Here is a 247,984-nt window from a genome sequence, read left to right as displayed (position 1 = left end):
GCGACTTCAGGTGCGCTGACCTGTTGGCACCAACAGATGACTTAAATCCCAAAAATAAAAGTATACACCGTTGCACCCGTCCGTTGTTTCCTGTCGCCAATCCTGTGCCCGCTGGCGTCATCTGGTTTGAGCACGTTTTGGCTGACGCAACTGTCGCGCTTGCAGTTCCATTAATAATGCCGCAGTAACCGAACTCTTCCCGTACCATGGACACAATGGGAATTTCTTGTAGGTTCTTTCAGTGCGAATTGCATTAGAGGAGCGATGGCAAGCAAAATTAGGAGGACGCTTCAGCTTCACCGCCTTCTCCTCCTGTTTCCTTTTCTTTCTCACTTCTCACCTAAACTCAAGTTGCAGTCGTAGTTCGTCGGCACACCGTTCTCGACAAACCCGATGCCACGAACGCCAGCATAGCTTCCGCGCCGAACGAACGGGCAGCAAGCCGCAAGCTTCGTGGTGAACGCGCCTTGGATGTGTGACGCGTTGTTCGCCGCTGATTCCTGCGTCCCCGCAAGGCCCCGCTGCGCCCGAACGAGAAGAGCGGGAGGCGCTGCCGTCGCGCGCTATATCTGTTGGGGTAGTGCCGTACATTGCGAGGAGGAGGCTTTAGTGGGCGCCTTGTGGATGGTTTAGTCTTGTGGGTACCTACCACCGCCGGACGAGGCTGTGGCGAAACTCCCATAGATGAAGAAGGTGACTGCCGCTCAGGTGTCTGCCGCCCACAGCGCCGTGAGGCATTACAGTGGGGGGAAGACAGCTCAAACACAGTCGAAAAAGCAGGAAATGCAGATAAAAAGAAAATAGGCAAGCAACTGAATTTACAATCAAACAAGCATACAGGCAACACTTTCACAATAATTGAAGAAACAAGTGCTTAGTTACAATGCATATTTCTCAGTGAGGAAAAAAAAAGAAACATCAGTGGAGGTAACGGTAGCAAGATCATGTGGGAGTTTATTCCATTCGCGAGTTGTTTGGGGGAAGAAGGACATCTTGAAGAAGTTCGTTTTACACCTGATCTCTTTAATTTTAAAGACATGATCACGACGCGGGGAGACATAATCGGGATGTCGCAGATAACGCTCCCTGTTAATACCAGTTTTACTGTGAAAGACACTGTGGAGGAATATTAGCCTTAGAAGTTTCCTTCGCTGCCGGAGTGATTGCCATGCAAGGTTATTCTTTGCAGCGGAGACGCTAAAATTTCTGGAAAAGTTTGCATTCACACGTCGCATAGCCAAGTTCTGCATCCTTTCAGTCTTGTGAATATGCATACCTGGTGCCAAATGTCCCAGACTGGTCTAATGTTAGTTTTATACAGGAGCTCTTTGGAATTAAACGGGGAATTCTTCGCATTTCTGCGAAGAAAACCCAGAACTCTGGAAGCCTTGCTTGTAATACAATCTATATGGTGACGCCAGGATAAATTTGCAGTAAATACCAAGATATTTATCTTTGAAAACTTTTGACAATGTTTCCGCGCAATTTACCCGGTTTAACCAGAGCTAAACCAGTGCCAATTTTTTTTTTTTTCAGCATTTCAGCGTTAGAACATATGGTCAAAGTTTTTGATTCCGTCTATTTGAAAGCTGTTCAAAGTTTAGCGCCACTTATGGGAAGTGCGCTCAGTTGGTAATAGAAGAGAGAAACATTAACGGAATACTGCTTCGCAGCAGCCAGGGACGACAAGCCAAGGAGATATTTCGCCCTCCCCCGCTGGGACGCCTGGCTGTCCACACCGGAGAATTGCTTCTGAGGAAGCGACAGTAGCCTACCCCAACCGTGCCGCGAGGGAAGGGATGAAGAAGGCTCCTCCATCGAAACCTCGTGCTCCCCTTTCCACTCCATTCGCTCTTTCCCTCTTCCTACCTTTCTCCCTTCTTTCCGTCACTCGACATCGTTGAGCTACTGCTCTTTCCTCGTAACCAATTTTCGTTGTTCTAACCGATTCTCTCCCGTATGCAGACTGCAGTGCCTTCGTTGTGTTTCTGTTCGCTGATCACTGGCGTTGTCGCCCTACGTCGCAGCAACGCATCGCGGGCTTCACGTTCGGTGGCGTTTGTCGCCTTCTTTCGAGTGAACGTTCATGCGACGTCATCATGCGGCCTCCTTCCCGGTGTTGTGCGCTGCGGAGAAGCCTAAACGTCATCGCGGTTTCGAGCCATTCAAACTCGTCTAATTGTACAACCTCTTCGACTGTCCTTTAAGGCAGCACAACGGCCCTGCCTGGGTAAATGTGCACCTGCAAGGACAAGGAAAGACAAGGCTCTATTAGCTATCTCTGTGTGGAGTTTCCGCTTTGGACAGTTTCACGCCCAGCTTCTTTCACATTTGACTGGCTTCAGCCCGAGATCACGGGTGGATCCGTGCACTTTAGTTTATTTTCTTCTGAGAGGGCCACAAACAAGTGAAACACCACAAACAAGGGAAACAAGGCACCCTCACTTTTCGTTTATGGCTGTATGTGATGCCGCTTGAATGCATCCCGTGTCAGGTAGAGTTTTCTGTTAATGCGAGAGTATAGGGTTGTCACACCAAAACCTGGCCGATGTCCGAGCCGAAATGCGCTGATTGCTCAAGACAGGTCACGTGACATTCTGACGTCGTCACAACCTGTCCTGAAGGCCAACCTGATTGGTCGAGAGAGGTCACATGGCCTCGTCACATCATCAAAACCTGCCCATCGGATTTTGAGCAAGCTAGTTTCTAGACAGCAACCTAGAGAGATAATCTAAATCAAAGATCAGAAAAAAAATGCCATGCATGCAAATGTCAGCACCGCGTATCGGATACCTGCTACTGCTGCGAGCAGTCCGAATGTGGCGCAGACAGAAGTTGCAACAGAAGCCGAGATAAATCTAACGCAGTCGCAGTCCAGTCTTGCGGTGTCCTGGTTTTTCTCCACAATGGCTAAGCTTCGAGAGTTGAAGCCCTTCCATCCTTACCTTGTGGGCAAAACAGTCTCTTCGCCGCCACCAGCCGCTTCCCTTCTAGTGCGCGTGGTCTTGCTAGCGAACTGCTGTAGCAGAGCGCTGTATGACGTCGGGCAACAAGGCTCAGACGGTGGCTTCGAACCCGGCTCTGGGCTTTACGTTTTTGAAGCGAAAAGCTTCACTATGAGGGTCGGAGCCGAGCTTCGCGTGAACCGGTGCACAGCCAGTCCTGCGCATGCGCGAAACCGAGTGATGTCATACGCGGCGCAGGTGGCCGCAGCCGTCGCCGATGACCCCGTCGTCTGACCTTTCACCGCAGCCGCGCGCTGCTGCGCATGTGCGCCGCCACTGCCGCTGCGCGCGCTACTCCTCGCCACCGCTTGACCTTTCGATGCAGCCGCGCGCTGCTGCGCATGTGCGCCGCCACTGCCGCTGCGCGCGCTACTCCTCATCGCCACCGCTTGACCTTTCGATGCAGCCGCGCGCTGCTGCGCATGTGCGCCGCCACTGCCGCTGCGCGCGCTACTCTTCCTCGCCACCGCTTGACCTTTCGATGCAGCCGCGCGCTGCTGCGCATGTGCGCCGCCACTGCCGCTGCGCGCGCTACTCCTCATCGCCACCGCTTGACCTTTCGATGCAGCCGCGCGCTGCTGCGCATGTGCGCCGCCACTGCCGCTGCGCGCGCTACTCCTCATCGCCACCGCTTGACCTTTCGATGCAGCCGCGCGCTGCTGCGCATGTGCGCCGCCACTGCCGCTGCGCGCGCTACTCTTCCTCGCCACCGCTTGACCTTTCGATGCAGCCGCGCGCTGCTGCGCATGTGCGCCGCCACTGCCGCTGCGCGCGCTACTCCTCCTCGCCAGCGCTTGACCTTTCGATGCAGCCGCGCGCTGCTGCGCATGTGCGCCGCCACTGCCGCTGCGCGCGCTACTCCTCCTCGCCACCGCTTGACCTTTCGATGCAGCCGCGCGCTGCTGCGCATGTGCGCCGCCACTGCCGCTGCGCGCGCTACTCCTCCTCGCCACCGCTTGACCTTTCGATGCAGCCGCGCGCTGCTGCGCATGTGCGCCGCCACTGCCGCTGCGCGCGCTACTCCTCATCGCCACCGCTTGACCTTTCGATGCAGCCGCGCGCTGCTGCGCATGTGCGCCGCCACTGCCGCTGCGCGCGCTACTCCTCCTCGCCACCGCTTGACCTTTCGATGCAGCCGCGCGCTGCTGCGCATGTGCGCCGCCACTGCCGCTGCGCGCGCTACTCCTCCTCGCCACCGCTTGACCTTTCGATGCAGCCGCGCGCTGCTGCGCATGTGCGCCGCCACTGCCGCTGCGCGCGCTACTCCTCCTCGCCACCGCTTGACCTTTCGATGCAGCCGCGCGCTGCTGCGCATGTGCGCCGCCACTGCCGCTGCGCGCGCTACTCCTCCTCGCCACCGCTTGACCTTTCGATGCAGCCGCGCGCTGCTGCGCATGTGCGCCGCCACTGCCGCTGCGCGCGCTACTCCTCCTCGCCACCGCTTGACCTTTCGATGCAGCCGCGCGCTGCTGGGCGATAAATGCGCTTGTCACATACTTTTCATCCTTTTGCGCAGCCAAAAAAAATAAGGGTGCAACTGTAACGATCCCACCCTTGCTATGGGTGCGACGAGCATACTTTGCGCCCTTTTGGGAGGGTGCAAGGGTGTGAGTTATAGACACGGAAATGCACTATCAGTGAAGGAATGAAAAGCGCAAAGCTAAACGTATGGCCGCGTCAACAGAGAGTAGCCAGATGAGCGAAGACGGCGAAACAACTTCTCGGTTGAGATTTGCGTTTCGCTTCTGATATCCAGGCTTAACCAAGCTAAGCCACGCCTAATTTTTTTTGTGCCGGATACCAGTGGGAGGGGAAATTTCACAACGTTTTTGAAGGTTTCTTTTTCAGGTCCGCCTTGATTTTCCGGATGACTTTCTGAGTTTCCGACAATGGCGGTGAAAGCATATCCCGTTTAAAAGAGCACCTTAGTTTCCCGACACCTCGGACGAGACTACACCGGGATCGTCGCAGAGACTCATTTATTTGTCTCTTAAGGGCCCGAAGGCATTACATAAGAGGGGGGACATATGTACAAGGGGGGGGGATAGTGGCAGAAAAAAGGGAAGAAATAAAGCAACACAATAAACAAGCAACTTAACAGCAAGAAAATAAACAAAACAGAATCAAGCATATACAAGTTCAGGATAGGGTGCAGCGTACATTTCCACATCATGGTGTGGTTTACGGAGCCCAAAAGCCAAGTAGCGCGCAGCGCCAAGAAACCAGTTGGTGGAACTATAGCAAGTGGGAAGCCAGTTTGTCGCGGAATTTGTCACTGCGTTTTCACTGGTATAGAACATTCGCTGGCAGCTAAATCGTCGTCTCAGCCTTCGTCGCCATCTTTCATTCCTTCTTTCTTCGTCTCGCATGCGGGAGGTGCGGGGTTCGATCCCCAGTGCGGCCGGGTGCCCACCGGTGATACAATGGGTACAAGCTTCCCCTGGCCTGGTGCTCGGCTTATTCAGGGTGGAATGCTTGGGAAGTGGGTCACTGACCCCACCTTGAGCAAACGAAAATGCCGTGTGCCAGGGCGCTCTTTGGCCACGAATGCCCTTGCGCCATAAAAATCCACTTCATCATCATCGCCTTCTTTCTTCGCTCGCAGTTGCTTGGTGGCGGCAGTGATTCTGCCGTGGCTGTTCAGTGGCCCCCAGAAGTGCCACGATACAGGTAGGCTCGTCAGTACGTGTAGTAAGCCAACAGCTACCGAAACGAGGGAAAGCATAGGGCATTTTTTTTCTTTTTTTTTTAATTCGGGGCGTTGATCAATGGCGAATTAGCAGTATAATCGTTTTGTGCATCGAGGATAATTGATTCGGAAGTAAACAGATAGAGATAAAAAAATGGCCGACGATTACGTTACTTCCTAATGCGAAATTTGAGTGCAGTTCATCAGCTGTTTCAGCTTTTCGATAGATTGAGGCAAATAATTCGAGGAAAACATGTATGTACAAGACATGTATGAGCATGACATGTATGTACTACACGCTGTGGCGAACGGCGGCGGCTATGCGTTTCGGCTTGGGCGGGAGGTAGATGGCGCCAGGAGCGCAGCCAGAGCAGCGCGCTGCCCCGGTTGCGGGGGTGGTTAGAGGAACGCCGGCGACGCCGCGAAACGCAGGAACGGGCGCCGAAAAGCTGCGCTCTAAAACTTTCATTTCACCGAAACGAAAAAAAAAACACATGCTTCCAATGGGATCCGAACTCACAACCTCCATGCTGCCTGCGCAAGAGCGTCAGCTTAGGGTTGCCGCATTCGAAGGCGATCAAGGAGCTCGGGCCGAAGAAGACTCGGCGGATGGCGAGCCGAGCAGTGAAAAGAGGGCAGACACGCTGACCGCACTGCCCTACACGAATGTGAAAATTGGCGCAGTAACTGTCTGACTGCTCGGTGGACATTTCAACCGCGCCGTGAGGGGAGGGTCGGAGTGGGAGGGGGGCAGCTACGTTTCAGTGGAGGCGAACGCGAAAGACACCCGTGTGCCGTGTCAGTGCAAGTTAAGGATCAACAGGTGGTCGAAATTAGATGTAAAAATAGCGCTCAAGGAACACGAGGGACGCAAAGGAAGCGACGCAGACAAGCGTCGTTTCCTTTCCGTCCCTCGTGTTCCTTCCCTCACAGCGCAGTTGATGATTGAGTAACTTTATTTGCACCCGTCAAGGAATCAGAGGACGATGAAGACTTGAGTCTTGACCGCCGTCATCTTCCTCCCCTTTCAGCAGGCTGGGATCCCTTGGGATTCAGCGGTGTCGAGGGCCAGACGGATGACTTCTTTTTGTTATTCTTCTTTCTGGCTGGCCACTAAAGCCTCCCAGGACTCTATATTCCTGTCTGGTTCGTTGTGGCTAGGGCATGTCCCCACCATGTGGCTCATGTCTGCTATTTCATTACACTGTTTACACCTCGGGTCTTGGATAGCCCGATGCCATCTGCTTAGTGCGAGTGGGTTCGGAAAAACTCCCGCCTGTAACTTACTCCATATGACCTCTTCCTTTTTACTGAGGCCCTTGCATGCTCCAGGTAGTGTCTGTCTTCCTAATCTGTAATGGCTAAGAATATCTTGGTTCGTGTTCAGCTCCTCGCCCCTCTGAAGGGGCTCTCTGCTCCACGAGACCGCATTGGGGTACTGGTGTGAGTCCTCGGGCCAATGCGTGCGCTGTCTCGTTTCCCCGGAGGCCCTCGTGGGCCGGAGTCCAAACTAGGTTAATTAGTTCTGCCGGTGTCGGGTCGGCAGTCAGAATTTTGTCTGCTTCGACAGATACCCTGCCTGCGTTGTAGTTGCGGATAGCCGATTTGGAATCTGTTTTAATCACCCTGACATTCCGTTGAGTTAGGGCCAGCGCAATGGCTACCTCCTCAGTCGCTGTTGCATCTCTCTGTCGGATGCTGCAGCACGAGACTCGATCTCCGCCCTCCCTGGTCGCTAGGGCTACGAAACCCTTTCTGCCTTCATATTCCGCCGCGTCCCTCGTGTGAACCACGTCGTGTCTGTTGGCTAATTTTTTGTGTAGAGCTTTCGCTCTGTCCTTTCGCCTACCCTCATGGTGTACCGGATGCATATTCCTTGGGAGTGGTGGGATTCTGATTTTTTCCTTATTTCTGTTGGGATATTGAAATGTCCACCGAGCACTCAGGCAGTTACTGCGCCATTTCCGTTTCTTAAAACCACCTGTGGTTTTAAGTAGGAGAGATAAGAAAGTCGTTCGCTCTCTCATCTTCAATGGTCGCGCATGGATCGTGTGTTCTCCTTCCAGCACTTTTGTCCTGCGTAGTGGCCGCATATGTTACCGCTTACGCAGGACACTGAACGCAACTCCGTCCAATTCTCGGCCTCAGTAAAAACAGATTCCCTCGCACTTCCCGCGTACATTGATTGTACGCTTGTGTTTGTTCGCCTGAGAAAATGGATTGAGAAATTGTCCATGGCATTCCAACCGATGACGTCAAGACCCGAAAGGTATCCACCATTTTGCTAATCAGTTTGCGGAGCAGCCTAGCCCCAGGGACCCGCGCGCTGAAAACTGTCGGTTCTGTCGCACCGCAGTTTGCTCGCGAAATCGGCCGCTGTTGTATGCGGCACCTGTATTTCATTTTTCCGTCTATTTTCTGGCTCACAAATAAAGCTTCGTCTTCGGTGTAAGTATAACGCGATGATCTATCAAGTGCAGGCCAGCCTCAGTTTCTCCTTGCCTTTATCGGTAAAAAAGAAGGGGGTGTTCTGGAATTTTACTTAAAAAAAAAAAAGCTATGCGCATTCAACTCAATGAGCGGAGTCTCAAGTGCTGCCAAGTGAGGCCGATGGCTTCTATAGCATAAATATTGGCCGGGCATTTTATTCGCGACATGGACGTGTGCGCTGCCGGAAAGTGGAAAACATACTCCAACGCCACAAAGTAGCATAGTGCAGCGCAACCGCGCCGAGACCCCATAGCGTTGCATGAAATGAGATTCCCTCCTTTATTTATGCGCACCTCTGCACTTTTCCCCGGAATGACGGGGATGGAGGTGAGGAGGTGAAACGTGAGCTGCCGCGCCTCCAGAGTCAGAGGCAACATTAGCGCGAGATTAGTTTCCGAGCGGAGTGACAGATCCTTCCCGCCGCCTGCCATCCAATAAACACAAAACAGACAGCACCCCCACGCGCCTGGAGCTCAGCACAGCCGGTCCGTGCGGCAAATAGCACAAATTCGGTCGTGGCAGCGGCGCCTATTTGCAAACACTGGCCCCCGCGCCGGCCGACGGAGCGACCGGCGACGACGGGCAATGTGCGTCAGAGTGACGTCATGAAGACGTCGCCGTTACGAGCGAGCTGAAGATGGCCGCCGAGTACGAGAGTGAGCGGAGCGTCAGTAGCGTACTCCTCGCTCCTCCTCCCGAGCCGTGCCGCCGCGCTGGTGCGGTCGCTGCGTGCCAGACGAAACCCACGAACGAGCAAAAGAAGCAGGGTTTTCGGGTGGTCTGTTTCTTCCTCGAGCGAAGACAAGGGCGCAGTCGCTACTCTTCCCAGTTTTGCCGCGTCGTCGAAAGTCCATGGCTGAAGCGGACAGCGGCGGTGCGTTGACCGCATCGGCGGAGACGGAAGCTGCCGTGGTAGCCCTGAGCGCAGCCGGCTCGTAGCGTAGGCAGCTGAGACGACGGTGAGTGCAAGTGGTGATTCAGAGATGGCGTGCTTCCCCGCCCCACCCCCTTTGCCCGCTCTGTGTTTGCCCAGAAACGGCTGTGTTTCCCACGGTATTCAATCAGGATGGGGGAATCGGAATGCTGGGATCACGCTTGGCCCCCCCTTAAAGGAGGGCAGTAACTTTGTCTCGGACGCTGCTTTTCGGAAGAATTTCCGCGGACACTAACAGCTGAAAGCGTCGCCGACGTTCGTGGTAGAAATCGGTTGTGTCACGATTTCGTCAGCCGCGGTGTCCTTCCTCGTGATGTGATCGAGGTTTTACAATAAGCGTGCACCTTGAGACTTGAAAGAACCTGTGTCACGCACCGTTTCTTTCGCGATAACCTTCAACATCCTGGTAGCACTTGTAGCTGCTCGGGCGCGAGGGTTGGTAGGGGAAAGGAAAAAAAAAATGTATTTGTATTTTTATATATCGGTGTTTCGCAGCTGTGTGTGAGAGAGGGGTTGTCTGCGCGCGCGCTGCTTAGAGGGCGCTACGGCGCGTTGCATCTTTCGAAGCAGACGACGCGAGGAGCGTAGCAGACGAGCATCGAAACGGCGCCGCAACCGCTCGCTGTAGCTTCAGCTCGTGTGGTTGTTTTGTCGTCACAGGTCTACGTGGACTGCTCATCGAGCCATGCCGACCGGCAAACGCATCATGAAGAGGGTCTTCACGTACGGCCTCATCCTCGGTAAGCTGCCTTTTCACCGTTACAGAGGAGAGCGGTACCTGCTGTTTCATGCGAGCTGCCTTCTGTTAAACGTGACATCTCGGTGGTCGGGCGGTGGTGGATCCGGGATGAAAAGGCTAATAGCGGAAGCTTTCAAATGGCTCTTTGCCATTTAACCTCGCTGAAGCACGCAGATCATACCCACGTTAATTTTGTTCACGGTGACGCCTGCGGCAGTTGCGTCAAGGGTGATTGCGATTTACTTTGCGGTTGCTTTAGTTGACAGACGGCATGCTGCAATCGATTGTTTTAATGCCAACCACAGCTGGACGGGGTACTTGTCGCACCGGGGCACCATGCGGGGTAAGCCACAAGTGTCGCTTCCCACAATTCCTTACACCTGGGCGGGTCGTGTGGCGACATAACCTTACATAACCTTACAGAGCGTCTCGTGGCGACCACTCTCAGCTCGTGCTTGGTCTACCTTTCTGCATTTTTCGCATGGTGTTACGAAGTATTAATTTGTATTTCGGTTCATTTCCATGTGTCGTACATGAAGAGATGGAAGAAAAAGCTGTTTTTATGCAGCTTGACCAGCTCCCATCCCCTGTACAGGAGCATAGCGTCGGTACATATTTCATAAAGAGAAGCAATAAGCACCTCTTCCACGGTAATCAAAGAGAAATAAAATGTCCACAATCAATCAGACGCGCATTCAGTGAAACACTAATAAGTACAATATCAACAAAGCTCGTACAAATATATCATAGGCACAATCACCATTAGGTATGCGAGTATTTCTACAAATGAAGAAAAAGAAAAAAAAGCTTTACACAAACAACTCCTTTCTTTCCCTGAAACATTTCAAACTTTTAAGGGGTGTTGTACAGAACATTTCCGCACCATAATTAGTCCGTGAACAAGGCACTAACCAGAATTCAGGATACCGTGCTTGACAATGAGTATTGGCTCGTAAACTTGCGAAGTGTGACAGTGAGTTTGTTGCTTATTTCGGTTGGCTCCAAAACGTTTTACGCAGGCGATGTTTGTATCGATTGGGTGACGCTACGAAAGCAAACTTTTTCAGCAGAAGGTCGTTGTTATATGTTGAAGGATTATCAGAAATGATTTTAATCAGCCTATTTTGAGGTTTTGTTTGCTTGGACATATTTGTTTTTGTCGTTGTACACCAAAGAGCAGTATTGTGTATGGGGTATGAATAGTAGATAAGTCTATAGTATTTATGTGCAGCAGTTCTCGTTTGCTGTACATGATCAATATGCCACAAATCTCGTGAGCAATAAGGTTCGTATGAATACGCGGTGCTGGTGATGCATGTTTTCCTACGCATTCGTCTACAGAGGTGCATACTTGATCTGCGCGTTTGTATGACCTTCTTTTTTTCTGGTACTTTTTATGGTACTTTTTTCAATGCCTGTCATTCGCCGACGCGGCGGCTAAGGTTCCGCGTTAATGACCGCTTTCCACTCAGCGTTTATCGACTAGCTGCTCCTTAAGCACGGACGTTTTTCGCAGCTCTTCCCTCTGCCGTCATTAGCAACGAATCGGAAAATAAAGGACGCATAAAATCGACTGAAACGACAATCCGTGTCGTGCCAGTCAGGTGACTCGCGGCACGACAGGCGCCCAGACTTTTGTCCACTGAGGAGCAATAGCCGGACTAAACCCACAGGTAGCTCACACCCTCCTCAACCTCATAATCAACCAGAGCACGTGCGAGGGCCTGACTATCTAAAATAGACTTCGTGTATGCACGACGCCTTACCCGGTAGGCCTAACCGCTGTAGCTGGCACTGCATTTACTCAGTGGCACACGGACGTTCCCCCTCGGTGACGGCCTGACAGCAGCTGTCTCGTCAAAAAAGGTCACATCGGCATCCGGCTCTGTAATGAATTCATCTGCTCCGAACATAGCTGAGGTGCCTCTCGCGTGGATCTGTTCTCAGTGCGTCTACCTTTCTGGGATGAGTTCGCCGGATGGACGCGTTTGTGTGTCGTCCTATTTGCTTGCTTGTTAATAGTCACGTGACCACGCTTTGAGTAGACGCGAGCTCAGGTTTATTGTTTTATCAAAAGTCATCGTCACCCTTTCTATACTTGTACAAACTTTCTACATCCGAGCAAAGACCGCACTGTTCCTCGGTGGTGTTTTATGTGGCCCTTCTTGTCACACGAGGCTCGCCACCACGTACGCCACATTCACTGTGCCCAAGAGCCAACGTGCCCCGTAAGCGTCGACCTCTACGGCGCACTCGTTATCTGGACGCTTTTCTCCGAAACAGGCTTTGTACAGCCCAGAGTCAGTGGTATCGCGCACACTTTCACGTCACTGCTTGCACAGCAATCACGTCAACACCACCGTCACTCATATCATCATCATCATCATAAGCCTGACTACGCCCACTGCAGGGCCTCTCCCGTGTCTCTGAAATTAACCCTGTCCTTTGCCGGCTGCGGTCGCCATATTCCCGCAAAGTTCTTAATCTCATCCGCCCACCTAACTTTCTGCCGCCCCCTGCTACGCTTGCCTTCTCAGAATCCACTCCGTTGCCCTAAAGGACCAGCGGTTATCTTGCCTTCCAACGCTTTCGCCTTTACGCACTTTAGACAGTCAAAGTGCCCCCTGAGATGCCGCCGCCGCTGCAATTGCCGCGCCGTTGCTTCCGAAATTCTGCTCGGGGTGGCCGTTGGTCAAACCACAGCCAATTTTTTTCTTTCCATAGTTTGATCCCTTCTCGTTAGTCTCCACGTTTCTGCCCCACAATTCAGTACTGCTAAGATACAGCTGTTGTGTACTTTTCTCTTGAGGGATATTGGTAAACTGACATTCATGATCTGAGAAAACCTGCCATATGCGTTCCATCCCGTTCTTATTCTTCTAGTTATTTCCCTCTCATGATCTGGATCAGCGGTCACTACCTGTCCTAAGTAGACATTATTTTACTACTTCCAGCACCTCACTACTAATTGCGAACTGTTGTTCCCTTGTTAGGCTGTTGATCGTTACTTTAGTTTTCCGCATGTTAATTTTGAGCCCCACCGTTCTCCTTTGCCTGTCTAACTCATTGACCATGCTTTGCAGTTCATCTCCTGAGTGATTTAGCAAGGCAATGTCGTAATTGAATCGCAGATTACTAAGGTATTCTCCATTAACACTTATCCTCAACTGTTCCCAATTCAGGCCCCGGAATACCTCCTGTAAACTGGCGGTAAATAGCATTGGCGAGATCGTGTCTCCCTGCCTGACACCCTTCTTTATTGAAATTTTATTGCTGACTTATGGAAGACTATGGCAGCTGTCGAGTCACCTTCCAATATTTGCACATAACACTCTTCTACACCCTGATTCCGCAATGCCTGCATGCCAGCTGAGGTTTCTGCTGAGTCAAATGCTTCCTCGTAATCAATGAAGGCTCTATATTGGGGTCACTCATGTAGTGAAGCTCATCCTCTTGGGTCGTCGATAAGGAGCACTCTAATTGTTTCATATTTTCCCCTCTGTTGTCATGCCCAATTTGAGGTAAGGGTAAATGTCCAGATCGGGTCTTCTTGGAGAAAACAACCGCGGTGGGGTGAAGTTTATTTTCTAGAATCAAAGCGAACCTTCGTCCCATTGGATACCAGGCTAGCGACTCGCAGATCTCAAACGCGACTGTTTGCCTTCGCTAGCGCAACAGTAGTTGTAGTACCAACAGGAGGGCGACCCCACACACACTCCCCAAGCGAGGAATTTTGGATAAGAAAACCATGCATTTTTTTGACGAAAAAAGGCCCTGAACACATGATTCAAATCATGTTTCAAACCACCCCAAACCACCCCAAACATGATTCAAACCACCCCGCTCTATGAGCGACGCATAAATCGTCCCCAGATAAACGACCCTCTGCGAATGTATCGCCTTTGTGACAACGACGAGGGCGCAGTGATATACGCTTCGCGATATACGTGACTGTATGATGTCGCCGCTGTCCTGGTCGCGGAAGGTGGAACTATGGAAATGGAGTTTACTGGCTTTCAAAGGACTCCGCGTGCATGATTGATTCCTTCAACTGCTGTATACTATCGATAAATCAACGCTTTTTAGATAATTTAAACTTGATATTTGCTGTATGTGATACAAACCGCTCAGTGCGGTCGTCGCACTGGAAGGCACAACGGCTCTGACATGAATAGCTGGAACACGTGATAATCAAGGCGATATGTCTGTCTACAGACTTCTAGCGCTCAACGCTTTCCTAGAGTAAGCATTTGTAATGACGTCCCATGCACTGCTATACGGCTGCCACGTGCCGTGCCTGTAACACAGTAGCCCCACTAATCAGCATGGCGTGACAAGTTTCACAAAGATTTGCCAAACGCCGCATAACTAAACCACCAGTTGAGCCCTCCTCTTATACTAAGCCAGCTGCGGATTTCTTCAAAACGCCACCATCCTACCCATTTCCCCTGCCTATCGGCCGTGTGCCTGTCTCTAACGATGAAGAGGTTCTGATCGTCTCAACGGTTCCACTCTCAATCTTGGATAAATGATGAAGGGAGAGTCCATGATGCCTCAACACATGGAGGAAAAAAAAAAAAAAAACTAAGGAGGGAGCGTGACGTCACGCGGCCAGCGTTCGCAAGCCGAGTGTTTACGAAGCCGTTTTCTCCCTCAGTTTTTCGCTCTCCCAGAGAGTCCTTTATGTTTTGGTTCTGGTATGCTTTAGTGCGCGCGTATGCGCGTATGCGCGGCTTGTGGCGCGGGGCGCCTACAGCAAGGAGGTTGATCTACAGTCAGTTTGCCGCGCTAATCCGCGCATGCGCGCGCGCAGTGGGTCCATATTTCACCGGACGTTATCACGTGGCGTGATCACGGGGGAAATAACTCTTTTTTTATTACTATATTTTTACTTGTTAAGACTAGACTTCAAGGCTATCGCCGGACGCTCCCTTCTCAGTTTTTTTTTCCCTCCATGCCTCAACACAAAGATGCACGCTCTCCTCGCGCAGTGCAGTCGCCCGCTTCTCCGCACTTTTCTTACAAAGCAGCACCAGCACCCTTGACGCTTGTGGTATAGTGTGATATACGCTTGTGATATCGGGATACAGTGATATAACCTTTTATGTAATTACCTTCCATTGAGGGAGCTCACATGTAACAATTAGGAGGCTTCTGTGTGGTCAGTAAAATATAGAGCTCCCTAATGATCTTCCTTGTCGCATCTTGCATAGCAACACCTTTTTCCGGTGATGTAAATGAAGTAACCTTCCATATGACCTTCCGTATGCGAGGACGTCCCTAATGATACCTCTCAAATAAGGAGCTCCATCCATGTCACTTTCTTCTTGCGAAGATATGCCGTTGACCAATTGGTAATGCAATGGTCTTTCACACGACCGTTTTTGTGGTGATATTCCGCATGACCGTCCATCGGGGAGCTTCCACAGGATGAGAAGATTCCGTGTGACGCTTACATAGGAAGGTCCTGTATGATTTTCCATGCAGCGAGATTACATATAGCCCACGATTACTTATCAGCGTGCACCTGAGCTTTGTGAACTTCGAAATGCGGCTTCGGTTTCACTGGGGCGCCGCGTAGTCCTCGGGAACGCAAGTAACGCCTCGTGCGCCGTCTGCTGTCGCGACTGTGCACTTCAGGGTAACCCACGTTCGTCCAGAAATGGATGCTCTTGTCCGGAGGCGGCCACAGGGAGGAGGCGAAGCGCCCTGAAATCGGTCCCTACTCTGATGTCTCAAACGAACAGAACGTTTCTTTTCCTCGAAGCTTAACTGGCCTAGTCAAGCCAAGGTCCGCAGTTTAGTGGAGGAGCGGTCCCCTCATTCCCTCCTTTATTCCTTCCCGTACAGCGTGGTTCGGATGTCCACCAAGCTGGGATATTTACTGCCTCGTTTCCTTTCCTCAAAAACCAAACAAACAAAACAGAACAGATGGGCCGCGGCCTTCATTGGGTCCACTGGCGTTGGCGTTGACAGCGTTGCAGAGTCCGTTGATTTTTCACGAAAGGAACGGCCCACAACTGGCTCCCTCGGTCAGGGGACACCTCAGTCTACGTGGCGTTGGCGTCCCCCTGCAAAAACCTGCTCTCGCTCAACAATTCTAAACCGCCAGCAATTTTTCGCCCGCATCTGTTGGCGCTATATACAGCTGCCGTTAAGACAGATCCATAATAGTTAATAGAGGCGAGAGTCACTCTTGCGTCATCGTACAAGTACCTTGGCGTTCACTTTTTATCTAATCTCTCATGGAAAACCCACATAGAAAAAATTGCTGCCAAAGCTAGCCGTACATTAGGTTATTTAAAGCGTAATCTCAGAGGTGCGCCTTCTTCCACACGCCAGCTCGCATATCAGACATTCGTCCGCCCTCAAATTGAATACGCATCTTCCATTTGGTCACCTCACCAACAGTACCTAATTAATTCCCTAGAGCGCGTACAAAATCGTGCCGCTCGCTTCATTTCTCGCAACTATTGCCGACATTCCAGTATAACTAACATTAAGGCTTCGTTATCCCTTCCATCCTTAGAATCTCGCAGAACAATAGCACTTATTTGTCTCTTCCATAAAATTGTGTACAGCCATCATTCCTTCACACTACCCCTTACAAAACCGGCCCGCACATCTCACCGATTGCATAATCACCTCAGTTTTAAGCGCCTTTCGGGAAGGACCACTGCATTCAACTCATCAGCCCTGCCCCGTGCAATCATTTATTGGAATAGTCTTCCTGACAACATTGTTCACATCTCAGATCATGTTATTTTCAAAGAAAAAATAAGTAGCATTTTCTTCTGAAGTGTGTTCTGTAGTGCGTTTTTCAATTTAGTTCTATTTTCTGGTTGGTTCCTTGTTCTTTGTATAACGATGTTAAAATAACCATGTTCTACTTGCTTCTTTTTCCCACCCCAGTTATGTAACCCCCCTCACATAATACTCCAGTCGGAGCCCGTGAGGTATTTTGAATAAATAAATAAATAAATAAGCAGCACTAACCATGTTTGCGCAAGCTGTAGTTGAAGTTCCTTCGTTGAGACCAAGCCGTAGCCGCCGCGGTGGCTCAGTGGCTATGGTGCTCGGCTGCTGGCCCGAAAGACGCGGGTTCGATCCCGGCCGCGGCGGCTGAATTTCTTTGGAGGAGAAATTCGAGGCCCGTGTACTGTGCGATGTCAGTGCACGTTAAAGAACCCCAGGTGGTCGAAATTTCCGGAGCCCTCCACTACGGCGTCCCTCATAGCCTTAGTCGCTTTGGGACGTTAAACCCCATAAACCAACCAACCAGACCAAGCCGTGCTCAATGACTCAGCCATGTGCATGCCGCATTGGATTTTTACCCGAGAATGTTCCCACGGCATCCATTTCGGGGGCTGCAATGCAGCTTTCCTGTCTTGCCTTTATCTCGTTTTGTGTGAAATTAATTTTCTATCTGGGGAAGGAGGAGGGCTGTACTATATCAACTTGCCACCCCAGGGAAAAGCGGTGGCCGCACGGACCGGCCCGCATTTGCCGGCTGATTGGCGCTCTCACTCTGGTGGCCCCCTTTTTCGCTCCTCTCTGCCTGCCTGGTTGCAGTGGCAGACGGGGCCGAATGAAAGGAGCATAACTATATCGGGCTGTGGCTAACGTTGGGAGGCGGGCAGAACGAGCGGAGCGGGTACTGCAAAGGAACCTCCAACTGTTGGTATTCAGCAGGAAATGGAGAGTACTTATATTACCATTAAAGATGGGACCGCACCCGTCGCACGAACTACAATGCTCTGCCATAACTGATTTGCCCCACCTTGCGATAATGTTCGGCCAAATGCTCATTCATGCATCGGCCAGGTAGGCCGATATTTCCGCGTGATAATGGCACACTGCGCCTTCTTTGCAGTTCACAAACTTCTCTTGGTGGTGGTGTATTGTGCATCTCGCAATCTCGTGGTTTACTGGGCAGCTCTTTTTGCAGTCTTGCAAGTTTCGTGGGGGCCGAAAATATGACTTTGACAGTGGAGTGAGATCCTGTCTTTTTCAGCGATGGGATACTTTATTAATGTACGGTATGACAGCCATTTTTGCTTCTTTCTGTCTTCAGCTTTTCTTCTAACATCTGCGGCTTCATTCATTTTTGCCTTAATTTTCTTTTTGCGGTGCATGCTTTCAGCGATAGCTACCACAATCTGTTTTGGGAAGCCTGCTCCCGCCATCCGCGCGACACCTGCAAACGAAAGCTTTCCTGCATTAAATGATGGCATGGCTCACTGATGAGTATTGTGTCAGACATCTGTGGCGCACTCTTGCATGCAGTCAATTTAAGTGTCGCTGTGGTGGGGCAATTGCCGGCAGAATAACCGCAAGGCCTTGCGACACCTCCGTCCCCTTCACGCTGGGATTTTGCGGAAACATGACCAGTCGCAGCTCACGAAGTCGTTTCGCCCTGGCTTCTCTCGCCTGGCGTTCCCCTCGCAGCATGCGCCACATCTGTGAGTCGTCTTTCAAGCTCACATCACTAACTTTTGGGAAAGAGAATTTTAATCCTAACATTTGGGAAATTTCACCTGCCATGCGTGCTTCGGCATCCTGGGCGCTGATTGGTCCAATATTTGAGGTCAGCTGATTGTCAGGCCACCTGCGGCATTGATATGAACGTGGTGGGGCTGCTCAAAACTCGGAGAAAAGAAATCACGGCTCAATTATTGTAACTGAAAGCTTCAATGAATGAATGAATCGGAACTTCCGGAAACTTTCTCAACGAGGTGCCTATATTTTGATTCATTTTTTTTTTTTTAACTGCAACGATTGAAGAGCTATGCATAGGTGGAGAGCTCTCAAGAAGTGTCTGCCACAGTGCCTGTCTGAAGCCCCAAAGAAGTCATCACGTGTGGAGACATCAACCAGGAACAAATTGGTGCCGATTGCACGGGACCGACTTTCGTTTCGCTTGTCTTGAAGTATACGGGCGCCTGATAGTGAGCGGAATCGCATGCAAGACGAGCCCTGCGAGCTTCGTAAATGTCCTCTTCGCAAGCCCCGCTTGTCTGAACCTGGCGGATGGCCTGAGTGGGGCGGTAGCTTCAGTGCATACGCGGCCCTGCGTGCGTCGTGAAACCGGGGTGGCCTCTGCAGTCAGGGCGCAGCCTTGCACGAGCAGCGCTGAGCGCGGAGGCTGTGCTTCCAACGGGAGGGTGACGCGGGATTCGCAAATTTCGAACACGTTCAAACTCTCCAGCGATTTATTATCGAACTGCGCTCCTGTGTGCCTATCGGCGGGTTCGCGCCAGCACTTCGTCTCGTCGATTTAGTTAGCGAACTGGAAGCCTTCTTGACGTCATTGGAAAGTTTTCTTAACTTCGGCTTTGCATTTCTCCACCACTGTCGCGTGATTTGAATTAACGAATTACTATGCGGTCATTCTGGCTGGCTGATAGAACAGCCTGTGCACGTGCATACTGGTGCATATAAAATAGCTCCGTCTAAATCCTCAGTATTTCTCGCAAACGGCAACCGGTAGGCAGGCCTTGAGACGGTTCTTGGAACGTAATTATGTATATATTAATGCAGAAGTGTATTGTGTGGTTCGCGCGCCAAATCTTCGCATATTTTTCACGTGCACTGAAGAGCTAATATGGATAGCAATCCAGGCATGCGTTGGAGGGTCGGTTATCCGGGTGCACTTGAAGTAAGCGGAGAAGCAGCACACGATGGAGACGACACAGGGGCCTCAATCGGGGGCGAAGCTTTTCTGCAGTGATGTTTCATGCCACAATCGAAAATTCCTTCATTGGTCAATAAACTCCCTGTATTTCTGCTCTCTGGAAAAAGCAGCAGTTAAAAAAAAAAAGAGAGAAAGAGATACAATTTGGGTTCCTGAAAACCACCTGAAAACACACGAATTGCCCCTCTTCGCCGAAAATTTGCCCCTAAAATTCCCCAAGTGGAGCATCACTGCCGCAGTTCTGGTTGTCCTCTGTTGGAATACCTGTAATTCATCTTTCTTTTTTCTGGCTTTCATCTGCCTTCATTGGACACAGTATAGCTTCGTGTGCCGTTGTAGGCTCATTATTTCGAAGCTTTTGTCGAATTACTTTGCCCGACATCACGGTGTAAGAAATACTTCTTACACCGTGCCCGACATTATACCGTTTTCTTCAAGTGTCTACATTGGGTTGAGTATATAGTGCACTGTGAATGCATTTCTGGATTATTATTTTTTTATGGCGGCGCAATTCTCTGATTCACGTGGCGGGAGAAGGAAATATATAAAGGTTCTTTATTTTTTGTTTCCCTACCAAATGCCTTAAACTAAAACCTGGAAAAAGTAGTTAAAACAGAAAACGTTGAATAAAAGTTCCTGGCATACAAGCGCCGTAGGCAGGCCGTATACGGTATACGTTCGATTAAACGCGTTAGAAAGAAACTAGAGGGTAACGCGCCCGCGTCCGAAGCAACAACAAAATACTCTGCGCAGTTTGTTGGGACTGCATGCCTGTTTTGTCTAGGAATGTCTATCGAACTATTTAACGATAACCGACCGCGGTCGTCGAACTCGATTTCATTTCGCCGCGTACCTCGCAGCATTACGGTGCTCGCACATGTGTTCGCTCATTCGAAAAGATAGCCATCCGTAACGACTACAAAGCGCTGCAGACACAGGACGGGGGCAGGCGGCGACACGCCTCGCAAAGTGGGCTACAATTTTACCCTCCTAAGATACAGGTCGAGCCTTGTTCAAACCCAAGTGTAAGAAAATTAGAGAAAAGAACCACTGCAACGCCTCGCGCATTAGCGACGTCGTTACAAAGGCGAACAAGACGTTGATGTTATTGTCTCAAAGGACGTGTTTTTATTTATTTTCACCCTCGTGTTGAGCGATCATGCAGTATTAATCAGAGCCCACATTTCTGTGACAGCTTATAGGCCTCTGCAGCTCGGCATTTGCCGTCGGGTCCACGTGTAGTAAGCATCTAAGTGCGCCGCCAACCTTCAGCATTGGTGTTTTTTTCCTATGGCCAACGCTGGCAGCGTTGAGCTAAGCCAGCTGTGAACTCAGTAAAAACAAGCGACGCGTCAAGGTCCCCAGGTGAATTCCGATCCCTTTCATCTGCTGCCGTCCCCTGGTTGTGCTCCGACTGGGCTTTTTCTTACGGGACTGGCCCCGAGTGACGCGGGTTTTCATTCTCGCAACAAACAAGTTGTGGGAAGGCCGAGGGACGGCCGTACAAGGCCACGGGCTTCGTTGAGCGATGGCGGCTTAATGCAGTGGGTTGCACACACGCCCCGGGGCACTGACTCCCAGAAGCCGCCGGGTTCAGCTGGTGGGAAGCAGAAAGAAACCGGGTCCGGGGAAACAGGCGAGGTTCCGGAGAGACGGTTGTCGCTTGTATGTAGCTAGACTGCCGGTTTTAAAAGAGAATAGACTGGTGGAACGTTTTCTTCTCTACAATAATGCGGAAGACATTACTACGCATGAATCACCATGCAGTACTCACCTATTGACCGCTAAATAATTTATAATTGTATTTTTTTGTCATGGCTGTTTCTGTTCCAACAGCCGAACGATGGCTGTGACGTCAAAGAGTGGTTTTATGTCACGCGAGGCATGCCAAATGTCGATATAATCGCTGCTTCATCGTTTTAATTCACTACAGGGCGCAAGGCAGCTTTCCTCAAGAGACAGAATGGCAACGAATGTGTAAGCAGCGATTATATTGCAGTTTATTCATGCCTCAGGGGACGTAAAACATCTCTTTGAAGTTACAGTCCTCCTCCGGCTGTTGAAACCGAAACAGCATGGGAAAGAAATTCGATAATGAATTATTTAGAGGTCGTAGGAGAACACCGGGTGGTAATCTATATATAATAATGCCTTACGCATCATTACAAATAAGGAAACATGCGCCGGAAAGTTAGGTGTGTCTTTACTCATTTAAGCCGACGGCTGGTGCAGTTCGAGAATAATGTCGGGCAAAGACTGTTCCCGCATTGTTGGCGCAGCCCAAGAGCGGTGTTGGGTTAAGACCACACAGGTAGACAGATAAATTTAATGAAACGAAGGCCAAGAGGTCGGCCAGAAAGACTGATATCTGGCCTGTGCATCCAGCGTGCATAAAAGGTCGCGGAATTCCATGCGGTACCCGAAATTTCACACCCGGTCTTTAGAGGCGGATGGGCCGAGTGTCTGGCTGGGCTTAGTATCTCGCCGTCGCCTTGTTCATAAAGTCCGAGAGAAGGCAAGTGGTGTCGCTCTTAGAGAAAGGCACAACCGTATACAGAGGCCATCGTTGAGAACACTCTTTGCTTCAGCATCGGCCCTCTCGGTGCCGTCGAGCCCGCGGTGTCCAGAGATCCACTGAAATACTGTTCTGTGACTTTTTTTGCTGAAAAGATGAAAGGTGATCTCTCTTGGCAGAGACTGGTAGGCGGTGTGGTGGAAACCGTCCTAAAATTTCTAGTCTAGGTTTGGAGTCCGTGAATATGCACCACGTTTGAGATTGTTCCCCGCAGATGTGCCGAATAGCTTCTCCAAGAGCCGCAAGTTCTGCAGCGGTTGATGTTGAAGTATGCCCTAGCACGAATGTGAGAGTCATCTGCCGAGCGGATATCACCACAGCTGCTGTCGACGCCACAGATCCGCCAGTGTTGACATTCTGAAAAGATGACATGGCGCAAGGCTGGGCCATCACAGTGTTACCGACACAGTGCGAGACAAGTGTCGGGTAAAGTCTGTGCCACGCTTCACAGTTCCTCTCCATTCGAAGCTTGCGGAGCGTGGGTCACATAAAACTGTTCCAAGTGACTGTACGTACAGTCGCACGTGCAGAGGCTACCGCAGTGTTATGCTGCGGCGGAGACCTTCATGCCCGCAGTGGGAAAGGAGCGAGGCGCAGTGAATCCCGCCCATCAGAGACAGCAGTCGCACAAAATGCCCGCATCGAATGGAAAAGGGTGCGCCGGCAGCTTTTTCTGCAACAGCCAAGCTCAGCGCTTTGTGCCGGCGCGCTAACTCCGATGAGCCTCTCACTGGAAACCGTGAAGAGCTCTTCGTACTCTGCACAATGTTCCACTTCGATGTGGGATGCCTGCCACAGCAGCGGGCTGATGGACCGACGACGCAAACACGCACCACTCCACTCTTGAGGTGACGTCCCCAGACATTTTAAGGCGGAAGCCTTTAATGTCTCATCGTTGTAAGCAGCAGTTGTCGACAGAAAATGTCACGCTTTTCAATTGGTGTAAACAGTCGTGACGTCACAGTGCGCGAATTTCAAACGGGGCCAATTGTACTTTGGCTAGTAACCATGCAACCAATTGATGCTCCAAGTAAGTGGGACTGAGCTTAGTTAATTGCTTAATTATCCAATTAGCCTAATTAGCTTTACTAGTCAGGCCATATAAATAAATAAAACCGATTAAGAAATTGATCGAGCTCAGGAATCGAACCCCGGTCTTCGGCCTGAGAGACGAGCGTGCTATCCACTCCGCCATGCCAGCTCGATGGTTTGGAATGAACAAAGGCGCGTCTAGTGAATACGGTGTCTTCACTCACTATCATCCTCCTCCATTCCCTTCCGGTGAGGTTTAGGTGTCCACCGACAAATGAGAGACAGATACATTTCCTTTCCTCAAAAACCAATTTACCGACGAGCGAGGCGTAGAACCGAATGGGCGGTGGCGTTCTATGGACTCCTTGGCAGCGTTGCAAGACGCTGTCGCGTTCCACTCTTGGGGGCGAAGCTTAACATCTTAACCACACATCAGTGACCACACTTTAGGTCAAAAAAGTGCCCTCCTGAATTTTGTGAGACAGTTACTGCGTAATTTCCTTTCCTCAAAAAGCATTGCGTTCAAAGGGCAAGGCATCGCGCCGAACGGGTGGTGGCGTTCCGTGGACTCCCTGGCAGCGCTACAACGCGCTGTCGCGTTCCACTCCTAAAGGCGAAGCTTAAGCGTCATTAATTAGCAGCTAATTAGTATTCATGCATTAATCAGTAATTAACCATTAATTAGTGATTTGTCATCACTTAGTAATTAGTACTCAATTATATGTGAAGCCACCAGTGCCACAGAAACAGCGAAGGTGGTGCGGAAAACGCTTCCGCCTCTACCCACTTTAGACAGTCAAAGTGCCCCCTGAATTTTTTCTTTACTCGGTGCACGCTCGATAGAAACCTGGCGCAGGAGTTTAGCGATGACTCGCGCAGATAGCCGAGCAGTGGCGCGCGCACACACATCAACCGTTGCAGCGAGTCATGCCGAACAGCATTGTATTAAGCATGAAATGCTTTTAGCTCCCGTTGTCGGCAGTGTGGTGACGTCACGCCGAGACCGAGAGCCATCATCCGGGCACTGAATTCCAGTGATCCGGGCTCTGAAACGAGAACATCCGGGCACCGTACGAGACTTAAGATTTAACGAGACTCTCTAAGCCCTCCTACGCGACCGGCATGCAAGCGCCGGTTGGTCTCCAAATGAGACAAAAAATAACTGCTGCCAGTGCCTTCTCAATGTTTATCAAGATATCAGTGGAGCTGTGGGTTTGATAATGCACGGAATTATAATTTCCGATTTCTAATAACGCGTGCAAAAAGCACATAAATGCCACGTTACACTTCGTTGTCATATACGTGATCCGGGGGAGAAGCGCTGCGTTCAAAGGGCAAGGCATCGCGCCGAACGGGTGGTGGCGTTCCTCCCTTCCTTTACGGTGCGGTTCGGGTGTCCACCGAGATGGCAGAGAATTACTGCGCCATTTCCTTTCCTCAAAAAACCTTGCGTTCAAATGGCAAGGCATCGCGCTGAACGGGTGGTGGCGTTCCTCCCTTCCTGTACGGTGCGGTTCGGGTGTCCACCGAGATGACATTAGGCCCGTAAACATTTCATGCTTACTCTACTCTCGGTTACGGGAGGCGCAGAGATTTTTTTTTAAGGCGGAAAGCCTTTAATGTCTCATCGTTGTAAGCAGCAGTTGTCGACAGAAATGTCACGCTTTTCAGTTGGTCGAAATGGTCGTGACGTCACAGTGCGCGAATTTCAAACGGGGCCAATTGTACTTTGGCTAGTAACCATGCAACCAATTGAAGTGATATAGTGATGCTCCAAGTTAATGCTCCAAGCTTAGTTAATTGCTTAATTACCCAATCAGCATAATTAACTTTTTGTCCCTCGCTGGATATGCAACTCGCACTGTCTCCAACTAGCGGCTGCCACTCCCTTTACGGTTGCGACCCGGCCACCTCTTGCCGGCAGTTGTTCGGCGAAACAGTTTTTCCCCCAATGTGGCATTCTCTTAATGCGCTTCTGCTCGGGCAGCGGGCCAAGTTATCCGCCGCGGCGCGGAGATAAGGAGATATCGACGCACTTTCTCTCTCCCAGGGCGTCCGACACGCTGATTCACCACCACGGCCGACGTGACGTAAGACCCGCTCTCCGGGTTGCGCTGCCGCTTTTACTGCCCGTAGGCGGAAATCGTCGGCTCCGTCTGTGCGACGCCGATGAGGCAATACATTCATCACGACGGTTGTTCCTTACAACTGGAAATAACGCGCAGGACTGTGCGGTCGAAGAAGATACAAGAAATGTGTCGTGCAGCTTTCGTTGGTGGCGATGCCTTTCTTTGCTCAACATCAGTTTCCTTCCTCCTTTCTTTGAGCACTATTTATTTCAAGTTTCAGTCATTTTTCCTCCTGCTTCATTTTTTCTTGTCTGTCTCTCCTGTTCGCTCACTTTCCCCTCCTTCGCTTTCTTGCATTCATTCCTTCCGTCGTTCTTCGTTTCGCATCTCTTTCGATATCTTCACATTTTAAATGTTTTGCGCAATTACCCTCATTTCTCTCCTCCTGTATTGGCATCCGTCTTAATGCGCTGTGATCGGGAGTGGTTGCTAATCAGCCGCGCTGCGATAGCAAATTGTGGGAAGTGAGGGGGCGATTACTTGCAGTTCGGCCAACGCACCAGTAAGCTCTACTGTACACGTTGTGCCACAACCGGCTCTACTCTGCAGTAATTGCTTGGGCATTGTGTTTCAGCAGGAACGCATTATCTTTCAGCGATGAGATAATCACTCTGTTAATCTCCTACTCACACCACACATTAATAAAATAGCAACATTCCCCTTAGCTCCATGGGTTCGTTCAAAGTTTTTGTCTGTGTGTGCGCGTGTGTGCGTGCGTGCGTGCGCGCGCGCGTGTGTGTGTGTGTGTGCGTGTGCATGTGCGTGTGTGTGCAGCTAAGACGTGCTAACTAGCAAACTGAATAACTAATATTGAATAGCTAACTGTTAACCATTACCGTTAGGCTCCTTAATTACTTAGAGGCGTGTAGCCCATCGCAATTTATATCCATTTCAGAAATGTTTTTAGAATATCGAAAGCGCCCCTTCCCTCGGCGCTGTGGCCCAGCAAGTTCTGGCTATATCGCGCCAAAATACATGCACTTTCGAGTAGCTTGCAAGCAAAGCAACCTCTCCAGTGCACGTAACTCATCGAAATAGCCAATATTTGTAGGGCCACAGAGCCTTGCGTAATCGCATTTTCAAAATTCTAAAAACTGATATGGGTCTTACGGCAGGCTTCACGCTGTTAGTAATTGAGGAGCCTAACATTAATAGTTAAAAATTTAACTATTCAACATTAGTTAACCACCCTGCTAGTTAGAAAGTCTTAGCTGTATTCTATTGCACTACACCGCTGACAATGATATGCCGAAAAAAGCTATGCTCTGCCTAAAAGCAGACATGGGAAGGGGAATGAGGAGCAAGCAGACAAGGGAAGGGGAATGAGGGGCTCATTCCCCTTCACTTCTGTGCTTAATTGCTTAGCGATGGCCTCGGTTCTGGCAGCCTTGACGCCATAGGAAGCATAAGAGGGTTCTCACACAGCTTCCACCCTCGCCGTTCGTTGCCGTTCCACGTCACACCAGCGGTAACTCAGGACGTACTACGTCCGCCGCTTAAGAACGTGGGTGGCGCTGCTGAACACTCTCAAGGTAAACATAAGTACCCCCGAAAGCAGAAGATCTGACAGCCTTCGCCGTAGCTCAGTTGGTAGAGCACCGGATGAGTAATTCGGAGGTCGTGGGTTCGGTTCTCCTCGGCGGCGTGTGGTTGTTTTTTCTTCTGCTTTTCTAATCAGATATGTTCAAGCGATAACATATCCAGCAATATTCTCTGTTGATCGGTGAAAGGGATGACCGAACAGAGATCCGCGTACTGACAGCTCTGTGTGACGAGGAGGACCTTCCACTGGACCGTTCGAGTTGTGAAATGTGCATTGCGTGAGCAGTGCAAGCTGTTTATGTGTTTAGATATTGCATAGCTACATGAAATGGGTCATCCCTATGTGATTCGCTACACGCGTGGCTGCACTGTTCGCTGATAGGTGTTTGGTGCGGGTTGTAACGAATTCATAATACAAAAATCTGTCGCAGCACGAACGAAACGGGGACAAGAGAGAACACACACGACAGGACGAGCGCTGCACTTCCAACTGATAGTGTATTGAAAAATCGAAGCTTATGTACAGTCCTACAGGTCATCTTGTGGAAATCAATCAGTTTTCCAAAAATGCTATTTCATTATCGTGCAAAAATAAAGATGATGCACTGATATATTGACTGCCTGCTAATCTAATATGGTATGCCTCCACAATCTCTCTTTCGACTTGGTCTTTCCCGCGCCCAAGAAATTTGGTCTTCCGAAATATGGGTTTGCATTTGCGGTCACGACAATGTATGGCAAGATGCCCACTGTTCCCTTCCTTGACCAAATTGTAGTGCTCCCTAGCTCTTTCATTAAAACACCGTCCTGTTTGCCAGATGTATACTCTATTACAGGTAATGGGAATGCTATAAACTACACAGAAGTACTTGTATTTGGGCGTGTTGATTCATAACTTTTCAGGAGGACACAAGGGCGCGATAAAAGACACGGACAGAGAAGCAGACAGGGACGAGCGCTTAAAGCGCTCGTCCTTGTCTAAAAGCGCTCGTCCCTGTCTGCTTCTCTGTCCGTGTCTTTTATTGCGCCCCTGTGTCCTCCTGAAAAGCTATAAACTACGTTAGTTGTGCACTGCGTGAAACAAAGTTGGTGCTTGATTGCGCATACCTGATTTTTCTTTTTTACCATCATTGGACATATTTTTGAAAGCTTGCTGGGAGCTGTGAAAAGCACATCTACATTGTATCTTCTTGCTATCTTCTTTAAGTTGTGGGATACCTTATGAACGTACGGTATCACTTGAGTGGGCTTCCTGTGATCTTGATCGACCTGTTTTTTGCTACTCCTCTTCTTTTGCAGCAAGTTTTCCGCAACTGATGTTATAGTATCTGCCGAGAACCCTGACATGGGCAGTCGCTCTATTTGCAGATTAACGCTTTCTTGCATTTGATGCGGACAAGATTTTTCCAAAGCTGCGTTGAGGCAATTCATTGCAATGCCTCTCTTGATTAACTTCGAGTGAGCACTGCTATACGGGAAAAGTGCCTTCTTCGATCTGGGATTGAACATCCAGCAGATATGGTCTTCCAAAAAAGAAAGTCTTAGGTCGAGAAACTGTATGCTGTTATTGCATGGGAGTTCGAAAGTAAAATTCAGGCCTTTTGAAGCATCTTTGAAAGATGCAAGAATATCAGTGACTGCTTCGTCAATAAACTTTCGGCTTGGCTTGTCCATTATCACCAAAAAGTCATCTACATGTCTAAAAATGCGCAGGTGAGGAAGTGAGCTTCGCAAACCTTTGTCAGCGGTGGAAAGAAAAATGTCAGTACGAACAGGCGCAACACAAGAGCCGATGCAAATTCCAGCCTTTCGTGAGTAGAAATGGTCGTTAAAATTGATGGCGGTTGACTGAATTGTCCCCGTTTCGTTCGTGCTGCGACAGATTATTATGTATCATGTATCAACACCTACTAGCCCAAACTTCAGTAACGAATTCGTTTAGCCGCTCACTTTGCTCAACGAGATGTTTTCTTCGAAAGGAAAAAAAAAAAGAGGGAGTGTGGAGCAGAAACAGTTTACGTTGGAATTCCGCTTTGACATCGCCCATGATCTGCGTTGTGAACAGCGTTCATTCAGTGTTAACACGTTTCAAATGAATCAGATTTTTACTGGCTTCATCCGAATGTTAGGCGCGCAGACAGAAATCTTGCACTGGAGCTTGACTGTGCGCGTGCTCCCCGGAGGTTTCAAATATTGTTAAATATCATTTCTCGGCAACAAAGTAACTCAAAGCCGCAACGGTGGCTCAGTGGTTATGCTGCTCGGCTACTTTCGGTGGAGGCGAAATTTCAGTGGCCCATGAGCTGTGGGATGGCAGCGCACACTAGATAATCCCAGGTGGCCGAATTTAGCGGCAGCTTTTCACTACAGCGTCTCTCATGGCGTGCATTGTTTTGGGATGTTGAACCCGATAAAACCAGGAAAACAAAATAATTCAAATTGAGGAAATTAAGCGGACAGGAAAAAAATGGCACGAAAACATTAAAATGTGAAATCCGATTATTAGTCAGCAAATGGCAGCCGATACCCGCCTGACGACAAAAACAGCGCACACGTTGACAGAACACAAAGAGCAAGGCAGCACTGTGGTGTCACTCTCGTTCTGGACTTGAATGCAGGTGAACTTACAGCTGCCAACGTGGCGTTGGTTATTTTTTTTTTTTTACTCGCGTTTTCAGTCAGCAATATAGTGCGGCCTTTGAGACGAGTGGAATAGTGACACTTCTCGAATAATTTCGAATTTCTTCTCACGCGGCGAAATCTCAGTAATCAGCCATTTCCCATTTCGAAGTCATCAGGTGCGACCGCCGCTGCCCGGTTTCAGCATCCAGACAACGTACCTATATTGTACATCTAAAGGTCAGTCGAAATGACTGGGAAGCAGTCGAATCCCAACTGGCTCCAGTGTTGTTTCTCGACGTTCCCGTTGGTCTTTTCTCACTATACAGCTATTGCGGCGGGTGCAGCGGAATTGCACAGTTTCTTCATACTCTAGCCTGAAGTCGCCCTCTAATTATTAAGTCCATGTTCCGGATCCTGCTTGGATCGTCGCTGCGTGCTCTTCTTTGTTTGCTAGTTTCGCGCATTTGTTAACAAGGGAGTGGCGGAGCTCCGGCAGGTACCGACGGGACGACGAAAGAGCCCTGCTGCTTCAGAAACGCTCGAACCCGAGAGGGCTGGCTGCACCCGGCTGTCGAAAGTGTCGTTGCTTATTAGAGAGAATTGGCACAGTGCTGGTTTTACGTGCGCCTGTTGGGCGCGCGCAGTGGTCCTACCTGGCTGCACGCCCTTGCCACTGGGCATGCGCAGCCATCTTTCTATTCGCTGTGTACTCCCTTTGATTTGACCGCCGTACGAGGCAAAATGTTTGGAAGGACAACGAAGCCGTGTGGCCCGCGTGCCTTGTCCAGCAGCTAGAAAAGAAACGAGATAGCGCTTGTCTGCAAATTGCCAGTGTTCTACGAAAAGACACTCAGCGCGCAGAAAACACGAGCCCCGTCGTCTTCACTCGTCCTCGTGTTTTCTGTCTCTTTCTAAGCTTTAGGCTACCGTACGGATTCGTGCACCTGGGTTGAGCCCTCTTCTTGCGCAGTATGCGAACGACCGAGACATAAGGTCCGTTCGATTCGCCTGCGCTCCCTGCACTACACTTCGGTGCAGTTCCGTGGCGGTGCCGCGAGCGTGCAGCGCCAGTTCAAGAGCAGCTTGGCACTGGCTGCTTCCATAACGAATGGTCGGGTGGTCGTCTGCTAGCCCTGGCGTCGCCATCAAATTTCAGCCAGCAGCGTGGCGCCCATATATCAACGGCTGCCAACATCCCGAACCGCGTGAATAATTTTCAAACAGCACATCGCAGCGAGGTGTTGCCATGCATCAGCCTCCATGCAAACTCGCGGCAGATGAGCGAAACGCACGTGTGTCCTTTTAATGAACACGACTGAAGTGTGCGCGCGCCGATCGACTTGCATGTTAAGCGGTTGCTGCAACAACGTGCATAATGCTGCATCCACGGGTGCACTTTTTAGTTAGCGTGACCGGCTTCGAGTACTGTTATAACTTTTTTATTAGTCCAAGCGAAAGACGCTGGTGACGGGTCCGTCGAGAGCACGGTGGCCGAGAGATGCAAGGTACAGTCTTTGTCAAAAGTAACCAGGCTGCATGGTTTGCTTCTAGCTTGTATAGTGGAGCCCCTGTGGCTTTCCTAAAAACCAAAAGATGTTGGAAGGTAAGAAGACTCCCAGTCCTTACCTTTAACGACCATTTCAGCTTCAGGGAAGCCGTAAGGGCTGCACTGTATGAGCTAGAAGCAAACCATGCAGCCTGGTTACTTTTGAAAGACTGTACGTGCCAGCGAGGGCCGCCGTACCCACCTCCGTCGTCGCCTTCTCGAGTGGCCAATCACTTTTGAGTCGGGCCGGTGTGGTGCACCGTTCCCACTGGCGAGTGGAGTAATTCGAACGTCTCTGCCGTTTATCGGGAAGCGCAAACCGTCGTCTGCAGCTGCACCATTTCGGCACCGACCACTGAGGGGGTGCACAGTTTTGCTTAACTAGACCTGCACAGCGTCTGCACTCTTCTGAAACGAACGGCGTCGTGCAAACGGCGCCATCTTGCTGAAACGAATGGCTAAGTGCAGCACCGCGAGAACCAATTCACCTAGTGCAGGCAAATCGAACGGACCTACACCTACAGCGAACCCAACACGGCTAGGAAACTCCGTGACACGGGACACGTGCCCGGACTTAACCTTCACTCGCAACATACGACACGCAGACTGGCTCAACACCGAGGAGACCCTCGGTAGCGACCACTGCATCATTAACACTACACTACGCACACGCCCCCTCAAGCGTCCCAGAACACAAGCCCGTATCCCAGATTGGACGAAATTCAGGCAAACCTTTAACTCTCTTGATAATACACCCATTTCCGCGCAAGGCTACACAGCATGGTCCCAACAGCTGCTGGCACACCTTTCTTCGCATGAAACACACATCCAGCTCTCAGAGGCGGTCACGGACGTGGATAACTACCTTCTACACCTCTGGGAAGCCCGTCGCAGCCTCGTCCGCCGTTGGCGACGCCAGAAACACAATAGAAAGCTTAAAGCTCGAATTGCCGAGCTTACCCAGACAGCGGCAGAGTATGCGGCCCAACTCGCCGACTCCAACTGGGTAGATAGATGAAACACGGCCGCGCGACAAATGTCCAGCCGAAACACGTGGCGTCTCTTTCGAGCCCTAATCGACCCAACCCAAACACGAACCGAAACACAAAAACATTTGCAGCGAGCCATGCACGCTTTTCCTGGCAACACGACTCAACTGGCACAGAAACTTCGGGACCAGTATCTGTGTACAGCCCAAGACCCCCGTGGATCTGCGTACTCTTATGCAGGCAGAGAGAACACGGAGCTGGATCAACCTTTCCAGCTCCATGATCTGCGGGCGGCTCTCGCCAAAATGAAACAGTGCACTGCGCCAGGACGGGATAAGGTCACCGTCAAGCTTTTGACGAACCTGCCCGACTTGGCATACCAGTCCCTCCTGGAATACGTCAATGCGATTTGGCGCGGGGACACCCCCCTGCCAATCGAATGGAAAATGGCTTTGGTCACTTTTATTCCTAAAGCTGGCAAACCAATTAACACAGATAACCTCCGCCCCATCTCTCTCACCTCATGTGTGGGCAAACTAATGGAGACGATGGTGCGGGATCGGTTATCTACATATCTTGAACACAAACATCTCTTTGCGAGCACCATGTTCGGATTCCGCCCACACAGATCCGCACAGGATGTCCTCCTGCAACTCAATCGGGAAGTCCTTGACCCCCTCGAATGCCCCCATAATGACCGGGTAGTACTCGCCTTGGATCTTAAAGGGGCATTTGACAATGTAACACATGAGATCATACTCACTAACCTAAGTCACACCGACTGTGGCCTCAACACATTCCGATACATAAGCCAATTTTTAATGGATCGTCAATCCTACATTTGAATTCAAGATAGAGACCATGGTCCTTACCTACTCGGCACGCGCGGAACCCCTCAAGGCGCGGTACTTTCCCCGCTGCTCTTCAATCTGGCCATGATGCACCTGCCGGCCCAGCTGAGTGGTGTCGCCGGCGTGCAGCACGCCCTGTACGCCGATGACATCACTCTGTGGGCCACGCAAGGCAGCACAGGGGACATTGAAACCAGCCTGCAAACAGCGGCGACGATAGTAGACCGCTACGCCCGCCGCTGCGGTCTTCAATGTTCCCCTCAAAAATCGGAGTTTGGGCACCTCCGCCCCTCACAGAAGTGCACAATTAAAATATCTCTTTCTCTTGAGAGTGGTCCCATACGCGAAAGTGATGAGATACGGGTACTCGGACTCTGCATCCACAAACACAGGCGGCCAGACAATACATTGGCCAAACTCCGTAAGGTGGGGGACCAGGTGGGCCGCATGGTCCGCCGGGTTTCCAACAAACGCGGAGGGTTACGAAGTAAGGATGCCTTGCGGCTAGCAAACGCCTTCGTAACAAGTCGAATTCTCTATTCGACTCCTTATCTCCACCTACGGAAACAAGAGGAGGATGCCCTTGAGGTCATCCTTCGCAAAATTGTTAAACGTGCCCTTGACCTCCCCATCACTACTTCAAACAGCCGGCTTATGGCCCTTGGGGTGGTGAATACTTTCCGGGAGCTCCGGGAGGCGCACCTTACAAACCAGTACACGCGCTTGTCGCTCACGGAGTCGGGTCGCCGCCTTCTTGCTCGACTCCATATCCAACACACCCCTCCAATGGAAGACAAGTTTCGCATCCCGGAAATGTGGAGACGTGCCCTCCACGTGCGGCCTCTTCCAGCAAACATGTCACATGAAGACCATAATGGTCGGCGCCTGGCACGAGCGGAAGCGCTAGCCCGATATTATGGCAACAAAACAGGTGTATACTACGTGGACGCCTCCGGCCCTCTCCACGGGGGATGGTACACGGCCGCGGTAGTTCACAACAGCAACACAGTTAACGGCCTCACTTTCAGAGCCCGCAGTGCAACACAAGCAGAAGAGGTCGCGATTGCTCTCGCGGCCTCACATTCCAATTCAAAATACATAATCACCGACTCGCGAGGGGCCTGTCGGAACGTCGAACAAGGCTGCACTCCCTTCCTAGCCTATCGAATCTACCAAAATTGCATACGGGATACGGACCCCGCTCACCGTTACCTCATATGGGCCCCTGCTCATCAGGGGTTGGCGGGAAACGAGGCAGCAGACGCAGCCGCCCGCGCGCGCTCTCACTGGGCTGTTTTCTCCTCCCCACCTGATCAGGAACCCGATTTTAATCCGGTCTATACGTTCAAAAATATCGCAACCTACTATGAAGATAGCCATCGCCTTTACCCTAGCCCCTGTAAAGGCCTCAAGAAGGCGGATGAGCGGCTCCTTCTCCGCCTCTTCACCAATACATTGCTGTGCCCGGCAGCCCTAAAACATTTCGACCCCTCCTTTAGCGGCAACTGCCCGCACTGTATAGTGCGGTGTCTTCGGACACCTATCACATGGTGTGGGCCTGCCCTCCAACCCGGCCATTCCCCCTAACCCCAACCCAACCCGGGAGGACTGGGAGGCGACCCTGCTCGGCTGCCACGACTTACAGGCCCAACAAGCCTTAGTCGGGCGCGCCCGGGCGGCGGCTACCGCCACTGGGGGCCCAAACTAGGGACCTCCACCTAGTGTTTGTAAGGATCGGTCCCTTACGGGCTGATCCAAACACCTCCTGTCCGTTCTAAATAAATGTTTTCACCACCACCACCACCACCTACAGCGAAGAAATGCTCAAAGCGTTCGCTTCCATGTTGCTTGCAGAAAAAATGTTTGTTTATTTATTTTCGGGTACGGCACATACTTTCGGCTACCCCAAAAGATTAACTCCGAGGGGAAACGTTCTGAGCGAACTGTACGAGGGCTGACCCGAGGACTGCCTGTATGGAGTACGGAGAGCCAGTGTAGCTGCGTGGCTGAAGCTTGCTTCGGGTGCTTTTCCCTGCCTCAGAGGCTTGGCATGAACGCGAACAAGCAATATTAGCTGACGCCGGCGTACAGGCCGGCCCTGCAGAGAAGCGCGTCTCTGCCATCGCGACTCTTCTACGTCCGCAGTGCACATCAAAACCGCCACGACATCCTCCTCTTCGCTCAGGTCGTACACTGCGCGTAGCCCTATGGAGGACCTAGCAGGAGACGTGGCCAAAGCAGGCGAAACTCTGGAAAGCGCGCGAAGAACGTCATTCCCGAGAGTTATCGCTTCAAACGAGAATAGAAGGCAGGTCGCGCTCACAAGGGTGTTGCCGAGCTGCTGCTGCTGCTGCATGGTCGCTAGCGGCTGAGCGCACTGCTTCCTTTCTTTTCCTTTGAATGACTCGAGGTCCTCGCGGGCTCAGTATTCGAGCGCATGGTATTCGAGCGCTGAGAGCCCTGTGGGGATGGTCGAATATAAGTCCCTGCGACCGCGACAGCGCTTTTCCCTGACAACTGCGGTCTTCCTTTGGGTCGCCAGTTTTGTATTGATTAGTTTGTGTTTCACTTTAATCAGTGTAGTTCAGTGAAAAAAAAAAAAATCACTGAACACCTGCGCCACGTACACATACGTAGACCCTTATGAGACTGGCCTTCCTTTCCTTCTTCCTCTTTCTTTCCATCTTCCATCTTGCTTTTCTTTCTCCCTTTCCATATTTCTTCTCTCTAATTGTTTATTCCTTTCTTGTCTTCTTTCTCTTTCTTCCTCTTTTTCTTTTTCCTTTCCTTCTTTTTATTCTTTTCTTCATTCCTTCCCGCTTTCTTTTTACCCGTCTCCTTACTTTAACTGCCCTGCTTACACCACCGAAAGGTAGTCTCTCAGCCGTGCGCTGGAGCGCCTAGATCCACGCCCTTTCACGGAAATGAAGGCTCTCGGCCACTGGCCGCGGCGGTCGTCGGCGGAGAAGGCCTGCAAGGCACTGCTCCGCTTCTTGAGAACTTCTGACCTGCGCGATAGGCTGCGACTTTAACGAACAGTGACGTTTTAGAGTGACTTCAATTTTCTGTTATTCTCCTTTCTCTTTCTTTTTTTATCCCCTCACTCCTCACTCCTCCCCCCCCCCCCCCCGTGTAGAGTAACAAACCGATTATTCTTTCCTCTTCTACAGCCTCCTCCTCCTCCTTACTTATTTCCCTCTTTTTTCTTCTTTTGTTCCTTCGTTCTTTCTTTCTTTCCTTAGTTCTTCCTTTATTTCCTTCATTTTCTTCCCTACCTTCTTTCCTTTCTGTCTTTCTTTCCTTCCTGCCTCCTACTGTATTCCTAATTCTCTTCCGCGCGAAGCTCGCGTAACTACGGTATGCAGGCGCCTAATGGAGCCAGTAATTCTCCAGAGCCGTGTGTAATTATCCGGATTAAAGCGCAAACACTGCCCGTCGCACAGTCGAGGATTAGCGCGTCGCAGACTAGCGAGGATTAGCGTCCTGAGTGCGCGAGCACCCGGAGTCCGTGTTTGCATAATGCACAGGTGTGCCGTGCCCGCGGAGGGTGGTCACGTGGCACAGGGCTCTGCGCGGGGTGTGCACAGTCGAGATGGACGTCACTCCTTGCTTTCGTTTCTGCACCTCGGACGGCACAGTCCGGACGCTGACGCCCACTGATATTATCTGCTCGCTGATACCGTCTGCAAAAGCGATCTCACGCTGTGTCCATTCAGTAACGCCCACGGTAAGGATAAAAGAGTCGCCTAATAATACGAGATATGTTTTCATTTGTTTTTAATGTTTATGAAGCAGCATTTTGTGATAGATTTGGGACATAAATGTCAGGAGTGATAAGTAGAAAGGAATATAAGAATAATGATCGGAGTGAATGATAAGCCAGTATAAGCATTATGGGGTTGCAGGAGCGATAGGTACGAAGGACATAAGTGAAAGAAACATGAGAACGAATGACGTGAGAAAATGATAAGCCATATATAGGCCAGTCGTGACGTGCTGTCCAATTCGTGCTGGAAGAGACGTGGCGAGAATCCCGTAGACGCAGCAGCTATCGTCCGCTATTTGCCCTCGAATGAAACCACGTGAGTTGGCCGCGCAGATTGTGCTAGAATGCTGTAATTCTACCAGAATTGCCGAGAGCACAGTAGCGCTCTAGTCTTATCAAATAATTATTTATGCTTGCTTCGCGACACGGAAGCACGGAATGATTACACCTTTCCCTGAAGCTTGCGTTCAAGCATACTTTTAGCCCACCGCTTAAAGTAGACAGTCGAAACGTCTACGCTGACGTTGAACAAACTAGCGCCCGCAGTTCGACATCGACCATAGCCGAATGACCGACCCGCGCAGGATGAGTGGCCGGTCATTCGGATGTCTTTGGGATGTAGTTGCGATTTATTTTATCGCTTTACCCACATCGCCAATTGGCATTACAGCGTGTGTGTGTGTGTGTGGGGGGGGGGGGGGGGGGGGATTTAGTACATAACCAGTGCAACAAAGTCGCAGGTGCAAGAACACAATGCAGAGAATACAAATGCAGCATAATTTTAAGCCATCAAACAAATTAATAAATATCAGAGCAATGAGGCAAAGTCTTCGTTCACCATTGTGGACTCGACTTCTTGGGGCTACTCATTCCACTCATTTATTGTTTTTGCAAAAAAGTGAAATTTTTAGTAAACCTCTTCTTCATTTTATATCTTTTACTTTGATAGCGTCCCCTCTTGCCAAAATGTAGTCTGGATAAAAAAAAAAATGTTGGTCTCGGTCAATACCGGTTTTACAGTGAAAAATGTTATGGAAGAATTTAAGCCTAAGTAGGTACGTGCGTTTCTGAGATGTCCCACCCTTACGAATTCTTCGCTCATGATACTCTAAAATTCCTGGTGCAGTTGAAAACAAAACGAACAGATAAGTTTTTAACCTTTTCTAATTTAGCTTCGTCAGAAATTTTACCGGCAACCACGACCCTTTGTTCCTTTAAATGAAGGCATGCTTTGATCCGTTAATTTTGTATAATTACAATTTTTCTATTATTAAAGCCTAACGTACAACGTCAAAGGTCTTTCTAAAATCGAGAAATGCGCAATCGGCAGAAAATCCTTTATATAATGAACAAGCTATATCATGAACGAGTTCAGGTAGCTGTGTGACAAAGGAAAATCCAGCAAGATACCCATGCTGTTATTAAGAACTTGTTTAGGTGATGTGCAATAATACGTGCTCTACCCTATGTCCAGTATCTCTGCTCCGTTGTTTTAAGTCTTGATACAGTTGTAATTGGTTTACGTGCTCGAATAAAATTAGCTGGGCTGCTAAAATTTTCGTCAGTCAGCCACACGGGTCCGAAGGCAGGGAAAGCTTTCTTGTGCCTGATTGGGCGAATATTTTTTTCTATTCGCGGCAGTCCTGCTGATTATCTGAGAAGGAGGGCAGCTTGTTGCCAAATTTTGCATGTCGGAGATCTGCTGTGTGGGGAACCATATGGTCAAGAAAACTTCGCGCAGAATAACACAAGACGGAGGGAGAAACACGTACACACACACGCTCGTAGACACTGTAGAAAGTGATGACCCCCGTGAAGTACCCAGTTCCGGCCAGAGTGCAGAACCCTGTGCGAAATCTAGCTGCATGCCTTTCTACAAAGAATGCACCATTGTCGCCAGAAGTACCTGCCAACTAATGCGTGAATTTATCGAGGCAGAGATAATAGATAGTTTAGGGGCAAAATGCGTGTCCAAGCCGTGCATTGCTTTATCCCGCAAGGAATTACAATACTTGCGTCGTCATTGAACGGTTGCGGACTGCGCATGTGTGATGACCGGCCACGATTAGCCCTTATGTGCAGTTCACAATAAACTGTTGAAAGTTAGCGCTCGTTTGTCTCTCGTCTCTTTCACCGTCCTCGTCTGGTTTTGCGCTTCAACTTTATATTATATCTCACCAACACGCCCAAACCACCACTTTGGGCAGACTGACCAACGTATAAGGCGTGGACACAGGGCATACTTATGTGGCTACCCTTGCCAGTCGGCTTACGGGTGTCTGCCGAGGTTGGCTTAACTTTGGGGTTTGTCTCTATACACGGAAGGCTGGCCAACGGACATCCCACCTGCACAGTCCCAGCCTGATCGACTGCAGCATATACGTTGTTATCGTTGATGTTATTGTTGAGGCTCCTTGTGAGCCCTTGACTACGGTGTCAAGTGGAGCGTCTTCATCGGTGACTTCTCCGATTTCAGCTTCGTTCGGTTGTTTCTGTCAGTGACCGTGTTCCTGAATGGCGTGTTTGCTCTGTGTACTGTTCTTATGGCACGTTAGTCACCAATGAGACTAGCCTCTATGAAGTAAGAGGCATGATTCCAGCAAGCACTGTTGGCAAGCTTTTGGCAATAGGGTGCACTAAGATTTCCTCTTTCTCTGGGCCCGTGCCTATAATTAGGAGCGCGAATTTAATTAGATAGCCTGCGGTGTTCCGCATGCAGGGTTCCTGTCGTGAGGCTGAGTCTTCTGCAGCTCCGTAATCTATGTTCAAACTGCCTTCCTTGCTTAAATATTAGCACTTGAAATGTTTCCCTCTGTGGGCTGAAATTAGTCGTCCACTGTGAAATTTGCCCGAGCACATCACTCCCTGCTCTTATGAATACGCCTGGTGCTTTTCTCGGCTTCCTTGGAAGTGTCTCGAATTTAGCATATCAAAGCTTCGGCACGGTGGACGACACCCTGAGCGTGGTGCTAACACCCTATCTGTGGGCAGACAGGGGAGAGGAAAAGAGGGGCTCGTTGTGACGGACATGACGGAAGCCAGCAGCCACCGAAACCAAGGTGAGCTGCTGACGAGGGCCTCGGTTCTGGCAGTCCTCTTGATGCCGCACGTGGCAGTGGCGCAGCCAGAAATGTTTTTCAGGGGGGTGTCATACGCGGCCAGTAGAAAATAAGAAGAAAGAGAGCCTGCGCCCGAACAATAACTTAGTCATTTCCCTCCTTTAATAAAGCCGAAAGGTTACTTGTCTCGTTCACTGTTATATCGGCTGAAAAATACGAGTGCACGCAGGACTCAAAGAACTTGATTCGTAAAGAACATCTATTTTCTCAGAAAAAAAAAAAAAAACCACTCGTCCGAAAAATCTCGGCTAGGTACAATATTTTCACATCATTATCATCATCAGCCTGACTACGCCCACTGCAGGGCAAAGGCCTCTCCAATTAACCATGTCCTTTGCCAGTTGCTACCACCATATCCCCTCAAACTTCTTAATCTCATCCGCCCACCTAACTTTCTCCCGCCCCCCGCTACGCTTGCCTTCTCTTGGAATCCATTCCGTTGCCCTTAGGGACCAGCAGTTATCTATCTAGCCTTCGCATTACATGCCCTGCCGAAGCCCATTTTTCCCACTCCGCCCGCTTCCGATCTCTTAACGTTAAACCTATCATTTTTCTTTCCATAGCTCGCTGCGTTGTCCTTAACCTATCCTGAACCCTCTTTGTTAGCCTCCACGTTTCTGCCCCGTAGGTGAGTACCGGTAAGGTACAGCTGTTGTATACTTTTCTCTTGAGAGACACTGGTAAACTAGTGGAGTAGCAGGCCAGGGCCATGTTACCACCGGCCGTCCTCTCCTCATTTTCCTCTCATTAAAATTCCTTTCTCTCTCTCTTGGTAAACTTTCAGTTATGATCTGAGAGCACCTACCATATGCGCACCACCCCATTCTTATTGTTCATGATCCGGATCAGCGGTCACTGCCTGATAACTACGGCAACACAGAAGCTTCTGCTCCGCAACAAAGCCAGCAACTGCGAACGAGTGGCATTCGTCAAAACTTCTGCTCCAGTCATGTGAACCAGCGCCCGGCCTCAGAGGCGCTTAATATTCGTGATAGTTTATGATGATTTGAGGACAATCAAAAGGATGAAAAAGTTGGCTGACGGCAGGAGGCATGTTTTATTGCGTGAATGGTGGCTGCAATTCAAAGAAGTGCCATACGTCGTGCGATGGCGAAGAAGAATGACTCTTTTCTGCAATAACTTGCGCTTCATTAAACAACCGCGAGAACGTAAATTAGTCTTTTTGGAGAATAAACCGCCACTCTTCTTAATTTCGTTTTTTTCGTTTTAATATATCGGTACGGTGTGTAAATAGCATGGGCGAAAAAAAAAAAGAGACCGAAAGAGGGGAGGAGGATGCAGAGCTCAGAAAATTTCGGGTCGTGTTCTGGCACCGGAACACCCCCCTGGCTGCGCCCCTGATAGGTAGCATAAGCGGGTTCTGGCACGGCTTCCGCCCCCGCCGTTCGGTTGCGTTCCTACGTGGCATTCGCGGTAACACAGGACGTCCGCCACCGCGGTGAACACTCTGAAGGTACGTTTACACTGCATATAAATACCCCCGAAAGCAGAGGCTTGGACAGCCATCGCCGTAGCTCAGTTGGTAGAGCACCACGAAAAAGTTCAGCGCACCCATGACGGACGGCAGGGTACACACACCGGCGCTTACTCGCAACTGGGCGTTTATTGCAAAAACGCAGAATATAAGGAGAAAGAAAACACCAACAACAAAACGAGCATTCACGTTGGCGCATAGAAGGGAAATTAAGCAGGTGCATCTAGATATACGAGTGCGCTAAACTTTTTCGTGGTGCATTACCAACTAGCTCAGATGTCGATCCTTCTTCGGTAGAGCACCGGACGCGAAATTCGGAGGCCGTGGGTTCGGATCCCACCGGCGGTATGTGGTTATTTTTTTTCTTCTGCTTTCTAATCAGTTATCCTTAAAATAATTACCGTATGAAGTTCCTATTGACGAACACTAAAAATTATTAAAGACAACAACAACAACAAAAAGGTCCCCTATGTTCCTTGGCTTCGTACATTATGCATGAGTTCGATTGCTCTGGCTTCCTTCGCTCTTGAGGTCACGCTCTCCGTCATTCGCCCTGTTTGAGACGGCTGTTTGCCGCACTGCCTGCAATAAGGCTTCTATGCCTTTGTGTCACCCTGAGCTGTAGGCGCGGCGGCTGCAGTACGAGCCCTCGTTTCGAGCTGCTCTGGCCCTCTTGTTTTCGGACCATATTTTTATTTACTTGTGCCTCAAAGGGCCGCGAGGGGTTGGGCAACTAGTTCTCCAGTTGATGCCCTGAGGCGGTTATGTGTTGGCGAGATGGGCAGAGGTGGAGGTCGATGCACGCGGCTTTCGGGTGGCTAATACGGCGTGAACGACGCCGGTCCGGCTGATGACGGCCATGGGCTCCAAAATTCGGCACCGCTTACGTGTGAGAATGGGAAAGCATTAAAGTGCGGAGTCGTGCAGAATCGGTACACTGTCACGTTTTAGTGACGGCAGTCCAGCGGTCAGGAAGACAGCAACAAGACTTGCAAAGGAAGCTCTTAATTCGGGCTCACTTGGTCCCGCGAAGGAACTGAACAGCACTGCAGCGGCGTGGAAAGAGAAGTTCTTTTTCTAAAGCAACAAAAATACGAAACAAACAGTTGAACTGAAGTCTGATCTTTCAAGCACATGCGCAGTGACGCAGCACTGAGCATGTCAGTAAGGCAGTAAGAAAGCCGACACTCGACCGCCGCGCAGGACGATAAAGTCAGCGGCGGCGTAAGCAACTGCAGCGGCGTAAGCAACACACGTGCTCGTCAGTCGTCGAACTACGAATGCCCGCCGCTCGCTGCATCGCTCAATTTAAAGCCTGCGAGGAAACTTCGAGATAACACGTCGAAATCAACTACAGTAATCTGGAAAAACGTAGATGCAGTTCTTCATGCCTGTGATCAGTCGAGATTAGTCCGGTCGCTTCTCGGGTCGCGAACAAAAATGATAACGTCCCGTTACTGCGGCCTTGAGCGCGAACGAACGGACACTGCAGTGATACGAGGCACTACGGATCATGATTCATGACTGTCGCTACGAGGCATGACGGCGCATACTCTGCACCTTACATTGCGTTACTTGTAGAGTGCTGATGCATTGCAGAATGACTTTGAGTGGTGACTTTCATACGTTGCGTTTCGTCATTCATGTTCGCTTGCACGCGTCGTTGGAAGCGGCGCTGAAGGGTTCCCTGGACGCAGGTCTGCTGGCCCTGTGCGTGGCGTCGATGCGCGGTGCCCTGATGCCCAAGCAGCTTCCGGGCTTCCGCTGCGACGACCCGCACATCCGGCACCCGTTCCGGGGGGACACCGTCACGCTCACGCAGATACTGGCCCTGGTCATCGTGCTGCCCGGACCACTGGTGGGTGTGGCGCATCTTTTTTTTTTCCTTTCAGCCCCTGCAGCAGCTGCTTGACCCCCTCCCCCGCTCTGCGCAGCTGTTCCTGGTGGAGCGCTGGGCGGGCGGCCCCATCCGCTGGCCGCTGGTCCGGTCGGCGCTGCGCCACTACGTGCTCGGCCTGGAGCTGGTCTCCGTGGCCATCGAGGTGGTCAAGTCGCTCGTCACCAAGCCCCGGCCGCACTTCCTCGACTCGTGCCGACCCGACTGGGACAAGCTGGACTGCTCGCAGGGGTGCGTATTCAGGGAAGCTGTCCACCAGCGTGGCCCACTTCCCGTGTTTCCCGGGGCGAAAATCGGGCGCCATTGTTGAGCTCACGATGGGCATAAAACGGGTTATTCAATAAATTTTGCCCCAATTCGTTTTTTTTTTTCGCGCAGATTTTTTAAACAAAAATATTCCGATATTAGCGTTAACTTTGTAGGCATGATCAGTGTGATGTGATGCTGGTGATACCTGCAACCTGGCAAATGATGCCTTGCCGTGATACAGTGTGCGAACTACAGTATGGCGATTTTCCTGCTCACTGCGAGTGATCGCATGTTGAGCGTTTCCGTCAGAGACGAAAGAAATCGCGAGCGGGGTGACACGATGAGTCGAGCGGTTTTGTTCTGGACGGCTTCAAGTCGACTGGATGCCGAATGATTGCTGCGTATACTCGAGGGCAGGACGCGCTCGGAAATTGTACGCGTCAAGCCTGGTGTCCCTGTCTGCCAGAGAAGCGTCGCTTCCGAGTGCCACGTTTCTTTTCTGTTCTTGGTGCCATGCGTTCTGTGTATACGGTCAGCCCATTTTAAACTAGAGCTTAAGAAGATGCCGAGGTATTTAACCGATGGATCCGGCTATACTATGCTACCATTTATTACTTCAGTATTCTGTTGGGAACAGCGGAGAACTTGAAATATTTGGTCTTTTCTCTATTAATTTGCATATGCCATCTGCGGCACCATTCTGTTACCTTGTTAAGGTCTGATTACAAAGTTATGGGGCGGTTAGGATTAGCTATACTTCTGTAATTTGCGCAGTCGCCTGCGAAAACGTGAGGTGTTGAATTAATATTCAGTTCTATTGCATTCAAATATTTAAAAAGTGAAAGCGAACTTATTGCTGAACCTTGAAAGACACCCCACATGGCGCGGTTTTGGCTGGAAGTATCATTCAGTTTAAACACCCGACAACCACTGGTTAGAAATTCTTCAAGGCACCGTGTTGTTTTACCATCAAGTTGGGGATTACGGATTTTCAGGGTTTGTCCTTTATGAGGTACACGGTCAACGGCTTTAGAAAAATCTGTAAAGATACCGTCCACAAAATGAGACAGGAGCAGTGAAGTCTGTTGCCAACTCGTAAAGCTGTGTTTGGCATAAAAGCTGCTGGTGAAAACCGTGGTGGTTGTCTAATTTTTACCGAAATGGGCCATAATGCGCGGGTAGAGAACGTGCTACAGCAGCTGGTTAGATAGATTTAAGCATTGGAAGAACGTGGGCTGTTTTCCAGCCTTCCGGCGCACACCTGCAGAATCAGTGACTGTTGCAGTACTGTGGAAAGTTTAGCGCTGACGCCATCGTGTCGTGGGGCGGTTGGTGTAGCGCGTTTTACGCCTAGTGGTAGATGGAAAGAGAATCATTATTAGAGTGATTCCACGAGAGATCAAACTGCACAGATATTTCAAGTTTTTAATATTCTCGATTATTTCCTATATTGTGCACCCATTATTCAATATGCCAACAGTGGATTGTGTTTCGTTTTAATGCTAATATTTCTGGAACAAAAAATTATAAACGATGTCACGGCAGAGGCAGTGTTTTCACTCATAGCTCAGTTTCACAACTTTGCAATGACGTAAGAATAGAGATATGCTAACCATATTGTAATATTATTCTTGCTAAAAGTACAGGTAAGGAAGAATATCTCGGGCTTATTTCCGCCGTTGTGAAGAATTTGTAGCTTACTAGAAAAAAAATCTGAAAGCGACACAAGTCTCAAGTGGTACTATTTTCAATAATTTTTTTCTCCGCAAAGATTGAGTACATATTCTTCAAATTTGCGCAATAGATAAACATCGAGGCGCTAAAAAAATGTACCGAGTTTCATTGTTCTGTACTGTAGATAAGTACAAGTAGCGTAGCCCTTAATCTGGCATTTATGAATATAGTAGCGTTTTTCAAAAATCAAAGGAAAAAAAAAAACAATCCCCACTTCTTCCTAAAGCTCCCGAAACAACTCTCTAGAAGGAGTGAAGAAGAGCACGAAAGAACATGTTGCGTCATTTTGTTTCAAACAGTGTTGTTATCGAAGCTCAAACTTGTCGCTTCTTGAGCATCGGCGGGAGCGCTGAAATGGAGGGGCGAAAGCAGCAAACACGCCCTCCGCTGCCCTAAATTTTCCCCGAATACCAGGATTGAGGCATTCGATGTCGACAACGAACGTACCTCGTTACTTTTCACGAGCAATCACTGATCTGTGACGTAATCAGAATTCGGTGGCGCTGCTATCGCCGAGTGCGGGCAACAACTGGGAGTGCGGCCCATAGGAATGCATGCAAAGAAAAGTTTTGAATGTAATTTTCTTACTGCACAGTGCATCTACGAAGCCGTGCGTGTCCCCAGGCCCTCGCTTTGTCGTTCCACTCCAGGCATGCCGTGGCTAAAGTTCTCATTCGCTTTTGATTGATTTAAAAATAGATTTTGATTTATTTTATAGCCCCTGTTAATTTGTTTCATTTGGTTATGCTGGTTATAGGCTGGATGGGTTATAGCTATGCTGGAGTACGCATTCCCTCAACTTATGTACAATTTGCTTTAAGATGTGCGCTCCACGCGTTGGCATTTGGCAACGTTGTGCCAGAAACGCGGCGCTGAAGCCTTAGGCCGTCGGCGTGGAGATATAAAGACAAACAGGAATTTTTACCCCTTATGCGGGAGAACCCGTTCCTCTCGCTCGTAACGCCTCCCATGGCTGTGACAGCCTCGCGAAATACTTGCACAAACCTCGTCTTTGAGAACCAGGCATTGTGCAGCAAGTGGAGCATATATCCATCTCTTCAGGCGAAAGCCTTTAATGCCTCATACTGTCGTTACCGCGACGTGTTAGCGAATGTGTCTGCGTTTCGGATGCATTCCTTATAGGGGCATATGCCAATCAATAGCCAATCGATACTTAATCGGGTGCAATCGAAAGACATCGGAACATGATATAAAGGGATTTCATGATTATATCATTGTACTTAATGACTAAATAACTAATTTGTTATTAGTAGTAGTTAAGAAGTGACATGTGGGACTGTGCACTGCACCTGTAACTTAACTAACACTATTTAATCAGGTAATAGTTAAGGTCACGTTAACTAACACTAACCTTACATAACTAGTATCATGAAATGTGCGTCATGCTTAACTATTATTAGCCATCATTAATAGTTAGACGTTTCTAGACATTGTGTCGAACATTCTACAGAGTTCCATCACTTGACGCGTGAGTGACAGGACATTATGGATGGCGTTAGAACAATGGTAAAGACCAATTAGCCTAATTAACTTTTCTAGTCAGACCACATGAATAAATAAAACTGAGTAGGAAATTGGTCGAGTTGGGGATTCGAACCAGGGTCTCCGGAGTGCGAGACGAGCACGCTAACCACTTCGCCATGCCAGCTCAATGGTTTGGAATGAACAAAAGCGCATCTAGCTAATACGGTGTCTTCGTTCACTCCCATCTTCCTCCCTTCCCTTACGGCGAGGTTCAGGTGCCCACCGATATATGCGAGAGAGATTCATTTCCTTTTTTCAAAAACCAATTTACCGTCGAGCAAGGCGTAGAGCCGAACGGGCGATGGCGTTCTGTGGACTCCCTGGCAGCGTTGCAAGACGCTGTCGCGTTCCACTCTTAGAGGCGAAGCTTAACATCTTAACCACACATCACTGACACAAGCAGCAACACTGCGCTTAAGGCTTTCGCCTTACCGCACTTTTTCTCCGTCCACAAATATTCCATGACCATCAAGAACTGTTAGTGGAGTGTTTCTTGAAGAAGGAATATGTGTGAAAAATAAGTTGTCTCTAATTGTACATACATTCCTTGAAAGCACGAACTGATGGGCGAGTTGGTTGTACATGATATGATTGAAACAGCGCAAGGCCGAAGGCCAAAAAAAGAGAGAGCAGAGGAAAGGAGGAAAAGGATGTCCTGTGTTGTCCTTTTCCTCCTTTCCTCTGCTCTCTCTTTTTTTTGGCCTTCGGCCTTGCGCTGTTTCAATCATATCATACATTCCTTGCTCGAATTCTTTGCCTCAGTCTATCGGAAAGCCGCAACAGCTGATCAGCTGCGCTCGAATTTCGCATTAGGAAGTAACGTAATCCTCGGCAATTTTTTTTCAGAAATATTTGCATTAAAATAAAACACAATTCACTGTTGGCATGCTGAATAGTGTGTACGCAGTATATGAAATAATCGAGACTATTAAAAAGTTGAAATATTTGGGCAGTTTGATCTCTCGTGGAATCCCCCATCAGGAAGATCCAGGCGGTGGCATCAGTGCTACACCTGTCGACCTTTTCATGCTGCGGTAACATGTCTTCAACATTACGGCGCAGCGGACATTTTAGACGCACTACAGCACTGGAGCATGACGTCGTTAGGTATACGATACATTTATGCCGATGGAGCGTTCGCTCAATGCACGTGATCTGGCCCCTTCCTTCTCAAGCGCACCGTGGATAACAGGAGACGCTTTAAATGGTAGTAGCGCTTGACATCCGTTACTTTCCGTGTCGCGTATTCAGCACTGAGCATTAGCAAACTGCACTTTCGGGTAGAAACGGGGTTTGAGCCGATTTTTGAGAAGGCTGCTCTAGGTGCGAAAATCGGGTTTCAGCCGAAAATAGAGATGATTAATACATCTCGTTTGTGAGCTTGTAACCTGTGAGGATGCCGACTCGCACTCGGGACATGCCAGAGCAGTCTGCAGAAAGCTCGTCTCTCTGTGTACACCCTGCGATGTCAGTTCCTCCGATGTGGTGTGCGCGTTGTTCTGCAGCCTGGTGACGCAGTACCAGTGCGCCAATGAGGAAGCCTGGACCCTGGTCGACATCTACAAGTCGTTCCCGTCCGGCCACTCGGCGCTGGGCTTCTACCTCTTCACCTTCGTCGCGGTGAGTGGCCGCTCCTCCGTTGCACCGCCGCAGAAGCAGAAGTAGCCAGCGCGGTCCCCTCCTCCTCTGCCGCAGGCGTACTGCACCGTGCGGCTGCCGTCGTCCCGGTGCGGCTGCCGACTGCTGCAGCTGTGCCTCTTCCTGCTGGCCTGCGCATGCGCGGCGTCGCGCATCTACGACCGCAGGCACCACCCGGTCGACGTGGTCACGGGGGGACTGCTCGGGGTGCTCGGAGGACTGGCCACCGTAAGACCACTCGTCGTTCGGCACTGCTGTTAGCGCTTGCATTGCTCTTATAAGGCTGCAGGGTCAGAATGTGTGTGAGTGCCCGTAAATCGCAGTTTTTCGGGCCATTTTTTGTCGCCTCGTTCCCCCAAGATAATGTGGCCGCAGTTAAGGTTTGCTTGGGAGCAATGTCCTTTACTATGACGATGTGCCTGCCACTTCTCCGCCATCGCTGACTCGTCCGCGTATGGCGGCGGGCTCGCTCTACCTCAGCGACGGCACGAGGAAACCTGCAGCCGTTCTCTGGACGAGTCTCGCTTGGTATCTGTGGTCGCTCGACGGAAGACGACGGCGACCGCACCGAGGGGCTGGCAGACGCGCTTGTAACTTCCTCCTTTCTAGCGGAGCGAGTTCCCAATTTGTCGCGGACCAGGCGAAATCCCGCGAGAAGCTCGTAGCGTCGTCTTCATCTTCCCGGACCGAAAAGCATGCCGGTGGAATCAACACCTCCTCTCTCCAGTCCTCCGTTTCCGACAGTTCTCGCTCATCAGCGGTATCAACTCTGTCATCTCCCTTTTCTCGTCGTCCCCTGCCTTCTTCCTTCCCTGCAAAGCTCCGGGGTGGGACACCATCAGCGTCGTCCCCCCTTCACTTCCCGTCGTCGCGCCACCAACGGCTTTTCGGCCTTTGCTCTTTTGTCACTGCCGCAGCCTAGTAGGCCATTTTTCATGACGTCAGCAGCCTGTGTTGCTCTTTCTCGGCCTGGTTTTTTTTTTCTTCTTTCTCTCACTTCGTCACCCCGTGGACGACATCCCGTCCTGCCAACTTTCTCTACTCAAATAAAGGGACAAAGAGAAAGGGGCGAAAAAAGGAAGCCTCACCCCTAAGCGGATTGGGGAGACTGGCGGCGCCTGGATTCTTTCGGCTCGCGGCCCAAAAAGCGGCTGGGCGGCCGAAGCTTATACTCTTACTACAGATCCTCTTGAATCCTGCACTTCGCCAGGTTTTATTTTATCGCTCCGCTTTTTCTTCGCTTATTCGTCAACTCCATTTTCTCACCATCGTTGCCACGTCCGCGCTGCCTTTCTTTTCTATTCATTTTTAAACTTTCTTTTCCGCCCAACTCTTAAGCGAGAATCTTGCGAAGCGTTGGGAAACCCTAGAATTTCCTTCCGAAGTAGGCGAGCTGCGGGTCGGCCCTATTATATATACTCCGAGACCGCAAACGCGCGCGTTCCTATTTCTTTTTTTTTTTTTTACTTCTTGCAAGACGCTCGTTGGAGGGGTTGCGGGTCAGAATATTTGGGTCTAAATATGCGAACCAAGATGGTCTCTCTGCTCGCTCCTTCGTCCGTCAACTTTCTCAGTTTTCAGTGCAGCCTGAAGAGAACGGAAAAAGAAGACGCGAGTTTTCGGGAATAAGAAGCCAAAACTCAAACTGAAGAGCCAGGAATGAATAGCCGGCGAAAAATAAGACGGAAATTGTCGGGAGCGCTACAGGGAATGAAGTGCCACTAAGAAGAAACCGGACAGACGAAGTAGTCCGCACAGGAGTCCTCCTATCTTCTTTTCCGTTCTCCCGCTTCCCGGCGTGTCCGCAAAGCTGTTAGCAGGGCGCAAATGTCCTAACCGCCGCCCGCACCATTGGGCAGACAAAGGGAGGAGAGTGAAGGATGAGGGAGGGGGGAGAGAGAGGTCCCTGCAATCATCAGAGATATGTCATGATCTCTCCTTTCTGACTGAGCCTATCCTATGAACAGGAAAACAAAGGATAACGAGAAGATTTCTTAACGGGACTGGGGGGGAAGCAGAACAAACGAGCTGGACGGCGGTATCCACAGCCACCAACCGGCCTGTCCACCGACCACGTCCGTCCATCGGAACTGCGGTCTGACGGCGATCGTAGATCACCCAGTTTTCTAACGGCAGAGGCGGTTTCGTATTGATTTCGAATCGACGCCCTAGCGCGAGCCATCGTGTCCTCTCTGGAAACACACACAGACTGCAGGCACGGGAAAAAGGGTTTGTGTGCGAACTTTGAACGCACGAACGATAACGTGGCCGCCCCTCCGCGACCCTCTTTTTCCCTCCGCATTCTTCCTTTCTTCTGTCGTTCCAGAAACAGACGCAGAAGGACTCGCTGACCTCTTCCCCCGAGAGGCGCTCGTGTCGTGCATTTCGGCCGCCACGCTGCAGTATAACGCCCCGCGTACTCATCTTATTCTTTAATGACCTCGCGCAGTGCTTCTCCCCTTTCCTCGCCCAGCGAATAATACGGGTGGGGCAGGCATAAACAGAAGCCCTGTTCGGTTTAATCTCCTCGTTTGGCGGACGGAGCACCCACCGCTCCTTCTTTTACAAGCGTCGGCTTCTTTCTGCTTCAGTCTGCGTCGTTTTATTACTTTCCGCAATTTTTCGTTTCCGCACTGCAGCGCCACATTCGTAATTCGCTGCGCATCGTTTTTGTCTCTACTTATGTTCCTGGGTGCTGCTGCACGATCGCAGCCTTGGTGGAAAGAGAGACACGTTTTAATCGCGCAATGAAACCAACTCCTTATTTCTTGTTCGTTCGCTCTTGCTTCTTTTCTATCCTTTTCCTGAGCCAAAGAAAGAGATGGGTTAGGCACGGCGGGGCGATTTACGTCCCCAAACGAGATTAAATCCCATTTCGTGGCAGCCACCATTGTCTCTGAATCGCCAGTGCCCGCCGTGATCCCTCCGCGTGCCGCCTGCACTCCCGGAAAAGCCAGCCGTCTCGAAGGTACGCTAGACGGCGCACGCGTAAAAAGGGCGCCCTTTCAGTCGCCCCACAGGCCGTCACTCTAAATGCAATGCCTCGCTTCAAATTCGAAATCTTCCCCGCTCACTGTTTCCGTCCAGTTCTCGCGTGTGAGTTACGCCGGCCTCCTCCTTTCTTCCGGTCGTCATTCGTTCGTTGGCGGCGCCGCGTCCGCTACGACAGCTGCAGCGGTAGACGCCCGTAGGAAACATTCCGCCGGCGGCGCGACACGCAGGCAGTGCAGTGTAGGCCAGCTTATTTTCTACATCGCGTGTTGGCTGCTATGCGGCACTTCGGTTTTCCGTTCACACTGCAAAGTAAGGAGGCATCCTTCGAGGCTTTAGAGCAAGTATTTCGCAGGACTGGCCGTACAGCCGACTAAATTTAATACATAATCGTCACCACCAGCCTGACTAAACCCAATGCAGGGCAAGGGCCTCTCCCGTGCCTCTCCAATTAACCCAGTCATTTGCCAACTGCGGCCACTGTATCAACGCAAACTTCTTAATCTCATCCGCCCACCTAACTTTCGGCCGCCCCTTGCTACTCTTACCTTCTCTTGGAATCCACTTCGTTAACCTTAAGGACCAACGGTCATCTTGCCTATTACATGCCCTGCCCATTCCTATTTCTTCCTTTTGATTTCGACTAAGATATCATTAGCCCGCGTTTGCTCTCTCACCCACTCTACCCGCTTCCGGTCTCTTAACGTTACACCTATCATTTTTCTTTCCATACCTCGCTGCGTTGTCCTTTGCTTCATCTTCATCTTGCGCTTATTTATTAACTTTGATAGCTCTGCCAGTCCTATTCTGTCGGTTGGGTTAGACGCTTTCATTATTTATTGTTTTTTAATCATATCTTTCGTATCCTGACATCGCTTGCCGGTGTCCTATCGAGCCGTCCTACCGCCTGCTTCTGCTGCACGCTCCGCAATGGAAACTGTCAGATTACCGTTCACTGTTTGAACATTAAGATTGTCTTCTCCAGTTAAAGCCACGGTGTAAGAATATTGTAAAAGCCTAATATCTGTTCTGCAGCGATATCCTGAATACTTTCTCTCTTACCGCTAACTTCCTAATGGACTTCCGCGTCTCTAGTTTCTTCCGTTCCCTCTTCAAGTCTAGACTAATTCGAGACCTTGCCATTCTGTGGTCGCTACAACGCACCTTTCCGAGGACCCCCGCATCATGCACGATACGATACCAGGGTAAATGTGAGGTCAATTTCAGTTTGTCTCACCATTAGTGCTTTTTCAGGCCCACTTCTTGTTCATTCGTTTCCGGAAGAAAGTATTCATGATCAGTTAATAATATCTTACTGCGAACTCTACCAATAACTCCCCCCTGCTATTCCTGGAGCCTACACCATAGTCGCTTATGGCTTGATCTCCTGCCTGCTTCTTGCCTACCTTCGCATGTAATTCGCCCATTGGTACAGTGTACTGCGATTTTACTTCCTTCATTGCCGATTTCACGTCTTCGTAGAAGCTGTCAACGACTTGGTCATCATGGCTGGATGTAGGTCTGCACCCCCTTCAGCTTGTACCTCTTATTAAGCATAATTACGATAGCTGCTACCGTCTCGTTAATGCTGCAGAACTCCTCATTGCTGCCAACTATATCGATGAAGAATCCCACACCTAGTTCTCGCCTATCTGCTAATCCACGATAGCACAGTGCGTGCCCGCCCCTTAGTACTGTATACGCCTCATCTGTCCTCCTAACTTCACTAAGCCCTATGACATCCCATTTAACACCCGCTAATTCCTCGATCAGCACTGCTAGGCAAGCCTCACTAGATAAGGTATAGCATTATAGCATTACAGCATTGCGAGGTTCAGTTTCTAACGGTAGCCTGTCCGGAGCCAGAGGTTCTTAACACCCTCTGCTGCGTCACAGATCTGACCGCCGCCTTGGTCAGTTGCTCCGCAGCCGCTGGGGACTGAGGGCCGATGGTTAATGGGTTTGCTCATAGAAGGTTGCAGCCAAGTACTACACCTGAGTGGCCAGATCCTGCTCTTGTGAGGGAAGGCGTTGTCGGTTCTGTTCACATAGATCAGGCCTCAGCCCGGGCCTGGTTATGGAATTCCATCGACACTCGCAGTTTTTATTGCGGAAGTAATACTACGCCATGTCTAACCGCTCGTCGCGTAGTCCGTGGACCCGCCTGCTCCTCGAGGAGCCGCCGCCGCGCCTAACACATGGTGTGACGTTGCTATGGCGACGCGTGACGTCAGCTTGCTATCTCCACCGCAGCCAGGAGCAGCCGGTCGTGCCGCGCTCCTCGAGGAGTCTCGCCATGGAAGTCACCGACAAAGAGTACATATCTGATTCTAGTTGCTCTGCTGCTTCTGAACAGTTTAACTCTAAGGCGACAGCCAAGCAAGCTAGGAAGAATGCAAGAAAGAGGTTACAAGGTGCCCAAGAAACTGAAGAACAACGAGAAGAACGACTGCGGAAACGACGAGAAGCCGAAGCAGCTAAACGAGCTGTATCGAGTTCAGAAGCTGGGATTAGGCAAGCTAAATGGAATGAAGCCAAGCGGAAACAATGTGCCCAGGAGACAGAGGAAAAACGAGAAGAACGTTTGCGAAAACGACGAGAATCAGAAGCAGCTAAGCAAGCCACTACAAGTTCAGAATGTGAGTCCAGCCGTGCTATACGGAATGAAGCTAGGAGACAAAGACCTGCCGGGGAAACAGAAAAACAACGGGCCGAACGTCTTGAAAAGCGGAGGCGGAGAAGAGGAGGAGGAGAGGTTTTTGCAACCAACTAGGTTTAACCAGAACCACACCAATTTTTTTAACCCGATGGAGAATTTCGTGCCACTGGGATTCGAACCCCGGTCCTCTTGCACGCTAGGTGGATGCTCTACCTCTGCGCCATCGCTGTTTTAATTAATACACAAAACAGAGGGGACAAGGGTTGAGGGGGAGCCTCAATTTACTTTGCCAACGTTTCGACAAGAGGATATGTCTGGGTAAGCCCTGTTGTAGAAACGTCGGCTAAGTGCACTGGGGCTCCACCCTCAACCCCTTTGGCTTGCGCTGTCAGGAACCCCATCTTCCTTCCCTCTTTTCACCATGAACCGCCGCGGTGGTTCAGTGCTTATGGCTTTTCCGACCCTCGAGTGTAAGGTCACAATTCCCCATGTGAGCGCAAAGCGCAGCTCTCCTTTGGCAGCAACGCGTTCGCTCGTACTTGAACATTTGGAAAAAGAGTATCACCGCCATCTTCAAATTTTCACAGATGGTTCTGTGGACCAGGTCAAACAAGCTAGCGCAGCGGCATTTTACATTACTTTTTTGGCCTGTAAGTGGTCTGTGCGCATTTCTGCTGTCATATCCTCCACAACGGCCGAAACTGTTGCTATTGAGGCGGCTTTACGGAAGTTAGGTTCTTGTCTGGCTCAACCTGTTGTCATCTTAACTGATTCCAAATCTGCCCTTCAGAGGTTAGAGCGCGGGTTCCCTACTGACACTTTGTCTATAAGCTCTCTACGCTTGGTAGAGAGTCTGCACAACAGAGGCTTTAACTCTATATTTCCAATGTTGCCCTCTCACATAGGAGTCGGAGGCAATGAGGTGGCAGACAGTCTCGCCCATAAAGCTCTGTCACGAAATTCATCCAAAGAAGTCCCTCCAGATGCAAAACGTTTCTTCAGAAAAAAGGTGCTCGATTATTTCAGTACCCTGTGGAGTGCGCCCCACAAGCCAGTGTGTGACCAAGGGTCTGAGAAGATCCCAGGCAACTCTGCTACATCGAATTCGAACGGGCTCTGCTCGTACTCCTGCCTGGATGCATAAGACGGGCATGGCATCGTCTCCGCTATGTTCTATACGTGGTGTGTGCGGGGATATAGAACATTGTGTTATGTACTGCCCAGAGTACAACGCGGAAAGGAATGTGATGTTGGCTTCCTTCAAGAGGACAGCAGCCCTTCCCAGTACAGTTCAGGACATTCTCTACCCAAGTGGAAACAAGACATGCAGAAGAGAGGCTTCACGCCTTCTTTTAACATTCATGCAGGACACTGATCTTGACTCTAAATGGTGGCAGCAGGGACGGTGTACGGTCTGCTGTGGTTTGCCTTCTGGAGTGGTCTATGTTATTCTCTGAGTGAGTGAGTGTGTGCATGAATGGTGGCTCTGCAATGGACTATGTTCTACTGTGACTGAATATGTCTATAGATGGTGTCTTCTCGAGTGGATGATGTTGTGCTGTGAGTGAATGTGTGCATAGATGGTGACTGCAGGAGTGGCCTATGTTTATTATAAGCGACTGTGTGCATAGCAGGGCAGATCTGACCGGTTTTAGGACATTATTAACGTATAAGTGACGCTACGGTGGAGCAATTGTCGGCAGAATAAGCAAGGCTAATTCCACCTGTAGCTTAAAACAAAACTCTATGGCGCTCGGCTGCTGGCCTGAAAGACGCGGGTTCGATCCCGGTCGCATTTCGATGAAAACTAGTGGCCCGTGTACTGTGCGATGTCAGTGCACGTTAAAGATAGGTGGTGGTCGAAATTATATGAAGCCCTCCACTACGGCGTCCCTCATAGTCTGAGCCGGTTTGGAACGTTAAACCCCCAAAACCAAACCTTTCGTTTTTTTGTTACTATTGACCTCATTTCAGATACAAAGGTAAAAAAAAGAAAGCCAGAATTGACTCATACAGACAGATTTTGATAACGTGGGTTATATATAGGTTTATGATTATCATCATCAGCAGCAGCATGGCTACGCTTACTTTCTCTCCAGTATGGGGTTTAACAATTGGGGAGATAAATCCGTTCTCCCCGCTTAAGCGCGGCTGACACAGTTCAAAGCCGCGCGGACCCCACCCCGTGGTCGCGTACGCTACCGAGCGCACGGCGACCACGGCGGGCCTTGCTCTGCGGGAACAAAGGAACGACACACTGGCTGACACAAACAAGGCATTTATTTCTATAACAACAATAACGTCAGCTAGCAACAAAATACACTGTGGAATCGAGGATGTCCGACTCACCAGCACGGTTACGAGCGAACGTTCGCCCACGGTAGGGCAAGAGGGAATATCTCCGAGGCCGGACGGGACGAGCTGAGGGGAACATGTTTCCACACGAGGTCGCCGCCGGCGAAGAGCGGAGCGGCTCGCGAAACGTCCGCGAGCTATCCCGGTGCCGAGCAGAAGAGAGCCCGTCGCTCCCCGCGAGCGCGCAGCAAAACGCCATCCGTGGCGCTGGTGTCGCTGCGACGCGAGCGCCCTCCCCTGTTAGTTAAAGTAACCAAACTGAGAAGAGGGAAAGCGAACGCAGGGGACGAAGGCGTCCCCACACCAGTTAACCCTGCCCTTTGCCAGCTGCGGCCATCACTTAATCTCATCTGCCTACCTAACTTTCTGCTGCCCCTGCTGCGCTTGCCTTGTCTTGGAATCCACTCCGTTACCCTTAAGGACCAGCGGTTATCTTGACTTAGCACCGTATTCTCTACCCAAGCCAATTTTTTCCTTTTGATTTTGACTAGGATGTCATCAACCCGTGTTTGTTCTCTCAGCCACTCCGCCCACTTTCAGTGTCTTAACTTTAAACCTATCATTTTTTCTTTCCGTAGCTCGCTGCGTTCCCCTTAACTTTAGCTGAACACTCTTTGTTCGCTTCCACGTTTATGCCCCATAGGTGAGTACCGTTACAGCTTTTGTATACTTTTCTCTTGAGGGATATTGATAAACTGCCATTCATGATCTGAAAGAACCTGCCATATGCGCTCCGCCCCATTCTTATCGTTCTAGTTATATCCCTCTCTTGATCGGGATCAGCGGTCACTACCTGCCCTAACTAGACATATTCATTCCCTTACTACGGGTTAAACTGGCAATATTTCCTGGACTCCGTCTTAAATCCCGAGCCATCTGTCTTGATTATCAACGGGTTTTAGCACACCATTACAGCATGTTAGTTGCGCACTTTCTTGAAGTGTGGGTAACGGCTCCTATTGCGTTGTAGTGGTAAACCGAAACGTGCCACGAAATGCACATGCCCGCCATACACCCTTCCGGAGCGACAGCGGTAGCTGCATGGGCGTCCGGAGGGGGGGGCAAGGGGGGGCGGCTGCACCCCCCTGGAAAATCACTCACTCGAACCGTGAGTGATGGCCGCACGCCAGGGGCGGTGGTGCGCTCAGTCAAAAGGGTAAAAGCAGCCCCGCATGGTCACATCTGCGAAATGCCGCGTCCGGGCGTGCGTCGTTCCGCCGTTTTCAAACCACGCCATCGTTAGCTCTACTGAAGGGCGACCTGTTCCAGACATACAGCGGCACCGGCGAGCATGTGTTTCGAGCAGCCTTGAGATGGGTGTCTGTTTCTTTGATCTCTAGAGAGATAGCGACACGGAGGCAGACAGTGCACGGGGCATCTTGTTTTCGCCTATCGTTACACCGGTCACCGATGAATTCTTAAGGAGGGAAGGTAAAATCAGCCGTGTCCACCCCCGCTTTGTCGGGCTGCTCAGGGGCAAGCGGGCGATGAGTTGGCGCCGCCGCCGCTCGCTGTCTCCTCCGATCCACGGGTAGCGCAGTTCGGTAGAAGCGCCGCTTTCAGAATCTCCGGCAAAGGGGATTAGCTGCTTTTGTTCACGGCGACGCAGTCTCCCGAGGCGCCCCCACACCAGCGTTCTTTGCGTCTTCTGCGAAAACCAGCGCCTTTGGTCAACGCAGCCCGATGGCGCCTGCCTGGCTCGCCTGTCACCTCTGGCTGGGCCTCAAACCACAACAGCGCCCATGTACTGTGCGTGTCAGTGCATGGTAAAGAGACCCAGGTGGTCGACATTACCCGGAACTCTGTACTACTCCATCCCTCATAGCCTGAGTCGTTTTGGGGCTCTGAACCCCATAAAAACACAAAAACAAATTTTCCGACTGGAGTGGCGAGTGTCCCTTCCCCTCGGAAGTTGCGCGGCGTTCCTTTCACCCCCAAAGTGCGCATTCGGGGATACTGCGGCAAGTAAGCCCTTGCACGTGTGCGCGCCTCTGTGTTTGTGCTTGGGTGTTTTTAGTGGCCGGTTGTCAGCGAAGCTGAGAACAACCAAGACAGCGGACGAGAAAACGACGAGCGGAGAGCAGTGTGTGTGCGGTTGCTCGACTGTGCGGATGCGCGAGCAAGATGGAGCGAGGTGTATGAAGCGGCGAGCGTGCATTTATCTTGTAAATAAGTTTTCGTTGTATATATAGTCATCTTTTGTTTTCAACGTACGCGTTCAACAGTTTTTCCAATCAATGTGTATGATGAGTGTGCACCGAGAGCGTGTAATGAAGCACAGAAGTGAATTTATCACACGTGTAATTACGCAATTCCCCCAGAAAAATCCGAGGCGCCTACAGTTGCTGTTCAAGGAAGACTGACTGAGTGACTGTAGTTGCGTGTTTGTGAACATATTGTGCTGTGTGCTGGTCATCAATCCGGGTGAGTCGAGAACCCGTATGCAGCAAGACTGAGCACTCTTCTCCACGAAGTGATATAGCATCTTTTTGCATTTTTATTAATTTTAGTTGTTTCTTCGTTGATAAACTCCAATGTACCTCTCCTAGCCGCGCTTTAATTTGCTGTTTGTAATTTTTCTTTCGTGTGTGCATTTTGTTTAATTTTTATTTATATATAAATAAATAAATTTACTCCGCAAATAGCGCCTTTCTGCTACGAACATACCCCCCCCCCCCCCCCCCCGGGGCACCAACGGGCCCCCCCCTGCAAAAAATTCTGCGGACGCCCTTGGGTAGCTGGCACACAAAATGACCGCATGCATTCATTGGCTGCGTTTTGGTAACGCGGGAGTGGCAGACGCGGTGGTAAGGCATCTGGATACCCAGTCTTTACTCTGCACTCTGTGCTCTGTAGTTGCTCTGCCGACATGGCTATTTTTGGAAATACATGGACGGAATAAAAAAAAAAAAGCAATCTTTTCATTTCAAATCTCCCGTTAAATGGCCGGTGCTACGGTGAAACTGAAACTTGCTGACAGCACTTGGGCAACGAGCTTAAGTAGATAAGCCTGCTAAGAAGCACGAAAATGTTCTCTTTAACCACATTTCGGCGCTGGTAAAATCAGTAAGTATTCTTGGCAGTGACGTCTGTTTACAGAAGGTATTCCTGTGCCTGGATTAGGAACACATAGGAATGAGAGTTGATGGAGAGTACCTGAGTTCGCTGATGACATTGCCTCGCTAAGTCACTCGGGAGATGAGCTCCAAAGCGATGAGTTCGACGGGCAGATCCAAACGGTGGATTTAAAAACTGACATGCAGAAAACCAAAGTAATGTTCAACAGACTCTTAAGGGAACAGTGGTTCACAATTGTTAGCGAGGCGCTGGACATTCCAAACGCGCCTCGAAGGTATGGTTGGTGCTTCTCCTGTATGGCTTCCATCTGTAAATGTTTTCGAGCCATGTTTTACAGCGGAAAAGCAAGAGAGAAACACGTGACGCCGCCAATAACCACGACTGTCAGCGAGGCGGTAGGGCAGGTAGTGGCCGCTGATCCAGATCATGAGAGGGAAATAACTAGGAGAATAAGAATGGAGCTAGTGGAGCGCATACGGCAGGTGCTCTCAGATCATGAATGGCAGTTTACCAACATCCCTCAAGAGACCAGCATGTAAAAGCTGTATATATCGTACCGGTACTCACCTATGGGGCAGAAACGTGGAGGCGAACTATAGGAGTGTAACGCAGCGAGCTATGGAAAGAAAAATGGTAGGTGTAACATTAAGGGATCGAAAGCGGGCAGAGTAGGTGAGGGAACAAACGCGGCTTAATGACATCCTAGTCGAAATCAAGAGGACAGGGTTAATTGGAGAGACGTGGGCGACGCCTTTGCCCTCGCGTAATCAGGCGGATGTTGACGATACGGATAACTGTGTACTAAAAGTCCCCTTTGTTGCTGCGATTTTTGGGCGTCAGATTTCCTTCGCGGAGACTCCCTCCGTATCTTCTACTACGCAGTAACGATGCCCTGAGAGCGGCTCAGATTCACCGGGGCTCTTCCCGATAGAATATATAGCCCGGAAACATTCACTGTTCCCTTTGTTTTTGTTCTCTGTTTCAGATCCGGTGGTTCGTCTCGAGCAGCCGACATCGAATCGAATCCAAAGCCCAATGAGAGAGAGAACGACTGCATCACCGTTATGTGTCGTCTATTTAATTACCCCGTTGTTCGACATTCCAAACGCGCCTCGAAGGCACGGTTTGTGCTTCTCCTATATGGCTTCCATCTATAAATGTTTTGCAGCGGAAAAGGAAGAGGGAAACACATGGGAAACCACGACTCTCGGCGAGGCGGGGCGGGGCGCAAACATGCTGCACTCACCTCGAGGGCAACAGCAGATAGCATCACATGAGGATTTAGGCGGCGCTTATTGCAGTGTTCCCGCGGTTTGCTTTGCCTTATTACAAAATTCGCAACAGAACCTACACGAGTCCTCTCGTGCGGCATAGAAACTGTACTTCACGTGACAAAAACAGCAGCCGTAACCATGGAAGAAAAAAAATCTCATCAGGGGGCGTCCTTCGGTAGATTCGGTGAGAGTACCGCAGTCCCCGCCAAGGGAACGGCAGCTGCTGCCTCTCGCACCCGGCGGCGTCTGCGCTGCCCTTCGTGATGTCGAATCTTCTGCGTAGCACGGAGGCAGCTTCAGTGCATCGGAGTGATTTCTGTGTAAGCAGTGAATCGCGAAGGTGTGCAGTCCCTAGCGAAAGACACATAGGCTTTGGACGGCCGCCGCTTCATGCAGGTACCTGATAAGTTTCGTGCCCGTTGTTCGGGCAACATTGGGCCATATTCCCTCCAAGCATGGCGGCGCGTGGAAAAAGAATGCGGTACTCTAAAATTTTCCAATGACTCCAGCTTTGGAGTCTAGCCATAACAAGTATAAAGGACGGAGTCGCCTCCCCCAGTGAACACCGCTGCGCGCGCGCACTCGCTGATCAGCGCGGGACTGTAGACCAAGCTCCTTGCTGTCGACGCCCTCGCCGTGGGCAGCGCAGACGTACCGAACCCCATGACACTAGGCACTCGTCCGGAGAGCGAAAAACCAGGGGAGGGAACGGCTTCATGAACAATTGGCTTGCTAAGGCTGGCCAATTTTCTCTTCCATGGTCCTAGATGCGCTCGTGCGAGGGCGGTTGTCTTGCAGTCTGCCAGGTAGCATTACCATTGCAGTGGTTCCTACTCGGCCGTGACAGTAAGGGACCATATACTGCGCTTACATGAATGCGACAGCGGCGCATCGTATCAACTTTCTAGCGCATCGCATTCATGTAAAGGGCGAAAATGCGCTTGGAAAGCGCCTCGCATAAATGCCTCAAGCGGCGGTAGATCCGAGAAAGGCAAGTCGACTTCCGCGGTGAATGGAAACACGTTTGAGGGTGCCCCCCCCCCCCCCCCCCCTTACTGCGGTAGCTACCCCCACAGACAGATAACAAAGCAGACTGGGCTCAAGGAGGGGGCGGCTGGGCCCCTCTGCCGCGTGCACTGGGCGAGGGGCGCGGCACATGGAAACAGTAGCGTATCGGTTCCGCGAGATACGCTAGGAAATGCGATGCGCTACTGTCGCATTCGTGTAAACTCCGCTATAAGCTCCGCCGTTCAGGGTGCAGACAGCCGCTCTTCTGGGAGACGCCATTTTAGTGCACTGCTCTCCGCGCACAGTTGTAGCGTGCACGCGACAAGTTTCATAACTTCTGCCTCAAATAATTGTTCGGAAACGTGCTAAAGTTCGGTAATGAAGTGCGCAGAGCCTAGTGCTCTTCTTTTCAGTGATAGCACGTAATCGCCAAGCGGTGTCTTCGAACTGAAATCACCCTCGAAATGACCCTCGCCAAGCACGGAGGAATGGAAACTCTCATGTGGCGTTATCGGGCAAGCAGGTTCCCCTTCCTTTCCTTGCTCTATTCACACCTTTTTCCCCTCCGACAAGAGAGGAATCGGCGGTGCGTGTACAACTCAAACCGTCCTTTTTTCTAAACGCATCTGTGTGCATCGAAGAGTATATATACACACAAGGCACGGAGTGCGTGTCTGGCGGAGCAGTTTTTCTTCCGCCAGGGCGACGTCATATTGTTGACCGCGCTCTCTCCATATACAGTGGTTGTTTTTAGCGTCGCCATTGCTGTTGTTTGTTGTTGTCGATGCGAACCTGTAACCGCGCCGCGGTGCGGTTCCGCCAACCACGTCTCACGCCTCGATCGAAGTCTTCTTCTTTTTCCTCTTCGTCCAAGGTCGCAGGCTCTTCTATTTCGACGCTGGCGTGACGCCTGTGCTGTCGCCGGACGATGCCGCGAGCTGGCGGCCGTATTTTTGTACGCTGAATGGCATTAAAAGAACAGCATGAAACTGCGCCAATTTGCGTGCTTGCCTTGTTCTTGGAGCAACCCTGACGTCTCCGCGACGGGCACTGTCAGAGCAGCTCGTCGAAACATTCGGTATTCTTGGAAAGATGTTTAAGGCCTCGAGCAGCGTTTTTTTAATGTGCTGCCTTTTGGACAGGCGACCTGTGTGTTAAATATTGCTCGGTAACTTGAACGTGTACGCAGTACGTGATTTACGCGGCGATGGCTGCGCAGTGCGGAAGCGAATGTGTCTGCTGCTGGAATAAATGCGGAAACAAACAGTGGAAGCATGAAAGAAGCCAACAGCCACAGAAACCAAGGGGCACAGGGGATTTTTTTTTATTAATTTATTTATTTTGTGGTGTTGATCAATTTAGAATATTACTGAACATGTTATCGCTTAAAGCTAATTGATTAGAAAAGCAGAAGAAAAAACAACCACTGCCGCCGGTGGGATCCGAACCCACGACCTCCGAATTACGCGTCCGGTGCTCTACCTCTGAGCTACGGCGACGGCTGTCAAATCTTCTGCTTACGGAGGTATTTATGTTTACAAGTAACCTAACCTTGAGAGTGTTCATCAGCGCCACCCACGTTCATAAGCGGCGGACGTAGAACGTCCTAAGTTACCGCAGGTGTGACGTAGAACGTCATCGAACGGAGAGGGTGGAAGCTGCGTGAGAACCCTCTTATGCTTCCTATGGAGTCAAGGCTGCCATAACCGAGGCCCTCGCTAAGCAATTAAGCAAACAAGGGAAGGGGAATGAGGGGCTCGTTATAAATATGAAAGAAGCCAACAGCCACAGAAACCAAGGGGCACAGGGGATTTTTTTTTATTAATTTATTTATTTTGTGGTGTTGATCAATTTAGAATATTACTGAACATGTTATCGCTTAAAGCTAATTGATTAGAAAAGCAGAAGAAAAAACAACCACTGCCGCCGGTGGGATCCGAACCCACGACCTCCGAATTACGCGTCCGGTGCTCTACCTCTGAGCTACGGCGACGGCTGTCAAATCTTCTGCTTTCGGAGGTATTTATGTTTACAAGTAACCTAACCTTGAGAGTGTTCATCAGCGCCACCCACGTTCATAAGCGGCGGACGTAGAACGTCCTAAGTTACCGCAGGTGTGACGTAGAACGTCATCGAACGGAGAGGGTGGAAGCTGCGTGAGAACCCTCTTATGCTTCCTATGGAGTCAAGGCTGCCAGAACCGAGGCCCTCGCTAAGCAATTAAGCAAACAAGGGAAGGGGAATGAGGGGCTCGTTATAAATATGAAAGAAGCCAACAGCCACAGAAACCAAGGGGCACAGGGGATTTTTTTTTATTAATTTATTTATAATGTGGTGTTGATCAATTTAGAATATTACTGAACATGTTATCGCTTACAGCTAATTTATTAGAAAAGCAGAAGAAAAAAACAACCACTGCCGCCGGTGGGATCCGAACCCACGACCTCCGAATTACGCGTCCGGTGCTCTACCTCTGAGCTACGGCGACGGCTGTCAAATCTTCTGCTTTCGGAGGTATTTATGTTTACAAGTAACCTAACCTTGAGAGTGTTCATCAGCGCCACCCACGTTCATAAGCGTGGAAGCATAAGAGGGTTCTCACGCAGCTTCCACCCTCTCCGTTCGATGACGTTCTACGTCACACCTGCGGTAACTTAGGACGTTCTACGTCCGCCGCTTATGAACATGGGTGGCGCTGATGAACACTCTCAAGGTTAGGTTACTTGTAAACATAAATACCTCCGAAAGCAGAAGATTTGACAGCCGTCGCCGTAGCTCAGAGGTAGAGCACCGGACGCGTAATTCGGAGGTCGTGGGTTCGGATCCCACCGGCGGCAGTGGTTGTTTTTTCTTCTGCTTTTCTAATCAATTAGCTTTAAGCGATAACATGTTCAGTAATATTCTAAATTGATCAACACCACAAAATAAATAAATTAATAAAAAAAAATCCCCTGTGCCCCTTGGTTTCTGTGGCTGTTGGCTTCTTTCATATTTATAACGAGCCCCTCATTCCCCTTCCCTTGTTTGCTTAATTGCTTAGCGAGGGCCTCGGTTCTGGCAGCCTTGACTCCATAGGAAGCATAAGAGGGTTCTCACGCAGCTTCCACCCTCTGAGTCCCTCTCCGTTCGATGACGTTCTACGTCACACCTGCGGTAACTTAGGACGTTCTACGTCCGCCGCTTATGAACGTGGGTGGCGCTGATGAACACTCTCAAGGTTAGGTTACTTGTAAACATAAATACCTCCGAAAGCAGAAGATTTGACAGCCGTCGCCGTAGCTCAGAGGTAGAGCACCGGACGCGTAATTCGGAGGTCGTGGGTTCGGATCCCACCGGCGGCAGTGGTTGTTTTTTCTTCTGCTTTTCTAATCAATTAGCTTTAAGCGATAACATGTTCAGTAATATTCTAAATTGATCAACACCACAAAATAAATAAATTAATAAAAAAAATCCCCTGTGCCCCTTGGTTTCTGTGGCTGTTGGCTTCTTTCATATTTATAACGAGCCCCTCATTCCCCTTCCCTTGTTTGCTTAATTGCTTAGCGAGGGCCTCGGTTCTGGCAGCCTTGACTCCATAGGAAGCATAAGAGGGTTCTCACGCAGCTTCCACCCTCTCCGTTCGATGACGTTCTACGTCACACCTGCGGTAACTTAGGACGTTCTACGTCCGCCGCTTATGAACGTGGGTGGCGCTGATGAACACTCTCAAGGTTAGGTTACTTGTAAACATAAATACCTCCGAAAGCAGAAGATTTGACAGCCGTCGCCGTAGCTCAGAGGTAGAGTACCGGACGCGTAATTCGGAGGTCGTGGGTTCGGATCCCACCGGCGGCAGTGGTTGTTTTTTCTTCTGCTTTTCTAATCAATTAGCTTTAAGCGATAACATGTTCAGTAATATTCTAAATTGATCAACACCACAAAATAAATAAATTAATAAAAAAAAATCCCCTGTGCCCCTTGGTTTCTGTGGCTGTTGGCTTCTTTCATGTGGAAGCATGAGTTAGATTTGCTGGGCCTCAAACACGTATGCGGAGCTCGCCATGGCAAGACCCTTCCACAGAAGCATCTGGTGCCTCTTTGCATAGCTCGCTGCGTTAGAACAACGCAGCGAGCTATGGAAAGGAAAATGATAGGTGTAACGTTAAGAGATCGGAAGAGGGCGGAGTTGGTGAGGAAACAAACGCGGGTTAATGACATCCTAGTCGAAATCAAGAGGAAGAAATGGGCTTGGACAGGGCATGTAATGCGAAGGCAAGATAACCGCTGGTCCTTAAGGGTAATTAACGGAGTGGATTTCAAGAGAAAGCAAACGTAGATTAAGAAGTTTGCGGGGATACAGTGGTGGCAACTGACAAAGGACAGGGTTAATTGAAGAGACATAGGAGAGGCCTTTGCCCTGCAGTGGGTGTAGTCAGGCTGATGATGATGATGATGAACGTTATTGACGATACACCTAGTATATCCTGCCGCGTTGAAAGACGAAGGAAGCAATATTGACTGCGTTGCAAGCGCACGCTGTCCAAGTACTGCTTTTAAATGACTTGGTGTGTGTAGCTGACGTCTACACGACAGAGCATGTAAGTATTCCATTTTGGCACGCCACTCGATTATGCAGTATAAGGATAAATCCGAGAAAGTATGTGCCATGCACCTGACAAAACAGCGATCGTGGAAAGTCCAGTGTGTCCCCTGGGTAGGGTAGGTTTGTATCATTAGCATCCACCCACGCGCAGCGGTGCGGTTACAAAGGAAATCTGTATAGATTTCACAGAAACTTGGTAACTGAAGAAAAATTCGTCCTGGTTCGAACCCAGCAGAACTATCTCATCGTGGCTGCAGTCGCTCTGCCAACTGAGCTAACAGGGACGGCTAGCATAGGGCAGAGCGAGAACGAATCGATCAACCAGTCGAAGCGGGAGTGGTGGCGGTGGTGGTGGTGAAAAACGTTTTTAATACTCAGAGTTCGGGGGTCAGAAGGCCCCGCCTCGCGCCCGCTGGGACTCCAGTGTGGAGCAGTTGAGGAGAGCAGTCTCCCATGCCTCTCGTGTGGGGGAAGGTGAGGATTCTGATTACATGCCCGCATCATGTGAAAGATATCGCAGATCTCTCCGCAGTGCAGGCAGCGCCCATCTATGTTCGCATCAAAGTGTGTGGCAGGACAGAGAAGAGTTCCTGTTTCCTGTCTGCAGGCGTCGCAGAGTTCGCTCCTCCGCCTTACTCAGCCCCTTGGCAGGGGCCGGGAAAAGGCTGAGTCCCCAAGGTGGAGTAGGTCTCCGATAAGGAAGATAGGCGCAGCCACACGGCTAAAACAATGCTACAGAGCTTCTACAGAACTTTAGTAGTTCTCAAAAAAAAAGAAAATTCCCTCTCCCACATGTTGGCCGTCTCGGTTGTCTCAGGTGGTACAGCGACTGCTTCGGTGAGGCGGTGATCTCAGGTTCGAACCCCGGACCAGGACGAATTTTTCTTTAAGTACGAAGTTTGTGCGGAAGCATGCGTAGTTCTCCTTTGCAGCCGTGTGGATGCACTTGGGTGAAGGCTATTGAGTAATTGCTGCCTTAGTGGAATAAATTATATATACAGACTTCTAAAATTTGCATGCAAAACTGGTACTGTGGATAAAAGCTGAAGAAAAAATTCCGCTCGCTTATCGCGTTCTTGTGGCTCGTGTTAGTAGCAGTAGTTGTAGCTGGTGTTAGTAGTTAGCGTGGTGGCGTGCAGAGCTTATTATCGTCATCGGCAGGCGACTGCAATGCGGTGCGTTGTGTTGTGTGAAAGTCAAACGCTGGAAGTATATATCCCCCTGTGGAATGGTCATGACCGAACAAAAGGGAGCTGTTAACCCTGTAATCTCGGGCGTATCGCATGCTGATACCGAACATTAAAAATGTGATTTTTTTCATTTTCTTAGACTAGGTGAATATCCAACATACTCGCAAAAACAGCTGTTTTTCAAAATATTTGTCAAAAGCGCTTCCTGAGAGTCAACTGCCAGAGAAACAATGAGGCCTGTTGAAAGATAAATTCGTGCAAAAGCTAACCCTATAGGCAGAACAGCCTGAACTTTATGCAGGTCATAGTATCGAATTGGCAGTGATGGATCAGTTCTGAGTTTGTATGCGTTTGCGCTGAGTTTTATCGTGCTTAGAAATTCAGAAATCATCAAAAGGAGCTAAATTTAACTATGCTATAATGGCGCTTTTGTTAAATCTCCCAGATTCTTTGTTTTTCTTTACATTTTTTGCAATGAGCGTGTGGAGAACAACTCCGCAGGCACAAGTCGCTGTCCGCACCCACCCAGCCATGCAGACGGGACAGGCATTCGGCTGAGCAGCCACGAAATCAAATCTGCTCGCGCTTGGCAGCCGTGCTGGGGCGTCTTCTGCGGCCGCACCACGATGGCGCTCTACAGACTCGTCGTTGGGGATAAAGCCCTTGATGTTCAAAGCTCGACGTTGTTAGTGCCCGGGCATAACACTCGACGGCGCGAGGTGGGCCCCCGTTTCTCCACTGTCGTGACGTCATCGTGTCACGTGGTGTGACGTCATGTATCACGTGATTTGGAGGCGCATAACCACGGTGAAGGGCTGAAGTGGTAGCTAAAGTAGTATGCTTCGCATAAAAGCTCAGAGGGCGGTGGTTGCCAGTGTGCAAGGCGAGATTCAGCGACAGCTCTATGCATACATGCGTAGACTTCCTTCAGAATCGGCCATTCGTTCAGCATGCAGCTCGTACCCATCTCCTGCCACTTGTGAGATCGCAAGGCCATAACTATCAAGGACCAGGAGAGAACTCGAGTGAAAAAACAGAGTGCCCTATAACCGTTTTCTGCTTACAGTAGTGTAGGGAAGTTCTTGCTCTCTCATTTTTCTAGTGCTGCCAGCGTCGGGGTTACGCCCACATATAGCTTGATTTCCTCATGGAATGAAAGCTTCGTATGTGCCACGAGTACTTGTGGGGGTGGTTGGGCAGTGTTTGTGGTGTGGTGATTTTGCCGGTAGTCGGCCGGTCTCCCAAACCGCATCGCTGCTCAGAATAAGCTTCATCTGACGGGAATTTGCACGGCAAGCTGCTGGACGGGCCTTCCAAAGCTGGAAGGATTTGCAGGCGAACCCGTCGATGCATTCTCAACACGATGGAACCAGCAGCGACGAGTCTTTCAATTCCAGGTGTGTAATTCTGCGGTCTTTTTTTGTAATTTAAAGCTGACAATGGGCAGCAGTAAAGTTAGGAATTCTTTACGAGTGAGTGAAATACGGAACACCAAAACGAATGCCGTGATGTTCTGTGGCAGATGTTACACATTCTCCTTAAGCCCTTCCCATTCACATGCCGCCACAAATATTACTATTACTCGACTGCAAGACCAAAAACCTTTTTCTATATAAGTTTTTCGGTCTTTCATTCTTATAACCACTTATGAGGCAAAAAAGAACTTCCTCTTTAAAGCAGGCCGAGCTTGCTCAGCGTAAAAATTTCCTGCTCGCTTGTTTTTTCTTTATTCCTGCAGATACCTCGCAGGCTACACAAGAAGCATCCTCAGTGCATGTGTGGGGCGCTATAACCAAAGACGGCCTGCAGCGCGTTATACTGCGACACACGTACGCTGCTTCCTTACGTGGGCCTTTCCCATACTGCCCGTACTTGCACGACTGGAGCCCCGTGCCCGGAGTGACCCGCCTGCTCGAGGACCGCGGCGTGCCACTGGAAATGAGCTGCACGACGGCTGCAGGGCAACGCCACAGCTGGCACGCTCTGGCAGGCCACCAGCGACGAGTGGCGCAGTCTTCAAGCGCATCCCGAAGTCATATGATTCAATGCCGCGACGAGTGGCGCAAGTTTTGGCGGCAGTGGGAGGCATGCGCAGCATAGTGAAAAAGTGTTGTTACTGAGCGTTTTGAGAAGATTGTTTTCCAATGCGAATAAACAATTTGCCCTCTGTCCGCGTTTATTATTTTCTCGCCCAATTATCTAATTGTGCTAATGCGAGCTCCTGTGGGAGCTTTCGCAGCGGCTTCCGCTATGCCTGCTCTCGATGCGCACAAACCTTCAGCGCGCTACATGGACGGGAGCCAGGCAGCGCTTCTTTAAAAAATTATGTTGAAACCGAGCCGTCGGCTGACGCAGGACAGACGAATTGATAGCATGACGTCAATCACTGCTGGTCCCTAGGAGAAAATGCGTTAGGCATTCCATGGGGATCGAATTCTGAGAAAGCAGACGACAGCTAGTACTCGACAGCATGCCGCAGGTATAACCAGTCGACTGCACTCCATCATTCTACAAGACCCGTCGTGCATAGGTAAGTCAGAATCGTAGCCCAGCATTCCGCGTCGTCCAAAAATTGCATACTCCCGGCAATAATGACCCCTCAGCTACCGCGGGAGCGAAGCCCAAACGCCGTGGCATCTGTACAGTGGCGCCATCTCGCGCCACTCGCTACGATCAAAGAGCGCGTAGCGAGCGCTGCGCGCGCGCATACGCGGAGTGGACCAGCGCGGCTAGTGGCTGTCGGTCAACCTCCTTGCTGTATATGCCTGCGCCACGGGCCGCGCAGACGTGCCCACTAAAACATACCAACACTGAAATATAAGGGACCATGGAGGGCTGCATGTAAGGGACTGACTGGGAAAGCAAAAAATGGCCTGGCTTAGCTTATGGTTAAGCCTAGGATGCGAAGCATACCGCCGGCGGAGGCTGCGCGTCCGCAAGCGAGCACACGAGTTGAGCCCCAGCTTTCACAGCTGTTGTGACGTCAGCGCCTCTAGCGGAAGGAGCGGGAGTTAAGCCGCCGGTGGAGGCTGCGCGTCCGCAAGCGAGCGCACGAGTTGAGCCCCAGCTTTCACAGCTGTTGTGACGTCATATCACGTGGTGCGCCGATGTAGGTCAAGTGGTAGCTACGCGGCCGCGCGCGGCGCAGCAAGGAAGAGCTCGGTTGTGCGGCTAGTATGCTTCGCATAAAAACGGTGGAAGGAGCGGCTTCACCATGGGCTTCACGATCACTTGGCTTGCGAAGGCTGGCCGCTTGGTATCGTGCTGTCTCATCAGTTTTTTTTTTCCTCCATGGCTACAAAGCCTTCTATCACCCTAACGCTGTATCCATGGCGCCGCACGAGATGCATGCAAGACGCGCATGCGCAAGCTGACCTCTCGACACCAGGCTGCCCGGCAACTAGATGGCGCTGCTCCACGTTTTCAATATGGACTGGGCATCGTTCGAAGCACGGGAAGCTAAGAGCAAAATACTATATGAAGAACGGCTAAGGTATTTAAATATTTTTACAGGAAGAGCGTTGACTCAGAGTGGCGGAAGAAAACTAGAAAACTAACCAGTAAGTATGCCGGTCACGAGGACGGAGCAGGAGAGAGCATTAAACGACAGCGCAGTTGTGTGTCCTTCTTGTTCTGGTCCTTTGTCTGTAAGCGCTGTTTGTTCTCAAGAGGTTAAAAACACGGAAGTTAAAAATTGGATTAATTCAATGGAAAAGAAGCATAGTGTAGAACTACATCGATACTGGAAAAGGCAGATCAGGAAGGAATTGTTCTATGATAACTCAAGAGGCAGTGCCCTACTTTTTGAAGCCAGGTCAGGAAGTCTTAGAACGCGCAGCTACAAAAAGAAATTTAACGAAGAAGATGACACATGTGCAGTGTGTGGTAGATCTGTGGAAACAATTGAACACCTTATTCTCAAATGTGATGGTATCCATCCGGATGTCTATGCAGGCACGGTCACTCTTCCTGAGGCCCTAGGGCTTAAAGATAACAATGGTCACGTAAATAAATCTGCAGTGGAAGTTGGCAAAAAGCGATTGGAGGATTGGTGGCTGAAAAGCAGAGATGTGACATAAGTTAAGAAGTGTAGGAAACCGTAGGTAAAGATGATGGCGAATCTTAATGAGAATTGACAACACAGTTGAACAAAAATAAAGAAAGAAAAGCTGAGCATGGTGGCAATTGCCACCACCCCGTTTAAAAGGGGGCGTTCCTATCCATCCATCCATCCAATCCGGAGCCACGTCGTCACAGCAGTGGGAGTCGCTACGAGGCAGAGGATATCGTTGCATTTTGGCGCTAACACGGTGGAAGCAGCAGCGGAATCTCTTTGCAACAGACCAAAGAGGAGGCATTTCGACATCCTCATGGCGCAGTGGAAGGACCTAGAAGCCATGGCAGAGGCACTGCAAGAAGGCATCTACATTTGACACAAATAGGTTTCGCACTTGGACACTAACGACAACTCCATCTAAATATTGTACTTAGTGAAAATTTGAGTATTTCTGAAGTCGCAGACGCTTGTCGCCAGTGGTTAAGGCGCTCGTCTACCGAGCCGGAGTACCCGGGTTCGAACCAGACCGCGGCAGCCGCGTTTCAATGGAGGCGGAACGCAAAAGGCGCCCGTGTGCTGTTGAAAGGTCCCCAGGTGGTCGAATTATCCGAATACCTCCACTACGGCACTTCTTTCTCTCCACTTCCATCTTCCTCCCTTTCTCTCTTCCTTCTTTCACTCCCACCTTTCTCCCTCCCCTTACGGCGTGGTTCAGGTATCCACCGAGATATATGATCCTGCACCATCTCCTTTCCTCAAAAACCAATTTACCAATTTGATCAGCAAGAAAAATAGATTTAAAAATGTTCCCGCCAGTCGATTCAAACTCGTGGCAGCCTTGCCGAAAAAGACCGGCTGCCGTACTGTAGCACAGCCTCTGGTATACACGCAAAAAATTCGGTGCAAATGCACGCATTTCACTTTAGAAATCGGCCGGTGATGACGACATTTTTTTTTTTTACTTTTTGTTTTCTAGCTTAATGATGCTCTGTTCTCAGTGCTGGTGGCCTCTGTGTGATTAGAACGCACAACACTAACGATACGGGCCGACGTCTATTTGTACTCAGTGTAGTTTGACTTTACGCACTATAGTAGGATACAACTTAAAAAAACAGCAGTTGCTAACACTGGGCCGCGGTCCGCGGCGTCTTGTATTACTCCGCTGGCCAATCGCAACAGTAAACGAAATCAGCTTTTTAATGTTTGGCTATATCAAACAACCCACACATCAAAATTCTAGAGCTCATAATTCTTTCTCTTGTGATAAGCTTCCTGTTTACGTGACAAGAAACGTTAAACCAGCGGACTACTTTTTTGTCGCGGAGGAATTTTGTGCGCGGAGGCTGAATGTGGGCGGTGCTTCACTGCAGACTTAAAGGGACACTGAGGAGAAATTGAAGTTGGCTTGTATCGACAGAATACCAGCTCCTGATTACAAAAACGCCACTCATACTGACAACAAAGCTCTTGTAACGTAGAAAAGAGCAAGAACCAAAATACAGGTATCGCCGCCACAGGCCAAACTCGCAAGTACAAGCGTCATGACGTCATATAACAAAACAGTGTTGCTAGAACCAATGGTTCTAGCAACGCTAGGACACGAGAAGCACAAATCACTGAGGCGCAGCCAATGCATGCACAAATCTCCTTGACGTCGCCAGATGGCGCCACGTGCCGGGCAGCTACGCGCTCGCCTGAAGCATCGGGACCAATCAGCGCCTGCTCGCCGGCGTTAGGCGGGCTCCCGGTATTCCGCTAGCGGTATCAAGGTACACGGTATGCTAAAGGTGTCTATTTGCGAGAACTTCGTTGACGACTTCGAGAACGAGATCCATCATAACGCTCGCAAAACGCCGGTGCAAACGTAAGCGAAGCGACTGTAGCGACGGCCGCAATAGCCGATAGATGCCTTCAACGTGCGGCCGGCGGTAGCTTTCTTTTCGGCTGCTGCTAGGCCGCACTGCTGGCCGCCAGAAATCACGGAGTCTGCATCACGTCATGTCACGTCATGTTTCACGTCACTTAGTCCTCTGTCGTCATAGCCGAATCCCAAGTTTGAATCACAGCGGCGGGAAAAACCTTTTCAACTTCGAATCCAAATTTCTTAGAAATAAATGCATTTTTCGCTGCCGGCCAAGTGGCAACAAAGCCATGACGTGCCGAACTATCGGATTTTGCTATAAAAAATATATTAATAGTGCTCTCCTCAGTGTCCCTTTAAGTTGTATAGGAACAGACTTTGTAGCAACGTTTTTACATAGCAGCACGTTCAAATTTCGAGCAAGACTAGCTAAATGCACCAGTTTTCACTAGATGGCGCTGTAACACATACAACTTCAATAATTTTTTTTTTACCCTTGTTATATCCACGCAATGCTATGTAGCGTCTACCCAAGATGGCGAGCTTTGTGGACTTCTTCCACAAGGGAAAGGTAAATATTGACTTACTTCTAATTTGCAACGCCTTTGTGAAAGATATCTTGTGCGAAAATACGTTAGGGATGTGTGCCTTCATACGTTCGAAGCCAGCGAGTTCGGGGGTAGCAATGCTGTGAACAGTTGCGGCGAAATGCCCTTGCGGCAGCTGATGATCTCCACGGTCCGGAATCGGAGACGTTTAGCGGGCTTCGTGTTGACCTTCTGCTATATCGTCTCACGCAAATTCTGGAGGAGACCTTCGCTCGTATGTACCCCGCAAAAACTTCCCAACTGTCTCGGACTCCAGCTCTTAGAGTGCAGCCTCCAAGGTCGAAAGGATCTCGGCTCCGAGTTGCAACACACGCCCACTGCTAAGCTAGACGTCGGTCGCGCGTTTAGGTGTGAATGAACTCTATCGCACTGTGCCGTTCGGTCAGATTTATTTCGTTTTTCCGCACGTGCATTTAGATTCACTAGTTGACAGTGGCGCAGAAGCTGTCGCTTGAAAGTTTTGAGTGGACCTCTGAGGCGTGGAGTTTAAAGAAACGTTAGTCCGTGGAATTAGCCCATGCCCGAAACTTGCCGCGAGCGCCCGCGTATTCATACCACCTTCATAATGCCCTCACATGGGCTCGGTAGTTGGTTACTCATTCTGACGTCATGCAAGCGGCTGTCGCGATCGCTGTAATTTGTTGTCTTTGGAATTCTCGCACCAGTTCTGTGTGTCTGGATGGTCTGCTGCCATGACAGTGACTTGGCAAAACCATAAGCTGGGTTGGGTGGGTTCTTTCTGTACCCGTTGTTCAGTCGACAACTCTTCTTTTCGGTTACGATCCTGCTGTTCAGATCCAGGCGTTGCAGATCTTTTCCTGTGACCTAATCGAGCGCTGGCGCCTTGCGAAACCAGCCGAAGTGAGTTTTTTCCCAACGTCATATCCCCACTGCTGTACGGTGCGGGTGAAAGGTGCTGGGAAAAAAAAAAAAAAAACGAGTATGTGGCGAGGTAATGCCTTGCTTTGCCGTGCAAGCTTGTGCGTGAAGATTAGGAATTTTACCAGTACGTGAGAAACGAAAAGGAGGTAGAGGGTAGGGGAGGGAGAAACTATATTCGGAAGTTGTTTATTGACTGCCGCCCACCTGGAGAAACGCGTTTGCGGCTAGAGGGAAGGGTCCGCCCGCGCGTCATATGGTCGAATGGGGTTCCGTGAGAAACGTCGCTTCCATCGTCGGCGTACGACGAAGTGCAGGGAGGTGGGAGAGGAAGCTTGTTATCTTTTCGAAGTCTCGTCGGCACGGCTGCGATAGTTTCTTCCGCGCGGGCCACCGGTGGAGCCCATTTCGCATCCGGGCTGCCCGTCTCGCTTCTTCGCGCGCTGTGGAATCCTTTTTCCACATGCTGCTTCCGCCGCGTCCTCGACCGCAGGGTTTTTCCTGCCTGCGCAGGCCGCTGCTAGGTAGAACTGGGAAATGTCGCGCGCGAGATCAAGTTTATGAACTGCAGCGCGAGTCTGCATACCGGGACAGATAAATTGCACGTGACGTCATGGACGCCATGATGGTGCACCACGTGTGCTTGGGCATCGAAGCAGGTGACGATAGATTAGACAAGTAGGAGCAAGCCCACTTTAGTAGGCAGTGATGTTGCAGGGCACATCAGTGACATTTTTCTTCGCCGGAACTGTGAAGAGAAATTTGATGAAAAGGCTATATTTGGAGTTTCCAGAAATTCGAAAACCAAAGTTGGCACACTTATTTCAAATAGTGTGAATTTTCAAGCTGTTACAGGGAAAAAGGTACCTGAAATGGGGATTTTGGGGTCTGATTGAGGGTATTTTTGGTTACGCATGGACATCACTTAGCACATGGTGCCAGAAGCCATTCAGCTCTGCTGATTTGTTGAAAGTGTCTAATTAAATTTCCTTCTATAAAATGGCACTTTTAGTTAAAGCCACTGTGTAGCTATTGGCCACAACATTGAGCAGAATCACTGCCTTGCGGTGCTGCAGTTAACCCTCCGTAGTGTGGATGCATGCGCACGTCGTCTGCTAGGCAGCAGTGTGTATGTGCATGCATACAGCATGCATTCTTGGCGACTGTTGTTTGTTCCTATTTACTTGACTGCTTCCTACAAAAGAAAGAATTGGCTGCAGTGAAGGCAGTATTTGTCCATCTTAGGCACGTCATGCTGGATCGACATCCGCCGTCGCTCTTTGGCACTTCATGTTATTTGCCTTGCGGCATCTCAGACAGAGCAACGATGGCGTTAAGTGCCACGTCTGAGCAGAAAGAAAAGGCCATCCCTACAGTTGAATGCACCGCCCAGTGATTGTAATATTCTCGTCAGTTATGTTTCGGATCTAACAGGTACTAACACACAAGTCTGCTTGAAGACTGCTGCTAGACAGAATACAGTTTGAATGGGACATTTTGGGGCTGCTGTATGCAAGATCAAGTTGAATATTTTCTTCTTGCTGCGTTAATCAATTATGAAAGGTACGATCAGCAATAGATAAAACGTGAACATGACAACTGTAATACGAGTGGCTAAATGAGAGGACCTTAGCTGACGGAATCTTAACACTATATAAGCAGGGTAATTTCAGTTTGAAGGAACGAAGACTGTACTTTAGAAGTGTTAATCAACCTCACTTCTATTTCCTCTCTAGGAGCTAATATTTCTGTGCTTCTGTGTTGATATTTCAGTTCTCTCGTTTGTATTTCATTTGTTGCTGACAGTATATGTAAGGCTTTTATATTTTTTGCTGTTAACACTCTATGTGTATCCATCACAACACAGCAGTAAGCAATTTTTGCCCGAGAGAACTGCAAAAACGTTTGACAATTCACATAATGCCTAGCAGTAAATGTCACTGGAAATAATACATGACGAAACTAGTTGAATATATGCCATTGTGAGCCTTATATTGTTGCTCTTGGGCTAAGTGCTAGCGCTGTCTGCCGTGCAAGCCGATTGTTTCTGACAAGTAAAAATAAAGAGAAGAATATCAACATCGCATGTGACACGTCAATCTGTGGGATATCATACACGCCTATCTGGTATCCTCCTTGTGTGGCAGCGTTTACTAGGCAAGTAGTTATAGATATTGATGATAGTCACATGAATATGACCCCAATCCATTTCTTTTGGAGCAGTGAATTAATATGGGAGGTTTTATTTCCGGTACCTGTTTCACGAATATCCTATAATAATGTTTTGTATAAGACTGAATTCACTATCGGATAGTTACAGTGCTAAATTAATCTCCATTCTCTCAAAGCTCCTTGCCTCATGTGTAGCTTTTGCATTGTCTTCGTAGTGACTAATTCATAGCTTACAGTTTACAGAAGTGTACCTTGATTAATCCCGATTAAAAGAAAGATGTGGTGCCTAAATTCATTATTAGTAAATTTGTGGCATTAGAAGCAAGTCGGGCAATTGTAGTGCAGTTCACTAAAGAATGAGTTTGTACAGCTGGAGCATTCTCATTCACCACTTGGCAGTGGTGGTGGTGGTGGTAGGCAGTGGTGGTGGTAGAAGGGAGTAGCCTTCACGTCCGACTTCAAAAAATTTGATGTAACCGCCTCTCCTGATTTTTTCCTTCCTCCATGGTGTACGTTGTGCCAGTGGCAGCCATCTTGAGCTGCATTCACTCCATCTTTCTTGCAACTGTCAAATGAGGTTACTGAAGGGGACACCACATGTTATTTGTGCTATTACAAGCTTTGCTGTTTAATTTTGTGGCAGTGCTCTTCATAATTAAAATGATTAACAAAAAAACATTATTTATACTCTTGGGGGCTCATACTTAACCACAGTTGCCATGCGTTGCTTACACAGGGAATTTGCTTTTCATAGGTAGTGGTCATTATAAATCTACGGATTTAATAGCTGCTTCATAATGTCTTCACTTTGGGCTTGGCGATAAACTTAGTGAAGTAGACTGCACCATCTGTTAGGTTTGAGGAGATAACAGCGCAGCTTATAGATGGTGGTTAGACTTTTTGGCTTTTGAAAATTTGGCGGACTTTTTTCGTCTTTGTTTCGCAATGCAGTTTTGGTTTCTGTTTTTTTGCGAATATTGATTTCTACGGATGAATTACCATTCTCTTTTAGTTATGTAATGTGGTATTCCATTGCAGTAAAAAGTCACTTATAATTTTTCTTGCCTTTATTTTAAAAAAGCTTTAGCGTTCAATTGACAATTAATTAATGCAAAAATTATAGAGTTTAGAACATTGCTTGTGCAAGAAAATGATCTCACCATTAAAAAAAAGTCATCGTCATCATCAGCCTGACTACAACAACTGCAGGGCAAAGGCCTCTCCCATGTCTCAGCAATTAAGCCTGTCTTTTGCCAGCTGTGGCCACCGTATCCCACAAACTTCTTAATCTCACCCGCCCACCTAACTTTTTGCCGCCCCTTGCTGCGTGTGCCTTCTCTTGGAATGTACTCTGTTACCCTTAAGGGCCAACGGTTATCTTGCCTTCGCATTACATGCCCCGCCCAAGCCCACTTCTTCCTCTTGATTTCAACTAGGATGTCATTAACCCGCGTTTGTTCTCTCACCCACTCTGCCGGCTTCCGATCTCTTAACGTTACACCTATAATTTTTCCTTTCATACCTCGCTGCATTGTCCTTAACTTAAGCTGAACCAGTTTTGTTAGCCTCTACGTGTCTGTCCCGTGGGTGAGTACCAGTAAAATACAGCTCTTGTATACTTTTCTCTTGAGGGATATTGGTAAAGTGCCATTCAAGATCTGAGAGAACCTGCCGTATGCGCTCCACCCCATTCTCATTCTTCTAGTTATTTGCCTGTCGTGATCTGGATCAGCGGTCGCTACCTGCCTTAAGTAGACGTATTTCCTTACTACCCTCGCTACCAATTGAGAACGCTGTTCCCTTGCTAGGCTGTTGAACATTACTTTGGTTTTCTGCATGTTAATTTTTAGTCCCACTGCTCTGCTCTGCCTGTCCAACTCATTGATCATGCTTTGCAGTTCATGTCCCGAGTGACTTAGCAAGGCAGTATCATCAGTGAATCGCAAATTACTAGGTATTCTCCATTAACTCTTATCCTCAACTGTTCCCAGTCCAGGCCTCAGACCCCCTCCTGCAAAGAGGCGGTGAATAGTATTGGTGAGAAATCCCTAGGAATCGTAGAAATCATTCCCGCATCGCTAGGAATTGTTTGGAGCATGCCTCTTTCTGTGTCTGTAAGGTTGTGGTTGCTTCAGCCGTAACCTCGTTGAGTATGCATGTAACGAGCATGCTGATCCTTCCCTCCCTCCCCAAAACCAAACCTACCTCTCTTCTGACGAATGGTCAGTCATCGGTGCAGACGTTCCGGCCAAAGAAGAAGTTTGAGCCGGGTACGATGCGCTACTCACTGCACAAGCAGGCGCAGGCGTCACTCAACTCCGGTATCAACCTCCGCGACGCTGTCAAGTTGCCACCCAGGGAGGACATGAATGACTGGCTGGCCGTGCATGGTAACACTTCATTTTACCTTGGTCTTGTTTCCCCTGTATTCTTGATTAACCCTATATGCCCACCGCCATTGCCCCAGTTCTCTCGCACCATATTTTGCTCGGAGAGATAGAATTGGGCTCTTGTTTTCCCTGCAGAGCAACCGACTGTAGTAGGATACAACTTAAAAAAACAGCAGTTGCTAACACTGGGCCACGGTCCGCGGCATCCTGTATTACTCCGCTAGGCAATCACAACAGTAAACAAAATCGGCATTTTAATGTTTGACTTTATTAAATGAGCCAGGTGTCGAAATTCTAGAGCTTATAATTTTTTTCTTGTGATTACTTTCTCATTTAGGTAACGAGAAAAGTTTTAACTACGAACTACTTTTTTGTCGTGGAATAATTCTGTGCAGCGGTCCTGAATGTGGGCGGAGCTTCACTGCAGACTGAAGTTGTGTCCGGCTATAGAACTCATTTGTTGCCTTCTGTCAATGAGTGTTATGGTCTTTCCTTAGCTTATTTGTGTTATAACGTGGTAGAATTAAGGGTCCCATTCAGTAGAGAACCTGGTGTGGTTAACGTCGTCGCACATGTGTGTGGAAAGGCCGGATTGGTCGAGAGTGTTGCGATGTCACACATGGAATGAAAAGTTATTAAAACATTGGATGGTTACGACATGACTCGAGCATTATTGGACATATAAGTATACGAAGTAAATGAATTACGCTGAAAAGAGAATTGGTGTAATTAGTGAGGAATCACACTCCTGATAGTTGGGTCACGAGTCGTACACGCTACCCCTATGCCACGCAGGCACGTTTGTTCATATGACTTGGCTAAGGCAGGGCTTTGTATGTGTATTGTGTGGTCTTTTACATAATGTGGACACAGTGTCTGTGGGGGCGAGAGCAGCCACTGATGGGACCCAACAAGACTATTGCGTTATAACCTTGAAGGGGGCTTTACTCCCTTGCCCTTAAAAGGGGCCTGTGCTTGCCCAGTCTGCTCACTGACGTCATCGAGGAAGGGGACGCGCGATGATGAGGTGTCGCCTTAATCAGTTGCGAGCTACTGCAAGCAGCGATTTTTAAAAATGACTAAATATTTAGGTCCAGGCAGAGCTTTCAAAATTGACTCGAATGCCCACAAAAACCACCTCTACAGATCTGCTGCCCTAGAAAATGCCCATTGAAATCATTTCAGGGTCCCTTTAAAGGTGGAGGTTCAGTGACCCCTGCAGTTTTACCCACCCTGCTTGTGCCTGTAAGAGCTCTGTTGTACTGAGTTAACAAATAAGCAAAAGTAAATATTAGTCTGCTGCAAAAGACGATGAACTTATTACTCTACTGGCCAAATACAAGAATACTTTCTCAGTTTGTTTTGACAGTTTAGCACTGAAACCTGAAACGGCCTTCTGAGCTACATATGTGGAATGCTACTCTCTATCAAACCACATTCTGTTGTGTGGGTGTCATTGTGCTGTTCTACGTTTTTGTTTTTACATTTTTCTTGTTCTTGGAAAGTCTGTCTCTTCTGCGTTGAGTTCAGTCTTTTTCTCTATACCGTAGTTTATGGCTGTGTCATTTTCAAGAGTGCATTTGGTTGCTTTGGGCTGCACGCTTGTCAAGCAGCCATGGCAAATCTTTGTGGCAGATGGATGTACAAATAAAATTGGGCTGGTTAAGGGCATTCTTAAGGGGCCTTCACGTGGAGGAGATGTCCTCGCTTGCGGCTGTTGCCAGAGGCCTTTGCCACTTGTGTGGAGTATTGCGCAGCCATGGCTTTAGGATGAACATATCAGTGATGTCCCTTGCAGTGGTGGACTTCTTCAACCGGATAAACCTCATCTATGGCACCATCTCGGATTACTGCACAGAGGAGAGCTGTCCCAGAATGTCCGGGGGCCCAAAGTGAGTGGACATTCCTTTTCCATCAGCCTCTACATCAAGGGTTTTGCAGAACCCTTGAGTTTCTTTGAGTGTTTTTTGGGTTTCCTGAGCACCTGAATCCATGCATGCTTGAATCTTTACCTTTACCTTTCCTTTATTCTTATTCTTTCTTTTTTTGGAGGGGGGGACATTCAGTCATTATTAATTGCATTTGCACATTTTTTTAAGGGCTTTGCATCTGCATGCATGTTAGACAGGAGAAAAGGCACGTGAGGTTCCTCAGAAGAACTGAGGATTGGGCGAGGTTCCTCAGCACATTTTGAAATCTTTTGGGAGGTCTCCAAGGCTGGAATGATTAAGAAACGTTTGACTTTAGGAGCGAGGTTCCACTTAAGATCAAACAAAGGGGTCAGCCTTTTAAATTTATTTGAAATTGTTATATATTATTGCCTAATCACTGGAAAGAAGCAATCCACAATTGGCGCGAGAAATTATTAATGACAGAGAAGTGTAGTTCCGTGCTTAAGTGCTGTGCTGTTTTGGTCAACGTTGGTTTTCAATTACATAAAATAAATTAAAGTTAGTCATCTGAAAATTGTTTGGGTAAATACATGGGTGTTTTTATTTGTGTTCTTTTAGTTTTGTCTGTCTGCAAGGTAAGGATGTTTTTATAAAATTTGTCAAAATCCGCCCAAAAAATGTTTTTCTATCTAGTTTGCAGGTTCTTACATCAAAAACAGCTTGTAGCAGAGTGGCAGGAATTATGCATTATCATCTATGCAAACAACTGAAGTTGTTTGCACACTGCTATCATCTATGCAAACTGCTAAAGTTGATATTTATGTCTTTTCGATAAAGATAGATGATCATGCTAACTTCAAGAAAACACAGAACATTGAGAACTTCAGGCAACAATAAAAAAAAACATTTTTGGTATGTTTAAAATTTTGTCCACATATTCGCTTTTATATTAAATTTCACAGTCAATAAAAATGTTTTGCATAAGTTTGTTTCTCTAGTAGTTACGACCCCCAATGAGACCCTTGAGCAAGGATTGGCAAATGATGTATATTTGACTTTTTGCCTGCTACGTCTATAGAATGAAGGAAGGATTGGATCTCAGTCTCTTAGAAAAGATCTGAAGTAGTGGAAAGGTGTTGGCGGCACCGAGGGCATCTATATCGAGATCATTTGGCCTCCCCAGCGGCCATTAGAGAGGAGCTACTATGCATACGTCCGCGCTTCCCAGACGCTCGTTTTATGAAGCGATGCTTTGAGAGTTCGTTTTCGCGTCCTTGGGCAGGCACGCAGGGTAGAGGAAACTGGCCAAAATTGGTCCTTTGTCCCCAGACATGGTCGCGGCAGATGAAGATAATGCGCGGTCACTCTCCTCCGCGGTGCTCGGCATGCTGAAGAACCACCGGAAACAAGGCCTCTTATGCTTAAAGGTCAGCGCAGCGTTCTTTTCGGTTGATGATGGCCGCACTGTGATACGGCCCAGCACGATGATTGGAGTGATAAACACTCGGGTCCCCTCCGGGGGGCCCATTACGGCAGACCTTGGGAGCAGTCTTTGTGTCAAGGTGACAGAGGTGTACCAGCCAAGCTGTGCTGGTTGATCCCAGAAGAGACCTGCTGTCGCCACAGTGGCTGGCCAGACGCGTTCTAATCCACTTGGGGTGGAGGGGAGCTCGGGCACAGCACTCCCTGTTGGTTTTCGGTTCATCAGTTCTGTCGCAGATGAGCGAGAGACATATACTTGCATTTTGCTCTTGCTGCGTGCGCTGCTCATGTGCGTCTCATGGCAACAAAGTATAGCTCTGACCGAGTGTTTTGTGCAGGTCACTTTTCCAAGCACAAGAAACTCATTCTGAAGAAGCAAAATTTTTGTAGCATTACCAATCTGGACATCAACATTTTGAATCAACTTCTAATATCCGAAAGACCTGGGAATGTCAGTGAGACTGACTATTTGTGCTGCCTGTGCTTTTGCTGCTTCTGCAGTGAAATATCTTCATGGAAAGCACAGTTTTGGGATGACATTTTTGTGCCCCCTTGAAGAAGAAATCGGCCTCATCAACTGGAGCATTGCAACCACCCATGTGTCCCCATTGAAACCGCCAGGCACAGTAGTGAGAAGTCTGGACGTGCCTGCTTACATCAAGAGGAAACAAAGTGAGGTGCAGAAAGTGGGGATCGAAAACATTGGCTGCAAGATGCACTGGGACCACAGTCAAGGTGAGGCATCGGGAAGTTCGGCCGAAGAAAGGTGCTCCTTGTGCGTGCAGTGGACCGAAAGCTTTAGGCCAGCTTATGCAGCATCTACAACACCCCAGGAACGGTGTCAACTCCTCACTCTCCTGCCATGAGATTAAGAAGCTTATTCCTGAAGCATCAATATATCTTATCCACAAGTCCAGGATTTTGAAAGAGAATCGCGGCGTGTGGTACACAGACCGGATCCTTTCACCAGGTGAGCCCCGAGTGCACATCTGTGGCATGCGAGCACTGCACGAAGGATGAGTTGAGGTGTTCCAGACAAAGTCCTGACGAAAAAGATGCCCTCTTGGCTATGATAGGTGGAGAAAAAACATTCGTAACAATGCGTTTCATGACAAGAGCAATTAGAGGGGCATTCCTCATATACAAAGATGAGCATCCTGATTCTGGAATTGGCCTAGCAGAATTTTACACCTTGTGGCTGGGTAAAATGTCAACCCCAGCATGATGTCTGTGCATGTGTCATTTGTGCCAACTGTAAACTTTGTCTCGCCGCTCTTGAGAATGGCACTGGCCACAGAATAGATGTTGATGACGTGACGTTCACCCAGGATTCATTGGCACTCTGTCATCAACGCAGTGTCTTTTAGGCGAATGCAGTCAGTGTCTAAAAGGTAGATCTCTGACAGTGGAGGAACTTCATATCGCAGAAGAAATATTTTTAGCGACATGGGAGTCGGGCAAACTTGTGAAAAATCGTTGGATGCAGACACTTCTTAGTCATCTTCGGGTGTCAGTGGCAAGATGGGTCATGCACAACCGCATTAGGAAGAGTCAAGGTAAAGCAATCCACGAGAAAAAGCAATGCACACAGCGGGGGAGCATTGTATTCCACTTCGATTTTGCCGAAAACTGGATTGTCGTGTTCCTGGTGAGGTTCAGGCATACCACTGGCAAAAGAAGTAAGTGTCAATATTTACATGTGTGGTCAGAACAAGAAAATATGCAAACAGTTTCGTGATTGTTAGTGTGACTACCACGACTCAGCTCACGCCTGCTTGGCTCCAAAGAAAGTGAGAGAACGGGTGGACGACAACCTGCCTGTGTACTCCAAGGTGAGATATGTCAGTGATGGAGCCGCCAGTCATTTCAAAAATAGATACCAGCATTTTGAGTTTGGAAATAGCGATTATCCCAATACCCAATGGATATTTTCAGCAACCGGACATGAGAAGAACGCGTGCAACGGTGTTTGAGGACCCTTCAAGCACCAAGCAATGCTCCATAACCTGAGAACAAACCCTGAAAGTGCAATTTGGGCAGCCAGAAACTTTGTAAGTTCTTTATCAAAGAAACTGAAAGGTGTGCGTCTGATACATCTGGAAGTAAAAGAGGCTGTTGCCTTCCACGAGTTGAAAAAGGAAGAGTGGATGACAGCGCACGCCTTCCGTGGCATTCAGTCGTGGCAGCTATCCAAGTCACCAACAGAAGCATCCTCCAAATTCTACCTGGCATGCACAGCTGGGTCTGCATGGAAAAAACTAGGAGTGAAGACATTGTGCATTGTCAAATCAGTCGAACAAACGATTGCAGTCCAGAAACAGTAAAATTTTTTTTGAATGAAGCAGTTCCCCATGACCTTTTCAGTTTATTCATTTCACTAAAAATTTGAAATCATTTGAAATATGCTGCATCAAATCCTGACTGCATTTTAGTGGAGGCAAAATGCCAAAAACGTCCATGTGCTGTGCGATATGCCGCAGCGCATCAAGGAACCCCAGGCAGTGAAAAATAATCCTGCATCCTTCACAACAGTGGCTCTCATAGGTAATCTTACGCATCAAGGCATAACGGACTACACACAATATCCTGCCAAAACTGATTCACAAATGACACAGGCTCTTCATACCTGCATGGTGGGCTCAATCTTGCACAAGGGTCTCATTGAAAGGGTTTGTACTACTACACAAACCAAATTATGCAACATGTTTTTAATGGTTCCATAATTTGATATAAGGAAGAACATGTGGACAAAGTTTAAAAAATATAAAAAATTGTTTTTCTTTCTTGTCGTCAGAAATTTTCATTGTTCTGTGTTTTCTTGAAGTTAGCACGCCATCTCCCTTTGTTGAAAAGACATAAAAATATGAGCTTCAGCAGTTTGGTAGGTCTGTTTGCATAGATGATAAACGCACAATTACTGCCACTCTGCTACAAGCCGTTTTTGATATCAACGACCTGCAAATTAGATGGAAAAACATTCTTTGTGACAAATTTTATTAAATCATCTGTAGCTTGCAGATAGAGAAAAATGATGGAGCACAAATAAAAACATCCATGTATTTACTCATACAATTTTCAGGTACCTACCTTCAATCTGTATTATGTAATTTTTCACCAAAGTTGGCCAAAACAGCGAAGCACTCAAGCAAAGAACTCAACTTCTCTGTCATTAATAATTTCGCTTGCTTCAAAAAAAATTTTTTGGAAAAAACCAATTGTAGATGGCTTCTGTCCAGTATCAAGTAAATTTAAGAGGTCGACCACCCACCCTTTGTTCGATTTTATGTGGAACCACCCAGGAGTTTTAAATTCAGAACGAACTTGCTTACATTTTTTTGTTCAGCGAAGTTTTGAGCTTTGCTTTGAGAACTGCCATGTGTGGTCTAATAATTGGTTTCAGTCTTTCCGAGTGCCGGCTTAGCTAATAAGTGCAAGCCAGCAGTTGCAAGCATTTTCTGTTCACAGTTGTGTTGCTATAGCTTTGCATGTGTTTGCATTCTGAGGACCTCTTGCCCAACAGATGATATTTTATAATGCAAAAACCGATCTGAAACAGTCCTGGATTTATTTTCTTTGTTAGTTCTAAGAGTTTCTCTGTTAAGTGGACCCGGGCATGTACAGATGCCTTGAGTGTCTAGAAACTCATCCCCTTAGCTGTTGACGGGCATGATGAGGAAAAGCTTTCTACAATTGGTGCAACGGCCTGGCTGTGCAGGTTCGAGTACCTTTGGTGCGATGGTCACAAGTACAAGAAGCCGACCCCGCTGCCGGCACCACAGTACATTTCGCACCTCATGGACTGGGTGGAGGCGCAGATAAACAACGAGGAGATCTTCCCTGTCACTGTGGGTGAGTGCCTCAAAGTGCACCGCACGAAAGAATTTTTCTGAAAAAAGTTAGCGCAACACAAAAACAATCACGAGAAAAAAAGACAGGACAACGCGCTACTGACAACTGAATTCTTTATTGAAAGACACACAGAATATATACGGTCATCATCACGCCACCTATCAGCTGCAGTAAACGTCAGAAGTCGGTAAAAGATGATAAAACGATAAAAGGAACCCTTTGACACGAGTTGAGTTAAAAGCGATAAGAGAGTTGGTGATTCTTTAAAAGCAAAAAGAAAAACAATGAAAAGATGTGACGCTGTGTATAAGCCCAACATAACATGTTTGAATGGAATCTGAAAGGACGAAAGTGATATGAAAAAGCCAGAAAACAGAACACACCTTTTAACATATTAGAACTGAATTCAAGGACTCAACACCAGTGACCACAGCAGAAAAAAGGTGTGTTCTGCTTTCTGGTTTCTTCATATGACTTTCGTCCTGTCAGATTCCATTCAAACATGTTATTTTGGGCTTATACACAGCGTCACATCTTTTCGTTGTTCTCCTTTTTACTTTTAAAGAATCATCAGCTCTCATCACTCACCTCATGTCTAAGTGTTTCTTTTATTGTTTTATCGTCTTTTACCGACTTCTGACGTATACTGCAGCTGCTAGGTGGTGTGACGATGACTGTATATATTCTGTCTGTCTTTCAATAAAGAATTCAGTTGTCACTAGCGTGTCGTCCTGTCTTTCTCATGATTTCTCGTCTTTCTTGCTCGTGTGTTGCGCTAACTTTTTTCAGAAACTGTGCACCAACTTGCCCAGCAACAAGTTTTACTTGAGCACTAAAGAAATTCTGCCTTGCATTTGGTACAGACTGCAAAGAACTCGGAGAACAGCTGCAGGGGTTTTGTTGGCAGTTCTGCTATCACTTTGTCTTATTTCAGTTTACCTCATTTGTTGGCAGTTGTAGTTCTGGCGTGTTGTGCTATGGCCATCTTTTAGCCCTGTTAAGTCCTGCCTGCTTTACTGGCCACTGCACAGTTCTATGTGCAGTTTGTAAATAGTGAAGGTGTGTCACAGATTTCTTTCGAATCCACCTGAAAGCTCTGATTTGGTGAGCCAGGCACAACAGTGGTGCAATTGCACTGTGAACCAATGGGTCCTTGGTCTGGAACTAAATTGCTTTGCATGTAGCCTACAGAGCAGTCTCTCTCACCAGTGTCTAAATGCCACATGATTTCTTCTTGTTTTTTTTTTAACAGATGTTCGGTTTCCAAAGACCTTTGTGCCAACCTGCAAAAAGATCTTGGCCCGGCTCTTTCGGGTCTTTGTGCACGTGTATATCCACCACTTTGACCGGCTTGTCGCCATCGGAGCGGTACGTTCTTGCTCACCTCTGCCGTTTGAGAACATGCAGCACGTGACGGGAAACTTGATTCTGCCCCTTGCAGGGCTTATGTCTGCTTGGCAGCCATGTCTGTGATAGCCATAATGTCCTCGTGCAGAGAGCTGTGCCAGCAACTCCTGCCCGGTGTGGATCAGATATACAGTAGCCGACCGATATTTCGGACTCCAATAATTTGGGCGAGCGCGATATTTGGGACTTTGCTGAGGAACCGTCGCGCACCTCATAGAAACGTGTACATTTTCACGACCGATATTTCTGACTTTGTGGAGTCTAAAAGTTCGAATTTTCGGGCTAAAATAGATGCCAACAATATTGTGGTGATCATTTTTCAACCGGAAGTTTATTATTTTGGCCTAATATAGATGCGAGCGGGCATCGCTGTCACCACCAACCCGTTGCCACCACCGTGAAAGGCGCCATCTTGGATTTAAACTGAATTAGCTCGGCGGGTGCAATCAGACTGGCTTGGATAGGCTTGGCTATTTGTTCTCCATTGTTGCCATTCGAGATAATGAGATGGTCTCCATTGTCATCGAGATGGCCTACAAAGGGCACGCGATCGCATTGAAAACGGTACAGCGGGACAGCTCCAGCGTCCACCGTGGCTTGGACGACGCACCCCGCGGTGCGGGGCAGCAAACGCGGTAGAGGGGGCGAGGGGGACTGCATTCGGAGGCGCTCACTTCCACTCGTGTCTTCCCGTGGGTAACCCATGGGTTACCTCTCGGTCTTCGCGAACGTCATTGCCCCATGCAAACTGACTGTTCTTGCTTCGCGCAACAAATGCATTCATTCGCGGCATGACCGCGGCCGCGTCGCACTATCTGGTGTCACGATGTGATAGGGTGTGAACATGAAGAAAGCACGGCTATGACTCAGATAGAGTCTAATATTACCACTAGTAGGTGGAACATGGGAAGTGACAATTTTCACGATTTTGAAAGCCGTTTTTTCGCAGAAAAGTCAATTTTTTTTAAGTTCATGGATTTTTCGGACTGTTCAATTATTCGGGTCATTTTTCGGGATTCACCAAGTCTGAAAAATCGGTCGGCGACTGTATTTGTCATCACCATGCGGCACTCTTTCCAGTATGCATTCTTGCAAGCACGCCTTATAACTACAACTAATATGAATAGGCATTCACTTTCTGTTTCAAAACTGGAGTGTTTAGAGGTAACAGCATTGTTTTGTTTCTGCTGGCATCTTTCTTTGCAGGAAGCCCATGTCAACACGTGTTACAAGCACTTCTATTACTTCATTACCGAATTCGACTTAGTAAGCCAAAAGGAACTAGAGCCCTTGGTAAGTTGTGTGTTTCTGCCCTGATGCCTGTTTGGTAGGGCTGCTGGCACTGTTTCGAAACAGCAGCTCTGTCTGCAAATATACTGTTGGCATTTTCTGGCCGCATTCCACCCTAATATGTTTTGTGGCCCGTTGCGCTTTAGTTTGGGATTGAGCACACGGCCATTGTCTTCATAGAGCCTGCCATGACCCCTTAAGTGTTTTTTTTTTGTTGTGTATCTAGCTGATATGCAGCCAGGGTCGCTGCTTTGAGAAACAGTGTTTACTGTGAATGAACAGAAGAAGCATTGCACTTTCTGAGAAAGGCTGTGAGTTTGCTATGTGCACCCCCGTCAAAAGTATACGGCCCAAGGGGTTTGCTTGTGAGGCCTGCTGCATGCCTCGTTATGCATCCTCAGCGACCGTAACCTCTCGAAAGAGGAACGGCATCGCGTCCTCCATTCTGCCACACTTCGGACTGCTAGATGTGCTAGGGAGCCCAGCTAAGCTCCTTAGAACCAAACCCCTTGGGCTGTATACTTTTGATGGGGGTTGTACATCTGAAAGGTGCATCTGGACACCTGTGTGGGCAGTCAAGGTGGGGACGCAGTTCTGTTAGCCAAGTGCCTCACCACTTTCCCTTCTTTCAAGGAGCGCTCTTGTTTTTCTGACTGACTGCAGACGGAGATGACGAGGAAGGTCTGCAAGGATGTGGTCATCTTGAGCCCCCGTCACAGATGAGACAAGTGACGACCGCCAATGTAACCTTCCCCGTAACGTGTGCAGTTGCTGTGCAGGGTTGCTTGCATCCTTCAACTCGTTGCGTCCGCTGGTTTCTTGGTAGAGATGATGCTGGTTACTGTACCGTTTACTGGTAACTACCACTATTGCACTATCGACCGTAGCAGAGCAAACTCCTTCTAGTCTTGCTGGCAACTGGGGAAATTTGCACATGCCAGTTGCTTTTTTAAGCGATTCTTGCAAGCAGCTGTGCTTTTTCTGTCTCGCTGCATGCTTTTATTGTGTGTCGCTGGTGGTTCTTCAAGGGCCTTCGTGCATTGCACCCTATTGTGTAAATAGCATGCTTCTTGTGTTTTTTTTTTACTGTTCCATCCACAGCCACAGTGTTCCTTTCTGGATGACATCTCACTTTTTCCAAGTCATAATTTTTAGAAGAAATGACACTGCATAGATGTAGAAACTGGAGTTTGTAGCTACTCAGTTTAGAGATTCTTTGTGTAGAAAACATACTTTATTTTGCTTGTTTTAAAGCACCAGTCATGGAAGATGCGAGGATTTACCATATTTACATGATTGTGAATCAACCCCTCCCTCCCCCCATATCGCTGGACTACTCGTCCAGATTTGCACCATCGTCCTCACTAGTGGTGCCGTCGTCATCCCACAGCATGTCGTTCTAGCATCATCTGGTGAAATCTTGCATTTCGCAAACAGCCGCAGCACGACATCACATGGAACGGCGGAAAATTTTGCCTCACCCCAGCCGCCGCACTGCTCCGGCACGCAGTTGTTAGTTTCTTCGACGTAATGAATGACAGCCAAACGTTTACCAGCCCCTGAGCACAGACAACGATTGATGAAGCAGTGCATGAAAAACTGGTGAAACGTGGCACCCATCAGTGAAGCCAGATGCGTCCAACAGAACCAGAGAGAAACTATGCGTGAGCGGCACCTGCTGCTCAGCTGCTGACACTCCCCCCCCCCGCACGTGCTGCCATTTCAAGTGGCAGTTGAAACAGTAGCCCTTCTATCAACTATCGATACCTACATGATCGCCTAGTGTGCAGCTAAAAGCAAAAATAAATAAATAAACGAACAAAATAAAAGTCTGTCCAAACAAGCGCACAGAATCGCCGAATGCTTCTGGGTACAGGTGTAGAGCAACAATAAAATTGCAACCGCACTATAGCATCCGTGATATCTTGTTTGTATTGGCTTTATTTATGGTGGCATTCTTTGGACTTGATATTAAGTCAACCCCCCACTTCAGATTTTCAGATAAAATATGTCGACTTACAATCATGTAAATACTGCAGTTTTTTTATTCTGTAACTCGGTTATCCGAGGCACCAGGTGCTGCGTGGATGTTGCATTTTTTTTTTTTTTATGTTTGCAGTCTGCACTTGATTTTTATGAACAGAATGTCTAAATATGCAGCTGGGAACTTGTCTTCTTTATTGCTGTTTTTGCTGCAACAGCTTTGGAAATATATGTAGCGAAACATTGGATTAACAATTTTGTCAAAGGTTTCATATTCTTGCTGACACCCTTTGCAGATAACAGATATTGTTAGTGACACCGGTGTGCATGTGTGGGCATATCATTATTAAACACATAATGGATGCACTCCTGTGCCTGTTGTCAGGATTAAAATTCCTGCTGAAATACTAGTATACCTCGCATAATGAATGCACCCCCAAATTTTCATAAATTGTTCTGCAAGAAAGAAGTGCATCCATTATATAAGTAAATATGTGGCAAATCCCACTACCAATGCTCTGCCATTCTGTTCAAAAGATCAACACGAGCAGCTCAGATTTTTCGACGTACAGATGAAGTCACATCCGGGTATGTGTCTTACATGTGGTGTGTATTTCTTTTTCTGAGAGGGGGCTCGGATAGTCTGTCTTTCCTATATAAAAGTGGCTGTGTCCCTGAGGCATTATTTTCTATATTCATCTTTATCATGTGCCTTATTGCTTGCTAATGCTGTTCACCTTGTTGCTCTGTTCCTGTTTTTGCACTTTGCTGTGCACTTTTTTGCTCAACTTGCCCTGTGCTTTTTACTTCTTATCATGTGGAGCTAAACAGAAGTTGTCAAGGCGATCGTGTTGGCAGGGAGGTCTGTGATTATAATTGGCCTTATGAGAAGTCCAGGTCTCTGTCGAAGGCTGCTCTACATCTGATTCCCTGACCTTTATACAGCCAGGGCCACAGACATACTTGCTTGTTCCAAGTTAAATTGCGAGAAGGCTCAGTGTTTGTAAACATTAGCTTTGTGTTGTAGTATGCAGCTGTCATTATGGCCTGGGCAGCTTAAATGGAGTTTCAAAACATTGTCCCCCTTGTTTTGCATTGTTTAGCATTAAATCACTATTAAGGTTTGGGCTGAATGGTCAGGGACAGAGTACCGAAACTGTCTGATGTAATGAAGAATTCCAAATATGGGATTTTCATTGAATCAGCTTCATGCAAAACTTAGTCGAAGGAAATTTTTAATTTAATCTCATTCCTTTTAGACTGGTGTGCAAGAACATATTCTCTTTTGTTTGTTCGTTTCCACCATGTGAAGTGACAATGTTTGGCTGTCAACTGAGGGCATTACACTGCATATGATTGTGACTTGCGCACATTTCAGTTTCATCTTTTCTCATCTTCTACTTTGTCTGCTTAGCTTATCGTCTGTAGCACTCTATTGCTTAGCGTATGTGTCTCCTTGTCTGCTGCTAGTGATGTAAGGAGGCCACTGTGTGATGGTTAGCACAGGTGATTTGTGCACAGGGCTGCAGGCAAATAGCATCATGTTACATTATGTGAGAACGTATTTGGCTTTCAGAGCATGCAGGCTGTAAACGTCTGGTGTTAGCTTACAGCACTTACTAGTTATCTCTCTCATATTAACATGAGGCTTAGCGCATTGTTGTATAAATGTAAATTTTCTAATCTCATGTACAGTACACAATGACGAGCCGTGCTATTATCTCTTTTTTTTTATTATGTGGTGATAAGGGGCGCCGCATGGTCTCAGTGTGACATTTCTTACGAATGTACATAGTGTGTGCCGTGATTCAAGGTCACATCTCGTTTTGCAGTGCAGGCTTGCAAGGAGTAGCAAAACGATTTGCTGGGTTGTGACATAGTTATGCGATGGTTTTCAGCAACATTTGGAAAAGAAAGAAGTTGTTTTTTTTTTGCTTGATAACAAACTGCAAATTATAAATGAGCTTCAGCAACAAGTATGGACTTCAGATTTTAAATTTGAGATTTGAGTGTGTCCAAGCAGTCCGACCTAGCATGAGAGGGACATTGAGGACTACTGCACACAGTTTTTACCCATAGTGACTATTGCTTGTTTGGCTCTTTCTGGATGCGTTCATGTTTTTTTTGCCGTAGCAAAAGGCTAATTTTTGTTGAGAAAGTTGTATTTGGAATTTGAACACCTTTTTCCCCACCACTCATGTGACATCAGCGACAGAAAGAACTTCCTGGTCACCATTTGGAAGTGTATGGTGGTGTGTCCTAGCCTCAGAGATCCACAAGTGGAAAAATGATGGTCAATTTGTGTTGTTAGGCCAAAATCGAATTAGGTACGCTAGCAGTTCGGTTTTCACTTTGGTTTCGGTGTTCAGATCCATCACGGGTGGCAGTTGTTCGGATAACGACAATGAGTTTACGTTCATTTCGGTCATTCTCTCCTTTGCGTTCACAGATCCCTAGAAATGCTCATACACCACTCCCGGGGCAGTGGTGCAGCAGTCAAGCAATGCGCCACTGTCCTTCTATGTCAGTGCTGCCGTCAGTGAGACTTGGGTTGGATTGGGACCCTGACAGCCTTTCTGTCATTAGAACAAGGTAATCTACTGATAGAGGCCCACTTCAGTTTGTCCTCGGTGTGCCTGGGAAGGGGAGCTTGCATCGCTGTTCAGTGTTGAAGTTGTCGTCAACCATCCTTTGGTTTGCGGCACGCGCAACCCACCAAGCGTTCTTCACTGCCATTTGCCTTTCAAAACCTTTCTCTCTTTTCATGGTATGTTTTGTCATTGGTGCAGATTCTTGACAGGTGAGGGAAGGAAGGTACAAATGATGGTGGGGCTGAATGTCCACTGAGGCTTGTAGTCAGCAGTCTAGGCTCCTGTCCAGACTCCAGTCTATGCAGATGTTAATGATTGACATTTTAAATGTGATTATGTGCATTCAATATTTTTTTTTGTATCTGAAGTCAAAAGCTTTATTTGAGTGCGGTTTCAACTCTGTCTTATCACTTCAATATTTTATGACCTTGATATATTCTGCTTCGTCTTTTGTATGAAGAGTGGTTGCCATGCGAAAAAGTGGATAGTTTTTGGAATATATTTTGTACGTGCCAGACAGAGCAGATTTTTTCACGCTGGCTTTGCCATAGAGCAGCAGTTTGAATGCTGTCATTGAATGTTGAGGGTTGCTGTACCTGTGCTTCCATTGAAGTTGAAGGCGTGTGCAAGGTTGTGAATTGTGTGTAACTCTTCAGCTTATTATGAAAGCTTGCTGGTGTAATTTCTCGAGGTTTTACTGTAACGATGAGTAATAGAACCATGTCATTCTGACTGGATTTGTTTTTTGTGTTGTCGCTGGTGTATGTACTAATATATCTGGGTGGCGGCCGGTCAACAGCTACAAGAAATGCTCGTGGCGCTGCTTTTCTCATCAATGAAATGGATGCCATGAAAGAGCATTAACAACAGAAGTGCAATGTTTTCATGTCCATAAATAATTATTCTTTTGTCGTGTGTTGGTTTGCGAACTCTGGCTACAGAAGGTTGCACATAAGGTGGATATTAGTAACTCGGAAAGTCTGAGCTAAAGCTACTTGCATTGCTCTGAAAGAAACTGAAAGCTCTTATGATGCGTTCCCGGCACACCTCTCCTTTATTCATTAAAGTCTCTCTCTCTTATGATGCGTTAAGTTTGTGAATATGATTTTTTCTTAAGGGGGGACACTGGTCGTAGACCTATTTTCCTTTTTTTTTTGTCCAACCGTAATGAAACTGTACCACCTTGCTCAGTTTTCCTGATTTCAACAATGAAATTACCTCTCTCCTGAATTAGTTGGTTCTCAAGACATTTAATTTTAATTAGTCATTCATTGGTACCTTAGTGCAAAAAGAAACTGCTCGATAAAAAATCATTTTTAATCCATGGCTATATAGTATGGTGAGTAAAGAGTGCAATAATCAAAACCATTTTTTCATTTTACCCTCATTAGTAATTTTACAGCACTTGGAATATCAATGTTCAATGGTGTGAATATTATGCATCGATAAACTTTGCGAAATTATAAATTTTTGAAGTTCGATTGAACAAATCTGCTCCGATTATTGCACACACTGTGCCTTCAGCTTCCCTAAGCAAACATTATGCCATCTCTATCTGCCCTAGATGTTGAGATGTCGACATACTAAGACAGCCAGATGTCCAAAATTTTCATGGCATTAAATTGTCTGCTCCTACATAAATTCAGCCCACACAATGATCTGAATTTAATATTGCGGTCAAAATGTTGATTTCCTGAAGGAAAAAGTTGGTACAGTTGGAAAATAATTGCTGCAGATTCCACAAATGTCGTTTCTTGAAGATCGATTTTTTGGTCATTTTTTTGTCTCAAAGACCAGTGTGCCCCAAAAAGAGAGAAAACGCTTGATCTGGCAGTGCTTCCTCACTGACTTGATTTTTATAAGAATCATTTCTCCAAGCATGTCTGCAATTATTTGGGCAGACTGTGTCGAATATAGGCGCTCGCTGCTTCACACTTGCTTTTGGGTTTCAAGACAAGTACCCCACCTGAGTTGCCGTTACTTCTTCCTTCAACAGTATCAATAGTTGGGCAGGTTGTTATCACAGCATGTTAAAAAACAGTACAATAGATAAAGACACAGCTGGGAGTGGACAGGACATTAATTTAATTATCCTTATGTCTAGCTAGTTAGGAATATCTCGGTGTTGTGCGGAGCTAGCTTTTATTGGTACTTGTGTACAAATGCACTTTATGAGTGCGTAGTATATTTTGTGTTCTTTTCAGCAAAACCAACTGAAAGTTCACATTCATTCCATTGCTTCTTGGCTGTGTCTTTGTCTTTCATGCTTTTTTTTTCTCTGAGAGGTTTTTTTGCTTAGTGTTCTAGACAACAAGTTCGTACATAACATATATAGATATTTACGAAGTCCTGCAGGTCATGGTCAGAGTTGACTATATTATGAACAAGAAGCTGAACTTGCTCTGTTTACGAGAAAAACTGAGAATTGCATTCACCTGACACCTACCTGGCTACGTCCTGTGGTTGTGTGAAGGCTTGTTTTGTGCTCCTACCTTCTACGTTCATCACTTTACTTTGCAACCTAGTTTTTTCACTGCTTTCACACTGTGTGCCCAGTGTTCGGATGGGAGGGAAATGCAATGCCTTTTGTTTTGTTTTTTTTTCAAATATATACTTTGCATCAGGTGTTGTATTTGGAATGACCTGCTACTTATTTCCGTATAAGATTGAAAAGCGGTGGTTGAAAATATATTTCTTGCAGTACTCCCTGTGCATATGTATTTTACCTTTTTTTTTTAAAAAAACACATATTTATTTCATTTGTACATCACTGTCATTCTTGCATGGCTTCATATCACAGCATTGTAATATGTGATTGCATAATATTCACAATGCTTTTGAGCCTCTGTTTTTGCCTCTGCAGAGATTGAAACCATCCCCACCTGTATGTCTATTTGCTTGCTGCCTTATTGTCTGCATTGTCAGGCTTCTAACTAATGTACTTTGTGTTTTAAGATGCAAGATTTCGAGGCTTATGCTTTTACTAAGGAAGCTTCATTTGGCACTTGCGAATCAGGAATGTTTTGCATAATGTTTGCAGAAAGTGAAATTTAAGGCATTAGCATTCACCCAGCAGACCAGAAACCTCTCAGAGACGTCTAGCTAGATGTTTCTGAAAAGTTTGTGGTTTGCTGGGCATTTCTTCCTTGTCAGCCTTTGTTTACAGCCAAGAAAAGGATAACATTTTGGGATTTAAGATGAAGAAGTGCCTCGCACATAGCAAGGCTAATGTTATTATTCTTGGGCTGCCCACTAGGGATCTCAGATAGAGCATGGTAAGGAATTAATTTGTCATGATCTATGCATCATACCTAGAGACATGCTGGTGCATATTGAGTTATATAGGTAGTTGGATGATCCTTCTTTGCAGTTTTCTGTACTTGCAGTGCATTGTTGGCTAAGAAAACCATTGCTAGCCAGTTTTGTGCAGTGGACTCTTTTTAGGGTAGACATTGCTAACCTGAATCCTTTGATAAGGCAGACAGTTTGGGGACGTTTGCATATTTTTCCATGGGCTCGATGCAAAAAAAAAAAAAAAAAACCCTGGTTAACGTAACACACATTGGTTAACACAAACTCTTTCATTAGTATACCTCTCTCTCAGCACTAAGTGGTTTGTCTTATGAATTCATTCCCAAATAAATTCGTATTAACACTGGTTCACAATTCAAAGCTATGTGCCATTGCACAATTGGATATTTTGGGCACCTATACTCTGTTTCATACATAGCAGACAACGCTGTGGAGGGAGTGTAGGTGGAGCATCCGCAAAACCATATTTCTCTGCCACATATCATTTGTTCTTCTCAAAACACCGGTGAGAGTTTGGACGAAAACAAAGAGTGGTATAAAACTTTTTAGGTGTGGATTGAGTATGAGCGATTCTCCCTACCAGCCGCGTATCATGCCGCCACATGCATTTCTTGCTTCTTGAAGTCTTGATGCTGCAGGACATAAATTTGGTGCGAGGTAAAACGAAGTCCAGGAGGCAGCAGTCACGGCAATTGCGGTGTGTCACAATGCAAAATGCCTGTTGAATGGCGAACTGCTTTTTGGGCCTGCGCGAACGGGCACGTTAGCCTTGGCAGCGTTGAGTGCCATGTATGAAATGGAGTGTAGCAATTTGACAGGGCCTTGTATTGTCCTCAAAAGGAGTCTGCTGTAGTTGTTCCAGTGGTTGTGCACCATGTGATTCTGACTGGCTAGCATCAGTTGCATGCATTGTAAGCGTGTACTGACAGCTGGATTTCAGCAAAATGACTCACTTGATCTAGTGGGCAGCATGACCTGTGCACATAGCGGAAAATGTTAAGAAGCGAGAAAAACTCCTCAACTAAATTTTGAAGCCATACTTCAGTTGTCTTGTGGTTGCGCATGGTTTGTGCACACAGTTGCATATGACTGCACTTTGGTGATTCCAGCTGTGCATGGCTCGCTCCTCTTGCTTTATCAAGTCGTCTGATCTTCGCTTATGGATAATACATATTGTCTACTTCGTGAAAATAAAATTTGTTGATGGTTATTGTGTTCATTTGTCTTCTACAGTAATGTAGGCCTTGAGCACTCAATTTGAAGTAGGGCTTGTCAGTCAACAAGCATGAGGCAAGTAGCTGCATTTAGTCTGCTGCTCTCTGGGAAATGCAGAGGGGTCATTGTTTACTTCTCACTAGAGACAGCCTGGTTGTACACCTAGCAAGCTACTCCAGGTGATGGTGGAAATTACACACACACACACACACGCACGCGCACACACACATATATATATATATATATAAAGAAAAAAGTTCCTAGGGCTAGGTTGGCAATACACTTGTGCTGAAGAAACGCTGTACTTTTTTTCGCCACGTCTGTTTTCTTTCAAATCTGTGCATTGATTGTGGAAACATGATTTGCGTGACTGCTTGAAGTATATAGTTAGGTATATGGTTCATTAACGGAAACATTTTTACTTGACTCTACGTTTCGCTCGTAGGACCGATCTTTTTCAAGGGTGGTTTGTCTTCGCTGGTGTTTCCCCTTTTTCCAGGTGTTGGACACAGAACAGGTGAGCGAGAAACAGGAACAAGTAGAAGTAAAAAAAAAATTACGAGTAAGAAACAAAGAAATAAGCATGGATAGGAGGAAGGGGAGCGGGACCTGCACGAAAACATGAAAGCAGTAGGAAAATACAATATCTAGATGCGGCCTCTGCTTTGTTAAGCACCGCATGCTTGCTTATTGACAGGCGTGTCGAGCTGAGCTGAGACTGTAGACAAGGTGCCTGGCTGTGCAGCAACCTTTGGGGAGTAATGCGGGAACTTGTCGCTCCTCCTGGCCGTGATGGCAGGGGGGAAAAGAATCTTGACCCAACAACATAGGGAGCAGGAAAAAAAAAAAACATTTTTTCTCCGTGAGACCACTATTGCCCAGTGAGGAGAAAAAAACACTGCTTTAAGGTTTATATATACATATATATCTACGTGTGTGTGTGAGCGAGAGAGTTTCGTAAGGTATTTTTCACACAGAAATGGTTGGAATCGCGTTCAGGTTGCAGCATTTATTTGGTAAACTGGCGCAGTTAGATTCGCACGTAGCTGCAGCTTTTCTTTTTTGGGGGGAGCAGAGCATTGGGCCACCTTTTGTAGGGACGGTGGTTACTGCAGACAAGCGTTCACTGCAAAATTACACGGCAAACGCAGAAAATTTTTACCTACACAGTGAGTGCATGGTGGCGCGGAAGTTTCTCTCTGCGGGGCGAAAAGGAAATGAACATAGCAATCTAGCGATGCGGAAAAAAATTAGCAGCATACTGGCTCGACATAGCCAGTGCATGTGTAGCGCATTGGTCCCGAAAGCAAAGAGCATCGCAGATAAGCCGCCAACTCAGCTCCGTGAGTAGTAGTGCCATATCATCATCATGGAACTAGCCAGCTCAAGTCGTAGCGTTAGACGTCTCAAGCAGTTTAGTTTGCTTTGCCGGCATACGAAGCGCGGTAAATACAGTTCGTGGTCTTGTGTTGCGACGCTCGAAGGGCACAAGTAAATACAAGGGACAGTTTTCCTTCGTTTGGTCGTCAAAGCTTATAGCAGAGCTAGGCCCAGTCTCTCTTCCTTGCGAGCGCAGCATGCGACTCTGCCAGACCATCTGCTTGCACGCTTAGCATTAGCATTCGTATTTGACATGAGCCATGGCTCTTGGCCCAGAAGTGGTCGTTGGCGGTTCCGACGGCGCGCTGGCGGCACGAGGTTCGATGCTAATCGACGGCGTCCGGTTAACACGGGGGGCGACAACAGTGAGGAGGATAGCAGCCACGATGGCCGTAGCCTCGCAAACCGTCGTCATTCGCCGTACCCAGGCTGGAACCTCTACTTCCCGAACGAGGACTACTCGCCCGACGCTGTCATCTTACGGCGACTCACGCTTCTGGAAGCGTACTTTGATGAACAAGTTCCCAAGCTTGTGGGATCAGCGGGTGTCTTCGACCGGTCCCGCAGCTCCTATCAAATCAACGTAGAGGAGATGGTGGCTGATGCACGCGTTCGGGAGGGCTGGCCTGACCTGAAAGTCTGCCTGAAACTCCGACCTTGCGATGTCCTCAAATTACTGGGTAAGCAAGTTTCTGGGGCACGCACACCGTTTGCGAAGTTTATTAGCTGAAAACTTGCACTGAAATACAGGTGCTACAGCATACATACTGCATGTTCCTACAGTGCAACTTGAGTGTGGTAGCCACCAGTAGATGCGGCCTAAGGTTATGCATCAGTCATTCCAAAACTTGGACGCGCATGAACTGTTTGATGTTTTAGAAGGATCATTATTCTTCTAAGCAACTTGTGCACTTCACTTCTCATTCGTGCTTCTACCTCTTCATCACCGTGCAAGCATGATGAAAGGTAAAGCTGTTAGTCATGTTCTAAAATCAGCAAGTGACTGCAATTGCAGCTATTTCTTTCCTTCCAGGTCTTTCATTACGCCAAGCCCTCACAAAACATGACCAACATTGCATGGACGATGGCGCGGAAGACCCGTTTCCCGAGCTGACAGTCCGCATTGCCGGGTTTGAGCCAGTGATGCCTCTGCGGGATGTTCGCAGCATGACGTGTGGCTGCCTGGTGGCTGTTCGGGGCACTGTTGTTCGTGCGAGCGAAGTGAAGCCGCTGTACCGCACTCTTGGCTTCCGTTGCCTCGGCTGCGGCGCAGTCCAGGCGGTGGTGCAGCCAGGTGGCTACTTCACCACACCCTCGGGCTGCCCCGAGAGGGGCTGCCGCTCCAAGTGCTTCCAGGAACAAGTGACGTCACCTCTGACTCAGCTTGTCGACTGGCAGTCACTGAGGCTTCAGGTACTGTTCACTCTGGCAATAATTTCACATAAGCTGGTGCGTTGTCTCGAAATACAGCGTTCAGCGCATGTAATATAAAAGAGCAAAATTAACACACAAGACTGGGCAGTTGATTCACCAATTCAGCGTGTGCTAACTCACGTAGTGACCCATTAAGTCTATTCCAAATTTCTGTGCTCTGACGAAATAGAGTATTTATAACACTCTAACGATGACTGCAGAGGAGCTGTGTTTAATAGGTTACTGCTTCATGTGTGTGGAGTTGAGTGATTAGTGAACTGACTCCATTACCGTGGTAGATTATACAATCCACCTATTAGTGGAAGCGTGTTTAGTAGTCCTCGCCCGTCAGCTGGCTGCATCGTGCTGATGTAAATTCCATGACGGGCATAAGTTCAGCATCAAGTGCAGAATCTTTAATTAAACATCGTGGTGTTTTTGGGGACATGCACAAAAAGCCAAGCAGATGCTTGACGAAGAGCATGCTCATTGTACAGTGCGTAAGCAGTTGCATAAGTAGGATTAAAATCAAGAAGTAATAAGGTTTTCATTTTAAAATTCGGATACAATTCAAACATATAAAACATCATGTACCACTTGCGTAGTACAAAGTTGTCATTATCTGGGCTGGCACATCAATGCATGAAACAAAAAACTAAAAGAGGCAGTCATATCCGTTTACACTCATCTAGATGGTCATTAAGCTAGACAAGGATTATGTATACTGTTAAGCATTTGACAACTGGTTGTTTAACACTGTCTATACGGGTGAGAAAAATTGCAGGAGCTGAACATAGAAAACTGATGGAGGTCTACAAAAAGAAGGCTTTGTGTGTATTTTGTCTGACTGATTGCGTCCGACATTAAATTAAGCTTAGGTACCTTGTCTGTAAAATCTCATTATAGTTTATTATATTATATTATATTATATATTATATTATATTATATTATATTATATTATATTATATTATATTATATTATATTATATTATATTATATTATATTATATTATATTTATTATAATGGGAACGACTGGCAGCCGTTCACGCGGTGCGACGAAGAGGTGAACGAAGTGCTGTGCTGGTTCCTGATTGACCCCTGGGTGTGCGCCTGCTGTGACACGTCTTTTCTCAACGGCCTCCGACCTGAGCTTCGAAGATGCACCTGTACACTTGGTGGAGGTGCTTCGATCCCCGTCCCTGTGCTCAACCTGGAACTTAGGAGCGGAACGTTACTCGCACCGCCAACAATGCCAAACGCTCCGACCCAGTCATCGCCGGCCATCCCTACCATGGTCCTCTCCTCCGGGATGCAACGCCAGCGCGACCCTTCCTTATTTAGCGATACGGCCGACCATGACGTCGACGACTGGCTGGCCTCATACGAGCGCGTCAGCACTTACAATCAGTGGGACGATTCTGTCAAGTTAAGCAACATCCTCTTCTATCTCACAGACGTTGCCAACTTATGGTTTCGTAACCATGAAGCCGACCTTCCCACCTGGTCATCATTCAAGACAAGCTTCGCCAATGACGCTTTTCAAATGCTCCTGGCGAAGAATCTCACCTCCGTCAGTGCCGTCATCGAGCTGTGCCAAAGCTTTGACGAGTTGCGCAAGCAACGCGCTTCTATGCGGCAGTCTGGTGCGCCTACCGACACTCTTGCTGGCTTGGCCCTTGGACCCTCGTCTTTGGACCATTCCCTGTTCATGGAGCGCGTCAAAGATTTTATACGCGAGGAAGTCGCCCGCCAGCTTTCTCTTCTCCATCACGTTCCAGACCCTGCCTGCCCTACTACGGACCAAGCGCCCTCCTTTGTGCCGACTATCCGCTGTGCTATTCAGGAGCAGGTCGCTGCAGTCCTGCCATCCAGTCCCCCCCCCTCTTCCTGTCGCAGCGCCACTGACCTATGCTGAAGCTGCCACCCGGACACCGCGCTCGCTTGCCTCTCCCACATACCACAGCAGCCCTGCCTATTATGCTCCAACCCCGTCCATGGCACTTCCGCAGCTTCATCTGGAATTTCGCCTGTATCATCGCCCCTTTAACACAGCTTCTTGCCGGCAGCCCGAATCTCTCGTCTTGGTCACCCACCTGCGATGCAGCATTCAATACTTTACGTCGCCTCCTGGTCTCCCCCCCAATACTCCGCTATTTTGATCCCGACTGTCCTACTGAAATTCACACTGACGCGAACGGTGTGGGTTTGGGCGCAGTTCTTGCCGAACGGATGTCTGGGTATCCGGAATATGTTGTCGCTTACGCCAGCCACGCCCTCACCAAGACGGAATCTACCTATTGTGTCACAGAAAAAGAATGCTTCGCCATCATTTTGGCGATTGCCAAGTTTCGCCCTTACGTCTACGGCCGGCCGTTCTATGTCGTCACCGACCATCACACTCTCTGCTGGCTGTTCTCCCTCAAAGATCCCTCTGGCTGACTTGCCCGCTGGGCTTTATGTCTCCAGGAATTTGATATTCACGTCATTTATCGCTCTGGACGCAAGCACTCCGACGCCAAGGCACTTTCCCGTTCACCACTCCCTTGTGATTCCGCCTCTGCCCTCATCTGTGCCTACGATTTCTCGTCGTTCGGTGTCCCTGATATGCTCTCCGAACAACAGCAGGATCCTTGGATCAACTCCCTCCTCACCTTCCTGTCTAATCCGTCGCCACTTTCTTCGTCCCGCACTCTTCGTCACCAAGCCCACCATTTTGCTGTTCGTGATGGCCTCTTATACCGGCGGAACTACCTCTCCGACGGGCGGAAGTGGCTGTTGGTGATTTCTCGCCACCTCCATGCTGCGATCTGCGCCTCTTTCCACGCCGATCCACAATGCGGCCATGCCGGTGTATTGAAAATGTATGCTCGCCTGCGTCTGCGATATTATTGGCGCGGTATGTACCGCTTCGTATGTCTGTACATTCGGTCATGTACAGCCTGTAAACGTTGCAAGAACCCTCCTCGCCACAACCCCGCTCCATTGCAGCTGTTACCCTGCCCCGCCCGCCCCTTTGACCGTGTCGGCATTGATCTTTACGGTCCGCTTCCAACCATTTCGGCTAACAACCGCTGGGTCATTGTGGCCATCGACCACCTAACCCGCTACATTGAAACGTCGCCTCTCCCATCTGCTACCGCACAGGATGTTACTTCTTTCATCCTACACAGTCTTGTTCTTCGTCACGGCGCCCCGAAAGAACTGCTCAGTGACTGTGGCCGTGTTTTTCTATCGGAAGTCGTCGTGGCACTGCTAAAGGAATGCCAAATCGTTCATCGCTGTACCAGCGCCAATCACCCCCAAACCAACGGCATGACTGAGTGGTTTAACCGCACACTCAGTGACATGCTCGCCATGTACGTTGATACTGCCCACTCCAACTGGGACAAAGTACTTCCTTTCGTAACCTACGCGTATAATACGGCTACGCAGACAACGACGGGATTCTCCCCTTTTTTTCTCTTATATGGTCGAGAGCCTACATCCACCATGGACACCATCCTTCCCTATCGTCCTGAGCCTTCCGAGACCCTTTCCGAAGCTCACATGTATGCTTTAAAATTTCACCAGCACTGCGACTAGGAACAAGAAACAGAGAAGGAAGACAAGGACAAGCGCCTTCCTTCTCTGTTTCTTGTTCCTAGTCGCAGCGCTGGTGAAATTTTAAAGCTGTACCAACTAGCTCAAACCACCATTTTGCTTTACATGTATGCCGAAGAATGTCGACAACTTGCGCGCTCTTTCACCGCACAGCTCCAGCGGCACCAGAAGCACCGTCGGGACCCCTCGGACCCTCCTGTGTCACATCCCTCTGGCGCACTCGTTTGGCTCTGGGTGCCTTTTTTCACTCCCGGCCTCGCCACGAAACTGCTTTCCCGCTATCACGGCCCTTACCGCATTCTACAACAATCTTCTCCCGTGAATTACATAGTTGAGCCCCTTGACCCATCTCCGGATCATCGTCGCCGGGGGCGTGAAACTGTACACGTCGAGCGTCTTAAGCCCTACTATGACCCGACCACTCTTTCGTCCCCGTAAGTTGCCAGGATGGCTTCTTTTCGCCGGGGAGCTAACTGTAATGGGAACGACCGCAGCCGTTCACGCGGTGCGACGAAGAGGTGAACGAAGTGCTGTGCTGGTTCCTGATTGACTCCTGGGTGTGCGCCTGCCGTGACACGTCTTCTCTCAACGGCCTCTGACCTGAGCTTCGAAGATGCACCTGTAAAATATTATTATATTATATTATAATATAATATATTATTATATTATTAGTGCTTCATACACTGCTTGGACATAAGGACCTCATCATCGTTCACTGCTCGATTTCATTAGATCAGTGAACCTTTACTCATTTATTTAGGCATCCTCATCTATCATTACATACCGTTTTATGCCCTGAGGCAATCAACATCGCATTAAAAAAAAAATACCGAGATGGTATTGAAATTTTTTTACTAGTGATAGTTTTGCGTGAAGTGAAATGGCAGGCTGGCTGGTACCCATCAGCGTCCTCCAACCAAAGGAGAGAGCATAAAAGGTGATATTGTCAGTGTTTAGGAAACATAACCGGTAGTTGCCTATTAGCAGTGGAGGGGGATGTTGCTTTTAAATATTGTTATCATAATGAGTTCTCTGCTCTGGCTGTTGGAGTGGGAAACTCTGCCAGCAGGCCTCTAGGCAGGACATAATAGAGTGCCACAGGCACAGAGCCAATGCCTCATTTAGTAGACAGCTTTGGTTGGGTAAGTTTTATTGGTATCTTTGTTGGCAGTGTGAGATATCCTTTCTTTCTTGTAACAATTTTACTATATCGATAATGCTATGACCATATAAGTCTAAACTACATTAAAGGAAATATCCTATCCATTTTGCTTTGGGCAGATGATGCTCGCAATACTTCTCTTAGTAAAATCAAACAGGCTGTCTGTGACATGCCACCATATGGTCCTTATTGTGATTTTTCGTGAAACCTCATTGCTTCTTTTTTCGTTTATTTTTTTGCTAGGAATTAGAGGAGGGTACTGAAGGCGGCCGCATTCCACGAATAATCGACTGTGAACTGACCGATGACCTGGTCGGGGCGGCCGTGCCCGGTGATGTGGTGACCGTGACGGGCATTGTGGAACTAGCACGGTCCGACACTCCTTCAAACTCTGTGGGTCCCGTGGACTGTCACTTGGTGGCGAACCATCTTCTGGGTGAACAGCGTGAGGCAGTCGTGGCCGCGACGCCACTTGGACCCGACCTTGGGAGGCTCGACTACTATGCCATCGAAGCAATCCACGACAAGCCAGACTTGTTTCGTCTTCTGGTGAATTCCCTGTGCCCCGCCATATATGGTCATGAGGTCAGTGGCCTTGCTTTTCATTGCACGTCAGATAAATAAATTAAAATGCATGGTAACTCATTTCACACGAAAGCAGGGCCTCATGAGAAATTCTAAAATGCTGCTTTTTCTCATAGCAGGCCATTGATATTGCTATGAGCATAAACTTGAGGCTTGCATTAGGCAGTGCCATCCCCCCAGTCCTTGAAAACTTGCTCACAATATATATTAAGTCATTTATGTACTGCTTTTAGCAATCCTTCAGCTCTTTCCTCCATGCTTGCAGCACTACCAAAGGCAGAGACCTCCTCAGCCAATCAGGAGAGTGCGTTAAACATGTTCCTCCATGCCAAGCTGTCTGCATGTCGTCAGCTCGCGGAGTACACAGCTATGGTTACTCCACCTACGCACCATTACCCTATGCATGCCTACGTGCATTAAATGCTAACATTTTGCGTGCTGTTATGCCATTTGTCATATCCGTACATTTAGTTCAGTGCATGCAAACGGAGACTTAACGAAAAGCTCAGCATAGTGGCGTCATCTGGTGGTTAGAAAAGGAAGCATTTTGTCAACAAATCGATGCTTCCCTTCAGGACTAAAAGCAGCAGAATAGTCACTCTAAATAAGAAATAAGGGAAATATATTGCTCTGTGTTTTATGATAGGCGAGATGAGACGATGCGAAATCTTATTGCCTCTGTTTATGTACTGAATGCATGTTATGCCAGTGATTGTACTGAAAACGGTAGTAACAGTGACAAATTCAGTCCAAGGCGTCCAAGGGTCCTGCTTTGTGAGCACTCAAGAGTCACTCACACAAAACTGAGGAAATAGCGTACGTGATGTGTAAGGCTTGATATCAAATAATGTTTGGCACATGTGCACTTTAAAACATCACAGATTAGGTAGCACTGTGAGGAACTACTGGGATGGAGCATAGGCATAGTCATGAGCATGCTTTGCTGCCAAGCAATCTACAGCATATTGTTACAAATGACAGATTTGTTGCTAAATACATCAGCATGCGAAGCCAAAGACACTGTTGGAACTTGTTTTTGCATTATATCTATTCACTTTTGAGTTTGGCGTTGGCTGTGTCTTTGATTTATTTCTCCTCTGGGATGGACCCAAACTGCAATTCATCATTTGGAGACAAAGCTGCAAATGCCAAGTTTCGTGCCATGCTTTCAAAAATCGTTAATCAGCATACTGTGACCCTTAGCCATGCTGCAGTGTTGCTTGCACCAGTTTGTACCGGTTTTCTTCTTATCTTTTTTTCAAAGATGAGCTTTTCAGCTTGTTTCTTTCTCGGTGCTGACATAATCTCCCTACGCCCAGAGTGCAAATTGCAGCACTGTACAGGCCGTAACTATACTGGCCCAGGCCCGGTACCCTCTACTGTTACCCACCTGAGCCCAGCCCGGTTCCTCTAATAGGTACATGCATGGCCGGGAAACTCTAGCCGGTCCGGCCCGGCCTGTCAAGTGTGCAGTCCTGGCTCAGGCCCGAAACAACACAACTATAAGCATGCTACAGAAATGCTGATGTTCTTATTACTGTGAATTTCAGTAAAAAAAAATGTGCTTCGTTTTTAGAACAGAGGTGTAAAATTCTCCAGTTTCTGGTTCTGCTTGAATTGGTCCTTGTTTTTTCTTTTTTTTGTCCTGAAGAAAGTTAAAGTGCCTTGAGTACCAGACATATCAAATTGCTGAAAATAATTTACTGAAGCCCGTTTTCTGCCTCATAGTTTTGGGTTTAATTTTTGCAAACGTGTCAAACAAAAATGCTTGCTGTTGGGCGAGTCGGTCATACATGGTTTAGCAAGGTACTGCACAAAAAAAAGCTCGACTACAACGACGGGCACTAACTCGTGACTGGGTTTATTCAGAAGAACATAGATCCTTAGATCGTCATATCTGCCAAAACATTGACTGTGTGCATGCTAGAAACCTGCTTTCTTTCTGATACAACTTTGTCAAGGTGTCGCTGACGCAATCATGCTTTTTGTTCTCATTGAAAACGGGTCAGCAAGCTCACATGCCGCCTGGTCACTACTCCACCTCAAAATTTTGGTTCTTCCCAGCAAAGGCAGCCATGGATTATCGTAGGAAGTCAAAGGGCATATGCCGCGATGCGACAGCAAATTGGAACCTTTTCCGGTCTTTATCGAAGGCCTCACGAAGCCGTGTTTTGTGCCATTAGGTCTTGTATTGAGGATAATGGTGTCGTTGAATGGTGTCCTTGCATTCTTTCTTGTGTCAACCTTTGTAACTTTTGACTGCCAGGTCCTTGTTCAACGCGAGGGTATTCGTGTTGCCTCTTGTGTGGCACCTGTACTTACGAATATTTTCTTGACCAGCATTGATCGTGATCTGGCATGCTATTTGGGCGGTGAGATAGTTCTTGAGGTTTTTAGATACATAGGTGACTGTTTGGTTCTTCTTAAAGAGCAACCCGGTTTGACACACATGGACTCTACTGGTCTTTAAACGACACTGGAGTGGTTTAACCTTCACTTAGGAATTACCTGACCAGAATAGACTGCAGTTTTCAGATATTAACTTGATTCTAACACCAGACCACATGTGCTGGATATACTCACCATGAGCCCGAAAAGACCTGTTGCCGTATGAGTACGTGCATTCCAAGACGGTAAAACGGGCCATTGGTATGTTGTGCTTGAGGGCAGCCTTGGGGAAATCATGTTCATCTGGTACATGACAGCCTCAGTGATCAGGTTGGTGGGTTGCTGAAAGCTGGTCTCCCCATTTCAGTTGTGATTGCTGTGGTGGAGAAGCAGAGATTGAAGATCAGAGCACCCCAGGAAGTTGGCGGTAGTGAAGAACTCAGACTGGCGGTTGTCCCCTATATTGATGCGGTGTCCCACAACCTGAAGAACGTAGCCAATCACTACGGTGTGCCGCTGGCATTTTCTGCCCCGTGCAAGTTGGCCTCACTCGGATCATCTTCAGAGAAAGACGCTTGCGAGACTGCATGAAACGCCACGCCACCCAGTGCGTCAGGTGCTCGGTCGGGGTTGTACACGACCTGACGTGTGGGAAAGTTTACATTGGCCAAACCGGCCGATGTCTAAACACCAGCTTTCGATAAAGACTGGAAAAGGGTTTAATTTGCCATCGCACCGTGGCGCTTGCCCTTTGACTTCTTGCGATAATCCGTTACTGCCTTTGCTGGGAAGAACCAAAATTTTGAGGTGTAGTAGTGACCAGGAGGCACGCGAGCTGGCTGGCCCTTTTTCAATAAGAACAAAAAGCATGATTGTGTCAGCGACACCTTGATGAAGTTGTATCAGAAAGAAAGCAGGTTTCTATCATGTGCGCAGTAAATGTTTTGGCAGACATGATGATCTAAGTTATGTATAAACCCAGTTGCAAGCCTCTGCCCATCCTTGTTGTCTTCTCATCCGTGTTTTTTTTGCGCAGTACCCTTGCTTAACCAACAGCCTGTAACAGCCTGTAACACTTGCGAGTCCATAACGCAGCGAGGTGTACGCTGCAGTGTCTTTTCAAAGAGCAGAAGCCTCCCACGGTCGGCTGTCTCTTGCCATCCAGGGACAACAAAATGCAGGAACTTTCATTGGGCTTGGTTATATTACATAATGGAGATGCCAGCTTCTACAGGCCCCATACTTTGCTGAAACTGAAAGAGTTGCTGTTGTATCTTGGACGGTTAGTTTAGAAAGAACTGAAAAAAAGAGGCTTGACAGGCAGAAGAGCGGGGTCTTATAGGTAGTGCGATTTCATTACAAAAGGGCTTAGCATGAACACACAGAACGAAAGGAGGTAAACCGTACTGTACGGGTGTTATATGAACTAAGCATTTATTGTGTGCCCCTTCCAAGGCCCGGATTTGCCCGCATGCCCAGCCTACTTTTTGCTCCAAGGAACCCGGAAGAGTACCACCACAAAATAGGAGAAATAATACTATTATCAGAAAATATGAGACTTGTTAATGTAGTGTGTGGAACATTACAGAGCAATGGCATATACTGTGGAGGATATTCAGAGCCAAAAATTTAGTACCAAAACAGCAAAGACACCCTCATAGTTCTTGGCAAGCTATATTGGACTGTTTAAAGTAAACTGAGAAGAACAGAAAACTGGGTGAGTTGGTTTTTATGCATTTTTTAACAGCGCAAAAAAGACGACTACATTTATACACAACAACAGGGGTGCTGACTTTCAACTGTAAACTGTAAAAGTAAACTGTTTCTTCATTCTGTAGGTGCACTTCATAGATATGCTTCTACTACCATGCTTAATGTTTCTTGTAAAATTAAGGTGGCGGCAAGCAAAAGTAGTGTGTTGATCAGATTTTAATGCTTCAAAACCTGAGAGGTTTGCAAAGAGAGCAAATGATTTTAAGGAAAAAAGTGGTACATATTCTGTTTCGTCTGAATTGTTTTGTGTTTTCCGCATTTTCATTTTATTGCATTCTTGACATCTTGCATTGCACATTACCGAAGATTAAGAAATTTGCACTCTGAAAATACAGTTGAACCTCATTAAAACGAAATGGTTTATAACGAAATAATGAATATAACGAAGGCATAACGATTCCCCTTGGAAGCTCGGTCAACACGGGCCCAAGTGATTGCCGGGCTCCTTCAACTGCAACTGTAGGTGAGATCTGGTGCTGATTGTCTTGAGCTGCCATTTGTTAACCCCACGAGAGCATAAGGAGTGGGCGTTCATGGAAAGTGCCTGTTCACTACAGAAGCCTGAGCCTGGCCCAGGCCTGGCAAAAATTTGCTGTACTTGGCCTGGCCCATGCTTTTGGGTAAGCCTGAGACGATGCAGTGCTATAGTGCAAATCTTATGGCCGAGTTTTTTTATAACTTTAAGGTGTCATAATTTTGGCCCCAAAACATGATTACAATAGCTTTTGCTGCATTTTGAACTTTTGGCTGCATGCAGGGAAGTTCATGAAATTTCTCTACGAAGCTCAGGGGAAAGTTAGAGCTTTCGTTGCTCAAATATGTGCTTATGTGTGTTGGTTTCAGTATCACTATAAACAAGGGCTTTACCATGTGCACTGTGGTAGCTTCTTTTTTTAACTGTGAAGTGGGTTCGCACTGACTGCCGCTTTATGAAGGCTCCTGAAGAGGAGGGAAGTCATATACAACTTTGGCCATACTCTCTAGATGGCAGCACAGGCTGTTTCTGTGGCTGAGAAAGAGCTTTCTACAGCACTGAGTCTCTTTTCGTGGCTGCCATGCCTGCTATTCAGTTGGCTTATATGTTGAACACATTTTTAATTGCCGCGTGTCAAGAGGATATTACTGTGCCACAGGGACTTGCGTTAAAGGAATCCTGAAGCATCAGTGTGTGGCAAGAAAAGAAATGATAGCCACTTGTCCTCTCGAGTAGCACGACCACAGGTGTCCCTCTCTCTGCCAGGTTGTCAAGGCTGGCCTGCTGTTGGCCCTGTTTGGCGGCGTGAGGCGTTACTCGGATGACCCCGACCATGTGCCCGTGCGTGGCGACCCCCACGTCCTGGTGGTTGGGGACCCGGGCCTGGGCAAGAGCCAGCTGCTGCATGCCTGTGCCCGGGTGGCCCCCCGGGGGGTGTTCGTGTGTGGGAACACAGCCTCGGTCGCGGGACTCACCGTCGCAGTCAGCCGGGGGTCGGCCGGGGAGGCCTCTCTCGAGGCCGGCGCCCTGGTCCTCGCAGACAGGGGTGAGCTTGGTTGGTTCTGCATAGCATCAGCTCAAGGCTAGTAGTGCACATGAAATAGGACAGCGGTTACAAACACAAGCGCTCTGCTGTGTGGCCACTTCACGTCAGCTGAATTCACAATGGGGTGGGGATGTTGCCATTGCACTAAGGCAGGGTGGTCATTATTTAAACTTGTGTCATGCACTGAAACATGGGGTGCATTCCGATTTCAACATTGTGACAAATGCGAGGTGTGCACAGAACCAGCAGAGGTTGAGTAATCACGGTTTGGAAAGTTTGCAGGCAGTAACAACTTTTGTTTGCATGAAAAAAAAATTTGCCTTTGTGGAAGATCTATAATGTTTTGGTAACGTGGTTGGTGCACAGTAGCAGCGCACGAAAATGGCAGCGCACTGCAAAGCAGAAGGGCTGAAGTTCATAAATGCTGATAACGCATGAACGCTCTCAACAGTGCTCTGTACTCTTCTTGTTAACTTGTACAACAAACTTGTGCCTTGTGAAAGGCTTTTTCTTCTTGTTGTCTGCAACCTTCCCACAAGTTCTGCAGTTTTGTGGAAGGTCAGAGTGTAATTCTCTGTTATCACTGGCAGATTCATGATGAACAGTGTGCTGTCTGCTTCGAGGGAAACGTTTGGGGACCTTGGAAACTTTGCAGTGCTTAGTGGCTGGCAGAAATGGACCAATTCATTTTGACTGCCAAGCAAAGCACTCCAGTCTGCCCCATATCAGAGTCAGCCTAGTTCACACAAGCCAGCGCTCGAACCGCTTGTGGCAGATGCGAAACTCCCTCTGCTTTCCTCACCAGGGTGCTGCTGCATTGATGAGCTGGACAAGATGTCGGTGGCGCAGGGAGCCCTGCTCGAGGCCATGGAGCAGCAGTGCGTGAGCATAGCCAAAGCTGAGCTGACCGTGTCGCTGCCAGCGAGGGCCGGGGTCCTGGCCGCAGCCAACCCCCTCAAGGGCCACTACCACCGGGGCAGGACGGTGGCGGAAAACCTGCGCATGGGCAGCGCACTGCTGTCCCGCTTTGACCTGGTCTTCATCCTGCTGGACCAGCCTAATGCAGTGAGTGTGTCACCCCCCGAAGGAAGGCGTTCCACCACTGTCCCTAACATTAATTAAGGGGGACGCAGCGAGTAAAACGACAAATTCGCTCAATATCACGGTGTAAGAAGTAGCTTAGGTGACTGAGCGGCGTGGGCTGGGCGCGAAGCGGAGAGAAGGCGTGGAGTTCTCCTTTCTCCACGCGTCAAGAGAGGGCGCTAGCAACTTGCGCCCGCTGAGACCCCCGCGCGCCGTCTTCGCCCGCGCCTATATCATCGGCTGGTTACCGCTGTATTGCTGCCACGTGCAGCGTGGCCACGTGGTTGCTGCCCACCGTGTTTTCTCAACGCATTTTTCACTTGGCCGTCAGGTACGTCTGAACCTTCGGACTGTTTCATGAGCCTGCATAATGGGAAAGTGCTTCGTACCGTTTTGCAACACTGGTTACAAGTCTTGCAAAGAAAAGTACTCGCTTTTCAAGCCGCCAAACGATGAAGCAAGACTTGAAGCATGGAGACGGGCTATACCTCGTAAAGACCGCATACTCCAAAGGAGGGACCGTGTTTGTGAAAAGCATTTCGCTTCTCATTTTATCCTGAAGACGTGGTCTGCGGAAATCGACGGTCATGTGTTGATGTCTGGAACAAGAAGAGCGGGCCCTTCAAAAGACGCTGTGCCGTCAATTTTCGAAGGCGCTCCAAGCTACCTCTCGAAAAAGATTAAAAGCCCTCGAAAGCATGTGAACAGGCTAGCGCTTCCTGTGGCTGCTTCTGTGAGTGACCGGAACAGTGACAGCAGCAGCGTGCTGATGTCAGATAGCAACATAGATGTTTTTCCAGTGGACAGTATGGAAACATCTTCTGACGATAACGCTTGTGTTGCAAAATCCAGTGAGAATGACTCATCTCACTCATCGTTCGAGCAGCTTTTCAGTGGAGTATCTTGCATTAGCCTACCACAGCCTTCATGGGCAGCGCATCTCATCAATGTAGCAGGAGTGAGGGACGTCGTGTTTATTGACGCCGCGGTTGCGCATAGGACAAGCGACGGATCGTCGATACTGTTTAACAGGAAGGCGGTGCACATCAAAAGCGACATGACCGTGCAAGTCTACATATTCGACAAGTTGATCGACCCTACTGCAGTGGGCATTAGCCCCTTCGCCACGTCACCCCTTGAAGTTCAAACCATGCTGAAAGTTGTTGACAACACAGATGTCTGTGGGGGAGGACCTAGTTTGAAGGACTTCCCTGATGTGTCCCCTGAATGTGCTTTTGTGGACTCTCAAAAAAACTGGAAACACAACAAATGCCTTTTGGTGACATCTCGGGGTGCCATCTGTCGTCTGTGTTCTGGCCTTCCTGACACCCTAAGGATACATGCTGATCGCCGAGCTGCGCGAGCCAAGCAGCAAATACCTTTCAAGCGCTTCAGGTTGTCGGTGGGGCCTGTCCAGCAACAGAAGCTTTCTGCTTTGCGACGTGCAAGGTCAGCCCTTCAGCGTTCAAGAGCACGACTGGCAAAGCGCAACAAGCTTCTACTGGGGCAGTTGCAGGCGGCGATGAAGCAGCTAACAGATTTGCAGGAACAAGATATCAAGGAGAAACTGAAGGGACTTGATATACCGCCAGCACAGCTGCTTTTGCTAGAAGAATGTATAGCAGCGGCTAAGTGCGCATCAAAATCAAGCAGACGGTACACGGACGACTGGATCCTGTTGTGCCTCTTGCTGCATATACGGAGCCCGGCCACCTACTCTTTTTTACGGAACAATGACATATTGCCTTTGCCGTGCGTCACCACCGTGAGAAAATAATGTTACGCGGCGGCCAGCCGAAGAATGAGACGTGGTGAACCATGGCTATGAGATGATTTAATGGCCGCTGGCCTAGCGCGAGCGCTCCGTCCCGCGCCACTGCCAGCTTCATCTTTGTCACACTACCCTGTGTTTTGAGTACCCAATGGACAGTTCAAGAAATGTGTACGTACTGTCTGAAACACCTCATCTTTTCAAATGCATCAGAAACAGGCTACTAGACAAGAAGGTTCTCAAAAAAGACGGGAAGCTGATAAGGTGGTCCTGCTATGATGCCTTGTTCGTTGCAGACAGCAAGAACAAAACAGAGCTCAAAGTATGTCCCAAAATAACATACAGCCACATAAACCCTTCCAAGATGCTCAGGATGAGGGTAAAGCTTGCCACGCAGGTATTCAGCAACTCTGTGGCTAAAGGAATTCTTTTTTATGCAGAAAGAGGTGCGCCTCGTCTAACCAATGTGGAGCCGACGGTCGAATTCACGCTTTTTTTAAATGACTTGTTTGACGCTTTAAACCGGCGCTTTCCGGCAGAAGGTTTAAAACTGGAGTGCAAGGATTTTGGTGTCCTGGAATCTGCATCCGAGTGGCTGGATTCGTGGGAGCAACAGGTCGTGAGCGGTGAAATCCACAAGGACCTCTTTCTGACACAGTCAACTGCCGAAGGCCTACGCGTAACATTGCAATCTGTGCGGGAGCTGTCAATTCACCTGCTGAAGAACTGCGGCTTCAAGTATGTATTGACGGCAAAGATGAACCAAGACCCGCTGGAGCGCTTCTTTGGCATAATCAGGCAAGCTGGTGGGCAGAATGAGCACCCGACGTTTCCCACCTTCCTACAGCTGTACCACATGCTCAGCTTATATTCTTTGGTAAAACCGCCGAAGTTTGGGAACTGCACGGTGCTTGATAAAAGGCAAGCAGCTGTTGTGACTTTGGCTGACATCAGAGAAATATATAAGGGCTCAGCTGCGCAACATGCAGGAAAGTTGCATGAACTGAAGCAAAGACTTGACGGGCTCATCGATGATGGAAACTGGAAGTGCGACGATGTCTTCGATTTCGACGACCCTGACACAGATGCAACTGTAGTTGACTGCATTGTCTACTACGTTACAGGGTTTGTGTCAAGAAAACTTCGCAATGTTACAACCTGCTCCGTTTGCAAGGGTGCTCTTGAAGGACAGAAAGGTCTCGCAAATGTGCCTGAAGCTGATCTCGTGAACTGCAAAACCAGGGACTGGCTCACGCATCCAAATATGCACCTCTTTGACTTGTTCAAATACACTGAGGAAAGGTTTGCTAAGTACGCTGATGACAGGGATGCATACGACAAAACTACTGATGCCGTGCTAGAGAATTTCCACTTCACGTTTCCTTGTGGTACGCACAAAGAAGAAATGCTCGCCAAGTTGCTACATTACTACATATGCCTACGCATGCGTCAGTACTGCAGGCAACTGAAGAACAAGCATGAAAAGAAGAGCCAAGACTTGCGCAAAATGTCTAAGCTTGTGTAAGCAGGACCGCTTCAATGAACTGAACATGCCTTTTCTTGCTTATTCGTGTTTCATTCACTTCTTTTATCGAGCATGTTATTTATATTGACGTTTTGTATTACATGCTTTCTTGCCTGAAAATTCTAAAATTCAGTATATAAAATATAAATGACATGAAAAAAAAGTGTTTTGATGCGATGCTATGCTACATATGCGGGGAATAGCAAAGAAATAATGCCGGTGGCTTTTTAACTAGCGACGCCAAATAAGGTTGATTAAAATACTACATGTGTAATGAAAAAAAAAACGCTGTTAGCTTGTATCCTTACGCGATTGCGACAGCAAGCACGGCCGCAACAGTAGCTGTTTATAACATCCTGTCAATACGAAATAATTGCTCAGGCCTCGGCTTTTGTTGTTAAGGAGAGGTAATGATTTATATCCAGCCTCCCGCAAAACTGAACCAAACCGTTCCTCGGCCAGATTTCTTTCTTACTGCGCGCGGTTTATAATCAGGGTGTCAGACTCTGTTGGCACCCCACAACTAAGTATGAACAGGGGTTAAACGAGCAGACCTCATATTAGGCACAAACCGCTCGAAGGTCTTTGAAAGCACTGTGTTAAAACGGAAAATGCCGATGCCCTCAGCTAACACCGTGCCCTCAGCACCATGAGCGGGGCGCAGTTTTCGCATTGACGGGGCGTACGGGAGGCCGGGCCAAAGGGGCGCAGTTGCTCGCGCCATCTGTAGGCGCTCTCTAGAAGCAGAGCCTTTCCGCCGTGCGGCCCGCGCCACCGTCCTCTCACCTAAGCTACTTCTTACACCGTGCTCAAAATATTTGTTTTACCAGTTAATTTTTATCGGTAACCTGCAGGTCTTAAATAATAGCAAAATACACAGCACAAATTTAGAAAATCACGTCTTTTTGTATGTGTGGCCGTCAAAAATTGTGAGCGAATCGCTCTTGTGATGGGCCCAGTGCATTGCGAATTCCGTGGGTTTCCAGCAACAGAGCATCGCCATCTTAGTATCGTCACGAAGAAGAGAGGTATGAAGATCACAGCTTCCATTGGTTGTAATGCCATATTTCTCTCGCCAAAAGGAAAACCATGGGAGTAATAAACGAGGTAGCGGGAATAAACTTTTAAGGTTGATTTTTTCTTAGCTTTTACATTTTCTGCAATTCCTATCATTCATCCTTTCGGCATTTCGTAACGAATGACAGTAGAATGATTCTGTTTGTGCATGCATCCTAGGACATAATGGAGTGCAGTAATGCTCTAGAATGTTTCATATACATCATCATCAACATCAACGTCAACCTGACTGCACCTACTGCAGTGCAAAGGCCTCTCAAGTAAAACGCTTGCTTGGGTAAGTTGGTATGTGTAATAGAAACGGCGCGACGAACAAGGACAAGAGTAGAACACACAGGACAGGGCCAGCCAGCACCCTGTCCTGTCCTGTGTGTTCTACTCTTGTCCTCGTTCATCGTGCCATTTTCAATGCATCCTAAAGGCCTCTCCCATGTCTCTCCAGTTATCCCTGTCCTTTGCCAGCTGTGGCCACCGTATCCCCGCAAACCTCTTAATCTCATCCGCCCACCCAACTTTCTGCTGCCCCCTGCTACGCTTGCCTTCTCTTGGAATCCACTCCGTTACCCTTAAGGACCAGTGGTTATCTTTCCTTCGCATTACATGCCTTGCTCAAGCCTATTTCTTCCTCTTGATTTCGACTAAGATGTCATTAACCCACGTTTGTTCCCTCAACCACTCTGCCCGCTTCCGGTCTCTTAATGTTACACCTGTCATTTTTCTCTCCATAGCTCGCTGTGTTGTCCTTAACTTAAGTTGACCTCTTTAGCCTTCACGTTCCTGCCTCGTAGGTGAGCACCAGTAAGATGCAGCTGCTGTACTATACCATACCGTGGTAAGGGCTGCACTTTTTTTTCCAGATTCGAGGGCCAATTTTCGGGATGAGGCTCATACACGCGATGTGCGAAAAAAGAATTTTTTTTGTTAAGTAAAAACACACCAATCGGGGAATGAGCGGCATTTATTCTACGTTCAATCGTCACTCGTGGAATATTTTGACTAAGATGGTGCTGTGCTCTGGTGCACGCTCGTCCCACAAGAAGCCATGCAGCATGTCCGCTGTCAACACTTGCATCACAGAGCAGAGCAGCTCTTCTTCCAGTGCGGGAAACTTGCACGGCTTGCCTCAGAAAGCCCGCTTTTTGCAGCTTGTGTTTCTCTTTTGGTTGCACCATCATCGGGCGCACTTCTTGGCCACATCGAATTTTCTGCCCGCCGCACGCTTGCTGTGTTCGAGAGCAAACTCCCAGCCATGTAGCTATTAAGGTGCTTGCCCATCATGCTGAAACCACAACGCTCGGCGCCAGCACGCGAAAGCCACAACTACGGTGAACACACTAACACACCACAAAAGGCTGGAGCTGGCATGGGAGCTGGCCAGGGGGGTAAAGCTAGTAAAGCTGAGCTAGCAAAGTGGTCCAGACATGTAAGTCGCCACCTTACTTGCACACTAATGAAGCCAGCACAGTCTTTTCTCGCAAAGTCAAGGAGGGGTAAAGTTTGAACTTGAATCCGGAAAACTGTGGTAGTGAAAATAACTATATGTCACCCTTACGCATATTTTCAATGTTTTAAACACGTTTTATAATCTCTAGCATACTGATTGTGGTCATTTTTTTTAATATCGGACAATTGTGAACATGTTCACGAGTAAACTGAGTAAACGCTCTCGGAGTTTCGGTTTTAAACTTCTGCTTTTGAACCTGATTTCAGGTTGCTTAAGCTATGGGATCAAAAAATTCAACGCAAGGAGCCGCATACAACAAGGAGTCACTCGTGCTCTCGTGCCCCGCGATGCCACCTTCGTGCGTTGCATACATGGCAAAAGCTCCAAAAGGATCGGGCATGTTGCTTCATTTGTGAGTAAACGTGGGAAGTGATACATCCGTACATTTCGCGACAACTGTGTACTGCAATGAACGAAAATCTCCCGCTCTCGGAACTCTCTTTAAAGACGGATGACACCAAGCGAATGAACCTTGCTGCCGTTTACTTTTTCACGGCATTCGGCTTTCTTAACGCCATTGCCTCAATCTGCTTGACAGAGTACACATAAAGGAGCTACTTATAAAGGATGTAGGTGTTCTTGCTTAAATGCGTTTTTATTACGTTTTTCAGCACTAATGCATGCGGCAGTTAAAGGTAACACTGTTGAAATGAATGGCCGCGCAACGACAACGGCACAAGAAGAAGAGACAACACATGCGCACTCTGCCAACTGTTTATTAGACGTAAAAGAGGCACACTCGTAATCCTCACCTCACGCATGTGACACAGAGCATTATCACTCCGAACACAGCCAGTGACAGGAAATCGGCAAGAAAACAAGACAGCATACATGTAATCGCAGAACGCTTTTTATCCCATGCATATAAAGTACTAGCGTCTGATAAATGGATTTTGAAACCAAATAGGGGAATTAAAAAAAAATATCTCGGCAAAAGCAGTGTCATACATTAGAAGCAAAAGCAGCCAAAACCTAAAAAACCAAAACAAAAGCAAATAAGAACAAAAGCCCATCACAACGAAGAACCAAGCACCCACAATTTAATGCTAGAGTTGAACGAAGGTATCTCGGGCGGTACATGCTGTTTCGTGCATTTCTGCTTCCACCTTGTTTCAATCGTTCGTTATGAAGCTCTGAGCGTTGCTGCGTACGAAAAATCCCATTACGAGCTCGTCCCGCACCAGAAAAGACACGGCACCATTTTCCTCGGCGAAGGAGAAAGATAAAAAAAAAATGCATGAGGCCCGCGCTAGTTTAGAAAACCTTCAACATTTACTATAACAAAACGCTGAATATTCAGAATAAACCTGACAGAGCAGTTGCTCCATTTACCTTGGGAATCCGTTTCCTTTGGGGATTTTGTTCGTTCTTTTGGGGCCAAAGCAAATTTCCGACGTGTATTTGCACTTGGCAACAGAGGACATGCAAAATCTCGCGCGCTCTATGGCTACAGACGAAATACACTCCAAGCGCGTCACAATTGCCGTACTTGCCTTCAGATAACAATTCAGAAAAAACAAGGCATCCATATGAAGTTACAGTCGGTATACGATACCACGTACCATCAGAAATGCTCCAAATGTGCCGATTTTCCCACTGTTTACAGCATGTTTACAGCAGTCGAGAGGTACTCTGCATACCGCCATCTTCCCACGGACTACGTTGCCAGGTTCTAACTCCATTCTTTGTCCAGATTTAGCAAGTGTCTAAACAGCTGGCAGCACACAAACGGTTGGATCATGGCGGCGCTCATGCGTTGCCCGCTGGCTTGCTTGAATGGGATTCTTCCACTGTGTATGGGCATGAGCTCAATGCGCAGCTTTCCCTCTAGAGTCAGTATATTAACTCTGTGGAGCTGACGATTCCAGCGATAGTCATGCCATAGAGTTTCTTATGGCATCTTCGATAAACTCTCATCAGATTTGCTCCCAAACCACTGCAGTGCTCAGGGACCCGCGGTAGTGGAGCTCCAAGCCGGGGCGACATCGAATACAAACTGCATCGTGCTGGTGCCCGTTCCGAGTGCTGCCTTGCGTGTGTAGGTGGCGTTGGCCCGAAGCCATGTTTGTCAGGGAGAATGAAGGAAGTAAAACTTATGCGCTCACTTTTTAGTTTGCATTATAGTCTGGGCTATGCCCACAGGAACCTCGTAATTGTTTAGTGATAATAACGGCAGGGCAGTGTGACATGCTGTCCGCAGTGGCGATGTCTGAATTAGCATCCGCCTTGTATGCGGGAGGCACGGGGCTCGATCTGCTCAGCTGAAGTGAGGCGTGATGCTCGGAACATAGAGTTTCTTACTATTACCTAGAGGTAGAGCTGGCGACGCTGCACTTCAGCCACCATGGACGCTCAAAGCATCATGGGGCGGTGAGCTACTTGGTGCGGGACAGTCGTGTTTTTTTGAGAACACAGAGTGTCATTACTAAAATGTTTCACTCCGAAAACACTGTTCGTGTGTGCTCAGACCACTTTGGTGGGAACGCAGTATGCAAAAACCATAGTAGCGAAACCACAACACACGACACCAATAAAAGGTTTGTTTTTTTTTCCGAAATGCCATTAAAAAACCTTTTAAAGTGTTTAAGCAACAATACTTTTTCTGAAAACTTATTTCCTTTTAAAAATGCGCCGGTTAATCACGAAATATTAGTTATTGTAGTGTTCAATGCTTGGAAAATAGGAAAGCGAGTCATCTCTTATTTTGGGCAAACTTTTTATTCACATGCTTTTCTGCTCATTTGTTGCAATCATTAGACAGGATAATGAATGTGAGGACATTCCTGACTATCAAACAGCGTTTATTTTGCATTATTTTTTGGCCAAAAGTTGTAGTTCTGCACCAAGTAGCTCACTGGCACATGATGCTTTGAGCGCCCATGGTGGCTGAAGTGGTCCTGAGGTGGCTCCACGCAAACTCCCATAGAAGGGGCCCCAGCTTTGCCTCTCGGTAATAATAACAAACTATGACTGATGCCCATGTGAATAGCGGAAGGTTGCGGCGGAGGAAAAAGTTGACGATGATGATGATGACCGCAGCCTCGGGCACCATCCATGGACGGCATTTGGATGCTTGTGTGTGCGTGTGTGGCCTCCGCAATCAAGCGACCGTTGCTTGCCGCCGGAGCCGATCGTGGAGGCCACGGTGAGTGCATTTAGAAGGCTTTTCCCGCCTGGGTCATGGGAAGTTCGGGTGCGGCCCTTACACAGATTTATTTTTTAACATTTTCTTTGGGAAAAAGGGGCGCGCCCCTTACCCGCATTTATACGGTACTTTTCTCTTGAGGGATATTGGCAAACTGCCATTCAAGATCTGAGAAAACCTGCCATATGCGCTCCATTCCTTTCTTATTCTTCCAGTTATTTCCCTCTCATGATCTGGATCAGTGGCCGCTACCTGCCCATAGCAGCCTTTCTTTTTTTTTTTTACCACTTCCAGCACCTCGCTACCAATTATAAACTGCTGTTCCCTTGACTGTTCAACATTAATTCGGTTTCTTGCATGTTAGTTTTAAGACCTACCGTTCTGCTCTGCCTGTCTAACTCATTGATCATGCTTTGCGGCCCATCTCCTGAGTGACTTAGCGAGGCAGTGTCAGCAGGGAATCGCAAATTACTTAGGTACTCTCCATTAATCCTTATCCCCAACTGTTCATAATCCAGGCCTCACAACACCTCCTGTAAACAGGCGATGAATAGCATTGGCGAGATCATGTCTCCCTGCCTGACACCCTTCCTTATTGGAATTTTATTGCTGACTTTATGGAGAACTATGGTAGCTGTGCAGTCATTACAGATATCTTCCAGTGTTTTCACATAAAAATCTACACCCTGATTCCGCAATGCCTGCATGACTGCTGAGGTTTCCACTGAGTCAAGTGCTCTCTTGTAATCAATGAACGCTATATAAAGGGTTGGCTATATTGTGTTTCTCTGTCACCTGATTGATAGTGTGAATGTGGTCTATTGTCGAGTATCCTTTATGAAAGCCTGCCTGATCATTTATTTATTTATTTTATTTATACAAAATACCTACAGCGCCCCCACTGGGGCATTGTTGTAGGGGAGAAACATCAAAGAAACAACAGATAAAATACAGTAATTGAGGCAAATGATGCAATATAACAGAGAGAACCCATGGACTACAGGAGTAAAGGCAAAAATGAAAAGAACATTGCAGAAACAAAAACACGCCCGCAACAGATACGGAGAAAACGACATTTAAAATACAGCACTCTTTTAGCTAACACAAAAATAGACATTTGGTTGATTGAAGTCTAAGGTTGACCTGATCCTATTAGCGATTACGTTGGTAAATACCTTGTAGGCAGCAGACAGTAAGCTGATCGGTCTTAATTTTTCATCTCCTTGACGTCTCCTTTCTTATGAATGGAGATTATGTTAACATTCTTCCAAGTTTCTGGTATGCTCGACGTCATAAGGCGTTGCTTGTACAGGGTGGCCAGTTTTTCTAGCACAATCCCCCTCGATCCTTCAACAAATCTGCTGTTATCTGATCCTCACCAGCTGCTTTCCCCCTTTGCATTGCTCCTAAGGCTTTCTTTACTGCCTCCTTTTGTTACTGGCACGATGTCCCATTGCTGTGCACTACTGCCTCTGTCATTATTGTTCTGGTTGCATTGGCTACTGTACTGATTTGCATAGCACTCTTCGGCTATTTTAGATATCTTATCCATACTGCTAAAGACATTGCAGTCCTTGTCTCTCAGTGCATACTTCTGGTTTCTACCTATGCCTAATTTCCTCCTCACCGCTTTTAGGCTACCTCCATTCTTTAGACCATATACATGGGCAATATTATTTTAAAGTAATGGTTTTGTAAGAAGCGTTTTCTTGTAAATGTGTACCCTGGAATTTAACTTTAATTTCCATGAGTACCAGACATCTAAACAAAACTAAGTTTGTTTTTTTTTCACAGAACAGGGCATTGTGAACATGTTAACACAAAAAACTTGTGGACTTTCTTCTTCACTTTTTAATGCCCTGGGGATGATTTTACTAGGGTGTTAGTTTTAATTACTGAGCAACTGTACCAGCTAGCTGGAAATAAAATGCAGTTCTGAAATCAGTACTAAAAGTTGGATATTCGTGCTAAATTTGGTAAAATTTTATGCATAAATAGTGAAAGTAGCTTTAATTGCCGCATCCTCTTTAAATTTCTTTAAAATGGTTAAACAAGCATGAAGGCCCTCCATTTGTGCAGGTGCACAATTTAATTGAAGCTTTGCGAGGATCAGCAATGAGGGCACCACTAGATCTTCAGAATAGAGAGCAGCATGCAGCTCATTACTCGCCTCTGGATGGATACCATGGAGTCAAGCCTATGTGGCCGTTACTGAGGGGTGCCACATGCGATAATGGCAAATGGACAATAAGCAAAGCCTTCTTACAAAATAGTGGTCCTGAGCATGCAGTCTGTGGACCAGCAAAAAGCTTTTACTGTCAAGGTGTTTTCTGTATTAGTTTTTGGCGATGGCATGTCTATGAGGATGCTCTCTGGCTACTTACTAAACGCAAAGTGTTGGTTTATGAAAGAAACACTCATGATTATCTTGAGGGTCCCATTACAATGTGCAGGCTCTAGGTCCCTCTCCTTTATACTCATGTTTTTGTATTAATCCCTCCTGTACTCAGTGAATTCTTATTTGATTGATTCATTTGATTGTGTGAACACGGGCGTCGTCTTCCCAGCTGCAGGGTCATTTTAGGAGGCAGCAGTCAAGAAATGTACGCAACAACACTATAAGGCTGCTGCTTGCCAGGGCTCCCCCATGCTCCGCCCTTTTCTTCCCATCCCTTACCTACTCCTCACAGTGCTACCTTTCCTTTCTTATCGACCCCTGCCATCTAAGTTCAATGCCAGCTTTACTTTTCTTCTCGTGCGCTCAGCGCGCTTTGCCTCACGGCCCCAAGGCCTTCAAAAAGTTGGCTTCTCCTTGTGCTATCAACCTCGGTGGTGAAGTCATCTCAAAAAAGCTCTATTTTATTGTCTTTGGTATCTATCTGCCTCCCAATGTTCGCCTCGTGATCCTGGATTTCGTGCGGGCCATGGTGTTGTTATTCCACGGCAAGAACGTCGCCACGACCAGGCGCTCTTTACTGCAGCCATTTCTTGTAAATAAATCTTTGCTGTAAACAAAAAAAAAAATGTACAGTTATCTATGGAATGCAAAATGGGATCACAGTTTTGCTTTACTGCTTGCGGGGTTCTGCTATTGCGAGTTGAAAGGGAGAAGTTCTGGTACGTAGTGCTTGAAATATTTATATTATGGTCTTTTAATACTGTTTAGAAGACTGTATTAGAAGAGTGTTTATGTCAGTTATTAAACTAATATTTTAATGTGAAAGCATTACTAGTCTAATTTCAAGAAAAGCCGGCGACTGTTTGTGTGTGTAGTCGCAGATGGTACAGAAAATCCCAACAGTGGCAGGAAAAGTAGGATGACCCATTGGCTGGCCTCCAGCATTTGTACTGAAACTGTGACGCAACTGATGCTCACGCAGCGTTCTTCTGGGTGGTTTATGTGATTTGTCATTGCATATATATAGTTTACATGTGCTTGTCAAGTTGGAGGCTAGCTTGCGACAGGGATTCTAATCGATTATATATGCACCTTCAATTGTATGCCTTCCCAGACTTTCGTATCAGAATTGTGATGCAACCGTTTGTCGTACAGCGTTCCAGGTGGTGTCATAGGCGTGCGTGTGGGTGGCAACCAAATGTCTGTTGTCTTGCGTCCACGACCTGCAAACTCGGCCAACCCCATCGCCTTGCAGTGCGAGGGTCTGTGTGTTTGCAGTCTGATGCAGTGCACAGACATAAACTCGTAGGAAAGAACTTTAATGCAAGTACAGACACTGCGCGTAAACAGTGCACCCAGAGACAGTAATGCTTTTGCATTCCCATCTGTAAGCAGCCTTAAGTGTCTCTGCCAAGTTTTTTGATACAGTGTATGACATTGCTTGTTAATTTTAACTTGTAATGAGATTTTAAAGCCTGCGTTAGAATAATGTTTACTTTGAGCGTTTAAACATCTTTCCAATGTAACATAACATTATTTGGTAATCTTTAACATTCATGTAATGTTCCAAGGTAACATACCATAGCGTTACTGCAACTTAAATGACAATTTTGTAACTTTACTCTAATGTACCCGAGTAGTTGGCATTCACTGTACTGACATGCTATGAGTGTCATGTGTAGCAGTGCATATCATTGCTCTCTCCTTTGAAGAAACTTGCACAGCAGCAGAGTAGTAATTCAGATTTGTTTGCTTTTTGCTGCAGTCTAGAGTTTACTACTATGGCCAACTGGTGGCCTCTCACAGGGTAAGGAGGTAGTACACAATGGAACCCAGAAACTGAATCTGCAGAAGACTAGAGCAGCTCTTTCAAGGGGGACACGGCTTTGAAATCCCCCAAAAATGGCCCAAAAAGAAATAATTTTCCTCAAAAGTGTTGTATCCACTTGTATGGCTTGATTTTTATGCTACCTCGAAGTTGTATTGCTGACATCGACTGATGAACTGCAGAGGCACTGAATTGCAGGGAAACACTCGAGCATTGTGCGTTTTTCTTTATTACTGCTCTCTGCCTCAATACCCACCTTGCAGGGTAGATTTCTTCTTGACTGTTTCATCTACTTTGACTCCGTTTGTTTTGTTGCACTGCTAGGACCAATGTGCTGGCTTTCTTTGTTTTTCAAATTTTTTAATTCTAGATTTCTTGAATGAGATTTTCTTCTCACTCTAGATATGTCAGCACACATTGCATTGCAAAAATTCAAAACTATAATTTGTTCTTCATGAAAAAAAAAAAAAAACATTCTAAGGATGTCCTGACCTGTAGTATACCATTATTAATGCAATGTATGTTGAACAAGTTTTCTGCCTTATTTCCTCAACTCTGCAGCATTTTCACAAGATTCAGAGAAAAAATATTTTTTAAAGAAAAAGTTTTGTGAAATATAACAGTGATATTTTGTCAGAGTAGTCATTACCTACTTTCATTGCTCACCTCATGAATCTTCTATTCTTCTTGCTTGATGTGCTGTCGGTTTTGTATCACTTTTGACGTGATGATATCTGGCTGCACATTTGGCAGAGGAATGCTGACAGGAACCGTGTACATGTCTGCATCTTTTGGATTGCCATCACTGGTATAATTATAGCTGCCTTCTGTGAAATAAACTAGTTGGGAGTTGCACTCTGTACATGGTGATGATGAAGATGTCATACATGTTTCTTCATTGTCTTCTTTGCGCAAGTACATACCTTATTAGAAATGATCCAGCTCACCCAAACAAAAGTATTAATCGTATTCATTATATCCATCATTCTAGATTTATGCGGGTTTAACGTCCCAAAGCAACTCAGGCTATGAGGGACGCCATAGTTGAGGGCTCCGGCAGTTTTGACCACCTGAGGTTCTTTAACGTGCCCTGACATCGCACAGCGCACGGGCCTCTAGCATTTCACCTCCATTGAAATGCGACCGCTGCTGCCGGGATTGAAGCCGTGTCTTTCGGGTCAGCAGCCGACCACTATAACCGCTGAGCCATTGAGGTAGCTCCGCCACTGTAGTGTTCAGTGTGACTACATGGATGGTGGTGTCTTTTTGTTGGCTAGAATGAACTGTCTTTCATGCCAAGTCAAATATGTAGGCACACACATTTTTAAGCGCAAGCCATCATTCTGCATGCATTGGTGGCCTTCAACAAATCCAAGGTAAACTTCACCGCAAAATTTTAAAATTTGTCTGTCCATCTCCGAGGCTGTTGGAGTTGTGTTGGGAAGTTTCCAAGCAGTGACATAAAACTAGTCCATGCAGCACTGCAGTAACCTGGCTTGTCAGAATCGGGTCACACACTGACTCGGCTGTAACCACTGAAGGCAGACGTAGCATGGCTGTTTTAAATTGCATAGTGCCTGATTCGATCAACCTGTCCATCTCGCGTTTTTTATGCCAGCGCCTACCTGTAATGAAGAGACAGACCAGCAAGTCTTTGGATGCACTGAAATGTGTGTGAATGACAGATCAGAGTTCGTGCAACTTGTAACTGCAATTTGTGTGTCGTCTCTCCTTCATCCCTCGTCTGTCAGCGTTGCAATGCTAAGAATGCCAAACCAACTTGCCCAGCAACACACCCTGCAATTTTATGCTCCTTAGCAGACCAACTTTTAATCGTTTTTTTTTTCTTTTCTTTGTTAGGATCTCGACAGGCGCCTGTCAGAGCACGTCATGTTGATGCACTTGCAAGGATCCGCTTCGGTCCTGCCGTGCCGTCGGCAGTTGGAGGGAACAACAGGCGACCTTGAACTGTCGGGTAGCTCCCTGGATACCCAGCCATGCAAGTCGCTTGTGGAGAGGCTTCGTGGGCCTGTTGACGACCCAGTGCCAGCAGCACTGCTGCGAAAGTACATTACTTACTCACGCCAGTAGGTTCCATTCACTGTGTCAGTTTCTTTGCTTTGCTTTGATTATTTGTTATTGTGTGCTTTTTGCAACACCTTGTATTGTAAGCATGCACCGTGTTTGCTTGATTCTAATTACTGCTCTCTTTCACTGTTGATTATACAACAGTGGTACAATGGCTGGCCAGACCTATCTAAGGAGGTGGCATGCAAAAACGTAAATGCATTGTGGATTCTTCCCCCTCTCACCAGAGATAGTGGCAGTTGATCCACGGCTGTGCCGGGGGCGCAATTGGTAGCGAGGTGCTGGAAGTAGTAAGAGATTGTCTACTTAGGGCAGGTAGTGGCCGCTAATCCAGATCATGAGAAGGAAATAACTAGAATAATAAGAATGGGGTGGAGCGCATGTGGCAGGTTATCTCAGGTCATGAATGGCAGTTTACCAATATCCCTCAAGAGAAAAGTATACAAGAGCTGCAGTAAAACCTCATTACAAGAGACACTCAAGGGACCAGAGAGAGATGTCTCTTATAACCAAGGTCTCCTGTGACCAAAAATTCTCAAAACACTGAGGAGCTGGACTAGATAAGTTTATTGCACATCGGCATATAAGTGCATTTAAACACATTCACGCACATTAACAGGAAATTGTTCAGGATGGCTTAAAGACGTCCTTCATAGTAGTTTGTCTTTTTGCAAATGCAGAGTGTATTAGTTTCCTTCCCAACTTCCGTAGGTAAACAATACCTTTGAAGCACTCTTAGGTGCTCGTTGGCCTCAAATGCCGACACTTTTTCTCCTGCAATGTCCTCGACGTCATCCTCCTTCTCCTCTGGTTCGTCCTCTGTGGCACACATACCATTTACTTGTGCGAGGATTGCACGGTCTGTAAGCTCTTCAGAGCCCACGAGGTCCACATCTGCAGATACGAACTCCTCAAAAGATTCTGGTACCTCTGCAATCTCTTGGACGCTCGCTCAAGTTTCATTTTCAAGGAAGTTTTCTTTAGGATGCATATAAGGACCCTCTTCCATCATGTCACCCCATTTAAAGCCTGCTTTTCTGAAACAGTTTTCCACAACTTCAATTCTCAGGCCATTCCAGACGGCTGAGATCACCTAAACAGCCAACTTCACATCAATTACTGTTAGTTGCACAGTCTTGCTGCATGTCGAACAACAGACGTTCTACCAACCTTGTTCTGTACTGCAACTTGACAAAGTGCACAATCCCTTCGTCTATTGGTTGAAGGTGGGATGTAGAATTTGGAGGGAAAAAAATAACTTTAGTGGCTTTGAGCACAAGGCTCTGGTGTGGCAAGGAGCATTGTCCACAAAGAGAAGCACATCATGATTCCGAGCTTTCATCATCTGGTCAAATTTTAGCAGCCAGGAGTTTAAAATGCTGGATGTCATCCGTGCATTCAGGTTTGTTGCGTACGTGACGGGAATGTGGTGCCAGTGGCTGAAACAACGGGGTCGCTTCAACTTCCCAATCACAATGAGGCGCTCCTTCTCAGTTTCTGACATATTGCAACAAAAAAGGATCTTGATGCGCACCTTCGACCGCTTCCCGCCTTGGCATGCATTGGACTTGAACGACAGTGTCTTTTTTGGCCTTATTTTGTAGAACAAACCGCTCTCATCTGTGTTGAATACATCGTCGGGGCTGTAACTGTGAAGTAACTGAGGAAGTTCACGATCTCTCCATGAGGACACACAGTCGGTGACGGCAATTTCGGTGCAGCGAGACAGTAATTACAACTATGTGATGTGTGACATCCAGCTGCCAAATGGAACAGAATTGAGGCAAGGGACGACGTTGGCCACGTTGCATGGGTGCATCTGGGTTGTGTCTCTTCTAAATGGTGAAGAATTTACTCTAGGGACCTAAAAAAGTTGTCCTTAGTAACCGAGTGTCTCTTGTAACCGTGTCTCTTGTATGCAGTGTTGTTAACATGGTGAACATAGGAGAACCAACCAAACCACTTTCAAGTGTCTCTTGTAACCAAGTGTCTCTTGTAACCATGTCTCTTGTAACGAGATTTTACTGTATCTTGCCGGTACTCACCTATAGGGCAGACGTGGAGGCTAACAAAGAGGGTTCAGCTTAAGTTAAGGACGGCACAGCGAGCTATGGAAAGAATAATGATAGGTGTAACATTAAGAGATCGGAAGCGGGCGGTGTGGGTGAGGGAACAAATGCGGGCTAATGAGATCCTAGTCGAAATCAAGAGGAAGAATTGGGCTTGGGCAGGGCATGCAATGCGAAGGCAAGGTAACCGCTGGTCCTTAAGGGTAATGGATAGGATTCCAAGAGAAGGCAAGCATAGCCGGGGGCGGCAGAAAGTCAGGCGGTTGGATGAGATTAAGAAGTTTGCGGGAATACGGTGGCTGCAGCTGGCAAAGGACGGGGTTAATTGGAGAGACATGGGAGAGGCCTTTTCCCTGCAGTGGGCGTAGTCAGGCTGATGATGATGATGATGTGCCTGGGTGATGAAGAGCTCCCTTCATTTAAAAATGCTTTCACCACCAGAGAAGGCCATTGGTTGTAATCTAATGTCTAGCAAGTTTTACCTAGTTGCAGCTCCTTCATTTCACTTGCATAGTCAGGATCACTGCTTCATGCTTCCGACGTGAACCTCCTGAGGCTGAATTCTGTTAGACTGCATGTTGTTGTGTAATGTAGAATAAGCCTGGGTATCACAGAAATGCCAGACACCAAGATGAGACATGAGCAACTAGGAAAAATACAACACAGAGTGAAAATGCAGATGCTGTGACTCTGTGATGCTTCTCCCCAGGAAATTGATACAGTGAGCTTGCTTGAGGTTAGCAGATGTAAAGTTATGTTCAGGCCTGTTTTTGTGATTGTTCTTGATAACCTCTGATTGATGCACATGGATTCTTTTAACGGGTTGTTTCAGTTGTCTCACTGACAGTCACCTTAGTGTTGCCTTTAATGACAACACAAATGTACCACAGCTGCAATTTGCTGCCATCACTCGTGCGGCATCCTGCCTTTTCTCTGCTTCCCTTGCCGTCGTAGGTATGTCCAACCGACGCTGAGCGGTGAGTGTGTGGCACACCTGCAGAAGTTCTACCTCTACCTGCGCGAGAAACGGCAAGCCGACTGTGTCCCGATAACCACTCGGCAACTGGAGTCCTTGATTCGGCTGACACAGGCCAGGGCCCGGCTCGAGCTGCGGGAGGAGTGCACTGCCCAGGATGCCCTGGACATCATCGAGGTGATGTATCTCGGGGTGCTGTGGCCTGCAGCCCTCCAAGGTTCACCTTGTTGTCCCAGAAGCCTGTGCCAGTTTCACCACCAGAATTGTTTTCAAGTGAAATGGGCCCAAAAGTTGCATCCGCAGACAGCACTCATTCCTTGTGGAAAGTAAATGTGCGCTACCTTCAGGCGGACACCCTCTCTCTTTCACCCGTCCGCACTCGTGGTGCACTCTTCTCGGCATGTGGACGTAGGCCCGCCTCCTTCCCTTTCAGCCTTTGCCACAGAGACAGTTGTCCGGGAGTGGATGACTTCCAACCAGAGTGGATCTTTGCCTTTATTCCCGACTGTGGGTCACTAACTGTCATCTTGCGCAAGGAGGAAGTGTTTAGCTGGTAACAAAAGACACAGACGATGCACTTCCCAGTAGCCATGGCACAGCAATAAATCTGTAATTTATTGGCCCTTTACCTGTCACTCGGGGCGCGCAGCGACAATGCTGCTTAGTTAATTCGGTGAAAATGCATTCCGACTACGAGACTGGCAACTAATGAAAGATCTGAGGACGCTGAGGGCACACGTCGGACTGCGCACAAACCAACCAGGCCTATGTTAGCCACCCTACCTATGTGTGTAAGCTGGGAGAACCGTGTGGTTTTCTTTTCATGGGGGGGGGGGGGGGGGGGGGGGAGCAGGTTGAGGGGGGAATGGTGCCTGCAGCCCTTGTTAAGTTCTCACCTCCTTACTGAAAGGAGGACAAACAAAGGATGCCCATCTACCATTTACTTTTTCCCGCTCAAGCCCTGGACTTCCCGACTGCCAGCAACCCTACAAAAGCTTTGTCTTCCCTTATTTCTGAAACCCCGCTCTGACTGTGACGTACATTTCCCAGTTTTAAGTAGTTTAACAGCAAAATTACGGCTTGAAATACCAGGACAGCCAAGTTGAGGACAGCTACAAGTATGAAGGTCTGCAGGGTTAGCTGGTGGAGATTACCAATTTTAGCAGTTGGAGATCAACGAATTCCAGGGTTGTGTTAAGGCATGCAGAGTGAAGACAAAATTAAGCTGGCGACCATCTTTGCTTGTTTCCTTCACTGCATTCAGTGAGTACTCATAATCGCAGTGCCTTGCAAGCGTTCCTACAAAGGCATACACTGTGGGTTGAGGAATGGCCCTCATAGCCAGTAGCATGTTGCATGCTTCATAGTTCACTCACCGCTTGGATTGAAATCCACACACCACGTATACACTCGCTTTTTTGGGGAGAATTCTTGCTGTTTTCCTTACGCTTTGTGACATCATTTGGGAAGCTACCTATATTCGGCTTGTCACCGTACCGAACGCCACTCGGCGATGTCCTGCTTTAATTTGTGTTTCACTTCTGGCACATCTGTTTCAATATTTTCTACAGCCCTGGTGGCAGAAAGAACACAGGCTTTTTGAAGTGAAAGTCCAACGTTGGAATGTCGCCGTCGAAGCCTTTAACGAAGTGAAAAGTTCAAGATGAAAAATGGTGTTTTCAGCTTTTATGGGAACAGTCGTATTTCTTTGCTGAGCCGGGGGACAAGGTGATGTGTTTAATCTGCTGTCAGACTGTGCCGAAGGAATGACGCCATTTCATGTCCTGTCATCATGTCAGGTCTGGGGTATTAACTGGAAAGATGTGTGATGACGAAGTGGATCAACTAAAGTCTTTCCAAAAGCCTGCCAGAATTTTGGAAGGAACAGAGTGGGCAAGCTTCATTATTTGTCATCTAATTGCAAAATCTGCAAAACCTTTCTCGGATGGGTTATTTGTGAGAAACTGCTTGCTTGAAACTAAAGCGCTATCTGTCCGAGCATGACAATGACAAAGGAGTTCAAAAAGATAAGCCTTTCAAGTAAAACTTGCTTGGGCTGGTTGGTTCATGCTTGAAGACGTAATGAAAATGGCGCAATGGATGAGGACAAAAGTAGAGCACAGGCGCCGGTCCTGTCATTTGTGTTCTGCTTTTGTCCTCGTTTGTCACACCGTTTTCATTACAACTATGGGCCTTTCACCAAATACAACTGTAGATAGAAGTACCGAGATAGGCCACAGCATTGAAAATGCCTTATGAACTGATGTCGGGGCTTTGAAGCCGTTTCTCTCTCCGCTGACAAAAGCACTGGTATTACAGATAGCGCCCAGTGTGCCATCTTCACTAGGGGCTTAGGTAGGTAAAAATCTCCAACATTACAAAAGAACTACTGGAGATTGTCCTGATGCAAGACGGGCATAATTTCGGTGCTTGAAAGAGTTGATCAATGCAGTGGGAGTGGATGGTGTGTGTGGCAACTGGCAGTGGCCGGAAACAGGGGTGGTCTTGTTGGGAACGAAGCTTGGGCTCACTGAACAGCTTCTGGTGGTGCACTGCACCTTACGCCAAGAAGACTGAGTATGAAATGTCATGGGCATTGTGCTCGGTGCAATGAACGCCATTCGTTCAAGATGGCTCAACCAGCACCAGTTCACCCTTCTGTTACAAGAGGAAGAATGTGGCCATAAGAAGGTCCTACACCAGGCGAACGTGCACTGGTTGAGCCGCGGCAAAGTGCTGAAGGGACTTGCTGGGCTGAGCAGTGAGAAGTGGCTTTGTTCCCTTGCATTTCTCATGGACACGTGTGATCACCTGAACACCTTTAATGCAAAACACCAGGGAAAACAAAAAATGATAGTGAATATGAGCGAGGACGTTCGCACATTTCGGACCAAATTGCAACTCTGGCAGTGCCCGATAAAAGCGAATAAGCTGGACCTACCCTAGTTACTACCCGAGCTTCCCCGAGTAGAGTCGACGACGTTGAGCCTGAGTTTTAAATGGAGCTTATTAAACTTCAAGCAAGCACCACATTACGAGAGAAGTATGAAGATGTAGGTGTGCTGGAGTTTTACTTTCTTTAGATAAGACAATTTTTCCAACTCTGCAGCACCGAGCGACAAGGATCATTGGCATGTTCGGGAGCACACACTTGTGCAAGCACCTCTTCTCTTTATTGAAAGTTGCGTTCAAGGATGACAGACAACCACCTCAGAGCCACCACACAAACACGAGACCCAACACTGGATAGTGCATCTGCTGTCGTTGTTAAAGCGTTGTCAGACTCAAGCCAGAGGCATGCTTAGAACTGAAGGGCAATTCCTGTGGCTAAAAAATAAAACCAATTATCTTAGTAGTTTCTTATATTTAACCCCCCCCCCCCAAAAAGAAAAACGCCATTGTGAATGATCCCCTTCTCCCTCTTTTTGTTATTTTCTGGCTTCTCTCCTGTGGGAGACGAAATTTTCTCAGTGTGGCCCACATGACTTTGAGACCCCTCCTGTAGAGGGTGCAGAAACATTGTTAATCAGCATAGACTACTCTTACTGGTGAAAGTAAGCTGAATCTATTTGTTTTAAATTCATTTTAACTGAACAAGGTCATTATCCTTGACATGCAAGGAACCAGAACTAGCTGGCTGTTCAGTATCAGCTACAAATAGCCTTTGTAGCTGTCAGTCCGAACAGTGGTTGTGCATCTCTCATGGTATCGCAATAAAGTTCCCATTAAAAAAAAAAAAAGTACTGAAACTGGGCACATGCCAAGACATGTCGTTAAGCACTGTGGTTGAAGGTTTTGAGGCATTTCTCTGGGCTCCACCTTCACACCAAGTGCTGTAAACTAGTGCACAGCCGCTTCTTCGTATATGCCTAATGTCCTACGTATAGGACGCTGTTTATTTGTGCAGTAACTATAAACGTTTAGTGTGTAAAAGCTTGCGCCCGCTAGTGTAAGTTCAAGAGGCTCTAAACTTTGACTCTGCAAGAGCTATGTTGTCTGTATTCAATTTGGTATGTTGTGTGCATTCAGAAAGATCCGCCATTCATCTCTGGGCGCCCCATCGACTACATTGCGATTCTGCAAGAAAAAGAAATAATTTTTGCGCATTTTCACTATTGCAAGTGATGAGAAATGTGATCTCAAAAGTCAGTGTTAAATGTTTGAAGCTTTACCAAACGTAACAGGTAGCGAATTTGCCTAGTATCCTACATTGTAGGATGGCTCAAAGGTCTGTGTTGAGAAAATTATTTTCGCCGTTGAAGGAATGATTTTGAATTCTGAAGTGAAATAGGCATCTGATATAAAACATATTTTAATTTTTGCAAATTTAAGTTTATGCATTTAAATAGGTTTTTCAAAGCGTGTAAGGTCACTGAGAACATATGCAACCATAACAGGCCAGCATCGACATGAAACCATCCATAAGTCGCATGAAAAGTTCACGCAAAGTTTCATGAATAAGTCGAGTTCTGCTGTGTGGCCAAGGAGGTGGAGGACCAAACTGACGTCATTATAACTCTGACTATTCTGTGAATAAATTCCTTCATGTTATCTGTCTGAGTGCACAAAGCGTATGTAATAAACAAGAGCACGTCGAACTTGCTATCTTATGGCCCGCATATTGCTGTTATAAGCGAGACGTGGCTGCACTCAGACATTCCTGATAACTCTGTCTTCCCGCCTTTGTGCACCTGCTACTGCAAGGATCGAGGGTCAAGGTGTGGTGGTGTTGCTATTCTGATATTGGTGACAACCATGAAAGTGTCATTTGTGAAATCAATTTCTGGGGAAATTGTGTCATCATTGTTGGCGTATGCACATTACCTGGAGCTCAATCTGATTTTGTGTACCGTCTACATGATAGCTTAAGTACTTGTAAAAAAAGGAGTCTTGCAACCGCTGGAGATTTTAATCTCCTGCACGTCGACTGGGACAGAATGACTCCTGCAGCATGTGACGTTAAAAGCGCAGAGGGCTTGTTGGATATGGCCTAACCCGGACAGTCCTCTCACCTGCACGCATAACTCAAATTTGGCAGTCTGTTCTAGACGTAGTTTTTTGTTCCGATAGCATACAGAACTATAGCTCTCAGTGCCACGAAGCAATAATCATGGGGTGCGAGATAATGCTCTTGGTACGTTTACAGTGGGTGACGATAGCTGTTGCGCTGCTTGGTTTCACTGCTTTTTTACCTGTGCTCGATATCCATATAGACTGCACTCGTTACGGGGGCGTTTTTTGGCATTTCGCTCGCCGATGCTGCCTCGCATGCCCGGGCAGTGTGTTGTAGTTTTTTTGATGTGGGAACCCGAAATTGCGGGCTAAGCTGCCTCAGCTCGCAGGGCCTTGCCAGTTTGGTCTGAGGGACCTAGCAAAATGAAAGTTACGAGCAGTGTGGTGTGCTTCCAGGTTCACCCATGTATGTCGAAACCTGAGGCCACTGCTCGTAACATTTGTTTTGTTAGACAGCAGCCTTCAGGCCAAACTCGCAAGATGCGCGAGTTAAGGCAGCTTAGCGCGCAATTTCGAGTTCCTGCGATAAGAAAACTTCAGTGCACACAACCGAGGCTTGAGAGGCTGCATCCGCGAGGAAAAAAAATCGGAGAAACGTCCCCGTAACGAGTGCACTGTCTGCGCGGCGACCGGGCAAAGGCGAAAAAGCAGTCAAAGCGAACTACACTTCCCCTGTCCTTTCTTGCTATCGCTCCCCTCTATATACTTCCCCTCGCTGTCCTCTCCCTTTCACCTACACTAGCTAGAGCTCGGGTGCTTAAGATGTTAGATAGCAGTTACCATGGCCGACAACATTCTTTTCGTTCACCATTTTTATTTTTTTAAACAAACCACCAACTATGCAACAGCTATCTTCTGCTGCTGTAAACATACTGAGAGTATTATCTCACACCCTATGAATATCACTTCTTGGCGTTGGCGGCAGTCCAAGCCATGCTTTCCGTCATTTGTATTAAGTCGGTGGGTGCCTCTGCACGATGAAGTATCAGACCACAAGTTATTTCTTTTTTTTTTTCAGTTGAGTTCTTCCAGAAATTTCTAAACCTAACTCCCCGAAAGACATCATTGTAAAAAACTTTGCTTTAGCTGGCCATGCTAGAATTACTTACTATTTGCAAGATTCATTCTACATATTTTATTCATATAACGTCAATATGCTTTGGGGAAATTTCTGCTCTATTTGTCATTTCTATATACGGAACTTCATCCCTGGAAAATGAAAGAAGGTCAACAGAACGATCCCTTGGATTACCCAGAGAGATAATCCACTTCCAGCATAAAACTAATCATTGCCGTAGACACAAAACTCCCCACCTCACAATTACTCAGCAACTCAAGTCAACACTTGCCATAAAGCTGCGTGAAAGCAGAGAAAAATACTTCACCAAAACTTTCGGTCGTTGTGTCGCCGAAAATTCTGGCAACTCCATTTCCACAGAGATAATCACAAGCTCGACAGAATAGTTTTTAGGCAACCGCACTATCACTGATAAAAAGGAAATAGCAAATGCCTTCAATGAATACTTTCAAAGCGCATTTTTTAAAAGTGGTGAGATTAGCGATACCACTCAAAATTGTACCGGTAAAATGAATTTCAGCATAACTAGAGAGAGTATTCTAAATTTACTTTTGCATCTTGGTTCTTTCTCAAAACACAGCACGCTGAAACTACAGCACCGTTTTTAGTAATAATATGTGGGTGGTCCTTACAGTCTGGCATAGTGCCCCTGGACTGAAAAATTTTATGGGTTGTTCCAGTTTTTAAGAAGGGTTGCAGACAGCAGGTGAGTAATTACCAGCCGATCTTGCTAACATCTACTGTTTGCAAACTCATCGAACACACATTGGCCAAACACCTTAATAACTTTCTAGAACACAGCAAGATACTAACCAACGCACAACACCGTTTCCATCGAGGTTTTTCTCCTACTATGCAGTTAGTCACGACTGTCGATGAAATTGCCAAAATCCTAGACATAGTACAAGCTGACATAGTTTTCTTGGATTACTTGAAAGCCTTCGACAGAGTGCCCCATGATAAGCTGATAACAAAAATGCAAATGATTGGGGCTTCCGGGTAAAATTATACGATGGACATCTTCTTATCTGACAAAGCGTAAACAGTTGGTCATTATAGATGGAGTCAACTGATACTTATTAGATGTTCATTCTGGTTTTCCTCAAGGATCGGTTTTAAGTCCTGCCCTGTTTAATACTTACATTAATGATCTTGTTCAAGCACTGCAACCTTAGGTCTCAATTATTTTATTTTACCTATGGCTCTATAATTTATACAGTCATCGGTAAAAAAATCCGAAAAGGACGGATTTGCCTTTTCATCGTAATTGTCAATGTGCTACTGGATTATGTATTCTTTTTCTTTTCGCTGTATATTGATTGTGCTAACTTCTCGTGCTTGGGCATGGCATGCCTGCAGTATTTATCAAATAAATAAAATGAAAAAGTATTTTTTTAAATTCTGCAATGTCACTCAGCACCAGCACTGCAATTGGCGCGCAGAGCACATATTGCATGCCGTTTCATTCAACACGGAGTGCAACCAAGATTTTAAAACTAAACTTTCCTCAACATTTTCGCCTTATGGCTTGCTGACTTAACCGCTTTTCCTAAGCAAAGAAAGCTCCGACGATACAGGGGCCTCGCATGAAGACCAAAAATAGTAGTTGTGGCTGTAGTGGCAGGGGAAGCAATGCGAGATGTGCACTCACCTCACTCCAGAGTGACAAGACAGGCCGCCTGTCTCTGGTTTTTGCTGCATATGTTTTGTGCTGTCAGAATGATCGACGCTGCATTTAGGCGAGAAATGTGTTCTACATAGCCTCGTTTGTTATCAGGAAGAATTCAGCGGCTGCTTGATCTGCCACAAGTGCAGATCAGACCTTATGATTGGGTGTACACAATAGGTGTAGAAACAGTCAAACAAGTTGCCACCCTTCTGTCTCTTCTTCCAGCTCATGAAGCACAGCATAGCAGACACGCAAAGCAACGAGCTGGGCGGCCTGGACTTCAGGCGGTCCCAGCATGGCTCCGGCATGAGCAAGCCGGCCCAAGCGCGAGCACTAGTCCGTGCCCTCACAAAGGAGTCGCAGAGGACGGGCAACCGCGTCTTCAGCACGAGCGAGCTGCGGCTGACAGCTGAGCAGCAGTGTGGCATACCATCCACATCCGTGTCCGTTATTGTCGACGCCTTGAACGTCCAGGGCTTCCTTCTCAAAAAGGGCTCTGGCCGATATCAGCTGCAAACTACAGACTTCTAGGTCGTCATCCAGTGCTAGCTGATAGGGATGTGAGTATGCGCACACCATATACTCTATTTGCGCGCACAGTGCCATATTTACTCAATTGTAAGTCGACCTATTTTTTTTTTTTTTCATTTGAAACTCCCAAGTTGGGGGTGCTGACTTACAATCGAAACTAAAGCATGACACCATCAATAAAGGTGAGATGAACGAGATATCAGGAACGCAGTGGCGCAGTTGCAGTTTTATGTTTGCTCTATGGTTCTACCTTGTTAGGCTATTCTGTGTGCTTGTTCGGAAGAATTAAAAATTTATTTTACTTTTAACTGCACACTTGGCGTTCGTGGGAGTGTTGATGGTTCATGGAAGAGCCGCTGTTCCAATTGCAGCGGCACAGCCTCTCGGAACAGCAATGCTTCCCAGCAGTGTCAGTAGCTTACGCCATGCTCACGCTTAGCTTCTCTTTGGCACATTTGACCTGACTGCCGGCCACGTTTTACCACTTTGTACTGTCGTGCTTTGTCAGCTGTCTTAAGTGCTTGGCGCTCACTCACGTCTGCATTCAAGATGGCTGCCATTCTTTGCGTCAAAGAAACAAACTGTGCGCTAGGCCGCAAATTCGATGTTTCAGGACAAGTGATGCAGGAGTGGCGGCTGCAGCGAGGAAAAAATTTCAGCTGTTCCACGCGATGCCTTGGTGCGGTTGTTTACCTGAGCGCGGAATTTGCGATGTTAGAGCAACTTGCTGTGGGACCACACCAGCGATGACGGCAACACTGGTGAGGGCAGTGGCGCAAGTGTGGGCGAGTAGTCCGGTGACTGATGCATTGTCATTGCACATGTGCCCACGGGCAGGCCCTTTTTCTTTTTTTTCCCCGACATGCGATATGGAGGTCGACATATAATCTTGTAAATACTGCTAAACACTAGGTAGAATTTCTGAACATTGCTGTTAATATTTCTTTGCTCGAGCACTTTTGCTTTGACGTCCCATTCCGACAAAATACTCTGGCCTCAAAAGCAGGCCGTTAGTTTCATTTACCTCTAATCCTCTCGCGTCACTGTGGTGGCTCAGTGGTTATGGCGCTCGGCTGCTGACCCGAAAGACGCAGCCGCAGCGGCTGAATTTCGATGGAGGCAAAATTCTTGAGGCCCTTGTACAGTGCGATGTCAGTGCACGTCAAAAGAACCCCAGGCAGTCGAAATTTCCGGAGCCCTTCACTACGGCGTCTCTCATAGCCCGAACCACTTTAGGACGTTAAACCCCCATAAATAAATGAAGTTAAGGTGGCGGTTCCATTGCCGCCATCTTGCTAGTAGTTCATATTCTGCCACCAGGCTACGACACTGATCCATCACTGAGAAAGTGTCTACCCATCTTGCCCCCAGCGGCCAGACTGGTTTTGGTTGAGATGTTGAGATACGTGTCCGGTCCTTTCTTGACCCGTGCTGAGTGAAGGCTTTTCTTTTGCTGCTGTGCCTGCCTTCAGAGGATTACAAACGAACCATGGCAAACCCGGCTGCTAGTCCCCGTCGTGCGTGGGGGGAGGTGTTGGCTGGGGTGGTTCCCCATGCTGCTTTCTCTGCCTGTCCCTTGCCAAAGCCAAAGCGAGCGGGGCTTCCTTTATTTGGTCTATGGTTCCGGAAGGGTGAAGGGAAAAAGTTTGACAGCCGGGGCAAAGAGGGTACCGTCTTTGTCCAAACGGCGTCAGAGGTAGGGTGATCCTTGTTCCGGATAAGGATGCCCAGCACGGGAACAGAGGACCATTTCCTTCCCTCTCTTGTTTAGCCTTGGCTGAGTAGCCACAGAAAGCTGTACCGTCGATGTTACTATCTGGAGGGCCTCCTTTGAGGGAATGTGCCGTTTTGTTCTTGAGTTTTACCCGACTACAGACTTTACTGTTTTCAATGTCGTGACATATATTAGTGGGAGCAAAAAAAATAAAAAAAATAATGCTGCCCAGCCCGCATCGCAAAAGGCACAACGTCGATACAGTGGAAACTTGGGAGAGTTAGTGATAATTGTCGACATAATTGCACAGCTCAAATTACTAAGTAAGCGAAAAGAGAAAGCGGATGCCAAAAATAAGGAAGGTGTGATATAAAGCAAATTATTTATGTTTATGTCCCATGTATATATTTCTAGCGTTTTTTTTTTTCATTGAGCCTTATAGTTGAAATCAGTGCCTTTCTTATGTCCTTCCTTCTGCCCTCGTCTTTTGCGCGTGCAATCACTTCGTCACTGTTGATGCATAGTAATATTAGCAGTAGTCGGAACACTCCTGGTCTAGAGTGTAACCTGCAAACTCTAGCGCTGACAAAAAATATATTTTTTTATCAAATGGTATTGCATCTATGATAAAAAATCTATAACAAAGACAGCTGTACAATTTAGTCAGCGCTCAGCGGATGCCTGTCCAACCTTATAAACTATGGTTGGTAAAGAAAAAGGCAGAGAGAAGTGGGCAATTGTCAATTTCTGTTTACCCTTGAGATGAATCGACATTGCGCAAGAGACGTGAAACTGCTATTGGGAGGGTTAGCACCACAGGGTGTCGCAATGTGTTTACCTCAGAAGCAAATATTCGTCGTACATGCGGCGGCACCTTGCAACCAATTCCGATCAACTTAGACGGAATTTTGCCAAGGTTCACAAAAATGCAGTATACAGATGCATACCATTCACGAGGCGGACTCGAGACTTTTTTATAGACATTGTACGAAGAAAGGGGGGGGGGGGGGGGGGGGGCGAGGTGTGCAGGAACGCTGCCAAAAAAAAAGGGGGTCGGCTACAAAGCGATAGTTCTGTAGGCACTTAGGGCGACACCCTCCCCTCTCTCGTTTGGACCCTCAACTGCGTGCTAGTATTCATTTTAGACGTACGTCTTTCTTGCATCCAGTTTGCATCATTAGGTTGCTTATTCCCTCCAGTATTTTCCATCGCGTGCTGAAATATATATCTTTCATGCCTTGCGTCGATTTGCCTTGATTTGGTTGGATCAAAGATTGAAAAAGTGCGCCCGCGTATGTGTGCGTGTCCACGCGCGCGTACCTGGAAACTGAAGGAACAGCTGCTATTTTCACACCGTCTATTGTCAGTCAACTCTACCCTCGTTTACATGAACCCGACTTCGGCGGGTCGAGCCAGGAGATTGAGTTGAGCAAGGTCAGCCCAACTTGACTGCATGTTTACATGAACTCGATTTTAGCGAGTCGCGACCGGTTCAACAGCAGCGGCACCAAGCGTCGTGCGGCGCAGCGGGAAAGGGCAGTGGCAGCCTTGAAGATTGTGGCATGCACGGCTGCCTCGGAGGCGCTACGGCGCAAGCGAATAACAGGTTCGCATTTATCATCTCCCCTTCCACTTACCAGACTCCGACCGGTTTACGTGCTATCTGCTGTTGGGGTCGAGTGAGTCAACCCACCCCCTGCAGCGGAGTTGACTGGACTCGCTCCCTCGACTCCCGGACCCGATTCTTAGGTGTTTACATGAACTCAGTAACCGGTTTTCAGCTCAAATCCTAAACTCAACCCGTCATGTAAACAGCACTTATAACGTGCTTGTAATAATTTTCTGAGAATTCCTTTTCCTGCGGCGCTAGTCTACCCCGCCTGCAGGAGGGGCGCGCAGCAAGGGGAGGGGGCGGCCCTTTGTGCCAGTTCCCGAAAAGGGGACTTCTCGGCGCTATAGTCGGTTACAACTAAAGAACGAAGCAGTACACGCAACTCAGAGGGAGCTCTCCAGCCAATCACATCGATTTGTGTGGCTGTGCATGCAGCCAAGCCTGCGAAAGAGAGCGAAGGAGTCGGCGCTTTGTCCCTGTGTCGCCGAAGGTGGATGTCCTTTGTTCGGGATAAGGCTAAAAGAATAATAACGCAAAGAGAAAGGAAAAGATTTTGCTGCCCCGGCATCCGCCATCGTCTCTAGGAGCACCTGAGCTGGAGCAGGGGAAAAGACAGGGAGAAAGGCGAAGGTACTAGTAGGTGTGGTGCCCCCGTTTATTGTCTCAGCTGCACTGGCCACTAAAGGGGGAGGGTGGGGGGAGGGCTGGGGTGCTCACCTTTCGCATATGTCCGCACGAGAGTGTCTTTTGCGCAAAAGCGCTGAATGTTACAGGTGGGGTCATATTCGGCCACAGACGGTCGTGGCGGCTTCAGTCTCCACCGCTGCTGTCGCGGCGCACCTGTGGAGACCGCACAGAAAACTGTTCGGTCGATGCGCTTGGCTGGGCGGTCTCCTTTGATGGGCATGTGCTGCTTCGTTCTTGAGTTGTACCCAAATTATATACCACATGGATTCATTTCAGCGGTGGAACATGGCGCCCTCTGAACCACGGCATTCGTTTGAAAGAAATGCGAGTCTAGTTCAGGAAAATTGCACCTGCTCCATGGTTAGTGCTGAAATAGTGCAGCTGCAGCCGCCATGGGAGCAGATGACGGTTTGCAGGTTGTGACAAACGGCGGAGACTCAAGTAACTTTCACTCGTCGACAAGCTAGAACGCTGCTCGAGTTCTCCAAAGAAAATGATCGAGGCTGGTTCATGGCAACATGCTATTGTGATGTGCTGTTTGCACATTTCTTCACGAGATACGAGATGTTGGCTGCTGCTGATGTAGGCTGTAAACAGCTGGCTGCAATGCATTGGCATCGCAAAGGCTAGCGATGACCAGGCCTGCACTCGACCATCCGTTTTGGAAGCAGACAGTGCCAAACTGCGCTCAAAGTGCCGGAACTAGCGGTACACACCCGCCGCACCGCCGCTGCCGCAGAACTTTGCCGAACTGGTGCATTGAGTGCAGGCGAATCGAGCGCTCTCCAACTTCCCCTCCACAGCGCTAGCCGGAACAACGAACAACCGGCAGCACGAAGCGAAAGCCTGTCTCTTCCCTTACCTGTCGCTTTAGCAATGCCAAAGCTGTCCTCGAAAAATAATACGACGCCCAGAATGCGTTTTGTAGCGTCAGGTGAAAAAAATTGGCAGTGGCTTAGCTCTGCTATGCCTGGATATACGTAGCGTAAAGCGCTCCGGTGTTTCGGCCGCACGTTTCGCCTTGGCTGCTCAACGGCGAACTGCCAGGCGACAACCTCGGGATCGGAAGAATTTACATTTTCCAGTCGTCTGCGCCGTTTGGCAGCGGCTCGACTCTCCTTAGCTTACCAGAGCTTACATGTTGAGCGCGACCGTCATTTCTCCGCGCACCCTCCTCGCGCATGCGCAGTAGCGCGCGGCGCAACTGTTGTAAACACGAGGTCACGAGTCGGAGAGGAGCGCACGCCAGCGGCGCCGGCAGCGAGGAGCTCACGCCGGCTGTGGCGAGGAGGCGACGCACCTGCGGACCTGCGCCTCTCGTGACGTCATGCCATTCTTGCGCATGCGCATATCAGGCGGCGCACACTCGCGCAAAACTCGGCTCTGACCCGCGTAGTGTGGCTTTACTAGCTTTACGCTACAAAACAATCCAGCAAAGCAATATGGCGGAAATCTGCTTGGAAGTTCGACACACACTACATAGGGCAAAATCGAGGGAAACGTGCAAACATCGTAGAGATATCGTTCCCTCTCGTGAACACCTCCTGACTGTAGATGTTTAGCAGCGCCACACTCGTTATTTTTTTTGAACTGTGATTATTTAGTACACGTGCATGTGTGTAGATGGCGCTACTTACTACATTTATCTACATTTATCGCATGTCGCTGCATTATTGCTATTGTTTGTATTCTGTGGACTTTGTTGTTGGCAATTGTTACAAGTTGATTAAAAGAATGAGAGACCGACATTTTAAGAGTATACTTGCCCGAAAAAAAGAAGCCGCAGAATGTTTCAAGAGCTTGTGCCCTTCATAAGGAGAACAGAAAAGGTAGCTAAAATCAACTAGACATTGTGCATTCCCCAAAAGCCGTAGAGTAAAGGCGATGCTTAGCCCCGTAGAGCGAAGTATTAAGTTTCTTCACGCAAAATCTCAGAACTGCCACGTGCTGGTTACCTGAACAGTATTACATTCCGTTTTTAACTATTTCGAAAAAACGCTAACTTTGATTAGGAATAACTTTTAAACTAAACTAGGCAGATGGATGAAATTTTCAGAATGGAAGAGCGATTAAACGATCTCCAACTGTACAAAAAGTTGCCGCAGTGCAATGCATATCCCAAAAGTTATTGCAGATTACATTGTTCTGTTTTGTATGCTTTTCAAACATGCGTGGCTAATAAACTAATCTATACACGTACTTCTAAATGCTTAAATATGCTCACTAGCATCAGATCTCAAAGTATCTCGAAAGATATTTCTCTAGGTGCAAGAGGTTTTTCACAATTTTGCATTTCCTGATACAAGTTGAGCTCAACTGCCAGTTTTCACCTTTGCGTTTTCTTTTACAGTTGAAACAAATTTGCAGCTACCGTTAAACCAAATGCATCTTTTGAAAGCAGAGAAAACTAGCTTTTTGGAGATATCTGAACCATATTTATGAAGCGAACGGGCGAGGTACAGTCGACGTACAAATATCACCAAAAATGGTTCCCGCTCACCGTCAGAGTGGGACCGCCACCTTAATTAATGTTTGTTGTTAAATGTTTTGAGGGCTGATATGATATTTTCTATTTTCAAATGAGGTCATGTGAGCGGGCACACTCTGCTGACAGGTCCTGCGCACCCCATTCATGAGGCAAGAAATGCAGAGGTGGGAATGCTGTGCCATTTCATAAAACCTGGTACATGCTGTTAAAAATCCATGATTTTTGATGAAATGGCACCAATGCACCGCCCAAAGTGCCAGTCCATCATCCAAGAACTGCGGCGAATGCAAGATGGCACAGGTAACTGCTTATTATGCACAGGCATGAGACTTGTTTTTTTCTCACAGTGTATGATGAGAAAGATGAACTATGGAGTACAAATCCACCCCGTTTCACTTGTTAGCCCTTTACCGCCTACTGTTAGTACACGGCATACATGCATTTTGCATATCTGCCTCGACGACGCTGGCAACATTGTCCGAAACAAACATGGCGAGTGCATTATGCCTCTGGTATTTCACAGACCTTACTCTTGTGCGCTCTAACCCTGGGCCAGGACAAATTTTTCTTCAACTGCAAGGTTTCTGTGACATCTGAATTGCAGCTGAATGGCTATGCTTGGGTGGATGCTAATCAGTAATTTCTTCAGTCTGTTTGCACAGTAGGACCACATAATTCAAACTTTCAGGGTAGAAAGTCAGTTTGTATAAATAGGAGTTCGTATTGCAGCGCTTACAATGATGGGGTTGGCATACCATGACCACACTCGTGATCTCGAGCTTGATTTCTTAACCGGATGTCCTCTGCCATGTGAGCTTGTGAATTATAAACCCACCACGGTGGCCCGGTGGTTAGTGCGCCTGGCTACTGAGCCGGGGTTCAATTCTAGCCACAGCAGCCACGTGTAAGCAGACGCAAAACACAAAGGATGTCAGTGCGCGTTAAGAAACCCCAAAATTATTTCGAAGCCCTGCACTGCAGCGTTCCTTATAGCCTATGCATCTTTGGGATGTTAAATCCCACAGTTACCAATCTGATTTACAGTCTCAGTGCCAGAAAATCATCCGAACTGTCTCTTTGTCAGAAACACATTTTTTTGTTCGCAGTAAGGCTCGAATCACTTTTTGGGTGTGTTGATGCTCGTCCAACAGCAGAACACAAGTTCAGGGCTTGGGAAATTGCATTTAAATGTTTTTCTGCCACTCAGTTCAAACTCGTCCAGTCACTGTTTTGAAGGAAATGGTGGTGCAGCCTAACTTCTGGGATCCGCACCAGAAAAATTGGCTATCCACTGTTTAGTTTTGAAATCATCTGGTGATGGCTACACCTGTTTTTATTTTTTTTTTTTTTTGCCTTTTCTAGCTTATGAGAGCTCCGTTATCAGCGGAGGTCTTTGTTGTTAGGACAAGGTAATCTGTCAATAGAGGCCAACTTCCTCATTGTCCCTTTGAAATTAAATACTTTGGGAAGCATGTGGTATGCATCTGGCAAGTTAGTGGCTGTGCATGTGTGACAGAATGCTTCGGTGCGAGAGGCACGGCCACACTGGAGTGCAGGAAATTATACGGCGCAGCTAGGGTGGCCACCATAGTGTGAGCACTCTTCTGTGACATCGTAATGCTACCGAAGCAAAGTGCTCATCCTGGAACAATCACTGTGACCCATGCTGTGACTGGTGGTGTCCTGTTTAATAATTTTGGCTTTCCATAACCAAACTCCTTCAGTCAGAGCAGGTTTGAGGGCATCAGTTAAAATTGCAACGTGTGAGTGAACGGTCATGTGACACTTTTCAAATCTTGCAGGCATTATTTTAAGCTTAAATAAAGAAAGCCCTAAATTTAAACAGAAGAAAACTGAAATGGGCATTTCTCAACTTTCTCTCCAGCTTTCACAGATAAAGTTTTGCATCAACGTTAACAATACAAAGGTTAGCTCATTTATCTTTGTTGAGCAATTGGGAATTTAGGTGCATTGAAAAAATATGCGGACGTGGTCAAGACTGCAATCCTGCACGACTGATTCAGGCCTGCAGGCAGTGCACTGTCACTTGGGCACCAGTTGGGTGAAACATCCTCCTGCGTAATTGCATTGCTGCCTTCTTCCTCAGAGTCGGGCTACAAAACACGGCGAGGCTGCTCCCAATCAAATTTTCGTCTGCTACAAAGCCAAAATGCTCTTGGCCACTGTGGCAGGTGCTGCCAACGGTGGGGTGACCAAGGTTGCTCTTCCCGAGCAACTGACTTCTCGCGACCAATCATTGGTTTGCTCACAGGGCAGGTTGTGATGACACCGCAGTGTCACGTGACCCAGGTGGCCCACATGGGTTGTTTCTTTAGGGATTTTCTGCTCACAACACCGACGACAATGACGCATTAAAAGAATAAAACCTCTTACTATCTACGGAAACTGTCTAGGGCTTTTTCTTTATCTCATATCTACCCTGCTTCCTAAAGACAGCTTTTGTCGATGAGTTTATCTGTTTAGTGATTTTCTTTTATTTATTTAATTAAATGGATGGGCACTGAACATACGTTTCAGTATTTATCTGTGAAGCCCTCGCTTCTTGCTCGCATAACTCTTGCAGCATTTGTGTTCGAAGCAAGGTTGTTGCACTGACTGTGCTGTCAGGGGAGTCCTTTGCTAACACTCATATTGGGGTCCTCATGGCTTGTCTGCAAACATGTCGCAAGATGTGCCTTGTGACTAAGCAAGGAAAGAAGTGATTGCAACCAGGATCACTGCTTGCATTTGGAGACAAATTTTTCCGCCATTCATTTCCTGTAGGTGCATGTTTTTATGTGTCTGGTGTCACCAGCAACACAGATACTGTGTTCACTGTCTTCGTGTTCACTGTATAGCCGTGCGAAATGTCCACATTTTCACTGCGTGCCTGACGGTCGACCGGCAGCACACACAGAATGTCCACGCAGTAGCACTTGTGCCCTGGTGGATTATTACAGCTTGGACCGCATCTCCCCCATGAGCTTGTCGAGCTTCATCGCCATTGGCAGGTCACCCTTGAGGGACAGCTTGCCACCCATGAAGGCACTGGTGGGGTTCAGCTTCCCCGTGAACATCTTGATGAAGGTGTCGCGCTCCATAACAAAGGTGACGTCAGCCTTGCCCTGAGGGGGGTCTCCCTTGCCAACGGAACCCTTGCCATTCTTGAGGTCCACATACCACTTGCTGGGTTCACCTAGGTTGAGCAGTCTATTAGGCTCTCAACTAAACAACAGCAGCGTCATGAAGGATGCAGTTGGTTCTATGACACTTTGAGGACTGTTCAGTTCACCATAAGCACAATGCAAAAAAATATATACCTAATACATATATATATCTGTTTAGCGCAAATCATTGAACTTCTCCTTAACAATTCCCTAGAATCAATCCACGCTTGGTGTATGACCTGGGGAATGAAACTTAACGCAGATAAAACCAAAAGTATCACATTCACTAATAAGAAGCATCCTCTAAGTTTTACATACACACTTGGTGACACACAGGTTAAAAAATATGATCAGGTGAAGTATCTGGGGCTCATCCTAACATCTAACCTGCGTTGGGAGCCCTACATCAAATCCATTTGCTCTAAAGCTGAAGGTAAATTACATTATTTAAGGAGAAAGCTCCGTAACACGCCGGCCCATATTAAACTCAGTGCCTATAAAACTCTTATAAGACCTACCCTAGAATATGCGGATATAGTCTGGAGCCCCCATCAAAAAAGCTTAATCAACAAATTAGAGCGCATCCAAAAACTAGCAGTGAGGTTCGTCTATTCAAAGTATTCACGTCAAACTAGCGCTACCAGTCTAATAGTTCAGTCAAATTTACAAAGCCTGTCACAGAGAAGAATCATTTCCAGATTAAAGTTTTTGTTCCAACTTCTTCACGGTTACTTCAAAATAGCCAATTCACAATACTTACACCCGCCATTCAAACACTCGTCTAGAACAAACCATAGTAAAACACTTCGTCAACCAGTCAGCCGTGTAAATATCCACAGGTACTCCCTGTTTCCAGATGCTATATCATATTGGAATAAATTGCCTGAAGATGCGGTGAAGTGTACGTCCGTGGAACTATTTCTAAATTATATCGAAAAAATTGACTTTTCTGTTTAATTCTCTCCTAATCTTTTTGTGTTTGGGTCAGAGAACATCTCTGTATTTTTGAATTTTTGTTTTTACTCTGTTTGATCAATGATGCATTGTAAACACTCCTGCATGGGCCCGAAAAGGGCCTGCAGTATGTTCAAATAAATAAATAAATAAATAAATAAATAAATAAATAACTTGTGCTAGTTGGTTAGGGAAAACTTACAGCTGCATTTCAGGTTCTCGGTTTCTTTTTATTCTTAGAAAGCTGTCATTCAAATGTGCTACGGCAATATTGAAGGAAGTCCTAAGCAAGAACTGTCGAGAGAAAATCCTGTTACTAAGTGCCAAACAAAAAGTAAGAAATTTGCAGACAAGTGACTTTGAAACAATGCTACAATGTGTGCACAATTATTGAAATTTACATTTTATGCAGCATATAGCTCATACATCCATGAGGAGAGACAAACAGAAAAACAGATTAAAACACTCTAGAGTTAGTTAGAAATTTACAAATACAAAATTCTTGACACTGTCGTAGAAAAACCCATACAACCAAGTGTTCCAACGAAGGTTTAGCAGATGCCAATGTTCATTGGATGCACAACAGCATTTGGCTTGAAGAACTTTATAAAGCCAATCATATGGAACATACCTTTGACATCAAAGACAAAGACGCCACCAATCTGGTTGACCAAGTCATCGTTAAGGTACACAGAGATCATGCTGAATACCCCTTCCACAGTTTCTGCTGACACCAACTGGGCCGCCATGTCTCTCCTGTTGGTGCCTGAATACGTGAGAACAGGAAAAAAAAGACATGTAAACTTTGCCTGAAATATTTAGGCATGAAACTATAGAGAGCACAGTTGTTATTGTGTGTGCAAAGTGCAATTGCTTCACTCTGCATTATTCAGGTTCCAATTTTCGGGATGTTCATAGTGTGAGCAGTGGCCCGCATTTTTTAGTGTACTGCCAAATACATTGATAGGCATGTTGCTTCAAATCAAAATTTATTCATCTTCGTTTAGTACATGAGTTTTTCCTGTCCAACCTAAGCAACAGCGTGCTTGTCGGTTGTTCAGGCAGTACGGTGAATCAGCAAATGTGTACACAATGACATTTGGCACACTACATGTTTGTTATGTAAAAATTATGTATATATACATATTGAGCAAATAGGGAAACAACTCGAGAAAAAAGAAAACAAAAATGAACAGAGGACATCATAACAGCTTGAAATGAGCCATATCTAAACAACTCTAAAATCTGAAGCAAAACCAGGGATAGTAGAATACAGCATGCACGAGGCCATCAATGATTTATCTGCAAGAATGAGCACCATTTTCATATTTCTTTAATTATTCTACGCTTAGTTTTGAAATTGCAAAACTCTCACTGAATATCTGTGGCACGCAATATCTCCTTATCTTTTTCCCATAAGGTGTAAAGCATCGTGGCTTAACATAAGTTTCTATATTTCTTAAGGCAGCATTTTTCTTGACGGGCACTTTGAAAGCATTTGTAAAGTAATGACGTGTGAGCACTGTGTAATGAAATAGTTCCCACATTTCTAGTACATCTAGTCTATTGTATTTTTCCTCCTTATCAACCTCCTGCAGCATAGTACCATAAGTTGTACTGTTTGCAATTCTTTTAATTATGCGATTCATTGCTCCCATTTTGGGATCAGAGCAAGTTCCAAATAATATTATGCCGTAGGTTATAATAGATTCAGCCAGCACCTTGAATATGATGTGCCTTAGGTGCATCGAAGTCTTACCTCTGAGGTTGTACATCATCGCGGACACGGCTCTAAGCCTGTTACATATATACTGCACATGATTGTTCCATGTTATATGCTCATCAAATATTATTCCGAGATATTTAACTGGAGGTTCAAATGGTATGACATTACATGTGCACGGATCACAATGCGAGCCATGTAAGAAAAGTGACTCATATTCTGGTTTTCGCCTGTGCGGGTTTCAAAACCAGAGAAGCTTCGTTTTTTGTGGGTTTAAATATATCGAACTTTGGAAAGCCAGTCTATTACCTTGCACATATCCTGCAGAAATCTTTTGCTCCCAAAATGAAGATCAGTGAATTGTAGTGAGGAGAAAATAATTTCAATGTGCACTGACATCGCACAGCACACGGGAATCGCAAGAGGCGGCTGTGTGCTGTGTGATGTCAGTGCACTTTAAAGATCCCCAGGTGGTCGAAATTATTCCTGACACCTCCACTACAGCACTTCTTTTTTCTTTCACTCCCACCTTCCTCCCTTCCCTTATGGTGCTGCAGATACTGGGCCATTTCCTTTCTTTTTTTAATTCTAGTCCTAGTGCTGTGTCATTTGCATACTAAAAGATTCTTGACGTTAATTTCAAAAAACCGAGTTCAGAGACGCACATATTGAATAGCAATGGGCCCAGTGTACTTCATTGCGGAACACCAAATTTGATTGCCTTAAATTCACTGTATTTGCCATCAGTTCTAGAACACTGTGCGCTGAAAGAATTGATGAAATCGTCCCCTGAAACCCATGTTTTCCAACTTTTGCTACAGTAATGCGTGATGAATAGTATCAAAGACTTTTGATAGGTCGAAAAATACTGATACTGTGGATACTGATTCCTGAACTCTGTGCTTGGTGCAGTAAAATGTCCCATATTTGTAAGAATCTGCACTGATTAAACGGTGCAGATTTTTCCAGAGTTGTGAAACTGCGATGCCGGGCATTATCTTGTGTCTTGATTTCACCCAAGCGAATCATTTTTCTTATTTGGGGCTTTTGTCACACACACATCGATAACATCGCCTCTCTCACGCTCCTGTAATCCATACGTGCTTCGAAGTGAGTACTGTTCGTGGGGGTAAACCATAAACCAGTTCTTCTACGATTAGAGATACAGCTGCACATGCAGTTGGTGCGCACATCCTCAGGTGTGTTTGTAGCGAAAGGTGCTCATGATACGAACGGGTTCCGAACGTGCCGGGCATAACAATTTAGAGCACTGCCATGGGATAAAGTGAGCTTCCAAGGTGTCGACGCGGCGTGCGCTTTCGCGCGAAAGGAAAGAAACAAAAGTCCAGAGAGAAAGCTGCCACGCAAACAGGTTTTGGAGCGCGCCAACAAAAAAGACCAGGAGCACTCGGGCGAGCCGACGCGCCCGTTTTGAAGTTTGTTGTGTAAGCGAAAGTTGGCTGAAGGACGCATGCAATCGGTTATGTAAGTGGGACGCGACTGCGGAAAAAACGATGAAAGCGCCCTGTAGTATGACGTCCCGTCGTACCTTTCGGATCGGCCATGATCGCGGCGGCTGCGTTTTGTGCTGTTCCTAGCTGAATCCGTGCGTGCCGACCGCCCGAGCCTTCTCCGCGTGTGCGCGCGGTGACGCGGTATTCCTTTGTGGGCGCCCCACGCACGATAGCGCGGGTCAAGGTCTATGAGCGATCATATGACTGTTACGAACAGCGCCGCCTCCGGAGTCCAGCACCCTCTCGTAAACAAATTCGGCCGACTTTGGCACTTTGCTTCCAGCAGACACCTCTCAGATGCAGCCGCAGGCCAGAGCGCGTCGCTGGCGTCGCGACTGTGTAGACTGGCGGGTGGCGGCTGCATCAGTTTTTTTTTTTTTTAGGTACTAGAGGGAAAGCTGGCGGCGCTGCACCTCAGCCACTATGGACGCTGAAAGCATCATGGGCCGGTGAACATGGAAGAAGAAAAAACTAGGAGGGAGCGAGACGTCACAATCTTGAAGCCTAGTCATAAAAAATATAATGGAAAGCATCATGGGGGGGAAAAAGGCCCTCACGTGACAAGGCAGCGGTAGCTCTTAGCCAGATTTTGGTTTCGGTTTCGCTCTCTCGCTCTACGAACAACTGCGCGACCGTCTGCTTGTGTTTACTGACGGCTCCGTGGTGAGCGCAAACTGCTCGCTCGCCGCAGCGGCCACCACCCCCGAGCGACGCGTGCGCTGACTGCGGCGCAGTGGAGGCATTGGAGCACATGCTCCTTCGCTGTGCCGCTTCTGCAGTGCCGCTACGGTAGTGCCGCGTCGCGAGATGCTCGCGGCCAACAGGGCGCTGGGAATCGTCCCGGACAGTCTCGAAGCGCTCCTGTGGCCGCGCGGCGGTGCGCGCACCTGTGACAGAACAATGGTGAGCCTCTGTGCGTTCATCGAGCAGGCGGGCTTGACTTCTCGCTTGCTCTTCGCCAGGTAGTGCACGCGTGACACGAACGCTCCGTGGGTGCTACCTCGGACAGTATACGCGGCAGGGCGCCCCACCCCGGCCGTGTGCCGCGCGCGCGATTAGTCTGAGACAGGATGCTACGTGCGCGCGGCTATGTACACACAGTTTACTTCTTTTTATAAGTGATTGTGCGCAGTGGCCGGGAGACCACGCGCAGGGGCAGACGTAAAGCCGCCGGCACTCTCTCTCTCGCTGTCTCTCTCGAGAGAAATACTTCACTGCTGCATTCCACGTCGAAACCGCGTATGTGCGCGAGCGTATTCAGCGCGACTTGTGCCTCGAGAATAGCGGAGATCGGCGGGCCCATGGACGGGCCGAAGTCCGCCTGCCCGAGAAATAGAATCTTGCGCAGCGCGCCTGTTAAAACGTCCGTCCGCCGTAAGCGCTCTGGAAGCCACTGCGCCCTTTTTTAGAGGCTCGTTTTCTTCGCCTACTCTCGAGTTCTCCGCTTATAGTATGCGCTGAAATAAACGCTCCGTATGTGTGTATAACGACGAAAGGAATTCCTCTCCATTCTCTTTATGATACAGTTGAACAGTGACGAGCTCGCGGCCGCACCCTTTGATGAAAAGTTTGCCTGCAGTTTTCTACAGTGCACCCGAAAACTCAAGAGTGTAATCAACAGAAGTGTTGAGACGCGGAGCCTTCAGACAACCTCGAGCTCGGTACGCATTCCGCCAAAGCTGCAACACAGGCGCTGCGCTTCTGCGCTACATCGGAGCACGGACGTTCACTAAAAAGCACCGCTGGTTGGCAGTCTGGTAACTGTGGAGGGCCTATTTCCCAAGAGTCAGTGCGCAAAAGGGCCCTCGGCAGCGGCGTCAAAGGAGGATGTCTTGCAGAGGCTGAGCGCGCTCCCTCCTAGTTTTTTTTCCTCCATGCCGGTGAGCTACTTGGTGCGGGACAGTCTGTTTTTATTTTTTTTTCGGGAACATGGAGTGGCATTACTGAGACGTTTCATTACGAAAACACTGTTCGTGTGTGCGCAGACGACTTTGGTGCGAACGCAGTGCGAAAGCCATAGTATCAAAAACCACAGAGTTTCTTACTATTATCTAGAGTGAAAGCTGCCGCCCCGTCTATGGGAGTTTGCGTGGAGCCCCCTCAAGACCACTTCAGCTGCTTCAGCCACCATGGGGGGTGCTCCAAGCATCACGGGCCAGTGAGCTACCGACTGCCGATGTACAACTTTTGGCCAAAAAATTATGCAAAAATGAACGCTGTTCGATAATCAAGAATGTTCTCACATTCAATAAATATCTTGTCTAATGATTGCAACAAATGAGCAGAAAAGCATGTGAATGAAAAGTTTTTTCAAAATAAGAGATGGCTGGCTCTCCTATTGGCCAAGTATTGAACACTACAAAAACTAATATTTCGTAGTTAACCGGCGCATTTTTAAAAGAAAATATCTTTTCAGAAAAATATTGTTACTTAAACACTTCAAAAGGTTTTTAATAGCATTTTGGAAAAAAAAAACTTGTTGGCGTCGTGTGTTGTTGCGGTTTCGCTCCTATGGCTTTTTCACACTGCGCTCGCGCCAGTGTCGTCTGCGCCCACATGAACAGCGTTTTCGGAATGGAACATCTTAGTAATGACCCTCTGTGCTCCCAAAAAAATACGTCTGTTACGCACCAAGTAGCCCACCGGGCCATGATGCTTTCAGCGTCCATGGTGGCTGAAGCAACGTTTTTAGATCCTGATGGGATCTAAAAACGTTGGGCTGAAGTGCAGCGCCGCCAGCTTCCCTCTATAACTATCATAGAGTTTCTTACTATTACCTAGAGGGAAGCAGGCGGCGCTGCACTAGCTGCACTTCAGCCACCATGGACTCTCGAAGCCTTGGAGGAAGGAGGAAGCATTATAGGCCGGTGAGCTACTTGGTGCGATACAGTTGGATTTTTTCGGGAACAGGTTGGCACTACTAAGATGTTTTAAAACGCTGTTCGCATTGTGAGAGAACAGCCGTGTTGCAGTAGCCGTATGTGAGAAGAGGCGTCAAATGGCGCGCCCCGCGCGCAGACGACTTCGGCGCGAACGTAGTGTGCAAATGCCATAGTAGCGAAAACGCAACAGCACACGACGCGAATAAAAGGTTTCTCTTTTCCGAAATGCCATGAAAAAACCTTTTAATGTGCTTAAGCAACAACATTTTCTTTAAACGCATTTATTTTTTAAAAGTGCGCCTGTTTGGCACAAAATATTAGTTTTTGTAGTGTTTAGTACTTGACCAATAGTAGAGCTAGCATCTCCTATTTTGGCCAAACTTTGCATTTACATGCTTTCCTGCTCGTTTGTTGCAATTTATAGACTGGATATTGAATGTTAGGGGATTCTTGATTATCGAACAGCGTTTATTTTTGCAATATTTTTTTTTGGCCAAAAGATGTGGTTAGAGTGTACTAGAATGTGGTTCTGCAGTCGGTACGGTAGGTACCGCACCGGCCCATGATGCTCAGAGCGCCAATGGTGGCTTATAGCTAAGTGGTCTTGAGGGGGCTCCATGCAAAATCCCATAACGGAGCGCCAGCTTTCACTCTAGGTAATAGTAGGGTCCCTAGAAATACTTGCAAGTATTTCTAGGGACCCTAGTAATAGTGCGCTGAACCATATTTCTGGCAACAGTCCAATGTTGCCCGCGCGCCGTCCGCTGATTGCGGTACTTTCAGAGCCGGCGCTCGGGTGCAGATCGTCTGCTACTCGCCGCAATCGCATTTGGCTTTTCGCTCACCTCAGTTTTGGCTCGCAACGTTACTCTCTATGTTGACTATCTCTAGGCGCTACCGCTGAAGCAGATATTCACTATATGGCAATTAAGCGCTAAGGGTAAGAGACAGCAGCTGCTCTAGCGTAGGGAAGTTCGCAACAGACCGAGTGCTCTAAGGTAAAAATTAAAGCAAGAACCTTGTATTCAGCTTAAAACGGGTGAGGAAGAGGCCTAAAATTTCCATTGCTTTTTGTGCCATGGTGCCCCACATTGTCTAGAAAATGTGAGTTGTCCGCCACCTGGCTAAGCAGGTACTGCACTCCGCCTTGTGCGTGAATGAAACTTCGAGCAGCAGTTCACCGAAAGTACGGGACTACACATTTGTCGTTGAAGGTAATGGTTTTAGGCTATCAAAATCATTGTCTACCTTTCATGATATATGCAGCTCAAACGCCATGGGGAGTGCTAGCGTTTTTGGGGGGCCAGCGCTCCCGTTCTAGCTGTGGCATGCAGCATGCCAGCCTGCGCGTGAAAATGGAAGCCTCGAACTCCCATCCCCTGCTCCAAATGGACACCTTCGCCCCTGCTTGCATGTTCGCTCGCTCGGTTAGACTGGCAAAGCATATAGGCGAGTTTGCTTGACCACTTAGTTGTTTCCCGCAGCCAAGGGGTTTCTCAAGGAATTGAAATTAGGGCGGTTGAGGGGGTGGGGGAGGGGGAAGCGGTAGCCATTTTTATTGGTGTCGTTGATGTGTCGCGGAGCGTTTAATTATGGCTCTTTACACTAATGAGAAAGACGACACATATTACCCGTCGCGTGCAAAAAAAAAAGGAATTCGCTGCGAACTAAGAGGATGCCTAAATTCCGGAAAACAAGGGTGGGGGTTACTGCTCGCGGCTCAAAGGTGCCATACGAGATCGGATGTGAGTAGCATATAAGACCAGCTGACAAATCGTGTCAGCAAGCTTCAATCTATCGCAAGCGTTCGTTCCATTTGAAAAAAAAAATGTAAAAACGGCCAGTGAATAAAGCGCGAGGAAACGTAGCGCTGAGACGCGCGCTCGACTGCATGGACACATACGTCGTTATTTCACTGCAAGTGCTGATAAACACTCCTATGTCCATGATTGACTTTACTTTGTTCGTTTACACATTCGCTTCAGTATCAAATATGTAAGCTCATATTCTATAGATTACTTCCAAATGTAGATGCAAATTTCGTTAAAATATATTCATGGAATATGGTTACATGATGCTGGAGACATTTTCAGAAGAAAACTATAAAACCTGCCGCAATATGGTGTTTGAATTCTTACTCAGGGCAGAGCCTTATAGAACTCAGTAGTGAATGGAAAATTGATGCTACGTCTACGGCCGAGCTGAACGAGTCAGATATTGGAAACTCTGCGTCCCGGACCCTATCTCGTCTGTCTTCTTGACTTGTGCAGTTTGCTCACAACAAAGTCATGTATCGCAGTAATAGCGATAGTAGTACTGAAGTGATTCGGCTTCATACAAGCGTAGCCGGAGGAAGCGGGTGCGAACCGGGCTTTCGCCGGTGGCGCCACCGCTGCATCGTAAAAAAAGGGGCGCGCCTTCCATGGGGCGCGCGCTTCCCCTGCCGGTCGGCACACACCTACTCACGTGGACGCCATTATAACTGTAGTTTTCACTCATATTTTGCCCACTTTGTGGTTGTTTAGTGCTGCTGCGTAGGCAGTTCATTTGAGATCCGAAGGCGACACGAAGTGGGCTGCGCACAGAGTCTCCCAGCAAAGGCCTTTGCTGGGAGCCATTTACGAAGCGAGCTGGGCTTGCTCAGCGGGAACCTGTGCATTGAAATGTAACAGTAAGGAACAAGGTTTTTCTGTCAACTGAGAACTGGGCAGTCTGTGGCCGTGACCACCGCGTAACTTATGTTAACCGTATGCTCTCCTAGGATTGCGTTTGGCCCGTTTCGAAGACTGGCGGTGGCCGCGCATTGCATGCAGGAAGGGCTTCGCGCAAATACCCGCGTGTTGCACTCGTCAGCATGATTGACACGGCCGTCGCTTACTTGTGCTAGGAGAGGATTGCGCTTCCTAATTCACGTTTTTCTTGGCAAAATCTGGAAGCGCTGCGCCGGGGGATGGCGAGAGTCGGCACTCGGTTTCTCATTGAAAAGCGGCTGCTCGGGCAAGTTTCTCACGGCACGAGCGTAGCCTATATGCACGGCCATAGGGCGCGTTCCGCAGCAGCAGACTACAGTGAGACGTTTGTTTTTCACAATGCGAAAACGGAAGCTTCTAAAGTGTAGTATTTTAAGCGCTACAATTTTTCTTCGGAAATATATTCGCTCTGAAAAGTGTGTCTGTTAAAAGCAAAAAAAAAATATATATATATATCTTCCACGGTTGGCTATATTTGGCAGCATGAAGAGAAAGGCCTCTGTCGCCTTGGGCAAATTGGGTGATCGTTTGCGCCCATGCGCTTTTCTGCTCATTTATTGCAGTGTACAATAAGCTTATTTTATTACAGGGCATATTCATTGTAAAACAACGCTTCCTTGCAATGTGTTTTTTGCGAAAATTTGTACTTCTGCAGTCGTAGTCATGTTTTAGGACCAAGCCAAGTACGCCCACGCTGTCTTCCCGGCATTCCCACAGTGGATGAAGTGCGCTTCAAGAAACGTACAGTCAGGGACAAAAGTCTCCGGACCACGTGTTCCTCAAACGAAGCTTATAGCTCTACTATCAGACAGCGGCTGGAGACCGCACTTGTGGAGATGAAAGAACAAAAAATTAACTTTTACCTCCACAATTGTGGTCTCCAGCCGCCGTCTAATAGCAGAGCTATCGGCTTCGTTAGAGGAACACGTGGTCCGGAGACTTTTGTCCCCGACTGTACATGTCAGTTAAACACTGCATTTTTATGTCACCATTTATCGGTAGATAGCAGATGCTTCCGCCGCCTATGGAGGGCATCGGGAGCGATTTAGAGGACGTTATAAGTGCAAAACATTTCATCTCATGCCTTTGAGCCCTTTCAGATGTCGCGGCGTTCTGTAAATTCTAGTTTCTAGAGTTAATTTGTGTCGTTTTCCGTCGTTGTAAATCTGCGAGGAAGGAAACCGTCTTCGATCTGAGGCAGACAACGAAATGGGCTTTGAACTGTTTACTCTCTTGTTGGTTTCATCGCTAATCAGCGGAACGTTTCGCATGAATTATAGCCTTACAACGCGACTGTAGAGCAATCCGCAATCGAGCCCGTTTTGCAGTCCGGCGAGAAGAAGCTTATCGACCCCCACTGGAGAAAAGGAAGAGGGGAAAGTCAAAACGTCCACAGAGATATTCGAAGGCCGTGTCGAACCAAGGACGAGGCGTTTCGGTTTTTGCTACGGAATTCTAGACGCCAGCACTTAGTGGCGGCGCTGGGAGGAAAACAACGACAATTATGCTAGTCGACACACGAGGATAAAAAGCTGGTACGGCCCTGTGGAGGAAGTTATATCCAGGAAAGCCTATCGAGAGAAGAGAAACGCTTTATCGCCTTGCGAAATAAACGTCGTGTCATAGCGGCGCTCTCTTTTTCAGAATCCTGCAGCAGAGTGTGACGGTTGCTTCAATTGTCTGTGCTTTCTCCTTTACGAGCCGCGAAGGTTTTGTGCATACCTTCGAGGACGACGGAGCTCCACAAATGGAGTTTTTTCACGCACCAACGCTGCCAGAGCGGGCTGCAGTGTAAAAACTAGGCACTGGTTTAGCTCTGGTTAAACTTGGGGGATTGCGAAAGCAACGAGATGGAGAGCGCATGCGCAACTGGCGAGCACGGCGGCGGCACCTCTCTCGCAGCGACGGCGAGCAAGCTGTGCGCCGTGTGACGTTGCTGCTCGCACATGCGCAGTATGGCCTTTCCCCAGCTCCACGAAATGGCTCGGCGACTAGCCTAGTGTTGCTTTCGCAACAAAATGCGTGCAGTGGCCTTTGGGACTGCGACGCGTGAGACGGCGCTTATTCCTGCTCACACCGTTGATGCTTTGCCAGCGACTCGGTTCGTTGGACGCCCGTTTCGTCCACGTACCACAGGCAGCGTGAATCTCGCTGTCATCTATAAAACTGCTAGCAGTGCATCGTTTCTTCATCTCCCAAAGTTTAAGCATATTAGCAGCGCAGTTCATCAGCTCGGTGGCTGTTTGCCGAACGGAAACGCAGTGCAGATGGTTGTGGTACTGCTGGGACGCCGATGTCGCTCCTTCTTCCCTTTGGGGCGTCAAAACCAGTGCACGTTAATTAAATACTTTCTCTCTTTCCTCGCCACCTAACCTCTTTTTACACTGTTGCGAGGATTGCGCAAGGAAACATGAATTTAATCTTGTACTCCGGGTGACTATGCAATTTTATTATTTTTACCAGTAATTTGTAACGCAATGAATTACCTTGGGCACGTAATTTCGCAGAAAATGTAATCAATAGCTTTCAAAATTACTGTTATTAAAAATGCGCCGCTGCTTTTTGTGTCGGGAAAGCACCTCCAGAGCATGACGTGCAAGCCAGCCAAGTCGCGGGCGAGCGGCGCACGACGAAGCAGCTGCGTAGCTTCTGGCACTGCATACACACGCACCACCGTCTTGCGGTTTTTGGTTTGCACCCCTGGTTGCCATGAACTGCATGGGCAGAGTAGGCATCCTTTCTTTTTCGACGCGCACTTTGAAGCTTAGCTGCTGCTGTGGTTGACTAAATTAAGAAATCCGAAATTATTGTTGGATCTTTGACCAGTGTGCATTGTAGTATGCGTAAAAACTAAAGCATAAATTAAGAGTAGTTAGTTGCATTACTTTTTGGAAGTAATTGTGATGTAGTATCATTACATTTTCATAACTGTTGGCAACGTAATCAGTGCTGCAATTCGCTTACTTTGGAAAAGGAATTTCGCCATGCATGGTGACTGCGCAGCGGCAGGATCCGTGCTGTAGCTTGCCACGACCACCACCACCGCGGTGGTTGCGCCGCACTCCGCCGAACGAGGAAGGATGTGCTCGTGGGGAAAGGATTCTCCTCTCTCCTCTGGAGTGACCGCCGTGGGGCATCTTCGTCAGCGATCGCGACTTCGCGCGAGAAGCAACCTTCGAACGATGCCGCCGGCAATCGCCTGCTGAAACTTGCGCTTTCTTTCTTTCTTTCTTTCTTTCTTTCTTTCTTTCTTTCTTTCTTTCTTTCTTTCTTTCTTTCTTTCTTTCTTTCTTTCTTTCTTTCTTTCATAACCGCCAAGTACTGGAAATCATTCCAGAGGCCTCGGGACCCACAGTTTCCTTGGGACGTAAAAATTCCTTAACCGTAGAGCGTCGTCTATTTATTTACTTTTCTCTTGACTCCAGAGCAGCGAAAGTAACCTTGCTCTTTTTTTCTCCCTCGCTGGGCTCAACTTTCTCTGTCATTCGGGTCAGCGCCGTTACAACACACGCTCGCACACCCAGATTGCCTTGCGCGCCGATTGCGAGAGGTTCTCCGCCGCAGAATGGAAAAGAAAGAAAGGAGAGAGTGTACTTTGGCTTGCGTAGAAAAGGCTGGGCTGGGCGGACGATGCAGTTTCAAATGCCTGTGCTTTTGCCTGGCGTGACTGTCGTCAGAGAAGATCCACTGACCCTTCATGCTAGCGGCGGTCGGCAAAAGAAGGCACGACTTGTTTGCCAAGACCGCCGGTTGCGATGCAGCGCGACTATCGGAGTCGACCAACATTTCCGGTCAAACTGAATACAGTGGCATTGCTTACTAAGCTCGATTTACAGCTTGCGCCCGTCATGCATGTCAACTGCTGGAAGTAAATGAACTTGCATAAACACAGTGCACCTCTGGGGCTAATCACAGTTAGCTAATTGGTGAGTGACTAATTAGGTACTTATGTACACAGACAACTAGTTAACACTTTTGAATGTGTCGTAATTTTGTTAAGCCTTCCACCGAAAGCCACGCACGCGCAACCTCGTCGCAACGACCTCTTACGTGGGGGCCAGTCGCTCGTACGCGTCCTTGGACTTAGCGGCACACATACGTAGGCAGCTGTTTGCTTGTAACGCCACGTTGCTTGTAACGCCATCGCCCGTGCCATGGCAGGGGTTCAACAGACGCCGTCAGAGGTGACGCGAGGATTTGTGACCGTATGCCCCAACTCTGTTGAGCGAACTAACAAGCGCGCAGAGAACACGGGTTAAGCTAGGATTCATCTTGGGCATGCACGCTTTGCTTGTGGCTATTATTCATGTACGCCGGTATTGTGAGCATCATGCATCTAACTCATCGGCGAGGTCAATTGAACCATATAGCCCACTGATATCCCAGAAGATCTAATCTCTTCTTTCCATCACCGACTAGATTTCCGGCTCGGGTGTTTACTCATATCAGAACAGAACATAGGATATAGATCCGCATTACATGTTCTGTCCATGTTAATTTGCTCATCATAGTTCCTCTAGGATAGCACAGTCTCAAATACACTTCGTATCCGCCTCACATCTGCGCTGCACGCTTCGTCGTCTCAGTGGTTATCGTCATGATAACCACTGAGCGTATTTATCGGATCATGTGCGCCCCATGTTCCCCTGGCTCCAGGAACGAATGGGGTCTTGACCTCCGGCGTGATAAGCAAATCGGGCTGGTGTTTCTTATCAGAGGGAGTTAAAAACCCCGTAGTTTTATTGTCTTTTTTTTCTTCTCCCGATTCGCTTGTCAGTGTTCTGCGAAAGCGGAAGAAAAAAATAGAGATGCCTGCTTTCCACGAACTACACGCGAAGGCAAGGCTCCTTCTGCGCTCTAATGGCAGCTTTTGCATCGAAGTGGGCGGCGCAGTGTGTCCGAAGCCTCGCCGGTCATCTGCGGGGATTTCCTCGTGTGGGAAAGAGGCGGGTGCCAGCCATGCAGATGTCTCTCAAGACGCTTAACGCCGTCCTTCTTGCTTTCCTTTTACTCGGCCTGTTTACATTGAATGGTGGATCACAGAGCTCTACGTATGTGTTCGTACTCGTGCGTTTTTTGTGGTCACAAATCGCACTTGGGCCCGTATTCTGGGAGAGTAGTACTCGCGCTTTATTGGACATGGTCGGAAGGGTCGAGATCTCATCGCCTTCAAAACACGGCCGCCTGCTTCTGCTTTCGAACGCTTTGACTTATATCTGGAGTACTTGCTGCACAAGCCTTGCGATATTCACTTTTCACTACAGTTATTGATGCAGTGCTAGCCGAGGTGATGTAACTGTAGAAAGACGGCCGAGGCATATGGGGGGCTCAAACCAATCGGCGCGTACCGAAGCGGAGAGGAGCAGGAAAAACTTCATTAAACAGAAGGAAAGTTGTTCGAGTTTCCTTATTCCACGGCTCCACTGGCTTCAGCTGCCACAACCACGCTTTGAAATTCAGGATTGATTGAGGATTGAGACACTCTCCAACTTGGAAAGAGCTATTGCGTTTCACGTGTGCACAAATTTCCTTTCGTTTCTAGGGCTTAATTGTATTGTCACCACAAAGCAACGCCGAGGCTCTCTTCTCGTGCAGCCGTCGTGTTCCCGGACATTGTCGTTAAATGTTTCAAAATTGCAGCTTCAATTACGAGGGTGGTGATGGACTGAGCTGGGGCTGCGGCGACAGTGAAGAAGAGTCATACGGGATTGTGCAATAAAATGGTTTCTCCAGAGCATCTTTAGAAAACTGAAAAGTGACGCTTTCGTCTAGGAGCCGCGCCCGCCAAAACTGATAAAAAAATAATAAAGCGCCGCCCTTACTCGAGTTTATGCGGTATGTTCTCCTCTCGTGTGTTAACATCACTTGCAGCGTCAAGTTTCTCACCGCCGAGTGCCTAAAGAGAACCTCTAGGGGCAGCAGGGGTGCTTGCGAGTTTTCGGCTATATTGTATACGTTGTCATGTCAGCGATCCTGACCACAAGGCCTTATTTCCGCTAAGGCAGAGGCGACTCACGACGACGAAGTTACCCGTATATCCGTGAAGGAAGGTCCACTTCAAGGCGAACGACTTCGAAAGAAGATTACTCGGCTGCTCAACTCGCCGTGTCGCGGCTTCATGCGTGTCGACCGATACTATCGATGCGTCCCATTGGGAGCCGATTGGGAAACCCTGAGGTATCTGTTTTATGATCCATGGCGCGCAAAACAAAGCAGGTCACGTGATCGCCTTTCCGAAGGTTGCCGTAATAAATTAAAAATTTAGTACCAACGGCAGAGAGGGGGCTCCTTGACAACGCAAAGTGAACAGGGGAGGGGGTTGCCGCAGGGTCCAGCACAGACTTGCCTTCGCAGGGGTGTGAAGGCAATTGTGGCAGCCATTGTTCACTCCCGTGCTGTTTTGTATGTGTGGTTGCATCTTGCAGCAAGTCTGCCCTCCACTTCAGTGCTTTGTTGGCTGCAGTGGACACGATGAGGAATGAAGGCGCCGCTTCCGGCGTCTGAAGGAGCGCCTCTTCCTGACCAATCTAAATCGACTGCCAGCCGTCGTAACGCCTGCTCAGTTTAGCCCGGACATCCGCCGTCCGGGATTGAGTGCGGGATTCGCGTGGAGACTCCGCTAGGGCACAGACCAAGCCGATCTCTCGGGTTATGGGACCGCGCAGGGCGCAGTCTCAAGGTAGCCCTAGTGAAACATTTCGCACGGCTGGTCGAATAACTTCGGACGTTTTATGCGCAGAAATGATGCGCAACACCCGAAATCTTCGAGCAGACGGGCCACTCGAAACATCATTTTCCCGCAGCGGTGGGCACCTATGCTGGAAAGAGCGTATTGCGCAGGATCGGGCTCCTCGTCATTACTCGCGGGGCACGTGCCTGCTCTGTCGGAGAAATACCCGATTCTTTTGGAGCCTGTGCAATCCGCTCTGCCGCACACACCGTTCAAGCCCGCACCAACTCAGCTGTCCTCACTGATCTCAGCTTATCACAACTCGCATTTGGCCCGCAGTTCCGCGGCGCTGTGTTCCCCTGACCTCACTTTAACCCGACCCCATTTCGCTTTCCACTGCACTGTACGTTCTAATTCCACGCTCTTTAGCTAGCCTGCAAGTTTCGAGGATTAAACTACAGTTGGCAGACATGCGCTGCACATGCCATTCCTGTACACGCGCAATCCCCGAGTCGCGCATGTTGAACCCCTACCACTCTGGTCTCCATAGTTCTGCTGCGCTTACTTTTGCCCATCCCCCGAGTCTCGAACGATCCAGCCATTCACGCACAAAAGCGCGCACCGGGCAGCTGTGACGCTCACCTTGGCTGCCGTCGCTGTTCCGAGGAGCGTTCGCCGTGGCGCGTGACGCAGATCTGCGAGCCGTCGAACAGCCCGCCGCCGATCCGGTGGGATGGACGTCCTTGGGGAGCGCGGCCGCGTATCGGCGCTGCGAAGGCTGCTCTCCTCCTCGCCTGCGCTAATGGCCGGAGCCTGGCTGGCTCTAGAAACGATATATGGCCATCGTAGTTTGACAAGGGAGCGAGGGGAAGCGGTACGCACATTTGAATGATTGTAGACCACGAAAAACTTCCGGGGACCTCTTTTCTTTATCGCCGTTTTTCGGTCTTTGAGCTTTGCGATTCAAGAACAAAAATTTGGATATGAGGCAAAACAGTTGACATCGGGCTAGAAAGTGATAAGGGTGGTAAGGACAAGCAGAGCTCCGCGGATTAGATAATGAGGTGATCATTATCGTGTATCCAGGCAGCACCGAACAACGTGAGTTTTTTATTTCATTTCATTTATTTCATCCTTAAAGGCCCGAGGGCATTACATAAGGAGGGGCGACAATTAGTGTAAAACAAGCATAAAAAACGCACGCACAATGAACACACACTACAAACTTGAAAAGCTGAAAGAAAAAATAAAGAAAAAGGATAAAGGATTTACATGCGCAGTGAAAGTATGCAAAGAAAAAAAATTCGCTTGCGGCAGTGAGCACAGATGAAAGTCATTGAGCAATACATGGTAAAAATGACAAAGTATTCACATATTCTGAAGATGATGGGCGAGTTTCATGCGAAAGGACTTTGAATCGTTGCATAAAACTATGTCGTTAGGTAGGGCATTCCAGAGGGTGATTGCGTTGGGGAAAAACGAACTATTCATTGCTAATGCACGGGTCTTGACACCGGCTATGGGGTGGCTATGGCTAAGGGGATTTGAAGTTCTTATCGGGGGTTTTAGAAGTGGGTGTCTTGAAGCTTGATGGTGGAAGAAGTGGTGAAGCAGGCAAAGACGTGAGATTATACGGCGTGATTCAAGTGATGGGAGGGAAAGAGAGCGTTTGAGTGCAGTGACACTAATTTCTTTGCAATATTCGGAGCTGATAAACCTGGCCGCGCGATTTTGGATGGCTTCAATTTCGGCGGAAAGGTATACTTGAGATGGATGCCAGATAGATTCATTCATAGATTCATTAAAACAGCGCAGACAAGACAAGGACGGCGGAAAGAAACGTACAACACGAGCGGCCGTGACTTACAATGTATACGCTGACTTACAGTTGTGAGTCAGCGCTCGTGTTGTACCTTTCTTTCCGCCGTCCTTGTCTTGTCTGCGCTGTTTTAGAATGAGTACCTGCCAACTCGCCCAAACTTCTACTTTGGCCGTATAGATGATGCGAATTCAAGTTTGGGGCGGACGAATGTTTGATAAGCCAGTTTTTTTTTACATCTGGATATGCTGATTTCAGGTTTCGTCGGAGATAACCTAAGACACGTGAGGCATCGGAACGTATCGTTTGGACGTGAGTTACCAAACAGAGTGACGATGTCAGATGTAAACCAAGGTACTCGTAGGATGTCGTTGGAGCAATCGGAACCGTGTTAATGCTGTGGATTATAGTGCGCTTGCGAGAGAATGACAAGAGTTGGCATTTTTCAAGGTATAAAGGCATGAACCATCGGTCGCACCATGCAGCTATTGCATCAATGTCTTTTTGCAGGAGATGACTTTCGGTGGGATGACTGACGAATGGGGCTGTATATGACACAGTCGTCTGCAAATAGTCTTAGCTTGGTGTTTATGTTAATCGGAAGACCTTTGATGTAAATTAGGAATAGCAGTAGTGATAAGCCTGCGCCCTGGGGGACACCTGATGTAACATTAGTGAGGGGTGAGCGCTAAGCATAACTTGAGGTAAATTGCATGCGTCCATTAAGAAATGTTTCAATCCAGGTTATAAGGTCAGGTATGCCTAGGGAAGAGAGTTTTGTGAGCAGGTGCGAGTGCAGAACACTCGAAGGCCCTGGAAAAATCTAAAAAGATGGCGTCGATTTGAAGGTTGCCGCCAATTAAGCGAAGGATGTCATGTGGGAATTCAGCCAATTGCGTTTCACAGGAGTAGTGTTTGCGGAAACCGTGTTGGTGAGGATAAAAGAAGTTAACTTAATCCAGATGGTTGATTAGATTGGATGGAAGTAATTTAGAAGGAATGCTCTTTAAAGAAATAGGGCGATAGTTGAAAGGATTTGTGCGCTCACCTTTTTTAAAGATTGGTATGATTTCGGCTATCTTCCAGTCGTCGGGGATTTCTCCGGATTCTAATGATTGCGTAAATATTAGATGTAGTATCTGGCTTCAGATTAAACTAGTGTTTTTCAGCAGTTTACGGTTAATGTGGTCGCAGCCAGATGATGAAGTCTTTAGATGGAATTGATTAGATTTTCTATTCCTGTTGCGGTGAGTGGGAGTTGAGGCATGGGTATTGTTTAGGTGGTTGGGGAAATATTTGAACTGCCATCTGCTGAGGAGCAGACTGAACAGAAATATTTATTTAGAATTGTTGCGCACTCTTTAATGTCTATTGGATCACGATCAGCGTCTAAAAGTTCAATTCGATTGGATCGTAATTTAGGGGAAAGAATACGCAAAAATTTATTTGGGTTCGATTTGAGGATAGAATATAGGTCGGAAGGAAAAAAACTTGTGTTTCGCGGAGGCTAATTTTTCTTTATATTGTTTCGCACATTAGTGGTACCGTTCCCACGCTGCGGGCCGGTTGTGCAAGTTAGCAGCTCTTTAAAGTCGATTTTTCTTATTGGCAAGCATTTTCAGTTGTCTGTAAAGCCATCCGATGTTAGAATCGGATTTTACACAAAACAACGGAGGGCTCATTTTTCAACGAGAGGACAGTGGTCTTAAACCGTTCCCAGTTGGCATTAACCGCAAAACGTTAATAGATGGTTCTTAATGTCATTTTTCTGGAGGTTTTTTGAAACTTTGCAAGTAAACATGGGAATAACCTTTTCGTAACTTTGAGTACTCATGTAAACAACAAATATGGATTTTTCGTCAAAATGGTAAAGTAACCCTGCCAGCCCAAACAGTTCCACTCAACACTTCGCAAAGAAGGGGCAACAAGAGCACTGCACAGCTAATGCATGAAATTCGCTCACTCACTCTCCAACGCTTAGCATGACTAATGACATGCGAAGTTTCCTAGTGAAAATTTGGGGCTGTGCATTGTAGTTTGTGGCAGTCATCGTTTGAGATATTTGCGTGCACAGTTTCTTAAGCCGAAAAACATCATTACTGCAAGAACACTGGGAAAGATTCTTAGACGCAGTGCTTGAGAATATTTGTAACGCTGGCTATAATTCGAACATGATGATAGCGTTAGAATATGCAGTTTTTTATAATAGTTATACATTAGAATAACACAGGTAGGCCAGGTCAGGTCGGGTCAGGCAGACAGAGATAAGGTGATGCACTATTTTTTAGCCTATAATTCAGGAGGCCACTCAAAGCTCGTGAAGGATGGTATGTCTTGTATAAGTCCCTGTGACCGCCTGATCAGTGATAGCCTATCTGAGCAAATGGCTAAGCCTAAAAAGATTGGTTACCCGGATCAGCTTATAGCCAGAGCGTGTGACAAAGTAATAAAATTGTTGGAAAGGGTTCCCAGTGATAGGTTTCCACTGATCCAAATATGGTTGTACCGTATGCTCACAGGTTGTACCATGGGTTAAAGAAGATAAGGGGCAAATACGGCGTTAAGGTTGTGTTCTCTTCACCTAATGATAAGTTGAGTGGCATCTGTTCACAACAGCAGAGGAGGTCTGACATAAGCTTGCATGGTAAAATGGGTGGGTGTCAGGCCAAGCATCGCCCGAAGTTATTTCGTGCAATGTTAGAGTTGTGTGTGGGTTTTCGCGTTCTTGCGGCGATGTGTACATTGGTCAGACCGGACGATGCGTTAATAAGAGGCTTCAGGAGCACTGCAATTCTTGCGATAATAACTCGTCAAAATCGTCCATTCATCTTGCCCAGCACCGTCGTTCGTGTGGTTGCACCCCGGTTTTTTTCTAGTAGAGCCGTTCTGTTTAGGCACAAGGACCAAGTGGCTAGAGGAATTACGGAACCATTTTACATGCATAATTCTGGAGATACTTGGGTCAGTCGGCTATCAGTTGCGGTGTCACTATATGAATTAGATTTCATAAACAGTGTCTATCTCAGTTGATAGCGTGAATAAGATAGGATTATCTTTCTCTGGCCATAGATTTTTTATTTTTTTTTGCTGTTGGACTCATGCGTACATCGTTCGCGCCCTGCATGTGTGCCGGTTTCGTTTTTGCGAGATTCTCGGTGCATATACATTCTTCCCTTGTCTGCTGCGATGTTGTGAATCGTGCTTGTTCGACTGTCTTTTGCAGTGTCAAAGCGGAAGGGAAGGAAAAACGTAATCGGCGTTGGCCCTGAGTCAGATGAACCGATAAGCTTTGGGAATTGTCGGGGTACTTATTTATTCGTACATATTTTATATGGATGTATTCACTGTGACTGATGATTGAGTGATTGATGGGCCTCCGTAATCACCATCTCAGCCGCAGACGCTGCAGCGATTTTAAAAAATGGCCGCGCCCGAGTCGTGGAGAAACCATCCGATTTTGTTGTTATTCCTCTCATTTCGTTTTCTTCTTGGCTATGGCTCCTGATGCAGTGGCGATCATCGATCGGAGCCCCCTCTGTCCGATGGGGAAGAAGTCGAAGTCGGGAGGCGACCATGAAGAGCAGAGCGGAGGGGAGCGCCAGTTCGTACTCAACGGCGCTAACGAACATGCCCCCCAAGACGGGCGAGACAGCCGAAGCCGACATGTATGCCGCTGTCATGGCGCTCACCGCAGCCATCGAAGCCGGTGAGTGGGGGAACATATTCTCACCCACAGCAGGCGCCATTTTGTGATGCCTGAGTCGTGTTAGGTGAACACAATCTGAGGAGGACAACGTAGCGAGAACTACAGGGGTGGCGTTAAAAGACGCGAAGACAGGCCAGAGCACAAACGCGTGCTGAAATGCGAAGGCAAGATATCCGATGGCCCAATGTGGTAACGGAGGCATGAGGCGTCAGAGTCCGATGAGATTAGGAAGCAAGGCAGCTGGCGCGGGACATTGTCACGATGGTGGTTGGCGGGGACAGAACGCCGTGAGTGAACTTGGGCCACTGCCCAATATCTCGCTGCACTTTAAGAAGCGAAATATTAAATTTCAAGGGGCGCATGGCCAGGCCGTGAATGCTGTCCAGTGAACTGCAGGGCCTCAAGAAAGGGTGTGACCTGGGTGCGCGCACTCCTGCGTACCCGCATGCGAATCGAGCCTTACTACAGCTGTAAACTGTTCCAGAGGAAGACAGCAGAGCTGGCGGGCCGCCGGCAGCCTTCGTCTCGGTCGACGGTGCGCGACCCGCACACAGCGACACGTGGCTGCCGCCGCCGCATCCTTTCGCCCCCCAGACTCCTGAAGAGGGACGTCAGTTTAACGCCAGAGAACCTGCAGGCCGCGATGGTAAGCTGTTTCCTCGATGATGATTGCACCAAGAGGAGCTTGACAAGCGTCAGGCGGTGACGTCACGGAGATGCGGCATCGCTGATGTCAGCAGTGACTTTCGATGTGTAGGCAAAAGGCGGTACCGTGCGCCTTGGGTATGCCAAAATGAAAATTGTTTTTTTGAGGAAAGGAAACGTTGTAAATGTCTCGCATATATCGGTGGACACCCGTGCCGCGCCGCAAGCGAAGGGATAAAGGAGGGAGTGAAAGAACAGAAGTGGGGTTCTCTGGAATAATTTCAACCACTTGGGGATCTTTAATGTGCTCTGACATCGCACTGCTCACGGGCGCCTTTTGAAGCGGAAGCTTCGCCACGGGACCTCGGGCTTCAACCGCGCACTACGTGTTCATGCGTCACCACGCGCTGTCGGCCCGCAGCCTGGTCAGCGCGCCTCTCAATGTGCTGACGCATGAACACGCGATGCGCGGGCCGCGGGCAAACGGACCGTCGTGTGAATCGGCCTTTAAGAGCCGCTCAGCGGGACCACTAAGCCATCGCCGCCGCCATTTAACACGCCTCCTGTTAAAATTCAGGGGGGCGCATTGTTGACCTAAAGTGCGGTGAGGTGAAAGCCTTAAGCGCGCTGTTGCTGCTAGTGGAACTGATGTGTGGTTAAGATGTCAAGCTTCGCCTCTAAGAGTGGAACGCGACAGCGTCTTGTAACGCTGCCAGTGAGTTCACAGAACGCCATCGCCCGCTCGGCTCTACGCCTTGCTCGTCGGTAAACTGGTTTTTGAAGAAAGGAAGTCTGTCTGTCTGTCTGTCTGTCTGTCTGTCTGTCTGTCTGTCTGTCTGTCTGTCCGTCCGTCCGTCCGTCCGTCCGTCCGTCCGTCTGTCCGTCTGTCTGTCTGTCTGTCTGTCTGTCCGTCTGTCGGTCCGCCCGCCCGCCCGCCCGCCCGTCCGTCCGTCCGTCCGATTTAATCTATCCATCCTACCTACCCTACCCTGCCCTACCTACCTACCTAAACTGCCCTTTGAGCGCAACGCTTACTGAGGGAAGGAAGTGGCGCAGTAATTCTCTATCTCGGTGGACACCTGAACCGCACCATGCAGGAAGGGAGGAAGCGGGAGAGAAAGAGAAAGAGGGTCCGTAATGAAGAAAATAAAAATTGTTTTTGAGGAAAGGAATGTACGCAGTAACTGTCTCACACATCTCTGTAGACACCCGTCATCCGTTTGTAGAGGAAGGGAGGAAGTGGTAGTGAAAGAAGAACGAGAAAGAAGTGCCGTAATGAAGAACATGAAAATTTTATTTGAGGAAAGGAAATTACGCAGTAACACCCGTCAAAAGCGGGACAACTCTGCTGACAAGCTTCTGCTGACAACCTTCTGTTGCAACCGTGAGGCATTAAAGGCTTTTGCCTTAATAAAGCACTTAATTCGCTGCACACTCGGCAAAGTTCAAGAGAACCGAGAGATTCCATTTGCTTGCCTTATTCAAAGTAACTGTGTGACTTTAGCATCCAGTGGTATTCCGCGTTCTCCAGCATGAAGCAGCTCTGCGGATACAGGAAGCACCTCACAAGGTTCGTCATGTGAAAATGCTGCTTCGCGTCATGCATCCCGTCATCCTACTCCTTGCACTTAGCAATCGTGTATGCTGTATCTGGCCAGAAGTTGAGGCCAGGCGATTAGTTTTCCTGTATGCCTCGTGCTTTCTCGTTTTCGTTGAATAAGTCAGCGTAGTCGCCCGCCGCTGTCGCTACCAACCAGTGTTGTCGGTAACGCGACAAGTAGCGGCGTTACCGGTAACGCGTTACTTTTTTCGCTAACTTAGTAACGTACTCGTTACCATTTCGGAACTGTAACGGGTAACGTGCTTACGTTAACATTTTTCGGTAACGTGAGGTGTCAACGTTACCAGTTACTTTTTATTCCAATTGTCCCCCTCCGCCTCTTTTTCAAAAAAAAAATGCCGAAAATGATGTTGCAAATAAACAAAATCTACCAGTGTTCTCGACGACCCTTGTTGCGGCTCGCATGCATGCCAAAAAACACCTGCCCTTGATGACGCACTCAACTAAAAAAAAAGCACCAACACGCAGTCACACACTTGTCTTCACCCCCGAACCACTCACACCGAGCCACCAATAGGCCATTTGCAGAAATCTGTAAGTCAGTTTCTGCGTAAGCTTGTTTTCCAACGAAAAGGTCTCGCTCTCAGGCGACACTCTCGCATTCTTGGTGAAAGCAGTTCCCTCTTCTGAGTAAACACAGGAATGTCGCCAGTTTACTTCACGATGTCCCCAAGAGAGCCGTCGAAAGAGTACAGTCGGGGACAAAAGTCTCCGGACCACGTGTTCCTCAAACGAAGCTTATAGCTCTACTATCAGACAGCGGCTGGAGACCGCACTTGTGGAGATGAAAAACAAAAATTTAACTTTTACCTCCACAAGTGTGGTCTCTAGCCGCCGACTAATAGCAGAGCTATCGGCTTCGTTAGAGGAACACGTGGTCCGGAGACTTTTGTCCCTGACAGTACAATGGTAGAGCACAGAAAAGGGGATTGCAGTCAACCGGCTGTTTCTATCTGCAACCTGCTATTCAACATTGTCATGATGCGCCTACCCGCCCTACTGGGTGCGGTCGAAGGGGTCCAGCACGCGCTGTACGCCGACGACATCACCATCTGGGCTACGCAAGGGCGCCTGGGGGATATGGAGACCAGCCTGCAAACGGCCGCCAGCATAGTGGACCGCTATGCTCGAGACTGTGGTCTGCAATGCTCCCCGCAGAAATCGGAATTCGTGCATTTGCGTCCCTCGCGCACATGCTCGACCCAAATCAATCTCTCGTTGCAAAGCGGTCCCATTCGCGAATCCAAGGAAATCAGAGTCCTCGGACTTTTCATACACAACCAGCGACGCTGCGACACAACACTCGCCAAGCTCCGGCAGGTGGGGGACCAGGTGGGCCGCATGGTCCGCCGGGTTTCCAACAAGCGCGGTGGGTTACGATGCAAAGACGCCTTGCGGCTGGCGAACGCATTCGTGACCAGTCGAATCTTGCATTCGACTCCCTATCTCCACCTGCGGAAACAGGAGGGGGATGCCCTCGCGGTCATCCTCCGCAAAATCATGAAACGAGCGCTGGACCTCCCGGTCTCTACCTCTACCAGCCGCCTTTTGGCACTGGGGATGGTTAACACTTTTAGGGAGCTTCGGGAGGCCCACCTCAACAACCAATACACTCGTCTCACAAAGACAGGGTCGGGTCGCCGCCTTTTAGCCCGACTTCACATCCAGCACACTCAATTCACAGAGGAGAGATGCCGCCTTCCCGTACACTGGAGACGCGCCCTCCACGTGCGGCCTCTCCCCACCAATATGTCCAAAGAGGATCATAATGGCAGGCGCCTGGCGCGGGCGGAAGCCTTGGACCGCCATTTTCGGAGCAAACCAGGAGTCTTCTACGTGGACGCGTCCGGCCCGGACCCCAGGGGATGGTACACGGCCGCGGTTGTCCACGAGGGTAAAACAGTAGACGCCCTTACTTTCAAGGCCCAGTCAGCAATTCACGCAGAAGAGGTTGCCATCGCTTTGGCAGCCTCGCACACCTCCTCCAAATACATAATCACCGACTCGCGAGGGGCTTGCCGTAACGTCACGCAAGGGTGGGTTACTCCCGTAGCTTATCGCATTTACCAAAATTGTAGCCGAGACTCGGATCCCGCGCACCGATCTCTCGTTTGGGCTCCAGGTCACCAAGGCGTCCACGGAAATGAGGCAGCCGACGCCGCCGCCCGCGCGCTCTCTCTCCGGGCATTTCCCACGGGACCCGACGCCGACCAGGACACTGATTTCAATCCGATTTATACTTTTAAAGAAATATGCGAGTATTACAAATCCACGCACCAAACTCTTCCCACCCCATGCAAAGGGCTGGGGAAGGTCAACGAGCGGGTACTCCTGCGCCTGCTCACCAACACAATGTTGTGCCCGGCAACTCTGCAACATTTCGATCCTCAATTCGACGGGCGGTGCTCACACTGTGGGGAGGTGTCTGACACTTAACACATGGTGTGGGCCTGCCAGCAGAACCCATCCCTACCCACTATCCCAAACCCCACCCGAGAGGACTGGGAGGCGACCCTGTCCGGTTGCTGCACCCTCGAGGCCCAAAGGGCCTTAACGCAGCGCGCCCGGGCTGCGGCAAACGCTAATGGGGTACCTGTCTAGGCATCCCACCTAGTGGTTGTAAGGGCGTGACCCTTCAAATCACGACCCCCAACACCTCTCCCTATGATTTAATAAATGTTTTCACCACCCACCACCCCCGGCTACGTCTCTGGTTGTTGAGTTCCTAAGCGAGCGAAGCAGACCTTGACGTAAACACTCGCATTTTTGCGATAATTATGCAGGTTCAAGTAAAAAAAAATTGTTTATGTGGTCAAATATATTTTTTCCGGAACTATGACATTTAAGCATTTCTTTATTGCTACACAATTTCCGCGTAATTTCGTAAGCAGAAGCACACCAGAATTACTGTAAATTTGTTGAGTTCAGCTATGTTTTCTTTGTGAAGTTAGAATTCTATGAATTATGAGCTTTATAAAATTGTTATCTTGAGTTCTTACAGCGAAGACGCACTGATTAAAATTTAGGGCCATGGAGTAACGGCAAAGTAACGTGCGATACTTTTTTCGGTAACGGTAACGCATTACCTTTTTTTTTGTAGGTAACGTAGGGCGGTAACGCGTTCCTTTTTTTTTAGTGTAATGAGTAACGTATTTAGTTACTTTTTTTCGGTAACGCCTACAACAGTGCTGCCAACTATAGGAGCGGAGAAGGAAGTCGATGCAGCGCGCCACTATGCAGGCAAATTTCATCTGGCGAACAGGCTGAAAAAAATATGTGCGACTGTCCGGGCATCAACAAAAATGTTTCTGTCCAGAAGAGACGCGTACGCTTTGAAATATTCGCGTGCGCGAGTTCGGTTTGAAGGCAGCATCGCTTGGCGCAGTGTAGGAACGCTGCGGTTTTGCCAACACCCACGTCGCTGGCGACCACAGCGCCAGCTTTATTAAGGCGAAAGCCTTTAATGCCTCATACTGTCGTTAGCAGACGCGTCGGCAGGAATGTCGACAGACGCGTCGGCAGATTAGTCCGCCTTTCGGCGTCACTGCTTAAAAGGCTCAAGGTTCCAGCATGAATAAAGGCGCATCTAGTGAATGCATGGGCTTCATAATTAAAATAAAAGGAGTAAAGTCAAGAAAAGGAAAATGAAAAAATAAGAAAATAAACAAAAATAAAAACAAGTAAAGTAAGATGTGAAAATAAAAATAAAGAACAATAAAATCAAGAAAAAGAGCAAAAAATAAAAAAAAAATATGAAAAATAAAAAGTAAATAAAAAAAAACAGCGGCCAGGAAACGCTTTCGCCTTGCAGCACTTTAGAGAGCCAAAGTGCCCCCTGAATTTTTTACAAACATGGAGCTACCTCTCCCTATGCATGAAAATATGGCACTGGGATTAACGTAAACGCCAGAGGTTAGTTAGCTGTCATCCTCTGTTTGCCTTCCGCTGCTAGGATCAGTAGGTTCGGTGGGGCATTCCGCTCAGAGCAGTCGACTGCTTTTTGCAGGCCAATGGGATGCCTGGGATCTTCCGACGGGCACAGAAGGACACTTGGCGGCCGACGGAAGAGAGTCTAGCACGCGGTCGTCCGACGGCAGAGGGGGCGACGCGCTGAGGTAACGCGTTGCGTCCTCCTCTGTCAACGCTGTCTTTTACGCGGGAGTCCAGGCACAGGTGCGCCTTCACTTAATGGGCGCCATTGTAGAGGACACGGGTGGGGCGCGTAATGCACAAAAATCGCTGCTACGCTAGTCCGAACCAAAGTTTCGCTACGTGCGATCTTCCATGAATCCGTCTTCCTACCGTATCGATGGAATTAGTTTTAGTTTTAAAAAACACTAAGCATGCTTGAAGTCTTATTCTTTCCCTCAAATTATAAGACTGCAAACATGCTTAGCGTTTTTTTAAACTTTGGAATTAATTCCATTGGTAACGCCGAAAGATGAATTTTAGGAAGTCGATAATATTAACAATACCATGTGAGTTGAAGGTGATGCCATCCATCGATGGATGCGGCAGTGGATGAGATCAGCAACATCATGACTTGTTTCGCTAGTCAAAACTGAACGGAATGCGTTGTTCAAGACATGGGGTACGCTGGATACGCCTACTGGTGAGCCTGTGCTGTCACAGAGTGAAACAGTATTATTTACATCAGGGCCGATTACAGTCTTATTCTTTCCCTCAAATTCCCGCAAGGGCACCTTGAGTCTCAAGGTGATGGTGCTTGGCGTCACCATGGACCATTAGCCCCCATATACCGTAGCTGTTATCTGCACCATGACGATAGCTTGCAAGGTGAATGGTACAAACCATGAACGGTGGCGGTCGGGAACGTGGTCAAACCTCGGCCGGCCGTCGAGCTCCCCGTCTATATACCAGGTGGGAGGCTCCGGGACATTTTTATGTCTATAAGGGTGAAACACAAGCGACAGAATAACAACCCTTAATCCATGCATGCTACATGGATTCTCACCCCCCCCCCCCCCCCCCCTTCTTGACAGAAAAAAAAAAAAAGGGACGATCGGAAATGGTACCGCACCGAAGGAATAAAAGTTTCAACTGCGAAATCTCCTGAAAATTTCTCCCAGTTCCTGATATTGCACGCTGTCGGGCAAAATGTTCCAGTGGCCGCGCAATCATTATTTGTGATACAAAAGTGGCTAGAGACTAACATAGGCGAGGGATATGAAGCAAAAGAACTCTCCTCCGCAGGTCAACTTGTACAGGTGAAGTCCAAGAAGCAGAGTTGTGTATTACTCACACCGCATAAACGTGCTGACCTTGGCATTGCAGTAACGCCTCACAGAAGCCTGAACAGCAGTCACGGAGTAATTTCTGAGCGGCTGCTAATGGCGGAGGATAACAACGAGCTCCTAAGGAATTTGCGCGACCAAGGCGTAATATCCCTTCGCCGCTTCAATATAAGGCGTAGCGGAGAAGAAATAGTAACACATGGGACAGGCCTTTGCCCTGCATTGGGTGTAATCTGGCTGGTGACGACGACGACGACGATGATGATGATGATGATGATGACATCGTTCTAACATTCGGCAGCACTTCCTTCCCCTGGGTTGCATTCATCAGGTGCCCAGTGCTCCCATACCTCCCTAACCCTATCGTCATCATCATCATCAGCCTGACTATGCCCACCGCAGGGCAAACGTCTCTCCAAAGTCTCTCCAATTAACCCTGTCCTTTGTCAGTTGCCGCCACCGTATCCACGCAGACTTCTTAATCTCATCCGCCCACCTAACTTTCTGCCGCCCCCTGCTACGCTTGCCTTCTCTTTGAATCCACTCCGCTACTAAGGACCAGCGGTTATCTTGCCTTCGCGTCACATACCCTGCCCAAGCCCACTTCTTTCTCTTGATTTCGAGTAGGATGTCATTAACCCGTGTTTGTTCCCTCACCCACTTCGCCCGATTCCGATCTCTTAACTTTACACCTATCATTTTTCTTTCCATAGCTCGCTGCGTTGTCCTTAACTTAGGCTGAACCCTCCTTGTTATAACAGCCTCCACGTTTCTGCCCCATAGGTGAGTACTGGTAAGATGCAGCTGTTGTAATTTTTCTCTTGAGGGATATTGGTAAACTGCAATTCATGATCTGAGAGAAGCTGCCATATGCGCTGCACCCCATACTTATCCTTCTAGTTATTTCCCCCTCATGATCGGGATCAACGGTCATTACCTGTCCTAAGTGGACATTATTTTACTACTTCCAGCACTTCACTACTAATTGCGAACTGCTGTTCCCTTGCTAGGCTGTTGATCGTTACTTTAGCTTTCTGAATGTTAATTTTGGGCCCCACCGATCTGCTGTGCCTGTCTAACTCATTGACCATGCTTTTCAGTTCATCTCCTGAGTGACTTAGCACGGCAGTGTCATTAGCGAATCGCAGATTACTTAGGTGTTCTCCATTAACTCTTCGCAGTGACGAATCTTCAAGGCGTGGACTCCGGAGCAGAGACGGAGTTGGAACATGCCAGGAACCGGGCCTTGCGCCGCGGTTCTCGCTGGCCACTCCCGACGACGGCTTCAGGAGCGGATGCAGGGATGACGGTGTCGTGCCCAGAGAAGAGACGGACACCAGACCGAGGTCGCCCGTGGCGGGTCCCCGGCAGTCTCTGCCCGGCGGAGACAGGAACGAAGAAGAGGCCGCTAAATCGTCGGCCGACGCCATGTCTCCTCGGACCCGGCGGTGGTAAGGTGCCCATCACGTTAAATCGCCCAGTGGAGCGCGCTTACAACGGTCGCAGTTATAACGAAGCCGGCGCTGCCGTCAAAATATGCGTTGATACAGCGAACACCTGTGGCTGCAGAACGAGGCGTTGTAAACTCGGCAGTCGAAAACCACCGCTTCTTGTAGGAGCGGAGAGTGGCATCACGTCTGCCCATTCCTACGGAAATAACGCGCAGACCCCAAAAAGCGAAAGTAATAAAAATAAATAAGGAATACGCGACTTGTGGAATGCCGACAACTACTGTAGATGCGGCCGTCCAAAACGCGTTCCTTCGAAAGGCGAGCCGTGGGAAGTTCACTGAGCTTCGCGTTTCGACTGGTGTCCGTTTTCACTCAGTCTGGGGAGAGGATCCTCCTCACAAGTTGTCCACTGTACTGCATCATTGGTGCCATTGCGCGTGCGCAGTTCGATGGCGCCACGTGCCTGCCTGCCGGGTCGGGACCGATCAGCGCGCGCGCAGTGGCGTAATAGGAAAACCTTTAGCGTATCCTATGAGTCTGCCGGCGACACTGCCGTCTAGCGTTTATTGTTCACCGGTTTTATACATGATGGGAGGGTAATGCGCTCTCCCTGGGGGGTGGGGCGTATCCCGCAGTGCGCTACACTGATTGTGATACAGAGCGTTTACCATGCTCTGTCAGTGCCCATCCGCAGATTGGCCTGATGGGGGCGCCAGGTGTGAAAGTTACTTTCCTCCTCGCCTCACGGCTAGTGATGCAAAACTATCGGAAAATTGACTATCGATAGTTCCATAACATGAGTAGCGCAAAACCAGGACGACGGACAAAAGGGGAGAGAACACACACCAACAACGCAAGCGCAATACCGACTTGCCCAAATTTCCACCCTGGTGAATCATATCGATAGTTTTTTTAAACTATCGATAGTGTAAAAAAAATATCGATAGTGCTACTGTCGATAGTATTATCGATAGTATTATCGATAGTAATACTATCGATAGTATTACTAACGATAGTAGACTATTGATATACTATCCATAGTAGAATCGATAGTAGCACTATCGATAATGTTTCTATAGATAGTATTTCTCGCGATAGTACCGCTATCGATAGTCTTGCTATCGATAGCGGTACTATCACTAGTAGCACTATCGCTAGTAGCACTATCGCTAGTAACAATGTTGATATTGTGCAGTTGTTGGCCAGCGATATAACCAAAGCATTTGCGATACCTGATTGGTTTCACGATCTCATGAGAATTAACGTTCCTAAAAGACTCAGGGTATGAGGGACGCCGTAGTAAAGGTCTCCGGGTAAATTTCGACCAGCTGTAGTTCTTTAACATGCACAGGGACAGTTCGGAAGAACGCCTGGAGCTGCATCCGATGAAAAAACAAACAGCACAGGTTGTGCTGGCTTACACGACACCATCGTGCACAGAAGACGTCGTCTTGCTGACGTAATCGCCGCAGGAATGCTTTTCGCCTAATAGGAGCCTAACACGCTCCTATTATTATTAAACACAACCACCAAGAAGTGCTGCGCCGTGCTTGACTCTACCACATTTACCACCTTTTCGCTTGACCAGTGAAAGCGCTAAATGTGACCGCTTCCGGCGTGAACAGTCCTCCTCAATACGGTAGAGTTTTTATTAGCATGTAAGTTTTTTGGCTGTATATTCTTCAATACTTTTCGGCACACTGACGCTCCGCTAAATGCATGTTTGACTTAGCGATGCTTTTTTCGCGAAAATACTGGTGTTTATGACGCCGTTCTTTGGCAATAGAGCGAGGTAAAGATTGCGATAATTTAGTTGAACATCTTTCTTGAGTGAAGTTTCAGAAGCCGGATAATGTCCGTGAACATGCAGGGACATTTCCTTTAATGCGCCTTATGCATCTTGCAGCGAAAGCTTCACCACTGGACCTCGGGCTTCAATCGCGGGCTGTTCAAATTTGACCTTCAGCTGAGTTAGAGGTCAAACCATGGAAAAGAGAGAAATAAACTAAATCAGTGTACATCACTGGGAGTCGAACCCGTGGCAGTGCGAGCAGATCTCCTTTAAGACTGAGCTCCATGTACGCGAAAAAGTAAGCGACGCGACGAGGCGGCGCGGCGACGACGGCTGGCTGTCGCTCCTTCGCCCACCGGCCAAGCTCCATGCATAGCGACAACGCGAACGCGAAACGGAGACGGCGATCAGTGTTGCTGGCATAATACAGTGCAAAGTTGTTTGCGTTTATAACAAGAGTCACATTATTTGCAAGGATTACAATTTTGGGCAGAAAAATGTCAACTAAAACGTGTTTACAGCTTTGTCATTGTATGTCATTTTATGTTATTGTCACGGGCGCCGCCATGTTGCCTGAACGTGGGGCGCACACCTGTTTGAACCTCGCGCGCTCTCTGACCTCAAACGACGCATACTCGCTAAGCCTAGCAGCACAGTAAACACAGGCAATCTGAAAATCTGGGGTGTTTTATCGCTAAAATTTTGTGGTTGACGCAAGTTCAGAGAAAGCGAAAGCTTCGTGAGCATTTAGTTTGCCCTGAACGTGGGGCACAGCGTAGCGACGACGACGAATCGGTGGTGAAGCAAGATTCCCGGCCAGAGCCAGCGCCATCTTTGCCAGAGCCGGCAAGAGGCTCGGTAGTGACGTACGCTGCCAGGTTAGCTGCTATTGGCTAATCGCGTTGGCAACTTCCGGGCGACGAGCGAAATTTTCTGTGAGTGCAGATCCGAGCGACAGGACAAGCGACACGGGTATTTCGCTTCGCGCGACGGTGCCGCTCGTCGCTTGCCGCTGTCGCGTTCGCGTTCGCGTGAGTTTTCGCGTACATGGAGTTCAGCCTTTACGGGCCGCTCAGTGAGACCACTAGGCTATCGCCGCTTTTTTTTTTTCTTTCACGCTAGTCTATCGCCGCAGCCAACACGCCTCGTGTTAAACCACCACACTCTCGCGCTGTGCATTGGAGAGCGTCGTCTTCATCAACTTCCATCTGCTCCGTCCCGCGGCACTGCCTGCTCACCGTCGTCTTCTGCGTAGCACAAATCTGTGCTTTCGCTCCGATTGGAATGTAGTAAACATTCCCTGTAGTTTTTTCTTTTTTAGCAAGTTCCAGACCAAGAAATTTTAAGCTTGGCCCTCGGGTGGTGTACAAGCTGCGGCTTTATTGCCTGGTCAATAAAAATTTCACGGCTGCTTGAAGGAGAAGAATTTTATTTTCTAGTTCGTTCATTTCTCCAAAGGGGAGCCTGGCTGAGGGTCTGGAATAAAATTTTTGGGTGATTGCTGGTGCCGACAGAAGGCTAGGTTAAGTGGTGGAAAAATGATATCCTCTCCATGACTCTTCTGCGCTAATCCCCCGAATGCATTTAATGAGTGCTTCAGATGCCCGTGCTGAATCAATTTTCAGCACTGTAAAGCGCGATCAGAAAGGATGTCACTCCGTGACGGAGTGAGCTTCGCGGAAACAATTCGTACTATTTTATAGATTACGGAGTTAATGAATCCGATGTTATTTTGAAAGCATCATTCACTGTACTATGTCATAACAATATCGCCTTTCAAAGCTCGCCTTGCTTTTCTGTGACTCGCTCCGCAGGTGCATTAGACATCGGAATCGCGGTAGAGTTGCACGCAGTCGCGACGGTCGAATGAACGCCTTAATCACTCTGAAGATTAACAGCCGCTATCATCCCTAGACAGACGGTTGAGTAACTCCATTAAAGCTCTGGAGCACTCGGGAGAGAGAATGCCGTATACACTACGAAAATCAACGTGTTTTCAGAGACACGGGTATTTGCTTTGAAAAAAATTAACGTCTGCAGTGCAAACGTTTTTCTTGGAAATCCGCACCTAGATCCAGAAATTAAAGCGGCTGTAATGGGCGCGTTCCGAACGCCAGCAGTCGCGAATGGTCACACAGAGCACTGCCACCAAATGGAAAGGATGGCGTGCGAAACGAAACACGATGATCAGCGAGTTAAGCAAGGTTATCAGCTTGCTGACGATCTCGCAAGAAGTTTCAAGTATACACACTAGTTTAGGTAACAAGAAATGCACAGTGAGGATGGCGTGCTTTGTCGGAATAAAGTCCTTAAGGGCGATGTTGTGGATTCACTTTTTTTCTGACGTCATTTTTTCCTCGAGCAATCGCGAACAGCACGAAACCATTTTCACGCCGGCTTTGTGCACTGAAATGCACTGCAGCCGTGCATAACGCGGAACTGCAAGCTGAGTTCGAATTGTCAGCGCGCTTTTCTGGTCTCGTGGCCTAACCACGTGGTACATCACAAGGTGGGTCACGTGGCAGCGCACTTCCGGCGATTCAAATATCGCCCACTCCCGGTCCGACCATGCCCACTTTTGGTCTCTTTTTTTGGCTCTAATTAATTATCTATTGATCCGATCGGCACCAAAACTTTTGCGCCGCATCCTCACATCATTCCCCTTTCGATTATAACCACTTTTGAAACGATATCTCTTTAGAGTTTCCCACAATCGCTGCGGACACGTTTTGATGACAGAAAGCCGCCGACATAGCCTAGTAATGCCCTCGCATTAATAAATAAGCGCAAGGTAGCTGACACAAGGAAGAATCGAGCATGCGCTAAACGACGGAGGCAGCCTAAAACCGGTGAAGAGGAAACTAGGCATAGATAAAAACCAGGTGTATGCGTTAAGAGACAAGGAGGGCAATGACATTAGCAATATGGATAAGGTAGTTAAAGTAGGCGAAGATTTCTACAAAAATCTGTAGAGAGACCAATGTAATCAGGACATTTAAGAGAGGCAGTAGCGCACAGCAGTGGGACATCCCGCCATTAACGAAAGAGGAAGTAAAGAAAGCCCTGAGCAATGAAAAGGAGGAAAACATGCTGGTGAAGATCAGGTAACAGCATATCTCTTGAAGGACGGTACAGTCAGCAATAAATTACAATAAGGAAAGGTGTCAGGAAAGGAGACACGATCTCGCCAATGCTATTCGCCGCCTGTTTACAGAAAGTATTCCGGAGCTTGAAATGGGAACAGTTGGGGATAAGAGTTAATGGAGAATACTTAAGTAATCTATGATTCGTTGATGGCATTGCCTTTCTAAGTCACTCAGGAGGTGAACTGCAAAGCTTGCTCAATGAGCTAGACAGGCAGAGCAGAACGGTGGGGCTCAAAATTAACATGCAGAAAACCAAATAATTTTCATCATTCACAGACTGAGGGAATAGCAGTTTACAATTGGTAGCGAAGTACCGGAAGTGGTAGTGACTGCAGATCCGAGCCACGAGAGCGAAATAACTAGAAAAGTAAGAATGGGGTGGAGCGCATTTGGCAGGTTCCCTCAGATCACGAATGGCAGTTTGCCATTACCCCTAAAGAAAAAAGTATGTAAAAGGTGTATCTTACAGGTCATCATCTAGGGGCAGGAACCAACATCTATGGGCAGAAACGTGGAGGATATCGAAAAGGGTTCAATTTAAATTAAGGACAACGCAGGGAGCTGTGGAAAGGAAAATGAGAGGTGGAACGTTACGCGACAGGAAGAGGGCAAAATAGGTCATTGAACAAACGCGGATTAATGAGATCGAAATCAAGAGGAAGAAATAGGCTTGGGCAGGGCATGTAATGCGAAGGCAAGATAACCGCTGGTCCTTAAGGGTAGCGGAGTAGACTTCAAGAGAAGTGAAGCGTTGCAGAGGGTAGCAGAAAGTTAGGTGGGTGGATGAGTGTATGCCATAGGGTGGCCGCACAGGACAGGGTTATTTGGAGAGACATGGGAGAAGCCTTTGCCCTGCAGTGGGTGCAATCAGGCTGCTGATGATTCGCTTCAAGTGTGTGCCGACCGTTACGCTTTTCCATGCGCTGCACAGAATGAAGCACGAATGTCGTAGCAAAAATTCAGGGGTGTTTGTGCAAAGTTGTGGAAGTACCAACACTGGCGAGACTGTGTCCAGAACTGCTTCCATCCCTCATCCCAGTATCGAGGCCTGGCGTCTGCAGGTGCACCCGCAGCTCACTCCTGGTGATGGCGTTCGTGCTGGCGCTCTCGCTCGCGCTGCTGACGGTCGTCGTGGCCGTGTACGAGTACCTGTGGAGGCTCGACCGGCCCGTGGCCCGGGGCCGATTCGGCGCCGTGCGCGGACAGCGGATCGTGGTGAGTGACCAGGGACGCGACTGGCCCGTGCTCGCTTTCCTGGGCGTCCCGTTCGCCGAGGCTCCCCGAGGTTCGCTGCGCTTCGAGCCTCCGCTGCCGCTGGACCGCCCACTGGGGGTACGCCTCTTCGCAGCTGTCGAAAAGCTCCCCCGACTGGCGTACAGCTGGGAGTTTAGCGGACTGCCAACTGCTGCACGGTTGCGGTTGTAGGGTGGCGCACATATAGCTATGGCAGCAGGCGCGGTGATCTCCAGCAGCTGGCCCCCGTAGTTTCATTGGATAGTTCGTAACTTGTGAGCTTAGAGAACACTGGTCGCATAGTTTTTGTAGCAACCAGTTCCAGTTCCTGCCAGGCCTATTACGGCGGCTGAGTTAGTTCTTTGGCAGGATGAAAAAAGCCGTGGTCAAACAAACTAGTTGAAAAGAAAGGCAATAGCTCTGAAAGGCGTATTTTAACCTTGTTGGAAATACGACTAGACTCGCAATCCAGAACAGGTGGTTTTTCTCAAGTCGGTCCCTACAGAAAAAAAATGCAGTGAAGTTCGGCTCTCGAGTAATTAAAAGTCTCACCAAGTTCTTTGCCACCAGGGACCGTTCCTCGGTCTCTAAGTCTCTTTTGCGTCAGCATCTGTAAATCACCTGCAGGGCCGCTCGGTAGATGTCCCGGTTCTTAGGGGCCACCAGTTCCTTCCGGCTGAATCGGCATGGGAACTGGGTTAAGCGTCTAAGCACAGCGCACGCTGTCGTGAGTGAACTTTGAATGCGAAAGCATCATCGTCAACAAAATCTGGCAGCAGCAGTGGTTGCAGCTGACGCGGTATCAGAGGAATCGAACCCAGGGCTTTCATATGGCGAGGCGACCACGCAGCCCATAAGTGCCTTCCTTGGCGAACATGCGCTGTCTTACGACTGTACGCTAATAGTTGTTTCGTTAGGAAGAGAAAAAAATTTAAAATAAATAAAAAGGAAATAAAGGAAATGCTTTGGCATTCAAAGCACGCAAGTATAGTCTTCAGTGCTTCCGTAATTTTTAGCAAGAAAGCAACACCATCGGTAGGGTTCTGCGTTTTCGGAGACTTATTTTGGGGCAAATTGGGAAGTTTTTCGGGAGATTAGAAGATAATCGAATTTTTTTGTGGTACATGCGATACGGAGTTTTTCGGGCTTACTTATTCGGTTTCAAGCTTCAAGAAATTGTCTTCTGGTTCGCAATGGAGTGGCGCAACAAAGCGCTGTTTAAAGGACGAAATAATTGCGTGTCTCTTTACTGCTTCTAATATATATAATACATTGACGAGCACTCTTTCTGTTCACGGTAAGAGTTGCTCTTTTTGTCGTTCTCACTGGGTATGAGGAAAGCTAGCGCTGTGATTCAATTCAGTTCAATTCAATTCAATTCACTTTATTCACCAGACATTTCTGGATGGTTTCCTGGATAAAAGCTGCTAACGCAACTTGACGAAGTCCAGGAAACCAATACAAGTCAAAGCGCACAGCATGCGACAACTAGTTTTAAGTTTTAAGCCATCAGTAACTATAAATGATGTAACAATAAATGGTAAAAACACAAAGCGTAGAACAGAGGCAGTAATATAAAAATGTCATGAAACTCTTAGCTGTACAGAGAAAAAAAAGTAAGAACAAAGAGACAACTGAAGATGACACATATTCAATAAACGAAGCAAACACAAGTAGCACCCCGAGCTAAAAAAACACAGCAAATAATAATAACAATGATATTAATAGAACACAAGTATTTACAACGGTACAAAGTAGTTCCGTAGTTCCTTTCTTTTATAGCCAGTGGTGTTTTGAAATGCGTTTAAGGTACGTGGAAGGTTATGAGCTAAAAACTTGTTTATAGTTGCTACGAAAAAATGATATGACCCATATATCCTGATTTCGTGTGTGCATTAAAGCCTTTCGTAATTCTAAGCAGGCCAAAGTAGATAAATAATTTTTGACATGGGTGGCGGAAAAATACATTAGTTGAAGAAGTCGAAACTGGTATAGGTTATCTACGCGGATGATGGTGTTCGTTTTTCAATGACTTTCGGGAGACTGAAATGCTTTAACAACAACGAACGAGGATTTATTTTGCAAACTACACCACAGAAAGAACACTGGCCGGAGAGCGTCAAGAACGAGAGGCTCGCTTCTCCGGGGTCGCTGAGTGTCTGTCTTTCGCCAGCACCGACAAAGCAGTCGTCCCCTCTGCCCGTCGGCCCTTACGCACAAATCACTGTCACATGCCACACCCACGCACTCCGCTTTCCTTCGGGGAAATCGGGGGAGCTTCCCAAGTGACCTTGGAGCGAGCCGATGTCCGTTCCCTCGGACGCAGTGGGCGGCCCCCCACCGTCGTGCCGTGCAGATGTCTTGGAAGCGCCTTATCGACGCAGAATCTTTAACATCCTCCCCGCCGAATGAGTTCTAACTCATTCATTTTGTGCCTCTAACGGGTGCAGGAGTTGGATCGGGCGCCTTACTGTGGTGCCACCTGGCAAGCGTATTGCACAGGATCGCGTTCTTCCGTCTCGCCCAGGAAACAGCTCCGTGATGCGGCCAGTTTTCCATGTTTGTCGAGGGTGGAAATCGTCATGCAGCAGCACCAAATCGTTAACTTGCAGGTCACTTGAGGCTGTCGGAGTAGAATGATAGTGGGACCTCAGTAAACACAAGTATTCGGTTCGCCACCGGTTCCACAGGCTTTTAGTCAGGCGTTGTCTGTGCCTCCAACGACGATTGAGTACGCTGGAGCTGGCAGCCGTGGGATGTGCACCGCAGGTTGGTAAAGCGGTCAAGCGCTTTCCGACAAGAAAGTGTGCCGGCGTCAGTGGCTCCGGTTCTCCCGCGTCAGAGGGGATCGCAGTGAGGGGCCGAGAGTTTATCACGGCTTCGATATCCGCCAGAATGGTGCAGAGCTCTTCGAAGTTCACGTAGCTACACCCCAGCACTTTCTTCAATGCAGTTTTCACCGAGCGCACTAACCGCTCCCAAAAGCCTCCCCACCAAGCTGCCCTTTCTACATTGAATTTCCATTCAATCTCTTGCTGGGACAGATAGTCGAGTACTTCTTGATGGCGAGCCGTTGTCCAAAGTTTCTTCAGCTCCGCTGCAGCGCGGTGGAAAGTCTTAGCATTGTCGGAATACAGCGTGCAGCAGATGCCGCGTCTCGCTACGAAACGACGGAACGCCATGAGGAAACTGCCAGTTGAGAGATCGCTCACAATCTCTAGATGTACTGCTCTTGTCACTGCGCAGGTCAGAAGCAAAATGTAGGACTTTCTGATCTTGCCTTCCGTCTTTGTTAAAAGCGGTCCCGCGAAGTCAAGGCCTGTGACCGCAAATGGAGCTGCTTCTGACACCCTGTCTCGTGGCAGTGGCGCTACAGGCTCCGTGGCACTTTTGCGGCTCATTTTTCTGCAGGTCATACAATGGCTCAGGACTTTCTTTACGACTTGTCGCCCACGTATTATCCAAAACCTCTCTCGAAGCTGCGTCAAGGTGTCAAGGCATCCCGCATGTAGCAGCCGTTGATGAGTGCTTTGGATCAGGAGGTCGACGAGAGGGTGACAAGCAGGCAGAACTACCGGATGAGCGGTCTCATAGCTGAGGTTGGAGTGTTGCAAACGCCCCTTCAGTCGCAGCAGTCCAGTGTCATCCAGAAACATGTTTAAACTCCTCAGTTCTGGACGTCCTTGAAAGCGACTGCTCTGGTCTGTTAGGCTCTTCGCTTCGCCAAAAGCTTCTCTCTGAACTGCCTGGAGCAAGAAATGCTGCGCCTGCCTGATTTCGTCAGCGCTGAGCGGGCCCCTTAGACGTTCTTTCCGAGCGCAGTTGTGCACAAACCTTCGGACCCAAGCCGTGACTCGTTGCAAGCGATTCAAATTACTGAAGCGCTTGATTTCAATTAATGGTGGCGGGGCTTGTGCTGCAACATGGCTGACCGCTAACTTTGTGTGTCTTCTTTCGTCGTCGACTGTCTCCGTAGGGATATCAGCCGGTGTGTCAGGCCAGGTTGCCGGTGACTGCGTAAGCCACGTGGGTCCTTTCCACCATTTTTCACAGCTTTTGAGTGCGTCTGGAGAAATTCCTCGAGTTAGGAAATCTGCTGGGTTGTGGATTCCAGGGCAGTGTCTCCAGTCGATTGGGCTTGTCTTTTCTTGGATTTCTCCAACTCGGTTAGCCACAAAGGGCTTCCACTGAGCGGCTGATCCTTTTATCCAATATAGTGCAATCATGGAGTCTGTCCACAAAGTCACTTCGTCGAGGTTCAAACCCAGAGATTCCTTCAGGTATGCGCACATCCTCGCACCTATCAAAGCACCAAGAAGCTCTAACCGTGGCAGGGACAGCGTCTTGATCGGTGCGACGCGCGTTTTGGCCATGACCAGAGAAACCATTGTTTTCCCATTGCTCTCGCTTCTCAGGTAGGCGACTGCTCCATAGGCTTGAGGGCTTGCATCCGTGAATATGTGCAGTTGAGGGGTGCTGTTGGCACTGCAGTCGTACCGACGAGGTAGGGAAATGTCCTTGAGGTGATGCACCGAATCGATCCAGTTCTCCCATTTCTCACTCACGCCGTGCGGCAATGCCTCATCCCAGCCCAAACCAAGCATCCAAAGTTCCTGAAACAGCATTTTCGCCGTGATTGTCACTGGACTTAAGAGACCGAGTGGATCAAATATTCTCGCTGAGGCTTGCAGCACGAAGCGTTTGGTGTTTCTGTTGACCGTGAGAAGCTCCAGCGCTGCTTTCAGGGAATACTTCAGCTCGTCGTTTTCTCTGTTCCACTCGAGCCCCAGTACTCTTGCTATGGCTGATGTCGTCGTCGCAGTGTCAGCGCAAGGATTTCCAACGCCGTCAGCATCGAACCGTTGTTGCAGGAGTTTGTTGTTAGCGCTCCATTTTCGCAGTTTCATGCCAGCTGAGCTCATTATTCGCTGAGCCTCCTCATAAAATTTCGTTGCCTCTTCTGCGTTGCTGACTCCGGTTATCAGGTCGTCGACGTACAGGCAACTTCCTAGAATTCCTGCTGAGTGAGAGAGCTCCTCGGAGACGTTAGCCAGGTGATACCGTATTGTAGCGGCTAGCAGGAACGGGCTGCTTGTGGCGCCAAATGGAACTCTTGTCATGCGCCACACCTCTACATTATCCTCCTTTGAGCCTTCACATGGTGGAGATGAATACCAGAGGAATCGCAGTGCGTCGCGGTCCTCATTTTTGATGCCAATTTGAAGGAAGGCCTTCTCGATGTCCGCGGTGAATGCGATTTCATGGCAACGGAAGTTTAGAATAAGCCGGAGAAGGTCTGGGTTTAGGTTCGGGCCGGTGGAGAGAGCATCGTTAAGTGACATGCAACCTTGTGCCTTCGAAGATGCGTCGAATACTATGCGAACTTTGGTGGTCGAGATTTCGGAGCGAAACACAGCACGATGAGGCATATAGTACACTCGCGGTGCGGAGCTGTCGATTTCGTGTGCTGGAACCCTCTCAGCAAAGCCTTGATCAATGTAGTCGCGGATAGCAGCATCATACACCATTAGCTTCTCTCTGTTCGGTCTTAGACGTCGCATCAACCTGCCCAGGCGTTCTCTTGCTACAGCTTCGTTGTTGGCTAGCCCTTGGTCAAGTGGTTTCCAAGGGAGGCTTGCCTCGTAGTGCCCATCAGTAAAAGTCAGAGAATGATGGAAATCTTCTCTCACCTGCTCTTCTTCCTTTCCTGAAGGGCCGCTGCTTGAGGTGATACCGAGGCTTTCTAGCTCCCAGAATGCTCGAAGTTCGCCCGATAGGCTGGCTTCTTTGTCACAGACGCTGGTGCGCAGAACGGCCACGGTAGAGCACGACACACCTGAAGCAGACCGCGCTATCGGTCCCTGCAGGGTCCAACCGAAGTCTGTCTTCAGCGCAACCAAGGCTCCTTGTACTTTTCTCACTTCTGCGTGCACTAATGTCCAGTAGTAATCTGCGCCAATCAGAATTTGGATTCCCTGTGTGACATGGTGAGCTGGCGGAACTGTGACATCCGCTAATTCCAAATCAGCCACTTCACTCATCTCGATAGCATTTTCTGGGAGAAGGAGTTTGTCGGAACAGATCTCATCAATTTCGAGCGCCTCAATGTAGTGCTCTTTTCGGCTGTATTGGCTTCTCAGCCACACTCTAACTCGGCGTCGTTTTTCTTTCATAATGTTGGCCGAGCCACCAAAGGGGTAGATGGTCACTTCTTCTTCGCCGGTCACCTCCAGTTTCAACTCTCGCGAGAGCTGCTTTGTGACAAATGATCTCTGGCTGCCTCCGTCGAACAGACAGCGAGCGAGGCGCTTTCTTTCAGGCCCGTCCACCCACACCTGTGCAGTCTGCAGGAGCACGGCGTTTTTGTTGCTGCTGCTTAGAGAAGCTGTTGAGTGCAATCCGGTGGCGGTCTCGCCGCTCGAATTCTGAGCAGGTGGGTCACAAAGCGAGGTGATGTGACGTCGGCCACACTTCGCGCAGCGTAGTGACCAATTCTTGCACCCCTTCGTCATGTGCCCTCTTTTCGAGCATCGGAAGCATCTCCCTTCGTTTTTCAGTTTTCTCTTCTTCTCCTCCATAGGGATTGGGGCTTTGCACTCTGCCGCCTCATGCATATCGGAAGCGCAGAAAGGACATCTCTCCTTGATAAATTTGGCACCCACCTGAAGGCTGGCTGCTGAGCCTTTGCCCTTCACGCTGCCGGGAAGGCGTTCTCTGGAGTGTTCAGGTCTCGGTGCTTGCTGAGGAACGTGCGTGCCTCCTCCGTGTATCTTTTCCCTGCTGTCTACTTCCAAACGGATTGACTGTAGGATTCCTTGGAGACTCGAGCTGCCGAGCATATCCTTGTCCGTACTGTGGGCCTTATGATATTCAACAGCCCATTCAGCGGGCAGTACACGAAACAAAGCCGCGCACAGCATCGCACCGTAACTGTCAGATTTGACGCCTAACGTGTCCAGTCCTGCAACGTTTCGTTGGACGTGGTCATGGAGGCGTCGCAGCGCGCTTACATCACTCAGAGCTCTAACCTGGGGAAGGTTTAACAGCTGCGTCAGGTGTTCTTGTACGAGCACATCCTGTCGCCCGAAGCGCTCTTCGAGCGTCTTTACGGCGAAGTCGTAGTTCTTCTCCGTCGCCTGGATGCCGGTCAGTGCTGCCGCCGCTTTCCCCGTCAACGCTGTCCGCAGGTACAGGAACTTCTCAGTGCTCGTCAGGCCGTTACTCTCGTGAACTGCCTGCCGGAACTGTTCCCAGAATGATTGCCACTCAAGCTTGTTGCCACTGAATTTCTGGAGCTCGAGCTTCGGCAATCTCAGATGTCCGGTGCGATCAGTAGTTGATGCTGTCGTGGAGACTTCTGCATTAATAGTGCTCGTTGCTCCGTTAGACGAATTTCTCGCTGTATGACGCCGGAGTCGGGTCCGCATTCGTGTGATGAGCGCTTGGCACTGACGAACACCTCTATACTCTTCCTCTAGGTCCTCGTCACGAATATGCGGCTCAATTAGGGCGTCTTGCTCCTTCGCCTCTTTAGCAAGGACATCCAACTCATCTGAGATTTCCGCGATGCGGTCTTGCTGTTGGGGCCCCAGGTCCTCCGTCGTCGATATTCCCGCAAGCTCTTCGTTGAGCCGGTCCAGCTCGGCGCGCGTCACCTTCCTCTTTGTCTGGAGTCGCTCCATCGCCGCCGTCCGTTGTAGTCGCAATCGCTTTCCTCACGTTGTCGCTCTCTTATTCCCGGGTTTCGGCACCAAAGAATTGTTCGTTTTTCAATGACTTTCGGGAGACTGAAATGCTTTAACAACAACGAACGAGGATTTATTTTGCAAACTACACCACAGAAAGAACACTGGCCGGAGAGCGTCAAGAACGAGAGGCTCGCTTCTCCGGGGTCGCTGAGTGTCTGTCTTTCGCCAGCACCGACAAAGCAGTCGTCCCCTCTGCCCGTCGGCCCTTACGCACAAATCACTGTCACATGCCACACCCACGCACTCCGCTTTCCTTCGGGGAAATCGGGGGAGCTTCCCAAGTGACCTTGGAGCGAGCCGATGTCCGTTCCCTCGGACGCAGTGGGCGGCCCCCCACCGTCGTGCCGTGCAGATGTCTTGGAAGCGCCTTATCGACGCAGAATCTTTAACAGATGGTATGTGCTTGGAATGCGGTTTTTATTGGATTCGATTTTTTGAGATTTGCAACATGACGCAGAATTTTCTTTTGTATTATGAACAATTTGTTCATGTTAGTCTTTGTAGTTGTTGCCCATACTAAACTGCAATAATTTAAATGTGATTGGAACAATGTATAATAAATTCTAATTTTACATTGTAGAGGCAAAGTGTCACGGCATCGCGGCAACGCACCTGTAACCGAAGAAAGTTTTTATGCGAAGCATACTACTTTAGCTACCACTTCAGCCCTTCACCGTGGTTATGCGCCTCCAAATCACGTGATACATGACGTCACGACAGTGGAGAAACGGGGGCCCACCTCGCGCCGTCGCTGTGGTTGTGCGCCTCCAAATCACGTGATACATGACTTCACACCACGTGACACGATGACGTCACGACAGTGGAGAAACGGGGGCCCACCTCGCGTCGTCGCTGTGGTTGTGCGCCTCCAAATTACGCGACACGATGATGCTTCGCATTCTCCAGGCTTAACCAAGTTAAGCCTCAGCCATGTTTTTGCTAAAGTGTTCAATGTGGTCATCCCAAGTCAAGTGAGACGAAAAATGCGCTCCTAATGTTTTGTGTTTGCTGACAATATCAATAACCCGTCCTTCAAATTTTAGTATGCCACTGTGGTATAGATCTTTATTCTTAGCACGAAAAATTATTGTTTTCGGTTTTGCTGTATTTAATTGAAGTCGATTCAAGCGACACCAGGTTGATAATTTTTCTAGAGCAACATTACACTTCTCTATGAGACACTCAACCTCAGGGCCAGAGACAAGCAGAGTAGTGTCATCGGCATATAGTGATATTGTCTAAGTTAAGAATGTCATTAATGAATACATTAAACAGTAGGGGCCCCAGTACTTTACCCTGTGGTACTCCTAGGCGGATTTGTAGAAAGTCAGAAATTTCATTATGTATACATACAGACTGAGTCCTGCTGCTAAGATAGCTTTCAATTATTGATAATGGCTTCCCACGGATGCCACATGAGTATAGCTTTTTGATTAGAATATTATGATCCAAGCAATCAAATGCTTTGCTGAAATCAAGAAACACGGCAAGCGTAAAGACATTTTTTCTCTATATTCTGCAAAATGTTTTCTTTCAGTGTTAGCAATGCACTTCCTTCCGGTTCTAAAGCCAAATTGCGATTCTGTTAGAACATTGTTTTTATCGAAAAACTTTATTATTCGCGAAAAAAATAACTTTTCTAATCCTTTTGAAAAAACTGGAAGGACAGAAATGGGCCTGTAGTTTGAAGCCACGTTGCGGTCACCTCCTTTATGAATGAGTGATACCCTGGCTCTTTTCATGGCAAGGGGAAAAGTACCTGACTCGATTACCAAATTAAAAATGTGCGTAAGCACAGGGGACAGTAAGCCTATAACGTGCTTTATTGGTTTTATTTCTAAATTGTCGATATCCAAAACCTTACTGTTCCTTAAGCTCATGAATGTATTGCAAACTTTTGTTTCATCAGTCGGTTGTAGAAATGCACTATTCGCAGCTTGTGTAAGGCTGCTCTCATTATCGTCTGTACTGGCTCCATTCAAGCAAGAAGTGATTCTGTTCACAAAGTGGTTATTGAAGTAATCTGCAAGAGCTTTACCTGTTATTTCATGATCATTTATGTTTATTGCTTTGGGCACGGTTCTGCCCTTATGACGGCCCAAGACATCATTTATCACTCTCCAGTCAATATTAGTGTGCTGGCGGGTAACATTGTCAAACTGTCGTATATAGTACGCCCTCTTAGCGCTACGGAGCTCAGAGTTTAATTTATTCCTCAGCTGTTTGAAGAATTTTAGTGTCTCTTCCGAGTGCATGCGCAAAAATAAGTGGTAATGTCGATTTTTACTTTCTATCATGCTTATATGTTCACGCGTAATCCACGGCTTTCTTATCTTTCTTGAGCGCGTTACTGTTTCAAAAGGAAAATGCTTCTTGTAGATATGTATAATCTGCTGAATAAAAGCATCATACGCGTCGTCTGCACTTTTTAGGCTCATAACAGATGACCAATCGTGCTTAAGAATCTCACGTTTGAAGGTTTCCAATGCGCTTTCAGAAATGCGCTGCACTAAGAAAGGCTGTTTATTATTACTCCGCCTAAGTACCTCCCCTTGGTGGGTAAAAATAAAATAGGACAATCCTCCATCATATCAGATGCTAACGTGCCGGCACTGTCAACATCGGCTTCAACATTAGTAATGAAAAAAGCAGCAGATTAAAATCTCTGACAAGAGCGCTCTGTTCTAAAATGTTGATATTGAAATCGCCGCCGCAAATTAGACGACACATGTGTACAGAACTATACTCTAATAACTCTTCAAAAAAACTCATAAACTGCAAAAAGTTACAAGTAGGGGGACGATACAGAACACACATTATTTCATCTCTGCTTCGCACCGTCAGAACTTCATAATCTTCTGTTATCATGCTGAAATCTGTCAGAATACATTGTTTGTGGGCAGCAGTGTAGAGAGCGACGCCACCACCACGCCTATTGGTACGATTTAGGAAGAAATTTTCGTATCCAGCTCCAGAGTAGCTTCAGAGTCGATTGACATTCCAGTCGGCGGCCGCACTTCTCAGCCTCAGTTCCTAATGATTCCGTGCTTGGTCCTCCTGCGCCGCGCGATTTTCGTCCGGTCCTCTTTCGGCTTTTGGCATTCTAAAGCCTGCACATGCGCAGGCCATCCCTGCAAAAGGGTTCATTAATGGAGAAGAGGCGTCCTTGGTGTTGGATTCCATCGTAGAAGCAGCATTCACAGATCTTCAGTGAATGGGCGCTTTTACGTCAGTTCATCTTCCCTTTGCCGCCGCCTACACCTTGTCGCAGGCCATCACGCGATTATATTGTTCGCGACGAAATGCGTTTGGCATTTCTAGGCTAGACTCCGTATAATACCAAAGTTTTTTGGGATATATACTTCAGCGGCGAGAGGCATTTATCCAACAGCGCAGATCCCTGGGTATGAGACATTGTAGTGAAGGACGAGGAATTTATTTCAACTACCCGTGGAGAGTTAACTGTGGTACTGTATAGCATAGCAACGCTACAGCACCCGGCTAAAGAAGCGTTGCTTACTCAGGGCTGTTTGTTCGGCGGTGAGCTTCTATATGCCCCCGTACAAGGAAGACAAAACGTTTGCTAGCTTTGTCGATATATGTGGTTTGCAGTCTGCTCCTGCTCGGAATGCCCGCGTCGTCCGAAAATCGCGGTGCACAGTCCGTGCATGTACTCCGCAGCGCTCAAAGCACCGACATAGTTCTCAAAGTCCCTTGCGTGCTCCCTGAGCCGGTCGAGGCCGGCGTACGATTTGCCGCACGACGAGCGGTTCTGTAAGCAACGCTATTGCGCTGTTTACAGCCCGGCTTTGCTTTTTTCAGTGATGCGTCGGCGGCAAGCTTCCTAGGGGCTTCCTAGGGAGCAGCGAGCAGTTGGCGGTGCGGAACGGAGTAAAAGAGGTCATTGATGGAAACGACTGACAGATGGGACGGGAAAGAAGAACAGGTACATTCACCCGAATGATTAATTGCGACACGGAGGGCAGCAATCTGAAGGAAACATGGCAACGCAAAGTATCAAACACATCGGGCCCACAGTCAAGGCAAGCGCTTGTGGAATCAGAGGCTGACACACGCGTTGGGTCTATCAGCGCCTCCTCTATAGTGTATGTTCGCAATGGGAGCCGTCGGTACAGTTAGCTGCCCAGATGGTATACCGCTGCGTGCGTCTACCAGATTCCCGCCCCATACTTCATCCGTGGTGCAGCGCTTTCTCCCACGCCAACCGCGGCTGCAGCTTTGCTGAGGCCCATCACCTGAGGATGGCACTGCTTGAGGTGTGTGCGCCGCTTATAGCTGTTCCTTGCCAGATACAACGCGCTTCAGTTTTGTGCGGGTAGTACATGGTGTGGTCTGCGACGCCGACGGGCTGTCCTCGCAGCAGCGGTAACATGTCAGTACGGCTACTGCTTTTAGTTTTGTGTCAAGTGTGGGAGCTCGTTTATATGGAGCTGATTAGCTTCGCTGCCCTAAGCGTAGAAAAGAAAGGGACGTTTCCGTCCATTTATTTGCATACATTTGCGGTAATAGCATATACAGTACTTTGCATGTATCTGCTACTATGTACATTGCAATTCTTTGTGTTTATAGCCACTTATATTTATACAATTTATCTCTATTTGCAGTCGTAAGAAATCAGCATTGTAGCCCAACCACTTTTGCACGCGCGAGGAGGACAAAGCATTTCGTGCGCGAGCGGAACACAACAGCAGCGAACACACCTAATGCCCGTCTGGAGACGCGTAGGCCCTCATGTGTTTGATCGGCCTCTCATGCGGCGCCGAGGGACAACGCCGGAGACGCTGCCTTGTGGTTCGGCCTTTATGGCGACCTCGCCTGAACACGTGCTGAGGCGGACTTGATTTCAATTTTGTCTGCCTCCTTTTCTTCAAGCGCTTTTTTAGTTTTGCATCGTTTTATTAGCACCTGGTTGTAGTCGGGACCAGGCAGAACGCGCGAAGTGCTTTGGCATCAGCTGCAACCGCTGGACCTTAAGGGTAACGGAGTGGATTCCAACAGAAGGCAAGCGTGCAGGGGGCGGCAGAAAGTTAGGTGGGCGGGTGAGATTGAGAAATACGGTGGGCGCGAGTGGCAAAGGACAGGGCTAATTGGAGAGACATGGGAGAGGCCTTTGCCCTGCAGTGGGCGTAGTCAGGCTGATGGTGATGTAATACCCTCCCCTGGAGGGCCTTTAGTGGTACGTGAATAAATGAATGAATAATAGCTTGCCTATGTTAGTCAGTGGCACCATTTTGTAGTCTGAACATTTGAGGAAGGACAAGACACACAGGATCCTTCCTTCGTCCCTCGTCTGTCAGCGCTACAATGTTCAGAATGTCACACCAACTTGCCCAGCAACACACCCATTTGATAGTACCTGATATGCTTGATCCTCCTCTGTGTTTTGCTTGCCATGTTTCCTTATGTTGCTGCCTTCCCTGCCGTCATTCGGTTGCTAGTCAGCGCCTGTGTCCGTATTCTTCTCCTCTTCCATCCTCTGTTCAATCGGTTTCCATCAACATGCACCAACCAGCCCTCTTGGAACAGGTTCTCTACGTCGATAGAGAAGGCTTAGCCTGGTTGTCCTCGATTAATCCAAAAACTTCTGCGGAACTTTTGCCAGGAAGGGGTCACTTATCTTCGAGTGCTTTAAAACTTTTTGAAGAAATCTGCTAGCACAGTTCTGCCACGTTAACAGTTGTACGGAACGGGGCTTCAGGTTCACGACTCCTCACACTGAGGGAAACCCACCACCTTCGCTATTTGTAATCTCTTCAGCAAGCGGTTGTAGGCCTAGGTGCTTACAAAACTGAGCCAATTTTCCTTTAACTTTTGTGTCACGTTTTTTCACAGCCACGAGGTTCTTCCGCGATTCCTGCATTGTTTTTGCGTAAAACAAGAATCCTGGCAAGTCCAAGAAGCCATCGTCCTTACCTTCATCAAAAGACAGAGTTCATTATCGGAGAAAAACTTCACTGTATCTTCCAAACAGTCTTATCGCGTCCAGTTCGTTTTACATTGTTCGCCAGTTGGTCAATTCATCCGAAAAGGCAAAGATCCTGGCCCTCCTGTGAGGCCTTGTTCGCAACGTGTCGATTCAGGCCAGCGAACCCACGAGCGGGCAAACAAGGCTGCAGTCGGTATTTGCGACGACCTCTGTCGAAAGAATGCCGGCAGGAACCCGTGGTTCTTTTACGGGCACCGATGGACAACGCGTCTGGCACCCCGCAGGATGGCAAGAGCGAGGGCGGAGGAGTGTTGGACTGCTGGGCCAAGCGGCCGCCTTGTCCGCAGCAGGACTTCTACCTGGGCCGCGACCTCGTCAGCCCCGTCAACGCCAGCGAGGACTGCCTGCACCTGAACATCTGGGCGCCCCCCTGGAACTGCACCCCGGACACGCAGCCCGGCAGCTGCGATCAGCGGACGGTGCTCTTCTTCCTCTACGGGGCGGCCTTCCAGAACGGAGGCAACAGCTTCGAGGCACGTGCACTTTCTCCTGAACACGCGACGAGAGCGGAGAAATACTTCCAGCCCCTTTGAAGTGCAGCGCCAGTTTTTGAGCGGGTCCTGGGGCTCTTTGCGGAGAAATCATCGAGATTCGTGTGAAGTGGCGGTTATTGCTTGCTGGGCCGGTCTGCTCCATTGCAGGTGCAGTATTCACTCTAGTGGCGCCTCACGCTGCAGCTCTACGACGGCCGCTACCTGTCCGCCCTGGGCGACGTGGTCGTGGTGGTGCCCAACTACCGCGTCGGGGCGCTGGGCTTCCTCAGCGGCCCCTGGGACAACCGACTCCGGGGCAACGCGGGCCTGCACGACCAGCGACTGGCGCTGGAGTGGACTCTGGCCAACATCGGCTCGTTCGGCGGCAACGCTTCGCTCGTGGTCCTGGCTGGCCACGATGCGGGCGCCTCGTCCCTCGGCTTCCACCTCTTCAGCGGGGACACGCACTTCTGGACGCGCAATACGACACGCTTCATCCTGCAGAGCGGCGGGCCCTTCCACAGGCATCGTCCGTCGTGTTGAAACGCATTTACCCGCGTGGGGTGATGCCGGTCGGACTCTTTAGTAGCTCCGGGTAGAAAATGCGCAGTCACGTATTGTTGCTCATTTTCCATCCATATGGAACACAAGACGTCACTAGTGACGTCACTGTATTCTGACCAATTAGTGATCGGCATTCTGGCCAATGAGCGCTGCTGCGATTGTTTTAGGCATCCTTGAATTCTGTGTTGGGGTTCCCAATCCTAATGTCGAATTTCTGGCTAATTACTAATTGGCTTGCGTGAAAAAGAACTGCTTTAATTTTTTTTTAGTATTTAAAAGCAGTGCATTGTTTTCACTCCACGTTTTTTATCCTTCCAACGCGTCGTTTATAATTGGAAGCAGCTGAAATGGGGTGCCCTGCAAAATAAACTTTTAGCATCTGCAAATATAGCATGTTTTGGTTTTCCATGAATTGTAACTATATCATATCTGATATTAACAGAAGAGTACCTAAAATGCTCCCTCTCGGTACGCCGGTACAAATTGCTTGAAATGCCTATTTGAACTTTCTGATAACGATGTTGAAGGTGAGACTTTATGAGGGCGTTTGTGCAATAAAACAGCCCGGTTAAGGCCTTTGGAATGTCTGCAAAGAGCGTGATTTTCTTTTCGCCCACTAGGTACGAGGGCCAGGCCACCGAGGGCGCCCGCCTGCTGGCCTCGAGTCTGCGCTGCCCCGCGGACCTGGAGTCCGACAGGGCGCTGCAGTGCCTGCAGGCGGCGAACGTGGACGGGGTGGCCCGCAGCCCGCTGGCGCTCACTTTCGCCCCGGTGTTCAACAGGGCGCCGCTGCTGCGACCCCGGCCTGGGGGCCTCTCTCCCAAGGTAGGCCGCTTGTGAGAGATTATAACCCCAGAAAGAAAGGCTTTTACGGAAACAATTGCGGGCTTCCGCTGCGCTCTATACCGGCTGAGTATTTAAATAAAGCGACGCCCAGGAGTGAGTGAGCGATAACTCTATTGAGTGTCCGACAGGGTGTAGCGCGACCGGGATTCTCTCACGTGGGTACGTCTGTCTCGTCGCCGCTTCGAGGGCGTGCCGGGCGGCCCGGGGTTGGTCGTTGAAGCTGGAGCTGCGCAGAGCGGCGGACCACCTCGACGAGAGGGTTCTGGGGTTAACACCGGTTAGTTTTGCCTCCCGGAGTATGTGTTTAAGTGTGGCTTGCAGGCCTTGCACGTGTTGATGTTCTATATTGCGGGGTAGATCCTGTTGTGCTGCACCAGGTTTGGTTACGTGTTCAGGCGACGGCCTGAGCTCTGCATAGACGGAGGGGGGAAGGTCCAACGGGCCAGGTAGAAGTCGTCAGCCTGTATCTTCCCGCGTCTTCGCCACGGCTCTCTCCGGCACGGTTTGCGAGACCTCGTGCGGCGGAGTGAGCAACCTTTGGTGAGGTGGGAAGAGACGTCCCCCATATGTGCGGGGAACCAAGCTATAGCTCCACGTTGTTGGCCGGTGAGTGTGGCAGGTGCTTGATTATTCGGCAGGCTTCCATGGATATTCTCCCTTTGGCGTAACCACCCCGCAATCGTGATCTGATATGGCGAGTGAAAAAAAAAAATTAAAACGGTGAAAAAGGAACGCCATAGCGTCACGAAAGCGGCCCCCAGACGAGAGAGAGCGAGAGCAAATCTTTATTAAACAAATATAGAGGATGAGCCGGCGCAGATGTCGGCATCTTCTTGGTCCGCGTCCCTATAGTGCGGGATGCCGCAAGATACCGCCGCCTCGCAATTCTGGCGTGCTAGGGCAGCTTGCGCCGTCGCACTCGATCCCTCGAGGAGGAAGGTCTCCCAAGCCTCTTTAGTGGGGTGGGGTGGGGAGGGAAGTGGCGACTGCGTTGACAGGCTCACACCATGCGGGATAGAGGACAGAGCTCGTCACAGTGTGGGCACAAAACATTCACTTTCGGGTCATAGCGAGCAGCCATTGCGGGACGTTCGTCTGTAGCTGTCGCAGAACCCCTTCGTCTGCCTTCGACTGCCACTTTGCCGGTGTAGGGAACTGGTGATGCCTGTTTTTAGAATAGCCGATAATTTCACGAAACCGCAGGAGCGGTCGGCTATGCACGTCGGCGGGGGAGGACGCGGAAGTAGGTGCCCGGCGGATAAGTTCTGGGGCAGCCCCATTCGCAGCTTCGTTTCCAGGGGGTCCCTGGGGGGCTGGCGCCCACACGATGCGTCTAGTCGTGGGTTAGGCGTCTCTGACGGCGCTGTAGAGTGTCATAGGCTAGAGGACATACCTCGCCCTTGGCATAGCTCTCGCACGCGAAACGCGGGCCGGAAATGACAACCGTGCATTGGTGGTCTGCCAGCGCGAGGGCGCCTTCTTTAGCCCGGTGGGCATTCTCGGCACGGAAGGAGAGCCCATTGGTTTGCAAGTTCTGGTGGACTACGGCTGCCGTGTATAGTGGCCCGATGGAGTAGGACCTGTGACGTCAACGTAGAACACGCCAGGTTTGGAACCATGTTGCGTATCCCGCGCCCGAAGACGTGCTGTTCTCTGGCCTTCGTGTGTGTATGTGGAGATTTATCTTCCTATGTACGCTTCTCCTCCTGCTTTCGTTTTCTTTCACGATGTCTTTTATATGGCAATGTTGCAGTCTTTTTTTTTTTATTGGCCTTACGGCCGACTGTTTTTCGCCGGTGCCTGAAAGTCGTTATAGAAAACAATATTAGATCGCACGGGAGACATTCTTTTCCCGATACTTGCGTCGGCCCAAGGCGCTTCTCGAGAATGTTTTAGTGCGCGTTCACTCTCGCGCGACCTCCATCTGGCTCTGCCGTGTATTTCGGGGGTGTGGTCATGCAGCAGGCGGAGAGCCCCCGTGGTTTGGAGTTCCTGCTGGGCCGGGCGGGCAGCGAGGGCTCGTACCCGTGGTTCGTGGCGCAGCACCACACGACTTCCAGCGACTCCCGGCGGCTGGCCACCCGGCTGCTGGGACAGGAGGCGCTCGAACGCTGGCAGACCGCCACGGGAGTCACTCTCGACTCGGACGCTCTTTTCCAGGATGCCGTCGGTGACGTCCTGGTGAGGGCCACGGGCACGGCGTCGCGCGTCCCGCATCAGTTTCATGTGCATTCATCAAGGCTGCAGATGGTGTTCAGATTTGTGGCCACAACAGACCAGCTGCAGCGGTGGCTTTGGCGTTCGGCTGCCGAACCTAAGAATGCGGCCGCATTCCATTGGAGGAAAAATCTGTGTGCTGTGATATGTCGGGGCCCCACCAGGCGGTCAAAATTTATCCAGAGCCCTCTATTATGTCATTCCTGTGGGTCTTCCTGCAGCTCGTAAAACCCCCAAAACATCATTTGTCTTTGACCGGGCCAATAAATCGCGTTTAACACCTCACAGTGGCATGGCCGCCTCGATCGAAACGCCGCCACCGGAACCGGGATTGAACCCGTGTCCTGGGCCCCGCTACTGAGCGCCCTAACCGCAGAGCCACCGCAGCGGAGCAGTTAATCGCACCTTGCACCCTCAGTTTTTTGGTACGCAGAGGATGGAAGGCATGTAGGTCCGTTGTAAAATAATTTTAATTGTTCGATTCCTCTGACAGGTAGCCACGGTATGGCACAAAAACCAAGTGAAGAAAGAAACAATGAAGTGGAATCAGAACAAAATCTTTGCTCTCTGTGGATACTGAAGCACTTTATTACCATACACGCGTGCAGTAACAAGGCCTGGCATTACACACACGGTCAGGTACAAATCGCAACTTGAAACGTGCGCTTTAGTCATGTGTATGTAGCAATGTTCAATATCATAATAATATCTCCTTTATTCACATAATTAAAGATTACATATATAATAATAACAATAATAATAAAAACTTTATTCACTTCAAAGAAACAATACAAGACGCGGACGCGCCAAAGCCTCAATTGGGCTTGTAGGGCGCCGTCCGGCAGCAGCAACAACCTCTGTTACCAAATCAATTCTTTGTTTTGTGTACATTAAAACATATGCACTAGAGCTGTTCAAGCTCGGCAATAGCATCACGTAACTGTCTGCGAGTGTTCAAGTTGAAAACATTATCAGGCATCTCATTGAATATACATGGGATATAATATGACCTCATAGACATACCAAAATGAGTTCGTACTGCAGGGACAATATATCGAGAAACTTTTCTTAATGGGATTGGTTTAACGTTGTGGAACCAAAATTCAGAGTTCCAGAAATATCTGAGTACAGTGATTTGTTTGAACACAATGTCAAAGGAAGGCAGACCTGAAGAAAGGAATACACTTTGCTGTTTAAGGGGTATTGAATAGATGACACTCTTAGCCATATTCTTGAGAATACGGTTTATCCTATTTTTTCATGTTGCAGAACATTTGAAGAAACAGCACATGCCATATCTCAGCAGAGAATACCCCAAAGACTGTGCAATTAAACGTCTTATGGCAAATGGCAGGTAGGCCCTTAGAGCATATAGCAAGCATGCGACGCCTCTAAGCTTCTTACTGAGGTGTGCCATGTGCGTGTTCCAGGATAAATCACTGTCAAAGTAAATGCCAAGGTATTTCACGGACGGAACACATGTAATGGGGTAGCAAGAACATGCAGTGCAACTGGAGCTGTGCAAAAAAACCGCAGCGTTTTTCGGGATTGGCTTGTGTGCATTTCTAAAGCACACTAGATGAGTTTTTTGGGGGTTTATATCAATCAGGTTACATTGAAACCAATCATATAGATTAGTAGCGTCCTGTTGAAGTTGACGGAGTGCGCAAGAAAAATCTGTATTAGATGAGATGAGGAGGGTGTCATCTGCATATTGATAAATCTGTGATGAAGTTATAATGCTGGGGAGGTCATTAACATAGAGATTAAATAAGAGGGGTGATAAGATGGAACCCTGGGGAACACCACTATATAAGTCTATAATTCTGCTTTGCACAGGTCCAAGTTCCACCATCTGAGATCGCTGAGACACATAATTTCTTAATAATATTTGAAAAGGACCACGAAAACCATAGCAAAACAACTTTTCACAGAGAATATCATGGTGAACAGTATTAAATGCCTTCCTGACATCAAGAAAGAGACCAAATGCCACTTCATTTTGATCAAAACTAGAATGAACGGAATCCGACATCTTTTCTAATAACGTTTGGGTACCAGAACCAGCAACAAATCCGTATTGATGTGGGCTAAGCACGTTATGCCTCAGCAAAAATGCTGACATTGTACATAAGACGTGTTTTTCTAAAATTTGTGATATACACGACACGATAGATATTGGGCGATAATTCGAGATATCATTTCTTTTGCCACCCTTGTAAAGTGGTATAACACGCGCTTGTTTAAGAGAGCATGGTAAGAAGCCACTTTCAATCATATCATTTAGCATAAAAAGAAGGACACACTTCAAGCTTTGGAAGTTTCTGGAAAGGTCGCAGATAAATATTCCATCAATTCCAGCCGATTTGTTATGCCGTAGGCTGGAGATTATGCTGAAAAGATCTGGCTCTGTTATGTGTGGAAGAAATGCTGAGTCAATCACAGAAGAAGGAAGTAACGGCGAACGTGATGTGGCACGGGCAATGCGCTGTTCTTTAGAAAAAAGGTTATTAAAATCATTTGCCAAAGAGGATGTCAAGTGACCAAAACTATGCTCTATTGCGTCCTTGACCGGTCTACGCTGACGCCCACGCAGTTCGTTCACGATAGCCCAAGTTTTGGCCACGTCATGGTGGCAATTGCGAAACTGGCTAGCATAGTAACGCCTTTTAGAGGACCGAAGAAGAGCGGTTACTTTGTTCCTAGCAGCCCGAAATTCATTTCGTAAGTTTGCATTTTTTGGTGAAGCGCGACATGGGCCCGCTCAAGCCAACAGAGGACTTGTGGGGCAGTGCCCGGTAGCACGGGACACGTCAGCTTTGTTAACGAAGAGCGCCTTGTATCGACGCGGGCACTTCTAGCTTGAGGAAGTAATCTTTTATCGGCTCAGTGCCTGAAGTCATCGACACTGTCATGATTCGGCAAGCGTTCTACTGAAGTCGCTGTTCCCATTTCCGCTGTGCGCAGAAAACTCGCGCAGCGACACTTAGCGGCCCTCCTAACTCGCTGTAGTAAGAGCCTCCCTAAGATAGATACATCCTTCCGGAAAAATTTCAACAACAATGTCTTCATGTGTCGGCGAACCGATTGCGCAACGGCGCCGCCGCCGTGCGGCATAGGAATAGCTCCGCTTCTCCGCTTCATGAGCCGCCGCGGTGGCTCAGTGGTTATGGTGCTCGGCTGCTGACCCAAAAGACGCGGGTTCGATCCCGGCCGCGGCGGCTGGAATTTCTTTGGAGGTGAAATTCTAGAGGCCCGTGTACTGTGCGATGTCAGTGCACGTTAAAGAACCCCAGGTGGTCAAAATTTCCGCAGCCCTCCACTACGGAGTCTCTCATAGCCTTAGTCGCTTTGGGACGTAAAACCCCCATAAACCAAACCAATCTCCGCTTCATGAAAGCGTTCCTTCCAAAGCAGGCGTGCGTCGCCGAGTGGAGGTGTGGTGAAGCTCTCGCTGGCTGCCCGATCGGCTGCGCAGGAGGTGTGCCCGATGGCCGAGCTGGCGGAGCAGCTGCACGCTTGGCAGAATCGGGTGTACGTGCACGTGCTGGGATACCGGCCCAGCTACTCGCAGTGGCCCGGCGAGACAGAGGCAGTGCACTTCGAGGACATGGAGCTGGTGTTCGGCGTGCCGCTCAGGGTGTCCTCCAGCGACCGCGACAAGCAGTGGGCCAGGACCATGATACACGTGTGGGCCACGTTCGCGCGCACGGGGTGTGTTTGCAATGGCGACTCCTTAGGCGTATCCGCTGCTTATCTTAATACTACTTTGCTGTTTTCTGTCGCACGATGTTTTGTAACGCGAGCGTCTCGTTGAGACTCGGGACCCTCTACAGTATATTTCCTCTATAATGTGTTATAATTATGAAAAACTGAACCTTAAAATAATCGTATTATTTTACCGCCATCCTTCTGCATTTGGGAGTTGAATGAGACAGCGTACGCGTAAACTTCGGAAAGTTTGTTTTGAGGATTTCGGAATGCTGTGATCAGGATTCCAATTTGAAATGTGGGGCTTAAGAGGTCACCCGGGTGTTCACCCTAGCATCTACGATCGCTTGAGGCTTGCGGAAACTTGAGGTTTACACCTTGCATGGGCAGTTACTGCGATAATGGTTGCCCAAGCACCTGCGTATGCATGAATGGATGTTAGGAGCGTCCTCGTTAGACCTGGGCAGTGGCATGCTGCACCTTGCTCGCTACTTTTTTCCTCTATATTTCTCTGACGAACTGTATTAACTTTTATGCTGTATCAATTTTGAATCCTGAACTTTCGTGTTTAGTGCACTAGCCTGCTTTATGCCACTAATCCTCCAACCATTTTTCACTAACGTCTACCGCAGATACATTCACATTACCTTCGTTATCTCTAAACTCACCTCGACGCCACATTCTAGCAAAATTTGCTCAGTTGTTGTGTCATTACCGTACCTAAATTTCTTGTTCTAGTTTCATGTTCTTAGGCACCCTGATCTCGCTTAAAGAGCAGGGCTATGTCTCCTGAATTGTCATGGAACGATTTGTCTTTTTCTCTTTTCTATACAGTTCTGGTATGTCTCGCTGTCTTAATCACCAACTAACCTAGGTTTCTGTTTCAAAGGCCTCGTGATGTGATCCAGGAAAGCATGAGCCATTGTCGCAGTGACGTAACATTGTTTTTCTTTCTTCATCTTCCTCCACTGCGTTGTGCCTTTCTCTGCAGTAGACCGCCCACAGTCGAGGGCGCTAAGTGGTCCGAGTATGACAGCTCTCATCCCACGCTCATGAAGCTCGGACCCAAGGAGGTGGCCGAACACTCCGACAACAAGCGGCAACTTTGCGACATTCTGCGCGCCGACCCTTCGTCGTCACGGGGTACGCCCTCACTGCCGCCGACGGGCACCGACAGGCCGCGCTCTGGCGCCGCCACCTGGACGCTGCCTGCTGGTTGCTTCGCGGTGGCCACGGTGATAATGTGTGCGAGTGTATTTCCAGTGCCGTAGGACGACTCAGACTTCCCAGTTTCTGTCCCGAGACGAGTCCTTGTGGACGGAGATCGTGTTTAGAGCGAGCACAATTATAAAGGCTTGCAATACGTTGATCTGTCTTCGAGATATGTGTGTGCCAAACATACGCGTTCCGTGTGTCTAACGTATCACTTGAAAAACACAGTGGCAGAAGAGCTTGTATTTTTCATTAAATACTTCGAACAGAGACTTGAATGTTGGAAGTGAAGCGGCGGGATTGTGAATAATTTAGGCGGGTCGTGTACTAGTTCACGCCCATTTGCCGAACTGCATACAAGTACGTTTATTGTTAATAAGTGTTTTGTATTACCACAGTCTGTTACTATTTTCATATAGTTCAAGACGCAAGAGTTGGTTAATAACGTTAAGTGAATTTGTAGCATTATAGTAGCAAGATTACATGGGCAGTTACACATAGGAAGGATGCAACGTAACTGGTAAATACCAAGTCCGTCATTCATGGTGTACGTTAAAGCGACCACAAACTCAGCTCCCGAGAACAACATTACATTTCTTCCGTGAACTAGATTAGTTTGACTTGATATAACTCATGACGTCACTGGTTCACGCTCAGTGGCTGGCTCTGCTGCGCATTTGTGACACCACTGGTCTTCCTTTTGTCATTTTACACTACCGTTAATATGCAACTAAAAGACCAGGAAGTATGCAGTGTGTTATCGTACTCTGTCTTGTAAATACTTCTCACAAATAAATTATCGGCACACCCAATAAGCTTACTCGTCGCGAAGTCGACGTGGCTTTAGCCTACAGAAATCAGTGTTGAATCATCACTGGTTCATTTCATTTTATTATCTGTATACCTTCATTGATGTTGATGGGAGTGTATTGCGTATAGGGTAGGTGAACAAAAATGGGCGGGGACACAATGATATGACGCGATAGGGTAATGAGTTAATTGCCAGAAGTGCAGGAGGTCATTCTGCACTTTAGATCCCTGGGGTTCCTCATACCCCTCCTGTGATGGCTTCCCTGTGATGGCAAGTGCTCCCAGCGGTAGGCCTTCTGCGGCCCAGGTTGCGCTTCCCAAGCCACCAATCAGTAATTTAACTACCACCTGCCACGGTGGGCAGGTTTTGATGACACCACAAGGTCACGTGACCCCACCTGCCAGAGGCGTGACTTTTTGCTCACAACGCCGACACCGGGTTTTCTGGTAAACGGGGCCTTTAACGCTATGCTGTTGAAACTTGAGCAGGGACACTGCCACCACGCCTCCGTCCTCCAGAAGTGGCAGCTCCTGCACTCACTGGAAGCCGCAACGGAACTAAACAACGGCGGGCTTTCCGGAACCTTCTTGCAGGCACCGCTCACGTACTACATCAGACTGATGTAGTACAGGACCAGCGGTGACACCGTCGCGAAAGGGATATGGGACTCAATTTCCCACTACAGCAACGGACTGAAACCCCACGCACTTGCGTCGTAGATGTGCCTGTTGGCTATCTCGGTCAGCTGCATCACCCTTATGCTCCGAACGATAATGCGGGACAGACAAGCCCCTAAGTCACTGATGGCCAAGAGTGCAGCCCCACGTCTCCGCAACGTGACCACCTGGCAGGCCTGGACCGTTGCCCGGATGAGCACTCCATAGGTCCCAAACGTCGTCGCGGTTGTCCCTGGGCTGCCGACGTAGTCTCAAGAAGAATACGTTTGGCTGCGTATACGGCTGCAACGCTACTGCCCAAGGACGATCTGTCCGTTTTGTGCCGTGAGGAACGCCACCTATGCTTTCAAGTGTGAACTACCAGCGTTGTTGAAGTGGTGACTTTTTAATCGCTGCCAGGTCTCACCGTCTGTGCCACATACTAACGCTGTACACCGCTGTGCGGTGATATTGCGGGTGATATGGATATGAAGCTGCTCGATTTTCGGCGTTTGTATTAAGCGGAGGGAGGGGGCGTCGCGAGGGAGGAGGAGGGCGAGGGAGTATTTTCTGGGTTGCTAGGTCCCACTCTTTTCATGGTCTGTTATCGGCCCCCACAGTCGAATGTTGAAACGTTTTTCAGTTTCTGCAATCTCTGTTTTATTTTGCTTGCGATAAACGCCTGACACGTACTTGGCGATCTTAGTGAATATCAGTGTGTTAAGTATGGACGCGGCAAAGGCTGATTTTGAAATGTTAATGAATTTAAATGATTTTTCTAATGAAGTCGAGTTAACTACGTGCATTACGGCTAGGTTAGTGTCATTACTCAATTGTTTGTTACAAAAGTTGATCGTAACTCAGCTGAAATAACTGACCATAACTGATCTACATTTAGGCCTACAATCGAAAATACCATCCTTTTAATGAGCGATCCAAACAAAGCTTACGACAAGATCTTGCACATTTTAAAGCTAATATAAAAGTCTTATTTCGTCATGAGAATTGTGAAACAAAATCGGCTTCCTCGCAAACCGTGGCTAACTCCAAAACTTGTTGCCAAGATTCATTTCAAAAACAGGCTATCACAATTTTATTAAAAGAAGAGAACCCAGTGATTTTTGCACATTTAAGAGTTACCGAAATCTCCTTAAGAGCTGGGAAAGGAAGAGAAATGAGTAATATGCTGATGAATTTGCTTGGCCGCTCAGAAATCATGGAAAAAGTTAAATTTTTTAGCTCGCAACATTAATCAAAATCCCATTCTTCGATAGAAATAAATCATGTCGAAATTTCCGGGCAGGATTTAGCATATACATTTAATGAACATTTAGTTATCTTCTCTGGCCCTATTCTTGTTGCCGACCTAAGGTATGATTGCGTTTTCATGCACGAGACTGCTCTACGCCTTGTGACGTCGACGGGGTGCAAATGAAACCGATTCAATTACTTTTTCATTAATTCATTAATTTATTACGTCGTCAAAGGCCCCATTTAAGTTGTATTACATGAGGGGTGGGCGGGGAGTACGGCAGTTATGACAAAAAAAAAAAGATTTTCGACGGCAGTCTTGAATTGTTGAAGATCTTCCAGGGAAGCGATATGACCGGGAAGGTCGTTCCAGTCCAGGGCAGTACGGAGGAACAATGATTTTTGGAACGTTGTGGTATGGGCGCGCTGGGGGTAGACTGCTCTGAGATGGCTGTGACGGGATAAACGATGGGCTGGGCGTATGAGTACGTTGTTCGGTGGCAAGCTGTGAAAAAATGTATGATAAAGAGAAAGGCGAGCTAGTTGACGACGGGATACTAGGGTACAAAGTTCAAGTTGATATTTTAGTGAAGTTACACTAGCGCGATATGAGTACTCTGAAAGAACGAATCGTGAGGCGCGATTTTGAATAGATTCCAGTAAATTCGACAGGTTGGAAGTGATATATAGGCAATCAGTTTGACGGAAGGGGGTGCTAAGGAAAAGTTACGCCGTAAGTAGCCAAGGACGCGATTGGCTGAGTTAGCTATATTAGTAATATGACTGTGCCAGGATAGGTCACTGGAGATATGGACACCTAGGTACTTAATATTGTCGGTTTGAGTTATAGGACAACCGTAAAGGAGGTAGTTGGGAGGTGATTAGTTACGTCGGCAGTGAAAAGAGACTAAAAAGGTTTTATTGACATTTAATTTCATGAGCCAGGTGTCGCACCACTGTTGCACTTTGAGGAGGTCGTTCTGTAGGACGGCAAGATCTGATAGGTTATTTATGGAACGGTATATCACACAATCATCGGCAAAGAGTCGTATGTTAGATGACATGTTATTTGGCAGGTCATTAATATAAATTAGGAAAAGGGGGCCTAAAACAGTACCTTGAGGTACACCTGACCGGACATGGGAGAGAGCGGATGAATGGGAGTTGGCGACAACAAACGATACGATTGGTTAGAAAACTGATGATCCAGGTGAGCACACAAGGTTCTAAATTAAGGCATGACAGTTTGAGTACCAGGTGACGATGCGATACTTTGTCGAAGGCTTTCTCGAAATCTTAAAAAAATATGCGTCAGTGGGTGTATTAAGGTCGAGGTTGGTGTGTGTATTCTTTTTGAACCAGTAGTGCATGCTCCGTAGACCTATTTTCTCTAAATCCATATTGGCAGTCAGTTATTACGGAATGTTTAGACAGGAAATGTTGAAGACGGATGCGAATTAGCTGTTCTAAACCCTTAGAAAAATACGGAAGTATAGACACTGGTCTATAGTTCCCCAATTTGTTTCCATCGCCTTTTTTTTATATCACGGCTACCCTGGCTATAGCTGCATGTCAGAAGGGAATTGAGCTGTCATGAGTGCGGTATTATATATATAGGTTAGACATGGCGTAATTATGTCAAGAATATATTTAACAGGTCGGCTCTGTATACTGTGTGCATCAAGACTACACGTATCTTTTAACTTTCTGCATATTGTAAAAACTTCAGCTTCGTCCGTTGGCCCGAAGAATAGAGATGCTTTTAATTTGCCACCTAAAAAGTTGGAGATGCCAGCATTAAATTGGCTAGTACCTACTTCGGAAAAAAATTTATTAAATGTGTTTGCGAGGTGTGATCCAGAAGTTTCTGTACCATCAATTATTAAACTTGTTATCTTCCTGCCGTGTGTGTTTCTATTTAAGAGCAAGTTTAAGCGCCTCCATTTTTCTTTGGGGTTGCTAGAGAGCTGGTTATCAAACAAGTTGTTATAGTAAGCGACCTTAGCTATCCTAATTTCTTTATTTAAACGATTGCGCAATGATTTATACCTGGCTAATACGTCCGCGTCCCTAGTTTTAATGAATTGTGCAAACATCTTGTGTTTCTTTTTTACAAGTCGTGTAAGGCGACGGCTCATCCAGGGTTTACGAGCATTCTTGCAAGGCGTTATATCAACCACAGGGAAGCAGTCATCGTACAATAAAAGAAACATTTCAAGAAATTTCCGATAAGCGCCCTCAGCTGTGTTTTCTCTGTGTACGGGATCCCAGTTCACTAAAGCAATGCGGCTCCTAGATTGCTCAAGCCTTTCTTGAGAAATAAGTTGCCGCCGAGCCTGTGCATTTGCCTTCGTATGGATTTGTTTGTCTAGGCGCAAGAAAACAGGTATGTGATCACTGATATCAAATGCAATACGGCCCGAAAAGAGTGCATTTTGATTATTTGTTACGATAAGGTCTAGCGTGGAAGAAAAGGTAGGGGTGATGCGTGTTGGACTACTGATAGCGTTGTGAAAACCAGTCACCTCTAGAAGTGTTAAAAGTTATTGCTGTGCTGAGCTGACTGTGCTTATATCTATGTTGAAATCTCCCGCTATACAGGAAAAAAAGGTTTCTGTGTTAAAAAAGAATAATTCACGCTCGAAGTGGTCAAAAAACGTTGCTAAGTTGCCCTGGGGGGGGGGGGGGGGGGGGGGGGGCGGTAAAGAACAGAAAAAGTTTGGCAGGCCGACTTCACGGTGAGCATTTCGATATCACTATTGCAGAAGCAATGATCAGATAAGAGTTCACAAGTATACTTGTTTTTCACAAGTAGCGCAACGCCTCCCCCACGTTTCGTGGTGCGGTTAATAAAAAAGAGTTATACCCCGGTATTCGCAGCACATCAGTGTCGTGACGATACCATGTTTCGGTTAAACAGATGACATCAAACGATACCGTTAAGCTTGCCAAAAAATGAGTCAGTTCATCAACTTTGTTCACAGCTGATTGCATGTTGAAATGAATTAACATGAATTGCTTATTTTTATCTAAGCCAACATATTTATTAAATTGTGAGGGTGTGTAAAGAGGTGCAGTACTCGATCCATTTTCCAGAGGAAGGAAAGGAAGAACAACTCCTGTATGATGAGTAATGACGCCGCATTACGTCATTTTTAGCAAATCGGCTTGACTGCTTATCCGAATGATATCAGAAGTCTCTGTTCTGCGGGCGAGTATGCTGCCGTTTTTGGTCCAGACGTACTTCCAAGACGTTTCCTTTTTCCTTGCAATTGCGGCACCAAGGAGGCGTTTGTTGTCAGGAGTCAAATGTTCATTGACATAAATCCGTTGAGCGGGACCAGTAAAACCGATGTCAGCAGTTGATAGGGTTGCCTTTTTTGCTGCCTCAAGAAAATGGTTTCTCTTCGTACGGGTCGTGAATCTCACAACTAGGTTAATGTCATTGCTGTTTTTGGTTTTAACGCTATGCGCGATGTCAATGTCTGCCAGGTCAAGCGGAATGCTGGTGGACTGTGCGATTTGCAAGGCTACCTCAGCAGCTCTGTCTTTAGCTGTGAGTGGCAAGCCCTTTATCTCCACATTGTTCGACCGGCTGTATTGCTCCAGTTCAGCAATTCTCCCTTCAGCTTTAGTTAGCCTCTCTGTTAGGTCCTTGTTTTCCTGCCTTAAGACAGCACATTCCTCCTTTGTCCTCTTGACCTCGGCAGTCAGAGTTTTCAGTTCTGATAGAGCATTTTTGAAGTCATCAGCAGCGTCAGAACAAAAAGTTATGCTCTGGTTCATTGAGCGTATTTCGACACGCATTTCGCGTTTGAAATATTCAATGGCTTTCATGACATCAGCAGTGGCAGTCGACATCGTCAACACAAATCACAAGACACTCAGTCGGCAGTGGCAAATAATGGAAAGTTTGGTCTTGTATAGGTAAACACCTCAATGCAGGTGCACTCACCTATGAGGCACAAAGCAGCATAGGAAGCAGTTAGTTTCCTGCACAACGTGCCACCGCCGACTGGATGGCAAATCCGATGAGGGGATCCTTATGATTTGACTGCTTGGTGACCATTGCGCAGAATTGAATTGATTTGAATTGAATCCAGACAGCCGAGTTTGGGCCGCGCGTGTAAATGCTGTCAACCCCAACCTGGCAACTGAGAGAAAGAAAGTAGGCATACAGCGCTGACATTGTGTATGATTTTCCTCGTTAAGCCCATTCCGCGTGGAGCTACAAACAACGCACTCACCTAACTTCATAATATGATGAAGGTGCCATATTTCCCGAGTTCCTTCATCAGCGAGCGGAAAACCAGGCCAGGTGAGAGCCGCCTCTCACCGACGGCCGTGGGTCTCGCGAGCGAAGCAGCGTTTCGAACCGTCAGCCAAACCGTGATTACGGTCGCACGCCAAATCCCACAACTATACGCATATGCCTTCGCTTTAATTCTAACTGAGAATAACTTGTGGTGACGCGAATTTTGGCAATAAAGGGACCTACCAGCGTGGTTAATTTATTGGAAGCAGTTATCGCTGGACGACGCGTATCATGCAGAATTTCAATGGGCTCTCTCCACATAAAGGGTCCCCCAGACCCACGTTAAATCGTTTTAAAACACGTATGGCCGCAAAAACAGGATACGCATGCATAATCTCGCCTCCACTGTAGTCGTTAAAAATGAGTAGAAAAATTACGCTTTCGTGTAAGACCAGCACCCCGTCAAAATCCCGAAAAAAAAAAAAAAACTGCGGCCTTCACGCACGTGTCTACATACGCTTTACTCAAGGTTTGGTACTGCTGGAAGTAATGTTCTTTCTCTCTCTTTCATAGGGTTAACATAATCAAATGCTCTGCCGCAATTCATTTTTGCAAGAGCGGAAAAATATGTGCGCATAGCTGGCCCCTTCGTACCCCTAACCTGATCTTCACTCTAGAAAATAGTAGTTCGACCGCTAGACACCTGCCAAAGGTAATTCGTTGGTCTAAATGGATATTTCTCAACCTTCCTGCAATGTTCTCGTGATAGTATGGTAACGCTACGGAATCCCCAGTCAAGCGGACTAGCACTTTCGGCGACAGCCAAGCATATTGTGTTGCCGTCTTTCAAATCGCGGCGAAAAGGTGACATGGCACTGGTATGCTCCTGTCTGCTAAAAAGCAAAGCAGTCGAGCGCAACTGAACGTGAGCTTGAAACCGAGATAAAACACTGCAATCTGACACCTAAAAACACAAAAACAAAAGAGTCTGTGCGGCCTCAGCTAGAGCACGCGCTATCAACTCTGCTATCAGGCCTCCCGCTTGTTCCCGCCCGGCGGACGAGAATTAGCGTGACTTAGGCCTACTGGGCCGAGACAAAGAGGCGGTTCGCCGTTGCAGCGGTGTTCTGATGTCATTTCGTTAATTACTCGTGACGTAGTTCGAAACTGGCATTAATTAATTGGACTAATGAGCCCTTTATGCCTCTGTCGTCGTGATGTGATCCCGGCTGAAGCCCTGTTTCTGTCATTTGTGTCAAGTTATGGCTTGACAATCTCGAAGCTCGAGCTACCACTGGCGCCTGACAACGTCGTGTTCGTGTGAGCTGTTCGCCTGACTGTCGCCAACCACGGTGGATCTTCTCTTTTGCGGCGGAAGAAAGAACTCTTGCCAACGTGCCAGCTTGTCTTCGAAGTGCGGTGTTGTTGGCGTGATATCTTCAATGTGTGAACACGATCGGCTTGCGTGAACTAAGCCTTCCCCAAAGCTTCAACCTCAGCAGCAAAAGCGGTAAGTACGATGGCATCTGGTCAATTCTGTAATTGGCATTGCTGAATACGCGAGTCTTGCAACAATCGAGATTTTATTAGCGTTGAAAACGCTTTGAGTGCTCATGCGAAGAACCTGTAACGACCTATATTTACCCCGAGAGATTTGTTGCCCCAGTCGCGGAAGCACTGGTGAAAGCAAGTGACAGATGCAGTAATGTGTCGCCGAGGGTGGTCGCGTGGCTGTGGCCGATGTAGGTGTGAAAGTCAGGCCTTGACGCGATCACGGGTCGCCTCTTCTATAAAGCACGGATGGAAGTAAGCGCCGTAGTTCTTCACTCAGCGAGTACTGCAGGTTTTCAGTTTAGAAGCACTCTTCTAGCCGGTGATTAACCCGGATAGGTTAAGGATGTTTCACATGCAAGCGAATGAGTGGCGCGACGCGGCGAAAACTTTCGTACTTCTCGGAACATCGTCACTTTGGCCGCTGTAACTGTCGCGGCCGCTCGAAACACGAAATCACAAGCGTTTGCGCTTCCATGCATGTGAAACAGGCTTTAACCGTGCGAAAAAGTCCTTTTGTTATCCGGTACCGAGGTTGAGGGTGAAAAGGTGGTGTTTTCTAAACCCATTTTCACCACATCGAAGAAGCCTTCAATTTTAAGTTCAACCACCGGTACGCGATCCGAGTCGCATCTGCATGCGTTCTGTTGCTCCCTGTTCCATATCGCTCGCAATTGCACGCATATATGTTGAGAAGGAGGGTCTTTGTTTCGCCGAGACTTGAGGGTACTGATGTTACTGCTGACTGCCTGCCTAAGTCTGATGTATCATTTTAAGTGCACGCCACTGAGCACGCGTCGCATTTATCATCCAATAATTAGTATGCGCACGCCGAGAGCCTTCGCGGCGTGGACCCAGTTATGTCCTTGTCGTGAAATTTCCAAGAGTGTGGCATTGGCACACATGACCGTCCGTATCCCTATGTCGCGGAAGGTGGCACTGAATCGTCGCGTTAGGAAAGATTTTTAAACTCGTAATTTTTTTATTCCTTTTGAGTTCGATCACTTCAAGAAGCAGAGCTGCATTCATGTATGTTATCGTAGACGCGATGAACTGCCAACGCTATTGGGAATCATCAGATTACAGAGAAGCTTTGTGGCGTTTATCTTCACCCTCGGCATTCCTGTTCATCGCTGCCAACGCGCGGCCTTTGCGTTGTCATTCCGTCACGCTTTTAATGCGCCCGCTAGAAGTAACCAGGAGGCTTGCAAGGTATCGCAGTTCTTCGCAGGCGACTTCGCTTTTTTCGGGACTGTTCGCGAAGGTGTAGACTTTGTCAAAAATGCACACCCCAATGGGTTTGCTTCGTAGCCTCGCAATATGGATCGCTCGTGCGATCCAAATCTTTCTTGGGCAAGAAAGAATCTCGCCTTCATCTACCCGAATTTCTGGTTTTCCTGGAGTGCTAGGGGGTCCACTACTCGGTTTCGAAGCGCACCTTTCCTGCTGTATATTCGTCGACGACGGCTGTACAGTGTAACGAAACATGAGGGTTCCCTGTCGCTTGGGCCAAACTGCACCAATAAATTTTTACTGCTTTGATGTTCACTTAAGCTCTTGAATAAAAAATTGGCTGTGGCTTAGCTCAGGTTAAGCCTGGATATCTCGAAGCGAAAAACTGCGGCGAGGCGGAGGAGCCGCGCATGTAGTGAATACGGTGCTGTCCTGGAAGGTTGCTTTAGAGACATGTATGGTGGTGTGCATTCCTTTCGGGTGTACACCAAGATATGAGAGATAGGCATTTCCTTTCCTTAAAACCAATTTTCATTTCATTTCATTTTCCTTAAGGGGACAGGGTAGGCCGTATACCTCCAATGTATATGTTTGTGACCCGTTTTCTCAATATCTGTTAACATTAGAACAATAATACTGGTATCGTTGAATTTAGCTCTCCAAGTTCTCTTTACTGAACCAGAAGTATCATGTAATAAGAAGAGGATTTTTTTGTTTTTGTTTTAATGAACCTACTCATTTTTCAGGCCAAAATGGCCAATAAATAGCTTGTGAAACAAAATCCCTTGCACTAATTTTTATAAGCCTGGTTCAGTAGATTTCCCCTTACGCTGCAATAATGTTCGTAAAAATTGATGTTTCTAGCTGCTGCGGGTCCAGAGAAAAAGGGGCAAACGTTGCGAAAATCGACATTTCGAGATAAGTAGCTTTGAAGCAAATAAAAGCACTTTATTCCAACCCTGCACGCTATAAATGCATGTGGATGTATCAGATCAATAATCACCAGTCCCGTAGTCACCTCCACAGTCAATCTTTCTATTTTTCGTTTGCTGGCTTGCTTTTCGGGCCTCTTTTGAAACCAGCTGTGCAGGCCTGTATGCAAAGTACAGTCGTCGCTCCCTGCAGATGCACCTTTTCCTATGCATCATAGGGCATACACAATCCTCACGTTGACTTCATAGAGGCCCAGCGTTGTCTTTTTTGACGTCTGGAATTGATGTGAAGAAGAGCACCTTCCGCAGTTAAGAGAGTAGGGGCAAGCAACGCCAGCTCTTCGTGCTGCGTTTTCGATCAGCTGCAAGTCCTCACCGCACACTTTACACGCACAGCTTTCAACGATGGCACACGACAACAAGTGTCGTTCAGAGCATAGCCACGGTCACAAAAACTTGCCTTTAGGTCCTCCATACGTGCTGCCGAGTGCGACAGCTTTGAGGAAGATGCGCACGTGACGGCCGCTGCGTCCAACGTCGGAATGCGTTGCGGTGACTTGGTGCCATGAGGAATGAACTTATACTTGTTCCCGTGAAAGCGACACTTCTGAAATAACTTCTTCGTCTTCGCCATTTCATGAACGGTTAGAATGTAGCCTCAAAGCAGTAAAATACCGATTTTAGCCGTGAAAGTAAGTCGAAAGAGAACCGAAACAACGCGCGTCGCGAGAGATGCCGGCAGCATCTTATGATTGTTTTGGCTAAAGAGAGAACGCTAGGTATTTATTGCTGTCGCCAGACGAGCAATAACTATTCTACTAAACATAAAGAAAACAGGCGTTTTTCCCATTTTTTTTTTCAACATAGGAGACGTACAGATCTCGTGTGAAAGGTACAGGTACAGGTGTGAAAGGAGGCGCGGTCGGTCACCACCTAGGTTTCGGAAAAGGTCAATTTTCGGGGTAAATAATTCGTGCACACGCAAGTGACCCCATTGAGGATTGCGGAGGAAAGATTGGCTAATTCAAATATCGAAGAAACAAAAAATCAATTTTTTCAAAATTTTTGCCTACCCTCTTCCCTTAAGGCTGTTACGGCGTGGTTCGGGTATCCGCCGAGATATATACGTAGCCGTTGGAGCTCGTAACCGAAAGGCTTTAATGGGGGGTTGACCTAGACGGCACCGGAGAACAAGCCAAGAGCACCCAGAGGAGGCCGGCACCGAGCTTCTTCTTTCACTTGCCGGTGCACGCGACTGCGAAGAGCAGCCGCCCAGCGGCTGCCAGTGGAAACGTGGCATTACCCCCCTCCCCCCAAAAAAAAACATCGACCCGATGCATGCGGAAGAAAAGAAGGTAAGAAAAGCAGTTCATAAGAACATGGAAGCAGTTCGTAAGCAAGGATGATGAGAAAATGAACAGTCACAAGAAGCATGCGGTGATGGCGTGGCTGTAGGCTGCTAGCGGAGCTCGCGCGAAAAGTACGGCTTCATTCGCACGACGTGGACGACTTCGGGCTTCTGCTGGCGGCGATGAGTAGTAGAAGAGCCGTCGGGAAGAAGTTCGTATGTGACGTCACTCAGCTGACGGACCACCCTGTAGGGACCGAAGTACTGCTTTAGCAGTTTCCCGGAAAGCCCTTGGCGTCGAATCAGAGTCCATACCCACCCCCTGTCGTCCGGTTCGAAGGTCACTACTCGGTGGCGGTGATTGTAACGCCGAGCGTCTCGGCCTTGCTGGTTCCGGATGCGCAGTCGCGCAAGCTGCCGTGCTTCTTCGGCGCGCTGAGTAAATTCCTCGGTGCCAACTTCGGGATCATGGCCGTGATGGGGCAACATGGCTTCTAGCATGGTGGACACTTCGCGGCCATACAACAGAGGGAAGGGCATCATGCGCGCGGTCTCTTGTTGCGCCGTATTGTACGCGAATGTGACGTATGGTAGGATGTCATCCCAAGACCGATGTTCAACATCCACGTACATAGACAGCATGTCGGCGAGAGTTTTGTTGAGACGTTCTGTGAGGCCATTCTTCTGGGCGGTGGATTTACGGTGGGTAGTGCCACTAAGCTGCATGGCGGATTCCAGCAGCCTGGCTGTGAAAGCTGTGCCTCGGTCCGTTATGAAAACTGACGGAGCGCCGTGCCTGAGGACGATGCGCTCGACGAAAAATTTCGCTGCTCCGGCTGCCGTGCCTCGTTCGAGGGTCTTTGTTTCAGCATAGCGCGTGAAGTAATCGGTAGCGACTATTATCCACCGGTTGCCCGAGGAGGAAGTTGGAAAAGGCCCAACATGTCCATGCCAACCTGCTCGAATGGAAGTCTTGGCACTTGGACAGGCTGCAGTAAACCAGCTGGCCTTACAGACGGTATTCCGTCGCTGGCAATCGTGGCACGTCCGTGCATAGTGGCGCACTGCCGCCGCAAGTTTGGGCCAGTAAAAACTCTTTTGAATACGAGCCAAAGTTCGAACATAGCCGAGGTGACCGGCGGTGGGCTCGTCATGACATGCCTGCAAGACTTCGTCGCGGAGAGTCTCTGGCACGACGAGGAGATAATCTTTTCCCGTCGTGGAAAAGTTGATCTTGTACAGCACGTCGTTTAGGAGACAAAACGAGGAGTGCGTTCTGGCGAAGGGACGGGGTACTTCCGTAGTACGCGCTTTCAGGAAGTCGATGAGTGGTGCGAGCCCCGGGTCCTCACGTTGGTGCTGCGAAACAGTGATTGCGTCGACAGTTGCGATGAGAGGGAGGTCCGGCTCTTCGTCTTCGTTCGCCGACTGGATAGGCGAGCGGGACAAGCAGTCGGCGTCGTTGTGCTGACGCCCGGACTTATACATGATGGTCATGTCGAACTCATGTAGAGGTAAACTCCAACGTGCAAGGCGGCCAGAGCGATCGCGCAAGTTCGTTAACCAGCAAAGAGAATGATGGTCGCTCACGACCTGAAAGCGACGGCCATAAAGATACGGGCGAAATTTCATCACTGCCCAGACAACAGCGAAGCATTCTTTCTCGGTGGTGGAATAATTGGATTCAGCACGAGACAAAGTCTGGCTAGCGTACGCGATTACTCGCTGAGCGCCGTCATGCCACTGTACGAGCACAGCGCCGAGGCCTACATTGCTTGCATCCGTGTGAACCAGGGTCTCGGCATGGGCATCGAAGTGGGCAAGCACAGGCGTTGTTTGCAAGCGGTGCCGTAATTCATCGAATGCCTTTTGCTGTTCGTCTGTCCAGGCGAAGGTGACATCATCTCGGGTGAGACGCGTCAACGGGGCAGCAATTCGTGAAAAGTTTGCAATGAATCGGCGGTAATAGGCGCAGAGACCCAAAAAACGCCGGACTGTCTTCTTGTCGGAGGGAGTAGGGAAGTTGGCGACGGCTGCAGTTTTGGCGGGATCGGGCTGAACACGTGACCCAGTAACAGGAGCTCTTCATAACCAAAGTGGCACTTTTCAGGCTTTAACGTGAGGCCGGCAGATCTTATAGCCCGTAGCACGGTGGAAAGACGTTGGAGGTGTTCCTCGAGCGTTGGGGAAAACACAATAACGTCGTCCAGATATACTAGACAAGTTTGACATTTAAGGCCGGATAAGACTGCGTCCATCATTCGCTCGAATGTCGCTGGAGCGGAGCACAATCCAAACGGTAGGACCTTGAACTCGTAAAGTCCATCCGGCGTGACAAACGCTGTCTTCTCAAGATCACGTTCGTCTACTTCGATCTGCCAATAACCGCTTTTGAGATCGAGCGAGGAGAAGTAGCGCGCATGGCGCAGCCGGTCCAAGGAGTCATCAATGCGTGGTAGCGGGTAGACGTCTTTTTTTGTGACCTGGTTAAGTTTGCGGTAGTCAACACAGAATCTCAGACTGCCATCTTTCTTCTTAACCAAGACGACAGGTGAAGCCCAGAGACTCCTCGATGGCTGTATGATACCGTCATTCAGCATTTCGTCTACCTGCTGAGCGATGACTTCGCGTTCCCGCAGTGACACTCGGTATGGGTTCTGTTGGACTGGTCGGATGCGTTCGTCGGTTATAATGCGGTGCTTGGTGAGGGGCGTCTGCTTGACCGCGGAGGCAGACGAGAAACAGTCTTGAAACTGACAGAGCAGCGTGACGAGAAATATCCTTCTCGGTTGGGGATAGAGCGGGGTTCACATCCAGGGCGAATTGGGCCGTTTGGCTGGCGGATGTCCCGTTCTGGAGTGCGACGCAATCAGAAGCTTCGGCGATATCTTCCAAGTAGGCGACCGTGGCCCCTTAACGATGCGTTGTCGTTCATTGCCGAAGTTTGCAAGAAGTACATCCGCGAGGCCGTTGGTCAGATGCACGATACCGCGGGCAACACAGACGCCGTGATGGAGCAGCAGCTCAGTGTTCTGTTCGGCCACCCCTGCAGCACTGGACTGGTCATCGCACCTGACGGTAACGAGGGTACATGAGCGCGGCGACATGGTTACATCCGCTTCAAGGATGCGCAAAGGTGCGTGGCGTCGTTCGGCGTCTGAGGAAGTCGGTGCAGGCGGTGAAAACGTGACCAAACGGCGAGGAACGTTAATGGCGCCACCATACTGTCGTAAAAAGTCAAGGCCGAGTATGAGGTCCTTGCGACAGTTAGGCAGAATAACGAAAACGGCAACAAACACGGAGTCGGCAATGGTGACTCGTGCAGTGCAACGCCCTAAAGGTGTCATAAGGTGGCCACCAGCAGTACGAATTTGGGGCCCAGGCCATTCAGTCCTAACTTTTGCGAGCCGATCCGCGAAATTCTTGCTGATTATTGAGAAGTCTGCTCCTGTACCTACTAAAGCAGTCACTGGGTGCCCGTCAACAAGCACGGGAAGGTCGGCGCTAGCTGTGTCATCGGTATGAGGGAAGCTCGGAGTCACGGAATCACGCTGCGGCGGCATCGCTGTCACGGAATCACGCTGCATCGTCACGGGGGGTCTTCGGGACGTCGGTTTCGTTTTTCAGCAACCTGCCCCCCTGAGGTCGCCGCCTTCAGTTTCCCCGGCGTGGGCTTGGCGACCGCCCCCTCAGCGTATCGCTGAAAGTACGACGGCTAGGTGACGTGTAGCGGCCGGGAGAAGGTGTTCGTTGGCGGCCGTTCGGTGAAGTCTGCCGGGCAGCAAGATATTCCTCGATTTCCCGAGGGCGCTCACCGAACCGTGGGCGCGGGGCGTGACGTGAAAATCCCCGAAGCCCGAGTTCACGGTAGGGGCAGCGCCGATACAGGTGGACGGCTTCCCCGCAGTGGAAGCAGAGCGGCCGCTGACGAGGAGTGCGCCAGATGTCTGCCTTCCGAACCGGTGGTTGCATGGCGAGAGTCCTGGCTGCGGTGGCCGCTGGTAGGAGGGTGGCGCGGCAGAACGGACAGCGGCTGCGAGTCGAACGGGGGCTGCGCGGGAGGCACCGCGGGCTGACGGACAGCTGCTGCATAACTCAGAGGGCGTGGCTCTGGCAGCAACGGAGGGGGTGCAAACGCTTGCCGGATCTCCTCGCGCACGACTTCAGTGAGGGCAGCGGCTGTCGGATCAGGCGAGACGATGTGGAGTTTCTGGAGCTCCTCGCGAACTACGTCTCGGATCAACTCTCGCAAAGAGGAATGTTCACCGGCGCTGCACGAAGCGGCCACTGAGTTGAAGGGCTGAACGCACGCAGACTTGTTACGTCGGGAACGTTGCTGCAGGGCTCGCTCAATGAGGGTTGCTTCGCTGATGAAGTCGGCAACGGTCTGGGGGGGATTCCGCACCAAACCAGCGAAAAGACGTTCTTTTACCCCCTGCATCAGGTGGCGCAACTTCGCGGCCTCCGTCATGTCGGGATCAGCCCGCCGACAAAGACGGCTCACATCCTCGGCAAACATGGCGACGCTCTCGTTGGGCTTTTGGATACGGGCTTCCGGGAGGCGGCGCGCTCGGTCGCGGCGGTAGGGGCTGGCAAACATATCGCGCAGCTGCTGGCGGAAGGCATCCCAGCTTTGAAGACCGGTCTCCCGGTTCTCGTACCAGGTTTTGGCGCCGTCTTCCAGCGCGAAGTATACGTTGCGCAGCTTCACGGCAGAACTCCACTAATTAAAGTTGGCCACGCGTTCAAACTGCTCAAGCCAGACGTCGACGTCTTCAGCAGGAGCGCCATGGAAACTGGTCGGCACACGGGGCTTCTGGAGGGTTAGATGAGGGGAACTCGCCTGCGCCATGCGATGAAGCTCAACGGAGCGGCGGTCGGGAAGGCGACCGAACTCTGGGGAGAAGCCGTGAATGCGGCGGCTGCTGCGATGTACGAGCTGTTACGACCCATCTTGAGACCCGCGATGAAAACGGCGGTGGATTCAAAAGCGGAAATTTCGAAAGGACGTTTTACCCCCAAGATGACCCCACCAAAAAGAATGACCAGCTGGGAAATGGTCGATGGAAGCTCTTCCCGCGCTCGGCTCGGTGCCAACGACCTTCTAGAAGGACCGACGACAGGGGAAGAAAGGGTGCCCCTCGTTTGAAAAAAACCCGGAACGAATCAGAGGAAGCCAGCGCAGCTGCGGCTGCGACGTCATCAGGCCACACCTGTGTTCGATGGACGCGAGCTGCCAACACAGTGCGACAGGGATGCGAACTTACGCTTCTTCCTCGCCAGTTCCCACGGGTGGGCTCTACAACAGGTGTCTTCGTTGGCTGTGCTGTGTAGTGCCGATCTTTTGTGTCGCGATGAATTGCCGCCTGGTGAAAGGGCGGAGCCTTGGGCTATTTAACCTGCGACCAAAGTGAGCACGAACGCTCTGGGCCCTGGGTAAAAGGCTCATCCAGTCGCTCGACGTCATGAACTTTTAACTTTTGATTCCTTGCTCTTATTTTTGTAAAATATGTAAATAAGTCTCTTAGTTTCTTGCCATTAAACCTGCTTGTTTTTCGTTCCCCAAATCCGAAGTCTGGGCCCCATGGTGGTGGTGGTGGAAAACATTTATTTACAGATAAACTTCGGGAGGTTAGGTATGAGCTGACCCAGAGGGGGCCAGCCCTCACAAATACTAGGTGGAGGTCCCTAGTTCGGGACCCCAGTGGCGTCAGCCGCTGCCCGGGCTCGCGCGACCAGGGCCCGTAGGGCCTGCAGATCAGAGCAGCCGAGCAGGGTCGCCTCCCAGTCCTCCCGGGTTGGGTTGGGGTGAGGGGGGATAGCAGGGTTGGAGGGGCAGGCCCACACCATGTTGTAGATGTCCGAAGACTTCTCCGCACAGTGCTGACAGCTGCCAGAGAAAGAAGGGTCGAAGTGTTTGAGAGCTGCCGGGCACAGCAAAGTATTTGTATATAGGCGAAGCAGAAGCCGCTCCTCGGCCTTTGAGAGACCTTTACACGGGCGGGGATAAAGACTATGGCCAGATTGATAAAGTAAAGAAATGTCTTTAAACGAGTAAGCTGGAGTGAATTCGAGTTCCTGATCGTCGGGGTCGGAGGGGAATGTCCGGTGAGAGAGCGCGCGGGCGGCGGCGTCAGCTGCCTCATTCCCCTCAAGGCCCATGTGAGCAGGAGCCCAAACGATACGCCGTTTGGAGAATGCGGTAGGCTAGATACGGTACCCAGCCCTGCTCGACGTTCCGACATGTCCCTCGCGAGTCGGAAATAATTGTTTTTGAATTGGAATGAGATGCAGCCAACGCAATGGCGACCTCCTCCGCGTGTGTTATGCCCCTGGCAGCGCTACAACACGCTGTCGCGTTCAACTCCTAAAGGCGTAAATTAAGCGTCATTAATTAGTAGTTAATTGGGGTTGAGTCATTAATCAGTAATTATCCCTTAATGTCATGTGCCATTACTTAGTAATGACACATATATATATATATATATATATATATATATATATATATATATATATATATATATATATATATCCAAATGGGAGAGTTAGCAGTCGTTTCTTTCGTCTGTAAATTCTTACGCGGATACTCATAAAGTGTACAGTACACTAAAAGCACTTGGAGGACATAGTGCACGTACTATTCCTCTTTTTATTAGCACTGCTGGCGATACAGTTGAGCACCAAGCAGGTGCACTAGGGGTTGCAGCCTTCGGGCTACGGCCGCTTATCTGTTTTTTCAGCCAGCGTCCGCTTCGGCGGACGCGGTTGTTGCGACGCGCGTCTTCAATTCTCTTTTTCTCTTTCCTCTTAACTTTCAACTCCTCTATCTGCACGTGGTAGCGGTGGTGGCTCGGCTTGAGCCAGTTGTTGTTGTTGCCTTGGTGGCTTGGCACATACCCACGACGGGGGACTGGCCAGGGTTCAGTGAGGCAGGCCCGTGCATTTTTCCTTTTCATCCTTCTCTCAGCCGCAACCAACCAACCGACCACCTGCACTAGGGAAACACTTCTAGCCCAGTGCAATATGCAGATTATGCAGAATAGAGGAGCGTTCGTTATATCTGTCGCAGTTATACGTGTAAATCGAACTTCTGTGTTGAATCGGCGTTCGTAGGTTGGACAAGTCCAGATCTTGCAGAGAGCGTCCTTTGATAGAGATTTTCGCTTCCTATACTGAAAAACAGATTTTAAGGATTTTAAGCAGATTTAACAAAAAGAAAACAAAGTTAGCATTTCATAGGATTTTTGCGAAGGGGTACGCAAGAAAAAATAATGTACGGAGTTTCGGGAAGTTGCGAAAATCAGTGTCGACGAAGTCAATCTCACGCACGATGCCTCATAAACGGCAAGAAATGCGTGTACGGCGGTAATAAAAGCGAGGTCGCAGCGGTCACGTGAAAGTCAGCATAACGAAGCGGTGATTTTTCTCGAAAAGAATTTCCGAAGCATTAAAAAAAGGTTTATGAATTTGGTGCACTGGTTGATATGGTTAAGTCGTCCGTTAATCTGGCCATGGGATAATGGTTAGGTAGTGAAGTTGCTGATTAAGTATACTCAGATAGCTTTCAATGTTACCGAAAGGATAGAAACTTGTATGGCAAAGGTGCGTTCAAGATGTGTTGTGGGTTACGTGAAGTAATGCTTTCTTGTCACTCTTGTGAAGGTGCATTCTTAATTTTTTTTTGTTTCCGCACTATAATGCCTTTGGCGCTATGGGTTTCTGGAAAACAAAAAAAACCCAAGGTGCGTCCCCGTTTGTCGCTCCGTTCGCACAGAGAACAACCGTGGGTGTCTAAATCGCGACGAAAAGTAACATAAATAGGACCCCTACGTCACGTAGAAAGCACAAACAACGTATTCAATGCACGGAGTCAGAAACCAGCCAGCTGATGTCCACGGACGTAATGCAAAATATGCTACGTTTTATGCGCAACAGGCGCTGTGTTATTCGTAAGCGTAACATGCGTTGATGAGGAATTCTATGAATGGCATTTTCTATTGATTTCCTGAACATGGTCGCCTTAGTAAATTATAAACGCTACTGAAGTTTCTTTCTCAGTCTCCAGCCAGCAATAGGAAATTGTTTTGTATTTTTTCAATTTCTGTTTGCAGCCTATTAACCAATGAGTTTTAGTTCATCATCAGGTGTCAGTGTGGTGCTAGGTTCGGAGACATTCTCACAGAAAAAGACGTTGCCTGCTACAAAGAGTAACTGAAAGTACGAAGCGTCACTACGAGCTGTGCGTGCATAACAAAGCACCTTCCGTTGCAGCTGCACTGTCTGAATCGGGAAATACTGGAACGTGAATACTTGCAGTTGATGTATTACTGCCCCACAGCCTTGGGCAGCGGGAATGCATTGGTATACTAACCAAGACAACGACAATATGCAACGCGTACCTTTATTTATTTGTGCGCATGCCAAGACGGAAACACTATTACACGAATACAGGCACTGTTGCTTCTTCCATTGCTGGGTTCATAGGGTCTTCCAGCAGCTGCTCGAGGGATTGCATACCAAAAAGAATGGACCGCCAGATTGCGCTCAAAGAGGGAAGCTATAAACATTGGAAAAAGTCCTAATTTGTAAATAAAAAACTTTATTCCGTTATTCCAAGCCCCAAACCTAACTCTGACACTAAAATGAAAGTATAGATTGCAGCAAGTCAAAGCACGTTTGATTTATTGCCCCTTCAGTCCTTCGAACACTTCGCCTCAGACAGGATCCCCGTCAGAAAATCAATAATAGTGAAGAAAAGCAGCTCGGAATGTTGCAACGGTAGCCGTGCGCACCGCGATGGAAACGGCGGTTTCACCGTGCTGAAAAAAATCTATGATGCAATAACCTCATAGAAGCTTCCTCATAAAATATTACACAATTCGTACAATATTCTGTGACATCTCTTTGATGATTGCACGATTTTACAGAAATGTATGACATTTGTATGATAATTTTCTATGATTTGTATGATAATTCTATGATATTTGTATGCGAACTGTATGAGTTTATTGCATCGTACAACTTTGTTCAGCAGGGCACCCAAGCAAGGCAAATCATCAGTGGCCAACGCTTCCATAATTGGCGAAATGCTGGACACCAATCAAAGCTTGTGCTTAGATGTGGTGACAAGCCAACCATTGTCCATTCTAAGGAAGGCCAAGCATGGGCAATCATTGGAAATGCCTTGACCATCATAAGGCCTTCACTCTAACACCACGTTAAATCCAAGCAGTTTCTTTGATTGTAAGCCAATCATTTTGGTCAATTAGTATTTTAGCTTTTTCCTAGAACCTTTTTTTCACTAACTGCAGCTGCTTCTAGCTCCCTGGACCCTTCTGTAAGATTTATTAACTGTACACATTAATTTTGGGGCCACCACTTGCTAAACACCTCAAATATATACAATCCCTTTTAGAAGAACTCTGTCTCAAAAAACACCAATATCACCATATGACCGGATGGTGTGAAATGCAGCAGTAAGCAGCTGATAGCATTCCTGCAAAAAAAATTTCTCTGAAGAAAGGTGCAAAGAGAGAGAGAGAGAGAGAAAAGGACGGAAAGGCAGGGAGGTTAACCAGGCGATGCCCAGTTGGCTACCCTACACTTGGGGAGGAGAAACAAGGGGAAAAAAGAAAAAAGAGCGGCAAGGAAATGAGTCTTCTAAGTGACCAGCGACCACTATGTCACAGGGACAGAGGGCGCGCACTGAACACTTAAAGATTATAGGCGCGAATGCAACCCCGAGTCCCTTAGGAAATTCAGGACGCGAGTCCAAGCGGAGCAGAGAAGCAACTAGGCAACCGCGCTCTCGCTCAAAACGAGGGCAGTCACAGAGGAGGTGGCTGATCGTCTCGTCACAACCACACTGGCCACAAGCAGGAGAGTCAGCCATTGAGATGAGATGGGAATAGGCGTTTGTGAACGCCACTCCCAGCCACAGGCGGCACAACAGCGTAGTATCACTGCGGGGGAGGCAGAATGGTATATGATGTTGGAGCAAGAGGTTGAAGTGATGCGAGCGGGGTGTCCAGCCTCCAGGGGCAGACCACGACGTTACAGTCAGGTTTTGGGCGAGCAGTTGAAGGTGCCTTGTTGCGTCAGCTCTTGTCAGTGGTATGCGGACAGTGTTGGTTGTATCGTGAGCCGATCGAGCAGCATCGTCAGCTAAGGCGTTACCAACAATGCCGCTATGGCCTGGTACCAACTGGAAGATGATTTCATGGTCTTGTTTGATTGCCTGGTGATGCAGATATCGTATCTCCGCTATAAGTTGTTCATGGTCGCTATGTCTCAAGGCAGATTGAAGACATTGTAGGGCAGCTTTTGAATCACAGAAAACAGCCCATTTTTGAGGTGATTGTTGTGAGATATAATGTACCGCCGCAAGAAGTGCGGCGGTACAGTATGTCTCCTTGCGCTGCTATTTATTTATTCAAGTCATGTACCAACACGCCCAATTTTCCGCGTTAATCAAGTGCGGCCAACTCTGCTCCAGTAGAGGTACTCCGATGCGAAATTTGTTGGTGAATTTGAGTCTGTCGCGCAGGAACGACCACAGCGCAAGCAGAACTAGTAGAGGTTACTGATCCATCCGTATAGACTTGAGTACGGTCCCAATATTCGAAGTGGAGCATGGACAGTGTCAGTTGCTTAATGGCTGGCGTCGATAAATTTGACTTCTTCGCTATCCCCGGAATAGCAAGGCGCACACATGGGAGCCGCATACACCACAGAGGAGAGGGAGGTAGTGCTGCCGGGGTGAACTGTTGTGGGATCGACGATTGTTGCGTCGTTATCACCTTCGCAAATGCAGAATGTGGTCTCTGCAGTGGCAAAGGCGCAGGGTGATGCTGTGGAATCATTGAGATATGACGTATGTGCATTCGCAAGCAGTCTAGGACAATATAAGTAGAGATCGGGTGGTCTTTGGCGAGTGCAATGCTACCCAGTGTTGATGCGCTCCGAGGGAGACCTAGGCATGTACGAAGGGCCTGACCCTGCACTGACTGGAGGGCACGCATGTTAGTTTTGCACGTGTTTGAGAGTACAGGTGTACTGTACCGCAAGCATCCCACAAATAGAGCTCTGTACAACTCCAGCATTGACTGGACCGACGAGCCCCATGATTTTCCTCCCAGAAATCGAAGTAAATGGGCGATTGATGTTAGCTTTTTTTTTCAGTAGAGTGCAATGCGGGCTCCATGATAAATTGCGGTCGATCAGGATCCCTAGGAAACGATGAGATTTGCTGTAAGAAATGACTTGACCGTCGATGCGTACCGGATATGGAGTCATACATTTACGTGTAAATGCCACTAGCGCGCACTTTTCCGGTGAAACGCTGAGACCTTTCTTCTGGAGATACGAAGAAGTGATCGATGCTGCCCGCTGAAGTCTTGCACGCACCTGGGGACGCGTCACAGAGGAGGCCCAAATGCAGATATCATCGGCGTACATACACACCTGGACGGTGTTGGGGAGGTTCTCAGGGAGGGCGATGAGAGTCAGATTAAACAATGTAGGGCTAAGGACACCGCCCTGGGGCACGCCACGGTAGGTGTAATGCGCAGGCGTCGGGCCATCTTCACATTGGATAAGAAATGATCTTTTGGACAGATAGCTCTCTATCCACGCAAACATCCGACCACCGATGCCCACAGTTTCCAGCGCATCAAGGATGGCCTCATGGGTCACGTTGTCGTAGGCACCTTTTACATCCAGAAAGAGTGCCACTGACAAACGTTTCAAGTGCTTCTGTTGTTGAACCGTGGATACGAGGTCAACGACGTTTTCAATAGAAGAGCGACCCCGCCTGAAGCCGGCCATAGCGTCGGGGTATATTTTGTAGTGTTCGAGGTACCGCTCAAGGCGCGACAAAATCATTTTCTCCATGACCTTTCCTACGCAACTGGCCAAAGCTATTGGCCTATACGATGAGAGCTCGAGTGGAGATTTCCCTGGTTTTAGTATGGGTATCAATCGACTCGATTTCCATTCTTGAGGAACAGCACCGTCGAGCCAAGAGTCGTTGTAACGTTTGAGGAGCTCTTCTCGCGCGTCGTGGCCAAGGTGGGACAGCGCAGCATATGTGATTCCATCTGGCCCTGGTGAAGACGAACGCCGACATCCTGCAAGAGCAGCGTCGAGTTCCTCGCGAGAAAAAAGGACATCCATGGCTGAGACCCGTGAGGCAGGAGGAACACGCCGGGAACTCGAAGCAGTTGGTACACCAGCAATTTTCCTGCAGTAGTCCGTTGCTACCTCAGACTGCTGTCGATCTTGATAGACAGCCAACGCATAGAATGGTTGTCTTTGCTGCGGAAGCGTACGGAGGCCCCGCACAGTACGCCATATGAGGGACATGGGCTTGCGGGGATCCAAGTGCTGACAAAAGGACCTCCAGCGCTGGTTCGCCAGCTGATCCAATCTTCGTTTGATTTTTTTCTGCGTACGTCTCGCCTCCCGTAGATCATTTAAGCACTTGGTTCGTCTGTATCGCTTTTCTGCTCGCCGCCGAAGAGCACGCAGGCGTTCTAGTTCAATATCGAAATCACTGCGTATTCTTGAGGACGTGATGTGACTTCTCGCAACGTTCATAGCATTAGCTATAGTGTGCTCCAGCCTGCCAGTGAGGGCTTCTTTGCTCGTCTCCTCCATATGTTTTCGAAATACTGCCCAGTCGATTCGCGCGAGTTGGGCTGGGGTGGACGCACCAAGGCCGTTTATTTTGAGGTAGGTAGGAATGTGGTCACTTCCATGGGTCTCCACATCACAAAACAAGCGAACACTCCGGTGCAACGACCTTGAAACTAATGTCAGGTCCAGGCAGCTGCTGTAGAGCCAGGCATCTAAAGAATTACACATATTTGTAAATCTGCCAAAGACTACACGCATGTCTTTTTTTTTTCTTCGCATTTACAGCGCATTTCAAATATGGTGAGGCACCGTAAATTCAAGAACTGTTAGATCATTTAGTTAAATTACTTAATTTTACAAAAGTGACGATGGCGATAACGTTACCAAGGCATTCAAAAATCTTACCCAAGTATAAACACTGCTAATGAGTTATCTCGTAAATGTTGTTGAAATGCAATATAAAAATTATTTTGCAGAAAATACCGCTACTCTTGCTTGACAAATCGAAAAAGTAGCCATAAACTCGCGCGTCAGCATACAAGCCGAGAGTCTGTCAGAAGTGCTGGTAAAAATTTATTTATTTTACAGGTACAGGTACATGCCTTATTAACAGGCCTTATTAACAGGAGTAGACAATACAAATCAAGAAATTCAAAAACAGCAAACAATTAGATACAGGACGCTGAATGATAAATCAGAACAAAAACACAAGATACTGTTTACAACATGAATGTCATTTTGATGGGGGGAGGCACAAGTGCGCAGAGAAATCACGAAACCGTTGTGCAGTCGACCGTGTCGGCGGATAACAATTCCAGTCACAAATAGTGCGTAAAGAAAGGAATTTTTTAGATGCGTTATTCCTGCACGAACAATCTTGGACTTTTTTGGTGTGATACGAGCGCGTAGAGCGGCGGTTAGCTTGCAGAATGCACAAACTTTTGTCTATTCCCAACCGGTTATTATAGAGTAAATAGAAAAATTCATCCTACCCCGGTAACTTCGAGTTCAGCAGATTCTGGAAGTAGTGATTGGGACGTGCGCCAGCTGTATGAGTTACAGATGAACCTAGCTGATTTTCTTTGAACTTTCTCAAGTTTGGTAATATTAGATTGTGTATGTGGATCCAAGACAGTGGCGGCATACTCTAGGACGGGTCGAATAAATGTTTTGTAGGCCAAAATTTTAATTCCAGGTGACTTGTTCCCAAATGTACCCCTTAAAGAGCGAAGTTTCCTCATTGTAGGTTTGTGTTACATGTTCATTTGCAGCTAAGATCTGATGAAATTATTACTACCAAGTATTTGTAGTTGGAAACTGGTTGTTAATGTTATTAGCAAATTTTAAAGAGTTCTTTTAGCGTATAATGGTCATTGCAACTGTCTTTTAAATATTAATAGTCACCTGTCATTTCGAGCACCAAGTTTGTATTTATATAGGGAGGTGTTTGAATATTATGTATTCGAGCAATATAGCTCATGTGCAAAGTAAAGAAATTGGCGTGTATGACGTGAGGAGGGATGCATTTTCCGTTTTTGGTATGAGAACAATCTTTGCATACTTCCATTCGGTTGGAGTTCCGCACTTGTCCATGACTTCTTGAATATTAATGTTAGATATCTTGAACACTACTCGGCGTACCGGGAAATAAATGCGTTCGGAATTCCATCAGCTCCAGGTGACTTTTTGGTGTCTATAGGTTGAGTAAAAGCGCTAACACCCGTTCCTGAGTAATCGTGACGTCACCAATTGGCAGAATGTGCTCATAGACTGAGAAATGTGGGCTGATACCGTCATCATGCGTAAACACCGAGCAGAGTACTGATTGAGCGCATCTGCGATATTCGCATTGTCAGCGATAAGAGTATCACCGATACCGAATTTGGGTGCAACTTTCGCTTTCGGCGATAAGTGCTGCCAGAACTTCCCCAGATCAGAAAGTTTTTTAGCCTCATTTTCTGGAAATGACCTTTTGCGTTTTTTATTTTTATTTTTCAGCTAATAAGACACGGAGGCCAAGCAACCTGTTACACGTGGAAATAGTGGGGCGTTGCTCGTGTAGTTTTGTAGCTTACGTTCTAACCGCACGATTTCTTTTGTTACCCAGGGATTGCGTTTCCGCAGCACTTTTCGCTTAACCGGAACAAACTTTCGCACACATTCTAAGACATGGCATTTGAAGGAGCACCACAGGTCACCAATTGAATGTTCATTTGATTCACACAAAACTTTAAATGTAGAAAACGAGCTCTCCAGTGCATCAATATCATTGGCACGCGAGAAAATAGAGACAGTTCTTTCTTATTTGCTGTTTGCGGCCCCCTCCTCATCAAGAATGCAGTGCAGATGCAGCATCTCACTGAAAGTTAGAAAGTTGTTACTAACAAAGTCACATGCTTTTTTGCATGTGAAATGGGGACGAGAGTACGCACTGATCGGACGATGAGTTGTGGCGAACTCAGTAGGTCACGATTGGCAGTAAGCCTTATGCCATTAAATTTATGCGTGTGGCACCGCGCAAATGGCACTAAAACTTATGGCAATAAGTACTCAATGCCATTAATTTCGCCCGTGTGGCACGGGTATAACACAAGAGCTTTAAATAATAATCTTTATTCGACCATCACGTCGTACATGATGGTGGGGGCCCGAAGTAAAAGCTGGCCATTGACAGCTTGACAAAGCCCTGGACTCCTTACCTTGTGGAAGTAGTGCAGGAGGTCGAGAAGGACTGTTCTTTTACAAGGAAAAAAAGATAAAAGAGGCAACACAAGTGAGCATAAAATAGCACTTCAAGGTGAAACTGACACCATCAAAAGACACTACAATATACATGGTAGTAGGACTCATTTTTTTAAACAAAATTTCTTCAAGAGAATAGTACAGACGATTACAATTTTTCAAGGTAGCACCCTTCCGAACCTACACGCTGCTGCCAATGAGTTTCACAGTTTTCGTACGCCTCCAGGAACGCCTGGACCGGAGTGCTGTTTAACTCCCTCGTCACGGCCTGTTGAACCACCTCTACCGATCCGTAATGTTTCCCCTTGAGCGTCGATTTTATTCTCGGGAATAGAAAAAAGTCTGCCGGGGCCAAGTCGAGACTGTAGGGGGGCTGAGGCAGCGTTGCCGCCTTGTGCTGGCCAAAAAATCGAGGTCCTCATTCATATGATGAAGAAATTCCACCGGTTGGCCTTTTCCTCCTCTGACAACACTCCCGGGACCAACTTCGCGCACGCTTTCCTCATGGATAAGTTTTCTGTCACGATCTCAAAAACTTGGGTTTGAGGAATGCTCAAGTCATCAGCAATCATCCTGATACTCATTCTACGATCACTGTTAAGTAAATGTTTCACTCGCTACACATTTTCGTTGGTCTTGCTGGTCGAAGGGCGTCTGGAGCGGTCGTCTTCCTCCACTCTTTCCTTACCTTCTCGGAACAGCTTGTGCCACTCAAAAAACATCTGATCTACCCATGGAAGCGTCACCGTAGGCCTCCTTAATCATGTTGTGAGTCTATTTGCCCGTTTTACCAAGACTTGCTCAAAATTTGATCGCGTAACGCTAATCCAGTAAACGCTCCATGATTCTACGTGACGAGACGTTTCGACAAGGGTTCACAGTACAAGCGACCTCCTCTCTTCAACGGCCGAGAGCCGACTGCCGATTTTCCCCAGCATTCCAAATATCCCCCTTCAACGATCCTGCACGCGCAGACCACCTCTCGTCCGCCCGTTCGCCCAGGAAAAAACCAGTCCTACTACTTTCAGAACAGACCGTGTAGCATAGAGTGCAGCCAGCCATTGACATCTTTTTGATCAAAGAACGAGTCGAAAAGCAGAAAACGCGAAACAGTATAGCCACGCTCAAAAATTATGGTCTTCAGGACAAAAAAAAAAAAATAGAAAAAAGCAAAGGCGAATAGCGAGAAAACCAGGTCCACTAAACATTTGTATGACACGGCCTCGAGATTAATATTTTCTTCTTAATTTTGAAAGAGCATTCGTGGCAGCCTTTTTTCTAACGGGTGCAGACCATAGGTAGTTCGACAGATTTTTATTTTTCATTGATCCCCGCTTCTTCTTGCGTACGTCAGAATTCTTTTTGCAATCTAGCTAGTGTTAGATGTATGGAAACGGTTCTATACTTGGGGAAAATTTCACAGGTGTGGTAAGACCACGGGACGTTTTCAAGAAGACACAGAAAGGTTTTTTGAATTATATGTATCTTGCGTAAATTTGCCTGAGCTATAGCGCCTCGGGCCAAACCACAGCAACTAAGGCGAGAAATAAATAGGGAATATTAAATTAGGAGCATCGCACTCTTTGTGAGTATGTGACGATTACGATAGAGAAGACAAAGAATTTGGGATAATTTTGTAGTTATATGCAATATGTGGCGCCCAAAGAAATATTTTGATTAAATACAACTGTTTTGAACGTTGGTAGTACTTCTAAAGGACAAAACTTAAAAAATACAGTTTTGCTTGAGTGAACTAATTTGTTTTTGATCGAAAAATCACAACCTTCGCCTTTGTAATGCGTTTCTTAGGGTCCATTGGTCTTGTCTTTCTAACACGCAGTTTGTTTTATCTCTCAAATAACCTAAATGAGGGCTTTCTTACGTTTACTCAATTTTACTAACATGAATCATTGGTGCATATCTGTTCTTGCACTATAAAGGCAAGAGCACAGGGGATACATTAACTGACGTTTAATTTCATCTCAAAGAACAAGATCATAACGCGTCGCCTTGTGAGCGAAGTTTACTCCCGATTACGCCAATTGACAGGATTTTTTTAAAAAAATCTGTCGCATAAATATGAAAAGTAATTTGACGGGAAAAAAGAAATGTTAGCGCGTCACTATATTGCATGCTCTTGCAGGAGGCATGAATCAAAATACATGCGCACGGAAGTTCGAAAAGCAGTGTGTTCCGAGTCCGGAGTGCAAATGCAGTTTCAGTAAGCCATTGTGCAGGCCCAGCTTTCAATTCGTCCACTGGCACACACGCTAATATTAAGCTTTTTTTCGTTGGCTAATTTCGAGCGCCGGTAATAATCAGAAAACATTTTTTCACATTCCGATTAAGCACACGTATTTTTTTCTGTTTTTTTTCTTCAATACATAATGACATGTCCATCGACCCGCAAGCGCTAGAACTTGTGATTTTTTTTTTTGTTTCAAGAACGCTTGCAACTTCGAATGGCAATTCATTCCCGGCACCTGCATAGTGGCGATTGTAAACCCCGCCAGCCCAGGAGAAATAAGCTGGGTGCCGCTTCCAAACCTGTCCTAAGCTTAACCCTTTCAGGCGCTTTGTACACATGGCGTGCTTACACTAAGATAAATTTGGAGTTTACCTTTCGCAGCTCGAGCAGAATACGCCAACGCTTTTTGGAGGTGGTGACTCGGCCAAAGACAATCGCCGCGAGAGGCGTCAATCGTGGGAAGCACGTCGTGAGCATTTAAAGCACTGCATCCAACGCAAAATTGCCGCAAAAGTGGCCCTCACAGCATACATGTATATTTAGCTAGGGTATGCTGCGTATTCAGCGAATGGAACATATGTGATCGTGCACGGTGGCCAAAGAGTTGCCAAGCCATCTGACCAATAGTCGTCCTATTTCCTATCAAGGAAACAGGCTGCTAGCCAAGTGTGATGGGCATCGGCCACTGCAGTGCGCTTCCGGCGGCAGAGGAATCAACCCAGCGCGGTCGCTTGTAAGGGATGAAATAACATGCACTTCTTTCCATCTATTCTTCTGAAGCGTACCTCAAGTCGCTTGATTCTTATTGAGAACATGGAAGGCCCAGCATCAGGTTTGAAGTGCTCTCGTTTCAATGATGGTCCGAGGGTTCTCAATAGTGTGAGACTTGTCCTGTAGCCGACGTTCACGAAATGGTCCGAGCAAAGTGTCCATGTCGATCGAGATAGCTGTGCCGCACGGACCCATGCCGTCTAGAGATTGGTATCCTTTCGAAAGGCTACCACTGCTCGTCAGCGCCACACACGATGTTTATGGTCTTAGCAGCCTTCGCGACCACCGTGACAGTATGAGCATTCCAAAAACAACCGGCCGAGAATGTCACACCCAAATATTTATACTGCGATTTTTGCATCACTATATTGTTGTTGATGGTGTACTGCCCTGCAGAAAAAAGTTGTATGATGCAATAAACTCATACATTTTATCATACAAGTATCATATACTTATCATGCAAATGTCATACATTTCTGTAAAATCATACAGTCATCATACAGATTGTGTGATATTCTATGATGAAGCCTCTATTAGGTTATTGCATCATAGAACTTTTTTTCAGCAGGGTGAGATGCTAACTTCGTCTTTTTACGTGTGAAGGTAACATGAACACACTTTTTGCTGTTCAACTGCATTTGCCATCTCGAGCACCATTCAAGAATACATGATAAATCACTTTGTAACTGCGCAACATCACATTCGTTGCTAATTCTTTTGTATAAAACACAATCATCGGCAAACAACCGTATATTAGACCCGATCCCTGAACAGATATTGTGTATGTAAACCAAAAACAAAAGTGGCCCGAGAACTGAGCCCTGAGGGACGCCCGATGTAACGTCGACAAAACAAGATTGCTTACCATTCAATAACACGCATTGGCTGCGAGTCGATAGATAATTTTCGATCCAGGTAAGAACTGCACGGTCAATATTCAGTGCGACAAGTTTACTTAAAAGTATAGAGTGGAAAACAGTATCAAACGCTTTGTGAAAGTCCAGGAAAAGGCAATCTATTTGTCCACCGTTCTCCATGTCTGATGCGAGGTCATGATAAAATTCAATCAGTTGTGTTTTGCAAGATAAACCCTTACGGAGACCATGTTAATGCGAAGCCAGTAAGTTGTTTGTTAATAAGTGTGTCATTATCTCTGTGTATAGAATGTACTCCAAAACTTTACAAGGTATGGACGTAAGCGAAATTGGTCTATAGTTGACTACATCCTTTCTTGACCCACCTTTATGAATGGGAACAACATGTGCACATTTCTAGTCGTCTGGAAGGGTACTGGGTGTAAATTACATAGAGATAAAGGGAAATCGGGAAATGGGAAATACTACAGATTGCAATGCAGCAGATTGAAATCGCAAGCTGTCATATAGTACACCAAGTGACTGTGCTATCCGTGCTTCCGCTACTTGAAGGACGCATCGTTGCAGCTGCAGCAGGGGCGCGCCGTAGTTGGCACCGGGCTAACCGCGTGCTGTGAAAAAGTGACGTCACGGCTGCCAAGAGGCTGCTGTTTCAAGCCCCCCTAATGAACTTGCGCAGGTCACGACTGTATGCGAGCGCGGCGTTGGGTGACTGAAGGTGCTGGACGTGTTCTCCAAGTGCAGCTTCGGACAGCAGAGCTCACCGTCGCCGAGGACAGGCACACGGTGAGCAGCTCACTCATTTCAGCCCGCGCGAGAATGCCGCAGCGTAAGCGATACGGTCTAAAAACGAGCACGGACAGCTGGGCGAGTAACAGCAGGACTGCGTAGAGTGAAATTTTAGTGCGGAAACTCATACGCTTGCCAGCACCGAACGTACGTTCGTTCTTGGACCGTTTCCTAGCAACAGCGACGCCACGTTAAATCAAACTAAGCATAAAAAATACACAGTGAGCTCAAATTTGGGCCGGGCCACCCCCGAAATTTAACCTTGGCTGATATGCACCAAAACCGATCTCGAACCATAATTGACCGAGCCAAACACGATGGCGACCTCCAAATTCGAATCGGGTCATTTCCAAAATATGACCCGGGCCACCCCGAAATTTGACCTTAGCCTATTTGGATCTAAGACAAGCAGGTATAGCCAAAAGCTAGAGCTTTCGCACTAGTAGGTTTAACCAAGCTAAAACCCTGTCATTTCTTCTGGGATGCGTTTAGTATGCACTCCCTATAATGTCACAGTTGTGTTGCAACCATATGCTTATGAACTTTCAGAAGGCAGCCATTTTCGGTGTATTAATGGACCAATCATGCTTGTCAGTGTGGTTTTTGCAATGGAAGAACCAATTTTCACAGAACTACGAGTACCTGGGGCAGAGAGACGACGAACAGAGCTAGCGTTTTCTCTCAAATGCTACCATATAGTATACAAGCGACGATGCTATCCACACTTGCATTACTGGAAAGACGCGCTGACGCAGCTGCAGTAGGGGCTCGCCGTAGCTCGCATCGGGCTAACCATGTGCTGTGGAAAAGTGTGAGTTAGGGCTGCCAAGAGGATGCTGTTTGAAGCACCCGTAACGAATTTGCGCAGGTCACGACTGTACACGAGCGCGGCGTTGGATGGCTGGAGGTGCTAGACATGTTCTCCACGTAGCTCCAAGTGCCGCTTCGGATGGCAGAGCTCACCGAAGACGGGCGCACGGTGAGCACATCACTCATTTCAGCCCGCGCGAGAATGCAGCAGCGTTTATTGAGTGGTCTGTAGACGAAGCACGAACTCTGACAGTGGGGCGAGTAGCGATAGGACCGCGGAAAGCGCAGTTTTTTATATGTCTATAGTATGTGCCCCTCATGCATACTGTCACAGCTGTGTTGCAGCCATGATATTTATGAAATATCACAAGGAAACTTGTTTTTGGTATAATAAGAGAGCAATCATGCTTGTGTGTGATTCTTGCAGTGAAGCGATAACTTTGACACAAAGGCCTGGAGCAGAGAGACGACAAAGAGAACGAGCGCTTGCTTTCAACCCTTTTATTTTTTAGGCGGGAAAAACTTTTGTAGGAATGGCGGAGGGTGAGCACAAACAGCTATGGCTGTTGTGATATCATAGAGGCATGTTCTTTCTTGGTGAGTTTGACGGATGCGCTGCTCACATATTCAACCGGCAATGCATGTGATCAGTGGGACACGCACGAAGGTATACGTGGTCCAGACAGGCTTCCCCACCCCCACCCCAAAGGCCATTCACAACCCACAGGCTCATCTCCAACCTCACGTACGCCATATACCACTCACCAAGGAGTCCAACAGTACATTCAGACAGAAGAATTCCATACCGAACACATTTACGCAGGAACAAGCAACCTGTACATTAAAGGGGTCATAACATGATCTCCCAACAAATTGCGGTTTCTAGCAACGACCGTTGTTATGCATACTTAAAAAAGAAGCAGGAGTGTACGTGCGCCATTTTAGCTAAAAATTGCAATTTGAAGTTATCGGCTCTAAGCCGCTTCCCCGACAGCGCCGCCGTCTGCTGGAAAACCGCTGCAAAACCACCTTCACACATTAGGGTGAAGCCGCCGAGATCGCCACTAGACAGAAAAGGGAAGGACACGGACCTTTGTTGCCTTTGTTCCCCTGTCGTGACTTCACCCCTCGGCCCCCCTATCTCGAACAGCGAGCCACCCACTCCCCTACGCTCTTTACGAGGAGTGCGCAGTTCACTCGGTCAGTTGAGAGAGAGCACGCGAGCGTTGGTCTACGGCGTCATGAATCGCGAGCGCGTTAGTCTTACATGACTACCACAGGGTACAGCAGAAGTTTCAAAAAATCAATTACAAATTACTCGCTGCACCAAATGAGCTCATATTTTGTCCAGTTGTTGCGAGATGCATAGCGAACGAAATGTAATGAACAACTTGAGTCTGAAAAATGGTGTCGTAACCCATTTAAATGTTATCCGGTGACTGCACCCACACCAAGTGTTACATGGGGCCCCACCACAGACGTTGCTTATATATGCAAGCCCACACATCTTGATCAAGCCAGGTGTCCTACCAGATTATCTCGGCAGCAACCTCCCCATCTTTAACACTACCCGTACATTCATTTCGAAACCAAAATGTTTCTTCCCCACACTCTTCTCTTCCGTGATATGTCAGTGCACATTAAAGAACCCCAGGTGGTCGAATATCCGGAGCCCTTCACCACGGCGTCCCTACGGCGTCACAGGCAGACTCACATGTTTTACATCTCTGGGACGCCGCCAACGCCTCAACCGCAAACTTTGTCTCCGAATCTCCGTCTACACACAGGCTGCGGAAACTTACGCAGCCGCCCTCGCTTGAAACAGCTGGACTGCCTTCTACAGTAGCCTCAAAACGCACCTGGACCACTCTCTGAGCCCTCCTAGTCCCCACCACCGCCAAACCCAAAGTCACAACACCCAACGTTTTATCCAATTTGATCTACAAAAGACACAAAGTGAAAGCCTTAGGGGCCTTGACAGCGTTTCGACAAAAGGATTTGTGTTCACCTGGGCCATGCCTTCTTGTCGAAACGCTGGCAAGCACCCTGAGGCTTTCCTCTTCCTTGTTCTCTTTGTGATTGCGAGAACCGTCTCTCTACCTTGATCTACAAAAAGGGCGCTGACATCAACCGAACACTACAAGACATATGCATTGCGAAAACAATTCTATCAGTTGGGACGGAACCACTTGCCCTGGGCCCTCTTCGCCTTACCCGAACCTCGACAAAGACACCACCCTTGATGAAGTCGAATGATCGCTGATTATCATACGCCGCCCTACAGCCCCCGGACCAGACCACATGACATAGACTCGTCCGCAACCTTGACGACACCTCATTTTAGGAATTGATGGACCGCTGCCCTCCACCTGGAAAAATGCGCACATCACTTTTATTCCCAAACACAGCAAGACAGTCATCCTCCGAAACCTTTGCCCTATATCCCTCATCAGTTGCGTGGGAAAACTGTTTGAACATGTACTCAACAGACTGCAACCCTTTCCAGAAGCCTCACGATTCCTATCCGACAACCTGTTTGGCTTTCATCCCACTCCCTCGGGTCAAGACATATCACTATCCCATAAGGAAACTATATTCCACACTAAGAAGCACACATGCTGTTCTCGCCCTGGATATTTAAAAAGCGTTGGACGCTTTTAGCGACGACCATATCCTTCGCAACAGGGCCACCACTGGCTGTGAGTCGCGCATATGGCGCTGCATCCAAGCCGGCACTACACAATCACCTTTATTATCCCTCCCCATCTAGGTGAGGTATGTTGGTGAGCTGTTTGGCCAGGATAGGGCTACGGGTATTTTCAGTAAGGTGAGAACTTCACCTTGTGGAGTGTTCTGGATGGGGAGGGTTAAGAAAGGTGACACTCCACAAGGTGCAGTTCTCTCCTCTCTCCTACTGAAAATAGCGTCAGCTCACTGGCCAAACAACTCACTAACATATTGGACTTCCACGCGGCACTATACACCGACGACAGAAGGCTCCATCGGAGAGGCACAAGATACTTTACAATAGACAGTTGATATTATCAATTCGAAACTGGCCAATATGGGCCTTAAGTGTTTTCCACTCAAATGATCAATTCACGTGACAACATCCTCGGGTCCCACGAATACACCTCCGAAAGTAAGACGACGACACACTCCTGGCCTCTATATATTGTGGGGGTTCTTACTAGGCCGTGAACTCCGAGCTCCCGGTATCGCACACCACGCGCGACCGTCCTGACGGCGGCGCAGCGGAAATGCGAATGAAGACACAACACACAACAGGACGGTTTGCCCAGAGCCAAACGTTTATTGAATTCTCCCTAATCGCTGGCTGCTGGATGCTTGATCTTCGACCCTTGCCGTGTGGCTGACGGGGCTAGATGACGACAACAGAGGGAAAAATGCAAGGTAATCACCTGACGTCCCCTCGCTGTGTTCTCTCTCCGGCAGCAGCCGGTCCCCGCCGAACTCGGCGCACTTGTCCGTTGTCACTTTCGGCCAATCAGCGACCGCTTCGGGGGCGCGCCATTGCAACCAGTCTGGGGAAGAGCGCAGCTCTCTCGAGCGGACCATCTGGTTGCTCACCCGTGAGGAAGGGGGAAAGCGTCCGCTGACCCCCGTCTCCACGGCGCGCCTCGGCGGCCAGGGAACTTTTTATTGAAAAAAGAACACATTTATACATCACAATCACGTGAACAAACAGAGCAAAGAGCATTGGTCTAGCGGAATCAAGATCACCAATCGCACAATATACCACGTGGTGAACTCCGAACAAAGGCACCCCTGAGAACCCAAATGAAACAAGTCACGCATTATCTAAAAACGATGCTTCTTTGTCAACTAATGCCAAAGAAGGCTGGCTGATACACTGTGATGCCTTCTTCCTTATGAAATAAGCTTCCATAATCTCCCTGGTCAATTTATCCCGGCGTCTAAACAAAATTTTAGTTTTCGCCTGGGGGAACATCTTAACTCACTATCAGACACCAGATACTCTCATCTTAAAGATCACTGCCGCGATTGTGGGAAGGAAAATGATAAAAAGAAACAGAAAAAGTGCCGCCCTTTGGTCACAAAAACTAAAATCTTGTTTAGACACCGGGATAAATTGACCAGGGAGATTATGGAAGCTTATTTCATAAGGAAGAAGGAATCACAGTGTGTCAGCCAGCCTTCTTTGGCATTAGTTGACAAAGAAGTATCGTTTTTAAATAATGCTTGACTTGGTTCAGTTGGGTTCTCAGGGGTGCCTTTGTTCGGAGTTCACCACGTGGTATATAGTGCGATTAGTGATCTTGATTCCGCTAGACCAATGCTCTTTGCTCTGTTTGTTCACGTGACTATGATGTATAAATGTTTTCTTTTTTCAATAAAAAATTCAGTTTCGAGTCAGCGCTCGTCTTTGTGTCCTCTTGCTTCGTCTGTCGTCTTGTTCGCGCTGTTCCCTTCCACGATGTCTACTCATATACCATCAAATCATCACTTATTAAAAAAAAACACGCTTCATCCTCCCTCAACCTCAACATACTATAAATACAGCGAGGTCTGATGGCAACACCAGAAAAACCGCTGCATCTCCCCCTCCGTCCTTGATAGAGCTCCTTCCCAAAACAGAAGCCCCAGCTTGCTCATCCTCAACACGTACACCGCGACAAAAAAAGGCGGAGCCCCCCTCCTCGTGGTCATTGCAAAAGCGCTAATTATCCGTGCGAAGAGCCCGAGGAGATTTTAACGCAAGACACGTAAGCTTCGGCTACAAGGACAACTGCAGAAAGGAATCGCAACTCTGGGCATTTATGCGAAATGAGGGCCTAACCCATTAACGATAGGCGACAGCACACGCGCAGCTAAACACCAGCCCAATCCCACAGTGTCGGTGAACCAACACGCAGACCTCCCTAGGCAGCGACCACTACATCATTCAAACAACCTTCGCACTGAAGTCGATCTTCCCCTGTGTAAAAAGGCAACTAAAAATCACAGAGTGGGATAAATTCTGTAATGTGCGAAAGAAATCCGCTACTGGGATAGAGAACCTTGCAAACTAGGTGAATACACTCACGTAGGACGTCGGAAGTGCCACATCCCGAGTTCCGAGCAATCGGGAAACGGAAATCGTGGACAGCAAAACTAGAACACACGCGTATGTAACTGCCTTTCTGAATAACAGGACGACGGAATCCCCCTCGTTAGCCCTAGAAAGCAGGGGCGCACCTCAAGGCTCAGTTTTATCCCCACTACTCTCCGACATCACCCTCGTACCCATGGGGCGAAAATTAGAGCGGATCCCACTTCTATGCAGACGACCACGGCAAATGTCGGCGAAATGTATGAAACCCTCCAAGCAGTAGCGGAGTGTGCGGCCTGTATAGGCCTTGCATACTCGCTGACCGAATTCCGCTGCTCCACCAGACCGCGGACCACCACAAAAAGGGAAGCCCCTTGAAAATGTTATACTCACTGCCTTATTTTTCAACTCACAA

At 48.1% G+C, this 247,984-nt stretch overlaps 8 protein-coding genes and 2 long non-coding RNA genes across 22 annotated transcripts; 9 read left to right on the top strand and 1 right to left on the bottom strand.

Moving 5' to 3' along the window:
* Positions 1–8,829: 8,829 nt before the first annotated feature.
* LOC149365230 (phospholipid phosphatase 3-like) lies at positions 8,830–62,643 on the top strand. Its single transcript, XM_089541152.1, has 7 exons — positions 8,830–9,143; positions 9,779–9,858; positions 42,915–43,075; positions 43,152–43,345; positions 48,148–48,262; positions 48,338–48,508; positions 60,349–62,643. The coding sequence occupies exons 2-7, from the start codon at positions 9,804–9,806 to the stop codon at positions 60,400–60,402; spliced, it is 750 nt and encodes a 249-aa protein (XP_089397278.1). The 5' UTR covers positions 8,830–9,143; positions 9,779–9,803; the 3' UTR covers positions 60,403–62,643.
* Positions 62,644–65,638: 2,995 nt separating this feature from the next.
* LOC149365229 (uncharacterized) lies at positions 65,639–69,586 on the top strand. The gene is made up of 2 exons (XR_016282545.1): positions 65,639–68,814; positions 69,156–69,586. It is a non-coding gene; the product is annotated as an uncharacterized LOC149365229 (long non-coding RNA).
* A 4,244-nt stretch (positions 69,587–73,830) lies between these two features.
* Positions 73,831–98,400, top strand: Mob3 (MOB kinase activator 3). Of its 2 annotated transcripts, none has more exons than XM_089541107.1 (7): positions 73,831–73,906; positions 79,222–79,384; positions 81,183–81,276; positions 86,474–86,607; positions 87,860–87,975; positions 89,221–89,307; positions 89,968–98,400. In XM_089541107.1, exons 1-7 carry the CDS (start codon positions 73,871–73,873, stop codon positions 90,025–90,027), a joined length of 690 nt encoding a protein of 229 aa, XP_089397233.1. In that variant the 5' UTR covers positions 73,831–73,870; the 3' UTR covers positions 90,028–98,400. The 2 variants fall into 2 exon arrangements, with proteins under 2 accessions (XP_089397233.1, XP_089397240.1); XM_089541114.1 differs by having other exon boundaries at positions 73,842–73,906; positions 79,234–79,384.
* On the top strand, positions 90,022–180,507 carry LOC149365224 (DNA helicase MCM8-like). 8 transcript variants are annotated; one of them, XM_089541049.1, is made up of 11 exons: positions 90,033–90,160; positions 98,851–98,922; positions 100,214–100,465; positions 100,819–101,198; positions 106,203–106,544; positions 111,946–112,225; positions 113,031–113,290; positions 128,417–128,643; positions 131,668–131,866; positions 139,675–140,009; positions 171,471–171,598. In XM_089541049.1, the coding sequence occupies exons 1-10, from the start codon at positions 90,133–90,135 to the stop codon at positions 139,978–139,980; spliced, it is 2,346 nt and encodes a 781-aa protein (XP_089397175.1). In that variant the 5' UTR covers positions 90,033–90,132; the 3' UTR covers positions 139,981–140,009; positions 171,471–171,598. The 8 variants fall into 8 exon arrangements, 6 of the variants coding, with proteins under 6 accessions (XP_089397182.1, XP_089397175.1, XP_089397159.1 ...); XM_089541056.1 differs by lacking the exon at positions 98,851–98,922 and having other exon boundaries at positions 90,022–90,160; XR_016282535.1 differs by lacking the exons at positions 90,033–90,160; positions 98,851–98,922; positions 171,471–171,598 and adding exons at positions 177,939–178,047; positions 180,369–180,398 and having other exon boundaries at positions 99,812–100,465.
* LOC149365227 (uncharacterized) lies at positions 113,628–115,085 on the top strand. The gene has a single exon (XM_089553686.1). The coding sequence runs from the start codon at positions 113,679–113,681 to the stop codon at positions 115,083–115,085; it is 1,407 nt and encodes a 468-aa protein (XP_089409812.1). The 5' UTR covers positions 113,628–113,678.
* On the top strand, positions 115,453–116,710 carry LOC149365226 (uncharacterized). The gene is made up of 2 exons (XM_089543844.1): positions 115,453–115,525; positions 115,619–116,710. Exons 1-2 carry the CDS (start codon positions 115,453–115,455, stop codon positions 116,602–116,604), a joined length of 1,059 nt encoding a protein of 352 aa, XP_089399970.1. The 3' UTR covers positions 116,605–116,710.
* Positions 149,256–166,887, bottom strand: LOC149365225 (hydroxysteroid dehydrogenase-like protein 2). Of its 3 annotated transcripts, none has more exons than XM_089541139.1 (3): positions 166,784–166,887; positions 151,234–151,368; positions 149,256–149,677 (listed from the first exon to the last, which is right to left on the bottom strand). In XM_089541139.1, the coding sequence occupies exons 2-3, from the start codon at positions 151,349–151,351 to the stop codon at positions 149,436–149,438; spliced, it is 360 nt and encodes a 119-aa protein (XP_089397265.1). In that variant the 5' UTR covers positions 151,352–151,368; positions 166,784–166,887; the 3' UTR covers positions 149,256–149,435. The 3 variants fall into 3 exon arrangements, with proteins under 3 accessions (XP_089397265.1, XP_089397254.1, XP_089397259.1); XM_089541128.1 differs by lacking the exon at positions 166,784–166,887 and adding an exon at positions 162,436–162,527; XM_089541133.1 differs by lacking the exon at positions 166,784–166,887 and adding an exon at positions 153,875–154,048.
* A 20,254-nt stretch (positions 180,508–200,761) lies between the features above and the next one.
* Positions 200,762–201,580, top strand: LOC149365223 (cholinesterase-like). The gene is made up of 2 exons (XM_089568217.1): positions 200,762–201,037; positions 201,242–201,580. The coding sequence occupies exons 1-2, from the start codon at positions 200,762–200,764 to the stop codon at positions 201,578–201,580; spliced, it is 615 nt and encodes a 204-aa protein (XP_089424343.1).
* A 65-nt stretch (positions 201,581–201,645) lies between these two features.
* Positions 201,646–210,893, top strand: LOC149365222 (acetylcholinesterase-like). Of its 3 annotated transcripts, none has more exons than XM_089541077.1 (4): positions 201,646–202,426; positions 204,410–204,628; positions 208,143–208,378; positions 209,367–210,893. In XM_089541077.1, exons 1-4 carry the CDS (start codon positions 202,184–202,186, stop codon positions 209,644–209,646), a joined length of 978 nt encoding a protein of 325 aa, XP_089397203.1. In that variant the 5' UTR covers positions 201,646–202,183; the 3' UTR covers positions 209,647–210,893. The 3 variants fall into 3 exon arrangements, with proteins under 3 accessions (XP_089397203.1, XP_089397220.1, XP_089397211.1); XM_089541094.1 differs by having other exon boundaries at positions 208,082–208,378; positions 209,370–209,533; XM_089541085.1 differs by having other exon boundaries at positions 208,082–209,509.
* Positions 210,894–217,589: 6,696 nt separating this feature from the next.
* Positions 217,590–242,596, top strand: LOC149365221 (uncharacterized). The gene is made up of 3 exons (XR_016282530.1): positions 217,590–218,070; positions 241,576–241,682; positions 242,554–242,596. It is a non-coding gene; the product is annotated as an uncharacterized LOC149365221 (long non-coding RNA).
* Positions 242,597–247,984: the final 5,388 nt, after the last annotated feature.

Source organism: Amblyomma mixtum, chromosome 1 (genome assembly GCF_055824585.1).
Source record: "Amblyomma mixtum isolate Tamu chromosome 1, ASM5582458v1, whole genome shotgun sequence".
NCBI classification, from domain to species: Eukaryota; Metazoa; Arthropoda; class Arachnida; order Ixodida; family Ixodidae; genus Amblyomma; species Amblyomma mixtum.
Note: the sequence above shows the minus strand (reverse complement) of the source record. Positions and strands in the feature narration are given on the sequence as shown.

Coding starts and splice junctions, on each gene's coding strand:
- LOC149365230 (XM_089541152.1), top strand. CDS start 9,804: ATGCCGACCGGCAAACGCATCATGAAGAGGGTCTTCACGTACGGCCTC. Junction 9,859..42,914: donor CACGTACGGCCTCATCCTCG/GTAAGCTGCCTT, acceptor CCCTGGACGCAG/GTCTGCTGGCCCTGTGCGTG. Junction 48,263..48,337: donor ACCTCTTCACCTTCGTCGCG/GTGAGTGGCCGC, acceptor CCTCTGCCGCAG/GCGTACTGCACCGTGCGGCT.
- Mob3 (XM_089541107.1), top strand. CDS start 73,871: ATGGCGAGCTTTGTGGACTTCTTCCACAAGGGAAAG. Junction 73,907..79,221: donor ACTTCTTCCACAAGGGAAAG/GTAAATATTGAC, acceptor ACGAATGGTCAG/TCATCGGTGCAGACGTTCCG. Junction 87,976..89,220: donor GGCTTGTCGCCATCGGAGCG/GTACGTTCTTGC, acceptor CTTTCTTTGCAG/GAAGCCCATGTCAACACGTG.
- LOC149365224 (XM_089541033.1), top strand. CDS start 100,039: ATGAGCCATGGCTCTTGGCCCAGAAGTGGTCGTTGGCGGTTCCGACGG. Junction 100,466..100,818: donor CGATGTCCTCAAATTACTGG/GTAAGCAAGTTT, acceptor CTTTCCTTCCAG/GTCTTTCATTACGCCAAGCC. Junction 112,226..113,030: donor CCTGGTCCTCGCAGACAGGG/GTGAGCTTGGTT, acceptor TTTCCTCACCAG/GGTGCTGCTGCATTGATGAG.
- LOC149365227 (XM_089553686.1), top strand. CDS start 113,679: ATGGGAAAGTGCTTCGTACCGTTTTGCAACACTGGTTACAAGTCTTGC.
- LOC149365226 (XM_089543844.1), top strand. CDS start 115,453: ATGAGGGTAAAGCTTGCCACGCAGGTATTCAGCAACTCTGTGGCTAAA. Junction 115,526..115,618: donor TCTTTTTTATGCAGAAAGAG/GTGCGCCTCGTC, acceptor GCTTTCCGGCAG/AAGGTTTAAAACTGGAGTGC.
- LOC149365225 (XM_089541128.1), bottom strand. CDS start 162,457: ATGGCGAAATTCCTTTTCCAAA. Junction 151,369..162,435: donor GGCGAAATTCCTTTTCCAAA/GTAAGCGAATTG, acceptor TCACGTATTCAG/GCACCAACAGGAGAGACATG. Junction 149,678..151,233: donor CTTTGTCTTTGATGTCAAAG/GTATGTTCCATA, acceptor TGCTCAACCTAG/GTGAACCCAGCAAGTGGTAT.
- LOC149365223 (XM_089568217.1), top strand. CDS start 200,762: ATGGACAACGCGTCTGGCACCCCGCAGGATGGCAAGAGCGAGGGCGGA. Junction 201,038..201,241: donor ACGGAGGCAACAGCTTCGAG/GCACGTGCACTT, acceptor CTCACGCTGCAG/CTCTACGACGGCCGCTACCT.
- LOC149365222 (XM_089541077.1), top strand. CDS start 202,184: ATGTCTGCAAAGAGCGTGATTTTCTTTTCGCCCACTAGGTACGAGGGC. Junction 204,629..208,142: donor ATGCCGTCGGTGACGTCCTG/GTGAGGGCCACG, acceptor TCGGCTGCGCAG/GAGGTGTGCCCGATGGCCGA. Junction 208,379..209,366: donor GCCACGTTCGCGCGCACGGG/GTGTGTTTGCAA, acceptor CTTTCTCTGCAG/TAGACCGCCCACAGTCGAGG.